Consider the following 271,630-nt stretch of genomic DNA (forward strand, 5'->3'; position numbering starts at 1 on the left):
TCCAAGGTACAAGGATCAGGTGCCTCCAGAAGGTCCAGCAGCAGATGAATGTTCTCGTACACACGCTGAGCCGTGTCACCCCAACCTTTCTCCAAGCCAAGCTCTTGAAATCTGAAACCAGCCAAATTGAAAGTCTGATCAAACACAACATGTAAAAAAGTTGCCACCTTTGCATCACAGAGAGACTTCCATTATATATTCCAGTTTCATAAATAGTCAGCCAGAGAAAATCGAACAAGGAAAAAAAATGATCGACTACCAATTTACCTGTGGTTGAATTCTGAGTATGGGGTGGCAGATGGGATGCTCAATAGATGTTGCTCAGCCTTCCTTAATGCAGCTTGAAGAGCACTAAGGCTTTGTATCCTATCATTGAGCATCATCGACTGCAAGGATCGCAAACTCCAATAAAATTAATGATATATATGATTTAAACAATACGATATCACAGAAAAGAGCAGCGCTTGATTTTAACATGAGTATTGACAGTTATACTTGGCTAAATCTTCAGTGTAAAAGTACCAATTATGTAGCGAGCATGATTAGTTATGTTTGGGCACCAATTTCTTACCCTTAACTACAAATAGTTTTGAAGGTACTCTAAAATTTTTATTAGATGCTTAAATAGGTTTTCCTGAATATTAAATTTGATATTTATATATTCACTGGACAGAACAAGAATGCTAAAACCATATTCATAACCTCTAGCGAAAAATGTGAGATAACTATATGTGCTATATAGATCTAGAGAAGAAATAAATACCATGCCCTTGTAGTTGTGCTGCCGCAGGAAATTTAGCAAGGGGTACATGCTTTCTTTGTCATGGAATAACTTTGAGGAAAGGTGTCGGTTAAGGAACTGCACTCCATTTCCAATGGATTTTGATAACGAAGGGCGAGGGAACGAAGCATTGAAGGGCTCAAAATCCAACTCCAGCACAAAGTTATTGTTTTGTGAGCTGAAAGAGGATAAGAAAGATGCAACAAGAAGATCAAATTTTTGTTTCACGGCAAAAAAAATTGGACAATTATTTCCTGATATTGGATCACCCACCTTCCATCAACAAGTTCTTCCTTAAAGTGCAGGTACTCGGGCACAGTCAACTCTTCCACGGCAAGCTCACTAATGTTCACCCGGACGTGCTCCCAGACTCCGGGGCGCGGCCGGATGGCTAAAGCAACCCATGGAGGAATGACTATGGCTTCCTGCATTGGAGTTAATGTAATGTTCAGGAAAACAGATGAATTGGTGGAATGAAAGAGAATGTGTCATCGTCCAACTTATATACCTGTGCTGCCTTAATGACATCCTCAAAGGCCCCGTCCTTCAGCTTCTCCCTATCTGCTTCAGAAAACGCAGCTGCATATTCTGCCAGCAGCTGGTGAGGCTGCAGCATCCCCTTGCCCTGATTAATGAACCTGCCGAATGAATCATGCAATCGTAAACATGTTTTCACGAATCTGAATGCTAATGGTCGCGAGTGCAAGAAATCATAGATGTTCACAGGTAGAGCAGTCATATTTTGCAGCTATCTAAGCATGCATGCATAGATCTGACATCCATTTACAAAAGCAAGACGCAAGATCTAACTAAGATGGCTGCAAACCTTGAGAAAAGGGCCACGAGTTCATTGGGATGGGAAGAAAGAGAGTCGCCAATGCGCTCCCGAACGCTGTGGGCGCGAGTCAAGGTGCGCTGAGGCATCGCTACCGCTGATCTCCTTCAAACCTCAAAAAGCCTGCAGTGCAAGAAAGCCAGAGAAGGTCAGCAAGGCAGATGTGGAAGATGTAGCTGAGATCCAGAGTGAGATCAGGGAAAGATCTAAGAAAGATCACGCGGCAGATCATCCAAAAATAACTGGATAATTGAAAGCATAATACAGTTCAACGAGGAGGAAAGAGATGCTGATGACAGCACAAAAGACCAGCCAAAATACCCAGAAAAAAATCTCACTTTTGCCGTAAAACAGGAATAACATTCTACCATAACAGATCCAAGAACGGGACAGGGAAGAAAGGATTAGATATCTTGGAAAAGGTTCAGAGGTTGAGTTGGCAAGTGCATGCAAAGGTCCTAGACTAGATCTTGAAGAAAGCAGGGGAAAACAAGAGAACTTGACAGCAGTGTTTGTCTGAGAAATATTCTAAAAGAAGATGTAAGCAGCTCTGCTAAGCAGTCAGCATAGAGAGAGAGAGAGGGAGAGAGAGAGAGAGAGAGAGAGAGGCGTCCGGGTTACTGACAGAGGGGAGAAATCTACTTCACATTTGAAACGTGTTATGACGCACTGGCAGAAGGAAAGGGTTTCAGGCTTCAAAGTCGTCTTTTTCCTTGCCTTCTCCGAGGTTTTCAATGAGGAGTTTCAGTATCTACATGCAAAAGGATTGAAGCTTCTTCTGATTTCTCTGCTTACCGACACGAAATATTGCAGTCAACGGCAGTCGCAGAAAAGATTGGGCAGGTTTTGGTAGAAAAGAGCAAGCGAAAGAAGCGAAACCTTCTCTCTACACAAAATCTTCTTGAGAACCCACGAAAAAATCGAGCAGAGGCAACAAAACATGAAGTTATTTTAGCATGATTTCCTCGTTTTGACAGCGAGGGGGAAAATTAGATGCTTTCACCAGAAATTTTCTCTCATTTCTCTCCCAAGAATGTTATGTTTCCGCCGTATATAGTGGTCGAAAGATTTCAAGAACAGAGAGCGCAGAATCTTTTGCAGGTAACGTTACTAACAAAACTTAATCTTTGATTCCGCTACACCAAGACTACCAAAACCAGAAGCTTGTGGGAGAAACACTACCACAAACAATCTGTTCTCCGGAGGCGCGAAGAAGAGAACTTTACCCTCGCAAAGAGAACCAAAACGAGGAAGCCGAGGAGGAGGAAAGGAGACAAACGCAGCGCAAACAGAGGAAATCAAGAAAACGCAGTGAACGCAGTCGGGATGGATTGGTGAGAAGAGACTGGACTCCCCGCCCCATTTTATACTGGAAAAAAGGTCCCACCTTTGGCTTTCTTTAACCAAGGAAATGGTAGGTGGCGCCACCCTGTTCTCGATTTCATCGACCCACCTCTGTCTCTCTCTCTCTCCACTGTGGGCTCATCCGGTTTTGCTCCCTCCTTGGATTTCTCGAGCTACAAGCGGTCATTTTTACTCCATCATCATCTCTTCAACTTTGATTTCGTCCACTCTTCACCCTCTCTTCCATGGAGAGGGAAGGTATGTGACGTGAATTCTCAGGGCTCGTTAGGAAATCTTGATCATAGAAGGAAAGTGTTTCAACAGTGGAAGGACATGAATCCCACTGTAATGATGGTCTTTTTAATCCCACTGACGACCGGTCTTAAAGGAAGAGGCAGAGAGCATAAACATCTCACACGCAATGTGTTTCATGAACTCCCCTTTTACATAGGAACTTAAGCCTTTACTTGTGTCCATTTCAGCATGAGGCTTTTACTCATTTATCAGAATTAGTGTATTTATTCTTATATATTTGAATATAATTTATATCACTCAATCCTTCATACTCGGGACAAAAGGGACCGAGTTTTTCGACCTGCAAGCTGAGCTGTCGCCGACCCGACAAACCAGTGGGCTCAGAATCCGACCCCGAAGCGGGTCCCGCTTATCCGAGCTCACGTGCGGTGGCCTGTATGTACGTATAGAAACAAACCGGTCTTTGTCGGTCCAATCGAATCGGACCGGTAAATAAACTCAGAACCGGTCGGGTCGGATCGGAATTGATTACTTAGCGAGATATTTGTACCGATAAATAGGGCCACGTCTAATTAAATTTCTGGGTCCCAGTCTCAACGCCGTTGCGTGAATGACGAGTGGAAAGCTACATCGGGCGTGCCACATGATTTCACGGGAGAAGGTGATTGATGTCACAGCACGAATATTCATGACAACACAACATATCTAACACAATAATGTGGATGGATGGTCGCGCGTGGTATATGATTCAATGAAAATATGATGTCGTTATGCCTGCTCCAAGGTTATGGAATCATGTGAACGATGACATGATCAAAAGCCATATATATATAATGCGAAACTGCAAGACTCGAGCAAGATTTGCATCTTTTACCTTAGCTTCGAGCGAATCACTTCCTCTCCTGCCTTCTGTTCGACTATCGTTCAGCTAATCTGGCACCAAGCCAGATTGGGAGCAGTTGGAAGGAGTCAGTAGTCGATTTGATCTTATCCATTTCCTCCCACACGATATCGAACATGTCGGTCGAAGCAGCGGGCTCCACACACAGACAAGTATGATTATGTTATTTCTATTTATTAAAAAAATAATATTAAATTATTATTATTATTATTATTATTATTATTATATTGGAGAATATGAGAATAAATACAGTTTAACTCTTTTTTATCTTTTGTCGCCCAATTATGTAACCTATGATTCGCCAATGGTACGGTCAGCATTCCAACATCGAAGCTTGATCTCGACGCAATGACGTAGCATAAAGGCTCGGGTGGGTCACGCAACGGACGGTTGAAACCCCGCCCCGTTGTGGGCCCCGCGACCCCCCCACGTTACTGGAATTGCACGAAAAGGGCCTGCAATTATCCAAAGAACAGGTCACAGATCCTTACACCACCACCGACGATGACTTATCCACCGATGATAGCATATGCTCTTTGGGTAAGGACGATAAATAAAAGACGTGATAGCTTATTGCTCGCCGTGGACTGTTCGATTGATAGATATATACATATGTATTTTATAATTGTGATCGTCCTCTTGGGTAGAGTTGAATTGGAACACCTAACTTACCTAACAATCTTGGCAGGCTAACCAGCTAGATTTCATGGGGGTGATGGAGTCCACATACAAGATCAGGATCTATGTGAATTACAACCTTACGATCGCATCAAGATTCGCACCAGCTTCATGATCGGAGGTAAATACTCTGCACCTGCAAGTGAAGGCGGGTGTTTGGATAGCTTGCCCGCCTGTGTCTGCGGTGGAGAGACAGCGACCGTGCACCAGTAATGGCTTGGATCACCTTGCACACTGCCACGCTTGTGTTAGCTGATGCGTAGGTTTCGAGGACTTTGCCTTGTGAACCGCGGTTTCGCAGGGGAAAGACCATGGTTTGGGATTGGATCTCAGATGTCACCCAAGTTTTGGGAGCTCACTACACTGAAGTTTGGCACCAGCGTCTGGTTGAGGGAGCTGGAAATTCCATGGTCGAGTACGTTATTAGTGGAAGTTTGTCAACGTTAGGTGTCGATCCATCAAACAAAAAATCTCCATGCATGACTCTGCAACCAGAAAAGACAACTTTGACTTGTGTGGATAATAGCTCATGGACGAATCAGATGTCGCGTTTGAAGCCTTTTAATCTATGGTTGGAGCTGCAGCTTGAATGACAGTGAAGTCCTGACCCCGGAGACAAATCCGTAGGTGCCAACCAAGGTGAACTCATTGACATCGTATCTGTCACTCCATCTGACAGCTGAACTAGTCTTCTTCTAACTTGGGCCTGGAAACTACTGTTGCTGCAATGTAAACAGGCTGCATATGGTAGCAACAGAAACGAAGTGACTATAATGGATTCTTATGGTTAAAGCATGTATCTTTCTTCACGTTGTATACGTACTATAGATTATACTTTGCGAAACAGCAAAGCCAGTAATCTACATCACCAACACACTATCCACTCGCTGTTCAGTAACAGAGCATCCTCGATAAGCTTGACATATAACCTCTTTTGAGTAATAGCTAGGAGGGAGGAGGAAGGAGCAGGCAAGCATCAGTCGGTCTTCCGCCGGAAGGAGCACCCCTCGGTAAGCCGGGCTCGACCGCCGGTTGGCTGACAGAGCACAGTTTGGCAGTTCCCACAGATCACCACCGTCTGAGAGTGACTAAACACGGTAGTTCTGCATGCATAAGCCCAGCAACGTTACGTCCATAAACTACCATACAGCCACAGAGAAGCGAAGAAGACCTACTTAAAGAACACAGTTTGTGATCGGAACTCACATGTTGAAGCACCCTTGGCACTTCACATCCTTCAATCGACAAGAATCAACGGTGAAGAAGGTTTGTCGGCTAAAGAACAAGGAAGAAACAGACGTTTGATGAAAACAAGGAGACGTACCATGAAGAAGGAGTTCGGAGACTGAACGAGGCGCTTCTTCTTGTGGCGTCTCTTCTCGAGCTCCGGCGGAGGGTCGAGCAGATCGATGTCACCCGGAAGCACCTGAAGACGTCAGTAGCGTCGTATCAAAAGAGCAAGAATTGCACAGGAACATCCGAAACGAGATCCAACCACTCACCATCTCGCCACAATCCTAATCAGACGAAGAGTCTTCTTCTTTGGAGGTGAGGATGGCAGCATCTTATCTCGCGCGGCTAAACGAATCACGGCCGATGGATGAGCTGTCGTGTCCAAGAGCATCGAAGAAAGGTCTCGGCTTCTCCACCACGTTCGAGCGAGGCGGTTGCGTTGACATGACGGTGGCGGACAGCGGCGACGTCGGGAGAGTTCTGCTGCGTCGGATCTCGACACGTCGACTGCGACGTTTGGGCGACGCGTCAGAGCTGCGAACCCACACCGACTTGGGCCCGACAGCCACCACATCTTGTTATTTTTCGATAAAAGTAATTATTTTAATTGATAGAAAATTAACTGCTTGTTATTGTCCCTATTAATCATGCAAGCATTTCTGCAGCATTTCCATAACGATTAGGTTAGAAATATTAAATACGAAAAATTTTGGATGCAAGCTATTATATGAATAGTAAAAAAAATGATATGTTGATTGTGTAAAAGATAAACTTTTGTATCTGATAGTACATAGATAAAATATTAAAAATTAGAGGATAATTTTTATTTTTTTAACAATCTTAATTTAACATCTTATGCACGTAGACAATCTTAATTAGACAACAAGGATAAAGACAATCTATAATTCTATGCTTTGGACTCGGGTGAATGATAATTTTTTATCTTTTTTTTAGTTTTGATGTCGTACAGAGAACATGTGTTTAATCGATAATATGATTCATAGTATAAGGTATTATGGATAATACTAATATAAATTAAAAAAATTTAAAAAAATAATTAATTTACACTATCTAATTTGGATGAGATTATATAAAATCTAATATATTTATAAGAACATCAAGTCAAGTGAAGAGAAATGGTTTATGTTCCATCTTCCTTCTTCTTTTGATTTGTTTTCAAAAAGATACCATTCATTTTTTATTTATTTATTTTTTACAATCAAAATGTATGGATCCATACATTTGTCATTCTACAAAAGAAAACCTAACGAGGTTAACAAAAACATAAATTAACAAAAAACATACTGTTAGAAAATAAATAGATAAACAAGTTGTAGAAGAAGTTGATTGTTATTAACATATCCCCCTTCCTTTTATACAGGTTAGAAGGGAGAATTTTCCTCAACAGGTTAGAGGATTTCCCTCAACAGAGTAGAGAGATTACCTCAAACAGTTAGGGAAATCTCATCTAATTATCATGCCCCCGCAAGATGAGAAACACGAAGTTGATGGCGGACAACTTGATCGCGTACAAAGTGGAAGTCGATAGCAATATGTTTCATGCGGGAGTGGAATACCGGTAGCTCCAATATTATCACAATATATTGTAGGGGTGGAATCGATGTTGAGTTCCTGGAGTAGATTCGTGATCCAATTGAGTTCTGCAGTGGTAGCGGCAATGGCACGGTATTCAGCTTCAGTTGTAGACCGGATGACTGTCTTTTGCTTCTTAGAACTCCAACTGATTGGATGAACACCAAGGAAGATAATATACCCCGATGTGGATGTTTTATCATCAAGGTTACCTGCCCAATCAGCATCGGCAAAGCCATGAAGACGAAGTGGAGAGTGTTTACGAAAAAAGAGTCCATGATTTAGGGTCCCTTTAAGATATCGTAGAAGTCTCTTGATCACATATCAGTGTAGAGTAGATGGTTGCTGCATAAACTGTGATAATTTGTTGATAGCAAATGAGATGTCTAGACACGTGAGAGCTAAGTATTGTAAAGAGCCAACAACTTGGCGGTATTGAGTGGGTTCCGTAGCAGGACTTCCATCCGATAATTTGAGAGAACCACTAGTAGAGATGGGGGTTGTAACTGTATTTGCATCCTGCATGTTTGTCTTTAATAACAAATCTTGAATGTACTTGCGTTGTGATAAAAGGAGACCGGAAGATGTGAAGGTAGCTTCGACGCCCTGAAAGTAGCTCAAGGATCCGAGATCCTTAAGCGAGAATCGAGCTGCCAACTATTTGATGAACGGTTGGATGCTGATGGGATTGTTGCCTGTGATAATAATATCATCCACATATACCAGAATATACATTGTGTTTCCATGATGATGTCGCAGAAACAACGAAGTATCAGATTTGGAGTTAAGAAAGTCGATAGAAGTAAAAAATGAGCTAAGTTCAGTGTACCAAGCTCTCGGAGCCTAACGAAGTCCATAAATGACTTTCCAAAGTTTGTAAACATGCTGTGGATACTGAGGATGAGTAAAACCGAGGGGTTGTTGCATAAAAACATATTCGGATAGAGATCCCTGTAGAAAGGCATTATTAACATCCAATTGTCATAATTATCAGCCTTTAGTGGTAGCCAGACTCAAGATAAGCTGGATTGTAGTGGGTTTAACAATAGGACTAAACGTCTCAGTGAAATCAACTCCAGGTCGTTGATGAAACCATTTGGCGACCAGGCGTGCCTTATATCGGGCAATAGAGCCATCTGGGTTCCGCTTAATTCTAAAGACCCACTTACACCCGATGATGTTTTGTGAAGGATGGAAAGGAATGAGATCCCATATTGAATTATGGAGGAGGGCATTATATTCCTCACTCATGGCAGTACGCCAATGCGGAGATTTTTAGGCTTGAGTGAAGGTGGTGGATTCAACGTTGGGGGATGAGGAATTCATGATAGCTTGTAGGTTAAGTACCTGACGAGGTTTAAAAATATCATGCTTAGAGCGAGTGGTCATAGGATGATTGGATATGACAGGATTTGGAGGTGATGTTGGGTGAGGACCTGTGGCACAAGCCGGGTCAAGTGGAGTCACGTTAGGGGCACTTGGGCGAGAAGGAGGTAAAGAGGATGGTTGTGTTTCGGAATATATTGCCCCATCAATTGGGGAAGAGTGGAGTAGAGCAAGAACAGAGGAAACGGGCAAGTGTTGAACTGGAGTGATATAATGCGGATCAGGAGGGGAGGAAGTAGACAAAGTCATGGGAGGCTCGTCCGATTGGTCCGAAGGTATACTTCAGTGAGATAGTGAAGTGGTCCGTATGGTAGGACATGGAAGGGTTTGGAAAGGAAAGTTAGACTCAACAAAGACAACGTGACGTGATATGAAGATTTTGTGAGTGTGGAGATTATAACAACGGAAAGCATTATGTTCAAGTGAGTAACCAATAAAGACGCAAGGAGTAGAGCGGGATGTTAACTTAAGAGAGGCATAGGGACGTAACCAAGGATAACATAAACAACCGAACACTCGGAGTTTACGAAGGTTAGGAGGTTTGTGAAATAGTGTGTCAAAGGGGGACTGGTATTGTAGAACTGGTGTAGGCATTCGATTGATTAGGTAAACAGCAGTTTGAAAGGCTGCTGTCTAAAAAGTTGAAGGCATGGAAGCCTGATGTAGAAGTGTGAGTCCAGTTTCTACTATATGCCGATGTTTGCGTTCGGCAGAACCAACTAGTTGAGGAGTATGTGGGGGAGACTTGAGATGTTGAATGCCACGAGCTGAGAGATGTGATGTCAGGGCTTGATATTCACCGCCACCATTAGAGTAGACTGTTTTAATGGTAGACTGAAAATAGTTTTCGACCAACTTCTGGAAAGTGAAAAAAATGTGAGAAATGATCTACAAAAATAACATAAAATCGGAACTCATCAAAAGATAAGATTGGAGCAGGACCCCAGACATCAGTATATATAATTTCAAAAGGTTTAGAGGAGGAAATGGAAGATGAGCCAAAAGGCTGCCGATGACTCTTATTACTAAGACAAGCATCACAATGCATCATAGAATTAGTGGACTTAAAAAGAGGAAGAGAGTGACGAGATAATAATTTCTGCTGAATAAAGGACGGGATGACCAAGCCGACGATGCCACACATCAACTGGAGCCGCAACAGATGAATGAACAGTGGGCTGGGTTATTCGAGAGGCTGACGGCCATTCGTAAATGTTGTCTTTATTCGGGCCTTGGACCAATGATGCCCCCGTGCTCAAGTCCTTAACAAGAAATGAATCGGGAAAGAATTCAATGGAAGTATTGTTATGTTTGCAAAATTGAGAAACAAAAATGAGGTTGCGTTTAATATGAGGGGCGCATAAAACATCATCGAGGGTAAATGTATTAGAGTCAGAATTAAGCGTTGTGGAACCAGTATGAGTTATAGGAAGTCCTTTACCATCACCGATGATGATATCTTCATCGCCGCCATAGGGATTGTGAAGAGACAAATTCTGAAGATCAGCGGTGATGTGATGAGAGGCACCAGAGTCGACAATCCAGTTGGACTGGCTAGGTGTCGGAGAAGTTACGAGATTTGCTTGAGGCCAGTGTGACAGAGTAGGGAGGCGGGGACGAGACCAGCAAACTTTAGCGGAGTGGCCGACTTTGTCACACAGTTGGCAAACGACCCGTCTTTGATGGCTCGGTAGGGCAGGACGCCAAGACGGATGATGGCTGGAGTTACCACTTTGCAAGAAGTGATGACTAGGAGGATAGGAGGGGTGTTGCATGGAACTCACAGAATCAAGAGGCGCATTAGCCAAACCTTGGGTGATGTTCTGCGAGTATCGATTGCTCTTCCGTTTAGACTTGTGACTGACTTGTGCTGTGACAGTTGATCCAGGCAGTTTGTCCGCACGCTTCAAGTACATCTCGTAGTCAGTCAGCTTATCATAGAGATTTTCAAAAGAGACTGGCGAGTCGCGTGCCCGAATTGCAGCAGCCAATTCCTTGTAGTCGGTGTCGAGACCATTAAGGGTAAGAATGATAACCTCTTCGTCACATAGGGAATGACCTATCAAGGCCAAGTCATCAATGATAACCTTGATATGTTGTAGATAATCAGAGATAGTACTTCCCTCTTGTTTTGTCACCATAAGCTTGGATAGAAGACTGAGCTTGCGAGTACGCGAATGATTTGACAGGATAGTTTGTAGTGTAGACCATGCATCGGCAACTGTCACACATGAAGATATCAAGGGAGCAACAGATCCAGCAACTGAAGCTTGAATAGCTTGGAGGATGAGACGATCTTGACGTAGCCACAGTTTGTGAGTTGGATTGGGTACTGGACTGGGATCGCCGGGGATGTTGAGCATGGCCGGAGGACAACTGAAAGAGCCATCAATGTAACCTAACAAGTCGTATCCAAATAAAAGATTAGAAAATTGAGCTCGCCAGGACGCATAGTTGCCACCCTTTGATAACTTAAAGGGGATCAGCGTGGCAGCATTGATGGAGATAAGCCCTGTAGAAGAATAAGAAGTGGGAGTCCCTATAGGAACTGAAACATCAGAAGAAGTGAATGAAGACTTTTTTTTTTGTTTTTTTTTTTAGGAAGAGATGCAGCGAACCTTGTGTGATACTCAGGTCACACAAGGTGGAGAATGAGGGAGGGGGCTGCTGCTATAGATTGCTGCAGCAGATTATAGAGGCTGTAGTTCGCCGAAAGATGGCTGCGAAAACTGCAGCGGTACTCAAGACTGCGGTTCGTCGGGAAATGGCCGCGAAAATCTACAGCGGTACTCAAGGAAACTGTAGTGAGAGAAATCTGCAGCAATTAGATGTATAGAGGAAAGCGACAGCGAAAGCTGCTGCGGTAGAGGAAGGAAGATGCAGCGGTTGCGGCTGCGACAGCGAAGGAGGAAGACGCGGCAACCATCGTTAAGCAAGGAAGACTGAGCGAGGAAGACACCGCCATTCGTCGTTCGTCGCTATTGAGGAGGAGGACACCGAAGTTAAGGAGGCGCCGTTGTGTAGAGGGAAGCGACAGTGAAATCTGCTGTGGTAGAGGAAGATTCAGCAATTGCGACTGCTGCTGGTCGGGAAGTGAGGAAGACACCGTTGTTCGCCGTTCACCGCTATTGAGGAGGCAGTGAGAGAATGTTTTCCTCCTTGCGTGACGGCGACGGAGAGTGTCTGTTGTAGGCAGCAAATAGGAGAGGGAGCAAGGCCGGCGAAGAAAAGCAAGACCGGCGATGAAGGAAGAGAAGGAGTGGATGAGCAGAGCCAAGACGGTGCTCGTTAGCACTGGCTCTGAATCCGTGTCTTGTGCTTCTTACTCCGCTTTAGGCAGCATGTTACTGTGGTCGCTTGCTAACACACAGCGATACTGCTGTCGCCAAGGAGGAACTGCTCTGATACCATGTTAGAAAATAAATAGATAAACAAGTTGTAGAAGGAGTTGATTGTTATTAACATATCCTCAGGTTAGAAGGGAGAATTTTCCTCAACAAGTTAGAGGATTTCCCTCAATAGAGTAGAGAGATTTCCTCAAACAGTTAGTGAAATCTCATCTACTTATCACGTACAAAAGAAAACCTAATGTACTTTTGTCATTCTACAAGTCTTTTTCTTATGAAGTTGTCATTATTTCAATAGTATCTACTCATTCAAAACTTAATTTAAATATCATATTTCATCTCAAATATTTTTGAGATACTCCTGGGAAATCCTCATAGATCTCCCATAAGAATCTATGAACCTATAAGAATCCACACAGCACAAATGCTTTTATTGGAATTCATTATTATTATTATTTTTTCAATCATCGTTCTCAAACATAGATCTTTATTACGCAGAAAGAAAATCTAATATATATACACTTGAATATTTAATATATATAATTTTTAGAAAATATTATTTTATGTTATATATAAGAATCCATAAACCAGAAACTCATTATAAATCTTCAAAAATAAGAAGACACTCGCATGACACCTAAGTTGGTGAGAAAGAAGATATATTCGTAGACAAAAGAGATCCAAGTTGGTGAGACGAAGACATACTCTATTCTCTTATTGTCGCATGTATCTCTCCTTCCTTCATCATAACTATTATCGAGGTATCACCCTACAAACAACTTATTTAAGGAGAAAAATTTTTTACTCACTTGGAATGATGTTAAGTACCAATTGATGTCCATCAAATACCTTCCGAGATGTCCAAAGCCAACGTGAAGGAATGACCGAAAAAAGCGAAAGAGAGAATTAGGACATATACAAACCTATACTCGTATGATTTACCATCGATTCATTTATCGTTTGGTATATATATATATATATATATATAGAGTTACGATGATCCCCTGCTAGTGCTCAACTAAGCGTTTACCAACTACGTATCAGGCGGCGTTCCGTACGGACCAGATGGTTCAGGATTCACGATCTCCGTTGGTGTGTGGGCGCTGCGAGTGCGGTTACCGCCCGAGGAGGCAGCGGGGCACGAGGCTCGCCAACTAACCGGAGGAGAGGAGCCGGTGGCCACGTGGCGACGGGGGTGCACCAAACCGGAATTCGGACGCCCGTGGCATCGAATTTGATCGTCCATCCCACGTTCCGTCCCTATAAATCTTCCCGGTGCCTCCCCTTGGCTTCTCCATCCTGGAAGCGGCTCCGCGTCGCCTTGGCACTACTCCTACGACCGCTCCCCGGCCATCCCACGGTCCGTAACGATGGCCGACCTCCAGGAGATCCGCCGCTCGCAGAGGGCCGAGGGACCCGCCGCGGTGCTCGCCATCGGCACCGCCACGCCGGCCAACGTCCTCTACCAAGCTGACTACCCCGACTACTACTTCCGCATCACCAAGAGCGACCACCTCACCGAGCTAAAGGAAAAGTTCAAGAGGATGTGTACGTCACCTCTACCTCTTCTTGCGATATTACACTCACCCTATTTTGTTCCTTGATCTTTGAGAGACTTCGTGACCGACAAGTGTGTAGTGTGTGCCTCTCCAGACAGTCTGAGAGTCGTCCAAAAGCGTGACTTCTTTCTTGTTGATTTCATACGTACAATCCTGCTTATCACAAACCAGCTGATGGTGTTGTATTGTTACCATAATTTAGTAGTATTTTATTGCCTGGTAGCATTTAGATAAGAGCTGTGTCATTGTTCTAGAATAGGACTTGTGCTTTCTGCTGGAAATGTTCTCTCCTTTACCAAACGACCGTGCGTTGTTGCATGGTTTTCTGTGGCTTCAGGCGACAAGTCGATGATCCGAAAGCGTTACATGCACCTCAACGAGGAGATCCTCAAGGAGAACCCCAACATCTGCGCCTACATGGCGCCGTCGCTGGACGCGCGGCAGGACATAGTGGTGGTGGAGATTCCGAAGCTGGGGAAGGAGGCTGCCGTCAAGGCCATCAAGGAGTGGGGCCAGCCCAAGTCCAGGATCACCCACCTGGTCTTCTGCACCACCAGCGGTGTCGACATGCCCGGCGCCGACTACCAGCTCACCAGGCTCCTCGGCCTCCGCCCCTCCGTCAACCGCCTCATGATGTACCAGCAGGGCTGCTTCGCGGGCGGCACCGTGCTCCGCCTCGCCAAGGACCTGGCCGAGAACAACCGCGGCGCGCGCGTCCTCGTGGTTTGCTCCGAGATTACCGCCGTCACCTTCCGCGGGCCCTCGGAGTCCCACCTCGACAGCCTCGTCGGCCAGGCCTTGTTCGGGGACGGCGCTGCGGCCATCATCGTGGGGGCCGACCCGGACCCCGCGATCGAGCGGCCCCTGTTCCAGATCGTCTCCGCCAGCCAGACCATCGTCCCGGACTCCGAGGGCGCCATCGACGGCCACCTGAGGGAGGTCGGCCTCACGTTCCACCTTCTCAAGGACGTGCCGGGGCTGATATCCAAGAACATAGAGAAGAGCCTGGTGGAGGCGTTCAAGCCGCTAGGGATCGACGACTGGAACTCCATCTTCTGGATCGCGCACCCCGGCGGTCCGGCGATCCTCGACCAGGTGGAGGCCAAGATCGGACTGCAGAAGGAGAAGATGCAGGCGACGAGGCGCGTGCTCAGCGAGTACGGCAACATGTCGAGCGCTTGCGTGCTGTTCATCCTGGACGAGATGAGGAACCGGTCGGCGGCGGACGGCAAGGCGACCACCGGCGAGGGATTGAAGTGGGGAGTACTCTTCGGCTTCGGGCCCGGGCTGACCGTGGAAACCGTCGTCTTGCACAGTATGCCAATCATTGCAAACTGATGGCATGCAGCACTAGCAAGAACTGAACTCGTCCATCTTTCTCTTCCAGTATTCTACGCCTAAGAAGCTGTTTAAGCGTGTCCGATGGTGTTCAATAAGATGTATTCTGTCAGCTCAGTTTGATATGGATTTGGCTTAGATCATCAGTTCTCATTACTTTTGTTGATCAAAATGGAATTCACCATCCCTGCATATAAAACCGAGGCTGAGTAGGCTTAACCTCCATCAAGAAATATCGTCTTTTTCTTCTTCCTGTTCAGTGAATTAATCGCTTGTTGAACATCACCGGTATCAAACTCATGTCAGTCCAGTTAGTCTTAGCCATGCTAACCTTCCACATCAGGCAAGTTGAAAAGACTGTAACAATTCCATCAAGTTGGCAAAAAGAACTCAATACAATGTTCAACAGTCTAACAATAATAAACTTGTAGTCTCGTGGTGGCAGGATTAATCGGTGACCAGATCTTCCTGATTCCAGTTTTGGAGTTCAAACACACATACAACCTGGGATCAGTTTCTCATTCACAGGACATATAGAATTACAACTCACGGCTGCTGCTACAATACCTAATGCACAAAAAACTTCTACAAAACACCCGAAAGTTCATGGAAACCCATCGGCTACCCTTTGTAAGGTGATCATCCGGAACCAGGCTATAAACTCGGTCGAGATGTCAGTGCAGTCAGTAGTGGTCAGGAACTTGCTCCTGGGAGGTATATGCGGTGAACATTGCTCAGAGAGAGTTTCTCCCGGCAAGTTGGGCATCTCCGCTGCACGCGGATCGCGTTGGTGATGCAACCGCCGCAAAAAACGTGTCCACAGGTCGTGGATGTCTCCTCCTTCATTGTGTCCATGCAGATTGCACATTTCAATTTGACCTCATTAAAGTCACAGAGGTATTGGCTGGAAGATGCCTGTCGTATCTAGATCACATCAGGACAGCAAAACTAAATAATTTAAAGATATATTTCATTAAAATGAATCAATAACCATGGTGATTAAGAAAGACATGAAACAAAGGCCAACAATCAAATTAGCACATGAAACTAGGGGTGCCAACAACCCAGATGACATGATCATCCAACCCAGATTTAGCCCCGCCAACATAGGTATGGATCCTTAAAACTAGATCAATTAGATTTCTGGGTCAGGTATGAATCCTCAGTCACACTCGGTACCCAAAAACATGTTTGGAGCAATGTTCTACCAGAACCTGATGGTTATTATGGTTGGATCAGCATTTAGATCCTATAATTCGTTATCTGATGGAGACCAAACTGGCGTACGAAACACCCTCATGCCAATGGAGGAATTAAAACCCCATATCTACCAAAAGTAAGGTCCATGAAGCCACCGAAGAGAGTGGAGACCATCATAAATTTAAGAGCAAGGGCACCGAGCTTTGCTCAATTCTCCTTTAAGCTTTAACCAAAAGGAGAAAAGCATCCCAATAATTAAAACTGTAGAAGGCAATCAAAGTAAAAACTATCGGATAATTAGAAAACGAAAAAGGCATCTCAAGAATACATATATACCTTGCCAGATTTCAGAGCATTTGGGTCTTTAAATTTAAATTCCAATCTATTAGTCCCACAAATCGAATTCCCAAGATGGACATGAGTGGCTGCAGAGAATCAAAAGGAAAAAGGAATGTATTAGGTGCCAATATATAAGTCAACTTCGAAGATATAGAGCAGACGTCTCACTGGTATGAAGTGGTGGCCTACACTTTTATGTGCTCGAGAATTACAAATGCGCTTTAAGGAATTATATATGCAACAATGCAGTAACTTTCTCTAGTCTCCTAAATTCTAAAATCATAGATGACCCTCAAAAGCAACAAGCAGCATCAACCTTTCTCACCAAATTCACCATTAAAATCTTCATTTTCCTCTGAGTCGTTAAAGCCTTAGCAAGCTGAACTTGAAACAAAGTTTATCTCATAACTAGTACCACTAAGCTATTTTGAACAATGATGCATATCTAATCGCATGCAGCATATAAGCAACGGATAGCTACAAGTGACAAAGTAGAGACAACTTGCCTTCAGTGACATATTGTTGTGAATGTTGGCATATCAATGAGGTCTTCGTATTTGATTTTTATAGAAATGCATCTTTACTCCGAACGTTTCACAATCAACAAATTACAGGTAGTTCCAGGAAATAGTACAAAGAGTTTTATACATCATTTTTCTACTCGAGCAGTGATTTCTACTAAGGACTTAAAACTAAAAGCAGCAAGTTGTGCAAGAGGATGCTTCACTTACCTCCAACTCCGAGACGAAGTTCCAAGTCCTCTTCTCTAATTACATGTTCCCATGAACTTGAATATGGGTAGGAACTAAATGCCTGCATTAAAAGACATACACATGAAGCCCAAAAAACAGCACAAAATACCTCAAACTGTGGGGGAAAAAAAATCAACTAACTAGAACAAAATAAAGAAGCCCAAGGTAAGCATTCTACTCAAGTACCACTTCTGGATGTTCAGGAGGGTTTATCAGCCTGTTGTCATAATCGCCGTCATCATCGATCAATATTATCTCACGGTAAGTCCTTAAACAATCAGCAGGCGGCATTCCAACTTTAGATAGATAAGAAGGACCGAGTCTCAACTCAAGATCTTGAACAGTTTCTCTGACTGATCTCGATCGATTCATCATAACTGACGTTTATCTATCACAGAATACCCAAAATTAGTTTCAGGTTGACAGAGTACCAACTATAAGTTCTTCGTCTCACTCCAAAGAGAACAATTCTCATCTTAAAAATCACTAATTTGTGATCACATAAGCAAAAGGTAAGCATTTAAGACACTCTTTCGAAGCAAAAGAACATCACGCATGAAGACCAACAGAGACAGTATCTACAACTCCAAGAATACGTTGCAATATCAACAACAATCTGTGGCTACTTGGAGCAAAAAATTTGCAGCTCAAGAAGTCACTTTTCGCGAATAATTGCGAGAAAAAGGATAACTTTGCACGAGGATCAACCAAAAAGACAAGCAAAACAAAAAATACGAACAGACGACTATAAATCAAATGTAAACGGTGCTAAAGAACGAACCTTTTCAACACAACCTAGGTCCGAAACAAAAACCGATGGTTCTAACCCTAGAAAGGGTACCTAAATCCCGGAATCGAGCAAGACCGAGGGAAAAGAAGGAACCTTTCTACCGAATCGTCCTTACCGACACCCAAATCTACGAATTCGGCAAAGAAATCGTCGGTGTTCGACCGTTCTTTCAGCTCGCCCAGCTCGCCGAACAGGTTGAGACTGTGGAAGCGGAGAAGAGCAGTAGCGGAACGAGAAACCCTAACCCCAGCCTCCAATGCGAAATGAGGCATCCACAGGATTAGACAACACAATAAATAACTCCCACAATTTTAATTATAAATTCGGAAGAAAAAAGACAAGAAAAATAATAATTTACAAGCTTTCAACGACAAATTAATTTATTTTATGCACCCAAAAAAACATATTAACTTCTTGCAATCACCGAATTCTAAGATTGATAGAAAATAATAAATTGTAAAATGTTTTTTTTATCATTTATAAGTATATTTAAATAGGCTCCGAGAATTTAAATATAAAAGAATGTAAATATTAAATTAAATAATTCAAATGTCGATTTGTCGATGGACATAACGCTTTCAATCTTATCGGTCTATCTAATTTATTTTAAGTGTTTAAGTCTACTAATTAGTTCTTCTAATTTTATTTTTCTCTTATTTGATTTGATTTTTCCTATTAGAAATATTTAATTCCTATCCGCATTTCCCAACCGTACACTTGTATCAGAAACGTGGGATTGATTAGATGGGTTTTCTTCTCCACCAATGAGATTTGCTGATGAAGACACGTGTTGCAATTTGAGGCACGGTGCCAATGTCACAAATTGATGTTTGTATAGATATATATCCTTTATATTGGGATTAATGTGGAGAGTAGGCAACGCGCTTGAGATCGCGTTGGCGCCCATGGCGACCTCGAGGATGCCAAACCCTAATGCTAAATGCTCCTCGATCTCCTCATCCGCTTCTCAGGTGCCAACCTTTCCTCCGATCGATTTCCTAACGCTCTCTTGTTCTCGCGGATTCGATCCTCCGATTCTTGATTTCGTCTGATTCGATCTTCGCTTTCGATTCAGATCCTTATGTTGGAACCTTTGGTGTCGACCTCTCCGACGAGGAAAGCGAACGCCGTCTTCGTAGCAGGTAATTTCTCGTCAATTCGTCATAAACGAGTCGATTGATCCGTGATTCTGAAGGGCGCAAAGAATCCTTCTACATGTGGGTAGGAGGTCGCTGCGTAGCAGCAGGAAGAGGGAGTTTTCGTTTGAATTGGATTTGATCGTGGGCCGGGAGGAAGATTCGTGCCACGGGTGAGTTCCATAGCAGAGCCATCGATGGTATGAATTGTCTTATCTTCCATCTTCTCCTTTAATCTTATGTTTGCTCTGTTCGATCTGATCTGCCCTGATAATGCAAATTTCTCCCAAGATCATTTGTTGAGGTTTCGTAATGTCTCAAAAGAATCTTGGGATCATTTGGTTAGTTGCTCGCAACTAATTGGGAGAGGGAAGTTTCATATCGATGAGAAGTCCTCAACCTTCGGCCAATTATGTTCTTTAAGAACCATCATCTTGCTACTTCACCATGGCACCGACTAGCTTTGGTTGCCAACCATTATATCTTTCCTCTCATTCACCATGACTGGTAGAGTCAGTTTTTCTCTCATACAAAAGATCTTAAACTATATTCATTCCTCACCACTGTAAGACGAGCTAATTACGCCAATAGCTCCACCACCATTTCATACATTAGTCTCCAGAAAAGCCAAAAAAGGAGGAAGAGTTCGCTTCAGTGACCAACAAACTAAGAATTACAGATAAGCATCCAAACCAGATTTATTTAGATCGCCATCCATGACCGACGAAGATGTGCGTGTTCATAACTGTCCTACGGACTGATGACTTTTAGAGAATCACCCTTCTCTTTCAGATTAACCAGCAAACTATCGAAACTCTTCTTGAAGGACTCGACACTAAGCTGCGCCCCAACCTCATTCCAGTTGATCCCCAACTTCTCTAGTGCACTGTAAACTCCTTCGGCTTCCGAGATATTCGAATCAATGGTCCTTGAGACGACACCGTGATCTATAAAAGGCTTGTAGAACCTGATCAGGCATGGTCAAAACCTGAAAGCATAAATAAAAGTACATGTGATGATAAGTACATTATTATTACATGCAAAGCCTGTAGACCGGAAGGAATGCGAGATGCATTATTGCTGAAGGTACATGCTTGATGCAATTTCCTACAGTGAGAAAATAATGCATTCATCCTAGTAGAATCTAGTAAATCTATTAGTATCTGTCATGGTACCACAACATGAAGATCATCGATGAAATCTTCAGTACATATGTTCAGACTTGTCACCATTGAAGAGTATACAAAATCAATCTTTGTGTGTGTGTGTGCGTGTTTGGGTAGGTGGTTTTTGTGGGGTTTCTAAGGAAGGGTAACTTGGTGTAACTCACCGTGTCAGGTCCAATTAGTGGATCTACATAGAGGTGCCAGGATACACAGGATTCTTAACACTAGTTGAGGCCCACAATAACCTCTGTTTTTTGGCACCCTTCTTTACTAAAGCCTTCCAACGAGGACCAGAAAATTTCTTTTGGTACAGATTATAAGCTAGGGTTGCTTGAGCTATTGCTGCCTGCAGGATTTGAACATACAAAAGGTGAGAATGTTTATAACCTTTTGGTTTTAGAGGCCCCAAGTAATGGATTTTATACCTTTCCTCGGAGATCAAGAGCTTCAGGTGTCCCAATCTTTTCCAGCATTTTGTCGATGAGAGTGTCAACACGACTGACACAGAAGGAAGCCACGCTTGTAAGCTTAGATAGGTCATTCAGCCCAGAAGACTCAAGACCGTCCAAATATGCATCAATGACTGCTTCATATCTAGGCAGTGAGAAGAATCAGTACAGGAAAGGACAATATGAATTGAGATATCATGCTATAAAAGCATACAGAATATGTCAAAAACATGCGATGCTTGATAGTTACTTTAAGAAAATAATCATTTAAAAGATCAAGTTTGGCCCTGCAAGATGATGCAACTAAGGGCAGCTTAGTCATCTGATCTCCAGATGTGACGGAGAATTAGAAAATAGATTCAATCGAGTCTAAATTTTCTCAAGGTGTTAGCTAGGTCACTAGTTTCTGTTAATGTTATTTTAGGACCATTTCCGGCAGTCAGAGATTAACTTGTGTAGGTGTCCAGACTGAACAAATCATTTGCTGTTATCTCAATCACGTTGTAATTAATTTTTTCCTCTCTCTCCAAGATTCTTACATTTGGTAGGTTACATGAAGAAATAAAACAATAGATAACTAGACATTTTCAGGTATAAATAAAACAGTAGATAATGTCAGACATTTTCAGCCCAAGAACTAATCTGAGATGATGGGCAATGAAGTCAAATCATAAATCCAAACTATGCAGCTTATAGCAAGAACTGTTTCTTCTGAACAATTAAATGATCACAGTTTCATTTTGTTCAGCACATTGTATCAAATCTGAGAGAACTAGCTTCTTGAGATAAAGTGTGACTATGATCTTTTACACATTTGGATGAAGCAACAAATTCATCCAGACTATTAGTGGGGCCTATAAGACCATGACTGATCCTCAAAGGTAATGAATGGACAAAAATAACCAGTTATGAAATCTGGGTCAATCGAAGTGAAGCTTGTCTATGAACAAGTTTGGGCAGACTATAGAAATGTTAACCACAAGTGCATCAAAAGCAAAACAGTTAAAAGATTACAACTAGACAAACTGTAGTTAATAAAACATAGGAATAATCCTATAACAATTATAAGAAAACAGTATTGTCCATATGGATAGGCCACAGAATTAGTAGCTCCATTAAAAGGATGGTGTTTTATAACATTAGTAAATAAAGAACATAACTGAATGTCAAGAAGGCTGAAACATAGGAGTTTAAGTCCATCAGAGAAACACACAAAGCATTTCAACTTACTGTCACATTAACACTTATGCCAAGTGAAATAACTTGTTTAATGGAAGAAACACATTCAGCTGTAGCTGTGGGTGGTCAACCATTTTGTGCAACCATTTAGCAGCTTCAATGGTGCCATTAGTGTCATTTGCAAGTCTAGGAGAGACTTCAACAGATACATAACCATCAGCACCATCTGTTTGATCATAGATGGGCTAAAAAAGTTTGCAAGCATCTTGAATGTCCTTTATAACAAGCTCCCAATAAGCACTTTCGTTGTCCTTGCCTGCCACTACCAGCTGCCTATAGACCAAAATTGCATTTAGTTAATGAATATGAATACAGATTGCAGACAGATGATCATGTTAAGAGGAAGTTTACTGTTGGATTGCTGTTTACACCCCTGACACCGCTAGCAATCAACGGTATTAAATCTGATACCGGGTGACAAAGATTATCATACCATGGAGACTGTCTTGCTGTTCATAAAGATCGTGGAGGGGTTGTCCTCTTGGATGTGGCACCATTTCCATCTTGAGCTGAGCACTTCGATCTAGAAATAATTAAAATTCAGATGAATTTCTACATAAGGAAGTATCTTAATAACACGACACAGAAAAAAAAAGATGAAGAGTATCAGCTAAATTAAAATACAACTAAGAACTAGGTTATACAAACCATGGTATGCAATTTCGAATAGTACCGCCCGATACGGGCGATACGTACCGGTCCGACGGCATACCGGTATGCAGACCGTCCGCTACCGGACCATCCGCTACAGTACTATAGTGTTGTACTGTAGCAGTGCTACAGTGCTACCGTAGAGGAAGAAATATTTAAAACCACTCGATACGCCTTGGTGTACCGAGCGGTACACGGTACCATACCATATCGAGCCAACCTCGAAACATCAGTACGGTACGGTATTGTATACCTTGATATAAACCATGTATAAATATTGCAGTGCAACTTGACAACAAAGTCAAAGTTCAACCGTCATCATTCGTCATTACTACAGAGCTTATCATCTTTTTGAAGTGTATGGCCTCACCAGATTACCGGTTAGTAATTCATCTTCTGCATGATGAACGGTGAATTGCCTCAAAAATCTGGTAGACCTTGCAGTGACAATGCATGGACATGAGATGGAGTTGTACACTTTAGCTACAATCAATGGTGATGCATAGGCCCACCCCATGTTATGATCCCAGTAACAAGCTCTTCCTGATCTTCCCCAAACCAGAGTCCAATTAAACATGTTCTTGGACAAACCGTAGACTTCAATTAAAGATACCGACTTGACACAACGCATTTAAAAACTCCGTTGCAGAGAATAGAAGAAACAAGGTCTAAGACGGGGGTAGGATTCTTGAGATTATGGCATATTTGAGACGATCGAAAAGGCGAGGGGTAAAATGGGGCGAGTAATCCCGCGATGGTGGACGGGTGTCGGCTGCGAGACAAAGAAACACCTTCTGTCTCACTAGACTGAGCGTGACGTTAGCAGGATAATGTGGGACCCTGGTTGCTTTGCGAGATGCCGCTATTTGTGCTCTGCCTCCTGTTGGACAGGCGATCTTTGATCGTCGTCAATATATACATGCCTTCTTTCTTGTTTCTATTAGAAGTTTGGGTAGCCATTGAGAGCATCAAGAGGTAGGTCGGATCATGTGGCTCCTCTTTAGGGTTTGCAAGTGGTCGGGTTGGGGAACTCGAGAACTTGAGCTTTTATTTTTCTCTTTTAATCTTTTTTAAGATTTCATGACTTTGATTTTGATGTTCCAACAAATTTCTATCTCAATTTAAAAGAACACCTTTCGAGGATTTTTCTTTTGGTTTGACTTGATGTCCTAAGGTTATACATGAACTCCAATAAATGTATGTCATGGTCATTGTTATAATTCTGCCTCAATTATCTAACAATAATATACAATAGACATTTCACGGAATTTATGTGGATGGTTCAAAAGTTAGTTTCGATTTGGAATTTGGGCTCTTTGGGCCACGACTTATAGGACTAGCGATATTTGGCCCGGCCCCAATACACATCTTTTTCTTGTGATCCCTAGGCTATTAGGCTTTCTTGCTCTCATTCACATTCTAATTTTATACGATTTGTGGTGATCCCAATCCTTAATTCTTATAACATGCGTGAAAATTGGCTTTGATTAGCTAATGAGCTATTATCCATCATAATAAATAATATATATATATATATGTATATATATATATATATATATATAGCAAGGTAGGCAATACCGAATGATACTGTCCGGTACGGGCGGTACGTACCGGTCCGACGACATACCGGTATGCGGACCGTCCGCTACCCGGCGAAACGAAAAAAAAAAAAAATATATATATATATATATATATTTATTTATATATAAAATATTTTAGAAAAAAGGTGATGTCACCTTTTTCGGATTATATATATATATATATATATATATATATATAAGGCGACGTCGTCCTGCGTGGGGAAGGAAAAGGCAACGTCGTCGAGGCGATACGACGTCGCCTTTTAAATAAAATATATATATATATATAAATGAGATGACGTCGCCGAAGCAATGTCGCCCCGCCCGGGAGAAGAGAGGCGACGTCGTCGAGTTATATATATATATATATATATACCGAGCGGTATACTGAACGGTACATTGCTCAGTATATAGTTTCGTATCGTACCGAGCGAACGTCGAAACTCCGGTACGGTACGAAATTGCAGACCTTGGTATATAGTATGCATACATATACATATATGTATACATACATATATATATACATATATATATATACATATACATATACATATAAATATATATATACATACATATATATATATATAAGGCCTGGCTTCCTACCCATTTAAGTACGCCAGGATGGGTTTCTTTCATTCCCTCCGACCCCAAGAAAAGGAGAGAGAAGTCATGGAGATCGTACTCGCTTGTTGCATTGGTTGGGGGCACTGGATCATGAGAAGGAAACCACGAGCTCGTAGGCAAGAAGCTTTTGATGATTTCCTTTTGCATTGTTGCAGCGTTTCTTCCGGTGTTCAATTGTGTGCATTCCGTCAAGTCTCGGCCTTCTTGGCTAAGCTTGACCTCATTAATCGTTTCTCCTCGTAATCCATTGTGTTTCTCGGGCGGCAGAGCTCTACCTGGAAGCGATCACTCTGTGATTTCTGGATCTTGGAGGTTCCTTTGTCTTTAGGTTGGAAGTTCTTATTTCCCCGATCTTTTTCGTCTCATTTCTCGGACATTAGTTTGTTTCTGTTGCAATTAAACTCTATTGGTCCTAAGATTGTCGGTTTCTTTGGCTTCACGCTCGAATTCCCTAATTTCTGATCTTTTGTTTTGTTTCTTGGATGATTCTGTCTTTTGTTTCAATTTCTTGGATGAGGTTTGCGTTCTCTTGTGGTAGAACTGTCTCGCCTCGAAGCCTTGTCGGATTTCTGGAAGTGATCACTTCAAGATTTTAGGATCGTGGAGGGGTTCTTTGACTTCTCGATGGAAGACCTTTATTTTTTTTAATTTTCTTTTCTCTGATTTCTTGAACAAAGTTTGTTTTCTTTTGATTTCTTTGAATTAGGTTTTCAGGATGGCGGTGTTGTGCTGGATCATGGAGCTGGGAGGACAATCTTTTGTCCGCTAAACTTTTTGATGCTTTGCCATCTTTCATTCTGACGTGTCCTCGGTGTTGTAATGAGCTGGATTTTTGACACCATCAGAATCTAGGGTTTTGGAAGTAAATTAGTTTTTTTTCCAGATGGCCAAAATTAGGAACTTCTATAAAAAAAGTATCATGAGGTAACTTTTGCCAATGATTTCTTGTTTATGCTTACCACCTGCCTAAATATCTAATCACGTCTGTTCTACTTCTTTGTGAACCACCTGCTTGCCGGTGATATTTGGAACTGTTCCGTGATTCTATGGTTGTCTAATTTTCTTCTGCAGATTGTTCAATTCTTTGAATCCCACTTATTTGCTATATCTTGAAGCTATTGGTTGATGCTTCCCGTTGAAACTAATGTGTCTCTTCGACCAGGGTCTTTTATTGTTCTTGTTTGGAGGTGATTTCTAGTGTACTTTTAAAGTTACTTCTTCACTCACTGCCTTCTACTGATAGAACTGTGTTTTCTTGTACCATACACATATGGAGTTGCTCTGTTCATAGACTTCTCTATAGCTATATTTCTGAAATATAGGTTCTTTTGTTTTTTGGGTTGGGAGTGGGAGTTTTGTTTTTGTTTAGATGGAAGATCTTTTGTGTTTGTCTCGGACCTGTTTGAGGAGCTCTGTTGGCTTTTTTTTTTTTGAAGTGTAGAATTCGTGTATGTGTGAATTATGGATAACAAAACCTCTTCTAGGGTCAAACCTACAGAACGCAGACATGAGTTGATCTGCCTTTTGGATGCAGCGGGTTTCTTCACCTGATGAAGGAATTTAGTGACTCAAATCCGAGAATTAATGCTGATTTCTCTCTTAAATATGGCATTTTGCTGTTTAAAGGAGAATATATTGTTTTACTGATGTTTTTGGCAAGAAGCGGAATTATTGTGTTATCTTTCGGATGTCAGCCAATTGGAGTATCCATCACATGTGAGAAACATAACTCGCTGGTCTTCAATCTCATGTGAGAAACATAACCCGCATTTCACGAATTGTTTTTATGCAATTCTTACTCTGTGAGAAACATTACTCGAAGGGTTGTATTCTCACTCTGGTTCCTTTCCCGGGCGGCTGCCAATATCGTTCGGAGTGTTGCTATTGCGAGCAGTTATGCAAGCCAGGTGAACAACACTACAATGGTTACTACGAACTGTAGCCAAAGCAGAGTTACCTCACATGATTGTTAACGTGTTGGATTGCTTCCCTAGAGCTGCTCAGCGGAATGTTCTGGAAATTAGCTTACATCATGAACACTTGCAAATTCAATCATGTGGAGCGGGGGATCAAAATTTCGCGTCTCGGCTTTGTAGAAAGAAAGTCTTACGATAATTTCTTTGAAAAAGAAAGAAGCGATGAGTGGAGAGAGGGGAGGGAAAAAGTGGTGGGATGTGCTTTGTATGGGAAGAGAGAGAGAGAGAGAGACGGGAGGACGGAGGAATGACGTAGGCGAAGGATGGAGGAAGAAGGGAGGAATAGAGAGCGGAAAAAAAATGTAAACAGATGATATCATCAGCAGCAAACGAAAAAGGTTTTTTTTTTTTATAAGTCATCCAAAATGTTAAGCGTTAGTGCGTCAATATCTTATTTGAAAATCTTATGTCCATGATACCTTTGTTTCCAACAAGTCCATACTCGCGAGTTTAAATCTTGCATCGGATGCTCTTGTGCATGTGAACCGAACGCTATCATGCATCTTTTATAAAGTTCTCCTTTTGTTCGATACACTTACATGACCACATGTCTCGATGACCACTTACATTTGATACTATATTTAACATATCTTCATGCATCTTCTATGTTCGATACTACGTAAGCACTTTTAAGGCATATGCTTAGGTATCCTCATGTATGTGTCTTAACACTTTTCTTGTAAATTGGTACTCACATTTTGTTCCTTTAACACTAATGTGTTTTTCACATCTAAAACTTCTTACATAGGTAATTCAATTCAAGTTGACTCGTCCCTCCATACTTACAAATCTACTGTTTGACACTCCATAGAGCAATTAAAGTCAATATGTCTCAATGCCTTGTTGCTTCTTTTTTGTCCAATACTCACAACATGAATAATCGAAGTCAACAGACTGAGAAGACAAATCAAGTTGGCATGCTCAGGTGCTCCAAAGTGTCTCCATGTTCCATGCACCCTATGCAGATAGAACTTGTGGACATTAGTTAAACATCCTTGGTGCAAAAAATGATTGTACAATTTCTGAGGCAATAAGTGGAGCCATTATACCAGATGTTCTCGATGGGCATTCAATTTTCGAAAAATGTGATAAGTCAACTTCATGGCATGGGGTTGGCAATCATCTCCAACACTAATAAATGCATGCTATTACACTTGCTACCTAAATTTAGAAACTAATTCTTACATTTTTCTTCCTAATTTCTTACTTTTCTTTATTTTAATGTTTATAATTTCTTTCATTTCTAGTTTCTTACTATTACACTAACTAAATGCAATCGCTGGACTAGGGTTTGACTGGAAGAACTGATAATTTACCTTATTATAATCCTGTCCCGTACCTTCTCCGACAACAATAAGTTCCTTAGGAACTAAAACTAAATTCATCAGAAACAAGGTAATTTGCAGAACTGGACAATAAAACGATGTGGAAACACAGGGCTTTCCTCAATTGTGTCTGGTTCTCTGTCCTCATGGCTGAAAGAAAATGCCGAGGAGGACTAGTTTTTCAATTTAATACAGTAAAGCAAAAAATTATTCAACTATGTAAGAAGCACTAACCTTTTCAGTTTTATTTCTTGAACCGTGTGTTCTTTTACTAGCTGAAGGGACCAATAAACTTGTGATTCTCACGAACAGGATGTTAAAATTGGAGATACAAGAATATTGACGTAAAATCATGGTACATCGAGCATGATGCGAGGATTCCAAAATTGAATAACATTGATCTTCATATATAGCTTTCTTTGAAGTGTGGGAGGCCATGGACAACGTATAAGAGCCCCAGAAAAGATATTATGATATCAGTAAAAACTGCGGAAAGAGCAAATGGTTCCTCAGTTGTTGCAATGTCATTCAAAAATTTACCAAGTGTTAACCATAGAATACAATCAATGAGCTTACAAATATTGCATTTTGTTTCTTTCTTCCTGTTCTTCCATTCACGTTTGTAATTTTTCAGATTAAAGAAGAAACGGATGCAATTGCTGGACTAGGGTTTGAAGTACTCATAATTTACCTCCTTATAATCCTGTTCCAGACCTTCTTGGTTTAGGGCAAGTGCCTTATGAACCAATTCATAAGAAACGATGTACCTTGAGCCAAGTTTATCATCTCATATTATTCGTCTCTAGTTAGACCAGTACATGTTGATTGGTACAGGTGTATCGAGATATGATACACCAGTACATACTGATTGGTACAGATGTATCGACATATGATACACCAATACATACTGAAGACTCGAGGAGGAAATATAAGAAGAAGAGGGAGAAAGGGGAGGAGAAAGAAGTTAGGAAAATGTAGGGAGAAAGAGGAGGCAGTGGAGGATAAGAGAAAGGAGGAGGAAGAGGAAGAAAGAAGAGGCAGTGGAGGAAAGAGTAAGAGAAAGGAGGAGGAAGAGGAGATAGTAGAGGAAGAGGAAGGAAAGAAAGGAAGAGGATGAAAGGAAAAAGAGGAAATAGTGGAGGAAAAGGAGGAGGAGAAGAGGAGGAAGCATACTCGAAATTGACCATGGGTGACGAACAATAACATCAGAACATACGAGGAAGAGGGCTTGCAACTGCAAGACCTAAGCTAGTGGAAATTTTTTTTTCTATTATTAGTGAACTAGACCACAGGAAATAAGGATGATCTATGTATCGGTTTACAACTAGATCGGTACATATCGTTTGTTTTGTGCCAATCCGGGTGAAACCACATTCCATGCCTTCAAGGTCGCAGAACTAGCAAGTAAAAGACTAATGAGAACACAAAAGCAAAGGCATAAGGAACCATGTGGAATAACACGACTTTGTGTTTTTTTTTTCATTTGAAATTAATTGTGTCTGGTTTCTCATTAGAAACTACTCAGTTGAAATCACATAGTAACAGATGTGTGCAGCTATCAGAGGTTCATCTATAGGAATATGTATAATCTTTAATGCAGAGAGAAAATGATGCAGATATGATCTTTTAATTCAATACAATGAAGCTATAATTAATATCGGTAAGGAGCACCAACCTTTTTGGATTTATTTCTCGATCCGTGTGTTCCTTTAGTAGCTGAAGGAACCTCTGCAACAACAGTTGAGCACAGGGTATCAATGAACTAATAATTCTCAGGAACAGGATGTCGAATTTGAAGATTCACTCTACAGGAAACGTCAGCTTTTTAAATAGGTCAAACAAGATTGAGGCAGAACATACATGGTATGAGCAGAAACAATATAATTGATGTTCAAATATAGCTTCTTAGAATAATGAGAGGCCATGAACATGTATTGGAGCCCTAGAAAAAGTCTAACGATATGAGTGAAAACAACAGACAGAAACTTTGTTCTCAAATGTTGCAATGTCATTTAACAAATGCCACTAATTATCTAGACAAATTAAAGATGCCATCTACTATATTTAATATAGATCTATTTTATATGAAGAGGTTACAGTTGAAAAGGTAACTATAGAAGGTAGAGGGCAAAGGAATGTGTTGCATGCCAAGTCTATGAATTATAGGAGACGATCCAACAGGACTTTTACAATGTCAGGAAGAAAGTGACTTCTAATCAATGTCATGCTTACCGAACTAAGCTCATCCACGAGATAGTTACTTCTCCTACATCCCTCAATTTGCAGAAATGCAGTGAATCTCACCTTATCTCAAGAGATTAAATTGAAGAAACGCAAGAAAAGAAATTGAAGAAATCAAGATGAAGGAAGAGGAAGAAATCAAAATCGAAATAAACAGATATAACCCTTCGAAGGATCAAAAACACAATGGCGAAGGGACATAGATCACGGGCAAAAAAAGAAATCAAGGAAGCAAACAATGACATCTACTGGAAAACCGCCACTCGCAACACGAGAGCAATCTGTTCACATAGCATCCCAAAATAACCACAGCTCGAGATCGACTTACGGAAGAACTCATGCAAACGCAACCGATCCTCAAGAAAGAGGATTAGCAAACCACCGAAGCGTATGATTGAATCAGAATCCAAGACGAACGAGTAATTGAAGGAAGCGAACCGATAGGGGACAAGCGTTCAAGAAATCAATTCGCAGAACTCCATATTCGAGCACCGTCTGCCGATCATTTTCCATATTTCTTACGGACACCTAACTCCTGTGGTTTTAGAGTAGCAACAAGTAATTGAAACTAGAGGAGTGAAGAAATCGAGAAACCCCTCCAAAATCTCGAAGCAACTCAGGAGGCGATGAAACGGATCAAGCGAATCACACCTCTCCTCTTTCCTCTAGGACTCTTCTTTCGGTTTCACGGCAACAAGTAGTCGGATCGAGTAGACCCATAGGAGAGACGGAATCAAGAACGAGTATATCCAAAGGAGAGAAGGAATCAAGAAACCGTTACAAGAACCGGAGGCAAGGCAAGAGAGAGGAGGCGTAATATGGGATCAAGCGCATTACCAATCTCCGCGCTCCATCACCTTCTGCGCCATCACCGCGTTTGTCCGTGGGATCAAGAAATCCGCCCCCAAGAACTCGAAGCGGCGAACAGCAGAATCAAGCGCATCAAGTAATCGAAACGAGCAGACGCACAAATCAAGGCCCCGTTTCAAGAACCGTAAGTTAGGAGGCGAAAAATAGGGATCAAGCGCATTACCTATCTCCGCGCTCGATTTCCTGCTGCGCCATCCCAGCGTTTGTCCGTGGGATCAAGAGATCTCTCCCGGAACTCGTAACGAGCAGACCCACGAATCAAGAACCCATTTCAAGTACCGTAAGCAAGGCAAGAGAGAGGAGGCGAAGTACAGGATCAAGCGCATCACTCTACCTCCGCGCTCGATCTCGATCGCCTCCGCGTTCGTCCATGGCTCCTCCCCAGTTCGCTGGATTCGCGGAACGGCGAGCGGGAGCCGTCGACATGGCTCCCTTACAGAGTCGAGTCAGAACCGACTTGATATCGTCATGGTTCGGTTCGGATAAAGCAAGAGGACACGTCTCAACGACTTCCATATAACCCACACGTCATGGTTGGGCTCAACCAACTCCTATAAATCAATTAATTGGACGATCCATTTATTCCATGTATTTCTAATGTATATTCGGAAACATTTGTTTGCTTCCTATTTAATTTGGATTATGACCAATAGGACATCAATCACCATTGGAGTGAGTGATGAGATATTGCTGAGAATGCAGTGAGGATGATGGACTATGACACCTTTGAGAGTGGCACATTTCGGCCCTATCGAGAACCATACGATATGAGATACACACGTGGCTAGCAATGTCAACATACCAACTTGCGTGCTTGGCAAATGAATTGCCAACATACCAACTCTGATGATTCATTTGCGGTAGGACACATCCTCAATAATATAATAATACTCCTCAAACCTCACGCGTGAATCTCCAATGGATACTTGGAACAGAGGTCTGATGGCTTCTCACTTCACATCCATGAAAGCTTAACTTGAAGAAGAGCAAATGAAAAGAAACATCACTGATTCGTATTATTACCAGGTATTGGAGAAGGGAAGAAGAGAGGAAAATGGTGGCTAAGATGCAGAACTTGATATCGCAGTGTCTCTCTTGATAGCTTGGATATCTGTGGTTGCAAAGACGGGCAAGCCGTCGGAGAGGCCGCCGCGATCGCAAATCTTCAGCTCGAATAGATCGGAACTGGAGTCGGAGTCCCCGTCATCATCTTCCACCTCTTTTCCTGTTCTACCGAAGGTCTTATTTCTTCCCCTTGGCCATGCACCGTTCGGCACCTGTTTGTTCTCCCAGTTTTCTCTCTCCTTTGACACCTCCGTGATACTTCTTCTCCTTCCCCTTACCTCACTTCGTGGGCAGAAATTGCTGGATTTGGTGCCAGCGGTCTTGGTGCTTTGAGAATGGCCGGTGATGCTTCTTCTTCTCTCCTTCTGATCTCCAGGTCTCTTCTCCACCTCTTCCCCATCCTCTCGTGGCTCTCTGGACGTCGAGGTGGGATTCGAACACTTCGGCTTCCTCCGAGAAGCCGCTTGATGGAAGAAAGAGTTGAGATAGCCGACTAATTTAGCTCCAGGGGAGCCAGGTTGCTTGCCGCACTTCTTGGCTCTCGTCAGCGAGGGACTGCCGCTAATTAGTCTCCCATCTGAGCTCCTGGGCACCGTCTGCTCGACTGCAACAGCTCCACGAGGGCCAAATCCACCTACGAGACCTACGCCGTCGGTCGCATCAGAGAAGTACCGCGTCGCCTCGAAGACGCCGAGCTCGTCGGACTCATTCCAACTGTTGAATCGCTCCCTGTAGCGGTGATTCATGCTGGAGAATCCCTTGCCGGACATCAGGGAAGACATGCAGGCGTCGACTCCATGCATAGGTATGGGTTGTAGACAGTGGGAAGACACCTCTTTGTTATAAGGAGCAGTACCCACATAATAACGTTGATCATTCGTTGTTATCCGCAAACAATGGGATGTTATCAGCAATGCAAGCGACTCGACGCACGCGTGCCGATGAGACATCAGCTAAGCTGCAATCCATGTGCTTTATATTCTCCAGTGGTTGGACAAGCCACCCGCAGCCAGAGGTTTTCTTTCTAATGTACAGAAGTGCAGCTGTTCTCTTCCGCTCAGCTCCACACGCTCTAAAGCGAGAGCATCACATCTCTTCCACCTGTATTCCTCGGCTGGAAGATGTGAAGGAACGAAGGGTGGAGGCTCATTTGTCAGCATTGGCAAGAATAACATAGCTTACGCCGCTGCCGTCCGTCGCTTTTGCTGGAGGAGAACCGGAACCGGAGCCCGAGCAATTCCTTTTCACATCATTAAAGGAGGCGATAACGAGGTGCGGACTGGACCACCAGCTCTTGTTTGTCTTCTCGATTGACCATGAGAGCTTCTGCATCACGCTTTCGAGGAAAGAAGGGATGGTATGGGCTTGAGCTCGATCGACAAGCGCGTCCGTCGATTGCCCGTCGTTTTGTTCGCCGGATGTGTGGTCTGGAGATCAGATATGTACAGTGAAGGCTACAGCATTGTCATCGCATGCGATGCAGGGCTTGTGGTGTTTGGTACAAGATTTGATAGCTCTCTATGATGCTTGTTCTGCTTCGCCTCTCGTCCTAAACCCAAGCATGGCTGAATCTGATTTAGTTTTGTGTGTGGAGAGCAACGAGAGAGAGGGACTTTATTGTGCATAAATAAATAAATATCATATATATATATATATGTATATATATATATGTCATGAACCATACTGTTCTAAGGAACTTTCTAATAGTATTTCATCTTTATTTAGCTAGGTAGGATTCTAACGTAAGACCAAAACAAAGAAAAAACTAAAAAGGAAAAGCAAATTTAGTAGACCCTATTTAGTGTGGAATCCTATCAAATTTAGTGCCACATGATATAAAAAAGGAGAAGGTAAGAAAGGGAGGAAATCAATCACCAAGTGGACTAGCAACTCCAGATGGAATCAACGAAAAGGTAGTGACAAACCCTAACAGATGACTCAGACAAGACGAAGGAGGAGGTGAGAAGGACAAGAGCTACCTAACAATTACGTAACTGTGTCCATTAACCTCGGATGCTCTGAATAATGCTTCTCAGCAGTATTTATCTCGATGAACAGTTAGACAATTGCGTGAGGTTGGCGTGATCCCACCTAACGTAGGCAGAAAAGGATAGATAACCTTGGAATACTTTCCCGAGCGTTGGATTTCGTATGATACGAAACCGGGGATAAAAACCATGTTCTCAACGAGGCTTTTGGTGATTCGAGACTGTAGTCAACGACAACAGCGACTCCTCGTTGAAAAGAAGAGCCTTTTTTTTTTCCCCCTTTACGGATCCGAGCTGATCAAGTGCAGTACGCCTCCACTGTTGGCCGTTCTTTCCCTGTCTCTGTCTCCTCCTCTTTGTCTTCAGTTTGGTGTGGTGGAGATCATCCTGTTCTGAGCTCTCCACGCGATCAGGTGCAGGTCTTGCATGCTTCGGCAGCTTTTCCTTTTTCCTCGCTTTCTTTTAGCTCGTCATCCAAACGATTGGTGGCTTATCGATGAAGACGAAGACCAAGGAAGGCGGAGACCACGGAGGTGGCGGAGGTCCAAGCACCCGAGTGGTCCGCACCTAGACAGGTGGCAGCCTCGTCGCCGACGGAGCCGCGGGGCCCGCAGGTACGGTGCGCTCGCGGGCGCAGCGAGAGGGGAGGGGGACCGCCGACGTGACCCCGCCACGTCGTCGCACCGGGGTGCCCCGCGGCGGGTCCGCCCGCGCACTTCCGGGCCGTCCCGGCGTCGCGAACCAACACAGACGCGTGCCATCGTCGTGGTCCTCGCGGACGCCACACTCCGCCGCACCGGTTGCTGCCTATGCGCCACCCACCCGTGGGAAGTAACTCAAGCGCGCGGTATCAAATGACCAAAACACCCCTCACGTGATCCGTCTTTGCTCCCTTATCTGGCATATCAGGGGTATTTTGGTCATCAAAGAGTTCCAATCAACCTCTTCGGACTTACTATCGTACACGCTCCTTCCCCCACCTGCGTCTCTGCTCCTTATATATTACCGGCTCCTCCCCATGTCCATTTCATATTTGACCTTTACCTCCTCCGTCTAAGGGAAAAGCTGGTTCTCCCCAATGACCTCCAAGGGTGATAGGAAAGGTGAACCTCCGGTTTCGGAGGAGGGGGTGGAGAGATGCCCCGTCGAGGAGGTGAAGCTGGTGGTCCCGGAGACCGACGACCCGTCGCTCCCGGTGATGACATTCCGGGCGTGGTTCCTCGGCCTCACCTCCTGCTCCCTCCTCATCTTCCTCAACACCTTCTTCACCTACCGCACGCAGCCGCTCACCATCTCCGCCATCCTGATGCAGATAGCCGTGCTGCCCATCGGTCGCCTCATGGCCTCCGTACTTCCCGACAGGGAGGTCAATCTGCTCCCCGGGTGGGGTTTCAACCTCAACCCCGGCCCCTTCAACATCAAGGAGCACGTCATCATCACCATCTTCGCCAGTTGCGGCGTGTCCTACGGCGGAGGCGACGCCTACTCCATCGGCGCCATCACAGTGATGAAGGCCTACTATAAGCAGAACTTGAGCTTCCTCTGCGCTCTCCTTATTGTTCTCAGCACGCAGGTAGAATATAGAAAAATGCCTCCTTTCCCTTCTCTCTCGTTCCGCTTTGCATGTACTTCTCGCTCCCTCTGCTTTTCTGATATTTCGATCACGATTATTAATCGCTGAAACCAAAGTGATTGCTCGACCTTTTCAGACTATTATTTTCATGTAATTTTGGGTTTTAGATTTACAACTATTTCATTGTCTTTGACTTGGTAAGCAGATGTAGTGTTGCCGCTGACATCTCTGTTTTGGAAAGTGCTATAAATTTTCTTGGGTCCTCTTTTTTGCCTTTGTTTTCCAGTGTTCGGTGGAGTGTTGAGTTTTCACTGTGAGGAATAGATTCACAATCTTCTCATTTTTTGGGAGAGAGAATTCATATTCTGATATGGTCAGAACTTTTTGCTATGATAATCTACTCATTTATTTTGTTTTCTCAATGTTCTTGAAATTTAGATCTTGGGTTATGGGTGGGCTGGAATGATGAGAAGGTATTTGGTGGAGCCACCTGAGATGTGGTGGCCTTCTAACCTTGCTCAGGTCTCCCTCTTCAGGTCAGATGCCTCTCTCTTTCTCTCTCTCGTCCGTCACATTCTGCTTTGTCCAATGGTTCCAAGTTCCCTTGTCTCTTTCCATGGGCAAATATCAAGAGAATAGAAACAGATTTATCAGAATCAAACACCTCTGTAGTTGGAATTATTTATATATGTCAACGTAGACAACCTTAAAAAGATCACCAGAAGATAAATCACAGATTTTGAGATGCTTGTCGACTTCACTGATCAATGGAGTGATGCATGTTGCAGAGCTTTACACGAGAAGGACTCGAGATCTCAAGGGCTAAGCAGGATGCGGTTCTTTCTCATCTTCTTCGTCGCGAGCTTTGCCTACTACACGTTGCCCGGCTACCTCTTGCCCATACTGACCTTCTTCTCCTGGATGTGCTGGGCATGGCCTCGTAGCATTACCGCACAGCAGATCGGGTCGGCTTACCATGGCCTCGGAGTCGGCGCATTTACTCTCGACTGGGCGGGCATCTCCGCGTACCACGGCAGTCCTCTGGTGACGCCATGGTTCTCCATCCTCAACGTGGCCATCGGCTTCATCATGTTCATCTACATCATCGTCCCCGTGTGCTACTGGAAGTTCAACACCTTCGACGCCCGCAAGTTCCCCGTCTTCTCCAATCAGCTCTTCACTGCGACAGGGCACAAGTACGACACCACCAAGATACTGACGCCGGATTTTGACCTCAACGTAGCCGCATACGACAGCTACGGCAAGCTCTACCTCAGCCCTCTTTTCGCACTCTCGATCGGGTCAGGATTCGCGAGATTCACGGCAACCATTTCCCATGTCCTCCTCTTCCATGGAAGGTGCTCGACAAAAGTCCTCCACATTTACTTTCGCAGGTGCAAGCACACGAATTCCGATTCTTCAAGAGACTCGACTGATTTCCGCTTCCTACTAACTTGTAGCGATATATGGAGGCAAAGCAAGTCAGCGATGAACTCCCTGAAGCTGGACATCCATGGCAAACTGATGCGGAGATACAAGCAAGTTCCTCAGTGGTGGTTCGTCGTTCTACTGGCGGGAAGCATCGTCTTGTCGCTGATGCTGTCGTTTGTTTGGAAAGAGGAGGTGCAGCTGCCTTGGTGGGGGATGATATTTGCCTTCGGTTTGGCTTGGCTTGTCACACTTCCCATCGGAGTCATTCAAGCAACCACGAATCAGGTAATCCAAACAAAGAGTGCAGTTTCGAAGTTGCTGATATTGAATCTTTCAATGATGTGAACTAATATGGTGGCTCATTATAGCAACCTGGATATGACATTATAGCCGAGTTCATGATTGGGTATGTCCTTCCGGGCAAACCTATTGCAAATCTGCTGTTCAAGATCTACGGTAGAATCAGCACCATCCATGCCCTTTCCTTCCTCGCAGATCTGAAGCTTGGCCATTACATGAAGATCCCACCTAGGTGCATGTACACTGCCCAGGTGATCTTTCTCTCCCTAAGACAACATCATTCGATGATTCAGGTGTTTGTTTCTGAGCCTCGATTTCCATCTCTCAGCTGGCAGGAACTGTTGTCGCCGGAGTCTTGAACCTATCTGTGGCTTGGTGGATGCTCGAAAACATCGAGAACATCTGCGACGTCGATTCACTGCATCCCGATAGCCCGTGGACATGCCCCAAGTACAGAGTCACCTTTGATGCGTCTGTCATCTGGGGGCTTATAGCCCCCGGGCGACTCTTCGGGCACGGCGGGTTGTACAGGAACCTGGTGTGGTTGTTCCTCGTCGGCGCCGTCTTGCCCGTTCCCGTGTGGGTGTTGAGCAAGATCTTCCCGGAGAAGAAGTGGATATCTCTCATCAACGTACCTGTCATCACCTACGGCTTCGCCGGAATGCCACCCGCAACCCCAACCAACATAGCCAGCTGGCTCATCACCGGCACCATCTTCAACTACTTCGTCTTCCGATACCGAAAGGTGTGGTGGCAGCGGTACAACTACGTCTTGTCTGCAGCGCTGGATGCAGGTACAGCATTCATGGGCGTGCTGCTCTTCTTCGCTCTCCAGAACCAGCATCACAACTTGCACTGGTGGGGCTCGGAGCTCGACCACTGCCCCTTGGCGTCATGTCCAACCGCGCCTGGGATATCAGTTAAAGGATGCCCAGTCTTCTAACCACGAGCTTGGCTGTTACTGCATTGCCGTAGATAGTTCGATCGCAGGAGGACAAGGACAAGCTCCGAGAGATGTGGGTTGGTTCTTGAGATCATCTTCTTCTTCTTCTTCGCTGTGTTTGGATTTTGAGACTGCAAAATGCTTGTCTATCATCCGTTTTGTTCTAATTTCCCTTCTTTACCTTCTCCATCTCCTCCCATGTATCCCCAGAGCATGATCATACTGTGTGCAAGGACCACTACATAAGGCTGGCTTAGCTGCCATTTACGACCAACTTACATGATCACCAAATACTACATATATATATATATATATATATATATATATATATATATATATATAAAATCTATTATATATTATGATTGTTTCAAAAGAATTATGAAACGTATGTGATAAACGTGACGGGCTAATATAATTGTGTCTACAAATAATGGAAATGCTTTTGTGCCTTATTTGGATTCATGAAGGTGGCAAAGTAATTGCAATGAACGGTTCAATCATAGTTAGATACATGCATTTCCATTATGGAGTAGCGGCACAGTTAATTGTCACAAGCATCAGGCAATAATAATAATTTTGGTGCAAAAAGAGTGAATAATTCCGATTTAGATTCATGAACGAGGGACTGTACAATGCCAAGATAACAAAGTTAGTAATGCACCCACCAACTTGCATTACTTACGTGAAGAAAGGATCTGTGAAATGACCCACATTCATCCGTTATTGGGGCACTTAAATCACAATTAGCGGATGTAAATTAACTTAGATTAAGAAGAATTGATGAGAAGGATGAATGTAATTCTGCTTAGTTGTATAAGTCGTGTTGTAAATACGGAGGTAGCTGCGACGGGTGTCATTTTCACGTATAATTTAATGGTATAAATAATAAGAAATCCAACGCAGAGAGAGCAGTCTTACCACCCGCTCGCTTTGCTTTCCATTTCTTACACACCACATGCCAGCCGAGAGAGGCCGACGCACACCCCCACCATCCACACCCACCCTTACCCGTTCCGCCTCGCTACCTATTTATATATTGCCGATGCGATCTTCTTCCCCCTCCTCTTTTCCTCTCCTTTAGATAGCCAGGTATGTGTTTGATGTAAAGACCACCCCCCATTTCTTCCGGTTCGCTCCATCTCCCTTTGTTCCGTGAGGCGGGCGGAATTGGAGGAAGGAAAAGGAATCGCTAAAGCTAAAGAATAGTCCTTAATTTATTCGTTCGTTCATCGATCGAAAGGAGAGGAAGAGAACGATACGGAGAGAAGGAGAGGGTAGGAGGCTTTTGTTCTCTTTATGTCGTTGTTATTGTTGTGGTTGTGGTTGTTGATGATGATGCTGAGGATCCTCTGATTCCGCCTTCCAGATCTTGGCAACGCCTCCGATCTCTCTTCTCCCCCGTCGCATCTGACGCCGGCGCTTCGGATCGGTGAGCCCCTCCGTCGATGCGTTGTTTCTTTTGATTTCTTCTTGGGTTTTGTTTTTGCGCCGGTCGCAGACCGCGAATCCGATCCTCTGATTCTTTCCGTTCGGCTTGGATCCATTCGCTGTGCTGTTGTATTCTGTTTCGGCTTGCCCGATTTGGCTGGGCATCGACGGCGAGCTCCACGGCCGGGTCTTCTTTTCCCGTCAGATCTGGCGTCATGGCTAACGTCTGGCGTCTTTTCTTCTCGCCTAAGCTGTCTAATCTGTTGGGAGAGTGGATGGAAGTCCTGGAATTGCTTCTCGAGATCGATCAGATCTAATTCGAATCAACAACTCACCCTTTAAAGTTGAATTCTTTTATATGTTCCATCAAATCGGTGGAACTTTATCTCCTATTAGTTATTGTGCATACCTGTCCTTAATTGTTGGTATTGTGCTTCATCCGATGATGATCGTGACAACGGGAACTTAAAGATTGTTTAATTTGCAGAAAAGAGAATGCAGTCGGATCTTGGGAAGCTGTTCATTGGTGGGATTTCCTGGGACACAAATGAGGACCGCCTGCGGGAGTACTTTAGAAACTACGGTGAGGTGGTGGAGGCTGTGATTATGAAGGACCGCACCACCGGCCGTGCTCGTGGTTTTGGGTTCATTGTGTTTGCAGACCCGGCCGTCGCGGAGCGAGTTGTCATGGAAAAGCACTTGATTGACGGCCGAATGGTAAAGTTCGAACCGTTTGTCTTCTACCTTCTCTATTCTTTTCCCCACCTGAATGTATTTAGGCATCCTTGTAATTCCATATGCTTCATGCATTGCACTTTATGCAAATTACAATTATGCATTTGTGGATACAAGTTCATGGATTTTGAATTCTGAGAATTCTTGATAATCAGCAACATTTTTTCTTTTGTGATTCTGATGATCAGCAACTCACTAATGAACTTGTTAAACTGGCGATCGATTTCTCAGGTTGAGGCAAAGAAAGCTGTTCCCAGGGATGACCAGCAGATCCTTAATAGAAACAACAGCAGCGTCCATGGTTCTCCTGGTCCAGGTGGTCGCACCAAGAAGATATTTGTGGGAGGCCTGCCATCTACCCTAACGGAGAGTGATTTCAAGAAGTACTTTGATCAATTTGGAACAATCACTGATGTTGTTGTGATGTATGATCACAACACCCAGAGGCCTCGGGGATTTGGTTTCATCACATATGACTCCGAGGATGCTGTGGACAGGGTACTATTTAAAAGCTTTCATGAGCTGAATGGTAAGATGGTTGAGGTCAAGAGGGCTGTTCCCAAAGAACTATCCCCGGGACCCAATATTCGCTCCCCTAGTCCAGGATATAACTATGGTCTGAATAGGGCAAACAGCTTTCTTAATGGATATACTCAGGGATACAATCCAAGTTTGATTAGTGGCTATGGGATGAGGATGGACGGTAGGTTAGGTCCCATTAGTGCAAGGAACGGCTTCACTTCATTTGGTCCTGGTTTTGGAATGGGGATGAATTTTGAACCTAGTTTGATCCCAAGCTTTGGAGGAAATTCAAGTTTTAGCAACAATATTGGTTATGGACGTGGTTTGAGCCCATATTACAGTGCCAACTCCACGAGGTACAGTAGTCCCATCGGTTACGGTGGGGGTAGTGCAAATGCTAGTTCGGGATTTAGCTCAGTGACTCGTAATGCATGGAGTGGTGGAGATCTTAACTATGGTACTAATTCTGCAAGTTCCAATGCCTATATGGCCTCAGGGAATGGGAGCCTTGGAGGCTTTGGCAATAGTACCATAAACTGGGGCAGTGCTACTCCTATATCAGCTCAGGTTGGGGGAGGCACTTCAAGCTACACTAGTGGGAATCTTAACTTTGGAGGTGGTGACAATAACTTCGATCTCGGTGGTGGCAGTTTTGGAAGGAGCACTGGTCCTAGTGTAGTGAAAACTTCCCTTTCTCCATCAAGTGGTGGATTTGAAGGATCCTATGCGGAGCTGTATGGTGGAAGTTCAGTTTATGGAGACCCTACTTGGCGATCATCATCTTCTGAACTTGGGGGCACTGGCTCATTTGGTTATGGGCTTGGCACCGTACCTTCAGATATCATAGGCAAGGGCTCTGCTGGTTATGTGGGTGATTATAATGCTACCAATAGACAACCAAATAGAGGTAAGCAGTTTATTTAACTCTAATCAATTTGATTATATACGTATTTCTTGTTTACCCCTTGAGAAACAAAATAGAGCATGATCATGACGATAGATATGAAACATGTATGAACCAGATTTAGGTGTCATTATGAATGAACTATTTCACGCATCTTGTGGATCTTCAAGACCACTGAGTTATGTAATTAACTTTTCAAATTTTCAACTTTAGGTTTTAACTATGTAGTGAAATTCCATATATAAAGTTCATATTCTTTCTCTTAATTGTGATGTTGGTAAAAGATGTTGCTGCCTACTATTTCAATACTTGGTATATGCTGGGTATGTGTTTGCATATGCACATATCAAATCTTCATTAATAACCATACATTGTTTGCTAGATATTAAAGAACTGGTGTCATGTCACAAATTCAGCATTGAGCCTCACTTGGTTTATTTTTAATAAACACCACAATACATATAGATCACTGAATGATACCTGTTTGCTTCAGCTACCTATGATGGCGTGCTGAAATTTCAAGAAATCCTTTCATGAGATTATGATGAGTTGTTTATGCCCGTGAAGGAAAAATCTGCTAACTCCTCTAATTGATAAAATAAGTATTACAACATTGTTGGTAATAGCTACATATCTAACAGATGCGTTGAGAGAACTCAGTTCCAATTGTAGAAGATAATTTATACTGCCGAATTTATGTAGATGAACAGAAAACTGTAGGATCTATTAAATCAGAGCATATGCTGATCCTAGATACTGCTGAAAAATACCTCTCACTACTACATTTGGCTTCCTGGGTGTCGATCCTGTCAACACATACAATCCACCTTGATTCTTTAACCTCCCTCTCTTTTTGTATGAAGCAGTGGCTCATGGCACTGTACGGATTGGCCGTATAGCAGAGTTTCCTTTATAAGTAAGAATGGTTGCACTGCCTGAAATATTAGTCATCCAGTGGTTGGTTTTATAGTTGCAAACTATATATTCGTAGTCCTGCTGACACAATTTGAAGTTTGAACAAAGCATTAGAAAACCATTTAATTCATTCACAAGAAGTCCTGTACTGCACCTAGTACACTTGACATGATCTTGATGTTGTTCTTTGCCTTGGAGAGCTGGAGCGCCATCAAAACTCTGAGCTTTCTTGATGGTCTTTGAGGTCCTGAATGCTGAGTTCCGCTTGTCTTGGCACTTTACTCAACAGAATTTCTCATATATGATTCCCTCTCAACATAGTGTTATCTTCACTTTTCAAACTGTTCACTATATAATTGCATGGTATCAATGGAAATGCTACTTGGTTACATAGGACCTTCCTAATCTTCTCTCAGTGGCAAAAAGGCTAAGACCAAATTTTGTTTTAAGTTGGTTTTTTTTGTGCATTTGAACGGAGTCAATCTTTCATAAAAATGCTTTCTTGAAAGATGGACGTATCTCAGGTATGTCTTCGAATCTTTCTCATGCATCATCTTTTATATTTCAACCAGTCATACACAGTCTTCAAGTGCATACAAGATGTACAGTACCTTCTCCACATCTGAGCTTTCTGCAACTATGAGAGGGTTTCAGCTAGATATCGCAGGAATGTGATCATTTGAATTTAGTTATCCAACACTATACAGGAACTTCTATTGTCCTTGTCCTGGTTGTCATACTGCCCTTGTTATGCCGACCCAACCATGACTCATACTAATTAAAAATTAGACCATCATCACCTCCTGGATCAAGTGCAAGTCCAACATCCACCCAATTGGATCTAAAATTAACACCAAATATGACTATATGAATTTCAGTCGTTCAAGCAAAAGACATTATGTATTTACAATAGTATATGATCAGTCTGAACTTGTCATATACAAAGGCCATATTAATCAGCACAATGAAAAATCCTCTGATATTTGTGTGACAAAGGGTCCTAGCATTTAAATCCTTAACAAGGACTAGTGTTTCCTAAACTCAGTAAATCTCTTATTCCACATGGTTATCACACCCCAACTCACTGGTAGACAGTTGGATACAAAGAAGGGCTCTTTAAAGGCTTTACCTGCTTTAACTGATCAATTATAGAGTTTCTAAAACAAGTTTGTGATAGAATGCCTAATTTCCATCTTTAGAAATGTCAAAGATAACACCATAATGTTCACCATCACATCCACATCCAACACAATTCTACTCGATTCAAAATAAAACATGATAGTATTTGGCATGGTACTCATCATATTGGTGCCCTACATCTATGGTACCCACATTCTGTTGTCTATAAATGGAAGCCAACATGTTCACCTGAATCTTTTTAGCAGATCAAACATGTCATTAAAATGTAATTGCACATATTTCAGCAAAATAACGTTATATTTTAATACAAACCCTTGCAAACATTAAGAATTCTGCCTCCCAAATCCCAAAAGAAATATTTTATAAATAGCAATGAATCCTAGAAATATGGCTCTACTAATTGTTGTACTAAAGGTCCTGTTAACTCTTGTAATCATGGTGGAATGGGACTGAGGGTTCCTATCAGTACCTGGGAAAATTTGTTTATCAGTAACAGTTTCATGTAGCCTCTATTACAACCCAATGGAGAAATAAGTAGCGAAGGCAACAAAATCTTACCTGAATGGCTGAATCTTTTTAGCAGATCAAGCATGTCATTAAAATGTAATCACACATGTATTTTTCAGTAAAATCCTTTATTGTTTAAGACAAGCCCTTGCCAACATTAACCTGGAAGTATGCTCACAGGAACTTGTGTCTACAGGCATTTACGGTTGTTAAGATAAACCCAAATTTGGTGAATTGGTTTGTTTCGTGATCCCACCAAGTCAGTTATTGACTTGCTTGAACATGATGTTTTCAGTTTCTCCATATGTTCTAGTACTTTTCATTTTCTAATATAAATAATAGAAGCTGTCCATGTTAAAATCAGATCGATAAGACCATATGATCCAGTTGTAAGGATAACTCTGGTTTGCTTCTGCTTGTTGAGAGTTTATTGTTACGTTTCATCATATGATTCAGTTGTGTTGCAGTTTGTGTGGATCTCAGATGCAACTCTCTGAACCCTAGTGATGCACCAAGTAAATTAGGTAGAAGGTTTGCTCAACACCAGAACCATGAACTAATTATCTTAGTTTCAGGAAGCTATATGCCATTGATTACATATGGACACGGTTTTCAACAAATGCAAAAGCTTCAAGACGCTTATATAGGTACAACTAGAAACAAATGACTAATATGCAACTAAATAGAGGAGGCTGTCTTTTCCCTGAAGGTGATTTATAAAATAGACTCTATTCTGCTTCCGTATATTGTCTGGGTAATAAGTCAAATTGTGTTGCCCCCTCTTTCTTATCTTTCCTTATGTGTTGCAATATATGTTGGTAAAGTATGTTTCCTGACAAACATGTTCTCATGGAGCTGCAGTTTTCTTTTCGAGTTTTATACGATAAGAACTGTTCCTTTATTATTATTTTTCTCTTCTGATATTTAATATTTGTTGCAGGAATTGCCACATAAGTTGACACATATTGAGGTCCAAGACTATGATAGGTGAACAAATTGCGACTCAGATGCATGACTTTGTGTTTTACATATCTCGTAAATTATATGGGTTAGTTAATTTTATAGAGCTAACCGTGGAGTTGTTTGGAAAAAAAAGAAGAAAATATTCAGATTCAGAAGATTCAAAATAAAGGTTCTTGTGTCGAGGTTTGGAATTCTGAGTTTAGTTCAAGCAGGTTTTGTTTCTTTCGAGTTTGATTGGGATGTAATCTTGTCAGTGGGTACATCCATAATTGTTCAGATTTATGCAACCAATGTGCCAAATAGACCTAGTAATTTTCTAAGAAAGGAAAGATAGCAAGCTCTGGTAATACCCGAGAATGGTTCTCGTCGGGAACTCTGTCATTCTTTTTTTCTTTCCCTTTTCTTATCGGTTTTACTTTTATCGGAGATTTGGTTGTCTTGTTAGTTTGGAACTCACATGGGTGCTTTCTGGTCCCAAAAAAAATAACTATACTATGTATTGTGATTGATTTTTGAAGTAACGTGCTTCATGTCATATGCAATGGATATGAATGTTTCACTTGATTTCGCTTTTGTTTTTGTATTTTGTTGTGTGTTTGTGTGTGTGTGGCCATTGCCCTGTGGGTTATATGAGTACATGACATGCTTTGCATATCAAATATGTAAAGTCAAATCGAATTTGTTTAGGAGGAAGATAATTGAAATACCAAAAAAAGAAAAAGTTATCTGCGTTTATATCATGTCGTATAAAGTTTAGACTATCAATAGGTTGACAGTTAACTCATCTCAGTTCCAATTGAAGACGCCATATTAGCCATAAATTATTTATGATAAAGCACACATATCCCTCCAATTATGTTGACTCTAATTGCGCTCTTCCCCTTCACATCTCTTTAAATAGTTCAGGTTTACCCTACTAATCTTGATTTAACAATAGCACTAAAATAATTATTACTATGTTATTTATGATGAAAAATCACATTTAAATCAACGAGTAAATGTTCTGTATCATGAACAGTTTCATTATTTTCATATAACGAAGATACTTGTTTAAATACCGATGAATATATAGATCTTATTATGGGAGTCGAATCGCTCAAGGTGAATCAAGCCAAATCATTTTTTTCGATTCGGTTCGATTAAAGTAAGATCGTCTAAATGGAAACCATCTACCTAATCGAATTGATTCAAAATCAATTAATTAGATTCGATTAATTGATTAATTAATTTATAAATATAAATAAATTTGATATATATATATATATATATATATATATATATATATATATATATATATATATATATATATATATATATATATATATATATATATATATATATATATATATATATATATATATATATATATATATATATAAAACCGGTTTTGAATTAGTTCAGCTCACGTTTGGTTCCGATTTGATTCGATTTCCCAATTCGATCTGTACACCTCAGACCCTACGAGCCGTTATATATCTGAATCGCATTCGGGCGCTGTTCCTTTATTGGCGATTTGTTCTTTCGGAGGAGAGAAGCGAATCAGATCGAGCATCGGAAACCTCGCCGATCCCAGTCCTCCGATGTGAGAGTGAGAGAGAGAACTGTGGATCCCATGGCCAAGATCGACCCGTCGACCTCTTCCGCTCATCCCTCTGTGCCGGTGGTCTCCTCTGGAGCATCAGTCGAAGGAAGGATTGCTTGTGATGGTGCGTCTTTCGATCCCTCTGATTTAAGTTTCGGCCTTCATCACAACCTGTGAAATCTTTGGTTCCAAGAAATAGTAGACGTCGATCGGGGGTTCCTCCTCCGGCTCTCACATATGGGAGGGGAACTCCAGATCCCAAGGTCAAGATCGACCGTCGTCCTGTCCTCATCCCCTTCCTCGAAATGCGTCGCCTCTCGGAAATTGAAAGCATAGAGAACCGACCAGTACAAGTCAGTTGAGGTTGTTTCAGAAAATGATAATTTCTTAGATAGGTTTAATTGGAAAATCATGCGACGTGAGAAATTTCTACATCAAAGGTGGGTTGGCTTCATGATCATCATGAATCAATGGAATGATAAAACATATGGAAAGTTTTGGTGTCAAGTTAAGTCTTCAAGATTTAAGTATCAGCGAAATGATACTTACACTCCACCACTCGTTTCATAATTACATCAAATTTTAAAGTCTTAAACATTATCTGCTTGCTTGCATATGTGTGAGCAGACTCAAATATTAATACAATAATAATAATAATAAAATCATAAATCCTAACTAATCATTAAGGTTTATAAATGATCATATGTTTATGTTTAGCTAGGTTCAAAATATTTAAATTTTTATTTATAATTTTTATTAAGATCTTTTTAGATTTTTTTCTATGTTTTTGCATGTCATTATCATTAATTATTATATTGAGAGGTCTTCTAGCATATGTTCATATCATCCTAATTGATTTTCTTTCGTCTTATCTCTATCAAGATGATAACATTAGAAAATTTTATCATGTAAATAACTAATAAATCTATTTATTATCGATATAAAAAAGATAAAAAAACTTAATATAAATTTTTGGTATAATTTTCTATATTAATGGAAATTCATTTAACATACTCATTATAGTTCTAACACTAATAACTACATTATATATTTATATATATATATATTATAATAAAATTTTAGAAACTCTATCATAGAGTTTTTCTTAGTCAATAAAAATCTGATACAAATTTTTTTCTCTCTTTATTTTTTCATTAATTATCTTAATAAATACATAGTTTTCATATTTAATCTTTTAAGTATAAAAATCAAATTATTCTATATTTGATAATTATGACTTATGATTTAAATTTATCCTTATTTTTATAAATTGATACTAAAAAAAAATTTCTTATGATTTTATTTAAAATTTTAATCAAACTTAAATATTAATATAAGAAATTATTTGATTAAAATTTTTCATATATACTGACTCAAATTTGTTTGGGATGCATATTTGATTCGCATTTATATATTCTTCTAATTATGTGCATAAAATGTGGTGGTGGATGCTGATACGGATACAGGTTTTATCCTGCTTCGCACGATTCGTGTTTGAACACGTGTCACGATCTCGTTTCAAGAAGCATGGACTCTTGGAGGCGGCCTGAAACCAGAACTGAGAGGGGAATTCCTCTTGGGCATGGCGACGAGAGCCGCGGCATCTCTCGCCGTTTCTACCCTCTTCCCTCCGCCAAATCGCGTTCTTCCTTCGAGCTCCGCGCGGATCCCCTCTAGCTCCGTGGTGAAACCTTCCGTCTTCCTCGCCTCCCCAGCTGCGATTCGAGAACCACGGAGTAGGAGCAGGAGGAGCACACGCGCCTATGGTTTCTCCGGTGAGATTTCTCCTCCCCAAAATTCGTTCTTGTTTCCAGTTTTTGTTCTCTTTATCACAATCATGATTGTCGTAAAAGCCTCTTTACTGTGTTAAGCCTGATTTTGGTCATTTCGCAACTCGACCACCGAGAAAGTTGGAATCTTGATGAAGTTTATTGCCATGTCATGCCGATTTGGTGTTGGAAGTCGTATCAAGTTGGGATTTTTTATGTTAATTTTGTAGTTAGGTATCGGAATATGTGATTTTGTTCGTTCAAGCCCTACTTTTTATGAAATGATAGGAGGTATTTCCCTTGCTGGATTTTGGGAGTGAGTAGCTTAAATGATGCTATTTGTCTTCCTCAATTTTCTGTAAACAATAAGGGATGGAGCTCATGCCTATTTAATTTTCTCTCAGGAGCCAATATGTCTGTAGCTGCACAGGAAACATCACTTGCTGTAAAGGCGAGGCATTTTTGTTTCAAAAAGATTAATACTTATGTAGTTGTCATTAATACATAATGTTTAGTAATAATGTGGATGCAGAAGAAGGCAGCTGAGATTTTGAATGATCTGAAAGGAACATCCATATTTCTTGTGGGTAAGCATCACCATGATCACTACCATCCTTTTTGGTCTTCCTCATATGAAGCATGCCTGCACAGGTTCCTATCTAAGAATCAAGAACTTGCCTCTGTTATTCATAGGGATGAATTGCACCATGAAAACTGATTTGGGGAAGATCTTAGCTGATGCACTGAGATATTGCTACTTCGACAGGTATGATCTTTGAGTTGACACCCGATGCATGGATGCCTCGGCTAATCTTTAGCTAAATGCTTCATTCTTGTTTGTGCTATCACCAACAGTGATAGTTTAGTTGAGCAAGCCGCAGGTGGTGTCTCTGCTGCTAAATCCTTGAGAAAGGAAGACGAAAAGGGTTTTCGCGACTCAGAGGTGTGCCATGACTCATGACTTGATCATTCATATCGTGCTATGCCATCGAGCTGAGAAAATTACATGCTAATAATCTTTTGACAGACTGAAGTGCTAAAGCAGTTGTCCTCCATGGGTCGTTTGGTGGTTTGTGCCGGGGATGGTTCTGTGCAAACCTCGACAAACTTGTAAGCATGAATTATTCTTCCTGTGAAAGATCTCACATGGCAGCTCCATCGAGTTCCAACCATTATTAACCAAAGTATCTTGACTGTGTCTTGTTTCTTCAAGGGCTTATTTAAGACATGGTATCTCGATATGGGTAGATGTTCCCTTGGATTACTTGGCAAATGAGATGCTGATCGGTGAGGTGTCATCACCTATCACAGTAAATGCACCAGAGTCGGATTCATTCTCAGAGGTAAGCCTCTCTTTGTGGACAACCAAATGAACATTCTTGGATATGTTTTTTGTTGTATGTTTCAATAAATTTTTATCACACATTAATTTGATGAAAATTTCTAAACTGCTTCTGTCTTCTGTTTACTTTAATTTCTATTATTATGTCTGTGTGACGATATCTGGATGCATACAGCAGGTGCTGGAATCACTTATGCAGCAATATAATGAATTGAAAGAAGGATTTGGTACAGCAGATACAACTGTTTCACTCCAAAGTAAACATATAGTTGTGTAGAAACTTAGTTCATACATAGTAGATCGCCTTTGTAACATTACCATCACCTTAATCTTTGCAGAGGTAGCCTCTCAGCTAGGTTGCGAAGACTTCACGTCTGTCACCCCAGAGGTCATGGTGTTGGAGGTAAATTAGAAATGTAACAGAAATAGCATGATTACGATTCCTTGATCATGCAGTAAGGCTTTAAATATGCGGACAAAAATACCTGTTGCAGGTTCTGAAGGGACTCGAGAGGCTGATGAGTGTGAAGAAGATGATGGAAGCAGCTGCCAAACCATTTTAACCAAAGCCGTGCTCGATGTGATCAGGAAATGAAACAGGTTGAAGGCATTAGATTGACCTGAGCTGTTGGAGGGCCAGGCCGTTTTCATCAACAGCTTCAGGGAGCTGCTGCGATGCATCTGTAATTTAGAGACGGCAGATTCAATGTTAGAAATAGCTTTAGGCACGGGACGATATCCATTATCTTCTCTTTTACCTGTCCTTTTTGTTTAGTGGTACTAAAGTGCCAAGATGCAGTTACCTACCAATCAGTCACTCTGGTACTGAGGATGGAGTTCTGCAAATGGAGATTAACAGAGGCATGGCAGTTCTGCTGGTAAACTCTTATCCATGAAAGTAACAGAGATCAGATCTGGAACATATTAGTCATGAGCGGCCACTTTGTTATTGCTTTCCATCAGCAATGCAGAACACCAAAGCAGTCGAACATGATAGAAAGTGATGTGTTTGGAATGCAGAACACTAAAGCTTTCAGATTTTCCATGTGTTTGGAGACAAACAGGACCTGAGCTTTCACACAAAGAACATAGACTTTTGAGTTGGGAGTTTACCGTGACCAAAGAAAAAAAGCCAAGTCCATTTTATCTAGAAGATCCTATTAGTGAATATATATATATATATATATATATATATATATATATCAATGGATATTAATCTATATAGATTCCACACAAAATAAGTGTCATTGAAAAATGTTATTGATGTTCAAGTCAACATAGTTTAGACCTGTGTGTGTAAGGTCATCTAAGATGCCTCCAAGGTGAAAATATCGAACTCTTGAGAAGATTGTTTGAGATATCTTTGACATAGAAACGTTAAATTTATAAGAAATCATCCGAGGTATCATATATATGAAAATCAAGATCAAAAGAGGATTTTTGAGTCGATCCTTTAGACGTCTAAGTCAATAACCCGAGAGTCAATAACCCGAGATGGATGAGTGTAATCGTCAATGATAGAAAAATGATCCAACAAGTGAGTTTTTATACTTAGTGAAGGAATGCCATATTATGTTGAGGAGGCAACCTTTAATTGTTTCTAATAACCTTGATTTGATTTTTTATGTAATAAGTGCAGAATTAATTTATAATCGCATGTCTTGAACCAATGCCCACACAAACAGATCAATGGATGGACAGTTTTTATTTTATCTTCTTTTTTTTAACCAGGATGTCACGTGAAGAACACATGTTAAATAGTGATTAATCGATAATATCTCGATAGTAAGTATAAAGTAAGACATGCATTTGCTAAGGATTATTCTTATGGTATGGGGTCATGTGGGGAAGTCATCATATGCGACCTTATTTGCTATATATTATATAACTGGGGGCCACTTCCTAGGTTTCAAGATCTTTAAACCTTACCGTTTATGGGGTTTAATCTTGAAAGACAAACCATATGACTTGCTCAAACAAATCTTTTTTTCTTAATAAATGACTGTAGACAAGCAGTTAAGATTTGACCCAAACAATAAAAGAATCAATAGCATGTAGCTGATGAGTAAATGTCACGCTTGGCATTGATGAGTTGTTGGCTGAGATATTAAACATAATCCAGCTGTGCGAAGTTTGCTCGTCTTCCAAGTAAGATATAGGTCAAAGGGTGATGCTGACTTAAGACAAGTAGTGCAAGTTGACCAAAGGACTCATTTGCTACATTTTCTAAATAACCTTTGAAAGTCAAAAGCAAAGAAGATGCAACAACAACAACAACAACAACAAAAATGAACAGAATAAACACACTCCCAAGTTCCAAAGGATTCATAAGTATTGGCATATTTCTGAAAATATCAGTCGACCAGCATTTTCTCAAGAAGAATGTAGATGATTTTTCCAGGCAGAAGACCTTAAGAACAAGCTCAAAACATTGGAGATTAAACCTTTGTTCATGTCATTAAGAATGGGATGTGCCTTCATGATGAGACTCCAAGAGTTTCCCTGGCATGTACAGACCAACTTACTCGAGAGAGATGTAGGTAGGTGTTAAGAGAATCTTGAGTAGCACATCAGGAAGAGAAATGCAAGCTTCAGAGTTCTTTCCAGGAAACCATGTGAGAAAGGACTTATGCAACAGTTGTGGTAGGTAGGAAAGCCAATGTTTAATCTTCTCCCTCAGCATGTGACATATGGCACTTGGATGAGAAGAATGCAGTGACCTGATCCAGTTCTTATTAATGAACCAGAGGTTTAGGTAGGGAAGCCTGAGAGTACCAGAAGCAAATATAGTAGTGTATTCAGGGATGAGATCAGCCAGCTTGTGCTTCAGACAAGTAGTATTGACAGGAACAACTTTTTAGAGGTATCATTCTTGTCTATATCTTCACTCATCACTTGTCAGGCCTCCATTTTAAACAAAACATAATGATGATGCAAAACTGTGGTTATGAGATTGGCAAAGCCAATAGGTGAGTGTCAAGTTTGGTACAAGCAAATCAATACAGCAAATGGAGAAAAGGGTATTGCTGTCAAGTATAAAGATACATCACTGTATAAGCTTAGAACTCTGTTGTCAGGACATGGAAGAAGCACAAGGTTTTATCGAGTAAGACATTCAAGAGTAAATTCATCAATCAAATATCAAAATATTCCATCCATAAGTGGCTAAGTGGGGTTTCCCAACAATTCATATGCTAATTAATTTGGACATAATAATCAAGTTCTAAAAGAAATTGCAACTGAGCTATTGTGAGCAATCCAAAATAATACATACCTGCTGCATTAGGAGGCACAAGGACAGGACATTCAGAGGAGTCAGATCCCAATGTTGTTTCAGTGGGCAAGCCTGAAAGAATTGTATCTCATATGCCGATAGATCTTTCATAATTTCTTCACCTTCGATGCTTCTTGTGGTAATAGACCAAATAATTAGTTCCCAAAGGCTCCATGGTGCCTTGTTGTATATTGTGGTTGGTGGAAAGGTTAGACAAGCTATCCATTGTCTTTCTTCAATAAAACGTAAAAAAGAAAAAGGGCTAACAACAGTAGATTCCCTCCGAAAGGACTTCTTCGACGCAAAGATTCACTTGGCAACGTTACTTGACCTAAAAAGAGTATGGAACACAAGGTCTTTCGTACGAAGATCCTGTTGGTGATGCAGCAAGTAATCACAAACTACGCAAACTATGTGCGTAAAATGCATGTTCCGCATTAACCAATCAAAATATTTAAATTCAGATTTACCAGCAACATGCAGCATAAAAATTACTACGGAAGAGAAAGTTAGAAATATAATGTAGACATTGACTTTTAGAAGTACTGAAAATTTTAGCATGGGATTGGTTGTTCTCTATCTCTACTCACACACTAACAACCTCATCAAGAACTCAACAATCGAAAGCATGTACACCACGATATCGTAACAAAATCATCTACCGAAAGGTTGAAGAAAACAATTACTGAGATGGTGTTAATGTTACATACAGATCAGGGAGCAGCACCCTTCAAACTTAGAATCCTTCTTGCTGGCTCTGTGAGCTTATGTTCTTGGAAACACTCCCAGTATCTTTCCCCTTCCCAAGTTCTCAAGAAGCTTCTTTGCACCATCCACCTCCATCCCCACTAGTCTCTGAAGGTACCCGCAAGCTCCTGCAGCCACCATCTGCTTCCTGCATTTGCTCGACTGCGAAATCAATGCCAATACCGATATCGCATACCTCTTATCCAAATCACGAACTAAAGGATCAAGGAGCTGAACCACATTAACAATCCCCTTCTCCTCCTTCCTCAATAATCTTTGGTACTCCGGGAATGACATCAGAGAAGCCAAAGCCCTCGCGGCAGCTTCCTTCTCCTCCCCAGCTTTGGCTTCCAACATGCGAACCAGTAGAGGCACCGCATCCCCGAATTCCTTCCTCGTCCTCCCTATGACCAAACCCAATTCGGCGACTGCCTTGGCTGCCTCTGTTCTTGTTCCTGGCTGGCTGTTCTCCAGTGCAGAGATGACACGAGGAAGCAAACCAGCGGTGGCAACGATCTCAGCAATGTACCTAAAAGATGCCAGATTTCCTAGTAAGCCGATTGCAGCCTCGAGGTTTTGAACATCTCCGCTGCCGCTTGCTTCCCAGTGGTTCTTTAGGCATTCCAAAGCGCCTTCTTTGAAGATAGATAGCTTTATGCTCTGCGATTCTTCGCCGGCTGATAGATTACAGAGGCAACCGACAGCGTTCGCTTGGGCAAGAGGGGTCCCGAAGGCCAAAACCCTAATGAGGACGGGGACACCGTTCTCTTCCATGAAGTTCTGCCGGAGTTCTTGAACCATTGCGAGGTTCTTCAGCACTGCGGCTGCGGTGGCCTGGGCGGAGGGCGTTCCTGAGCGGCAGATCCCAAGGAGGGCTGCGATCCCGCCGCGGGACCCGATGATGACCGCGTTTTCCCAAGTTAGCGTTAGGGTTTGGAGGGCCACGCAGGCCTTCTCCTTTGCGGCGCCTCCCTCGGACTCCAGGACGCGGGAGAGGTGATTGAGGAGGGGCGGGCCTTCCGCCAGCAGGAGGTGGCGGCAGCTCTGCACGGCCGAGATCCTCGCGATCGCCGCCGCGGCTTTCTCCCTCGTCTCGTGGCACGAGGCGGAGCCAGCGGCGGAGTCGAGGAGACGGACCAGCGCCGGCACCAACCCGCTGGCGGCGGCGACTACGACGTTCTTGTCGTCCTCTCGAAGCAGGTCGAGCAGAGAATCCAAGGCAGCGATCCTCGAAGCGGAACTCCCGATCTGGAGGCGGGTCACGAGGCTTCTGGCCTCCGCCCGGACGGACTCGAGGCGGGAGCTCCCACCCGCTGCCTCCAGCGGCGGCGACGGCGGGTCGAGGAGGGCGCCAGAGCCGAGCAGGACGTCGGCGTCGGCGGCTAGCTGGTGGAGGGCGGCGGAAGCGGCCGCGATATCGCTCTGGGTGCGGAGCCTGGCGGTGGGAGGGTCAGGGGAACGGCAGCGGATGGCGAGGGCGAGGGCTGGGGCGAGTGTCAGGGCGAGGGAGCGAAGAAGGTCCGAGGCGAGGGGGTTAGGGGGGTGGGCGGCGAGGCCGTCGAGGGCCGCGGACAGGCGGGAGACTGCGGCGGCGACGGAGGACCAGAGGCCGCGGAACGACTGGGCGGCGGAAGCGGCGGCGGAAAGGGAGGCGAGGAGGTGGCGACAGCGGGGGAGCTCGTCACCATCGTCGGCGGGGAGCGCAGCCTCCATGGTGGCAGCAACACGGGGGCACATCGGGAAAGCAGCGAAAGGACGAATAGCAGCCGCAAGTCACAGTGTTCACAGTGGAATCCAAACCGAAAGCCAAAAGAAGCGAACGAATCAAAGCCGGTGTAAAGCGGAGGCAAGGAGTCGCCGTCACCTTTCCATCCACTTCTTAAAAGACTCGACGACGCCGGGTGAACGACGTCAAGTGGGTCCCACGTGCACATCACCAATCGGGTGATTAAACTCGGCGGTGCGTTTCTGGGCACAAACGGGCTTGGGTTAGGAAACAGGTGGTTTCAGGGGAGATCGCATGTGCAGGGCAGAGGAAGAATGATGGGTATATTATGGGTGTACCTTTTAAGCTTTTTGGCTTTGACGTGGATGTCACGGTGGCGTGGCTCGTTAACCCGTGGAAAGGAGGATGCCACTTTGTGTTGACTTTGGGAAATGTGATTTTGACCCACCGATTATGCTTCCACAGTATACGATTTTGGTGACATTATTTCGGCATCCATTCATGAACAAACGTTGGGAATTTGCTGGAGAAAATGCAGTGTCCACCAACTAATGCAGGAGAGCCAATGATGGTAGGAGAAATATTTTGTGCGTTAATTGTTACTGCTTCTTCTCATGAAGTCAGTCAACTTACAGGAAGCTGGTGGCAGGGCAAACATCGATTGTTGTGGCAACTAAAGAGTGGACTAGTGATCAAGTGAAGAGAAAGATCTGCAAAGGTAAGAAAACAAAGATAGTAGAGAGAGATTCTCGTGGAATAGACGAGAGTTTGACATCTTGAGTTGGCTCAAGAGAGAGATGAGACATGATTATGAGAATAAATCAAAAGACACAGATTTCTAACTCATAAGATGCTAATACATAGAACATTAGGACAAGTATGCATGTATATAAGAGTATATATAATCCATGGACTAGAAAATTATATATATACCTTGATTTGCTTAACATGTACTGCACATATTAAAAAACAACTATTTTGGAGGGGTCTAAGAGGTACCTTCCAATAATTAAGCTGCCAGTAAAATATGATTAGCACATGGCCAACACTTATGTAATGATCTTGCCATGAAGTTGCAGAGAGAGAAGGTTTTGGCATGACTTGATACCTGATCATGTTGATGTAGATTCTGGTTTCACTCAGGCTAAAGTATGGCTTTTTGCCTGCATGAACAAACAACAGGCAAGATTCATTCAGATGAACAGCTCACAAATGACCCTGGAATTATATTCACCTGATTGAAACCACTGTCAGTCTGGCAATCATTCACAGAAAAAGCATTTCCAGATCTTTGCAGCATATAAGAGAATAAAGTGAGCAACTGTTTAAGAAGAATTTCCAAGACTCGATGCTCTTTAGTGGAAGACACAGTTGCATGTGCTTATGGAGATATGAAGTGATAAAGACTGACATATTAATTACAGAATCTAGGACTCATGCAGCATGCATTACTTTTAAAGATGTGACCACCTTCTGCTCTTTCTTCCTCCCATATATTACTCTGCAAACACCTGTCAGTGTTCTGATCACTGGTTCACCTGGAAATTGCTCTTGACAGGGCATAGACAAAGCTAAGCCCAAGGTTGAAAGCTGTGTAACAGAGCAGTGACTGTGGTGTTGCTGTTCAATGACTCCAATCCATCGAATGAAAGCTTTAATGTCTAAAGTATCAGGTGCCATGTATGCTTCTATTGATTGGGTTAAGATTTGGGACAGAGTAATGCAGGCTAAGTGCTCGTCTCTTCAGAATAAACAGTAAGAACCTGCACAAAGGGTCACGCAATTTGGAGGGAGCAAGTGGTGGATATCATTGATATCTATTGGATTCCAATGGTATAGCCACCAGGCATGACAAGACAAAAAGTTCATGAAGATACACATTTTTTCCAGAAAGATATGGAGTCCTTTTCCAACTTTGAGCAAGTTGCTAATCCTTGTGACTTGGATAAAGTCATCTCCTGCCAACTTGAAAGACCTAACAAGGTCAATGTATCTCTTGTCAACTAGAACTGTTCCCAAGGATTAAACTAGGAAGATATTGCTAACTTGATGTCTCTCTTTTTGTGCACAGGATTGTGTAGTTGCAGAAAACTGATCCGAGAAGATCAAGAGAATATGTTCTGCAAAGAAGAAAAAGTCAAAAACCATGCCTCAGAAGAAATATTGAGCCTTAATTCTCTCTCCGGCATTATAAATAGGGGGACTCACATATGAAATTATGGAGCAGAAGAAGGGTCTTCCATGAGGATAAGAGTGTCTTTGTCAAGCCAAGGATGACTTGCCTACAGTCTCTTCAAGGATGCATGCCATCGAAGCACATCATGAATTGTATTGAGTTTTCTGTAGGCAGTCTCCTTGGCTACTCTAAGAGGCTTTTATCCTTCATGCGGGACCCAGAACTCTTCTTCATTGTCGCTAACCCTACCTGGTACTTCATGCAGCAGTGCAGAACCAGAAGCCACCATGTGAGAGAGAGATCAGGTTTTAGCTTCTACAGGTAAACTAGTTCGATAATTAATACCTGCGTCAGGTGTTGCACGGCTGAGAAAGTTCTTCCAACTTCAACCACGATCGTCGATGATTTGTCATCTCTCAGCTAGGTATTTGGGATCATTTGGCCAAATGATAACGAGTGATGAGATGGGAGGCTTTATTGATTGATCTGCAAAATCCCAAGCACACTGAAAACTGCGCAATGCAAAGTAATCAGATACTAAAGAATCAATTGTAGGCATAGATTTGAATGGAAATGGAAGCAATCACAAAGCTGATCACGCCACTCTGCAGCAGAGATAGGCAGATTAAAAAGTCGATCTGCATGTATCCCATGTGAAGAGAGGACTTTTTCTTGAGGTCATGACTGCATTTATGATCGACGATTGGCGACACCAGGGAGAAGAGCATTTAAAGAAGGGAGGGGAGATCGCACCAGCATGTCAAGGTGGTACGGGAGGGCGGCGTCCGAGTTCAACTCCACCGTGATCCCCTCATTGCTCTCGCCGCTGGCCCCCACGAGGTGCGGCCGCGGCAGCGACTGCTCGGCTAGTCCGCCTCCCCCCAACGAGCAGCTCCTCAGCGAGGCGGCGATCGTCTCGATGTTGGGGGCCGTCATCGCCGAAGGCGAAGCCCACAGCCGATGCCAAAGGAGAGAGAGAGAGAGAGAGAGAAAGGCAGTGTAGTGAACGAAACGAAAGCAGAGTAGGCCTGCCTGCCAAAAAAGTTATATTAAGATTATATACAGTCCCTAAATTAATTGTCCTGACATCCATATTAAATAATGATGATGATAAATAATAATAATAATAATAATATAATAGTTAACTTCTCCAGGAATGATCCAAGAGATGCCCAATAAACATGCTCATGTTTTAATGTTCACCCACAGATTCCCAAACTCCAAGAGAAGACCAATAAACATGGCCATGTTTTAATGGTCAACACCCACAGACTCCCAATCTGGAAGGAATAATATCAATGCCTAACTTTTAATATGTAGTCAAAGTGACAACTGAAGACAGGCTGGGCCACCACATTAAATCAAAGACTGATATCAACATCAGATCAAATCCATCATGTAAAACGTGCCACACTGGGGCAAAGAACTCATCTACTCAGGTAAACATATTTGCTTATCCTATTTGTCAGCAGACACCAAACACATTTTTATATTTCTTTCAAGTAATTTAGTTTCCTAAAGCTTTTCATGCACTGATAACACAACAATTTAGCGGAATAAACATTTAGGATAGTAGAAAATATGCTATTCCCATTGAAAACTTTTATCCTCATATAATTTAAGGGGGGGGGGGGGGGGACAGCTTCTTAACCACTTCATTCTGATATCAGCAGTATAATCAATCAGAGGAAAATTTGCTTGGAAGCAATGTCAAACTGTGCTTTCCATCAATGGAAAAATTATATCAATGCAACTCATTGTACCACCCTAAGAACTCAGATATACATATTGTTCTTTCTATGCTCTACAGTTCAGATCAAGCAAATACTGTTCCTTCCATATTGTTCTACAGTTCAGATCAAGCAAGTAAAGTGCTGATAACCATCCATATCCTTCCTTCTCATGGAAAAATAGAAGTGAAGAAACTCAACGCAAACTAACAGTGAGTGGCGATCACCGGACACATTACTGCATGGATAGCAAAATGGTAACTTGATCCTTGCCAACTTCTAGTTTCCTGCGTAGAAAAAATTACAATACTAAGCAAAAAAAAATTGCAATATGTTGATACGGATCATAGTTGAAATTAGTAATCTTGCCACAAAGACAAAAAAAAAATCACGAGAAACAAAAGGCATATTACTTGGTTCCCTTAAGATTTCACAACCCCAGCAGTCAATGTTTAATCTGGCTCAGAAGGTAATAAATATTTCAGGAGGTATAGCAAAAAATCTCCCATTTAAAATGACAAGACTCATGATAAGATTTACAAAACTATTGAGTAGCTTCTGAAATTATTGACTGGTAAAACAGAAGCCCATTACTCAGCTTTGCTACTCTATGCATCCAATCTCGACAACGTAGAGTATACAAGTGTTATTCAATAGGTAATACCATCCCAATATGATAATAGCACAGAGAATACATACAATCAAGACATTCAACTGAAAGAAAGTTAGGAACCAAAGCATAGCTCCTTGCTTACAATAATTAATACAAATTCCAGAGTTCAACAATGTATTCATTCAACAGCCCTCTTCCTTTAAGCTCTATCTAGAAGCCAAAATAACTAGTGATAAGCACAGCCCCTTGTAGTCTTGACTGAATGCAAAGCTATCATCTTGAGAAAAAACTGTGGGTTCGTTCCTTTATGATGTAATAACAGATATCACTGATTCATCTCCTTTGACAGTAATGTATTCACTTTTCACTATTCCTATGTTCTTATAGCAATGGATAGCTAGGGTGAGGCTACACAGCCCGAGTCTTGGTGGGCAAAGTACAACGTGTGATTTGTTTTTGCAAATACACCTGCATTGTGCTACTGCCTACAGAAATCTAAACTGATGAGAAGTAACCAGTAGAAAGTTTAACATGAATATCAAGATTTGCAAACAGCATGAGAGGCGCAAATGGACAAAGACTCGAAAGCTAATAACCCTGGACAAGAATTATTATCCGATTTTTGGATTTACTTGTGCAAATGGACAATCTATTTCAGTTTTTGGATTTATCCAGCTTTTGCAAACAGAAAAATCTATTTCAGACCAAGTAAATCACAAAATAAAGCCTACAGATAGTTAAACTCAATATAAAGAGCTCCTTCATCTGCTAAATATCGACCATATAAAGACTCCTAATTCTGCAGCATTCATCATAATGCCTAAAATTGTTTCACCAAAAGGAAACTAATAGTGACAATAATCTGAGAATCGCAAAGGCGAACTTACGAACCAGAACACCATTGATTACGGAGATAGGTCATCATGTTTCAATTGGACGATATCCAATTGAGGGTATTCAATAATTCGCATAGGATCCCATCCCTAACGATAGGATGAACATCAGATCAAAAAGAATTGCCAGTAAAAGTTACCTTCTTTGAGCCTCATCTCATTTTACTCACTGTCATCGCTGTCATCCTCGTGCTGATCAGGGTCGAAATAAGCCCCCGGAGGCGGAGGCTCCCGTCGCCGCGTCCTTGAAGGCAGGATGTTCTCAAGATCAACCTCCGCCAGTGGATCATCGACGAAATCACTGTCATCGTCCTCCTCTCCGACAATCTCGTCGCCACTACCCACATCGCTACTGTCGTCGCTGTCCTTATCATCGCCCCCGTCTTCTTCTTCCTCCTCCTCGCCCTCCTCATCGACCGCTATCCCTTTACCCTTGTCCACCGCGGTGAGCACTCCCTTCCCCTTATCGACAGCGGCGTTCCGGTCCCCATTAGCGTCGGCCGGTTCGTCCTCGTTGGCGCCGTCTTGGATCGGAGGTGCAGGATCAGAGGCGACCTCGAGCTTCCGATGCTTCGTCTCTTCTTCCACGAGGGCTTCAGAGTCGGGCTTGCGCTTGGAGGGTGGCAGGGGATTCGATTCTGGTTTTACGGTTTGGGGATGGGAATGAGGCTCGACATTGGTCTCACCCTCAGCCATGGAGATTAGGGTTTTGGGAGGGTAAGAAACGGAACACACCCCCCCCCTCTTCTCTTAATAGAAGGGCTGCACTTTTGTGGGGAAACCCCTAAACATTTTTGAAATGTCATATTTTGACATCAGAATGTGTTGTGGGATTAGAAATGATAAGTAAATTGCATAGCAAATATCAAAGTTGCGTTAGTATAATAAGATAATTACATAACTTATTTCTTAAAAGAAAAAAGATAATATATTAAGTGAAACACTTTTACAAGCCACAAATCGTCTCATATATTATCTTTTTCAGTTAATGTATTATCTTTCTGTTAATATAAACAGTAAGTCTGATCGAATGTGGATTTTTGGTATTAAAACAGTAAGTCGATGGTCACACTAATTATCCTATCTAAACGTATGAACTACGTATGAATTGTTACTGAACTTTACACCATGGCTGGGACTCAACACGACTTGGTTCGACTCCGAATGCCCAAGGAGGCGCCCACGAAGACTCTAGGTCGATCGTCGGGTTGGGTCAAGCGGAGCAGGTCATTGTTTGCTTCCTCGTCGTAGGGCCCTACACACATGTCGAAGTAAGGGGGATGTTTTCTCGACCCGACCTCTCCGAAGGTCAAGTTACTGGAGTTGGATCTCACTCAAAGTACTCTCTCAAGTTATTCAAAAAAAAAGCCTCCCCTAGTATAGCTAGGTAGTTGGCTCTTATACCTGTGCATGAGGGTTGATCGTACAGGGTTTATTTAATGACTGCAAACGAGTTAGCACTAAGAGGGAGTGTGAATTAGTGCAACGGATAAAATCATGTCAGTTTAAAAATCTTTCGTATGATAAAACCGATCTCGGAAAGATATTAAATTTCAAAGCATTCATAAGAGTGTAATGAGAAAGCAAAGCAAGTAAGGAGGTTTGTAGTGAGGTAAATTGCACAAAAGAAAAGTAAATCAGATTTTTATAGTGGTTCGGTCATCGTGACCTATATCCACTCCCGATTCCTCTTCCGTCGAGGCTACCGGTATCCACTAACAGTCATCCTTCAATGGGTGAAGACCAACTGCCATCTTACAATATTTTCTCATTTTCACATGTTTAGGAGATAACCTTTACAAGTCACTCTTTTACAAAGTATTCCCTCACACACCTTTCTTAACTAACTCTAAGTACTAGGATGAGGAAACTTAATGTTTGTTTTGGTAGAGTTTACTCAGTTTTTTTTCTCTAGAATTCTTACTGCCCAAGTAGGGTATTTATAAACCCCAAATGGTTTAAAAAATGGAGCATAAAATTCAGTCTTTCAGGTCTTCTGGGTACGGGCGGTACCACCGCTTGCACTAGATAGTACCATCTCATGTAGCATGATACTAGGTGGTACCATCGCCTGACAGCCTCGAAAACCAAGTTTTTCGAGTTTTCCAACTCACAAGCAGTTCTACTACCAGACCCAACATTTGGGTTATTAAATGAGCCTCCCAATGAGCCCAAATCACTTCCAGTTTAGGCCCAACTGACCCCTAATTGAGTTGGCATTGTTTTCACCCTAATATCGACTCGATTAGACCTAAACTAACTCGATCTAGACATAAACGATTCCAAGCGAATCCCATATTGGATGGCATGTCATTGATTCATCCGGCGCTTCGTCTGATCCTTCGACACATCGTTCTCTTTTGTTGCCTTTTGCCCAATCGGTATGTTGACTCTGCAACTCTAATTTCCTTGGCGTAATATCCGCTCTTCTTGACCCAATGCTCGAATTCATGGACCGAAGTCTTCTACCGATACGTCGACCGATCCTCCAGCCCGACATCCGATCTTCTGACATGTTTGCTCCGGCCCAACGTCCGATTCCTCCAACTTTAATCGATTTGTCTTTTCTGATCGAAGCTAGTCCCGCGTCATTTAAACACACATTAGATAAACACTTATTAATTGGTTTCATCATCAAAATCTGAGATTCAACACTACCGACCCCTACAGGTAGCTAGCTCATACATTCTGGGTGGTCGATGTCTACATCGAGGCAGTTTTGTACTTGGTGGCATCGTCCCGAGTTCCCAAGATCGGCTTTGCACTTGACGATGCTGTCCCAAGTTTCCGAGGTCAACTTTTGTACTTGATGACATTATCCTGAGTTTCCGGGGTTAGCTTTTGTACTTGACGGCATCGTCTCGATTTCTTGGGGTCAGTTCTGATCTTGATAATGCCAACCCGAGTTCCTTGACTAGGGTTGTACTCGACGACCCTAGCCCGAGCGTGGAAAGGAGGCTGGGGTTGTGGGGCCCGGTTGGCCATGTTGCCGTGGATGCTGTAGTGATAGGTATGCTAAAATATGCCCTATCATGAATTACTCTCCACCCGATAATCAACCAAATTGATTCAATATGTTTGGAGCACTCAGTAATACGATTAATTTTATTTATCAATTCGATATAATGAAATTGATTCAACATAATATATTATTTGAATATTGTAACATAATATGTTATTTGAGTAAAAAACTTAATTACTTGAGAAGGATTTCAAAAAAAAGTTTAATATCTTGGAGGAGGATTTTTTTTACTTTAATACAAAAAATATAGTATTTTTCTTGTATATTATTTCGATGCATCCAATAAGACTACTTTAATGATCAAGTTCATAATCAAAACATGGTGAGCTTACTTTGTTTGTTTTGTAAATCGAAATAAACATCTTTTTGGATGTCACGTTAACGTTATATATTCGATCGATATGTTATCATATTCGAGTTGATTTGGTTTGTGTTTGTCATGTTTTGATTGATAAAAAATATTAGTTATATTATTTGCCTTATATTATATTTGAGAGGTTTATGGCTAGTCAAATATTGGTTTGTGTTTGTCATGTTTCTTCCAACTTAAGTAATTCATCATCTGATAGCAACCAACATGATAAGTCATATTATATTATGTGATCATATTTAATTAAATAATATATATTATAATTTTAATTAAATTTAAATTATAATTATTCTATATCTTTTGCTTTCATCTATAAATAGATAAGACTTCACAAAGATTACATTGTATCTATATTATATCACTTATAATGATCATAGAAATAATGAGAATACAAGTATAGTTTCATGAATTAAATAAATATACATAGAATGATGTTAGAAAGTATACATCCTAATCTTGATTTATTATTATTTAATTTTAGATTTTAATATTAAATTCGTTTCACATAATAATATGATTATGATTTTATGCTTAAAGTCTAACTCATCTGATTTCAATTGACTCAAAATTATGATCAACTAATTATTAAAATATGAAAAATTGACCTCCTTAAGGGCATAGTTATTATAAGGGCATGCTCATCTCGATGGTAAAATTTTTTTTAAGGATATGATTGACTTAGGGGATAGGATCTTCAATATTTTAGCAATATGATAAATGTGAAGGCAACTTAGGCATTGATAACTTAAAACATACTAATGATGGTCATCTCGAGGATAAGATTATTTTGATGATGCAATCAGCTTAGGAACATAATTATCTTTTTGAAGATATGGTTAACTCTAGATGTAATTATTTTTAGAATGTGATCGACATAAATATCATATTAATCATTGAGTTAGCGTATTTGGAACCATCAAATATTATAACTCGCCAAGCTTTTTAGTTCTCCGGTCAAATATTTTTTTGATTTGAGGGACAGAATAATTCCGAAAAAGAATTAATTGGTCGCCTAAACGAAGACAATTAGACTCACTGACACCCGCAAGCACCAAGGAGACATGTGAAGAATCCCACCAGCACAGTCCCAATCCTAACAAACCTCATTCATGGCGGTCACGCCGCCCGTGTGATGCGTATGACCTACCCGTCACAAGCGACGCCTTGTGGGTGCGAAAGCTTGCGGCGGACGCCACCTCCACCTCCACCAACCTCAACCCCACAACATCCTCTCTGTTCCCCTGCCACCCCCCAATCCCGCCACCCACCACCTCCTCTTTCTCCCCCACCGAAACCAACCACGTTTTCTCTGTCCCAACGCCGGCCACTCGTTCCGCATCCGTATACAGTCCTTTAACCCACGTACGCGAAAAGACCACGACCGCGTTGGTACGAGTTCGGGTAAAGTGTCGTTTGGTCCCACTTCCCGTAGGTCACGTGCCCTTCGATCGCCCACGACACCAGCGTGACACATGCCCCTCCCAATATTAACTTTCCTGTAATTACAATGATACCCCTACCGGACTTGAAGTCTTCGACCCTTGGATTAGACGATCGAGCGGGCCTACGGTCGATATTGCATCGTCGGCGTAGGGGTAATTTGGGAAAGTAACTGGAGCGCATTGAAAAGGCGATGGAAGCAAGGCGTGTTGCCATTTCTCGCTATCGCTGCTGCTGCTGCTCCTCCTCGGGGGGTTTTATCATCGGCGCTCCTCCCCGCGGGAAGAGGAAAGAGAAGAGGAAGCGGCGGAGGGAGAAGGGAGAGATGACGAGGGGTGAGACCATGGTGGAGCTCGACTTCTTCCGGATCGAGAAGGAGAACGCCGCCAGGTTCCGCGGCGTGGATCGAAGAGGCTCCGTCCGAGGTCGTTCGTCTCTTCTCGCTATCGACCGCATTCTCCTTACCCTTCTAGCATCTGATAGTTGTACTCGCTTTACCCTTCGGTTCAGGCATCGAGAGCGTGATCTCCGGTATCAACCCTCGGCTTCTCCGGACCATGATCGCCCCCGGTGCCGCTTGGAGGGCCGCAGCGCCTCCTTTGTCGGCGGAGACCACCCTGTTCTTCCCCTCCTCGTCTCCGTCGACGATGCCGGCTCTAAATCCGTCCTTCCGGTTCGCCTTCTCCAAATCTTTCTGCTCCTTACCTTTGATCATTTCCATACCCGAAATATAATATAAATCAAAATCGAAATCCTCAAGATCGATCGGGGAGACATCGAAGGGAACGCCGCCGCTGACGATCTTCTACAACGGCATGGTGGCCGTCTTCGATCTCCCACGAGAGAAGGTTGGACGCTCCTCCGGTTTCCGTCTCATGTACCTTCTCTCCATTACACTAATTAGAACTCATCGATCGTAACAGGCGGAGGTTATCTTGAAGTTGGCGGAGGAGGGGGATGCACGAAACGTCCATACCGGAGGTGACAGCCAAAAACTGACATCCTCAACAGTGCTTGAAATCGAATCTTCACCTCCGTTTTTGTTTCTCTTCTGCCTGCAGACCTACTGCCGATGGCGCGGCGGAAGTCGCTGCAGCGATTCTTCGAGAAGCGCAAGCAGAGGTAACGTCGTCACGGACTTGGAGACTCCGCCGTCCGGTCATTCATTCCATCATGCTCGTCATCGTTGAGATGGCAATTTAGTAATTAAAATAAGAAATTTTTTGTCACGTGAGCCGATTCATTGCCGTCGATACGGCGGAGGTGGCGAGATCACGGGAATGGTTGTTTTGGACTAATAGTTAACCACGCACCACCGAATTATACGCATATGTATATTAGGCATATACAAATCACACACCACACGTTACCTCATATTTGCAACCTTCCTTCCGTTGATTTATGTCAGGATGTGCAGTGCAGATGATGTGATGGGTTGTTTTGACCGTGCAGATTGACGGCGGTCGGGCCATACACGAAGGACGTCGAGGAGGTGGGATCGGGGAAGAAGGCGACTTCGGATCCCATTTCAGCTTCCAGTTCGTGACTTCCGATGTTGCTGCTCTGTTAAAAGTTGTGTTAGGTAGCCTCGACTGGGCTTCTATGGTTCCATGTTTACGCTTCTTCGGTTGCAATCAACTACGATCTCATGTACTGTTGCTTTTGTGCTTGCGAACGCCTTTATCTCTACCGTACATGCAGCATCGTAGCGCCCCGATTGCATCCGTGGGAGCTGCGAAGTGCTTTGGATCTCAATAGCATCAACAGCTATTAACATTACAACGATCATGAATGAATGATACATTAACTTCATATAAAATAAATTACATCGGTCTTTGTATACTAAAGAGAATACGTATCTGATCTGTACGGTTGCTTCCCCAATCAATGGTTTCTTTCCCGGAGATGGCCATTTAATAAGGTATTAACGCGTGGGTGGACACGCGAATTATCTCCGGCCACCGGAAACACAATTCCTCCTCGCCAGTCCATTGCCGGCACGAATCAAAAAACGGGTAGGCGGATGGGTCATCGTTTAAAGGGTAGTAAAACCACAGCTCCCATAATACACAATAAGATTTTGATTCTGCGAATTGAAACTCCTTAAATTGCGAAAAAGATCTCATTTCTTTTTTCCTTTTTTTTCCCAACATTACCGTTCCTCCTTTGCTTTTTATGTGTACTCCATTGATCTTTTTTTGGCTGAGAAAGTTTACGTTGGACGTGAGGAAATGGATGCTGGGTTAGGGAAGGCTTCGTATACTCGGTGGTGGAACTCCATCCCGTCTCCATGGCTTCAGTCAGCACTATCAGGTTTTCTGCTTCTCACAAAGCCTAAATTTATGTGATCCATCTCCGTGTTCTTGCTAGGATTGAGATGGATGATCCTGTGTGCATGCAGAGTACGAAGAAAACATATTAGCTTTGCTGGCAGACATAAAACGAGAGGATGGTGATTCCTCCTCGGCCGAGGAAGACGAAGTCCGCCGCCGTAAGAGACCAGAGCTGGTGAAGAGGGTGGAAGGCTTGCACAGGCTACATTGTTCGTTGGCAGAACATTTCATGCAGTCTTCTTCTCGCTCGTCGCCGTCTTCCATCGTTGGCGAAGCTGCCAGGTATGAGCAGTCCGATTCGAACCCCGAATCCAGCATGGAAGATCTTGAACTCGAGATGTGGTCAAAGTGTGGTAAGGGGAGAAACGGTTCCATGGCCGATGAAGTCATGGACTTGGAGCGCAGAAGAATCTCCTGCTCGGAACAGACCTTGGCGCTCATGGAGGAAAACTGCTGGCAACTGAATGAACTGACGAGGAGGAACGAGGAGAAGAGAGGAGCCATTAAAGATCTGTGGAGTCAGGTAGAGAAGCTTCGGAAAGAGAACAGCGGTCTCCGCCGGCAACTCCATACCGTAACGAGCAAGAGCAACAACTCGAGGTCTCCTGGTGTTATCATCAACAAGCCCAGATCGTCTCTCTCCAGGCTGAAGACTCTTTTCATGAGTGCACTCTGTGGCAAAGGTTGACCATAATCATCCTACCTTCGATCCCGCGTCTCTAAATGTATTGTTCATGTTGACCGAATCGAGCCTCACTGTTCCTCGCCCCAACCCAGCCGTGTCTGTGGATCGACCGAGTTGTTGGGCCTTCGCTTGCTTTCTGTCTCTTCGCCCGTCTCGTGGTGCTCATCGCCTGGTATTGACCTCACGCCTTGTCGCCACGTCGGCCGCGCCCATCACCGCACGCCTTGCGCTGCTTTTCCATTCTGTCTCCCACACCGCCGTGCGATGGAAATGATGACTGCCGCTGACATTATGATCGCAGGGACCAAAAAGTAATAAAGCCAAAAGATGGGGGACCAAAAAGCCAATATATTAGAACAACGCTGCACGCTGTCCGACTGTTGTTCACGCTTGAATCTGGTCATTCTATTTTAGACATCCCGTTTGAATTCATATATCAGCATCTTATGAGTCATTTAATGTAAATAATTTTTTTTTCTATTTATTATTATTATAGTTTTTATTCAATATTAAAATATCAATATTATAGTTTTTATTGGGTCTAAATCAAGGACTTAAAATATCAATATAAAAATTAATAATAATATCATCTTAATCTTAGACTAAATATAAGCTTAGTTTAATGAAAAGCTTCCATTAGAGGTCACATGGAGACAGGGAAGCAATTGGTCAGAACACAAGCTTAGCTTTTGTTAGATAATGGAGAAAAGCTGCAGTCCTTTTGCTTGCCCAACCCATCACAATAGTTTGTGCGGAGTGTGAAGTTAAAGGCAGCAGAAGGGTAGAGAGAAAGAGGGAAAAGGAGGACAAAAGCCTTCTTCTCCTTTGCTTTTGCTCACAAGGCTCCAAGGAAGAAGAGCTGAGGAGCATTCCATTCCGTCCCCCAACTTTTACTTTTGGCATTTAAAACTCTGGAGCACTTTCTTGGGGTTGATTAATATCATATGCTGTGCCTATGAATCTTTCATAAGATACTAAGTGGATTGAGAATAATACCATCATATAGTTTGATGGAATTATTCATATATGTCACTTATTGTGTTTCATCAAGGACTCATGCAGCTGACCCCAAGCTAAAGTTGGCAGACCAAAACACATCAATACAAATTGAAAGGAACAAGGAACCTTTTTCCTGTTGTTCCCCCAAAAAAACTATATAGTTTATATGTTATTAATATATTTAGATTTATTGATACATCAATATTTTTCGATATCAAGATTCTTCCCAAACCATCCGAGTTTATCGTACCACTATAAATTATAGTAGTACATAATCATAAATATTTTATTTTTTATCATAGAAAATAAGAGATCGAGACTTTCTGGGCATTATACATATCGAGCGTAAGATAGATAATTTTTTATCGCCTCCGTATGAGACCATTATATCGGATTGTTTCGATGATTCGAATCGATAATCGTTTTAAATTAAAAAAATTAAAAATTATAATATTTAAAATATTATTAAAAAAAGGTATTAAGGGCTGATAATTAATAGCCAATCAAAATTTCAACAATTTGTTTTTGTTTTTTGTTTTTTGTTTTTTGTTTTTGCAATCAACCATGCAAGATTTAGCGCCAATACTGATCTAATTATCTCATTTTTCAGACCATTGACTGAATATTCCATACTCTGTGTCCATAGAATTGACATGTGCTCTGCATCGTATACGTATTCTGACGTAGATAGATGGATGCATGATTTCACTGTCATCCTCGAGAACAGGCCAAAACCTACTGCGTCCAACCCATGTCGCAGCACAACCTACTCCCGTCGCGCCATCAGAGGAAGGGAGCGACAAGGGAGCAGAGAGAGAGAGAGAGAGAGAGAGAGAGCATGGGAAATGCAGCACCACCTACTCCTCCACGCCCGCACGGTCAGGGGAAGACCGGAACCCTACAAGCACGGTCTGGGGAAGATTCCCATGCCCGCTGTCTTCTTCATCTTCTTCTCCATCTTCTTCGACGCCAGGGCTGCAAACAGCTCTTGCCGTGTGCTCGCGATCGATCCATCCTCCCGCCGGGCTCCCTCCCTCCTCTGTGATGGCGCAGCCTCGTCCTCTTCCGCCAGCTTTGCAGGCCACTGCCATGGTTTTGACTCTTTGGTCGTCAGAGCCCACAGCCTTGTATCCCATCTGACAGCGCCAAGACAAAACCTCATCGCCTCTCCCTCATCCATCAAGATTCTCAAAGGACAGGGCGATGATGATATGGCAGCATCAACCATGCCCTACAATTCTTTCCTCTCTTCATTTTCCCTCGAAAGAGAGAGAGAGAGAAAGAGAGAGAGAGAGCTGCCACCATATCTCCCAGAAAAGCAATGGCATATATCTACGAGTCACACACTACTCTCTCACTTTTTAGTACAATAAGACCCGACGAGCAATCCGATCATTCAAAGGCGCAAAGCAGTTTTGGGTTGTATCCAAGTGTCCGAATCCCTTTAGACCTTCCCATCAATCATGCAACCTCACGCTCGATATCATCTCCCCACATCACATACTTGGAGTAGAGCCAACAACAAACGACTAAAGAATCCATCAAAAGAATGAATCTTTGATGTCTCCTGCGACTCCTCACCAAACGAGCTTCATCTAAATACAACATAGCCAGATGACACAGTCGAAGCTGCGGCATCTCCTCTCCTTGGAAGACACTCCAAGCTTCTCCGATAATAATGACAAGCTCTCTTCTTTCGGAGAGGCATCAAAATAAGAGTCACGGCTTGAGCTTCAGTGCTCTTTGGAAGTTTTATATGGACAGGAGTTCTTGTTATGTGCAATGGCTATAATGCCAGTGTTACATCACCCAGCATCCATCAGTCACTCGTTCGATTTCTTTTGGGGTGGCAGACAAGACCTATAGGAGCAAAAGGGCACTCCTATCGATGTCTCTCTGTCCTCTGCTGCTCAGTTGCTTCAATACTAAATCCTCCACAACTGGGTGTGGATATCATAAAAGAGAAGAGATGAAACTGGTGGTGGATGACAACCTTTCTACATTTTATAGCCTTTCTCTGCTTCAAGTCTCACTGCTAATGATCATATTCTGATTTTTCTCGCTATATATACTGCCTCATCGTTCGCTCGACAGCATCCTCTCCCCCTCTCTTTCGGTTTGTGTTGGGTGGCTCCTGCAACATGCAGTGTGTAGCATGGAGGGCGATGGTGATGGCTGCCACCCTGCTTCGACTGTGCTCCTCCAGGGAGCTGGAGCCCAAGCCGTTCCGCCCGGACATGATCATGAAGCTGCCTGGCCAACCTCCGGTCAGCTTCCAGCAGTTCTCAGGCTACATCACGGTGGATCAGCTCGACCGGAGGGCTCTTTTCTACTACTTCGCTGAAGCAGAGGTGGATCCTTCCACAAGGCCTCTGGTTCTCTGGTTGAATGGAGGTGACACAGCATCTTCAATCTTTTCGATTTAATTACCTCATCCGCTTCTGTGTTCATTTCTTCTTCGTCTCCGAAGGGCCCGGTTGCTCCTCTGTTGGGGTTGGAGCATTCTCTGAGAACGGGCCTTTCAGACCAAAAGGCGCAGTGCTGGTGAGGAATGAGTATAGCTGGAACAAAGGTACCACTCTGCAACATCATGCATGGATTCTGTTCCTCAGAGACACCTTCCTTAAACAGGGAAACCAGTGACACCTCCTCCTCTCCAACTTGCAGAAGCCAACATGTTGTACCTGGAGACCCCAGCAGGCGTCGGTTTCTCCTACTCCAGTGACTCCTCCTACTATGAGGGGGTGAACGATCGGATGACAGGTGAACGATTAAGCAGTTCGTGTTGCCGATGCCGGCATAGAAGATGACTCTTTCCTTGTTTTCGTTCGTTCAGCCACGGATAATCTAGTCTTCCTGCAGCGCTGGTTCACCAAGTTCCCACAGTACGAGGGCAGGGACTTGTACATCGCTGGGGAAAGCTACGCAGGTGAAGAGACAACCCTGTCTTCCTAGACATAGTTCGTCTTCTCTTGAAATCAGCAACTCAGGCTGTGGTTTTCAGGTCATTATGTTCCACAACTCGCCCAGCTCATGGTCGAATCTGATGACAAGCAGAGGGTCTTCAACCTTAAAGGCATCGCTGTGAGTAATGCACCATTGTCGATGAATTAACAGAGTTGTGTCTCCGCTGGTTGATCTCTGTTCTTTCCTCTGCTACCTGCCACAGCTGGGCAATCCGGTTCTCGAGTTCTCCACCGACTTCAACTCGAGAGCAGAGTTCTTCTGGTCGCATGGCTTGATCTCGGACTCCACGTACCGAATCTTCACTTCTGCTTGCAACTACTCACGCTATGTCAGCGAGTACTACAGAGGTTCCCTCAGCTCGGTGTGCCAACGAGTGATGAGCCAAGTGACCAGAGAAACGAGTAGATTCGTGGACAAGTACGATGTCACCCTCGACGTCTGCATCTCCTCCGTTCTATCTCAATCCATGGTTTTGAGTCCTCAAGTAAGCTCGGGAGCCGTCGTTTTGGTGATCTGCGTGTTCTCTTTGACCTTGCATCTGAGGCATGCCGCGCTTGCAGCAAGTTACCGAGCGTGTGGACGTGTGCGTGGAAGACGAGACGGTGAGGTATCTCAACCGGAGAGACGTGCAGTCTGCCCTTCATGCCCACCTCGACGGAGTTACCAAATGGACCGTCTGCAGCAGGTATCGATGTTGAACCTCGTACCCATCGTTGCAGAAACCTGAGCTCTCGTCTGACATGCTGCTTCTGGTGTTCGTCCAGTGTTCTGGAGTACGAGCTACTCGACCTGGAGGTTCCAACGATCTCGGTCGTCGGCTCGCTTGTGAAGTCCGGGATCCCGGTGTTGGTCTACAGGTAATCAAGAATCCCTGGAGCCCCATCAATGATGTCGACTGTACCCGGCAAATTCTCATGCTCTTCGATTGCAGCGGCGATCAGGATTCTGTGATTCCTCTGACGGGAAGTCGAACGCTGGTGCAAAGGTTGGCCAACGAGCTGGGCCTGAAGACAACAGTCCCTTACAGAGTCTGGTTCGAGGGAGAACAGGTAAACAGGAAGGTGATTCGTCTCAGGTCGCACGCACCGCACTGCCTTTCTGCATCTGAGTTCTCTCGCATTCTCTGTGCAGGTCGGTGGATGGACGCAAGTCTACGGTGAAGTCCTTTCGTTTGCCACCGTGAGAGGGGCATCTCACGAAGCTCCGTTCTCGCAGCCGGAGAGGTCGCTCGTGCTGTTCAGGGCGTTCCTGCAAGGCCGACCGCTGCCGGAGACGTTCACCTACGCGCCATGAGTTGGTTCTTCGGTGTGCAGTGTAAGTACATGCGAGATTAGCATCGATTCCAAGGTGTACCTGTGTGCTCGAGCTGATGTGTTTGACGGATCAAAGTTAATGGAAGGAGTAATTTGAGTCGTGTTTGCGGACTTGCTTCCAGGCAGAAACTTCACTCACTGACAACCGAACTACCCCTTAAATCTAACGATGTTTATAGGAAATCTATCAACGATTACACGAGTAGTCAATAACCAGAAAGCAACACACAACCGGCCACAGAATCAATGGAGAAAAGAGCTCCCAAACCGAACTTTTCTGCCGCAGTACACGCGTCGCCTTCTTATTCTCTTCTGCCCGAAGTGATCAGGGTAGCGATGGTTTCGAGGATGTCTTCTGGACGGGAGGAAACGCCTCGGGCTCCAATGGCGGGGAGATGGAGGAGAGGAAGGAGGACGAGTTCGGCCTCTTTGGCTTACACTCCTTGCTTGAGGACCTCAAAGACGCCGCCTTTCTACCGAATCCTTCGCTCCACGAGGCCCTGCCGCTGCATGCCGTCGAGGACTGCGACCACAACCAGCCCTTTCTCTCTCCCGAAACCGGCTCTTTCGTCTCTATTCAACGAAGCGAACCTTTTCGACGTGGGAGTTTGAAGTAGGGGACGACGCGGCCGCGTTGGATTCCCCTGTCCGATGAGCAGTGGAGGTGCTAGTGCCGACCTTGGCGGCAGAGTTGTTTGCTTTGTCGGAACTGGAACCGGTGGACTACTGGTTGAGAACTGCTCCGGCTCAGGCCCAGGCTCCTCTAAAGGTGTTGAGGCATTTGGAGATGCTCCCTCCGGTGGCCGCGCAACCCACTCTGCGGCATAACTTGGCGGCGGCTGGCCACAAAAAGGCGGCATTTTGGATCCATGGCCTTTGAGAGACCGGTGAAAGGGGAGTTTGTTGTGCATTTTGCATTCGAGTAGTCCCAGTCATAGTTCGATTCGAATCAAAATTAAATCGGTGGAACCAAAACCTAATTCATGTGACGGTTTGCCGATTCCAAACATAATCGAAATCGATCTTGAGCAGTTCAATTCTGATTCTGATATTTTCTGAATATGTTTTGTATACTAAAATATTTATGTATAATTAAAAAAAGCAAATTGTAATTATAAAAAAGGAGAGAATAAACGGCGAAGAAATTATATTGGAAATATGAAATTAAATTATGGTATTTATTATTCGTTTACGTACTTGATTTGGGTAATATATATATATATATATATATATATTAATGCATCAATTTAACATTTTTTTTTCATTTTTTCGTGCCAATTTATTCACCGTTAAAAGCTGAGGCATCAAGACGATCTGGGCCGTCGGATTCACGTCTTTAGAATTTCCGGCGCCAAAGACGAAGAAGAAGGAGCTCAGTTTCGGTCCCGCCCACTTATAGAAGGCGGCCTCGACATGGAGGAAGAGACGGAACAGAGGAGAAACCGGAGCTATTCAAAGATCGCTTCCGCCTATCCATGAGCTCCATCGCCACCGCTGTGGGTTCGTCTCCTCCGCCGCCCTTGCCTCTCCTCTTTGCCCTTTCTATATCGCCAACCCCTCCTCGATCCTCAGCTCTATCTAATTCATCTCTGGAACCCTAATTTGCAATCATCACCGACCTAGCTTTTTCAGCACACAGGTTTCGCCTCCATTACCTGTCGTTCCTATACTTCTTCTACGGTTGCTTTAATCTAAATGTTAGATCCTTCCATTTTCGAGGACAACATATCTCTGATGTTGCTGTAGATCTTTAGCTGGTATATCGCGAGAGCCAATGTTCTGTTTGTAATTAGGGTTCTTATCCTTTGTTTTCCCCATATAGTCTCGTTTGCTTTATTGGATTCCAATAGCTTGCTTTCAATTTCTCATGGAACGAGGTGTGTGATGTATTGCCAAGTTGTGGTTGTTGTTGCTTGGAAGCCTTAATTCTCAACCTAGAAATTTTCATGTCGTAGTGGACTAATTGTTTCTGTTTTGATTTGGGAAGTGAGGTTTTATTCATTATGTGCTGTCTACCAAGATGAATTGATTGTTCCTTGCGCTAAAATCGGTTGTTCAAACTGATGATCACATAGATCTTTTATCGTTATTGAGAAATCGATTAAAATTTATGTTCATGAGATCTGACATAAATTTACGACTGGTTGTCAGTGACCTAATACAACTATTCACCTTTTTCATCCGGATATGAGACCGTCATTGACGGTATTCATGCATTTCAATTCATCTTTTATTTTGTTATTGGCCATTTGGACAATAGTTATCCATTTCTAGATGCTCAACAACTGAACAAATCAACTCTTTGCTTGACTGATGCAGAAGCATCTGATGTTGGGCTTCCAACAACTGCTTGAAGCTGAAACTGTGATTACATTAGGGGAATTGAGAGATTGGACGTTTGGTGATGTGAACAGCAGAAGAGAAAACTATGCTGAGAGAGGTAATATGTGTGGTTTATGTATCTGCCAAGTTATGGTTGTTGTTGGTTGGAAGGCTTAATTCTCAACCTAGAAATTTTCATGTCGTAGTGGACTAATTGTTTCTATTTTTGATTTGGGAAGTGAGGCTTTATTCATTATGTGCTGTCTACCAAGGTGAATCGATTGCTTCTTGTGCTAAAATCGATTGTTCATTATGTGAAGTGTGTTAAGACTGATGTCTACATGGATCTTTTATCGGTATTGAGAAATCAATTAAGCTTTATATTTATGATATTTGACATAATTTTAAGTTGATTGTCAATGTCTAATTGAGACTGACATTTACGGTATTCATGCATTTCAATTCATCTTTTATTTTGTTATTGGTCATTTGAACAATAATTATTCATTTCTAGATGCACAACCACTGAACAAATCAACTCTTTGCTTGACTGATGCAGAAGCATCTGATGTTGGGCTTCCAGCAACTGCTTGAAGCAGAGAACTGTGATTACATTAGGGGAATTGATGATTGGACACTTGGTAACGTGACCAGAAGAAGAGGAAACTATGCTGAGAGAGGTAATACATGTGGTTTATGTTTTTGCCAAGTTATGGTTGTTGTTGCTTGGAAGGCTTAATTCTCAACCTAGAAATTTTCATGTCGTAGTGGACTAATTGTTTCTGTTTTTGAATTGGGAAGTGAGGTTTCATTCATTATGTGCTGTCTACTAAGATGAATTGATTGTTCCTTGTGCTAAAATCGATTGTTCATTATGTGAAGTGTGTTAAGACTGATGTCTACATGGATCTTTTATCGTTATTGTGAAATCAATTAAGATTTATATTCATGATATTTGACATAATTTTACGTTGATGGTCAATGATCTAATTGAGACTGACATTTATGGTATTCATGCATTTCAATTCATCTTTTATTTTGTTATTGGTCATTTGAACAATAATTATTCATTTCTAGATGCTCAACCACTGAACAAATCAACTCTTTGCTCGACTGATGCAGAAACATCTGATTTTGGGCTTCCAACAACTGCTTGAAGCAGAAACTGTGATACCTCAAGGGAATTGAGAGATTGGACATCTGGTGATGTGACCAGCAGAAGAGAAAACTATGCAGAGGGAGGTAATATATGTGGTTTATGTTTCTGCCAAGTTATGGTTGTTGTTGCTTGGAAGGCTTAATTCTCAACCTAGAAATTTTCATGTCGTAGTGGACTAATTGTTTCTGTTTTTGATTTGGGAAGTGAGGTTTTATTCATTATGTGCTGTCTTCCAAGATGAATTGATTGTTCCTTGTGCTAAAATCGATTGTTCATTATGTGAAGTGTGTTAAGACTGATGTCTACATGGATCTTTTATTGTTATTGAGAAATCAATTAAGATTTATATTCATGATATTTGACATAATTTTACGTTGATTGTCAATGATCTAATTGAGACTGACATTTACGGTATTCATGCATTTCAATTCATCTTTTATTTTGTTATTGGTCATTTGAACAATAATTATTCATTTCTAGATTCTCAACCACTGAACAAATCAACTCTTTGCTTGACTGATGCAGAAACATCTAATTTTGGGCTTCCAACAACTGCTCGAAGCAGAAACTGTGATACATCAGGGGAATTGAGAGATTGGACATTTGGTGATGTGACCAGCAGAAGAGAAAACTATGCAGAGGGAGGTAATATATGTGGTTTATATTTGAAGTGTTTGGTTATCATTTATTCAAATAAAAACATGGCCCTCAATCCTATCTATCCAAATGCTGCTGTCATTGTCGTGTCCTTCACTTCTTGGGTTGCTATCATTGGATAATGGGCTTAAGAATCCATTGGCACGTTGGATTCTCAATGCAGGGACATGACAACATGGAACTCTTCTTGCTTTCCGTTTGATTTGAATTACAGTTTGAGCTAAAGCCTATTTGCTCGAATAATTTTAGCATTTGCATGCTTTCATCAACATAATCAACATTCTGAACCTTTAGGTAAGTGGGCAGCAGATGGGAGCCAAGAAAAGGTCTGTGTTGACACCAACAGGTTTATCATTCACCATTCGGTTTCATATGATTGTCCAGTAAAAGCGTGTGTCAACATATCATTCAGAACGATAGCTCTTTCTGACAAGGCATTTAATTTTGACAGCAACTTTTGCAGACTTTTGTTCTCTGAGTACAGATTTCACATCAATTAATTGTTTTGCACTGTTGGTGGTCTCTCTCTCTCACACTCATGCACACACAGAAAGATCACTGTGAACGCCTTTGATTTGATTCATTTGGTTGGATCCGAATTACTTTCTCACTCTTCCTGTTAAATTTCTAACAAGTGTTTTTACCCTGCAGGATTACTCTTCCTCTGTCTTTGAATAAAATGGCGACACATGGTCCTGTCTTGGAGCATCATAATGCACAGGAGAAGGTAAAGGAAACCTCATGCGGCCATCAAGTGATGCTTGACAATTCCATGCCATCCACTTGCACTCTCATTAATGCTTACCCACAAAAGAACATAAAAAGTATTCCATGACTGAAGCTATTTATCCAACCTAGCTATTAACTAAAATATTCCAAATTACAGTTTGTGGTTTTGGCATTCTCAATCTTCATATATTTAGAAAATGTAACAGATCGAATAGACTGCATTATTTATCTTTTTTCTTTTCTTTATTTAATTCTCTCTTGCATATATGGACTGACTGATTTATCAACAGGAGACAGGACTACTTGCTATCTCACACTTATATTACAAAAATTAACCAGCAACTTACTTGCTTCTAACTGCTGGTTGTGCAGCTAGGGACCAGCAGCATAAGTTTCAGAATCCACAGCAAACGTACACTAATAAAAACAATGTCAGTATAGCGAAGTGGAATTATTCCTGATATGATTGATTGAGGTATGTGGAGAAATCAGATGGACTGGCCCTCTTTGTGCATGGAAATGTCAAAGATAAAGAGCTCAGTTTGTTGATTCTCTCTTGTAGGTGTATGTTGATGAACATCAACTCGATCTTCCCCAAACATCATAGCTCAGTGTCAGGTAATAATTTCTTCCTAGTTTGAACTTTATATTTCAATTATGTCATATATTTGAATTCACCCAAAAAAAAAACTTGTTTCTCCTAGTAAACTAAAAGAAACTAAAGCTCATAACTCTCTCTCTCGCTCTCTCTCTCTCTCTCTCTCTCTCTCTCTATATATATATATAAAAGAAAAAACCCAACTAGAATCATCGCCTTCTGAAATGAAACATTTAATATTATAAACGAGGAGACACGGATGTGTAGCGTGTAGATACTTCAAAAGATGATTAATGGAAAATGACCTCTCATCAAATTTGCATTTTTAGTACGTGCATTTAAAATATGTGATTTAGGTGCCAGTTAAACTTGACTGCGAAAGGACACCAAGTCGACTGCCGTTGGATGGACCGACCTTATCATGCTGTGGTATTAGTAGTCGAAATAGCAATCGGTCAGTTTGATATCCGATGAATCCCGTCAATCTTCCAATGGTAGTTTGCCACATGGCCCTATGCCACATCAGCTAACATACCATCTAGGGAAACTAGCTGGACGATTGTTCTTTGTGTGGACACTCCCAACCTTATCTGGTTTGTACAAGGGGGGAACCGATTTGACCGCGATGACAACCTCCAACGCTACATTAATCTAAGGATGTTAGGTGTCATACAGCTAGTGAATAGAGATTTTCGATTACCAATAATAAGTTATCTTAGGATTTATTAGTGTCACAATTAGTTGTCTATCTACCTCCTGGAATCATAGAGTCAAGTTGACCTGATTTATCCTTCAGAAGGTTAAAACCTCATGAGATACGGAGTATCAACTGTAAAACTAGTATAAGTTTCTTGAACTATATCTAAAAGGGTTTTATGATGACGAAAGAAATATTATTGGAATAAGGAGTTCGAAGAATAATTTTTAGTCTGCACGTGTGGAGTTTCGATTAATCCAATATATTGAGTATATCATAGTCAAAATCTTATTTTGTTTATCATTTGTAAAGAAAAAAAATATTGATTTTAGCATCTTAAATGAGGATAAAAAAAATAAAGTGGTCACTCATTTCCTTTGACTCTACTTGGCCGTAAAAAGTGGTCACTCATGTCCTTGTTTTGTCACCTTTTCATCATCCTGATATAATAAAGTCCATTCGGATGAGATGTAAACTAGAAATGGACAGAACGGACAACACATTGTAGAATGGTTGTCCTTATCATGAGGTAAGGAGTAACTTTCAAGCTTTGCTTCTAAGGATGAGCACAAGGACATCCATTGATCCATGCAAAGCTTGCACTCGTTGATGAGAGAAGAAACCAACTTCGACTTCCACTCCATCATCAATCACTTTTGAATGTACGTCTACAAGTACCAGTATACATGCAATTGTCATGGTAAGAAATAGGTTGATCCGGTCCCTCCGTCCCGGATCGGACGGTAAGTGAGGGAGAGATAAATGATTCCGGTGAGATCCTATGCACCATCACTAGCATAAAACATAGCTCACCTTCATCGTGGCGCATCGCGAAGGGCTAATGCTGAGGGACCCAACGTTAGGAGAACCTATCGCTGTCCGAGACAGATGGAGCAGGATCTGGTGATTTCTGGATCTGCTGAGCTCGTATATTTTAATTAACGGTGGACCAGATTTCTCCCGAAAACAGGAAACAGCTTCTTTATGTTCAACAGCGAAATGCCACGAGGGCAGTTCGGTCGTCGAAATGATTATCTTGCCCTCCGCTATCACCTTAATTGCGGAAAATTGAGTTAAATATTTAAGGGCAATAAGGTAATTTGAGTTCCCCGAGCGAGTTGGAAGGCGCTAAATCTCCGGGCGGTGGGCGTGTCGATCCGACCCACCCTGCGATCGAGGGCGACGCCGTTAGGACCATAACGGCGCGCCGTCTCCGCCTCCGTCTCCGTTTCTTTCTCCTCCGCCGTTTACCCCTTAATCTGCGCCCCGCCCTCTCCCTTCTCTCTTTCGCTCTCTAAAGCTTCGAATAACAACCCTCCTCCTCCTCCTCCTCCTCTCTCTCTCATTCTTCTTTCTCGTGCTCGTCTCTCTTCCCCGGTCGGAGGGAGAGGGGGATCGCCATAGATTCCGGCGAGCTATCGCCGGAATCCACCAAAGATCCCGACAGAATCACTCATTCTGAGGCTTGCGCTTGGGATCTCTCGATTTCTTCCGAAGAGAAGAAAGATTCCGTTAGCGGTACCCGGGGCGTGGTGTTCTTGCTTGCATTGGACGGGAAAGAAGAGGACGGAGGGGTGATGGGCGGGATTGGAGGCTCGCGTACGGCACGGATGCCGAGGTGACCCTTGGGGGATTCTCCCTGGCAAGCCGCTCCCTCGCCTTGTGCGGACCACTGCTTTAAATTCGGCCAGGCCCCAGCTCCTTTTGTGCCGTTCTGCGGAGGTTCTTGGTGAGCGAGAACGGAAGATGGGGCGATCTGATGAGGAACCGACTCGTTGAATTCGTCTTCTTGCTTGCTTCGTAAGTTCTTTGCTGGAATTTGTATGCTCGTTTGTGATCTGCCTGGGAATTGGCGTCAAAAGGTCGGGTCTTGCGCCTGTGGTTGCAATTGCGAGCTTGAATTCAGGTACTTGGTTTTGTCTGTTTCTCTCGATTTGCTGCGATCTCTTGCTTGCTCTGAGTTTCTTTTGCTCCCTAACTGCTGGCATTCGGGTCGCTGCAGCGATCTCCCTTAACTTTTGTCTTAAAACATTAATCTTGGTTTGGGATCTTCTCTGTGGGATTTTTTTTTTCTTTGTTCTTTTAAATATCAAGAACATCGACGATTTGGTCGAGACGAAGAAAGGACCCATTCGAGTTGCCATTTACTTTCTGTGTTTGTTTTTGCCCTTTTTAGTTTCCAAAGGATCAACCGTTCATCCGGAGAATTTAAGAAGAGGGTTGTCCGGGCGCCTCAATGTGAATTTAGTTTTCGCCTTGGTTTTGGAGCTGCAGGATGCCAACTGAAGACATGGATCAGGGGCGGCTCTCTGTATTCAGCTTGCACTCTGTGGCGTCTTCAACTTTTTCTGAGGAGCCGCATGTTGCTACTGAGGTAACAATTGCCTCTTCCCTTTTGTTCTTTTCTTTTCTTTTGAAAATTACTAAGAAGTATCAATCCCACCTAAAGAGCTACTTAGGTCAGGTGATTTGGTACCACCCCCGCTAGTTCTCAAACCTAGAACCTTTTCAAGATGAAGAGGGAATCCAAACCCTAGGCCATGGTGCCTGTCCTCAGTAACAATTGCCTTAAATTTGGATTCTGATGTGTTCTCTTCTTCACATCAAGAATCTCACCTAGATCAAAGGGCATCATGGTGCTTGAATTTATCAAGTAACACATTTTCTATTGTATGTAGTGTATGTCCTCCAGTTATTTAACTCATTTAATAATTCGTCTTGACAAGTGCTAGTGTTAGAATTGGTCATTAGCCCGATGTTGGTAGACTCACGTGAACTGGTCCATTCTCCAGAAATTTTAAATTAATCTGTGTCCATCCTACTTTTAAGTTATCGATTCAAGATGCCTAAAACTGAATTTTCTTGTTATTTAACATAACTATATCCTCGAATCTATTCCAAGTATTACCAAGATTATATCTCACATGTTCGGACTTGGTCCTGCTTAATTTAGAACTTTTTCACTTTATAAGGATTGTCGCCATAACTCAAGTTTAGATTTAGTTTCATTTACTCTCATAAACTACAATAATATCATCAATCATACACCAGGGAAATCTATTATGTAAATAATTAGTTAATTAGACCAAAAGGTAAATGCTTAATGAGGAATCTTGATGTAGTTCTATACTAATATTGTATAGGAAACTCATTAGACACACTAGTGATGCACTGTCATTTACATTCATTATAATATCAATTTAATTAATAAATACACCTTTTCTAAAGCCCATGATAATTAATGTCTAGGAACTAGGAACCCTCTAATAAACCTTCTCTAAATTAATAAAAATTATATGCAATTTTTTTTTCTTTATACTATTTCATTAGTTGTTAAAATAAATAATAACTTCTATTGTTGATCTTCTAAACATAAAACCAAATTAATTTCAGAAGATATTTGTTTCATACCTTATTCGATTTTCACTAACTCTTTTCTAAGTTTTCATAGTGTAACTTGTAATTCTAATTCCAATATATAGAATAGTTTTGGATATCACCCTCATACTTATAAATTCGTTTAAAAATCTCTTCCTCACTAGATAAGCTCTTTCACATTAAACCAATGTTGTTTTTTTTAATTTCTGCTTATGATCTAGGGCAATTGTGTAATATATGCATCACCCTATTCATCTTTTGCAGAGGGAAGACAACTGATGTCAGGGAGTAAGTCCATGTCATCTTCTCCACCTGATAAGCATTGTGAGATTAAAGCAAGCTCTATGGAATGTTTAGAGCTTCCAAAGTCTTGCAATCTCAAGGACCAGAAGACAGAGTCTAACCTTGAACATCATCTGATGGTGCCACAAAGGGTGACCAGCATTCCTCCTACTTCAAGACTTGCTGATCATGTTTCTGGATTCCAATCTGATATGTTGTCTCTTCCTCCTTTGTTTGGCAAAGGGAACATAATGGATCTTAGTGGACCATATGAGAATGGACTCTTCTCAAGCTCTTTATCAGATATACTCGACAAAAAATGTGTGTTTTTCTCCTACAATTCATACATCAGTACCTTTTTAGATAATGCTGCTAGCCTAGATGCCTGAGTTCTTCCAAGAAGAATTTTGTTCTCTGTTTGAATATTTTTATGGAGTAAAGTCCTACAATTACATGCACATTTTCCTGCTTTTTCTCATGGAATTTTTTGGCATGTAAGATTTTGCTTTTGGAATGTCTATGTTTATTCTTGTTAATTTCACTGGCAGTGAGATTGTCATCAAGAATTGTTCCCTTTGGTCAGTCTGTTAATTCAGTTAACTCAAACTTTGGTGAAGATGAGCCTTCTGAATCAATGGAGGAAATTGAAGCTCGGACTATTGGAAATCTCCTTCCTGATGATGATGATTTGTTCCCTGGTGCTGCTGAAAATATTGGATATATTCATCGACCCAGCAATGGGAATGACATTGACGATGACATATTTTACAGTGGTGGTGGTATGGAACTGGAATCTGATGATAATTCCAATCGCAATAGAAAATCTGAATTTGTCGAGGGAGGGCTCTTTACTGGTCAACAAGGTGAACCAAATGGCCCATTTTCCAGTGAACACCCATATGCTGAACATCCATCTAGAACACTTTTTGTTAGAAATATCGATAGCAATGTCGAAGATGGTGAATTAAGGGCTCTCTTTGAGGTACATTTTTCACTCAGATTGATCTATCTTTCTTGTTAATTCTTTGATTAAGTGCTTTTGGTAGTGTCCACAGATTTCTTAATTCCTGATTGCTATCTTCTTGATTTCTTAAGCATTATGGGGATATACACACACTTTACACTGCTTGCAAGCATCGCGGTTTTGTTATGGTATCTTATTATGACATAAGGGCAGCACAAAATGCAATGCAAGCGCTTCAGAACAAGCCATTGAGGCATCAGAATATGGATATCCAATTCTCTATTCCAAAGGTAATGACTTCCTGTCTTCTTTTGAAATGGCATCATGACATTACAGTTCATTAGAAGTTCTCTAAGTACTTTGATCCTGAAATCCATTGTTTTAGATTTTTTTTATTTATTTATACTGCTTTCCTTTGTTCAATTAGGACTTTGTAACAGTAATGTGAACTGGGGTAACACTTGGAAATATATCGAGGTAAATCTGACATGATTTGCATGATTGCCCTACACAATTGTATGACCCACCACCTCTTCCAGTGAAATCTCCAAAAGTAAATCAGGGATAAAAAATATCATCCTTTGCGATTGCCTCGTATATTGAAAACTGAACTTCCTGGTCCATGGTCAATGTAACACAAATTAAGATAGGATTCTGGTTGAAAAATAGAACCACTTTTGTGTTGATTTAAAAAGCAAGTGAAGCTAAATGAGCCATTCTCTATTGGCTGTCTGCTTTAGAATTCAAATGTTGGATCAACTAAATGATCGATGTTAACCGTGTGGTATGCCCATTATAGGTTTGTACAATCCAGGATTTTGACAGGTATTGTACTGGTCCATACCAGTGTACCGAGCTTCCATATGCCAGTATGCACCTAGCTTTGGAAAAAGCATGAAAAAATTACCGAGGGAAAAAACAGGAAGAAAATGCCTGGTACAGGGGTCTGCACCTTGTTATACCAGATGGTAAAACCCTGTACTGAACATACCACCCGGTTCACCTTGGTCTGTGTACCGATAAGTCATCGTACTGGTAAATGCCATCCATCCTGAACCTTACCGAGCAGTATTCCAAATATTGATTGAATTTAAAACTATATCTACTAATTTTTTGTATGTTTAGAATTGACACTTGGATCCTACATTTTATCCCTTCAAAACAAGTTTTCTTGCTGCATCTTAACCAGCAGATAGTATTCATATATTGCTTTTAGCATTATGCCATAGCTAATCTGGTGGTACGATGAGACAGCCTGTAAGGTGAATGGTCTGGTTATTGAAGTGATTCAAAAGCAATACTGACCTAACTGGATCTCATTCTTCTTTGGGATGAAGCTAGGAATTTCTGTTCAGTGATTTTTTTTTCCAACTTCATTTAGGGAATATGGAGATAGTCCGGCTTCTATAATGATGGTTCTTTTCATCTTTATGCTGTCACCTAAGCACGTTATCATGGTGGTTCTTGTCATCCTTATATTGTCATCTTATCATGATGGTTTATGTTATCTTTACATTTCTTGTGTGTTTGCCATGAAATCTGGTACTTCCTCTCGTGGTTTGTACAAACTATGTATATGCTTATTACTCATGTGAAAGCTCCACCTGTACTGTATACCAGTTATATCTCTTGCAAAGACAGGGTGTAACATTTTTTTTAGGTGTTTCCCATGGCATATATAAATGCCTATGGATTACATATCTTCTTGTAGTGACGTGCTTTCCGGTTATTAGGACAATCCTTCGGAGGAAGATATAAATGAGGGTATGCTTATTGTATTTAACCTTGATTCTTCTATTACAATTGATGATCTCCGTCAGATATTTGGTATTTATGGCGAAATCAAAGAGGTGATGTAGATTTTCTGCATTCATTATATTGATATAGATTGTGGCAATAAACTGAAGTTCTTTTGGTGTTATGATAAAGCTGCTAATGATGTCAATCCTGAATTTGACCTTATAGATATCTGAGACTCCACATAAGCATCGCCACAAATTCATAGAATTTTATGATGTTAGAGCCGCTGCAGCTGCTCTCCATGCTCTAAACAGGAGTGACATTGCAGGCAAGAAAATTAAGCTTGAGCCTAGCCGCCCTGGAGGTGCAAGACAGAGGTATTATCCAAGTAAACACTTTTCTCCCCACATTTCTAGACAGAGGCTCTGTATATTATTATTTGATTATGCTTGGAAGATGCATGGAAAACTAAATGCAATTTTTGGTTTGTTATAAGTCTTTACTAAATTTCCCATGGTATTTGTATTTGTGTTTTGGCGTTCTATCATTCTTATGTATATTCTTAAAGTAGCAGACAAATTGAACATACAGCATCGTACTTGTATCTTCTTCTTACAGTTTTCTGTCAGCAACTCAGCTCTAATTTGTATGACTGGAACCATGATTAGTCAATTTGGATTATCAGAAACTTGGTGCCTGGTCTTTGTCATGTCAGTTTCTTGAATTGTGTCAGTTTATGTTTATCAAATTCTTAAATCTGTACTCCATCTTTTCAATATTTCTTTTCTATAGACTACCTTCTAGGATTTAGCTGAGCTTTCATGATAATGATCTTGTGGACCCTTTCAAATCATATTTTCCTTCCATATCACTGTATTCTATCTACTCTATCGATTTTGGTTTGATTGAAGAATATGTTTTCTCTGGCTGATTCAAATAGTCACGATATCATGTTGATGTATGTTCAGAATGGTACTCTGGTGGACTTGAAGTTCAACAGCTGGCATTGAGTTTTTAGGCTTGGACTTATCTTTTATGTTTATTTGCTTATATAGACAATAATTACAAAGCCAGAAGTCATAATTATTGGGGATGAATTTTGACAGCTACAATGGATCCTGAAGTCTTAGCTATTTGGAATTGACTTTTAGAATTAACCTTATTAAAGATCATGTCCTCTGTTAATCTACATAATATTATTTGTTAACTTTGTGCCCTCAAACAACTACTTATTGATGTTTCGTATATTCTTTCTGTGCATATCTAGGAAACAAAAAATTTTTTCCTTGCTTTGAGTTTCGGCTGTGTGTGTGTTAATTATTATAGTTGTAACATATTTCAGACAACATAGTGATAATATAAAACTTTCATTGAAATGGCTGTGTAGTACCCTATAGGTTGTTTCAACTTTCAAGTGTTTATTTCTGGGATGATTCAGATATTTGCTTGCAAGAGGTAGGGTGTGAGGTAGTATAGAAGGTAGCTCCTGAGATTTCGTGGCAAGTCATATATGCTGGGCATCATTATGCTCTTGGAATTTGTCCGCAAAGTCTTATTATATTGAGCTAGTGCCTACTGTCAGTATTATGACCAGACTTTGGTGATGTTTAGCATCATCTGGGTTGATTTATTCTTTAGCCTCATTTCATGTGAATCTTGTCACTGCAATGCCCATATTGCCCACTCACAGAATTCTGAACTATCTCACTTTTTACCTCTGTTGTCAGGGTTACCCTATTTAGTTGCTTTTTATGTCTCTTTGAAATTTACGACTCTCTTTGCCAATATATAACCACCTGGGTAGAGATTAATGGCAACCGGATGGCTGCATGTTCATAAATTGTCCTTGACTTCAAGTAAAGTTTGAAAGTTCCATTTAAATTACCATTTATATTACAATGACAGGTAATGCAAATCACTGAAAGCAATTATGATAATTTTGTAGCTACTTATATCAGACTGGTATTAAAACAGAATATAGTTGATCATGCAACTTTTTTTGGATATGTTAGAACATATTTTTGCAGAGAATATTTATAATTGAAGTTCAAGCCAAATTATTTTCTCTTAAAACACAACATGTATCATTATCTAAGCATATGCTCTGTATAACAATAAATTTTACATTACTTCTATTTTTTTATTTTCATTAGCATTTAATTTATAATTAGTCATAATATCTTATATTCTCAATTTTCATGATTACTTTTAGTTAATAACTTATTTTCCAAAAGAATTGAGCCTTCTAAATGATACTTTCTATCCGGACAAAGCTTCTCCATTTAATGCATCTCTCTATCAGATTGTCTACACATCAAGTTTTTGAAAATGGTACTTGACCTATTGATTCTTGGCCTCCCTACTGCAAAAAGTGAACTCGTGATTTTTGAGTGATCTTACATCGACTATCATATCTATCTTCTATCATTACCTTATAAAAAGACAACCTTGATGTTTAAATTTGCTTCTCTTTGGCTTATTATCTAGTGACTCACATTTCTTTACCAACAGCTTGATGCAACAGTTATCTCCAGAGCTGGAGCAGGAAGAATTAGATGGATGCTGGCAGGGAAGCCCTAAAAAATCTCTCCCTGGGCGCCTTGGTATAATTTGAGGCTTCTATCTTTAGTTGTGCCTTCTGTCATTTTTCATATCATGTTATGCTTGTGACCTATGTAGCTGGACCTAATGCATGCCACTTTTTTTTTAGGTTCATCCTCTCTTGGGCCAATCACACCTAATAATCTTGAAAATGGAGCACTCCGTGGTTTACCCTCAGCAATTCAAGCACCATTTACCCCACTTATGGGGACCACATTTCATGGATTCTCATCTAGTGTGCCGCAGAATTTATCTTCCCCCGTAAAAATTGCATCTGTTGATAATCACACCAATCAAGCCACCCATGCTGATAAAAGCCCTTCAGTGGGCCAAATCAATACTGGATTCCAGGGCATGTCTGATATGCATCCTCACTCCCTTCCAGATTATCACAATGGAATATCTAATTCAATCCCTTATAACTCGAATACTACTTCAACCATGGGTATTGGGGTCATCTCCAGACCTTCTGGAGGAATTGACAAAAGGCATCTGCAGAAAGTAGGCTCTGGTAGCTTCAATGGGCATTCTTTTAATGCTAATGAAGGTACTAAGTTGAATAGAACATTCATTTGGACAAAATAGTATTGTTGTCATTAATATATGTTCCACACTTAAGTTAAAATTGCTTTTGGTCACTAGTTATATATTTAACACCTTCTTTGTTCATTTTCATACTAAAACAAGTTATAAAATCTGAGATTCAGATGACACTTTATGAATCTAATTAGTTTTTGAGCTTTATGATAGTAGTTATTGCCTGTTATATTGATATTTTAAGACCACTTTCCCTTTATTGCTTGCTAATTATGTAATGTGTTCAATTATCTTTACAGCTTTTGGTGTTTCCTCAAATGGAAGTTATCCTCTTCAAGGACATCAGTATGTTTGGACTAATACAAATGCATTCCCCCATAAACCCCCTGGCTCCATGTTATGGTCAAATTCTTCATTGCTTATAAACAATATTCCTGCTCATCAACCATCTCAGATCCATGGAATTCCTAGAGCACAATCTCATCTGTTAAACACTTTACACCATCATGTCGGTTCGGCACCTTCTGTCAATCCATCACTTTTGGATGGGAGACATGCCTATGCTGGGGATTCCATGGAGCAACCTGCTTTTCATCCTGGATCTCTTGGAAATATGGGGCTTTCTGCAATTCCACAGTTGAAATCACTAGAACTTGCTTCTCGTAACATCTTTTCATCTTCCAGTGGCAACTGTCTGGATCCTTGTCTTTCTCCTGCACACATCAGGATTCCTTCCCCTCAGCAAAGGGGCCACATGTTCCATGGAAGAAATCCCATGTTCCCTGTTACTGGTCCATTTGATGGTTCTACTGACCGGATAAGGAGCCGAAGAAATGACACAAATGTGAATCAGTGTGATAACAAAAAGCAGTATGAACTTGATATTGAACGCATTATACGTGGTGAAGACTCTCGAACGACACTTATGATAAAGAACATCCCTAACAAGTATGCTAAATTCTTGACCTTTATCTACATCATCCTTCTTTTTGTCTATGTGGATGCAACGTATGCACTTGTTATTGTTTCCCTTTGAACAGTTCTTCCTGGTTTATTTAGGTACACATCTAAGATGCTCTTGGCTGCTATTGATGAAAACCATCGAGGAACTTATGACTTCATCTATTTGCCAATAGATTTTAAGGTACCTACAGTATCCTTTGTATAACTTGCTATTGATGTGCATACCTGTGTCTGTTATTGACCATCTAATTGGCTGCGTTCACCCTTTCACTTTTCAGAACAAATGCAACGTTGGCTATGCATTTATAAACATGATCAACCCGCAACATATTATTCCTTTCTATCAGGTTTGATACATCTCACTGACTTTAAGCCACTGAAAGTCCGCCAGTTCCATCCAATATATATGAGCAATGTATATATATATATATATATATATATATATATATATATATATATATATATATATATATATATATATATATATATATATATACAACCTCAATATGTTGAAAGATTTTCCTGTAATGTAGCTTCGTATCTAAGTTTCTACCTACTAGTTTGTAATTTTTATCATAGATATCAGTTTTTTCTTTCTGTTTTAATTTTAGCTTCGTTTATCATCATTCTGTTTAGCTAGGTTGTTGTACTAGCAAATAATTTTTCACATTTGAAGTTGCGAGATGCTAAAATGTTGGCTTTTCTGCAGTCATTTAATGGTAAGAAATGGGAGAAGTTTAACAGTGAAAAGGTGGCGTCACTTGCATATGCTCGAATCCAAGGGAAAACAGCTCTTATTGCTCATTTCCAGAACTCAAGTCTGATGAATGAAGATAAGCGTTGCCGTCCTATCCTCTTCCATACGGATGGTCCTAATGCTGGGGATCAGGTATGAGGCACATGTACTACAATTTTTATTGTTCTGATTGCTTTATTGTCTTGTGCTCCTGATTTCTGGTAGTTCATCCAGCAACTTCAATTGTTGGTTTTTGTTGACAAAATAGTATCACTAATAAAATATGCTGATTACAAGATCCCTTCCACTGTCACCGTGTCACATTCTTTTTCTATACCAGGATTAACATATTACGACATTCATATTTCTATTCTGTATGGCTTAAAAATCCAATATCTTATACATATCCTGGAGTTAGTTTAAGTAGTGACAATGACATCTATATGATTACAATAAGCTTAGGTCTCAAGAATTGTATGAAATATTCTTTCTTTTTGGTATTTCCATATATATTAGGTACTAAAATATATATAAATAATTATCCATAAGAAGGGAAGTCTTTAACAAGAAATGTCAAAAACAAATACATTCTTGTGCGAACTTTAGAAAAATATATTCAGTGACATTTTATCTCTTTGAGTTATTAAAACCTATCATGGTATTTTTTTGAAGGATCTTTTGGAGTTTTAAGCATAACATATCTAATAGGAGCTCCTTAACTAAACATTGAGATTGTAGTTGTAAGACTGACATGAACCTTTTGAACTGTGAGATACATCCTATAATAATGTTGTATTCTTCCACTTTGTTAAGCAGGTGTGATCTTGTGACCGATCTGATTGAGAAAGCCAAAAGAACATGTACCATATGCAAACTTTCTTAATAAATTAATTAGATTTTTCATTCAAGAATGTTAGATGCCTTTATTTTTTGTTGACTCTCAAGTGAAGTTGAAGCGACAGTGATGTGAAGTTTGCTAAATTTTCTCATTGGAAAGTGTAGAAGGAAATATAAGCTGATATTTAGTAGTTAAAACAGCAGTGAACACATCATCTATCCTCATCTTCCAATCATTATTAAATGTGAAGATCTGAGCTAGAATTTGATGTATTTGGAAATAAACTACAGTTCACAAAGTATGTGCTATGCAGTTTGCCATTGTTCCAAGAACTTAATATCATCTATTTTGAAATATATGGTGATAATTTGCCATCAAAAACTTTCATTATTAGCTGGCCTTATGATTGTCTAGTCACCATGCGTCTTAATTAGAATGTCAGATAGGAGACCCTTTTGCTGCATGCTGAACTCCATGCCTATCTTAGGTTTGTTCCACACATTATGCCTATTGCACCAAATTCTTTCTATATCATATATATCCTCTTCACGTTTGAATTTGGTAGTTGATGATCATGCTGTAGGTCTGCGTCTACCATATCATTGAGTAGTTATTATTTTCTATCGGTAGTTACTTGGAGTTTTCAAGTGTTTAATTTTTCGATTGTAGGAGCCCTTTCCTGTGGGCACTAATGTCAGGTCAAGGAGCAGATCAAGGACTGTCAGTGGTGGCGAAGAGAATCATCAGGGAGGTATCTCCGCCTATGCAAATGGAGAAGCTTCTTGTGATGCAGTGGGTTACCCTCCAGCTTCTACAAAGGATTCAGATCGACACAAGCCAATTTTTCTAGGTGAGGCTGACTTTGGGGCCAAACTTGAAGCATGATCCTCTGTCTCTCATGTTTTGAAATATCCGGAGTCGAATGATTACTTCTGCAATATGGTGGGTTGTGGTTGGTTGCTTTACCGAGCGCGGAAGGGGCTTTCAATTTTCTTGGGTTATTTACTCAGCTGAGGTCAAAAATGTGAAAGGAGGTGGGAGAGGCTTAAGATTTTGGATTGCCGTATGAGGAAAAAAAACAATGTACAGAAGAAATCTCAAGAGTGGGGAAAATAGGATTTTTCTCTTGCGGTTGCGGAAGGCCTTCTTCATATTTTCTCTCCTTTCTTTTTTTTTCTTTCCTTTATTATTATTATTATTATTGCTTTTGCTTGTGAGTCTAGAGCCCATTCATGTACAGGGTTCTTCTTTGTTTCCTGTTGGAGCTGCATTGCGTGTGTTGAACCATCTGCATAGCTCCTCAGAATCTGTTATATCTTCCATACAGATCTGTATAGCATGAATTTTGGAGTGTTTTTGAATCTTTTTGTCTTGTTCTTCTGCAATTTTTCTCTCAGTTGTTTCGCCTGCACTTCAGTTTTTTTGTTTCTGCAGCACCCATGATTAAGCGACCAGTGAGAAGAGATGAGCGTAGCACAGTTCTTTGCCAAATAGCAGGTCGCCACGGTCTGATGGGCCGCCTTGGTATGCTTTAAGATCGGTGTCAAAGCGACCCGTGTGAAGAGATGAGCGTCGCACAGTTCTTGCCAAATAGCAGGTCGCCACGGTCTGATGGGCCGCCTTGGTATGCTTTAAGATCGGTGTCAAAGCGACCCGTGTGAAGAGATGAGCGTCGCACAGTTCTTGCCAAATATCAGTTGGCCAGGGTATGATGGGTCTTAGGATGCTTTAAGATCGGTGTCAAGACCCTTGAGAAGACATGATTTCTCGAACGCTCGTCTTCTGCGGATTCGGTAGCTTCAATTATGTAATATATTGTTGTTGTTGAGTTACGAGAGAATGCACACCCGAGATGACGACGATAGACCGCAGAGAGCGAGCGTGCGTCACTCGTGCAAAATAAACCGCAACGTGAACCGGAATAAGGAGTGTGCCCGATAATCCAAAGCGAACCGAACCAAACCGCGACGGATCACCGACGAGGAGAATAAAGAGGACATGTCCTGCTGCTGAGAAAGAAGGGAAGAGTGGCAGAGGCTTCCACGAAGACAACGCGAACGAAGACCGAGGAGATGCGGAGGAATCACTCGCTTCTCCTCCATCTCTTCTGGAAGGAAGGAAGGAATCCCATTTCCTCTTCCCATGGCCGCTTCCTTCTCTCCTCGGCGCCCGAATCCCACGGCGCTTCTTCTCTCTCTGGCCGCCTCCCCCGTCCGTGGCGATCGGAAGCCAACCCTCTCCCCTCCGGCCTCGTCACCCGTCATCTCTTCTCCCGGCCATCGCAGGCGGCGACGAGAGCCCATTTCTGCGCCGCGCCTGCTGTCGGCCTCAAGGGTCTCGTCGTTGACGGCGTCCGCGCGCTCAAGATCTCTTTCCAGCGGCGGTCCGGATTTGATCCCAAACGACTCCTCTCTTCGCATGGATTCCCTCACTGGTAACTACATTCGATTCTTCCGAAGAAATTTTGGCTTGTTATTTTGCTGACAAATTGTACGCGGCGATGGTCCCACAGCTGTTTGTTATAATCGATCAATGATCCTCATCCTCCGTAGGAACTAAGGTAGCCATTGAAATTGATTTGTTCTGAAAAGAAATCGAAGATATCTCGATTCGAATTAAGGTTTTATGGACTTTTTTTTTCCTTTTATTTCATACATAGGATTTCTGAGCTTAAGCTGCCAAGTCGTATGTGCAAACTTTTGATTTGTTAGGACGTGCACAAGCTTTCTGTTTCCTTATCGCAGGAGAAAATTGATGCCGTTAGCAAATGGAGACGGAGTGGTCTTTGGTTTGATTGGAGCTAATGTTGCTGTTTTCTTATTATGGCGGATTGCTGATCCTGCATTCATGAGGAAACACTTTATGGTATTAACTTTGCAGGAACTGTTATTGCTTGTTGCTATTTCTATCGTGAATCAACCTATATTCCTGTTAGAACTAACAGGACTGCAGCCTTAATCTTGGCACTGTAGGTGTTTTGTTGCTTACATGCTACCTGATGACAAATATGGGAATTTAATTTTGTTAGTCTGGTATCCATTGAGCAGATTTCACTTGACAATTTTAAAAGTGGCCGCTTGCACACTTTGATTACGAGCGCATTTAGTCATTCTGATACCAGCCATCTTGTGACAAATATGATCGGCCTTTACTTCTTCGGATCAAGTGTAAGATCTGTTACATGAAATTTCATTTTTGGTTTTCAAATTTCAATGGTTTATCATAAATGAATGTTGTTTGGTTGTATTTATCCTTGAGTGCTTCGAAACTTGAGTTGATGTAAATTACCAAGGGGTTAGTTTTAGCAACATAGCTATCTGCAGACAATGGAGGAAAATTCACTTGCAGATATTTGGAGATTGTAGTCATGTATTTCGAACTTGAGAATGTTAACCCATGTGTGTGCCTATTGAATATATTAGAAATTATTGCAGAAAATTTGGTTAAGAGTCTCAAGGTCGTCTGTCTCTTGTACAATGAGATAGTAAACCTAATTATGAATTGAAGATACATTTACAGGAAAAACATATTAAGTGGCTAGAACAATTACATGATGGGCAGCTATCGGAATTCAGAAGAATAGGTGAGTATGACAGTTTTAGAATCATGAGTTGTGGTCCGAGGCTGAACATTCATTATTTCTGAACATTATCACTTGCATGGAAATAGGGATGGACTTGGGTGTTAAGTGTTGGTATTGATGGAATTAAATGAGCTACAAATGTGGTATTGAAAACACAAATATATATACATGGTAAATGTCGAAAGGGTGTGATTCTTGGAAAAGGTCTTCTCCTTAATTATTTTCAGGCAATCTTAAGAGTAAGGTTACTGTAGAATACATGAAAGATCATTTGTTGTTGAAAATAAAAAATTCTCTAGTCAAGGCTATTAATTATTTAATTTAGAGCACTCTTAGAATAGTTCTGTTTTAAACCTTATTCATTATCGTATTTTAGTTACATAAGCACAACCATATGATTACTACTATTTCATGGACGTGATTCCTGATAGATGAATTACAAGGTCTTAATATTTGCAATCTTGATATCCTGTTTGTTCTTACTTTTGTCAAAGCATGTTTTGTAAGGGTAACAGTTGTCCCTAAAGTTTCTTGTGTATTGCAGTTCTGACAGTATTGAGATATATTGACTAATTTATCAGAAACTAATCGTGGCAAACAGATTGGCAACCTATTTGGTCCTGATTTTTTGCTGAAATTGTACTTAGCTGGTGCATTAGGTGGATCAATTTTCTACTTGGTGCACAAGGCATTTATGGTTCCGTCTTCAAAGGTAACAGACATAACTACTGCTATTTTGAGATCAAGCATCATATTTTCCTTCAGAAATATAAGTTCTCACTGATGCTTCGATTTTTTTTTTATCATTTCCCTATCAATTAAATAACCTTATGTAATTTGGATCTCCATCTTGATATCTTTAGGGTTATCGAGGATGGGATGAATCAAGAATTCCTGCACTGGTATGTTTTGTCTCTAGCCATGTCATTCAGGATGCATATGCACACATATGTAGCTACTCATATTTCATATCTTTATTCATTGTTTCTAAACACAAACATATACATATAAAAGATAAATGTGATATTACTTTCTCAACTACTATACCACAGATCTCCTCCCACTATAGATGCTCCATTATTTATCAAAAATGATCTTCCTTAGTCTTACTTTATCCATGAAGGTAAATAGAGAAGTATGTCAATTAAGAGGAAGTATCGCACTTCCTCCTTAATCATCCATATGCATCTGAACAATGCCAAATGCCGGTATGCTTTACCAGACTCGTTAACATAGCTTTAGCATATCTGTTTGTATATTTCCAGTTCCACTTCTGTGTGATCACTCAATACTAAGCTACTTATGCCCTGTCCTTTTCTTCATTTTCATTTAATACAAAAATTCTACTTCTCTTTATATTTATTCTAAATCTTATGCCACCATGTCATGCAGGGTGCAAGTGCTGCCGTAAATGCCATAATTCTTCTTAATGTGTTTCTTTTCCCAAAAAATATATACTATATCAACTTCATTATACCTGTGCCTGCAGTATTAATGGTAAGTTTGTGCTCTTTGATTTTTAAGAAAATATTGTGTTACATGTCCATAACTTAGCCTCTGCTATGTCATTACAGGGAGCATTCTTGATTGGAACTGATTTGTGGAGGATTAAGCAGGTATGTCGAATGTAAAAACTCAGCCTTGGAGCTTATATTTTTCTGCATTCATAACAATAGGAGCACAAATACTCTAAAACCACTGAATGGATTGCTAGGCTGTGAAAGTCCCCCCTCGCAGAGTGAGTCATTTTCCGTCATAGGTTCTGCCTCGTCACTTCTTGCCAACCTTCTCTAATCTTTAGCTGCTTTGTGATCTGACGTTGCTTTTGATTTTATACAATGGAATACAATTCAGTTATTTAGTAACAAGTTGGTAGTTCGATCTAACGCATAACGTTTGCTTTGACGGGCTACTCTAGTCACTTCTGTTTACTTGTTGAGACCTGTGTTGGTTGCAGAGGATCTCACTATCTTCCCTTCTGTTTACTTCTTGCCAACGTGTGCTTGATAGAATCTAATGTGCTCTAAAAGTGGCCAATTTTCATATGTATATTTGTGGTGTTTCCGTCTGGCTTTTAAGTTTTTTATCCACCCATGAGGAATTTGCTTTCTTTTCTTTTCTTGTATCAGCAACTTTCACGTCGAGCAGCACAATTTCTCTTCATTTGCCTTAAATTACTCGACTCCCTTGCGACGATAAACTTGTTTTCGAAAAACCAAGAACTTGGCTTTATTATTTAGGCTGATCATGGTGTGATTAATCTCTTTTTATCTTCTCATTCCTCAGGGCGAGGGACACATTTCAGGTTCAGCACATTTAGGTGGGGCAGTAGTCGCTGCCCTGGTGTGGGCCGGAATCAAGAAGCGCTGGATCTGATCAAGCAGGCAATCATCAGACACATATGTTCATCAAAGGGGTATGGAATTAAGTAGCAATGAGCACTGTGACCATTCATTGTTCTTGGGATGCCTCTCCTGCATGCAGCGAACAACATATAGTACTCTTAAAAAAGTTCAATGTTACACATTATCGTAGCAAGTAGATCAGTCAACTGACGTCATCTTTCCTGTTGCTTTTCCATTATTTTTCTCCTTCGATACCGCCAAAGAAATAGCTACTTGTTCTCATGCGTGTTTGCTCACAGAATTTTGCTTGTCTCCTTCCATCTAATTGAGTTTGCAGGAGATCGAGTTGGAGGATCTATTCGTATCATGCTATTCGACACATAAACTTGTAGTAGTCTTCATCCGTCCATCTCATTAAATTTGTGCATTAGAAACATGACTGTTCTTTGGTATCGAGGCATCTAAATATCGAATCGGATCATCTAAAGAAGCCCACAGTGGATCCCAAAATCTCAGAAGCGGACGGCGAGGATTTCTTGGGTGCTTCGCTTCTTGACTTGCGACTCAAGGCAGGCAGCGGCAAAGGCGATGGCTCCACAGTACCACTTGTGTCACGACTCAGGTCGGCCCCCCCTCCCTGAGGAGGTGGAGGCCCTCTGCCTCGACTTGTCTCACGAGTTAGGTCGGTCCCGAGGCCAACCATAACTGGGTCGGTGGAAGGCGAGGAAGGAAGCGCGGAAGAGAACGAGGAATCCATGGAGGACCTGTTCCGGAAGGTGTATCGTGGCGACCCCGGGGTGCCCCACTCTGATCCGGACCGCTACCTCCATTCATGTTTGGGCTCCTTCGCCTTCGCCGCCGTCTCCTGGTGCACCTCTTGCACCGCCGACCTCTCCCGGCGCTTCAAGTACGTCGTCTCTCTCTCTCTCTGGTTCACTATGTATCTTCGCCCTTAGGGTTTCTCTCTTTTCGCTTCCCCATCTTTGTTGACGTTGGTATATCATTTCTTGCCTTCTTAGGTAGGTTTATATTCCCTTTTCGGTCCCTCTTTTCCGGCTTCATATGATCTCAGTAGCTTCAGCCTTGGGTAGGAAGGGAAGGAGGAGGAACCGTAGCGTGGCATCCTTAAAGGCTGCGTCTTGGGACATCTATGATGTTCCATGGCCTTTGATATCAATCAGAGTAGGTCTTTTTGGTGCTACCTTTACCTGCATCGTTCTGCAAGATGTATTAGGAAATCATGAGTGTTGCCTGTCGAGGCTTAGCTTATTGCTTGATAGTTTAAAACTATTTACGATGTCTTTCGGTGAGATGTTTCTAAAGGATCTATCTGACGTTGAAATCAAGATGCAATTTTGGTCCTGTAATTATATTTTAATTGTGTTGCATAAAATGCTTGTTGAATCGAAGGTCGGACCTTTGAACATCCATAATATTTGATAGCCCTTGACCTTGATCAAATTTGTTTTAGTGCTGTCTTGTACAATGAGCTTTGCCATAGTTTCTATTTTTCCTTGTCAGTGTAGAAGGGATGTGAATGTTGAGGAAGAAAAAATTAACTACTTTAAAGAATCTATTTGCAGTTTTTTTATGGCTTGCTCCTCACGTAGATGGTTGTTAGTAAGTAACAAAAGATTGGACAACCTTTTGCTAGGCGACAAAAGAGTTTAATCCTTGATAAGTAATATTGTTGCCATCTTGGTGAAATTTTGGTAACATATTTTGCTTTTGTGATTAAGGCAAAGGATTGATCTCGGAAAGGGTCACCATTACAGAAGTTTAAAAAATGACCCCATAAAAGATAATGGTCACATGCAATTTGGTGGATATAAAATCAGAAGTCTTCATGATATGTGCAATCAGGAGACGTATATTTGGTTGGATGTTGGTGGTTTGGAGTTCAACAAGTAAATTGATAGATATTATCTATAGTGGAATATCATCCGTCTAAGGAAAATGATGAAGTACGAGAGCAGGAGTGAGAACTGCATACAGTTGTAGTTTGTCTAGCTAAGTTCCACAGAAAATTTTGTTATGAACAGAAGCCAATACTAGTGTTGTGAGTTTTGTTGCATTTTGTTTTTGTGGGGAATCATTTGGTTTCTGGATTTGTTTGGAGTCTTTGGACTTGCATTTCCTTTTGAAGGAAGTACAGTGGGTGACAAACGCTTGTAGTGGGAAATGCAAACTTTGTGGTTTCCTAGTTATAGTAATACGATTTTGTGTTTTTAGTTTCCACCAAGAAAACTATTTTTGGATTAATGATCTTTCATTCACATCCTTATGCCATGTTTGTACCCTATATTGATATTTTCCATTTTTTGTTTAGAGATTTTATTACCTCCTTGCTGAGTATCCAAATCAATTCACTTTATCCTTTATGTTTTATTAGTTGTCTGCTCAAATGTTGTTTGTACCCTATATTGATTTTTTTTCATTTTTTTGTTTAGAGATTTTATTACCTCCTTGCTGAGTATCCAAATCAATTCACTTTATCCTTTATGTTTTATTAGTTGTCTGCTCAAATGTTTTTGTCACTAATTTAAAGAAGCATTTCTATGTGTTGAGTGCATTCTTTATCCAAGTTTTTCTTATGACACTAAATTTAAGGTGTTATCATGGAATCAAAAGCTAAAAGCAGATCAGATAGCACATTTTATGTTTTGATTGTTTTAATTCTTATTTTATGGTATTAATTCAATACATCTTTTGCACCTATTGCTACAAGCAGCACATGCTTTTTGCCTTTTTTCCCCCCTTTTTCCTTTGCAAGACATCCCGCCTTGGATTAGTTGTGACGTTTCATGCGTTGCGCTCAACTTCTTTCCTTTCTGCAGCTGGCATGACAAGGCCTTGAAATTTGAGCATAATCATTGGAAGAAAGTCATGGAGAGGAAGCATCGGAATGGTGATTTACCGTGAGTTATTCAAAGTCTTATTTAGCAAATATCTTAAAACATCATGATCATGTCTCATGCATCACACCTCTTATTGACACTGTTTTTGCTTCACAGTGCTGCGAGTATGAGCAAGCCATGACAGACCTGGCTAATTAGGTCTCAACTGCTGCTGATATCCTGTTCATAGTTTCATTCTGCTCCAATTACTCATCTGTGCGTACATGTTGTTGGCTTATAGGAACAGTATTTTGAACGATGTCGCTGTGCCGATAAAGTTGGTCCATACTCATCTGTGGATTATGTATGGTTTTGCTATCACTTCTGTTAAATTTTGCAGTGGTTATGGAGTGGCTTCACTTATGTGTCTGTTTAGTATCTTTAATCAAATGTAATTCTCAATGACATCGTACATTAACCCCTTGCAAATAGTGAGCCTCAATGACATCTCATTAAAGATAATTGTTTTGGCCAATACATGTTCTTGAGATTTGACATAATCTTATGTTTTATAAAGTTTAGTGATTGCAAAAGATTCATGAAACCAATTTTAAATGGTTGTTATTCATATCTACTTTTGCCAAAATAAATAGCAGCATAGAAACAAAATATAGAGGAATGTGTAGGGTTCTGTAAAACAAATAGAAAGCACACAAAACTTCATTTTTTTAATCTACTGTTAACATCTGAATACATGGATCTTCAACAAACTATTTTACCCACAATTCATGATATTTAGCATCAGACATGCTTTTCCTGATGGGGAATCAATCAGAACATCTCCACTGATATCGATACTCTTCCTGCAATCAGATATCAGATACCAATACGACATAGAATTGTCTGATACAGGAGCCCACTGAGTACCAAGTTAGGAACCTAAACAAGTACATGTAGAAATTGAGCCTTGAAAAGATGCTTTATCTACGAAATCTTGCGCTGGCATACTCTTCAATCATTGATTTAGTCAAGGAGGGTCTCAGTGAATCTCTTGCTGTCTGGAAATGACGATTGCAAACAGAATCAGCCGACATGTCTTCCCTGAGAGCCACCATGCCGGCTTCTCTGCACAGGCCTTCTAGATCAGCGCCAGTAAAATGATCAGTAGACTCCGCGACCTTTCTAAGATCCACATCTTCCCCTAACTTCATGTGTCTTGTATGGATGCCTAATATTTCATGACGGCCTTCTGCATCAGGAGGTGGCACATACAGCACCTACAGCACAGCCATAAATATTGCGAGTTGTTAAGATAGTGTGGTCACAAAGGTCTAATGTTAGAAAATGGTGCAATTGACCGAGACATGATTTGCGTCTTCATTCAGGTACAAAATAGCACTCGAGTTAGCATACATGATATCGGTCCATTAGCTTCGATGTGTAATAAAAAAGATATTGCCCGAATACACAGACAGCATGCACGTGCTCACATACATAATACTAAAGAAACTCAACAGTATTGTCATCGACAACAACAAAAGTAAAGGAAATCGATTATAGCATGGAAAATTTACATGACATTTTGGGTTCATAAATATGTTCTTAGTCAAGCCAGTATGAAGATATAATGTAATCCAGAAATTACTTTCAAATACTCCATCCTTTTTCTAGAAGGGAATAAAGCCATAAGCAAAACAAGATAGATCTTTACAAAGGCAAGGAAAGTAAGTAAGAGATAGCCAAAATAAAGTCTTCAGATAAATCTCCAGGTCCAACATCTAAAATGTTAAGAACACTGCAAAACTGTACCTACATGAGACAAGATGTTACTGTACGTAATAGGATGTTACTGTATGTACATACCAAATCAAAACGGCCTGGACGCATAAGAGCAGCATCTAACGCGTGGGGACGATTAGTAGCAGCCAGTACAATGATTCCCTGTAAGTGCAATAATGGAAATTAGACAGAAAAGTTGTCAAAGAGGATAAGCCCTCCTCATTTTTTAGAGCTTATCAATGGGTAGAGCGCTACCGTGGCTAGTTCTAGACCATCCATTTCGGTCAATAAGGTAGACAGAAGTCTTTCTCCAACACTGACATTGCCGCCTGAGCTCCCGCCATGACCACTACAATAGGGAACATTTCGTCACATATAAACAGTGGGATAAACATGTTCTAGTCCAATAATCATCATGTTTATGTAATCATGAAGATAACCTGACAGCACTAAAAGGAACTAATCCATGTAGTACAGAGTAGGAAACTGTCAAGCGTTTCAATCCCCTTTAAAGAGCACAAAATAGAGGACTTCCTGAGGCTGTGTTCTTATGGTACCTAAACCTAGTACTAAAAGAAAGTAAGGGTCGAAGGCACCACAAACGAAAAAGATTCAGCTTAATTACCTGGCTCTCCACAGCTCAAAAGTACTACAGAAAGAAAAAACTCCACCTACATATTTTGTCACTTAGATATGTGTCTGAAGGAAGCACACTTATAAAAGGATGCCTATTACATTTTTTAATTTGAAATGAGATACTTCCAGACTAGTTCTATCCAAAGGTGCCTCGGGCTGCAAGTGCTTGTATGTACAGACTGTCATTAGCCCCATTAAAAATTAGGTTAAAGCAGCACATGGGCCATTTTAATGCTAACCGTTTGGGAGCAATGGCATCAGCCTCATCAAAGAATACTATGCTAGGTGCAGCAAGGCGTGCCTTCTGAAATGTTCTTCGCAACAATGCTTCCCCTTCTCCAACATACTTGGAATACAGTTCAGCACCACTGCATCATCAATTACATATTATCAAAGACAATACACAAGTCAAAAAGAAAAACCAAGCATAAGAGAATATGACAATCACAAATCTCTAAAATTCAAAGTCATGCCTGGATAGCAATTTGTGCATGAAATAGCATGAGGTGAAAATGACAACAAAACCCATTGGGAAAGTCAAAGTCATGCCTGAATTCAAGGTCTCCGGAAAGTCATCGCAAGTAATGACAACAACATTGATAAGACAATGGTGAAAATGAAGTGAGACCTTTGTCCGTATTGCAGCCTACATCAGTCTTTCACCATTGCTTAGTTTATACTATGCAAAAAACTTGCAACAAAACCCTGCACCTTCCACCTAAACATGTATCACAAGTATCACTCTTGTGTTGCTTACCATCATGGTTATTTTTACATATAATGATTTAAAGCATTTTAGAAATATTTTTTATTTAACAAGTGGAAACTAGGAAAACATTTACACATTGAGTTGGAAAGACAACCTCAAGGAAAAGAAAGAAGCCTGGGCAGCATTAGCTGCAGCCTTAGCAAGGGTCGTTTTTGAGCACCCAGGTGGCCCGTGCAGCAGAACACCTCGTACTGGTGATATTCCTAGTCTTGCGAATGAATCAGCATGCTTAATAGGCCATTCAACAGCCTGCTGAAGCTTTTTCTGTTATTGACATTAAGGTCTAGTTAGAGAAAAAGGTTAGCCAAGACATGAGTAGATTGAAAATGTGTGAAGGATCTAACCTTCAAATCTTTTAATCCTCCAATATCATCCCATGACACCTTCGAAACTTCTTTAGTAATGCCTCTTGTCATACTTGGACCAACCTCAGCTCTAGCGTTCTCCCAGTCTTCCATTTTTAAGATAAGTGCATCTTTATCCCTAGAGTCTAACCTACGATATGCAAACCTAGCAGCTTCTCGACAAAGGGCTTCTAAATCAGCACCAACATATCCATTACATGATGCAGCAATAGATTGCAGATCCACATTTTCATCCAGTTGAAGATTCTTCGAATACAGCTGGAGCAAATTAAGTTTGCATTAAGTTGTAAAGATGAGGCACAGCCTCTCAATATGCTAAAACCATGTGATGGTACCAGCAAGTGACCTTTCAAATCAGCTACTTTGATCGAGCAATTTACTCAAAAGTATACCAAGATGTTCTACAATCAGAGTGATGACAACGAGATATGGAACAAGTCAGACCTCAAGAATCTGCAATCGTTCTTCAATTGTAGGAACTGTAACTTCTATCTCAGAATCAAAGCGCCCAGGCCTTCGCAATGCTGGGTCAATGCCATCAACCCTAACAAGACACATGCAAAACCAATTATCCATCTTAACTTCATATAATTGAGACAGTCGGATTCTTCGGATGGAAACAAATTTCTAGAAACCACTTAAACATTGAGTTGGTTCATACACACTTAAATGTCTAACCTGTTAGTTGATGCTACGACAACAATATGTAGATGGGATCTGGATGAAGACTTACTTCCATCCATCAAGGTTAGAAGCTGACCCACTATACGAGATTCCTGCTCCCTCCTGACCAAAGAATTATTCAAACTTCAGCTGAAAAAGAAAGGGGGCAAAACTCACAAACATACCTAGAACTGCGACGGGGACAAATGGCATCAATTTCATCAATGAATATGACAGATGGCTTCCCTGATGACGCATACGAATATGCTTGAGAGAATGCTTCTCGCAAAAATTTTTCACTTTCTCCAGCATGTGATTTATGAACAGAATAAGGGCTATGGGGAACAGACATAAAACCGAAAAAGAACATCAATGACATGTACAAGGATACATGGAATATGTTTGATGAGTAAAAGGCACTAGCATCAACTTTATTTAATGAAAAAATGGCATCTCTCTGTAATTTTTCTCCATTACTTGATCATAGTCAGATGTGCATCACATTCACGAACAACAGCTTGGACCAGGCTAGTCTGAGACACAACAACATCCACATGTGAGGTAAATGATAAGATAGCAAATCTTCCTCTCAGATGACAACAATAAGATGATCATGAACAAGTGTCACAATAGCAGAAATGTCTACAAATACTAACATAAATTCACAAGAGCAACTGCACTAAAGCTTCTCATTTGCAAATACACATACAAAAAACAGAGATAATTTTCATGAGGATTAGTGCTTTCTTAAAATGAATTAGATCAACCAAATTCAGCTATTAATGAAATAATCTAGTTCGACAGAATAACTGACTCATTAACTTTGTCGAGCCTAGCCAACATCATGCTTAAGCCAAAGTTAATGATAGTATACACTATACACATCAAGCCTTTATCCTCTCCTGCTGCGGGATCAAACTTAGGTATTACATAACTACAAGCAGTTATATTTTCTTTTATCTTTTATTTTTCCTTCACGATTAAATCTTTGAATGAGAACTTCCACAAGCAGTGTCTGTACTGGCCAAAATTGAATTCACAAAAAAACAGACTAGTTTGGTCATGGAAAAAAGGTGATACCTTTCCAGTGCCTGGCGGACCATAGAGAAGCAACCCTCTGGGCCACTGCAGGAAGATCCCAATCAACCAAGAATCAATTGAGAAAACAAAGACCGAAGAAGAGCACAAACCTTCTGCAACAAAAAAGAAGCTAGAACAAGGGGAAAAGGCATGCCTTTAGTCCAAGCTTGCGCGACTCGTTTGCGTAGAGAAAAGGATAGATGATGAGCTCCCTTAGAGCTTCCATGACCCTGCTATTCCCTGCGATCGCGTGCTCCGCCCTCCACCCTCCCTCCTTCACGCTGCCGTTTCTATCCATCCAAAGCCGGAAGAAAGTTCCACCGCCAAGGACGACAACAGGCGGGCAGATGGTGGTCGAAACGCCCGCCGCAGACGATGGGGTTCAGAAAGTTTCCACCTTTTGGCTGTTGCTTCGGGTTACTTGGAGATTATTGATTGACGTTTGATTAGCTTGCAGCTTCTGGTGCGGGATGCACGCCTTACTTTGCCCCACCGGATCTCTTGGTCTCGTTCACGGAGTAGAGCGACTTCGGTAGCGGCGGCGAAGGAACAGAGGATGGTGGGGTTTGAAGGCGGCGACGGCGGTGGCATGTCGCTCGGCCTTATTATTCTTCTTCCTTGTAAATTTCCAAAGATACCCCTAAAACATGAGAAAATTTACAAAATCACCCTATGTTTCTAAATTGGTTATTATAATGGGCTAATTACACACTACCCTGTACTTAGACCCTCTTAACCCCGTCGGCGCCGCCACCACTGTGGCTGCTGTGGTATCGGAGCCTGTCGAAGAGGGTCTTGGGCACTCGTTTACCTACGTCGATTACACAAGGCAAGAAAGAAAGAGTGAGTCGAGGAATAGAATCGCATCGAGGAATGTAGGTTATGGAGATCACTCCACTGGTCTTGAAGGGATTGGCTCCACAGGAATTGAAGATCGAAGGTAGCCCATTTGCTTCTCCAATTGGAGATTTCTCTGTTCGAGATCATACTTGTCAGTCAAAATAGGAAAAAACCTAGTGGAAGGAGAACCATAAATGCACCTTAAAGCCACAAGTGAACTCCAAAATGCCTTCATTGAAGCTGAGGGGTGGATTGAAACCGGACGGTAGAGAGTAGGGATCAGGAATATAGCATGCCTTGGAGAAGCTGAACATAGGCGAGCTGGCAGCGTCATCCAACAGAGAAGAACGCTGTCTCTGCAGCTCTAGTTCGACTCGCCTCTTCTTGGCACCGCCCGTGGCCAATCCAGCAGCCGGAGTCAAGGCAGAGCAGAGGCAACCGCCACCCTAAAACCAAGTGCTGGAAAGAAGATAACAGCAGGAATGCTCGTCCTATTCCCGAAATGAGGAGGCCCGGTGGACGCATCGGAGACCATGGACAGGTCCTCCTCCTCCTCCTCTTCCTCAAAGGAACCACCTTTGTCACCGGAGGACTGGCCTTAGTAGTCGGTCCAACCTGATTGGCATCCGTTGCTGCAATCTGAGCTAACATCTTCCTCCTCTCCTTGCATCAATGAATCAATATAGGAGAACGATCTTTTCATTCTCTTCGTCGAACAAAGGAGTGCCGAAGGCCCTCGTCGACAGTCTCCGACTCCACAGCGACCGCAGCGGCAGCGACGCGAGGGCGGTCGTCGCTGGGTAATATATATAATTAACCCCTATTATAACACTTAAATTTAATTAAAACTTTATTATTTCATTATATAAAATATTATATAATGAATAATGGCCATGAGAGCCCAATAAATCCATTCGGGAAGGCATGGGAGATCACCGGTACTGTCTCCGACCCCGGTTCCGCCCGGCTGCTGTCCCGGCAAAACCCTGCGTCCGGAACTCCGCCCCCTAGACCGTCCTCGAATAGGCCGACGTCGAGTGCATCATGGCGACAAGGACCTTTGGGCCGGATGACTTCCCGAAGGTGTGCCTTACGACACGCGTGGAGGAGCACAGTAACACCCTCGGAGGCGGCGGGCACCGGAAATGAAATAGGTCAGAGGTTTATTGCAGTTTGTAGCTCTGATCTCAGATTAGGTTTCTGTTCCTGTATTGATATCATCTTGGGCATTGGACGAGATAGGGCCGTAGAGATTCTCTTTTTCTCCTCACTCAAAAATGGCGCCTTGACAGTCTTGATTGGTTTGATTTGTGCAAATGGTGCGGAGAAAATCGACTCTACCAATTGTTGGTTGCAAGACCTATTTTTAGTTGCTTTGTGCTGATGATGTTCTTCAAGTGGATCGACGAAGATGTTATTTGTCAGGAACGATGAATTTAATCGTACTTGAGTAGTCTTTTTAGTGTCTGAGCTATCTTTCTATTAAGAATATATTTCTTGTCCAGATTAGTGTTGGCTATGAATTCAGCTAGAACTTTGGGATTATGTTGATAGCCCATGGCAAAGATTTGGTGGAATACCCCACATTGGTGAGAGCCTCATGTGCTATACTCTTTGAAGGCAATGATGACTACTTTGTCTTGCAGTCTATCTTGGAAATAGGCTTTCCTTTGCCATTAGTACTCACACTAGTTTGGTCTACTTGTAACTTTGCTGGAGAAAACAAAATAACTCTTGAATCTATTTGTAGTTTCTTCATACTCCCTGATTAACTCATCTCACATTAATGTTTATCCATGGAATTGAGGAAATTTCCTATTGTTTAAGACACATGGGTGGTTTGGACACAAAGAAGAATGAAGAGTGTAAATGGTTACAGTGATAAAGTTCATCACAAACTTTACTTGGTAGAGACCTTGGAAAACTCTGTCCAAGTTTTGCATCTTATGACCTTTGGACTAAAGAGCAGATTTGTTTTTTTTTTTCTTCTTCTTCTTCTTCTTTTAAGAGTATGTATTCGAATGGTTGATCTAATTTTTCTGTTGTAGCAGGTCATAAAGTTGCTGGCTTTCAACTTTGCAGAAAGAAAGTTTCTTCTGTTGGGTGTCTTTCAAGAAGTCCTGACTCTTCCTTTCTCTTTTAATTTTGGCTACAATCAGTTCTGGGTCATGTTTATCGTTTCCCTTCAGCTTGCTGATTCAAGCACCAATAACTGTGCAGTGGAAAAATAAACCAGATATTATGTTTACTACTAATCTGGAGTAGGATTGGCTTGTCCATTCTCTTATACTACCCAACTGATGTATTTACAAACCAACCTTTCTCAAGAAGAAAATTCTGTTGATGTTGTTTACATAAACATGTAAGTATACATATTCTTCACCTTGGCGAAGGGAGAAGACAAGGGTCAAACCGTTAAAGCAAGTACTTTGTAGAAGGCTGTGAGCACATAATAGCGGGCAGCTACCATTTATTTCTAACTGGAGATGAAGGATTTCCCATTGTCATCCCTATATTTATAGTCAAGCTCATGATTAGAGTAGTGATCTTTTTAAAAAATCTTAAATGGACCTGAAATATTAGATAGTGATGGATTTATTGCCTCAAATTGTGTCATAGTCTATCGCAATGCGGGAACTCTTATGATTATTGGATCAGCCCAAACTTAAAGCTCAAAGCCCACAAGCACCAATTTTAGATTTCAGTGGGAGGGGGATTACTTCTCAAGGGCAGCAAGATCTTGACCAAGTTGCTGGATGTGTCTAAGGTACAAGCACAATCTGATCTTTTTCATCAGCACTATCTGTTTCATTTGTCTAATCCGAGACATTTTTTTTTTTCGCAATTCTGACATGATTATGTTTCTTAGATTCAATTCTGTCAGACTCAAGGTTAATCAAGGTTTGTCTTCAAAACTATACACCTTGTTCATATACTCTATATATTTCAAGGTAAATATAATTTCTTTTTTTCCCCTCGGCAATGTCTGTTTAATTTGTGCAAAAATGGATTATAATTCTATTGCATCAGGCGATGCTTTGTCCCCCTATCTACGCTTGAACAGCTCAGTTAAAAATCATGATTCAGTTGTGATCTGTGAATTGAAGCATCTATAATCGAAATGTTTTAGTAATCAGTTTGCATGTCTCATCTTATGGCAGGTTGAGTGTATGCTCTCCTTGCTACTCACATGGGGGCTGGAATCATCTTTATTCTGTCAGAGCTATACAACTATAATTCCAAGCAAAAAAATGGTACCTTTATTCATGTATTGCACATAAATCCATGCTAACTAGATTTTTTTTTTCCCTACATCTGCTGCTTCATGCTTGATCACATGTTTATGATACACCATAATCATGAATGAAGCAAAACAATAACTAGGCTGGCACTAAGGACTCAAATATACGAGTCGGTGACGAGGGATTATATGATAATTACTCCAACATTTGTGGTTAAGTGCTGATAGAGTTGACTATTTATTTTACAGTATTAGAATGTTACAAAACTAATGCTTCTACTCAGTTTGGTGAGGTTTCAATTGTTGAGGCTGCAGGTTGGCACAAAGGCATCTTTCCAATGTGCATGTGCAGCTATTTCTTCTGCCATTGGTAGGTGGAGAACCTTGTGCCGGCAACCATTAGTTGTCTTGGAGAAGGCCTTCCACAAAGAGGTTGTTTCTGTGACTTGAATCTTCATCATCTATACTGTATCATCATCATCATTCACATGACTGATGTCTTTGAAATGCTAAAACCTTGCTCCTGGATTTTTCTATGATCAGGTCAAAGAAAGCAATAAGTCTGCTTGCATCTCTGCAGCTGTCATGATCGAGTAGAAGTCATGCCTAACACAACATTGTCCTAATGCCTAGAGTCTGAGGTTGTGAGAACTCCCATTCTCATCCAACACCCTCCTAACTTTTTCTTGTCTTCTTATATGAGATGTTCTTATTGGCTCTTGAGAAGGTCAATGGCTGCACCAGAAACACACCCAACTCATGACGAATTCAACAAACGTATTGGATCTTCCCTTTGCATGTCCCTATATATATACATATGATTGGAGTCTGGAAACAGGATGAGATAGAACAGAGTGAGGAAAGAATCACATGAATTCTATGTGCCGGTCAGAATCGATTGTTCGATCAATTATTCTCCATCTACTGTCATAAAGAATGCCTACTGATTATGTTGCCAATGTCATATCATTTTGTATGATTTGACGAAATAATATCAACCCCATTTTGTTATTCCCCAATTGATGACTTCTAAAAATAATAAAATATAATTTTATTATTTATAATCCCTCAATCAATAATTATATTTTTTATCTTTACATCTTTTATTTTATCTATACGTGTCGATGTTGCTCGATGCCACTCTATCGTCTATTATCGTCAATGTTGCTTATCGCTTATCAAGTAAATAAAAATAAAGAAAAAAATAAAAATATACATTTAGAAAAAAAAAATATTTAGGAAGGAAAAAAGGAAATATAAAATGAATATTTATGTTCATTTATATAAATATATTTTTAAAATATTAAAAAAATTAAATGGGTTGTAAATATCTAAAGGGGTTGCGAAGATAATTCTCCCTCCACTTAATCATAATTTTACGAAAACACCCTCGGTCTCCTTCTCGACTGCGACAGCAAGTGCCAGAAACCCTACCCTAATTTTTACGGAAGAAAAGGTACCTCTTTTCGTTCTCGATCTTTCCCCCTTTTTTATTTTTTCTTTTATTTTCGATCCGGTGGTGCCGATTTGGTGGCAATTACTCCTCCTTAATTCTCCCCTCAATTCTTGATTGATTTGGTCGCTTGTGTCTCACTCCAAGTCCAAAGTAGTTCGTTCCTAATGTTAGGTCACGAGTCGCTGTCTTTTCTTGAATTTAAAGCGTCCTCTTGTTTACTTTAATGGAAGTGACAAAAGTCGCTTAGATAAATAAAGACGGTTATCGAATAATTTTCAGAAGGTTAAGATTGTTTTACTGTGCAAAAGAAGGGATTTTTTTGTTCCCTTCTCTCGAAAATTTATCATCTTTGGCCGACTCTCTCTTTTGTCTGATAAAAATTGAATCTTGAAGTTGCAATTTCGATGATGCTTGGTTTTGTTTCTCATGTTCTTACTCTTTTTTTTTTTGGTCTTCTTCTTTGTGGAGAAATGTGCAAATGGGAGTTTGGCCGCCTTTTTTCTTGGAGTTTCTTGTACACTGTACTATTTATGTGCCTTCGGTTGGTGGGTGTCACAAAAATAGTTGGACTAAACAAGAATAGGTAACACTGTTTGGACCTTGTGTCGACTGTGAATTGTTAGAAGATAATTCAGGATATGTGGCCTGGATTTAGATAGACATGATCCGTTGTGAAAGTTCTGAATTGGCTATTTGGTGATATTTCGTTTCAGTCGGCAGTGCCTGTTGATTCTGTGTACTTATGCCATCATCTTATGATTGGAATAGTTGTTTGGCTATGGGCTATGGTATATGAACTTCATCTAATGTTAGGATACATGTATTCTTCCAGCTTCATCAGGAGGATGTGCCACTGCAGTGGGTGTTTATGGAATGAGCAATGGAATCACAATAGTTATTGAAGCTCTTGTTTCTGAAAGTTTGTTATTATTGGAAAATGGGCTAAAATACCTTCTCCTCATTTTTCAAGTTTGGTAGACTTGCAGAGATGCTTGAAAACGTGTTGAAGTGTCCAACTAAGCTGGTAAAATCTGGCCTTTGACATGAATACTTTCTGAAAGGAAGATGGTAGATCTCAGTGAGTTGGGGTATTTAAGGAGGGGAAGTCACCTTCTCTTTTGGCACCAGAAATCGTTTCTCTTCCTCCTCCTCATTCTCCTCTCTAACCCCTTGTTGAAGCCAGAGTGTGAGCACTTTGGAAGGTGATTTTTCTTAGCTGATTTCTGTAATTCAGTTTATGACCTGATCAGAAGTTTGTAATTGCTGTTTTTCCCTTTTGTCATTTGTTCATTCTGAATTCTGATACTGCTGTTTTGGGTGCCTATACTCAAGGCATTCCTCCCATTTTATGAGGTTTCTGTTGATGATCTTGATTCAAGGACTTTGACTCACTTAAATGTCTCTTTTTCTGTCTTTTCTTTTCCTCTTGCAACAGACATTTATGGTCGATTGAACATTCAAGCCCAGAAAATCGTAGATCTACCAGTTGTTGTGAACTTTTCTTCTGGACCTTATGTGTTAAACTGTTATGTTTGAACATCACTTTTTCTTGCAAAATGGAACAAGTGAATGCACAAGTTTAGTCAGATGATACTGCATATGACCAGAGCTTTTCATTAATCTTGTTTTTCCCCTGGTATTTATTCTTGGTAATCCGGAGATGCTGAATCTTGATGATCCATATTCTGGTAATCCTTCCACATGCTTCCTGTATTCAGTGAAGCTTGTTGACTTCTTGTGCATTTACTTTTGAAGATGCGGATCTTCTATTTACATAATCATTGTTTTTTTGGTGGTCTTTTCTGTATTCAAAATTGTGTCTGTGGGCATCTGATCTTATGGATCAAATTCCCTTCTTGAAGGTCATTTGCTAGTTCAATCTTTCGTATCAATCTGTACTCATTAGATGCTTAGTTTTGTGCTTTCTTTGGGGTCTTGAAAACCATTTACTGACATTCTCACTGTGCTATGTGAAACCCATTTGGCATTTTAGGAAGAAATTTTGCAAGTGATCTACTGATGATATTTTGCTAAGTAATGAAGAATTTTTTTTACAGTAGGTGTGTGATTTCAACATTAATTGCGTGTGAAGATCTGAATTCTTTTGTATCTTAAAGTAAATTATAATGATAGGATATGTTTATATGTTGTGTAAATTAATCCCCTCACAAGTGTACAAACATTTTTCTGAACCATTAATGTCAGGCACTCAAGGTCATACAATAAGCCAGAAACATGGTGAAGATATGCTGCATTGGAGCTGGCTATGTTGGTGGCCCGACCATGGCCGTGATCGCCTTCAAGTGCCCATCCATCGAGGTGGTCGTCGTTGATATCTCCGTCAGCCGGATTGCAGCATGGAACAGTGACCAACTTCCCATTTATGAGCCAGGCCTCGACGATGTAGTCAAGCAGTGCCGAGGAAAGAATCTTTTCTTCAGCACCAACATTGAACAGCACGTCTCAGAGGCTGACATCATCTTCGTCTCTGTGAACACTCCTACCAAAACTCGGGGCCTTGGAGCAGGCAAGGCAGCTGACCTGACCTACTGGGAAAGTGCAGCTCGCATGATCGCTGATGTTTCCAAGTCCGACAAGATTGTGGTCGAGAAATCTACGGTACCAGTCAAGACCGCAGAGGCCATCGAGAAGATTTTGACCCACAACAGCAGGGGCGTCAAGTATCAGATCCTCTCGAACCCAGAGTTTCTTGCAGAGGGTACAGCGATCCAGGATCTGTTTAAGCCCGACCGAGTTCTCATTGGTGGCCGGGAGACTCCAGAGGGCCGCAAGGCCGTTCAAGCACTGAAAGATGTTTATGCCCACTGGGTACCTGAGGACCGCATCATCACCACCAATCTGTGGTCTGCGGAGCTGTCAAAACTTGCAGCAAATGCCTTCTTGGCACAGAGGATCTCCTCAGTCAATGCTATTTCTGCACTCTGTGAAGCTACCGGAGCTAATGTGTCGGAGGTGGCCTATGCCGTGGGGAAGGATTCGAGGGTTGGCCCCAAGTTCTTGAACGCTAGTGTTGGATTTGGAGGGTCCTGTTTCCAGAAAGATATCCTTAATCTGGTCTATATATGTGAGTGCAATGGTCTGCCAGAGGTGGCCGACTACTGGAGGCAGGTCATCAAGATCAATGACTACCAGAAGAACCGTTTCGTGAACCGGGTTGTGTCCTCCATGTTCAACACGGTCTCAGGGAAGAAGATTGCTGTTCTTGGATTCGCTTTCAAGAAGGACACCGGGGACACGAGGGAGACCCCTGCGATCGACGTCTGCAAGGGTCTCCTGGGGGACAATGCCAAGATCAGCATCTACGATCCCCAGGTGACGGAGGACCAGATCCGACGCGACCTCGCGATGAACAAGTTCGATTGGGACCATCCGGCGCACCTGCAGCCGATGAGCCCGACTGCCGTGAAGCAGGCGAGCGTGACATGGGACGCATACGAGGCCACCAAGGGGGCACACGGCGTCTGCATCTTGACCGAGTGGGATGAGTTCAAGGAGTTGGACTACCAGAGGATCTACGATAACATGCAGAAGCCAGCCTTCATATTCGACGGGCGTAATGTGGTCGATCCAGAGACACTCCGGGCGATTGGGTTCATCGTGTACTCCATCGGAAAGCCTCTGGACTCGTGGCTCAAAGACATGCCTGCCGTTGCCTAGTAGAGTGCTTCAGTTTAAGAGGTGCAGGGGATTATTATAAGGGATCGAAATTTAGCAGCTGAAGCTTATGATTCTTTATATGTTTCTTACAGAATTCTCATTAATTAGGTTTCGGTCGATGTCGTTCATTTGCAGCTTTAAGTCGATAATAATTGTATGCATGTTTCTGTCGGTATTGAGAGAATGAAGCTGATGATCTTTTGCAGTTTTTATGAACTTCGATGTTGTTGATGCTGGCTGAGTATGAATAGCCTACAAAAGTTGAATTTTACATTTACAAAGGAAGGATCAGCAGCATGATCACGAAGAACAAAACACAAATTTGGTCAAGAATTTATGAGTGATTCTTAAATTAGGTCAAGAATTAAGTTTGAGAATAAAATTATTATTTGGGCATGATAACCATGCTAGCGTAGCATGAGCTTCTCGGCCGGCATTCTTAAACCACGTTGCTCTCTCTGTCTCTCTCTCTACCAGCCAGCCCTGGCGACGAACCCGAGCGTTGCATGCGGCGAAGACTTACCCTCCATGTCTGTCGCCTCCATTCGCCAGCCCCAGTGGACTTCGCACCGCCGCCTCCTCGAGCAGAAGGTCGCCGAGCTCCACCGGTGCTCCGACCACCACCACCTGCGGCAAATCCAAGCTCAAATCCTCAAGGCTGACCTCCACCGCGACCCCTTTGTCGCTCCCAAGCTCATTTCTGCTTACTCCCTCTGCCGCCAGATCCTCCCCGCCGTCGCTGTCTTCCGCCAGGTCCCTCATCCCAACACCCATCTCTTCAACGTCCTCATCCGCGCTTTCGCCGACAACTCTCAGTCCTCCCGGGCCTTCACCACCTTTGCCCAGATGCAGAAATGCGACGCGTTTCCCGATAAGTTCACGTACTCGTTCCTACTCCGGGCCTGCTCTGGTCCTTCCGCCTTCGCCCGCGTCCAAATGATCCACTCCCACGTCCTAAAGCTAGGATTTTTATCGGATATCTTCGTCCCTAATGCGCTCATTGATTCATATGCCAAGGCTGGCGTTGCCACCATCGCCGACGCTAAGAAGGTCTTTGATGGAATGCCACAGAGAGATGTTGTGTCTTGGAATTCAATCCTCGCTGGCTTGCTGAGAGCTGGAGAGCTGAAGGAGGCACGTCAGCTTTTCGATGATATGCCTGAGAGGGACATTATCAGTTGGAACACTTTGCTGGATGGGCTTGCCAAGGCTGGCGAGATGGATCATGTTTTCAACTTGTTTAATAGAATGCCGGAGAGAAATGTTGTGTCATGGTCGACGGTGGTGTCAGGATATTGCAAGGCAGGAGACCTGGACATGGCGAGGATGCTGTTTGATAGGATGCCGGTCAAGAACTTGGTCACTTGGACTATAATGATATCTGGTTATGCTGAAAAGGGACTGTTGAAAGAGGCTTCTGTGTTGATTGATCAGATGGAAGAAGCAAGATTGGAGCCTGATGTTGCTGCAACCGTGAGTATATTGTCTGCTTGCGCTGAGTCCGGCTTGCTAGGTATCGGTCAACGGATCCATTCCTATGTAAAAAGAAGCAAATTGAGGTTTGTCACCCATGTGTGCAATGCGCTGATCGATATGTATTCGAAATGTGGGTGTCTTGACAAGGCATGGAGTGTCTTTAAAGGAATGGTCGAGCGAGATACGGTTTCCTGGAATTCTATAATTCAAGGGTTAGCCATGCATGGGCATGGAGAGATGGCTCTTGCTCTCTTTGTTCGGATGAAGAGAGAAGGCATCATGCCCGATGGTGTGACATTTATCGGTGTTCTATGTGCTTGTACACACATGGGACTCATCGAAGAGGCTCGTTGTCACTTTTACAGTATGGAAAGAGACTATGGCATTGTCCCTGAGATAGAGCACTATGGTTGTTTGATCGATATCTTAGGACGCGGAGGACTTCTAAAGGAGGCATTTGACCTTGCAAAGGCCATGCCTTTAGAGCCCAATGCAATCATATGGGGCAGCCTTTTAGGTGCATGCAGAGTGCATAACAATGTAGATCTTGCTGAAGAGGCAGTCGATCAGTTGACAAAATTGGAAATTTCGGATGCTGGGAATTATGCCATTTTGTCAAATATTTATGCAGCTGCCAGGCATTGGGAAGGTGTGGCAAAGGCTAGGATTCAGATGAAAGGTACAGGGCAGCAGAAGCCAGCAGGGTCCAGTTGGATTGAGCTTGATGATATGGTTCATGAGTTTACGGTTGGGGATAGAAAGCACCCAAAATCTACTAGAATTTTTGAGATGCTTGATAAGTTAAGCCATCATATCAAGCAAGTTGGCTATGTTCCGAAGGTAGCTTGCTTGTATAACGCCTAAGGCAACGAACACTAAAGGTATTGTTTCTCTCTTCTTCATGCAAGAAAAAATTGCAGTTGTGAGTTGGACAAGTAATTTGCAGCATATCAGAATTTCAAAGCATTGGGATTTCAGAAGAAATGGTAGTCTTTCAGTTACTCCCTTGCCTTCGAAACAGCAGAAATTTATTACAATTCTTGGCTTCCAATGGCTTCCAGTGGACAATGCTGTTGATAGATTAAGCAATCAAGACAAAAATCTAATTATGCTGTACCGGAAGCTATATTCTGTATAGAGATCAAAGAGATAGCATGCCCTCCAAGGGGGCCAAAAAAAGTTTGAACATTATGGCTTTGCTGATGCAGCTCCCTCATCTAAAAGCACAAAAGTGATAAATTATGAAAAGCAGCATAACGTAAGCTCTTTTCCAGGTGTTCAAGCGAAACATAATAAACCATTAGCCACTGGAGATCATTAAGAACAGTCTCAATCTTGCCCATGAAGAGTCAATCTGTGAGGATCAATATGGCAACCAAACTTCTATGAGCCTTGCATAATCTTTGATGATATTTGGGAAGACTATAAGTAATATCAAATATCTATGGCTCCGGACCTATTGACCTACATGCCTTATTAGGTCATTGCTTGAAATTTGCTTGTTTTTTTGCATATCGGCTGCAATGACCTAACAAATGTCAGATGCTTTTGTATAGAAGTGGCTGCTGTTGTCTAGCAAATTCAATGGCTCCTTTATCAAAGACATGGTCTTTGATATTCTTGGAGAATATTTTGTTTGTTATGAAACAATTTCTGTCGTTACGTGTTGCACATTAGAAAAAGGAAGTTTAAGGGCATATACTGCTTCATTATGCTTCACGCAAATAGAAATGCATGATTTTCATGGTGAGTTCTATGGTACTCCAAGAGATGCATGGTCACTCTGACAATTGTATGTGGTCTTCTAGAGATGCATATGGTACTTGTATTATAGCGTGTTTTCCCACATTAGATTTCGTTTGCCTGTCCTTGGATGTACATTTCGTTGCCATTAGTAGTGTGCTTTCATATTAAGCTGACTGTTCCACAAGCTTTTGGATGTATGACAAATTTGAGATTATCTGTGAAGGTTTCCCATGAAAGCAAGGAAGTAGTTCATGATCCTAGCTGGTTCACTCTGCAGGTTGATGAATCACGATGGCCGAACATTGAAATCTAAATGAATATGATTTATGATAAGCAGAAAGGTTAGCTTAGAGAAATTTAATGTTTATAGCTTATGATATATAATCATTTTGTTATAGAATATTTGTGCCCTTTTATATGATCAGATTTAGATAAGAAAATTCTTGGCTTGCGGGTTCCTGACTAACTCATCAAGTGGTGATGGCAGGCGATTGGAGATGGAAGAAGGCAGCAGGAGCCCCACGAGTGACTCCCTCAAGTGGCAAAGTATTCCTGGCCCGACATTAAACAGGTAGGAAAGGTGAGCTATCTTCTTCTTCTCGTCAAGCTTTTCCTTTTCCTCTTTCTTGGGGGGGTATTTGAGTTTTTGATTTGTTTATTCTGAGTTCAGAGTTGCTTTAATCGAATTCTGGATGAAGTTGGGTATCTATATAATTAGCTGAGTTTGCACAATTTACTTGTAATTTTTAATGTGATTTGGGAATGAAACTAGTTGGATTTTTTGGAATATTATCCAACCGATTTATATTGGATTAAATATTTTTAATTGGATTTCAGATAAATTGAATAGGTATAAGATAAATTTAGGAGATCACTATTTGTAATCCTTATTTTACTATTTATAATCCTAATTTATTTTTTAAAATATTTCTAAATTTTAAAAAAAAATTATTAGATATAATCTTAAATTCAAATTAACGGCTGACGACTAGTAGTTTCGTGTTACTATTGGACCACCATTGTGCGTCCTACCTGCCTTGTGAGTGGTGGCTGGTATGGCCCCACATGTGGAGGATCTCACGTGGGCGTATAATGGCTTTAAAGAAAATATTTTCTCGTACAAAATATGAGTAACAGCCTTCATCGTTCCTCTCCGTGTTGACCGTCCACGTGTGATGTCCAATAATCCCACGGCTATTGTGACTAGCAGGCGACAACATTTTAGAGGGATTTATGGCAAGAAAGAAACCTCCATCCCTGGGGATCCTGTTACTCATCGTCTGCCACAACAACCAGGTACGAAACCCTTGATTACATTTCACGGTCCTCTTGCCTCGCTCTCATCGTCTTCTCGGATCGTGTTCTGATCGCTGTTTCTGTGTTCCTTTGAATCAGTGATCATGTCATGTCGGATGAAGAACATCATTTCGAGTCCAAGGCCGATGCTGGGGCGTCCAAGACCTACCCCCAACAGGCCGGGACGATCCGTAAGAACGGATACATCGTCATCAAAGGGAGGGCCTGCAAGGTTTCTTGTTCACCAGTTTGATCTCTGATTTTCTTTCTTTTTTTATGTATACCATGAAATCTAGGTTTCTTGTCTCTGTTAGTTTTTCTTGCATTCCTTGAAAGTCATGTTTTCTCGTATCTTTTTGCACTTGTTTTGTGTTTGATTTGTCCGGTATATTCGTCTGATTATTCGTCATCTTTATGATCAATGCAGATGTTTTGGTGTACCTTTATCTGCTTCATGTCGTTATACGTTTCTTGGTTAATTAGGATTTTGATCGTGCTGCTACATATTGATGAGTTTGGTTCATTTCTTATAGTCATGTGCCTACCGATTGCTGCTAGTAGATGATTGATGGAGATCTCATATATAGCCGCTAAGAATAGTAAGAATTTCGGTTATGCGATCTGATATCTCGGTACGGTACGGAACGGTATACCACTCGGTATACCGAGCGATATATGTATATATATATATATAATATTTTTTTTATTCTTTTATTGGCCGACGTCGCATCGCCTCGGCGACGTCGCCTTTTCCTTCCCCACACGGGGCGACGTCGCCGAGGCGACGTTTATTTAAATTATATATATATATATATATATATATATATATAGCGACGTCGCCGAAAAAGGCGACGTCGCCGAGAAAGGCGCTGTGTCGCCTCGGCGACGTCGTGTCGCCTCGGTGACATCGCCGAGGCGACGCGACGTCGCCTCGATTTTATTTAAATTATTAATATATATATATATATATATATATATATATATTATATTATTATTATTATTCGTTCCATCCGGTAACGGGCGGTCCGCGTACCGATATATCATCGGACCGGTACGTACCGCTCGTACCGGGCGGTACGGGTCGGTATGGCAATCCTATTTACTAGTAAATACTATCTACTAGTTCCGAATGCAACTGGCGGAAAAACTTTTTTTGTATATGCAGAAACTTATGTAGGGTACCTCGTTTCATGTTATGTCTTTATGATTAACGCTGTCCTTAAGCTTCAAAATGGATGTGTGAAGAAACTCGGAAATTAATTTGTCTTCTGCTTAATAGACAAGAAAAGAACATAGCCACAAGCTGGAACTTTTATTTTTACAGTTGCCAACTTTCATTTGATATTTTAGATAGCAGCAAGTTGTGGTTTGGATTCTTGATTTTCAGAAATGGTATGCGACCCTCATTCTTGATTATTGGAATATCCGTTTTGTTCTTGCCGTGCTGATTGATGTTCACATTTTATATTGTTAGGTTCAAATGTTTTTCTTTGGATTTTCTGGAAGCCTACATCCTTTAAGAATTATTTTGCTCTAAATATCATCTTTGTAGCAATCTAAAATGCACATCATGTATACGATTTATGGCTTTATAATGGTGCACCTGTATTATTCTTATGATTGTACTATGTTTTGTTTTCTCATTATCTTTTAGGTTGTTGAAGTTTCAACATCCAAGACTGGGAAACATGGCCATGCAAAATGTCACTTTGTTGGCATAGACATCTTTAACACAAAGAAGCTTGAGGATATTGTGCCATCTTCTCACAACTGTGATGTTCGTTCTCCATTATTTTATTTTGAAAAGTTCTACTTCGATTTGTAATGTATATTTGAATATTTTTTGGTTTATCTGCAGGTTCCTCATGTTACTCGAACTGATTATCAGCTCATTGACATATCTGAAGATGGTTTTGTATGTTTTGATGATTTATACGATGTTTCTCTCAGTTGATTGATGGGTTTTGCAATTAACATTTAATTGACATTTGGTTGCACATTGTAGGTGAGCCTTCTGACTGAAAATGGCAACACGAAAGATGATCTGAGGCTTCCAACTGATGAAACTTTGCTAGCTCAGGTTTGTCATGAAGATTTTTATTTCTGCCAATTCTTTTACCTTACAAAACCTGAAGAAATTTGGGCTATAAATGTGCTTGAACTGCATTTCTGTTTTAAAGAGAGTGAAGGTTTGAGGAAGAAGTAGCAAATGGTTTTAACAGAAATCAAATTGTGTTCTAGAGACAATCATTTGATGGCGGAGATATTAAGTTAATTGTTATTCATAATGTTAATTGTGTATATCATATGACATTACATTGAGTTAAACTTCAATCATTATGTTAATCGTGTATATCAATGACATGATTAAGTGCATGCTTGGTGATACTCCCACCTCCTATAGTCAGAAGAGTTCCGTTTTTAATGTAAATATCTCTGTCCAATTATGAGTTATCATCTCCTTTTCTTTTGAATCGTGAGGTATGGTTTTGCTTCTTGCATGCACTTTCTCGAATGATTGCTATGTGTTTGTCGGAATGCCAACGGGGTCATTTTGGAACTGGTACAAGTTGCTCGTCTATTTTTTGCTTGTTCCCTTTTCCCTCGGCTATTAAGATTAAACCACTAGTTTGTACATCTACTGGAAACATGTAGTTGACCGGAGTGCAATTATTCCTGTTTTTTATAAATTATTGCTACCTTGCTGCACTTTTCTCGATTTGGTAGTTGACAATTTAACATTAGGTGAAAGGATCTTGTGTTTATTATTTTTCCAGTTTGATGTTTTCGGATTTCACCGTAATATTTTTTGCAGAAGCTTTTAACTTTCTGATTTTTCTCACCCTTCCCTTCTCCCTGTGCAGGAGGCTGAAGACGCTTTATCGAAGTTGAATCAGTCTTCTACTTTACAGATTGCATTAGGATCATTAAGCCATTCTCTTTCTCAAATTAACTTACTTCAGCATAAAGACAAAGAAGTTAGGTTATTGGTTGCAGTGTGTTTCAGTGAAATCATCCGGATCCTGGCACCTGAACCACCTTTCAGTGATGAGATATGAATATAATAAGAGTCAAAATCTGTCGTAGAGGAAGTCTCTCACTAGGACTGCCCGATGTGTGAGGCTCCTGCTAATGTGTAGCTTATAATAAATCATTTTCAGGTGGTGCCAATTAGGAGAAGTTTTGTCTGATAAATTGTGCTGTATTATAGCCTACATAAATATCTCTGTAATTCTTTTTGTTATAAATTCTATAGAAATGTCATTCTTTATTATGGGGAATGATGCTTTGTTTATTACTGATCCATTTTCATAATAAGCGCTCTCAAAATATGGTATAAATCTCTTCATGGTATTTGGTGAAGAACTGGACCTTCTACATTGTTTTGGATTTTTTTCATGCTCCATTTGTACTACAAACACCATGTTGATAATTAGAGATTTATTCCTGCATGGGAGTTACAGAAATTCTCTGTGCTATTTGATTTGCTAATGCTGATGGGTATCATCTATTTTTGTTTTCTTCATGATGTTTGCAATGCAGCAAGGCTCTCTTTATATTCTTCTGCTGACCTTTTGGTCTGTGCATGCCTGTTAAAATATTTATGCTGGAAAATATGCTGTTAATGATCAGATATTTGACCAATCTAGTTTTTATCTCAACTTCTTTAGGTCTGTGATTGATGAAATTGAACTTGTTCTCAGGGGATTCTACAAGACTCCAAAAATAAAATATTTATGCTGGAACTTTTATATATCATCTTACTGCAAATTTCTTTATAGTTTAAGGATATACTTTGTGCTGTTGATGAGCCTTGTAAGTTCTTATTCTTGACATTTCATTTTCAAGCTCTATTTGAATGTACCATGGTGTTAGTTGTATTGGTTGAGCCAATTCTGGACTACCGATTATCTCGAACCAGAACCTGATTTGGGCCCAGATCCTACCATTTCGTTGTCACATAGGATTTGGATCAGATAAACTGTTCTCTTTGGTTTATCTTTGGTCTACCTTTGTCCAAAGTAGATCAATGTGATGAACACAACAAAATAAAGATTAGCTAGGAGGTTAACTAATACAAAATCAGTATGCTAGTCAACAAAAATTAGTTAGGAACCAAATGAAAATTTGCACAAAGCCTATAACTCTATGACCTAACTAGTTTATAGGGGAAAAAGGTTGAAGAACTTTGTAAGGAGATAAGCAAAAGAAAAAAAAAAAAAAAAGGAAGAAGAAGATAGATGAAGACAAACCATAAGAAAGAGATTCAGTGGTGACTTGCCCTAAATTCCTGATGGGTTCAATCTTTGTCCCATACCTAATCTTTAGGATCTTAACTCCAAGTTTCATTAGGTTTTGGTTGTGAGTTGGGTCCTTCTGATCGAGTGTCAATTCTCAGTTAACATGGTATGTATTAAGATTGTTAATTAGGACTAGAGTGGTCCAAAAGTGATTTTAATCGCTTTAGATTATAAAGCCGATCACATTTAGTACAAAATGTGTCTCAATTATGTGGATTCGCCAGACTGATACTTGCACAGTTAGTATGCGACTGTGCTTTGTTGCCTTTGGAATTTTCCCAAGGATTGATATTACCTTTTTTTTTTTTTACTTTTTATCATTTCTTCTTGTATAACCAGTATTTGATGTTGAATGTTAATGTGATACTTGATAGGGGTAAAGACAAATAGGACATGACGCATCAGATTTGACGTAACACCACCCAACGTCAGCCACTCCCGAACGGCACACTGCACCAAGGGACGAGCATTAACACCAACGTAACGTGCACCCTCACTGACCGTACCCGGACGATCTCATCATACTGACCCCGCACGACCGGACAAGGCAGGGAAAGGCGTCGACCAAGGCTCGCCATACCCTGTGGCGACTCGGCCTTCCACGCAACGCCCACGACGACAACGGACGCGATCAGGTGCACGGCCCTGCCCCGGCAGGATGGCGCGTCAGGTAACATCGAACTCACCTATAAATACCCTTGGGCTCCAAGCGGGCAAGGTAGGCAGACAAACACACGATTTCACCTAAGACTCCCCTCTTCATCACTGACTTGATCGTTGGAGGGGTCGGGCCGAATCACCGACCCGACCAGTGTGCAGGTACTCGACCGAAGCCGACCCGACCCGGCGACGCGAAGCATTTCAGCCCGATTCCTCGTAATCGACCGCCCCGAGATCCCGAGAGGAGCCTCACCTGATCCTACCCGTTCGGACCCCTGAACCAGCCGCGTCGACCCCAAGGTCACGGCTAAAAAAGTTATTTGCAGTAACAAATTGGCGCTAGAAGGAGGGTGTCCGAATGTCAAGCGATCAGCGAATCCACTTTGGCGAGCCCCCAGCCGTTGGGCTCCCCACCCCGGGGGAACACCCCCCGCACGATGGAGCCCGTGACAAACGCCCCGCAGCGGCGTCAGAGCGTTACTGGCAATTGTTCAATGACCCAGGCTTGTCACCTCCCGACGGCGCACCCGCTGGCCCGTCGCCGGTGTCTCCCGAGGCCTTTCACGACCTCGCTCATCAAGTCCGAGCCCTGACGAGCATGGTGCAGACCATCATCCCGATTGTCTCGCAGCGAACCACTCCGCACGTGGCTCACCCTTCACAGCAACAGGAAACCCTCGTCCGCACTCACATACCTCTTTCCAGGCTCCCTGGCTCGCCTCAGAATCCAATAACTCGGCCCGGGAGCCGGGAGGCAGAAGACACGGCGAGCCGCCCCGAGCGCAAGGCTCCGTCGGCCGACTCTACAAACGCCCTACGAGCCCAGCTACGCCTCGTCAGTCAAAGACTCGACGAGGTACAACAGGAAGTCCGTAAGTCGAAAGGAGAGCTCGGGGTGGACGGGCAGCAAGGATCCCCGTTCACCCCCGAGATCCAAGACCAGGCGATCCCGTCACATTTCCGCCTCCCCTCGCTGGACGCGTATGACGGCGCCGCTGACCCAGCGGACCACGTGGCCGCTTTTCACGCCCAGATGGTGCTATACGGGACTTCCGATGCTTTGATGTGCAAGGCGTTCCCGACAACCCTACGGGGGCCGGCCCGTGCATGGTATAGCAGTCTAAAGGTCGGGACCGTCGCCTCCTTCGACCAACTCGCCAAAGACTTCAAGCTTAGCTTCCTGGCTTACGCTCGACCAAAACCGTCCGTAGCATTACTCCTCGGACTCAATCAGAGGGAGGGCGAGCCCCTCTCCCATTTTGTGAACCGCTTTACGACGCAAATCCGCGGACTATCGGATGCTCACCCCTCTCTACTGATGCAGGCATTCATGACAGGCCTGCGGCCCTCCCGGTTCTTCTGGTCTCTCGTGGAGCGACCCCCTGCCGCGGTCCCCGAAATGATTCAGCGTGCTGGCCAGTTTATCGCCGCGGAGACATGGATGGCTGGGAAGCGGGAAGAGCACAAAAAAGTCAAGGCGGAGCCACCTCGACAACAGCAGTCCGCCGCCTCCCGTCGCAAGTTGGATAGGTCCGACCCAAGACCTCCTCTCCCCGCCTTGAATTCTTCACGGACAGAAATATTTCTCCATGAGAAGGGGAAGGGACTACTCAAGGAGCCCCACCCGATGAGGAGCCCGCGAGAACTCACGGACCGCTCAAAATACTGCCGATTCCATCGGCAGCATGGGCACGACACCGAGTAGTGTCGTGAGCTAAAAAGGCAGATCGAGGAGCTCATCCGCTGAGGGCATCTCGGCCACTACCATCTGCCGGATAAAGAGCCATCACCTCACCCCGGGGGCCCCGTTGAGAGACACATCGACGTAATCGCTGGCGGCCCCGCATCAGGAGGGGGCTCCATGTCAGGAAGAAAGGCGTACGCCCGAGCCGCTCCTGATGTGACCCCTGGACACGGGCCCGAGCCCGAAATCACCTTCCCGACCGGGGTATCCAGGCAGCCCGAGCACGACGACGCCCTCATGATATCAGCAAGGGTGGCCAACGCGCAGGTAAAGAGGATCATGGTCGACACGGGGAGTTCGGCCGACATACTCTACTTTGACGCCTTCCAGAAACTCGGCTTAGCTAAGGAGAGCATGCGCCCGATGGGTTCAGCGCTCGCCGGGTTCACGGGAGATTCGATATCACCTCTGGGGGCCATTACTCTGCCCTTAACCCTAGGGACCCCGCCAAGGTCAAAGACGATAATGACCACCTTTTTGGTGGTCGACCTTCCTACGGCCTACAATGCCATACTGGGACGGCCGACCCTCAATAAGGTCAGAGTCGTCGTCTCGACCTACTACCAAACCATTAAGTTCCCGACTCACGCTGGGGTCGGAGAAGTTACTGGAAGCCCCCGAGAGTCCAGGCGGTGCTACCTAACCGCCATTTCACTACACAAGAGGACCAGGGTCGAGCCACCACTGGAGGACCCGCGGGAAACAAAAAGGCCGGCCCCTAATCCCGAGCCGAAAGGGCCCACCGTAGATGTGCCATTACAAGAAGCCCGACCCGACCGGACGGTCAAAGTGGGCTCGGAACTACCCGAACAGGAACGAGAGCAGCTCGTCGGCCTCCTACGGGAAAATGCCGACATCTTCGCCTGGTCCCCATCTGATATGACGGGCGTCGACCCAGGAGTTGCACAGCACCATCTCAACATCCCACCTAACGCTCGTCCGGTAAAGCAAAGGCCCAGGCGGCAAGCCCCTGATCGGCAGCAGGCCTTACGAGAGAAGGTGACCCGTCTCTTAGCAGCAGGCTTCATAGAGGAAGCCAGGTATCCTCAATGGCTGTCCAATTTAGTCCTAGTGAAAAAACAAAATGAAAGCTGGAGGATGTGCGTTGACTATACTAGTCTCAACAATGCCTGCCCGAAAGATTGCTACCCCCTCTCAAGGATCGACCAGTTGGTCGACGCAACGGCCGGACACGCGCGCCTCTCTTTCATGGACGCCTATTCGGGATACAACCAGATCAGGATGGCGCCCGAAGACAGGGAGCACACGGCCTTCCTCACCGACCAAGGGGTGTACTTCTACAAGGTCATGTCGTTTGGGTTGAAGAACGCCAGGGCCACATACCAGAGGACGGTAAACAAGATGTTCGCTCATCAAATCGGAAGGAACATGGAAGTATACGTGGACGACATGATCGTGAAAAGCCAAGAGGCCGAAGCCCACATTGCCGACCTGACCGAGGCGTTCGACACGCTACGCAGGTTCGGCATGCGACTCAACCCCACGAAATGCGCCTTCGGTGTCACCTCCGGGAAATTCCTCGGGTTCATCATACATGAAAGAGGAATTGACGCCAACCCGGAGAAGGTCCGAGCGATCATCAACATGCAGTCACCTCGGACGATCAAAGACCTGCAGCGACTGAACGGAAGGATTGTTGCCTTGTCCCGTTTCCTTGCCCGGTCGGGCGATCACTGCCTCCCCTTCTTCAGGGCGCTCAAGAACCCGAAAACCTTCCGGTGGACGACGGAGTGCGAAGAAGCCTTCAAACAGGTGAAGCAACGCCTGGCAAACCTCCCCCGGCTCGCCTCTCTTTCTCCCGGCGAAAAGCTGTGCCTCTATCTAGCGGCCTCCCCCCATGCAGTCAGTTCCGTCCTGATCAAAGAAAGCTCGGGCGAACAACTTCCGATCTACTACGTCAGCCACACCCTGAGCGGAGCCGAGGGGCGTTACCCGCCAATAGAGAAACTCGCGCTCGCCCTGGTGCTGTCAGCTCGGAAGTTGCGCCCCTACTTCCAGGCTCACCCGGTGGAAGTCATCACCGACCAACCCCTTCGGCAGGTTTTATCTAAATTCGATGTTGCAGGTCGGCTCCTCAAATGGGCAGTGGAGCTAGGCGAGCATGAAATAAGATACGTGCCTAGGACCGCCATCAAAGCCCAGGCGGTGGCCGACTTCATCGCGGAGCTAACTCAGGCGACAAACGAAGATCTGGAGCAGCCTCCCGAAGCTTGGATCCTACACGTGGATGGCTCATCCAGCTCAAAGGGCGCCGACGCGGGACTGGTTCTGCTCGCCCCCGACGGCCGCTCGTTCGAGCGCTCCCTCCGCTTCGAGTTCAAGGCCACTAACAACGAAGCGGAATACGAGGCGCTCCTAGCATGACTCAGACTGGCCCTCGAGATGCAGGTGACCGCTATACACGTCCTCACTGACTCACAGCTTGTGGCCGAGCAGCTCAGCGGTGGATATGAGGCTCGAGACCCAACCATGGCGAAATACCTGGCGCAGGTAAGGGACCTGACTGCTAAGTTCCCTTATTTCACGTTATCCAATGTTCCGAGGGAGGAGAATGAGCGGGCCGACGTGCTAGCTAAGCTGGCGTCGAAGCCGACATGCAAAACATGCCCAAAGATCGAGGAGCTTCCTGCCCGAGCCATCGAAGTAGCGACTACAGCCCCCGGCAATGCCCCGATCACGTGGGTACAGGAGCTGCTGCGCTTCAAGCGGGACGAGACCCTCCCCCACGACGAAGTTGCGGCTCGGCGACTGCGTTGTACACACGCGTGGTACGCTGAAGAAGGTGGCCGGCTCTATAGGCGGTCCTTCACTTACCCCCTCTTACGATGCCTAGAGCCAGATGAGGCCCAGACGGTCCTGGCCGAAGTCCACGAGGGGGTCTGCGGAGAGCACAGCGGTGGATGAACCTTGGCGCACAAATTGCTTCGCCATGGGTACTACTAGTCGAGCATGTGCCGGGACGCAAAAGCTTACGCGCAGCGCTGCGGCTCGTGTCAAAAGCACGCCCGCGCACCCCGACAGCCCGCGGTCCCTCTCAGCCCCGTCGCGTGCGCATGGCCATTCGCGTAGTGGGGGTTAGACCTTCTCGGCCCTTTCCCGCCGGCCTCGGGGCAGCGGAAGTACATCATCGTGGGAGTAGATTACTTCACAAAATGGGTCGAGGCCGAGCCGTTGGCGACAATCACGGAACACCAAATGGAGAAGTTCGTGTGGAGAAACCTAGTGACTCGGTTCGGGCTGCCCAAGGCCATTATTACGGATAACGGACCTCAGTTCGCTGGCAGGAGGTTCAGGGAGTTCTGCGCAAGTCATGACATCCAACTAAGGTTCAGCTCGGTGGCACACCCTCAGACAAACGGACTGGCAGAGGTGACCAATCGATCCATCTTGGACGGACTCAAAAGAAGGGTGTCCGCGGCCCGATCGGCCTGGACCGACGAACTCCTTAGCGTCCTATGGTCATTACACACCACTCCCAAGACAGCAACTGGAGAGTCCCCGTACAGCCTGACGTTCGGAACCGAAGCTGTCCTTCCACCCGAGATGACTATCTCCACCCTCCGGACGAGGAGCTTCGTCGAGAAAGTTTCAAACGAGGGACTTCGCGCCAACCTCGACATGCTCGAGAAACGACGTGCGAACGCGCACCTGAAGACCCTCTCTTACTAGAGAGCCGTCGAAAGGGTCTACAACAGGAAGGTACGACATCGACCGATAAAGTTAGGCGACCTGGTCCTCCGAAAGGCCGAGGTCAGCAACCCGACCCGAGCCAGGGGGAAGCTAGCCCCCAAATGGGAAGGACCTTATCGGGTCGTGGAGGTAGTCCGACCGTGTACTTACCGACTCACATCGATGGACGGTTCTCCTGTGCCGAGAACCTGGAACGTCGGAAACCTTAAGAAGTTTTTCGTTTGAAAAGAAGAAAAGCTTTGTCGTTTAAAGAAGAAGAGCTTTCTCCCAAAAGCGGAAGCTTTCGCCTAGGAAAAAAAGAGGGAGACGATAAAGCGGAAGGAGAAAAGTCTTTCTTTTCATTGAAGAAAGCAAGCCAAAATACAGGACCCGACTTACAAAAAACCGACCGACTAGCAAAATAAAATACAGGACTCCTTTCTTCATTGCCCGGGCTCCTCCAGGCGGTCGTCGAAGGGGACCTCCTCGGGCATGTCCACCCCCTGGTCCTCGAGGTGAGGAGCGAAGGGGTTCTCCTCCACCTCAAGACCAGGGTGGCGAGCGCAGAAGCGGGACGTGGCGATACGGTAACCGTACTCGAAGGATACCCGCCCCGTCCGCGTCAGCCTGAGCTTGAACCCCTCCGATTTCTTGTAGGCCTCGAGGAGCTCCTTGTCTTTTACGGGTCGAAGCCGGGCCTCCTCCGCCAGTGTCTCCGAGGCCGTCCTTGCTTCGGCCTTCGCCTCCTCCAGCTTCTTGCTGAGGGCGCTCGCCTCCGTCTTCACCAGGCGGAGCTCAGTCCGCTCCACCCTTATTGTCTTTTGGAGCCCCTCGTTCACCTTCTTGGAGGCCTCGAGCTCCGATCGGAGGCGTGCCGCCTCCGCTTCCAGATCCGCCGCCCGCTGCTCGGCAGCCGCCACGGCCTCCGGACCAGCTCCGGCTCGAACCTCCTCGACCTGGCGGACGAGCTCGGCATTGCGGTTGGCAAGGCCCCCGATGACCCGGCCGACGTCGCGCACCCTGTCCATCAGGGTCGTCGCATAGTGGAGCCCCTGCACGAGGAAGATCGGGTCAAGAAAGCCGGCGTCGGACAGACAAACCCAGAAAACGGAAACGTACCCAGACCAAAGACTGGGCGGACTTATTGAGCAGCGCATCCGAAGGAAGAATGTACAGATCCCGAGCCATGTCGGGATGGAGCGCGCCTCGGAGAAACGCTGCGGAGGGATCTCCTCTGGCCCACACCCTGTACCCTCGGGACAGGCCTTCCCAACGCGCCACCAAGGGTTCGCCGGACTCAGCGAGCGGGATCTCGCTCGCCAGCCGCGTCAGGAACAGCTCCCCATCTCCGGCTGGGAGTCGGCACAGGTCGCGCACGGAGACGGGGCGCGGGCCTTTCCCAGTTACCCGTCGGCTAGGTCCGGCCCCGCCGCGGCGGTGGCCCGCCGCGGCGGTGGCCCGCCTCAGGACCCCTCGACGGGGTTGTCTTCGCCTTCTTCAAAGGGCGCCCAGCCTCAACCTCCAGCGGGGCGGCCTCTATGCCGGGTTGCGGGTCGGTTGGCTGAGTCGGGAGAGAAGGTTCCGGGTCGGCCGGCGGAGAGGGAAGAGGGGGTTGCGACGCTTGAACCTCCAGGAACGACCGGAGCTTCACCATTTCTGCAAAAGATGGAACAGGTCAGTACTAAAAATCAGCTACACTAAAACCCCAGTCCAAACGCCGTTAAACGTACCCAGAGGCATCGGGCTAAGGCCCGCCTCGACCAGCCATTGTTCGGTCATGGTCCGGATGGCCTGCGACCTAGGGAGGATCTCTCTGAGCCTCCCCAGAGCTTGGCGCTCCGCATCGCCCAAACAGGGGGTGGTGTTATCGATCGCCCTCGCGGACCATCGGACCCCGAAGCCCCAGTCCTGCGCACGGCTGATATAGAAAAACCTCCCCTTCCACCCCTTGTTGTTGGAAGGGGCCCCCCCGACACGAAAGCCCGTTCGGGCCGACAGGAAATAGCCCCCCGAGCTCTTGCAAAGGCGGTACAAAGAGAGAAAGAGATCGAGGGTAGGGGCGATGTCGGCATAATGACATTCCCCTAGGAATGCCACTAGGTAACGCCAAGAGTTTGGTGTCACCTGGGACGGCGAAATCCGCCAAAAGGACAGGCAAGATACGATGAGGGGATGGAGAGGAAAGCGCAAGCCCGCTTCCAGGGCGTCAAGGGATAGGGCGAAGCCCTTCGGGACGGGATCGTACGCCCGCTGCCCCGGCTCGGGGGCACTGAGGATGTGATCCTCCGGGATATGGTAACGATCCCGGAGTCCTTCCAACGAAGGCCCGCTCACGACGGAGTCCAGGTCGTGCGGCCACTTCAAAGCTTCGAGGGCTCGTGCTGCTTCCTCGTCAGAAGATTCAACGGGGGACGAAGCATGGTTCCCCTCCCCAGCCCCGAGGATAGGGGAAGGAGAAGAGGATGGAGAGGAGGAAGAAGGAGAAGAGGACGATATCTCAACTGACCTTAGGAGGAGGGAAAAACTACGCAGGGGGCCGGGAAGAGAATTGGGGAGGCAACAGCAGAACTCGAAGGAGGAAACGCTGCAGCAGAAGATAGAGGCAAGTTTCGGCGTCCGCTATTTAAAGGTGATGTCCCGCCAGAATCAAGGCCCCTTCGCCTTCCAAGAGCGGGCAACAGCTCACCCACGCACGTGCGCAACCGTTGCGTCGCATCGGGAGACACCCAAAGGCCCTCCGCCTTAATGAAGCACTGACGTGGCGACCCCGCTGAAGCGGCAGCAGCCAGACGCCTCGACCTCGACGACAGGCCAACTCACCCTTTTTGAGGATAAAATTAAATGCGGTAACTTTTCGACCCCCACCGCCGCCAAAAATTAAAAGCAGAGCCCACTGCCGCACGCCTCCCGAGACCACACCTGCGCGGTAACCCGCCTGTGTCGTGCTCCTCGGCCCTCGACTGCACGCCTCCCGAGACCACGCCTGCGCGGTAACCCGCCTACGTCGTGCTCCTCAGCCCTCGGCCGCACGCCTCTCGAGACCACGCCTGCGCGGTAACCCGCCTGCGTCGTGCTCCTCGGCCCTCGGCCGCACGCCTCCCGAGACCACGCCTGCGCGGTAACCCGCCTGCGTCGTGCTCCTCGGCCCTCGGTTGCACGCCTCCCGAGACCACACCTGCGCGGTAACCCGCCTGCGTCGTGCTCCTCGGCCCTTGTCGGCTCCGTGACCCCCGAGTTCGACCCTGCCCGACCGGCCCATCGACGGCGTGCCCCTCGGACTCGCGTGGCCAATGCACCAGAAGGCAGCAGCCATGCATCGGACCCCCTACATGCAAAAACCGACGCATAGCTCCTTTCGGGGGGGGGGGGGGGGGGGAATATGATAGGGGTAAAGACAAATAGGACATGACGCACTAGATTTGACGTAACACCACCCAACGTCAGCCACTCCCGAACGGCACACTGCACCAAGGGACGAGCATTAACACCAACGTAACGTGCACCCTCACTGATCGTACCCAGACAACCCCATCATACTGACCCCGCACGACCGGACAAGGCAGGGAAAGGCGTCGACCAAGGCTCGCCATACCCTGCGGCGACTCGGCCTTCCACGCAATGCCCACGACGACAACGGACGCGATCAGGTGCACGGCCCTGCCCCGGCAGGATGGCGCGTCAGGTAACATCGAACTCACCTATAAATACCCTTGGGCTCCAAGCGGGCAAGGTAGGCAGACAAACACACGATTTCACCTAAGACTCCCCTCTTCATCACTGACTTGATCGTTGGAGGGGTCGGGCCGAATCACCGACCCGACCAGTGTGCAGGTACTCGACCGAAGCCGACCCGACCCGGCGACGCGAAGCATTTCAGCCCGATTCCCCGTAATCGATCGCCCCGAGATCCCGAGAGGAGCCTCACCTGATCCTACCCGTTCGGACCCCTGAACCAGCCACGTCGACCCCAAGGTCACGGCTAAAAAAGTTATTTGCAGTAACAATACTGATCTTAGAGGTCTATTAGCTGTACAAGTTGTCTAACAGCTTCACTATGGCTAGCTTACATGCTTAGAGTCGGGAGAGGGTTAGGTTGGGTCAGGCTGATATGAATATCAAGACTATATACGCTTGACCTAGGACCAACTTGTGTGTTAAGTTTTTTCTTTTGGGTCTCAGGACCTGACAGGTTTAATATGAGGTTTTTTTTGTTCTTCGTGCTTTCTTAGAAGGTTTGTTGTCTGCATTGAATGAGATTTATTTTTTCTGAAACCAAGCAAAGATAATTTGATGTAGGCTTTCATAGCATTATTAGGTTTAATAACGTAAATTAACTTGGTTTTCATTAGTTGCTGCACGATTGCATGTTTCTGTATGATTTAGAGCAATTTATTTTGTCCCTTGTCTTTTGTACATTTTCAGATGTAAACATATAGTTTTTAAGAAATTAAAATTTCTGCTCAAATGTCCTGATTATTAGATAAATTTTATTTGGCATGCATCATGGTGCAGCCAAATGTTAAACCAATGTGACAGCCTAGAAACCTACATCGCAATTGATGATGGATGTTATTTGTAATGTAAACCATTTTTAGTTGAAGCAGATTGTGTTCAAGTATATTCCTTCTTGGTTCTACGTCAACCAATTATTTATATGTTATCCTAAAGGAGGATTTCCATAAAGTTCGACAGATTGTTTATGTTGTGCCATTTGAATACACTGACAGATCAAAGATGGATTTGCGGAGGGGAAAGATCTGGTTGTCACTGTGATGTCTGCTATGGGTGAAGAACAGATCTGTGCTCTCAAGGACATTGGCCCCAAATAGTTCTTGGCCTCATGAATCCAAGTTAATCTTATTTAGTATGCAAGAGATTCTCTGGGACTCGAAAGAATGTTGGATGGTCACTCTTTGTTGAAGTCCCTAGTGGGCTGCTGCCTTGCTTTAATATCTGTGCCGTAGATGTAGCCAGGGTTTGGCTAAGTCTGACAACGGCGTTTCAGTTACTGATATTGATTGATTATCGACATTAATATCAGATCAGATCGATATTTAAATTCTTGGATTGAGTTCGATCAGTATTGCAGCTTTGTGGTTGCACCAAATCATCCTCATGCTCGTACTGTTGTCGTGATAGGATAAAATTTCCACATCACCCACCCGTCTGGGGTTTACGTGGCGTGATTCTGTTAGACTATATGGGTGACCCGTCCAGCGAGAAGCGACGTACCTGTGAGAATTACCTGCGTTGATTCAGTCGGGCTCGAGTCGTCCCGTTACTCGTGTGAGGAACCAATGGGGTGGGTCACCGGCTGTAACCGGTCACGAGCTACGTGACCGGTTGACGTATACAAGAACCCAAATCCAGCCGAGAAGTGTGTCGAAGCGCGACCAAAATGGCGCTTTGGGCATTCCTGTTGTCGACCTTAACCTCTTCCCTTCTGTCCCTATTGGTCTTCTCCGCCGCCGCAGCGGTGATCTCGGGACGACGGGGGAGGCGGAGGGCGGCGGGTTTCTTCCATCCCTACACCATTGACGGCGGCGGCGGGGAGAGGGTCCTGTGGTGCGCCGTCAAGGCCGTGCAGGAGGAGAACCCCGATCTCGACTGCGCCGTCTTCACTGGTGACGACGCCTCCCCTCAGAGCCTGTCCGCCCGCGCCCTCGATCGGTTCGGTGTCAAGCTGCTTCGCCCCCCTCAGGTGGCCCCTGTTCCCTCTTTAGTTTATGCTGAATTTGGCATCCGAATCGAAATCTGGTGCTTTTCTTTCAATCCAATCCCTTTGGTTTACGTTTCCAGATCCAACACCTTTGGTTCGCGTTGGATCATGCTATGGTTGGGGTTGTCCCTTTTGTTGGTTTTGCAGAGATATATATCGCTTTCGAGTTTCGCGATTGGACTCTTGTTTAAGTATGAATAGTTTAAAAGAGATTTTAGGGTTTTCTTAATGAGCCTGATGAAAGTCTTTTAAAGTATATATTTGAGAACCATCCGCATAAATGACGGCATGACTAGTATCTTATGTTGTGAAATTGGTCAGGATGTTGTGCTGCTTAGTGCTTTTACTTTCGAGCAATGAAATTAAAAAATATAGTGAATTCATAGTAGTTGTCGTCGTTACATAAGTTGCTTTTCAAGTGCTTAAAATTCCTGGTCTAGATTTCATAAGAAGGAAAGGTCAATTCTGTGTAAATTTAGCTGGTTTTTGTTTTTCTCATTAAAGGTTAATTACATCTTTTTTATTAAAGCCCCAATCTGCACTTTTAGGTTGTCCGTTTGTATAGAAGGAAGTGGATTGAAGAACACACATATCCTCATTTTACTATGATTGGACAAAGTCTTGGTTCAGTGTATCTTTCATGGGAAGCTCTCCGCAAATTCACGCCTCAGTTCTATTTTGATACTAGTGGCTATGCTTTTACATACCCGCTTGCTCGGATTTTTGGGTGTAAAGTTATTTGCTATACTCATTATCCAACCATCAGTTCAGATATGGTTTCTCGTGTTCTCCAGCAAAGCTCAATGTATAATAATGATGCTCTAATTGCCAGCAGGTATTTTTGCATATGAGCCATGAAGTATCTTGAGTTGATAGTTGATGAAGTCGCGTCCTATATCTTTAATTTTTATAAGTTGTAGTTGTATATAAGAATTAGTTCATCTTAGAACATTGTCCTTGATCTTGTTCATGAGCTAGTATTAACCATATCTGTGCATTTGGTGTCCTATGCTAATTGTAAGCTTATGTTGGTTTACAAAAGGTATCATCCTACAGTTTCATTTGCAAGTTGTTGTTTTTGGTAATGATGCTTAATGATCCCAAAGATTTTTTGTTGATGCCCACACTTTCAGCACTGAATCTGGATGCACAAGTTCCAGTTTATCCACTACGATTATTGTCTAGGAACTGCATGATGAAATGACATGATTTATTTAACAGCATTGAGAGTATTTTTAGCAACTATGAGCATGTTATGAAGAACTTGGTCATTTGTTTCTTTTACTCCATATCATGCTTTTCCCCAGTAATTATTTTGTGATGTAAGCAGGTCATGTGTTTGCATCCATTACTGCCACCTAAAGACTAGGAAAGTTTTTATACAACGAAACATGAGTATCAATATTATGACCTCATCCACGGGAGTGGAAAACAAGAATTAGTTGTGTCCATTATATAAAAACTTTCCTAGTCTTTAGGTGGCAGTACTCACATGATCCTGTAAATTATATATTAAAATTTTTAGATTAGTACCCACATGATCCTTTGAAACATGAGTATCAATATTATGACCTCATCCACGGGAGTGGAAAACAAGAATTAGTTGTGTCCAAAGGATCATGTGGGTACTAATCTAAAAATTTTAATATATAATTTACAGGGTTCTCTAAGAAATGGTTTGAGCAGCAATTTTTTTTTCCTTTGATGCAACTAATCATCTTTTTTTTTTTTTGCTTGCGAGGCAGCATGCTGCTATCCCGGTGTAAGGTTGTGTACTATACATTATTCAGTTGGTTGTATGGGTTGGTGGGATCTTCTGCACATCTTGCAATGGTGAACTCCTCATGGACCAGATCACATATAGAGGGTCTGTGGAAGATTCCTCGACGCATTAAGAGAGTATACCCTCCCTGTGATACTTCATCTCTTCAGGTATATAATTTCTCAGGTTCTGCTTATTTTTTCCAAGCTTCTCTAATCCTCTGTTATCTTTTAACTTCTGGATCTTCTAATGCCAGTATAAGTTTGACTTATCAAGTTTTTCTGTTGCAAAACTTTTTTTTTGTTCATTGAAGTTTATAGGTAAGAACGTAAATGAACAAGTAATAGATAATTTAGTCACTAAGATCCTTATATCATGGTAAATTTTGTATTGATAGTGAAGATTCAACTATTGTCATGGGAACAACTTCTTTAAATATTTAAAGGTAAGGCTGCGTACATTGACCCTTCTCAGACCCCGCATTGGCCGGAGCCTCCTGCATTCGGTATGCCCTCTTCGGTGAAGATTCAACTATTGTGTGTGGCAATCATGTTTTAAGTGATTGACATAAGCATGTCAATCTAGAATACATTTGTGGGGAGTGATATTCTAATAAATCTTTCTTACTCCTGTGGAATTCATATTATAGTTCTTCCTCCTCAATATGTGATTGACATTATGTCCCAATTGAACTTCAAAAATCTCCTTGGGGATTTGACAAAAGTTTTCAGTCGGTTGGTGTGGATTTCTGGCCAAAGCAATTTGACATGAAAGGAACCTATAGGTGACACATTGAAAGACCAACATCATTCTGCAGTTTAAGATTGTGTAACCAGGAGACTCTTTCTAACTTCCTAAAACTAGACATTAATGAAAATGAAGGGGAAAAACAAGCATTTATATATCGTGAATTTACTCTGCACAGTTATGTTGAGCCAAAGAACAATAATCAAGTGTCAAATGCATCACAGCCTAATTTTGTGTGAACTTTGGATGTTTTGAAAATTTTCATGTTTCACCTTTTAACTAAATGTGTCTTGTTACCTGCAATTGTTTTTAAAAAAAATTAGCAATTTGGGCATGTCAAGCAAGTTATTTCCATCTTCTAGCTTCACAAAGTCATTCACTGGCAGAGATTCAATTTACTCTCATTGATGACAAAATCTCCTGAATGTCCAAGCAGTTGCTTCCACTGGAAAGGCCAGTTAGAAGTCCTGTGATTATATCCGTTGCCCAATTTCGCCCGGAGAAGGTAATTTTTGTAAATGCTCTCATCACTTGCATGCATCAAGTAGTCATATGATTGGTTGATACTGAAATATTTCTTGTACAACTTGGTTCTTGTGAAGGCCCATGGCCTTCAGCTGGAGGCATTTGCACTTGCTGTTAGAAGACTGGACCAGGACTTGCCTAGACCAAAGCTCCTATTTGTGGGTAGTTGTCGAAATAAGCAGGATGAAGAAAGATTGCAGAAGCTCAAACACAGATCCAAGGAACTAAGTATTGATGACTATGTGGAGTTCCACAGGGATGTTATGTATAGGTTTGATTTGCATCGCTGCTTGTTTAAATTCATTTCTTTTCAGAACATGGTATTTGGCATGCACTATTGATCATTCCTAGTTGCTAGGCAATCTCAAGTTTTGGATTCTCTTTTTAGTCTCTAGATTTGTTTGTACTATATTTTATTAACAGTCTATGCTCTTTGTGTTACTATACTTTGAATGTTTACGCCTGCACTTTTATGTTTAGTCCCTTTTGAGAGGAATGTGAAATACATTTTCTTAATGCTCTTAAGTGCATTGCCTTAATGCTATCTTTGGTGCATAAATTATAATTTCATTTATTGTTTGACATATTGACACAAGGTATCTTTGAGCTGTTTACTGAAACAGGGACCTAGTCCAGCTTCTGGGAGGTGCTGTTGCAGGACTCCACTCCATGATAGATGAGCATTTTGGAATTAGCATTGTAGAGTACATGGCAGCCGGTGTGATACCAATTGGTTAGTGCATATAAGCTCTCATCATACTGTTTACCCAGAGCAAGGTGTGTGTTCCACTGACAATATTGTGCTTCCCATTCAGCCCATAATTCAGCAGGTCCCAAGATGGATATAGTGTTAAATGAAGGCGGACATCGAACAGGTTTTCTAGCTTCAAGCAAAGAGGAATACGCTGAAGCTATTCTCAAGGTACTTAAGATGCCAGAGCCAGAAAGGCTTGCAATAGCCGCAGCTGCTAGAAAGCGAGCTCAAAGGTTCTCAGAGCAAAAGTTCTTCGAGGACTTTGAGGCTGCAGTTCAGCCTATCCTAGCACCCAAAGCTTCTTCATGAACTCAGACCGATTGGCTTATGTGTTTTTACTTGGTTTTCTTTCCCATAAGAGAGGTGTCTTAAAATTGTGTCATGGTCCACATATGATAATTATGTTACATATGATAAGTTATCTTTTCTTTTGACAAATCCTGTAACTTCATAGTTAAACATTGTAATTGCCATGACTATTAGTTAAACATTCTTAGCAATTGGAAGTTACACAGAGGATAAAAGCAACAGTTCTGTTCTTCTCAAGTCTTTTGTGCTTCAGCTGCAGTTGATGTAGTATAATTTGCCTGAAGCAAAATAGCAGCTGCATGTTGACAATCCTGTGTTCTTTCAGGTATTCTGGTTTTTTGATGTAGCTTGTTGGAATTATTGCAGACTTCACATCCATATCATCTCTTCTTCAGCAGGCAGTCTTATTCCAGTCATGTCATTTTTGCATCTACAGACCCGATTTCAATCTTCTGATTTTGGTTCTTGTGGTCTCAGCTTGTGTGATTTGGACGTGCGAGACTAGCATCGAGGGTATGTTTGACGAGATCCCTTAATGTTCAAATTTAAATATATTTGATGGGAAGGTATCTGAGGTTAGCAAGAATATTCTATATTTGGAGAATACTTTCATTGGAATTTGGTGTTGATGTGATATTTTCATTAGGAAGCAGAACTTTTTACTCCTTTCATAAAACTTATTGTTGACTCCTTTCAAATACAAACTTTTTGAGCCTGGGAAATCATCTATAATTAACCAGACACCACCTGCAATATCAAGTTAATTACCACTGTCAATGAGATCTAAAAGCTAACTTAGAGATGAGATAGGAGCAGGAGCTATACATTTATGTTCTTGATACAACAATGTATCATTCTTGTCTCATTTGCTAGTTCTTGATAGCATCATCTGATGGTTAAAACAATTTCATTATAAATGCAAAATCTCATTTTGCACTACAAAATCTCTCGACAATGATGCTCATATTGAATGTTCTATGGTTTCATACATGATATATATTTGATTGCACATTTAGTGCATCAAGGACATCCAAATTAGCAGCGGTGAATTCTAGGGAAGAAACTACTACCTGTGATGCCATTGCTTTCAAGCACACTAAACTTACAAAAGATGAAATGCTTTTAGATATACAAGATCATGGTTTCCTCACTTATTTTGTTAAATGAGTGAGGAAACTATGGTTCCTTTGCCTGTAGTTGTACCAGCTGACCCTATCAGATGATTGTCCTTAATAAGATGTACCCTCATTTTGGGGCCACATTGTAGACAAGACGTTCTAATAGATCATCCAAGAGCTGGATGTCCACAGACTCTACCTGCTATAGGAATCAATCACCATCAACTACAACCATAAATCCATAAGCAACCAGATAACATAACAGGGCTTACAGTGATTTTTTACTCACTTATTTTGTGAAATCAACCTTCAAGCAAAGCAACTAAATATGTACCTCACGTGACAAAATGATAAGAGAGATCCAGGCCAATGAGAAAAATATGTACCTCACATGACAAAATGATAAGAGAGATCCAGGCCAATGTGAATATACATACACACACATACATATATACATATTAGATAAATTTTATTTGGCATGCATCATGTTGCAGCCAAATGTTAAACCTATGTGACAGCCTAGAAACCTATATCGCAATTTATGATGGATGTTATTTGTAATGTAAACCATTTTTAGTTGAAGCGGATTGTATTGAAGTATATTCCTTCTTGGTTCTACGTCAACCTATTATTTATATGTTATCCTAAAGGAGGATTTCCATAAAGTTTGACAGATTGTTTATGTTGTGCCATTTGAATTCACTGACAGATCAAAGATGGATTTGGGGAGGGGAAAGATCTGGTTGTCACTATGATGTCTGCTATGGGTGAAGAACAGATCTGTGCTCTCAAGGACATTGGCCCCAAGTAGTTCTTGGCCTCATGAATCTAAGTTAATCTTATTTAGTATGCAAGAGATTCTTTGGGACTCGAAAGAATGTTGGATGGTCACTCTTTGTTCATTTGGCCCTTATTCCAAGAGTAAAAAAGTCCTGCTTTGGTGCGTCGATTGGTAATTTATGTATTGGCTTAAAAATGGTTTTTCTTTTAACGAAATTTTCTGAGGCGAGTGCTTGTAGAAATAATAATAATATTATTTTGATCTTATTATTTTCCTAGAGCTTGTCTTTTAACAGAACGTTTTGTATCTCCCATCTTTTGTGACGTCTGCTTTGCCTCGGTAGTAAACTTGGCGATTTGAAGTCCCTAGTGGGCTGCTGCCTTGCTTTAATATATGTGCCCTAGATGTAGCCAGGGTTTGGCTGAGTCTGACAACGGCGTTTCAGTTACTGATGTTGATTGATTATCGGCATTAATATCATATCAGATCGATATTTAAATTCTTGGATTTAGTTCGATCAGTATTGCAGCTTTGTGGTTGCACCAAATTATCCTCATGCTCGTACTGTTATCGTGATAGGATAAAATTTTCACATCACCCACCCGTCTCTAGGGTTTACGTGGCGTGATTCTGTTAGACTGATTCAGTCGGGCTCGGGTCGTCCAGTTACTCGTGTGAGGAACCAATGGGGTGGGTCACCGGCTGTAACCGGTCACGAGCTACGTGACCGGTTGACGTCAGTGATTTCAATAGGCGCTCGGGCGCTCGCCTAGGCGCTCGGGCGAGGCGAGGCCCGAGCGCCTCGCTTCATGTCCAGGCGCCTCACTTCAAAGAGGCGCCGCCTAGGCGCTCGCCCGAGCCCAGGCGTCGGGCGCTTCGGGCGAGCGCCTGGGTTAAACCAGGCGACCGAACCAGATTTTTAGGTCTGGTTCGGTTGTTAGTTGGTTCAATCGAACCAACTAAACCGATATACCCCAACCCTAACCCTTACCCAACCCTAACCTGCCGCCGATACCGCTGCCGATCCCGATCCCGATCGCGATCTCGCTGCTCGTCGCTCCTGCTCCCGCTACCGCTGCTCGCCGCTGTCGCTGCTCGCGCCTCCCGCGAGCCTTCCCGCTGCTCGCCGCTGTCGCTGCTCGCGCCTCCCGCGAGCCTTCTCGCTGCTCGCGCCTCCCGCGAGCCTTCTCGCTGCTCGCGCCTCCCGCGAGCCTTCCCGTTGCTCGCGCCTCTCTCGAGCCCTCCCGCTGCTCCCGCCTCCCGCGAGCCCTCTCGCTGCTCGCGCCTCCCGCGAGCCCTCTCGCTGCTCGCGCCTCCTGCGAGCCCTCCCGCAAGCCTTCCCGCTGCTCGCGCCTCCCTCGAGCCCTCCCGCTGCTCGCGCCTCCCGCGAGCCCTCTCGCTGCTCGTGCCTTCCGCTCCCTTTCCCTTTCCCGCTGTCGCTGCCGTCGCTCGCCGCTGCTGTTGCCGCCGCTCGCCGCTGCTGTTGCCGCCGCTCGCCGCTGTTGCTGCCGCCGCTCGCCGCTGCTTCCTCGATGATTAATTTGTTGTTAATAGATTAATAATATATTATTTTGATTTTAATGTTGTTAATTTTTATTTATTTGAAATTATTAATTATATTATATATTTTTATATTTTAGCGCCTCGCTTCGCTCGGGCGAGCGCCTAGCGCCTCGGGCGTTTGTGGACCTTGGCGCCTAGCGCTTTTTAAATCACTGGTTGACGTATACAAGAACCCAAATCCAGCCGCGAAGTGTGTCGAAGCGCGACCAAAATGTCGCTTTGGGCATTCCTGTTGTCGACCTTAACCTCTTCCCTTCTGTCCCTATTGGTCTTCTCCGCCGCCGCAGCGGTGATCTCGGGACGACGGGGGAGGCGGAGGGCGGCGGGTTTCTTCCATCCCTACACCATTGACGGCGGCGGCGGGGAGAGGGTCCTGTGGTGCGCCGTCAAGGCCGTGCAGGAGGAGAACCCCGATCTCGACTGCGCCGTCTTCACTGGTGACGACGCCTCCCCTCAGAGCCTGTCCGCCCGCGCCCTCGATCGGTTCGGTGTCAAGCTGCTTCGCCCCCCTCAGGTAGCCCCTGTTCCCTCTTTATGACAGCATGACTAGTATCTTATGTTGTGAAATTGGTCAGGATGTTGTGCTGCTTAGTGCTTTTACTTTCGAGCAATGAAATTAAAAAATATAGTGAATTCATAGTAGTTGTTGTCGTTACATAAGTTGCTTTTCAAGTGCTTAAAATTCCTGGTCTAGATTTCATAAGAAGGAAAGGTCAATTCTGTGTAACTTTAGCTGGTTTTTGTTTTTCTCATTAAAGGTTAATTACATCTTTTTTATTAAATCCCCAATCTGCACTTTTAGGTTGTCCGTTTGTATAGAAGGAAGTGGATTGAAGAACACACATATCCTCATTTTACTATGATTGGACAAAGTCTTGGTTCAGTGTATCTTTCATGGGAAGCTCTCCGCAAATTCACGCCTCAGTTCTATTTTGATACTAGTGGCTATGCTTTTACATACCCGCTTGCTCGGATTTTTGGGTGTAAAGTTATTTGCTATACTCATTATCCAACCATCAGTTCGGATATGGTTTCTCGTGTTCTCCAGCAAAGCTCAATGTATAATAATGATGCTCTAATTGCCAGCAGGTATTTTTGCATATGAGCCATGTAGTATCTTGAGTTGATAGTTGATGAAGTCGCGTCCTATATCTTTAATTTTTATAAGTTGTAGTTGTATATAAGAATTAGTTCATCTTAGAACATTGTCCTTGATCTTGTTCATGAGCTAGTATTAACCATATCTGTGCATTTGGTGTCCTATGCTAATTGTAAGCTTATGTTGGTTTACAAAAAGTATCATCCTACAGTTTCATTTGCAAGTTGTTGTTTTTGGTAATGATGCTTAATGATCCCAAAGATCTTTTGTTGATGCCCACACTTTCAGCACTGAATCTGGATGCACAAGTTCCAGTTTATCCACTACGATTATTGTCTAGGAACTGCATGATGAAATGACATGATTTATTTAACAGCATTGAGAGTATTTTTAGCAACTATGAGCATGTTATGAAGAACTTGGTCATTTGTTTCTTTTACTCCATATCATGCTTTTCCCCAGTAATTATTTTGTGATGTAAGCAGGTCATGTGTTTGCATCCATTACTGCCACCTAAAGACTAGGAAAGTTTTTATACAACGAAACATGAGTATCAATATTATGACCTCATCCACGGGAGTGGAAAACAAGAATTAGTTGTGTCCATTATATAAAAACTTTCCTAGTCTTTAGGTGGCAGTACTCACATGATCCTGTAAATTATATATTAAAATTTTTAGATTAGTACCCACATGATCCTTTGAAACATGAGTATCAATATTATGACCTCATCCACGGGAGTGGAAAACAAGAATTAGTTGTGTCCAAAGGATCATGTGGGTACTAATCTAAAAATTTTAATATATAATTTACAGGGTTCTCTAAGAAATGGTTTGAGCAGCAATTTTTTTTTCCTTTGATGCAACTAATCATCTTATTTTTTTTTTGCTTGCGAGGCAGCATGCTGCTATCCCGGTGTAAGGTTGTGTACTATACATTATTCAGTTGGTTGTATGGGTTGGTGGGATCTTCTGCACATCTTGCAATGGTGAACTCCTCATGGACCAGATCACATATAGAGGGTCTGTGGAAGATTCCTCGACGCATTAAGAGAGTATACCCTCCCTGTGATACTTCATCTCTTCAGGTATATAATTTCTCAGGTTCTGCTTATTTTTTCCAAGCTTCTCTAATCCTCTGTTATCTTTTAACTTCTGGATCTTCTAATGCCAGTATAAGTTTGACTTATCAAGTTTTTCTGTTGCAAAACTTTTTTTTTGTTCATTGAAGTTTATAGGTAAGAACGTAAATGAACAAGTAATAGATAATTTAGTCACTAAGATCCTTATATCATGGTAAATTTTGTATTGATAGTGAAGATTCAACTATTGTCATGGGAACAACTTCTTTAAATATTTAAAGGTAAGGCTGCGTACATTGACCCTTCTCAGACCCCGCATTGGCCGGAGCCTCCTGCATTCGGTATGCCCTCTTCGGTGAAGATTCAACTATTGTGTGTGGCAATCATGTTTTAAGTGATTGACATAAGCATGTCAATCTAGAATACATTTGTGGGGAGTGATATTCTAATAAATCTTTCTTACTCCTGTGGAATTCATATTATAGTTCTTCCTCCTCAATATGTGATTGACATTATGTCCCAATTGAACTTCAAAAATCTCCTTGGGGATTTGACAAAAGTTTTCAGTCGGTTGGTGTGGATTTCTGGCCAAAGCAATTTGACATGAAAGGAACCTATAGGTGACACATTGAAAGACCAACATCATTCTGCAGTTTAAGATTGTGTAACCAGGAGACTCTTTCTAACTTCCTAAAACTAGACATTAATGAAAATGAAGGGGAAAAACAAGCATTTATATATCGTGAATTTACTCTGCACAGTTATGTTGAGCCAAAGAACAATAATCAAGTGTCAAATGCATCACAGCCTAATTTTGTGTGAACTTTGGATGTTTTGAAAATTTTCATGTTTCACCTTTTAACTAAATGTGTCTTGTTACCTGCAATTGTTTTTAAAAAAAATTAGCAATTTGGGCATGTCAAGCAAGTTATTTCCATCTTCTAGCTTCACAAAGTCATTCACTGGCAGAGATTCAATTTACTCTCATTGATGACAAAATCTCCTGAATGTCCAAGCAGTTGCTTCCACTGGAAAGGCCAGTTAGAAGTCCTGTGATTATATCCGTTGCCCAATTTCGCCCGGAGAAGGTAATTTTTGTAAATGCTCTCATCACTTGCATGCATCAAGTAGTCATATGATTGGTTGATACTGAAATATTTCTTGTACAACTTGGTTCTTGTGAAGGCCCATGGCCTTCAGCTGGAGGCATTTGCACTTGCTGTTAGAAGACTGGACCAGGACTTGCCTAGACCAAAGCTCCTATTTGTGGGTAGTTGTCGAAATAAGCAGGATGAAGAAAGATTGCAGAAGCTCAAACACAGATCCAAGGAACTAAGTATTGATGACTATGTGGAGTTCCACAGGGATGTTATGTATAGGTTTGATTTGCATCGCTGCTTGTTTAAATTCATTTCTTTTCAGAACATGGTATTTGGCATGCACTATTGATCATTCCTAGTTGCTAGGCAATCTCAAGTTTTGGATTCTCTTTTTAGTCTCTAGATTTGTTTGTACTATATTTTATTAACAGTCTATGCTCTTTGTGTTACTATACTTTGAATGTTTACGCCTGCACTTTTATGTTTAGTCCCTTTTGAGAGGAATGTGAAATACATTTTCTTAATGCTCTTAAGTGCATTGCCTTAATGCTATCTTTGGTGCATAAATTATAATTTCATTTATTGTTTGACATATTGACACAAGGTATCTTTGAGCTGTTTACTGAAACAGGGACCTAGTCCAGCTTCTGGGAGGTGCTGTTGCAGGACTCCACTCCATGATAGATGAGCATTTTGGAATTAGCATTGTAGAGTACATGGCAGCCGGTGTGATACCAATTGGTTAGTGCATATAAGCTCTCATCATACTGTTTACCCAGAGCAAGGTGTGTGTTCCACTGACAATATTGTGCTTCCCATTCAGCCCATAATTCAGCAGGTCCCAAGATGGATATAGTGTTAAATGAAGGCGGACATCGAACAGGTTTTCTAGCTTCAAGCAAAGAGGAATACGCTGAAGCTATTCTCAAGGTACTTAAGATGCCAGAGCCAGAAAGGCTTGCAATAGCCGCAGCTGCTAGAAAGCGAGCTCAAAGGTTCTCAGAGCAAAAGTTCTTCGAGGACTTTGAGGCTGCAGTTCAGCCTATCCTAGCACCCAAAGCTTCTTCATGAACTCAGACCGATTGGCTTATGTGTTTTTACTTGGTTTTCTTTCCCATAAGAGAGGTGTCTTAAAATTGTGTCATGGTCCACATATGATAATTATGTTACATATGATAAGTTATCTTTTCTTTTGACAAATCCTGTAACTTCATAGTTAAACATTGTAATTGCCATGACTATTAGTTAAACATTCTTAGCAATTGGAAGTTACACAGAGGATAAAAGCAACAGTTCTGTTCTTCTCAAGTCTTTTGTGCTTCAGCTGCAGTTGATGTAGTATAATTTGCCTGAAGCAAAATAGCAGCTGCATGTTGACAATCCTGTGTTCTTTCAGGTATTCTGGTTTTTTGATGTAGCTTGTTGGAATTATTGCAGACTTCACATCCATATCATCTCTTCTTCAGCAGGCTGTCTTATTCCAGTCATCCACATATCTCCTCTGTTGATTCTTCTCACTCCTTTAAAGCTTCAAGTCATTTTTGCATCTACAGACCCGATTTCGATCTTCTGATTTGGGTTCTTGTGGTCTCAGCTTGAGTGATTTGGACGTGCGAGACTAGCATCGAGGGTATGTTTGACGAGATCCCTTAATGTTCAAATTTAAATATATTTGATGGCAAGGTATCTGAGGTTAGCAAGAATTTTCTATATTTGTAGAATACTTTCATTGGAATTTGGTGTTGATGTGATATTTTCATTAGGAAGCAGAACTTTTTACTCCTTTCATGAAACTTATTTTTGACTCCTTTCAAATACAAACTTTCTGAGCCTGGGAAATCATCTATAATTAACCAGACACCACCTACAATATCAAGTTAATTACCACTGTCAATGAGATCTAAAAGCTAACTTAGAGATGAGATAGGTATCATTCTTGTCTCATTTGCCAGTTCTTGATAGCATCATCTGATGGTTAAAACAATTTCATTATAATTGCAAAATCTCATTTTGCACTACAAAATCTCTTGACAATGATGCTCATATTGAATGTTCTATGGTTTCATACATGATATATATTTGATTGCACATTTAGTGCATCAAGGACATCCAAATTAGCAGTGGTGAATTCTAGGGAAGAAACTACTACCTGTGATGCCATGCCTTTCAAGCACACTAAACTTCAAAAGATGAAATGCTTTTAGATATACAAGATCATGGTTTCCTCACTTATTTTGTGAAATAAGTGAGGAAACTATGATTCCTTTGTCTGTAGTTGTACCAGCTGACTGTATCAGATGATTGTCCTTAATAAGATGTACCCTCATTTTGAGGCCACACTGTAGACAAGACATTCTAATAGATCATCCAAGAGCTAGATGTCAATCTCCATCACCATCAACTACAACCATAAAGCCATAAGCAACCAGATAACATAACAGGGCTTACAGTGATTTTTTCCTCACTTATTTTGTGAAATCAACCTTCAAGCAAAGCAACCAAATATGTACCTCACATGACAAAATGATAAAGAGATCCAAGCCAATGAGAATATATATATATATATATATATATATATATATATATATATATATATATATATATATATATATATATATATATATATATATATATATATATATATATATATATATATATACACACACACACACACACACAAGGACATAATCAAAATATTTTGATATTAATTGCAAATTCTCAAACTTCATATGCTCAACCTGAACAAAATGAGCAACCCATATGCACCTTACATGTCTTCAAAGTCATCATGTGAGAACCAGAATACACAGTATTTCCTATGTTCCTACATGGTAAAACTTGAGCATAAGTCTGTTCTTCCTACCTCCAAAAAAGCATGTATTTTTCATCAGCAAAACTGCAGTCAGCAAGTTTCGATGCCTTCTTGAGCATCAGGTCCACAATGTTTTGATTAAGACATTAGATACATCCAGAGCGCTTCAGAGTTATCCTTAGGAGAAGCCAGATTGAAGTCTCATGTTCCTTCGCAGTCAAGGGAGGGATCTCATTTACCACAAAGTCACGATGACTCTTCCCAGAAAACTACAACTTGGGATCATTGAAGTAGATTGCAGGAATCTCAGTGGGAGGAACCAGGGATGGCACACACTTGAACTGTCAGAATGAAGAAGGCAAAGTTCAGATAGATGCAACAAGGACAAAGATTGTCATACTAATATCTATACAAAAAAAAAAAAAATCTCTCTGGTACGAAAGATAAATTTACCCTGTGCTGCTTGTATTTATCTCTGATGGACAACAAGGTGGATGCTTTTTTGTTCAACTGTAAGTCAAGTATGGCATGAATGCACTCCTTTAGATCAGACACATTGTAACCAGTACACTCTTTCAATCTTTTGTTCTGCAAAGAAGTAAAAGAATGATTAACATCTCAAAGATAAGCATACAATAATATGCTTACAAACCAATACTCTCAAGTAAAAATGACTTACCCAAGGATTGCTTTTTGGATCAAGTGTGAATCTAGCAACAAAAACAGCAGAAGCTGCGATTACTGATGGCAAGAACTGAACACAGCCATAGTCCAGCAAACTCAACTCCGCAAGGTAGCTTCCCAAGAACTCAAATTGCAGATTTGAGTACTGCATCAAGTCAAGCAAACCATGAGCGATGAAGCTATAATTCCACACTTCAGTACTGAATAATCAAAGGGGGAAGGAAGAAACAATTGCATGAAAGAAGAACAAACACTCACTTTGCCATCTTCTTGACCTGCCTGTATGAATCGCCTACAATAATGAAATAGTAGCTTTAATTAGGGAGTAATCAATCACCATATGATTACACTGTACAATGTCACATGACAAGTCTCGTTCTTTACAATCACCATTTTGTTTGGGACTGTCATGGGGTGATGTAATGAAAAGTTTCGTGCTAAGTGGGCATCAGAAGGGGTGCAAGATACCATACCTCAGGAAAGTCTTGATGGTGGGATTGCCCATCTCAAACCTCAGAAACTTTAGGATGTCACTCTCCATTTTCACCACCTAATGGACAAAGGTAAGAAGGGGGCAAATAGTCATCAATATGCTTCGATTGAGATGATAGAAGGAACAGATCGAAGAAGAGATGAACAAAAGCTACCTCTTGCTTTGTGTACGTATTATCCGTTATATAACAGAAATCTTCCACATTAGGTGGGCTAATCTCTTCATATTTCCTGCATTGGTTGATGCCAAGCCAAGAACTTTAATCAGAAGAAATCAAATGCAACCCCAAATACAATGGAGGGAATAACAGAGCTCATCATTTCACCAAAGAAAAGCGCATCAGAACGTACGAAGCAATGAGCATGGAGGACACCCCCAGGAGCTGCAGCCGTTGCCTGTTGATCGCATTGAACGAAAGGAACCGATCAATGTACGAGATGGTGAGGTGTAGGGTATCAGAGACCAGCTTGTATTCCTCCGCCACCTCGACCAGCCAATCCACAAGAATGCTCCTCATATTGGCGGTGACATCGCTCTGAACCGTCTCCATGTACTTCGCCAAAGGCCTCCGCTTTGCCTCCACCTAAAGACCCCACGAAAGAAACACCATAACCAAAAGGCCACATCTTTACCCCCCAAAAACCCCTAATCGAAGACAAACCTCCATTGATCTGAGGTACTGATAGATATCAGACGCATAATGCGCACACATCTGCGGATCATCAACGTCGGAGCCACCATCCGACGAGGTAGCAACTTCAACCCGAGCAAGTTCCCGGTCATCCGACTCCTCCACCTTCTTCCTGGGCTTCGATTTAAGCTTAGAAGGGGGAGGGGTGGAGGGGTCCGCCGTGGCGAGGGTGACGACATTGGAGAGGGTGGGGAGCTCGCTGAGGGCCACGCGCTTCCTCTTCGCCGGCGGCTGGGCGGGGGAACTGGGGACTTGGGCGGAGGCGGCCCTTTTGGCGGCCGCGCGGGTGAGGCGAGGGGCGCAGTTCTCCTTATCCGCCATGGATCCCGACCCCCCTCTCGCTCACTCTATGCCTGGCTGTAGGTTTGGGGTGGGGGGGGTGAGAGGCGGAGAGAAGGGGATGGGGGTTCTTGTATATAGGAGGTGACGAGTGGAAGTGCGACGGGGGGAAGGAAGTCCGCCATTTTTTGAAGCGATTCCCGAAAATAAGAAAGAGAAGGGGGAAACGGAGGAGGGAGCGGTCGGCGGTTCGCGGGGATTCGTTTCGTATTCGAAAGTTCGAATCGAGGGTTTGGGGGACACGGGAAAATTTGGGAGCGGCTCGCGGCGGGATCGGTCCCTCGAACCGCTTTCGGCATCTCAAGTGGCCGCCGTCGCACGTGACCAGGGTACTGTCTTTGCAAACGGCGTTACGTCTCGGGTTATGGACCGTTGAAGGAGCTCGATTGATTGAACCCGGTCCAATCGGATTCAGATCGGTCCGCGCCACACCCGTTGATTGGTTCTCGACCCTGGCCATGTTCTCACACCGGAAGTAGTAAGGATGGATTCATCCTACCATTGACGTGTGGGCAAGATTGTCTCGCTACTCAACAGCTGTAGCGTGAGGATAATTCTTTATAAATATTAATAAGTAAACAAAATTTATCGAATAAGATTTTGATTTTTTGATAAATACGTATGATAGATACATCATCACTCTAATGTTTTATATATAAATTTATCGTATGAGCATTTAAACAGTAACATTTGATAAACAGATTTTAAGTATCCTATGATTAAATCATATTTATTTTTTTCTTAAGCTAATAGTTTATACTTAATAAAGTTGGTCAATTATCATATGATAATTATAATAGAGTCGATTTAGTAAGTATTGAGCCATGAGAAGCTCGTTAGTTACAAATGAAGCACATGTCATTGTATAGAATCATCACTAATTAGGCATCATGAGCAATATGCTAAGATCATATTTTGAGACAAGTCGAGTCCTAATAATACTATCAAGCCCTTAAATGAGATGATATTGTAACACTTTGCTTTAGTGCCATATTAAAAGTAACAAAAACTTATATTAACTTGTAAGGATATAATAATTTACGTTTAAATATTTTAAATTAGTGATTTAGATTTAACAAAATTAATGAGTCAATTATCTGGTTAGATCGGAGTTGTCTCGCTTGCTAGTTGGCATGAGGAATAATTATAGATTCATCCCATATTGATTTTATGACCCTTCGAAGATAAGATTATGATCAAACTTATTATGGAAGCAATATTATATATAATCATATTATTTTATTGATTAAAGATTTATTTATTTATTTTTGGATATAGTAAGTTTATATCTTGATACTCTCTTAAATTGAATGAGAAAGTCTACTTTCTTTTATAAGGATGTAATATCTTAATTTATTATCATATTAGGATGAATAAAAAAATAATATTGATTTATGAGAGAGTGATGAATATATTATTGTTAATTTGAACATAGATATTCTGGAATGATTGTTTAAGTTTATTAACATTAATGAGTGAGTTATCTCATATTATATATATATATATATATATATACATATATATTTATATATAATGAATCAGGTACGTTGTATTTGGTTTAATGCTCACCGGCCTAACTCACGGCGTTAGCGTTTGTCAGTTCTTCACGTTATCTGCAGGCCGCGTTTCCCCGAGACCGAAGTGACCGGAAACCTTAAACGCGCGGTGCAGTTACCTCCACCTCCATCTCTCCGTCTGCGCTGCCGAACCCGCCGCCCCGAACGAGCCACAGTGCAGGCAACGACCTCCGCTGAACGCCACCACCTCTTCTCCCCGTTCTCCTCCTCCTTCCCTTTCGCTTCCTTTCGCCAAGCCTAGCAGGAGCCGAGTCCGCATTCCCCCGGTCACCACCACCGTCCACATGGGCCTCCGGGAGGATGGACCCTCTGTGGCGGTGGTGGGCGTAACAGGCGCCGTCGGCCAGGAGTTCCTCCGGGTCTTTTCCGACCGCGACTTCCCCTACCGGAACATCCGCCTGCTCGCCAGCCGCCGGTCCGCCGGGAAGCGCCTCACCTTCGAGGACCGCGAGTAGGAGCTCCGTCCGGAGTGCTTCAACGGGATCGACATCGCCCTGTTCAGCGCCGGCGGGTCGATCAGCAAGGAGCTCGGCCCGCTGGCGGTCGAGCGGGGATCGATCGTGTTGGACAATAGTTCGGCGTTTCGGATGGTCATGGGAGATTGGGAACCCGGAGGCCATGGCCCATATAAAGCTACAAGGGAGATCGGGGAAGGGGGCGCTCATTGCGAATCCTAATTGCTCCACCATTGTCTGTTTGATGGCTGCTACGCCCCTCCATCGCCATGCGAAGGTTATCACTCTTCATCAAAATCTAATCTTGGTGTGGCTTTTTCGCTGTCGGTCATGCTTCGTCTTCCATTCGTTTGTATCTTGTTCGTTCTTTGTGGTCTTAGCTATGAACTATAAAGCCACATTTATCTTTGCTCATAATCAACATCAGAAACGGGAATTATAAGATGCTAATTATTTGTATATCCTGATAGAATGGATATCTGCCTTGATGGAACAAATAACATGATGAGGATTTATAGGAATGCTGTAACGACCCGGGATAACCGGCTTATTAATTTCGTTAGGCTCCCAACTATTGCTCAAAATGCTTAGACTTAGGTTAATAGGTAGTACACCCATCATCGTTTGGTTCCCAAAGCATTGTCCAAAATGCTTAGACTTAAATTAATAATAGTATATACATCATACCCTTATAAGTCAAATCTTGATATTATCTACTTTCGATCTCCTCCAGTTAAGGACTTGACATCCTTATTAAGACTCAACATAGTCCATACCAAACCCTAGCATGGTGTATGCGAGTCATAATCCAGTGGTGACTCCACGCCATGACGAGTCCTCTGACTCGAGCTCCTTTACCATATCTCAATTTTAAGATAGTTTTGATACCAATTGTCAGGACCTGGCCTAATGGGATAACTAGTCTATCAACACTCATCTGACCCTTAAGTCAATCTTGGTCTTGCCCGCTTTCGGTGTGAGACTAATCAAAGTGTTACAAATGACATCATTGTTTTTATTTATTCATAGTTGGTTTATTTTGAATATATACTTTAACGTAATGTAATTATGGTGCACTAGAATTTGGAAGCACAATATGTGATCAGTTCATATACAAATTCAGTTTTTAATACTTATATTATGCATTCAAAAGTTGACTATTCTTCTTAAACATTAGGCGCTTAAAGATTTTGATCTCCTTTTGACATAGACTCGATGTTCTTATGGGGTGAACACTAACGCATGTGCCCTAGATCTATTACAAAATATTCATGATAGAAATTATAATTATTGGTCCATGTTTAGGCCTTACTGTAAGTTGTAAGTGGTTAAACCCTGCATGTGGTGGATATATAATTGTATATGGGTAAAGATAATTCACTAGCTAAATTTCAGTGCTCTTATGAAAGCTAGTGTACAAGCGATGAATGGTCGTCTCTGTACATACTGTTTGCCTGATTATTTATAGAGCTTTATTGTAAATAAATTCTGAGTGAATTTTTCTGCTTTCACTTGCTTGTACAAATGAACAAGATGTACATCATTTAATCTTGACTGCATGTACAAATGATGTAATCAAGTTTACATAAAAAATTTAATCTTGACTGCATGATTGGTTTCTGGTTTTTCATATCTTATGGACCTGATGCATGCAATTAATCAGAAGCTGATCATGAAAGGATATTTTATTTTTCGGGCATACTATGCTGATCTTTCCTCAGTTTTCTTTGTCAAGGTTCCTATGAACATGAAGAGGTTCGATTTTGCCATGGCTTCAAGGTTTCCTGCTGGTTATTAAACTCAATTGAAGTTTGTTTATGAATGTCACCAGAACCTTTAATATTTTGAATATGTAGCACTTACAGGGTTACCTGAGTTTGATAGACTTACAAATTTTAATATTTCTTTCAGTCATTGGAATCTGCATCCATTTTCACATTGCTAAGACAACGTTCTTTGAAGATCAGGAAGAATAATGCATCCTAATATTTTTTGGCTTGACTTTCTGCATCCTGCAGGTGGTCAGGATGGTTGTCAGCACCTATCAGGCAGCCAGCGGTGCAGGCACTGCAGTGATGGAAGAGCCTATGCAGCAGACTCATGAGGTGTTTTTGTGTTCTTTTCTTTATTAATCTTTACCTAATCATCTTGTAACTGATAGCCTTATGTACACTCTTCTTACGTTACTTTATAGATCCTGGAAGGCACACAACCTACTTGTAAAATCTTTATGCCACCTTGATCTGAAGACATGATCAGAGGAATGATTAAGTTTTAATGCTTCTAAATCTCACTTTGTGCAGTATGCATTGAATCTGTTCTCACACAATGCAGCAGTTTTTTCTAATGGCTATAATGAGGAGGAAATGAAATTGGTGAAGGAAACAAGAAAATTTTGGGTAATTGCATATCAATTGTTATAAGTATTCAGTTTTTTTCTCAAATTTCTTTGATTTGTATTAATTAAATATTTGATCACCTTATTTTCCAAGCATACCTTTCTCCAGAATGACATGGATGTCAAAGTGACTGCAACTTGCATACGAGTTCCTGTGATGCATGCACATGCTGAAAATGTGAACCTCCAAATCGAAAAGCCACTTGACGAGGTCAGTTGGAGTAACATGCATAGAAAGAAAGACAACATAGTGAAGAAAATTCCACTATAATTTGTGAACCTCTAAGTCATATTTATCTAGTATGGTTGTGGTAAAGAAGTGCAGCTGGTCTGGCTAACTCGGACTTCTAGATCTATTGGTTTCTTGAACAAGTCTCTAAGGCATACATTTGTATTATTAGAGAATCATTATTTCTCTGTTGATATGCATGGTCAATACATCCTAGTTTCGGAAAGGAAAGGTTTTTGAAGGTAAAACGAGCAAGCTCTCCAACCGTTAATCCGAAGAGCTTAAGGATGCCATGACGTTGACCATAATCAGTGTCATTCTTGATTTTTGTAGTGACATAAAAATACTTCCAATGAAACTAGCAAGTTGTCCAACCAGTAACCTCACCAGTTAAATCATTAAGGAATATGCCATATTCTGATCATCATCGACACTGTTCCTGATTTGTGTGAATCTGAGTGCAAAGATGCATATAGCGTGAGCATTACAATCTCTTGCTCTTTTAAGTTATTCCCTTGGCACTATTTTGGAGGTTGTTTAACTTGAAATACTCTTCAATTTGGTCATGAATCATAGTCAAACCTACTGACTGGAATAGATGTGTTTAGGTATACCTTCAGGATTAGAAGTATATATATGCATAACTACTAAATGTGTATGCACAAATATAGCATTTGTTGGCAAGGACAAGCATTTGAAGCTGACTGTTGTTACAAGGCAATCTCAAACTGAGTGCTTTGTTAGATGACAGGTCTTATCATTTGCACTTAATCATTTAATTGTTATTGACCTAATTTGAATGTATAGGATACCGCTAGACGCATTCTGGAGGGAGCTGCTGGTGTGGTGGTTGTCGATGACCGTGAATCCAATCACTTCCCTACACCACTGGATGTTAGTTTTTTTCCTTTATCATTTACTAATGTTAAAACTGGGAGAATCCACAAATAAAATTTGCTACTGATTGCACTTCCATCCAAATATCACTGCACATCACCTTTGCACTCCATTTGAATCCTTGCTGATGATTTAAATCAGAGATGAGATCTCCTTACTGCAGGTATCCAACAAAGATGATGTGGCGGTGGGTCGCATACATCAGGACCTATCTCAAGATGGCAACCTCGGGTAATATGCTCCATTTTGTCAAAAAATCCGAATGATTGCTGCTACTATTATTATCTTCGAGCTTCACAAAAATAGAATACCATGTATTGATCAAATTGGACATATTTGTCTGCGGAGATCAGATACGTAAAGGAGCAGCCCGAAAAGCTATCCAGATTGCCGAAAATTTGTCGTCGACGATGCCCCCCCTGATCGTTTTCGCAAATGTTAAGCCATTTTCTCTGCGGCCTGTTGCTGAAACACAAGATACGAGATGATAACGTCAAATTTTTTGGTCCTTGAAATAATTCAGTGTCTGTTTATGTTGTGAGAGCACAATTCTGTAAGATCGACTACGCTTTCTCGACCAGTTGATCTTTATGTACCATAACCTATGAATTCTGTTCTGTGAAAAGAAGATTTCATCTGTTTCGGCCCATCTGGAAATGCCTGCCTCTTGATTGGAATTTTCATCTGTGGATCTTCCCAAGGTCAAACTTTTGCAGCTTTCTGAGGACCTTCTTCCACCATTTGACTGAGATTTGATTCAAGCTTTTCCTGAAGAAATATATACATTGCGATGTTCCAAACTTTTGTTTCATTTTATACTTGTGGAAAGCTTTTTTTAATATTTATTTGTATGAAATATATCGACAACATATCACTCTCTTTTTTATGTATATATAAACACACACACAACATATCTGTATATACGTATATCTCATCATAATCCATTGAGAAGTATCGAAAGATACGGAGATGCCGCAAAGGTGTTCGATCAAGGACACTTGGGTCGCCTCCTCTTCCCACTGCCTGTGTACTTGTCCCTGTAACAGGGGCACTCATCTTTGTGTCCGTACGTTCCCGATGGCACGCACCGGCACTGCTCGCAGCACAGCCCGCAGTACTTGAGGCACCGGTCCTGAACGCTCGCCTTGGAGCACCTCACCTTGCACTTGGACTCGCAGAACGCTGCAACCACGCAAACGATTTAGCGCAACGGCATGAACAGAGCAAAGCAAACAAGGCTTGTCTGCGATTACCTGAGCCTGCCATGGTGGCTTGGAGGCAGGAAGAGGCGAAGAGGACGAGGAGAAGAGCTAAGATGGAGTAGAGGGGCTTCATGACTGCTCACGGTGCAGAAAGATCGGGAGGGTCTGCTGATTTATAGGAGAGTGGGAAACGTCGTCGGTGAGGAGTAGATGATGAGGTTTGAGCTGGCATCCGATCGGCAATGGCTTCATCATGGGATCACAACAGTAGGGGAAGTGGAGGGATGCAGTGCTGTTGTGGAGAGTGGGGTAGGCGGCCTCATCGAGGTGCACTGATCGCCGGTTGCTGCACGCTTCTCTCGAAAGGAAGATATCGAGCAAGAATGTGGATGACTTTGCTTGCCGTCGAATCTACTTTGTTTGGATTTGCACATCTCTGGGATGAACCCGCAGATCTTGATAAGCTCAGTTGGACGGCACTCAATACTATTTGCTCATCCATTCCTTGCATTAATTTGGATAGCTTTCATTCAGCTCATAGACCATTGATATGGGAAGTCTTCAGATGGAATGGAATTATATAGGGTGGGTGGTCAAAGCAATTGCCTTGTGATATAGAACAGCTTACTCGATCTTCTCTCCCTTCTTCACTCATCAGTAGACCTTCCTTCTCTCTTCTCATTGCTCTGATGGATAAGTTGGGATGACAACGTACGTCGAAATTATGGCATTTATGAGGCCATCAGCTTTCCTATGCCTTCTTTCGAAGAAGGTAATATGCTTCTTTCCTTCGATCGTATCCAAGTTTCTTTTTCTCTTTTATTGGTTTTATGATTAAAAAGGGTTTACCCTGAATTTTATTGGATTAGAAATCGTATCCAAGCATATAAAAATTTCAAGTCATCTCTCTAAGAAACTTTGTTGCTGGTTTTATATATCTGAAAACGACTGATATGTTTCATGAAATATATAATAATGTGAAAGAAAATGAACTTCTTTTGAAAAATATGTGAAAAATATCATACCACAAATATTTCAGAACATTTGGATCTTCTTAGAGGGAGACATTTAGTTTTAGATTCCAACATTTGTAGTGACATTTTCCATATATAAAAAATAATAATTAAAATGGTGGTTAAGTCGAATATTAATTAACACAGAAGATGCATAAGAAGCACTCAACAATAGTTGAAGATAGCTAGTAGCATCTTTGAAACAACCAATTCAATGTACAATCTTTTAAGAAAAAACCACGGAGAAACAGAAGAGAACAGGCAATGATGCGCGGCAAAATTTTGACAAGGTCGTCTTGACTCCTTCTATGTACACCATCCCCATTGACCTTTTATTCAAAATCCCATCTTATTCAACTACTGTTAGATCATCGGTGAAATTGATGTATGCTGCAGTTGTACCGGAAAACCTCAGAATAGTATCTATTCGACTCGTCGGACAGGGTCGCCTGGTTCATCCGCATTCAAGGAGAAGATGTCAACAGGTGCCGTAGTGCAGTCATATATGCTACCTTTGATCTTTGAATGAACGCCTTGATGGTTCTGATCAAGAAAAATCACTATTACGGTGATGTCGTCGTGGAAGTGGCGCCTTATACCCTTTCCAATCCGTTTTATATCATCATATCTCATCTCCCTCTTTCTTGCAGCCTCATTAAGAGCAGCCCGGATCAATCGCTTAGCTATTCCCTGCATGAGCCAGTGAAGAATTGACTAAGATTACCATCAGAAGCACGACATAGCATGTTAGAAAGGCAAAAGTGAGCCAAGGAGCTCACCGCTCTTGGGTTCTTGAATACTATCTCGACAGCAGCTTCATCACTTAACTGCTCCCAGAGTCCATCTGATGCAAATATCAAGAATAAGTCATGTGGCATAAGCTTTCGGACCCGAATCGATGGCTCTGCAGTGATGACAGGTCTCTTCAACGGAACTGGAGAAACAAATTGATGGAATAGCGGATCCCTACTGAACTCAGGTTTCTTTAAGTAGATGTCTCCGATAGACCTCGAGACCTTACAAGGGGAAACCAATGTTATTTAGTACACAACAATGACGGGATTAAAAAGATTAGAAATGAGGTTTGAAATAAGCTAAGCAAAGATACAACAGATCTCACGACAACACAACATATAAAATTACACATTTAGCAAAATACTTAAAAGCTGATCATTGGCTATTCACAACATACGGATACACTTTCTTTAGGTAGATGTCTCCGATAGACCTAGAGACCTTACAAGGGGAAACCAATGTTATTTAGGACACAACAATGACGGGATTAAAAAGCTTAAATTAGAAATGAGATTTGAAATAAGCCAAGAAAAGATACAACATATCTCACGACAACACAACATATAAAAGTACACAGTTAGCAAATACTTAAAAGCTGATCATTAGTTATTCACAATATATGGGTAGACACTTCTTGGATGTTGTAATCAAAGATATTGTTGCAGTAGTTTTGTGTTAAATTAACAACATAAACACTATAAGCAGCAGTTATTTCTTCCAGTTAAATTTTACAAGCATACAAGCTCAATAGCAAGCTAACCATACTAAAGGAGACAGCAAGTGCGGTCTAGCCTGTACAAAGAAAAACCGAAGACATGTTACAGAAAATAAACTTAAACAAAGCAGTCTCCTTAGGATCAAAAGCTTAGAGCAATAGCTTTTGAAGGGTTTTGCTCTGCATGTTTGCTTTTGAGAGAAAAATATATATAAAATAAAAAGTGACCTTAAAGATAATAGTTACTAATATTATCCACTTTCAGCAGATAAAAATGTAAATCATGAGACCAGTATCAAGGAATATAGTGTCACATGCAAAGCTTAGGATTCGTGATGCAAAACCTTCTGTTGATTCAGCAAAAGGTAAACTGACAAGAATGACACATTCAAAATCAGGGAAGGGAATGAAAGTTCCACCACTGATAGCAATCCGCTATGCGAATTTTCAGCCGTTGCATGTGAAATCCAATTCACGGTGGTTCTGTCTAAACGATAGCAAATGAAATCAACGCTGACATTATAAACCATATAAACTGAAACTAATAAAGAAGTTAAATGGATTTTCTCTAATGTACTCCTGAAAGTATGCATTTTCTCTAATGTCTACCATAAGGAACCTGTGCATCTGCATGAGTCCATTTCACGTTTTATAGAAATACGCATGATACAGCTCACATTAGGAAGTTTCTACTTTGAATGGACATGTTTGAAGTGTTTTATCCCCTCAGTCACCTCCCAAGATGTATAAGATGAGATCACAAAAGACCTGACATAAATAAAATCCTTTACATAGGAAACTTACAAATTCACACAAAAGAAGAGCTTCACATGCAGAAGTATTATCGATCCAGCCATAAATCAAAGATGAAAATGGAAAATAAACCACAGGAGAGGACTTTTGTGTTGAAGGTAGTTCCAAAACATTAGAGGATAAATGTCCCATGGAGATTTACATTCTGAAAATAGCTTATTTAGGTAAGAAACCATCCTTAAATGGAGAATAAGAGCAAACAGTTCAGATGAAGACCATTACAAAATGAGAAAAACCAGCAAAAATTCAAATAAATTGCTGGTACAAACGTCTCGAAACTCAGATCACTTCCATGAGACTATCATTTTGGCATCTGGACAATTATCTAGGCACCACCAAGTCGCTACAAAACCTAATAGTAGTCTGCCTTATGGTATTATAATTCATTACGGAAGTTAGAAGTAAATTAAAAATTACTTGATGCACAAGACCAAAGGTTGCAAAAAAACCAGCACAATTACTTGAAGTCATCACTCATCCATGGACATGAATGAATCTCCATGGCTATAAGCAAACGATCGGCATTTTGAGATTCATGTACCAGTCAATTCTATTTCATTACGCATGGAGAGCTCACATGAATGACCCTAGGAAACTAATCAATCAGCCAATATTCACAAATGATGCCAAGCTCAAATGATCGCTTAGACGAAATAGCTCTTCATCAAATGTCAACTGTCGTCCCATATGTCAAGGCCACTTGAATATTGAGGACAAGAAAGTATGAATCAAAAGACGGATATCATCAGGACAAAAATACAAATTTTGTATACTTCTCTAGTGCATTGAGGTAACGGTGAATCTCTACTATATGGAATAAAGTAGCTATTTGTTAAAGAGTAATTTTATAGTGTTTACTGATTCAGATGACATGATTAAGAGGTGTAGCAAAATTCTAAAGAGAGGAATTGACGAACCACATACTAAAGAGAAAGGAACAAGAATATGAAATCAATCAATTTAGAGAACACTAGGGATGCTTCTCGTGAATCAAACTAATATCAACCATCTAATCCTTCACACCAATGTGCTCTGTGCAATCAAGGCAATTTCCTCACCTGAATAATCCCTTTTATCCGCCAGACGCCACGGGTGTGAACGACGATCTGCTTATCATCAGGATGCAGCTCGGCGACCTCCTTCCTGACTTCCTCCACCGAGACGTTGTGGTCGGTGGACAGCCGCTCCGCCACCACGGTCCTCCTGCCCAAGGCCCGGCGCCCAAGCACAGCCCTGGAGTCCCCCAAATTGGCCACGTAGAGCGTGTCGCCGGCAATTGCGCCGACAAGGCAACACAATCCCACCGACGCGATCTGCGGCCGCGATAGCCATGACCGCTTCACCAGATGAAAGAATTCCTCCTCCGTCGCGTCGAACGCTTTCTTGATAACATCCGCCGACAAACCCCCTTGCTCCGAAGCGAACCCTACCCAAATCGAAAGAACAAACAGTAAAAAAAAAAAAAAATCAAAACTTTGGCCAGATTGGCACATCAAGATGCGATTTTGACGAAGGAAACGATGAGAAGATCAGGGCGGAGGGAAGTACGATCGAGATGGGGAAAGAGACGGTTGCTGACGAAGCGAGACGCCTCGGGGCCGCCATGGCCGTCGTAGACCCCGACGAAGGTGGCGGACGGGGAGGTGATCACCTGGCCCTGGTCCTCCAGGGAGTTGTTGGCCTGGACGACTGCTATGGAGAACTCGCCGGAGGCGTGGGGCTTAAGGTCCATGTGCCACATCAGCCCATCGCCGCCGCCGAGCCTCCCGAAGCACCGCTCCAGCGGCCTCACGCACGATCGCAGCATCACCTTCGCCGCCGAAGAATCTCGAGGTCACCAAAGGTCCGATCTCCTTCGTCTCCGCGCTCGCTGGTAGCTCCGATGATCAAAAAAGTCGGGATCGTTTCTGCGCGAGCTAGGTCTTTGGACCGCAATTTTGGAACACGGAGAGTGGGACGAGACGGAAGAAAGGGAGGAAGCGAAATAGAGGTATTTGACGGTGAAAGCGCTGAAAGATCGCGTGGATAACGCGTTAAGCAAATAGGAAAAGAAACGCGGACGGCCTCCTCGTCTTCTGGCTTCGGTCAATTTATTGCCTTCACATCGGTTGAGCGGCGACAAGCGGAATTGGACTTGGTCAACCGGCGCTATGGATGATCACTGACGTATTCCCTACGAGGAATGGCGTTATTATATTTCTATTTCTGAGAGAGCAGAAGAAACGTACATTAATACTATATATATATATATATATATATATATATATATATATATATACAAATAATTTAATATTTGTGATATATTTGATTAAAATGAACATAGCTTTTCATTTTCTTTTCTTTTATGATATAATTATTTTTTAATTAATAAAAATTTGATAATTTTGTTAAACTAAATTATGATTATAGGACACTGATATTTATAATAAATATTATGAATTATATAAATCATTCAACTATCCAAATGTCATACAATCGTATATCGAATCATCAAAATTATTATTATGAGATAACAATTGGCCTCGAGTCAAATTATCGGTTGTCGATGTCGAGTTAACATCCTCATCGTTATCATATTATTGATCTTATCAAATGCTGATCGATGTGTTGACTAAATGACAATGATGTCTGATTCGTTATCTTATTCATACAAAGATTTTAACAATAGTGGCATTGAACGTTGATCTAAACACGTTTGTGGATTTTATAATAAATTATTTAAAAAATATATATTTAGTTTGGTTACTTTGAGAGTTAGAAACCAATTATATATATATATATATGGTGGCATCATCGACATCACCTTCGCAGAAATTTCTGATAATACATTTCTTGACCATATGGAGTTTGATGTGTAGTCAAATGTGAAGCACGCCATCCTCTGCTCCCAAAGATTTACTGTGCGAGAGTCGAAACGACGCTTGTGTTTGCGTTGCGTGACGACAGAAGAGACAAACGGTGACCGCCCGCTGAAGAAGCGACGAGTACATACACTGTAGCTTCGCCAATTCCAGCTGTGTCATCACGTACAAGGATCTCCTTCTCCAGTCTCTCTCGGATGGGACGGGAGAAGCGTAAGGTTTGGGTTTCGACTACGGCGGGCGAGTCCAGCTATGTGCTCCAAGGAACCGGTTGGGTGTTCGACGAAATGGCTATGACAAGTATCGCCAATAAGTGGCTATACGTGTGTATATACCGTTCAAGAAGTGGCAGCAGTACGTGCTCTGTAGCTTCGCCGACAAAGATCCCCTGCTCCAATCTCTCTCGGATGGGACCGGAGAAGCGTGAGGTTTGGGTTTCGACTACGGGGGGCGAGTACAGGTACGAGCTGCAAGGAACACGTTAGGTGTTCGATGAAATGGCTATGAGAAGTGTCGCCATCGGCCAATATGGTAAGCACATTTGGATGGTGATAAATGATATATTGATCGGGGCATTTACTGTCGTGCGCTCCAAAGATGAGGGATTGGTTTGCGTTCGCATTGGAGTCCGATTTGGACGAACATAATCCACAGTGGTCGAACCAACTTAGGTGTCCTTATCACAAGAAAAGCTACAGTTAAACTGCCAAAAGCAACACTTGCTTGCGATACGAACATGCCCACACGGTGCACTTCGCACCGTCTTCTCATTTCCACGTGAACGCGAGCGGGCTGGCCACCACGTGCTCACCGTCCGACCACTCGAGCCGGCCGAACCCCGTCGTGCCCGAAGGCTGCCCCGCTGCGGAGAAGCGCACCGTGTAGCCCCTCCTCTCCCCCACCTCCGTGAAGCTCAGCTCCGAGGGCTCCACCGCCACCTTCACGCCCCCTGCCTCCGTCCCCGCCCACGCCCTCACCGTCGCCTTGTACGTCCCCGGCCCCCCGACGTTGGTCAACGTCCTCCTGTGCTTCACCGTCGTGGCATCCCCTACGACGACGTCGTTTGTCGTTGCCGGGAACGCCACCGCGAACGACGGGTAGTTGAGGTCCGACACCGCGTAGGTCCTCGTAGCGTCGCACGTGAAGTTGCTCCTTTTGGTGAGGCTGGCGATCCGGAAGGGGGTGTAGTTCGAGGCGCAGAGGAAGTCGAGGTAGTCGTCCACGGTGAGGTCGTAGATGAGCCCCGGGTCCATGGCTCGCGGGGGGTCCACGTGCCCGGCCCCGAGGTCGAACGGCGTGGCGGCGCGGCCTGTTGCCGCGTCGATGATGGAGTCGCCGCTGGGATATGCGGCGTAGGCGGTGGTCATGAGGGCGGACCTGATGGCGGCTGGGCTCCACTCCGGATGCGCCCCCTTGAGAAGCGCTGCCAGGCCGCTCACGTGCGGGCAAGACATCGACGTCCCGGATATGACGTTGAACTCTGTTCGCCGTGCATCCATCCCCAGCCCCGTCGGCCCGACCGCCCCCGTCCACCCAGCGAGGATGTTGACCCCCGGCGCGATGAGGTCTGGCTTGAGGATGGCTCGGGTGATCGTGTTCGGCCCCCGGGAGGAAAACGCCGCCACAACCGGCGACGGCCGGACCCCGACCTTGGTTCCCCTGAACACTATGGTCGCCGTCGGGCTCGGATCGGAGAAAAGGTACGATCTTATGGCGTTCCCTGCTTTTTCCCCGACGCCGGTGGCTGGTAGAAGGTGGGCGTCGGCAACGAGCTCTTCCCCGTTGCCGGCCGAGTTGGCAAGGACCATGCCGGCTCCGCCGGCTTCACTGACCACATAGCCCTTTTGGACCCGAGAGTTTATCCCTCGGTCGCAGAGGACGATTTTTCCGGCGACTTTCTCCGGCAATAAGGTCCCCAGCATGCAAAGGTTCCCGTTGGTGGTGTTGGTGACATTCCCGGCGTAGACCAACTCCAGGGGCGATGACGGGAGGGGATCTCCTCCGTAGAGCGTGGCGCCGGTGTAGTTCTCGCCATTGCCGAGCACCACGTAGGCGGGGAAGTCACGGTCGAGCGTGCCGGCACCGACCGTGGTGATCCACGGGGCCACATTGGAGAGGCTGGTCGGCACTGGCCCTGCGTTGCCGGCGGAGCATGAGACGAACACCCCCTTTTCCATGGCCGTGAACGCACCAATGGCAATGCCATCCCGGTAGTAGTCAGCCACCCTGCCGCCCAAGGACAGGGAGAGGACGCCACACCCGTCCTCCACCGCCTTGTCCATGCCCGCGAGGATGTCGGAGCTGAAGCACCCGCCGACCCAGCAGACCTTATACACGGCGACGCGGGCGCGGGAAGACATGCCGCGGGCAGTGCCGGCAGCGTAGCCGAGGAGGCTCGCGTCCGGCACGGCGGAGCCGGCGACGGTGGTGGAGGTATGGGTCCCGTGGCCGTCATTATCTCTTGGCGACCTTGCCTCCTTGGACTCGTCCATCGGGCCCATGCTCGCTTCGTACCCCCTGTAGAACGACCGGGCCCCCACCAGCTTCCGGTTGCAGGCGGCCGCTGGAACGAAGTCCTTGCCCTCCTCGCACCCGCCCTTCCAACTCGCCGGGACGGGCCCGAACCCGGCGTCGTCGAAGCTCTTCCTCTCGGGCCACACGCCCGTGTCGAGGACCCCGACCACGACGTCGCCATCCGAGTCGGACGAGGTGACGAACCCGCCGCCGCGGTCCAGGCCGAGGAACTCGGGGGTCCGAGTGGTGTGGAGCTCGTACCGGGTCTCGGGCTCGACGGAGAGGACGCCGTAGCGGCGGGCGAGGGCGCGGGCCTCGGCAGGGGTGAGCCGGGCGGAGAAGCCGTGGGCAACGGTGTCATAAAAGTAGAGGACCTCGGCGGAGCCAGATACGGATCGGAGCGACGCGTCGTACCAGTGGCGGTGCTCGGCGAAGCTGGGTGGCATCCGGGACTTGGCCATGTGCACGATGTAGGTCGGTTTCTTAGCTGCGACGGCGCTGCTACAGCAGAGTATCAATAGTAGCAACCTCAGCCGCTGCGCTGATCCCCTCCGCATCTCTTAGTTTCCGACTCGATGAACGTTGGTAAGCTTCCTCTCGAGCTATATGTCGTGGAAGGCTTTGCTTATAGGCTGAGCAAGAAGAAGAAGAAGAAGACGATGGAGGAGATTGAGGGGAAAGCACAAAGATGAGGGAGAGGAGTCACATGCGTTTCGTCTTCCTTAGGGTATGAGACCATTCCTGCATCGTTTATCTTTATCCGAGTGCGTGTCGGAGAGGGTAAGATTCTTCGTGTACAAGATTGTCGTGTAGGGAGGAAGAAGAGAGGCCGTACGCTCTGCCCGCTCTGCCCGCTGTGGAGCAAGGGAGGACCAGAGGAGCCATGTCTCCTCACGGGTGTCAAGAGGGGAGCGGAGGGACCTGCACGGTAAGCATCTTCGTCCATGAAGATGTCGATCTCGGGCTGCCGATTGCAAGATTGCTGACGACCTCAAGAATCGATGATCACGTTGTTGGTAGATACACACGGTAGATCTTGAGGCTCTCATGCAAGCTTACAACAAGTCATGCTGAGGTTCAAACATCGCCATTGCCAAGATGTCTGCTTTAGCCTTTCCTCTTATCAGTCCTTCCAAGTCCAAGCGATTCTTAACGCCATTGCCTGCGGACTCAGTTGATGATGAGCGAAAACTTGCTTCAGAAGCTCGTGCTGCTTCCTCCTGTGGCCAGAGTCAGTTCTACGTCACACTCTTGTTCGAACTCTGACACCGTATCTTCTTCTTCTTCTTCTTCTTCTCTGTCCGTGTATTCATTTGCTGGAAGTTCAAGAACGAGTACCCGTTCACCGGGGCTAAACCAAGTGTAGTTGGTGAACCTCGGTCTCTTCATCAAAATCTTCTGAACTCTCTATACAGGCGATGGAGTTCATGGACTTGACAGGGAAACAAACTCAGAGCCGCGTGCTTGTGATCGAAGCGAACAAGAGGTAGGGAAGCTTGAAGCCTAGCTGTTGACGGAAGGTCTTGCATGGTTTAGCATCGTCACGTTCATGCATTCTTTGTCATACCTCCTCACATACCTCTCCATCAGCCTTCTCTGAGATCGGGCGAACCACCGGACTTCTTATTTGAGAAGCTGGAAGGGAAGAAGATGACAGTTCGGCTGTCATTCGCCTGCTTCCATCGCGCTCCCTTATCTGCGCAGATCCGGATTCCACATAATTTGTTATTCGATGAATGAGACATTCATTAGATGCCTAAATCACTATGGTTACGGTAGAGAGTGTTAGATTATGTAAGGTAAGATATTTTATACATATATTTAGATTTTAATTATGATTATCGATCAATAAAAAGAAGTTTAAATATAATAGATTTATTAATTTAAAATATTTAAAAGAATATATTTTTATAATTATGTTTGTGAATAATTCGTAAAAGATATGATGATACATCATAATTGACATTCTTATTTATGTATCAAGCACATCACAATTGACATATTCTTATTTATGTAACTAAAGTTATTTATTTTTGACTATGATGTTCATATTTATATATGAATGTAATAACAGGATTATTTTGATAAAATAAATTACATAAGTTATTTTTTACTATATTAGAAAAGACTAATATTATTGTGATATATAAAAGGAAATATGATATTGATGACATATAACCGTTATATCTCGTATCGATAGTTAGGTTTAATGTGATATTATTATATTTATTAGATTTATTGACTCATTTTATAAAATTTATATGCACATGTAATTTTTTTTAAAATTTTAAAATCCATATAAATAAAATTATTTTTAAAATAAAAAAATATTATTTATTTATTTTAAATTTAAAATTTAAAAAATTTTATATCTTACTAAATTATTAGGTTAAATGAGAGAATATTAGATTATGTGACCTTATCTAATTAGATAAGACATATTATAAATTTGATTGGATTCTATTTTCGATTATCGATCAATAAAAAAAGAACTACAATTATAATAGAATTTCTTATGATATGATCTTAGGTCTAACTATCTTAGTTATCCTTACTTTCACCTAGGAGATATTTTTTAGTTTTCAAGAATATATTATAGATCCATTCTCAATCTCTATTAGTTCTTAATTAATATCTCATAATGGTTATGTAAAAAATAAGAAGAGAGAATAAGTCCAAAAATCTCATAATAGCTATGTAGAACGATATAACTATAAATTTTAAATTTGGATGATGATGCACCTATAGATTAGATAAAGATTTTATGAATAATATCGAATGATATACATTGTAAATTTGTTTCATTTTGATATTAAAATTTTATACTTAATATTAACATAATTATAATTTTTATATTGACCGAATAAATATATGCCTTCTCCGCAAATAGGATATCGCATGACAAGCTGTTAAACTCCTGTGATTCGCTTCGGTTGACAGAGCTTTTAATTGAACAGTGGTAACAGTGGTTGAAATTTGACGAGCTTCTGATCTCAGATTCCTTTTGATTACAGTTCTTTGCTGTCTTAGACACGCAAAAGAGACCATAAGCCATGGCTGAACCGAAGGAAGTGCTTTGCTGTGGCCATCGGAAGTGCACATTAGGCGTATCCCACGCTCAAATCAGAGGCCGACATCCCGGCGACAGGAGGCGCAGTCGTACGTACGACTCCATGGGTCCATGGGGCTTCTCAGAAGCAGGATCTCGTGAGCTCGTCTCCCAGGTGCTGCCATTCTCTTCAGGCCATTCTGTGCAGGTCATGTTACGGTTTTCCATGATACCACCCACCATTCTCGACGTGCAAAGACCGACTCCGAAAGCTTCAGGGAAGTAGGAAAAGCCATGCCATCCCTTCCTTCGTCTTCTTCTCGTGATGACCGGATTCATCGAGAATTCTACAAGCTCAAAGCCCAAGAAACGCCGTCAGCTGGCTTCAGTCTCTTCATCTCATGGGGTGGTCACCCAAGGAATCACTCCAGCTGACTTCATCACGAGTATTCACTGATGCAACCCACAAGCATTCATTCCTTTCGTTTTCTCTTGGCCCGTTCATCAAAGGCTTGTGCGATTAGCCATCACATCGGCTGCAGTAAGTGAGTGGCGTCAACCCAACATCACACAGCGTCATCCGTTCCCAGTCAATCTGCTTTTGGATTTAAGAGGAGCAAATCACTACTATAAAAAAGAGATGTCTTAGGAAGATGTTCCTAGGCTATAAAACACCCGAAAATACTAAATAAGAAAAACCCAAAGTAAAAGTCTAAACTATTTAATTGAGTGTTGACTTAAACCAAAGTAAATACTTATGTTTTCTTATAGTGCATCTAACTTCAAAGCTCATGCCCTTATTTATAGTTTCAATAGGAGATAACAAGCCTGATTTTCCCAATGTGGGACTATGGGACTTGCCAAACTAACAAATCTCCACCTTGGCATGTCCAAACAAAACTTGCTCCATCTTCTTCATAACAACACTGCTTGAACTTATAAACCAGAAGAGGCTTCGTAAATATATCAGTTGGATTGTCCTTCGTATGAATTTTCTGAACAAGGACCTTTCCCTCAGCAATGATATCCCATTTGCATCCAATAAATTTTTTACCCGAAGGCGGTTTCACAAGATCCCAAGTTCTATTCTGATAGAGAGATTCTATTTCTTCATTCATCGCAATCAACCACTTAGCGGAATTATTACAAGAAACTACATCTGAGTAGGTAGTAGGCTCACCACCAACTTTACTTGTTTCTTCTACAACAAACAAAGAATATGCAGCCAAATTTGCATATATTTGTGGTGGTCGAATATCTCTCTGTGGTCTATCCTTGGCTATGGAATATTGCTCTTCCACTGGATCAACTTCGTTAGTAGACTCGGGACCATCTATTGGCATTCTTTGAGTAGAAAAGTTCGACTTAAAAGAATCTGAACTACCAATCTCAAGCCCCACCTGCTTCTGCACACTATCATTTGTACAACTAGTAGAATCCTCTTTAGAAGATAACATAGATAATTCATCAAAAGTAATATCTCTACTAATTACAAATTTTGGGGATTTGGGATCAGAACACCATAATCTGTATCCTTTCACCGCAGAAGCATACCCAAGGAAAATATATTTTTTAGCCCGAGGCTCTAATTTTCCTTCATTTACATGCATGTATGCTGGACACCCAAAAATTTTAAAATCAGAGTAATCAGCAGGAGTACCTGACCAAACTTCCTCCGGAGTTTTAAAGTTAAGTGCTGCAGAAGGAGCACGGTTGACAACGTAACAGGCCATATTAATTGCCTCTGCCCAAAAGTCCTTTGTCAATCTTGCATTTGAGATCATACACCTTGCTCTCTCCAAAAGTATTCTGTTCATACGTTCGACCACACTATTTTGCTGAGGCGTCATCCGTTCCCAGTCAATCTGCTTTCGTCTACAGCAGAATGCCATGCAACATCTCAAACTCGGTCAGCTTCATTTGTTTCCCTAAAAGAATCTTCAGTAAAAGGGAACATTTACGTGGTAAATTCTTGCATCACAGGGAGAATGTTTGGTACATATCATGTTATGATGGACTCCAGATTTACCTCGTCGACAAGCTTCGAGATCTCTGGATAGGAAAATGGTGGTGGGTTTGGGTTGAAGCAGACCTAATTCCACACCAAAACATCATCCGATTCTCTTAGCGTCCCGTCGACCCTGCGATCCTCCGTTCCCATTTCTCCCATCTCCTGCCCACCTAACCAGCTTGCTGCTGTGCGTGGATACGGCAAAAGATGCTGCAAGAATCTGACTCGCTTGTGCAAAAGTAATGGCAGTGTGGTAATGGGGTGGGTGGTTGGCCGATCTTGATCACTCGACCGACAGGTTAAAGTGAAGAGGCCTGACGACTTTGTAAGCCATTCTCTTTCCAACCCCACTGAGTGTTCACCTTCGCTGGAGGCTTATATAGAGCACCCCCTTCCTCCTCACCCACGGCACTCGACGGGGTCCTTTGGGCACCACCATTCCCCGCATCAGGAGCGTTCGTGATGGCGCAGGGAAGGGGCAGTGCTGCTGCAGGTGGCCAGGCGGCCGTGGCTCTGGGGCTGGTGGTGCTCTGCCTCCTGCTCGCTCACGTCCAGGTGGCGGAGGCGGCCACCTACACCGTCGGGGACAGCGGCGGCTGGTCCTTCAACATGGCCAGCTGGAGTCGCGGGAAGCGGTTCCGGGCGGGAGACGTGCTCGGTGAGTGCTGGCCAGCTTCGTGCTGGGCCTCAGTCTTCTGCCGGCTGATCCTTTTTTGTCTGCTGCAGTCTTCAAGTACAACCCGTCAGTGCACAACGTGGTGGCGGTGAACGCCGCCGGCTACAACGGCTGCTCGACTCCCCGGGGCTCCAGGGTGTTCACCTCCGGCAACGACCGCATCACGCTCGCCAGGGGGAGGAACTACTACATCTGCAACTTCACCGGCCACTGCCAGTCCGGGATGAAGATAGCGATCGTCGCCGCTTGACTCACGACGGCACGGCGATAGTTAGATGAGCAGCAGTTATGGGGCACTGAACACATAAAATGCTCGACTTAGATCATGAAATAAATGTCAGTTGCCTGTAATACTTACTATGTTCGATCCCTTTTGTTCTCCGATCTAATCTTTCGCTTTGAATGGGGACTTTATTATCACAGAGAACAACAAATACTGAGACGTTCATATAAACGTCAAGGAAACAAGATTTCCATGGCCTCATTGAATAATAAATTTGAACTCAGATAAATACAAGGAATCAATCAAACATAAGCCAACCAAAATCTTGAAGAAAGGAAATGTTACAAGGGAAATCGATCCCAGTCTAGAATGGTGCTTTTGGTTTGCTATCCATGTTCATGGAGCTAAAAGAGGAGACTGAATGGCTCACTCTGGTGAATGAATACGGAAAAGGACTTAAGGAAACTGTTTTGGGTCCCCAAGAAATGGTGCAACAGTACCCTTTGCCCCATCTTTTAAATGACAGATAGTGTAAGTAGATGGGCCACAAATAATTGAAGATGGTGAACCAACAAACAGATCGATAGATTGGACGATGTGGACTCAAAAAGGATGCAGTGCCCAAAAGGATGGGGGAGGGGCCCGGTAGAAGACCTAATGGAATCTTAGGTCCGAGATTGGGTCTCGTAGATAGATGTAATGGTATCTCCCTCTCAAAAATATACTTTTCATAGAAGAAATAAATTGGCTGCAGAATTAGATCGGTAATAGGGACAGCTGCAGGTCTTGCAAGTCGGGTTGGTCAACCCACCCTCTAATTCCCCGAATCCAATCAGGTTGCAATTGGTGACTCAGGTGTGAGTTTTAGTTTCTTCCTAATGTCCTAGCAACAGCTAAAACCTCACAAAAGCATGTCTCTGATATCTCAGCAGAACGTAAGATTTGACAGGCAGATTATTGCATTCTGTGGCAACACATCGTAAGTTACAGTAGCAAAGAACGACAATCTAAGGTTGTTACAAACTTACGATATTAGATGGTTTTGGATAATCCTAATGGGGCTTGGTACACAAAAGAGCACAAACTTAACGATAAAAGAGATGCTGCTGTCAAGGAGGATATTTACAGTCTTCAAGAAATGGTAAATGTTGAGCGAAGAGTAGAAATCTGGTGATCTGTAATTATAATTCTGAGCTTTCGTCTCTCTGGAATCAAACTCTAGTGGTGACTCATTATCGAAGTTCAACTTCTGCACAACAGAAAATAAATCGAGAAGCTTCTCCTTTACCTAGTTGGGTACATCGTCGTCAGGTTGACGAGGGACCACCACTTGCCGTCTCTGCCGTTCTCTGAGATAAAGTACCGCCAAGAGGCATGCGAAAAGAGTTAATATTGTCACATTCCCTTCGTCCATCAGTACTTCATCTACCCATGCCTCTAATCTTGGATATACTTGTGGGAGTGAATCGATTGTTTTAACCTGAAACATCAGAACATTTCATCATACTTTTGTAATAATCAAAAGAAAATGTTTACCATCAAAGAAACAAGATAAAGAGCTTTCCATATAAGAACGCAGATAAGAAACATATAAACCAGTCAATCAAAGAGCTCTAGTTTATTGCAATATCAATACTTTGTCACTCTTTCCAGATATAATAAATAACAATTAGGAAATTCTCTAATGTTGATTTTTGTTAGTCACTATTCAGTCTACATTTTCAATCTTCACATAGACACAGTAGTTGTTAGATCTCAGCTCTTAATGTATCCTCAGGAGGTTGCTGCAAAGGCCTAACAGTCATTTGATGATGAAATAAGAGAGAGAATCTTTCTCATCTTAACTAATTTACAAGATTGATGATTGATCTAAGACTTACCAATGTGATCTATTCTTCTGTATTCCCTAATGAACTAGGTACACACAAATTCAGATAAATAGTTCAAAAGATCACCAAGACTGTTAAAGTTTGCTGCAAATAGCCATTTCTTCTCATAATATAAATCATTTAAGATCTGTCAGGTGTACATGCAGAAACACAGATTTATAACCAGATCACAGAATATATGGAAATGAAAAAGTAAATCAGCCACAACTTGTCTTGTTTTTTCTTCAATTACTTATCCAACAGAAAAAAAAGGGTGCAAATTACAGTTCTAACAAGTTAATGATTCTAAAGTTTTCTCAAACTACAGATTCAGAGACCAAGTCCTTTAGCCCTGTGAGAAGAAAAATCCTTGATACAACTTTAACAATTACATGAATAAAAAACCTAGATAATCATCGAAACCAAAACAAGTAGAGATCTCAAATCTTTGACTAGCAACTATGATTGAGAGAATAAAAAATAAACTTTCATCCAAGAGTAACTAGTTAACTGAGACATGATGTAAGGGACATTGTTTTATAAGTAACTCATCCTCAAGAGAATAAAATAAGGAATCTTACCAGGAAGCTGTCAGCATAGTTCTTCCTTATCCACAAGCTCGTAAGTGCCAGTTTAACCGGTAATTTTGCTGCAGGATCGGTCTCAAGGGCCTGATCATAGTATCTTTTAGCCAAATGAAGATCAAGTGGAAGTCCTTGACCATGCTCATGCATGTATCCTAGATTGAACATGGCTTGAGCATTGGCTTGTGAGTGAGCATGCATGTATGCCTCTGCAGCACGTTCATAGTCTCTGTCAGTTCCCTGCAAAAGAAAGATTTGAGTGACAAGAAATGAAAATCTTTTTTGTCATGGTCAAAGTTGATGTAGCAATTACACCAAACAATCATAAACGACAATTATATTGCAAATAGCTTGATAAAAGGTATGTTGAAAACCAATGTTTATATATAAAACTTTAGCATGATAAGCCTATGAACACCCTTTCTATGTTATATCAGATATGAAGGAATGGACAGTTAACATGCAATTTAATTTCTTTTAGTATTATCCTAACTTGTAAGATGTCATTTGCAAAACCATAAGATATCGTTTGCAGCCAAAAACCATAAGATGTTTATGCAAAACCACAAAATGGCATATTGAACATACAGGGCGAAAGCCCAGTTATTTTAAAGCAATCTTATCTATTTAGATAACATTTGAACTTAAACTTCAAGTAGTCTAATATAACTTTCTTAATATGGAGCACTGACATCAGCACAAGTATGGTTAACACCTGAAATAAACAGTTCCGAACTTGGACACATGCCAAACCAATATAAATCTAACAAACCGACTGTACAGAACTAAGTGTGAGGCATAATAGTACTAACCAAAATCATAGTTAACTTTAGATAAACCTATTGCATCAGGCATCTCAAAAATCTTAAACTGCCTATAAGCTAAAAAAAACCCAATGTACCAATTATGATTAATCATTGGCAAGACATAAGTACACTAGCAGTTAAAATTGTCCCATGTCGAATGTATTTTTCAGATTTAGATAAGCAGAGATCTCTGCACGATGGAAAGAATCTAAAGCTAATGAAGCAATGTCAGTTTACACAATTTGCTCAAGGCATCAGAAAAGAGATTGACATCATAACAGAATAACTTAATACTATTCAATCGCTCATGAAAGTATCATTACCCTGCCATAGTAGTAAGCATCACCAATCAACAAAGCAGCATGTTCGTTACCCTGCTCTGATGCTTGCCACCACAAAGTGTGTGCCCGTAGATGCCTTTCTGTGTCTGTGCAAAAGCCAGATTCACCAATGCAAATACTTTGTTCCCCATATTTATCAAGGATCCAGGCAGCATTGCTTTGCGCCACCTCATATCCCAGCTCTGCCATTCTGGAATATAGCAGAAGTGACTTTCCAACATCTCCTTTCAGATAGGACTCCAGAGCCCATCTTGACAAGGAGCTCCAAGGTCCCCTCTCTGCCACTGTTTTGTATAAATATGTAGCCTGAAACAAGAGGAAGACTGGTCAAGAATATAATAACTATATGAATATAACATACTTGAGAAGATAAATACAGAAAACACTGGATGGACATTCATATGGATCTCAATTTTTTGGTCAAAGAATCACAAAGTCGAATTGTAAGCAAGTATTTTATTTTGTCAAAGAATCATAACGTCAAATTGTAGGAGCTTAAGTTATTGCACAAAGATTTGCTTGTATTTTTACATAGCTTTCCATTCTTGCTTGATGATGAGAAAGCAAGAAATTTAAAGAAGAATCAACTAAAACAAAATTTCTAAAAAAAAAAGAAGAGCCAAAGTTGGAGTGAATTGCTATAAGCTCCTAATATTACATTTTTCTACAACATTTACAATAAAAGGGAAAAAAATAAATGGCAGGAGATATTAGAGTACAGTGTAAAAGAGGGCTTCCAACAAGCCCTTTTAGACTTTTGATTAGATCGTCTCTTGCACAAACTTGTATTTGGCTAGGAATTCAGCATAACTATTAACGGTGTAACACGATATATGTTGACAGCCTTCAAAACTTTTAAAATGAACACGATATATTTGGTTGAGCTTGATGTTTAAGTGCCTTGCTTAATAAGAAGGTTGATCTAAATCACCATAGAGCTATTCTACGATATGCCATTGTCTCTTATAAGTCAATCATGTAGTAGAAGAAATTATTGATAAATTGCAAACAATCAAAACCAAAATGGAAAATAAATCACAACAGGTCAATCATGCAACCTATTAGACCTTTTGCATGACATACCATGGGCATAAGAGTAATAAACAAAAATTCCAGCTTCTATGAAGCTTATATAAAGACAAGGAATCCAAATACAAAGCCATAAAAAGGATCCAAAGAGCACACATATCATGAAGCTAATAGCAGGCAGAAACTTAATGACAGAGATCTAGAATAAGATAAAAAAAGGAATCAGTGATGCATAAAACAATCAGCAGAAGATACAAAATTAGAAAATAATACCATTTGAAGATTCTTCTTGAGGCCTATGCCTTTTTGGAACAACCTGGCAACTTGGTAGAGAGCCTTTGGCTGGCCAGCATTAGCTGCAGTAAGAAATAGCTTGCAGGCTGCCGCTACATCCCTTTTCACACCAATACCCTTGAGATACAACACACCTAGGTTATAATGTCCACCAGGCTCTTTATTTTCAGCAGCTTTCTCAAAATACTCTCTTGCCTGCAGGTATTAGTTAAAAATTGAAGCACGATCACAACCAACAATAAATTAGAGAAGGTATATCAAAGGCTGCAATGTAGGAAATTGTGCTACATTTTCATGTAGTAAACTTCACTGCCATGACCAAGAGTTGTTGATGGTTTAAATAGATACTATAAACTCATTGATTCAATCTAAGACTAAACCTAAGTAGATAAAAAAAAGATCTATTCCACAATATCTAATAGAAATTGATCCAGACATCATCTGATTAACTTAAAAGATCTAATCTAAAATTCATCATATTAATATCTAAGAATTGGGACCCAAATGGGCAATTATCTATATCCTGTTGAAAAATAACGTTTATAGAAAAAAAATACAGGGGAAATCATATTAATCATCCCATAGTTTTCTAATGTTTAAGTTCGATTTCTTTTAAGCTAGTGATGTATCTCCTGAACTGTCCATCATCCAGCAGCCCAGTATTATCTTGATATCATGCCTTAATCACTACTCTGATATCCAAAGTGTGAACTGATTCAAAGGCAAATGAGTTTTGAGTTAAAAAATAGAAGTATAGAGAGAGAGTTTAGAAAAACAAGTGACTCTACAATTGTTCACTTGCTTGAAGAAAGATTCAAGAAAAACTGCCCTCGACTAATTATATCACAGTTGCTGTTTTTAAGCTAACAAAGCCTGGAAACATTATAAAAATAAATGCTTCAACATTCTTTCACTTGCTTGAAGAAAGATTCATGGAAGAGTCTTCAACAGTAATATACCATAGTCCATAGGTGACATTTTCAAGTAAACAAACCCTGGAAATATAATAGTGCATAAATAGATCACATGACCAAACACATTCTTATAATTAGTTTAACACAATCCACAGCCTCAATTCATAAAAGGGATGAATACAGGAAAAAAAATAAAAGAACAAGACCAAAACTTTTATGGGCTAGATTTACATCTGTGATACTTTTAGCTACTTCACCCAAACTGTTTCACTTAACTCTAACTAACCTCAGGCCACATCAGCATTAAAATTCAGATGAATATTTACGAGTTCACTAATGCTGTTCCTCTTAAGGGGTAATTTGTTTTAACAAAAAACATGCAGCAATTTGCAATTCATTCAGAAATGGGAGGTAAGAGACTTGAAGTGTTCAGCACTCCAAAGGGGCATCAGAAATCCCAAAGTGGACTTTCACAAAAATGCTCACTTCCTGTATCTTGACTTTGGCTGAAAGGAGTCTTGAAAGTGATTTAGTAAAATGAACTCGTCATAACATAAAACACAATTATAGTGATCGAAATCACCCAATCCAACCCAAGACTTTGATCTATTATACACAGATATAACCAAATTGCTTCATGAAAAATCAATCCAAACCGACAATAATCAAACATGGCTCAACTAAACCAACCAAACTTTGACTTCTGTGATTTACGTCATAAAGAACAATGCAACTAATTGGAATTTAAGTTCTTGAAACTAAAATTCTGGTTAAGCAAACACCTGAATTGAAACTTAAGTTCTTGGATCAAGAATTCTGCACCATTCTCCAATTTCAGCAGAACATGGGGTGCCTAATTCTTTTTTATTTACAAATTAGTAATAAAAAACGGGGATAAAGGAAATTTATGCACACTGAGAGAGTTGAAGTTTGGGACTTTACCTTAGTGTAGTTCTTTTTCTCTACTCCATAGCCTTTAACGTAGAGGTATCCCAACCCATTATATGCGGAGTAATATTTATGCTTGGATGCAAGAGTGAGCCATTCGAATGCCTTAGTGTAATTTCTCTCCACTCCAGCCCCTCGGGCATACATCTCTCCTAGCAACTCCATTGCCCTCGGATCCCCCTTCTCCACAGCCTTTGAGAACCAATGCAGTGCTTTGGCATGGTCCCTCCTCACTCCCCTCAAACCATAGTAATAAAGCAATCCAATCCGGTACATGGCAGCGGAATTACCCTTTAATGCCTGGTACTCATTGATCTGGAAATCCTCATCTGCCTCTCCTCGTGACTTCCTCAGCGCATCCTTGTTCTCCTCGGTACCGCTGTGGATCCGGATAGGCTCAATCACTGGTGGCTCCTTCGATATCAGGAAGCTCGCAACCGCTGCTTCTGCCAGTTCCGCATACAGCTTCACTGCCTTCTCATACATCTGGACATAGCGGATGAATCCAAAGTAAAAGATTAAAAAAAAAAAAACCACAATCATAAGGCTATATAAGAGGGAACTGTAGAATAAAAGCGAAGGGAAAAATTAGGGCTCACGTCCTGGCGGAAATATGTGTAGGCGAGGACCATCTTGGACTGCATGTTGCCGCCCTCGGCAGCGAAGTGGTGGTAGAGGAAGGCCTTGGGGCGGCTCTGGGGGCGCATGAGGCCGGTGCCGTAGAGGAAGCCGAGGGCAGACTGGGCGTGGGGGAAGCCGGCGGAGGCCGCGGCTTCGATCTCGGCGGCAGCGTCCTCCATGTCGGCGGGGTCGGAGGAGGAGGCGGCGGTAATCATGTGGCGAACGCCGGAGGAGTAGAGGGCCTCAAGGGGGTCGGAGGAGGAGTTGGCGAGGGAGGGGGGAGACGAGGCGGACTCGATGAAGGGGAGCCAGGAGCCAGGGTCGTAGTCTCCTGTGGCGGCAGCGGAGGACTCCGGGTCGCCAAACTCGTCCCACTCCGCGGAGTCATCGGATCGGTCGGAGTCGTCGGTGATGGCGGATGAGGAGGGGTTAGAAGAGGATTCGGCGAAGTCTTCGTTGGTGATAACGAGCACGAGGGGGCGGGGGCGGAGGGACGAGGCGAGAAGAGCGAGGGAGAGGAGGAGATGGAGGAGGAGGGCGAAGTGGATCGCACGGTGTCGCATGGCGTACCGGGTATGCGGGAAGGAACGGGGGGGATTTGCAAGAAGGAACGCAAACGGGGGCGAAACCGTGTTAAATGCAATCGAAGTAAAGAAGGGCGAGTATAGAAGGGAGGAATCCAACGGCTCATGCGAACCGTGAGAGAAGCGCGATGAGTTTGGTGGCCTTCAACAGGTCGGGAGTGTTGCAACGCTGTCGCGGGGCAAACAGCGGTGGTGTTGGGGCTTGGGCGGACGCTGCCACCAGGTTAGCAAATGAGTTGGATCCGATCTTAGTCAGGCATGATTCCTAAATTCCCAACCCATAACACCCCCCACCTCCCCAGCGGATTGGAATAAAAACCATGTAGAACTAAATTCCGGACAAACCGAAGCTTGGCGCCTCTTCGTTCCCGTCCGCATTAGGCCTCCCTCCAACCCAAGCCGCGCTTGGCATATTTAAAATTTTACATTTAACTTTCTACTATATATTTATCTTTGTACATATTAATATATTCTATTATGTTTTGTTTTATTACTTCATAAGCTCTTTTGCTGACCATATGGGAGTGTGAATCAAAATCCCAACCCACTAGGTGGGTATTAAATCCGAGAAAGAAAAAAATTTACTCCTAGGAAGAATTCAGAAAACCATTCCCCCAATACGGGAACCGCTCACTCATTTCCATGCAAACTATTCAGAACAGAGCTATGGTGAGCTGAAGGGAACATTATTTCGGAGAACAGACGCTGGAGGATTCTCAAGCAAAAGAACTATTCAGATATTTTACTCATGTCAGCAATACGGAATATAAAATTGATACATATATATACCTGAAAAAGCTCTCTTACATTCTCCTGCCGCTAATAAAATTTCATGCTGTTCATCTCTGGTCGGTCAAGAAAGAGGCTGCCAGAACATACAACTACAGCAGCCAGACATAATGCGCAAAATGATAAGGGTAGGTTAATAGAGTTTGAAAGGACCCTCTGTAGGCTCTCGGTTATCTAATATTAAATTTTTGGTTTGCAAGAATACAGCATCTGCAGATGTTAGCAGATTACATTAAGGTATTTGAATCCAAATAAGATGATCACCTTTTGCACCCCCATCAGGCTAATTTGTTGTTTCTTTCCTGAAACTTTCTTGCAAATGTTGCAGCTACCAATAGAGGAAAAGCAATAGTTGCATCACAATGAACCTGTTTGGTTTAGTCAACATTAGAATTACAAAAGTGAAACTTAACACAGGTAATGTTCAGAATCTAACCATTCATATCACCTAACTTGTTTTGACAAGACAGAAAATAACTTCATTCAGATCATGAAGCAATATATACATGTAGATGGAAACATAATCTCAAATACCCTATTGGTGCACAGTGGAGTGTTCAACTTAATATCTTATTCACAACAACAGTTGAAAAAATCGTTTCCCTTGTCCTCCGAGCAGCTGCCACATTTAAGAGTGGAGCACAACTGTGGTTCCTCTTGCTTTAGGTCTGTTGGCACTTACAGCTAATCAGTCCTAGACAATATTCTCTATGCGTCATGTTGTGATAGAATATCTAATTCTACCTTCTTCATTTAACTAATCAAGAATTTGAAATTTCTACGAAAATCATGTTAACTAATCTTGCATTGAGTATAAATGACACTCACAACTGATCAGAATTGAAACATCAATTTTTTTCCATCATTGATGTAGCAATAACACAAAAGCCAAAGTGACCTCAAATTCAATCCTACTGTTCTAAGAAGTCTTCTATCGCCCATAGCAGCACTAATCTGAGTTCTGTCCTTGACTAACTGGTGCATCCACATGTGTTCAACCACCTTAATCGGTTTCCCTACTTTATCATCAATTATAACTACTTTAATTGTTCACAGGTGCACATATTGTTGTCTTATCTCTTCTAGCAACTCCATATATATATATATATATATATATATATACATATATATACATATATATACATATATATATATATATACATATATATATATATCAAATTCATATGGTAGACGAAGACTAGTAATGCCTTAAAGTTGCCCTTTCCATCCAAGAATCACATGATTACCACATAATAGACTAAATTCTCCTCTCTGATTTAACCAATCATCTTGTTTTATGTGTCTTTTCAATCTTCATTTCCTATCGAATTACCGATCCAAAGACTTGCTAGTACAAATGCTTTATCCATCTATTTTTAATTATATTTTCAAATATTCTATTTTTGTTATTTAAATTGCACTTCATTTGTTTGTCATTAAATTTAGTCTAACTTTCATATAGAGCCTCTATAAATAAGCCCAAATTTATAATTACACATCAATACTGCATCCCAACAATCTAGATAACGAAGTTGCATCCTGTGGAAAAGAAAAATGTTGGTCAAAGATGGTTGTTTCCTAGTTAATCGAAGGATGGTTCCGTAAATCCATAGTGCAAGAAGGATTGGGAGTCATCCTTCTACAATTTCTCATTTCACTATAAGGAAATTGGTGATGATGCGTGCAACTGTGGAAGATCTAGATAACTATTGAAGGGCCTCTTGAAGCCATGAAATCAAAGAAAAAGAGAGCAAAGAGCTTATTCTTGATTAGGGACGATCTCAACAGCACAAGACAAAATTGGCCAACCTCTATTGAAGGGCCTCTTGAAGCCATGAAATCATATCATAGCAGCCCACTTGCCTCAATTCAAGTCCTACTAAGACTAGGATTAGGATAGCCCTCACCCAAATAGGGGTAGTCACAAGGAGAGGGTGGTGCCAACTCCTAATAGGAGTAGGACTCTCATGTGCCAGCCCTAAAACAAGTCCTAAAGGGCATTAGGACTATCCAAGACCTAAGGCATTAGGACTCTCTAAGTTCTAACCTAGCTAGGACTACACCCCTTCCTCAGCTATAAAAGGAGGAGAGACCTATCTAAGGGAGCCCAAGGGAAACCAAGAATCCTCCAGCATGTGTCCAACCGGTCCTAGTTGTTCCAGCCTCAAAAGAGAAGAGAGGAGAAGAGAGAAAGGAAGAATTCTACGAAGTGCAACCAATCCTTCCAACCACAACCTTCTTCCTCAAGTTCCAATAGTTGAAGCTCTGCATCAAGCTCCATCCAGCTGCTTTGAGAAGCCCCCAAAGCCTGTTGTCTACTATTCAAACCTCAGGAGGATGTTCCAGCAATGAGAAAGGAAGAGACCAAAACTGATAGAGTTCCGTAAATCGCCAAGAGTACTCAAGTGCTATCCAAAGATAACCTGCATTCTTACACATCTACAAGTCTTCTATCACACTTTTATTCCGTTGTTTTAAGTCTTGTAATTAACACTTTAACTTTACAAACAATGAATGTTGTTTTCCTTTAGGTTTTTACGCTTGGCCTTCCAGCAATAGTTTTCTCCTCCACCAAAACTTTCATGCGAAAGATGGTATGAAGTCGATGGATCATCAACCCCAAACCCCATACAAATCCATTCTTTCTGACATAGAGTAAACTGCTCTAAAAAGTGAAGCATATAGTATGGCATATTGGTTCACATCCTCAATATTACTTAATTGTCCAATGCTCAAATCCATAAAATATCACTAGTCTAATAACGATCTTGTAGAACTTTCCTCTTAATTAAAAGGTATTAATGATTACAAAAAACTTCTAAAAAGGGTGTACCCAACGCACAAGATTCTCGTAACTCGAACCCTGATCTCCCAAGTCAATGTATGCAATCTTATATTTATATATTTAAAGAGATTATTTTCGTAACTCGAACCCTGATCTCCCAAGTCACAAAGAAGCAACTACTAACTACCAAGGCCCACCTTCATCACACAAAATTCATGATGTCCTAAAATATTATGTAATTTATCAATTAAAAAGCAACATTTTTTTTAGGAAAACCTACATTTCTAATCTTACTACTATTAGTGAAAGAGGTTTATCATGTCTGACCTAGAAAGGGCATGTGATTATTAATAGGTATATGATATTGAAAGGGAAAAGAAGAGGAGAAAAATGATTGGACAAGAAAGATCAGCACACATACTTTAATAGTCTTCGCAGAACCTTTTATCTTTCCCCATGAAATCGCCTCATCAGGCTCTGCTCCAGAATCACTTCCATCAAATTCCTGTGCAGTGTTGACATAAACAGCATAATCTGCACCATTCCGAAACATGTTGGCATTACATATATGGTGCTTTGGGAGGCCCCCACCAAGAATTATGACCCCAGTCTTTCTCAGACCCACATGTACAGCTTCTCCATTCATTGCTCGTATGTCTGGATGATGAAATGTCAACATAAGCAGGATGCAAATAGGCAAAAGCAATTGAGTAACAAAAAAGGCTGTACCTTGCACAATATCAATAAGTAAACCAGGATTCCGCACTGAATGGCAGTACAACATATCCCCCAATGATCCATCAGTCAATGCCGGGCAATAGACAGAAACATTGTTCTGATCAAATTGCAACAAGGTTTAGTAATAAATAGAGAGTAACATACTGATACAAAACCATGAAATATAAACCATTGGATAGAATAAATAAGGAAGTATCATTATTTTCTATACACAGGCTGGACTATCTCAAATTAGCGAGAAAAAACATCTGGCTGCTTTCCTATAGATTCATCTTTTATAATTGCAAAGCCTAGAGCTACATGAAAAAGAAGCAAAACACTGTTTGATGGTACAGATTTGTCAAGTGCTCTGACTGTTGCAATTAAAGTTATACTGAATTACCCAAAAGAACACTTGTAATCATTGGTATGACATGGAGTGCTGACACAACATGGATAATTAAACAACATGTTACAAAAGGATATGATAAGGCACAAGATACGACAAGAATGAAAATATCTAGTATATAATAATGTATATGACAAAGTTTGACATATATTATGAAACCATTATAATCAATAACAACGAATTGACTTTCATCCCTGACTTAATTCTTCAAGGAAGAAACCATAAAGATCTGAGCATGTAGAAAAGAAAACACGAGCTTAAGATGAAAGAAGATCAATCATCATCTTAATTTCATTAATCACCATCTGTTTCTCAATGTAGTGACATCTAAAAAATACATATTATACATACATATATATACGTCATTAAAAACTAAGGGCCACAGCTATAGCAGGTAAGCAATCTTTAGACACAATGGCCACATGTTAATAAGTTTGAACCTGTAGTAATTTAAAACAATCAAGGCAGCAAAAAGATGAAAATAACTGCTAGTACCTTGTATGCCCAGTACAGGTATGAACTTTCATCATTTATTTCTTTTCCAAGGCGCGCAATCACTTTTGATGGAGTCCAAACTACATTCTGTGAGCACAAGCAAATATCACATTCTGTGAGAAAACAATATGTGCTACAAACTTCTATTTGTGATAATACCTGAATAAACAACCATGTGAAAGAGCTACAAAATTGCAATCTAGTATTGTGTTCTAAATGACACTAAAACTGGTAGAAGAAAACAAATGTAAATTTACAAATATGTTAAATTTTTCACAAAATATTCTAGGATATGTACAGGTTTTGCAGATCATTAAATGTGATAATATAATCAATAGCAGTTGATAAATAAAAAGATCCAACCCTAAAAGGGGAATTGTTCATAATAAAGGAAACTACATAAAATTATAAGCAGAAAATCAAACATAAGTTTTAGTTCCATTAATTAGTCTGCAATTACCAGTATTTTAATTAAGTGTCACACAAATATATGCCGAGCAACATATCCAAGCAGCAGCATCCCAAGCAGGTGAAACCCCGCCTAAAGAAAAGCTGGCCATCAGTCTTCAAACAGAATCCTCAAAATACCAAAATATCTTTTAATATCTAAGCTTGGCCTTACTAGATCATCATCATTCCCTCCATGCAATTTAATACACTAAGCCAATTTTAAGCCATAAAAGAATATAACTTATTTAAACAGGCAAAGATAAAAAGAATAAAAAAACAATTGCCTCCTAGTAAAACAGCATTACTCATTGAAATGGCATATAACAGTTTCTAACTACAGTCTCACAAGTCACAACAACAGCTACTTTATGTCATAGCCATATCAAGGTTATTGTGAATTAGATAAGATGAAACTACTATGCATTCATGTACAAGAGGTAGCTCAGAACTGTTATAATTGCCAAAGATAGCCTGATGCACTAGGGCCCCATTTGTGAGTCTGGGAAAGCACAAAGCACAGATATTCACACACACGAAGAAGGTTAACAAAAAAGAATACTCTATCATAAAATAAAGCATTCATTAATGTCTCATATGGTGGCAATTGTTGGAAAAACATGACCGTTGTCAAACCTTGCGTCAATTTTATCAGGACCCGCATGATATGACAATGAAATTAATAACTACAGAAGTTGGACGGCTAACAAGTAATCATGCCTACAAAAACTTGCATGAAAGCACTAGAGAATGATCGGTACAATAAGAATATGAATCACTTGCCAGGAACTGACATGCCAAGGTTTCGTCTGCTAATTAAAAGACAATTGAGGAGCATAGAGTAGCAAAAACTTAAAGATGATCAGTCCTACCTCTGTAGTCTGTTCAAGTAACATCTGGTCCAGAATTGGCATGATCCAGTCCTCGAATTTGCAGTAATTGTCATTAGGGACAAGAAGGTTTCCTATCCGATTCAATCCTTTTGAACGCAGATACGATCCAGGCAAAGAAAAGTCACCCTTATATGTTGGAGCAAGGCATTTGATTAAATCTTCTTCAATGCCGCCAGCAGTTGTGACTAAAACTTCAACCTAGACGTGCCACAAAGCTATTAAAGCAAATGAACATTGACAAATGGGCATAAAGAAAGCTGCTAACATATATTACAACCTTTACTAAAGAAGCAGCAAAACATTAGAGTAAAGAAATACAAACTATCTAGTGCTTCAGAAATTTAACTGAGATATGATAAAGTCAGTTTCATGTTGGCTTGTAAATTTAGTCCCTTATTCCATTTCTTTTGAGAAAAGATTAGAAAAGAATCAACAAATAAGAGTGGACTGCATAAAGGTAGAATGCAAATAACAAGAAAAATATGGTCCATTTGTTTAGATGTAAACTGACTTCAGACGGTTCAAAGTTCAATCTTTTGGATTTAGAGAAAGAACAGTCTTGAATCCATGAAAAATGCATAAATCTTAAAGATCCTGCCAAACATGTCGAATTTGTTGGCATCAATATAGGATTCACGTGGGTTCTTGACATACTAAGAAAAACAATCACAGATTCAGTCTTGCTTTAATGGTGTTTGTACAACTTTACGTCGTGACTGAGTCGTCAGCATGGCTTGGTCCGATCCAAACGCGCGAGGTCGTCCGTGTGGCTCTCGGGCTGGAGAAGGCTGGCGTCAGGAGGGGCCAAGGCGCTGTTCGTCGAGCTGATCTGAGGTTGCACTGGGAGTTGTTTTTCTTTCCTTGCTGGGTTACTGCAGACAGGCTAGGGTCGGGAAGGAAAATCCCGACTCGACCTCTCTGAAGCTTAAGTTAGTATGGTGGAGTTGGGGTCAATTCGAGTGTGTTTTCGTGCCCCCTCAGAAGCTTAAGTTAGTATGGTGGAGTTGCGGTCAATTCGAGTGTGTTTTCATTTCCCCTTGGCATTGACCAAGGGATCCGTTTTTATACTTATACCTGTTGTCGAGGGTCGATCGTATGGAGTTCGTTAATGGCCGCCGATCCCCCGGGTGTGGGTTCTCGTCGTGCACAAGCTCGAGGTGCCACAATGGCACGGATGCACCATGTCGGCCTTGAGGTGGCTGCTGGTCGCTGCCACGTAGGTGGTGCTGAAATATGCCCTATCAAATGGTAACTAAATATTGAATGGAATGGTTCTATATTCTTTGGTGTTCTTGATGTATTGTGCGCTGAACTTCCCAAGAACCTGAATCTAAACCTTCAAGAATAAAGAAGAATAGTGCCAATGACATGCACTCACCATTCGGTGCTGCACAAGAAACCGAATTATCTCCCTGATGCCAGAAGATACAAGGTTCGAAGTGAAGCCCAGAAAGATCTTGCACGTGACCGATTGCCTGTAAGCCAGATTGCGCTCTTCCTCGCTGCAATCTTCCGTGGGCGCATCATGGGAGAGCCTCCAGTCAATCTTCATTCCGTCCCAAACGATAAGCGAACGGGAAGAAAGAACAAAATTATCTCCAAAAACCGATTCTTGCGGCGATCGTCAGCAAAAACTACAGGAATCCAGAGGGGGGCCTACGGGCGGGGGCTCACCATCTGATTGATGACATCGATGGCGTCGCCGAGGTTGGAAGCTTGGAACCCGGTAGAGGACATGGAATCGAGGAGGCCGATGAGGTCACAACCCCGGTTGAAGTCGTACCCCTGGACCCTCGGGAACCGCTTCTCCTCCAAGGATACGGAAGGCTTAAACACCACCGACCGCACCGCGTCCAGGGTTTCCCGGTCTCGCTGCCCTCCCGCGGCGCCGCCTTCCATGTCGCCTCGCTGGAAACCAAGGGTTTGGTGACAAAGGCGAGGATCCTTCTTACTCTCTGCAATATTCGTTGCGGGCGCCGCGCCGGCGCAGAAGAGAAGGGCGATCGCATGACCATCAAGATGCGAGGACTGGAAATGGGCCAGGCTCGCTTTGGATCCGAATGAAGCCCAGTCCACAGTGGCGGCGAAGGATGGCCTCCATTTGATGAGCCCATAGTATAGCCGAGCCCGATCAGAACGTGCCCCGCCAGCGGCGGCCGCGACGACCTCCGCCGCTTCCTCGTCGTCTGGCTCTACCAGCCCTAATCAAGAGAGCCGTTTCCACCCATTAATCTCAAGAAAGCTTTCTCGTCGTGTCTAAGTAATATTTATCTAAACGAAGTCCACAATGACTTGAATCAATTAACATACATAATTAGCGGTGGCGAACTCGTAAATACGGTGGTCGTTTCCTGGAGAGTACGTATACGATCTTTGATACGAAAGAGGTATTATACATGTATTTTGGGCTTCCACGAGCGAGAGACCAAAAACCCTCCCACCACCTCTGCGCATACCCTATCGGCAACCCCTCTTCGTCGCCGCCGCCACTTCCGTGAAGCCACCGCGGTCGGCGGAGTCCTGGGAGCGGAACCTCCCGGTGACATTCACCACCTTCTCCTTGCCGCTGCAACAGAGGAAAGAAGAAGATGTCGTTCTGCCACGCCCGCGACTTCCTGTTCTGCAGCATGTGCGGAACCCTCCTCTCCTTCGATTCCCTCCACTTCGCCAGATGCCCTCTCTGCGGCTTCAAACGCGCCGCCGGGGGTAACCTCTCTCTCTCTCTCTCTCTCCTCGTTCCCTTTGTCTGATTGCAAGATTGGGGCGGTCTTGCATGCACACCTGCATCTGGAGCATGTAATTGGTGCACTTGTAGCTGGTTTGCAGACAACTTGTTGCCCCTCCGTTAACCCTGGTCAACATGCAAATTCGTTTGCTTCCTCGCACAACACGAAATTACCAATCAGTTTGATAGATTGTGCAAAAAGACCTTTAGGATTTCCAGATATTGTTGGAATCTATAACCATCAAACTAGATGTATGTTGTTCGCAATAGTCATGCATTGCATGCGGGTTACGTTCTGAGCTTTTCTGCAAGACGTTGTCCGTCGTAAAGAATGCTTTTCTAGCACCCCTTTAGGGTGCAAAAAGCTGTAATGACTCGCCACAGTTAGCGTTTCGAAGACAACTAGGGCCATGACTATGATTAGTGGGTTTAGTAGAGAAGGCCTACTTGTAGGATGTTCCCGGAGCTTGCCATGATCCTTTATATTATCTACTGGTGCGAGATTCTAGGGTTCAGTGGGTCTTGAAGAGGATATAAGGAGTTTGCGCAGGGGAGAGACTGTGATGCCCAGTGGTATTACATCAGCTATGAGCTATGAAATCCATGGTTATTCTTGGAATATGCACATACCATCTTAAATAATTTTTTTCACTTTTATCTTTTACATCATTTTCTTAATCTGCATAGTTCAATTTTCCTTTTATATTGCATGGTTTGTTATAATTTGAACATCTAAAATGGTCTTCTTTGAACATTGCATAATTCTGTCTGCATAAGTGTTTTGTATATTCACTTGATTCTCACAAGTATGTTCAGGAGACATCATAGTTTTTCTTTATTCATTCTTCTGTTTTATGGTCTATTTAAACTCTTGCATAGCATTGTGGAACTAATAAAGATGGCAGCACTAATATTACAATCTTAAAACTGTTTCTCAGATATTGAAGGGAGAGAAACACGGTACACAGTAACAGCTGAGGTATGTCCCACAAACTGCAGTTCTTCCAAATCTACCTGGGAACTCTTTTACCAATCGAGAGCATAATTTTTTTCCTATTCTTCCATTTGTTATGGAATATTAATCTTGATAGACATGTATCTTAGATATGTATTCAAAGCACACCCATCTGAAATTGTATTCTTCTTTGCAATTTTACTGGTTTTTGAGATGAGGTTTGTAATCCTATGATTTTAAGTTAGTTGTGGTATGTACTTATCTTTTTTTTTTTTTTAAGCTTGATATGTTGGTAAAACTAAATTTAGTAGAATAACATTTATGGAACATGATAAAGAACAGATTTGTTCATCTACAAAGTCAAAGCTGTTTTGAAAGATGCTAACTTTGAACTTAAGTGCATAAGAAGAGACTGAACAAATAGAGTAGAAAAAATGACGAAGAAAGAAGCCATAATACATGAGATATTTCAAAATTTGTCTCGTCGTGCCTTGTTCTAATTTAAAAGGAAAAAAGTTTTGCTGTATTTTCATATTAGATGACCAGCATTTAAATCATGCTTCTCTTATCACACCTTTAGTTTACACGCACTCGGTGGTCGTGAGGTGGAGTCTTGTTTTCTTGATAAATAATTTGTTGTAGCAAAGTTTGTGATGTGATATTTCTGAAAGATTTAATCCGTTCAATTAACTAATAGGATGGCGCGATATTAACCAAGATTGTTGTTTATCTTCATATATGAAAGCATACATCCTCCAACTCAGGACACTTTAGAGCCCTGGATGATTGTTAGGTTATTTCATCTTACTATTAGAATTAAAGCAACAATTAAAGTAACAGTTACTTTTGGATGCTCAGGATACTTGACGCATATTCTACAAATGGTTGATGCTGCTTATGTCTGCCATCAAACGAGGATAATAGACATCTATAATGATAATTTTATCTCCGATCATTATAAGTTTTGCCACATTTTTCTAAATTTTTCAAGCATTATTCATTGCAAGTAATTTTTTAATTATAAATAAGCTGCACATAGTTAATAGTTACTTTGTCATGATATGTAACTGATATTTATCTTACTCTTAAGAGTCGTCTTTAGAAAGGAACCTTGTACATCGAATCTTGGATGGTTTAGTATTATCGGCCGATGATTTAGAATGGTGTATCTAAAAACAGATTATGCTTATTAACCTCGTGTTAAGATTTTACTCCATTTCCCTATTTAACTCCAACAAGCAAACTTTGTCTTCCGTTTTCAGGATATTAGAAGGGAACTGAAGATTGAACCTTTTGTAATCCTTGAGAGTGCTCCGGTTGACGACGAAGCAGTCCAAAGAGCAGTTGTAAGTATCTTGTGTGTCATCTTTTAAGATCAATATGTTTCTTAAATGATTAAGGTTTGTTCCTTTGCAACTTGGGTGATCATGGTTCGAGTAATGGAAAATTGGTATGCCATACCGAATGGTATCGCCCGGTACGGGCGGTACGTATCGGTCCGACGGTATATCGGTACACGGATCGTCTAGTACCAGACGGAACGTGCTACATTGCTACAGTATTACACTATAGCAGTGCTACAGTAGGAAGAAAATATATAAAACTGTTCGGTACACCCTGGTGTACCGCTCGTTACGCCCTGGTGTACCGTTCGTTATGTCGGTATCGTATCGTACCGAGCCAACCTCGAAACACCGGTACGGTACGATATTGCATACCTTGATTGATATAACCCCTTACTAATAGGGGTAATGTCGTATATAATATATCCAAAGCCCGTATTTGAGGGAGCCATGTGCATTGATCCTTCCCTTTCTGCTCGTTTTCTTCATTTGAATCACACATAGCCCATGATTCACTTTTTTTGAAATAGGTTAATGAAGAATGCCCACAGTGCCGTCATCCTCAACTTGAATATTATACCAAACAGGTAAATTATCATCTCATCGATCATATTTCTGTGATCATTTCCAAATATGTTTAAACTTTAACCACTTATCATATAATTTGCAGTTACGATCAGCCGATGAAGGGCAGACGGTCTTTTACGAGTGTCCGCAATGCAGACACAAGTTTTCAATTAACACATAGGAAAGCATGTTCAAAAAGCTTAAGATTTTATTTTGATGTACTTCATCTAAATTTCGATATCTCATGGGTGGAGTCTTTGCTATGGAGTCCTGATGATTCGTTTTCCATATATTCTTTTAGGACAAAGACACTTCTTGGCTTTGTAGTAAGAATCATATACATCAACTATCATCTGAGAGATAATACTGTGATGTGGCTGTATCATCAATCCTCCAACACTTCTTGATGGCCCAAATGCACAGCTTATGCAGATATAATAATACTGTCAGGCTAAATCTACATAGGCATTCAAACTGGTTAGTCGAGAGATATCAAGAAGTTGTTCCAATCAAGGAAATTTTCATATCACAATAGACCTATTAGATGGAAATATAAACTTGCAAGCTAATTTGTAGTTAGGGATGTTTAAATCAAATGAAAAAATCAAATTGATTGAAAATTAGTTCGGTGGGTCTAAATAGGTTGATGTTTATATGAATTGATTTTAATTCGATAGTATTCTTTTTTTATTTGATTAATCGGTTGATTTTCATTTAAAAAATGTTAGAACGATTACCATGAACCAAATTTTTACAAGTAATATAAACCTAACTTTATAAATCTTAACATATCGATCTAATTGGATCAAAATTTTGATTGATTAAACCAAATCAATTCATAGAATCAAACAAGTTCATTTAAAAAATATATAATTTTAAAATTACTTAAAATTATAAATAAATTAACGGTTTCAATTAGATAAATCCAAACAGGAAAACCGATTCAGTTCAAACCGATTTAAACCATGTTCATGTACACGTAGCAAAAGACTGCGTTAATTCCAAGTTCAAGCCGCACAATTGTGAAAATAAAAATACACCAATGCTCGATCTCGTGCAGAATAAGAAGTTAATTCATGCCAACAATGGAAGATACGAGGCTGAAGCAATGACATACAACATTGGCCATTACATACCAGTGTAACATGCTGAAGCAATGACATACAACATTGGCCATTACATACCAGTGTAACATCTAAGGCACTTCCGCAACTATACACAGCTAAAGCTAGCATTTATTTGGATCAATTCTCCAACTTGATTTTTAAATTCTCGCCTCCTTTGTATTTTACAACCCTTTTCGGGAGTTTGACGAGTACGGTTCGTCCAGAATCATGACCCTCCATTAGTAGTCTCCCGATCTTGGCCCTCCATTCATTGCTGCACCGTTCGTATTTTTTGTCATGCACAACCCTGTCGCAGTAGTTCAGCATTGTCCCCAGCCCGCAATTAGGAGTCCAGCCATACTCCTCCAGCACATGCGCCTCTCCCTTGGTCAAGTCCTCTCCAACCTAAACACCAGAACAGAATTTATGTGCGAAGTTTTTAAGGACACAAGTCATTTCTTCATCGACACACTATCGGGGTATCTGGCTTTTCATTAACTTGTAAGACTACCTGAAATCTCAGATGTTGGAGAAACAGGCAGTCGAAAACAAAAGTTGTAAATCTTGAAACAGATGCGAGCAAAGAAGAAGCTAGCACGTGTAATTCTGGTTGGCTCATGTTAATAACTCACTCGTGTGCAGAATCCTTGTCAGGTTTCTGATTACAATAAAATCAGACCGACCGGGCAGCATAGCAGAGTAAAATAATTCAATTTTTTCTTCCAAGAAAAAGAAAAAAAATAAAGCAAAAGTTAGAACATATTAAGCAGCAATTAGATTGATACACTATATGGGTCTGGATCATGAAAGTTCAGCACCTCAAGTAGCTACTAAAGAACACTGGGCATGTTAAAGAGGAGAGAATGGGTTGGTCTTACCAATAAAGGTTTGTTCTCAATGAGAGTGGTCCTGCTACAGCTGGTGAGCTTCATTGCCGTCACCAACCTCTTGATCTGCCAGTCAACTGGCAAAGAATCCACAAGCTCAAAGAAATATGTGGCATAACCATATTCTGGGCGCTCCAGAACTATTCTGTATCAGAAGTAACGTCAAGGTAATACTGAATTTCCATTGAGTGACTATCAAATCCGAGCATTTACAAAGACAACATCCGAGCAAGAACATTCACCTATTATGCATTTGAAAAACAAAAATAAATGATTGCAGATCCCTACACCATCCCCATTCCACTGGACTATTACGAAACTGAAGATATCGAGTCTGAGATGTAAAACATAGTCAGAGATAACTATGTAAATTAAAACCAGAAAACCATTATAAGTAAAAACTATGATGGGAAATGATAAACCAAATAATAAAGAAACTCCAAACCTGTTCGATCAAAGAAACTAAGCAAGATAAACAATAAACAGCCTTTGATCCCTTCATGTGGCGCGCCACTGAAAACTTGAATAGAGAAGCTTGTGAAGAAAATATCTGAAATAGAAAAGGCTCAAGAAATGAGTAAATCATTCACATAGAACATATGGAAGTTCAAAGGGAAAACCAAGAAAAAATTCCATTTGCCTTCATAAAATATAGTTCTAATGTGCTTTATTAACATGTGGAATGGAGACTTTGTAATATCAGTTAAGCTAAATAAAGAGGAAGTTAGGAGGAGGTTATATGAGGTAAATGATCCACTTATTTTCAGAAAGCCTGACAATGTGATGTTATACAACCATGCCCCACAAGTAAGAGTATCCGTATATGTATATTTTGGTGGTTTATTTCACGAATAATTGCAGAAAGATAATATGGTATATGCTAACAGAAATTGAGCCATGCATCAGATATAGTCCTTGAAAGATTTTATGCTAACCTTAGTAATTACAGTTTCAAGCTCTTCAAAGTTGTCATCTGACGAAGAGATCTCCAGTGCTTCATCATCTTCAGCAGCTCCATAAAGCTTGATCTCATCGATTGTTATTCCTTTGTCCAATAAAACCTATCCAAAAACCATTATCTCATATTAAAAATGTTCATATGACAATTTTTAAAATGTATTCATTTTCAAAATTACCTGCAGAAGCCCTGGAGCATCTTCCTCGAGTGCTCTTTCTACTGAATCCCTGCATAATTTTGTTTTTATAGACCACACTTAACAAAAATGTTCATCAAATTTGCACGTAAGAGAAATATGATAAGGATCATCACTCACGTTGCAGTCTTCTTCCTTTTCCTACGAAGAGAAAAATTGTTAACTTGAGCATTTGGAGTATTGACTGGTTCACATTTTTTATTCTGTGGCAGAAACTGTTGTGAGTTGTTCATGTTGTTGTTGTACTTCAAGTAAGAAACTACTCCGCAAGCCAGCATCTCAGGTTTTGGAGAAATCACATCAGCTTGCATGTCCTTGGAGAAATCATCAGCATATTCCTTCTTGACCTCTGTTCTTGAAATATGAGCCTCTGGAAAGTAGGAATTTCTAAGACAGGATAACTAAATCACTGCACAAAATTTGAAAGCCTTCACAAAATCTATTGACAAAATTTGACTTAGATAGATAGCCTACCAGTATTATTCACATGTACATTTTCAGTTGTAGATGCATGATGGGAGCACCTATTTCCGACTTGCTCGATCAAACTTCTTTTGTGTAAGAAAACATTTTCTTGTCTGTTACTGCCTTTTCGTGAACAGGCACTATTAAAAAACCTTGAAGAATTTGAATTTAGGTGTAAATCTTTCTTAAGGGATGGTTGTTCTGAACATAAAGAATTTATTGTGGTCTTTCTTTGTGAATTACAGCAGTCAGATGAAAGCAGATCTTTACAATGCTTGTCTGTCAGTGAGTATTCAGTATGCTTTTCGGTCTTTGCAGAATAACCACTTTGGCAAGACCTCGTAGGTTTTCTAGAAGTTGCTTCAAGTGAAGAGCTTACAGGTTTTTGAGCAGTTGTTCCCAAACCATTGTGGGTGCAAATTTCTTCCAAAGGTTCAACTTTCACTTCACTAATGATGCTAGGCAGTACTGAATCGAGCACATCATTGCCATTATTCTGGTCTTCCAGGCTTTGACCTAGAGTTAACAGTTGAGGATCCAAGGTATTTGCATCCTTTGAGCAGTTGCATATCATCTGGTGTGTCTGAAATTTGTTTGTTTTTAACAAATTGACCTCAGGACACATTCTGACTTCCGATGAGCATAGAGCTGTAGTACCAGAAATACCTATGACACGCTTTTCCAATGTTCCTAATCCATGAGCACCAAATTCTAGTCCTCTATTAGTTTCAGAGACATGATCAGTATAGACTTCTTCCATGGTTTCAGTTTTTAGTGAAATCAGCTGGCCAGATAAACCTGATCGAGAGGGTCTGCAATCAGTATTTACAATTCCTTCTCCTAAAACAGGTGTCTGAGGTGTATGATCCGAGGATAAACCATCGTTGCCAAGATTCTCTTCGGAGAAGCTAGCTTCTAACAAAATATTGTTTTGGCAGCAAGGCAAATTTGAACACTGATGAACCATGGAATAACTTTCTGCAGCAGAACTTCCAGAAGGCTCAGCCATTATATTGTTTGCCACGTATAACTTACCACTTTCAGGAAGATGGCTATCCATACGACTGCTTTCTTTATTGGGTGAATGCATATTGTATTGTTCTCTGCCAGGGTCACAGTCAGTAGTGTTGTTCACTAAAGGACACAAAGAAATACCCTGAACAGGAAAAACAAACAAAACCAAAGCTTCAACTGCCAAAGATGAAAAAGTTAAATGAAAAAATATATTAATCTCCTAATAAAAACAATTAAAATATCTACCAGAATATATTTCTTAAATAGTAATTAGAGTGCATAAACATGTGAGAAAATTTACAAATAAATACATGTAATTTTTTATTGAACCCAAAGCACCAGTTACAAATATGGCAAAGAACCATGTTCCCAAAAAAAAAGTCAAACAAGGGAATTCAGATAGAGTTTCTGGTGCAAACTGCTAGATTATATTGACAGAACATTTCCCTGGCCCCCACTTCCCGCCCACTCGCTCTCTCCACCCACATGCTCTCCTTCCCTTCCCAACATGTTCCCTGCTTCTTTCTTCCCTCTTGTCTCCTTCTCCCTTCTCCCTCAGCACCTATGAGTACTATAAGTTCTTACAACTGCCTCAAGTTTGCACGAAAAAGCAAGGTAATGATAGAAGCCTGAGAAAAGCAAACTCAATAAAGTGGTATAACAGAATTGGAACAAAGCCAAACATACTAAAAACCTGAATAAATTTCCACAATCTCAGTATTTAGATCAATATGCCACACTTGATTCAAACTCAAATACACAACAATAATGACTGATGGTGAAACCGAAGAATTGGTTGCAAGTTGCAAGAGTCAAATATGTTACGATTCATTTTTAGTCTGCACCATTCATTTCATACAGCTTCATATAAGATTTAAAAATGAGTTTCTAATTATGGTTACAATGCCCCCAGCCCCACCACCTTGAAGTGCCACCTTACCCCTGAATGTTGGTAAATACATCCTTGGAATAAATTTCTTCATAATGATATCATGGATTAGTGTTTTCATGCAAACATTATGGGTGATCATTTCACGTGATCAAGGGAAGTGCCATAAGGAGTGAATATAAATATCTGCAGATCTATGAAGCATGGACATCGGCACAACAAAATAAGGATACACTACTATTGCTAATCATATAGATATAGAGCATGACACAGCATAAGCACAGTACCTAATTCATTTATATTTTTATATGTAACCAACAATTTTATTCTTTATGTAATATAAAGAATCTATGATGGCCATTATGAAACTAATACAAAGCATAACAACCATCCTCAGCGTTTTGCTAATATACATATTTGAAGATTAGTGTTATGACTTCAGTGACCTACACTCCTACGCCACATTATTCTAAATAATAGATGGTACAAAATTCTCCAATATGTTTTAAACTGCCAATCCAATAATTGTGGCATCCCACGTAGACACTAGCACATACATAACAATCATTTTGAAATGTCCATGCTTCACAACTATGAGCCATTACCTCAAATAACTCAAAAGACTCGTTCCTCTCGATATGCTGCTTCTTTTTCACTCTCCTCTAAATCTTATACTGGAAAAAGAAAATCTGGAGTATTACTTCATTGTAAGAGAAAATTAAGAATTAAAGTGTCCAAGCCTGGGGTAAAAATTGCTACTAACTAAAAAAACAGTAGAAATTGAATAGCTTGAGTAGGTTTCATTCGAATGCCAGTGAAGCTCAATAAATTTCTTGAAGAGAAAAGTATGAGAATATATACCTGCACCGGGCCAAGGATATCTTTTCCGTAAGTTGTTTCCATGTTACTCCTGGAATCATTTTCAAACAAATACAAGATCAGGTAGTATCTGATATTCAAAAAATGCAGAGGTAATATGATAATGTATACATACATCGAATCATTTTGAGGAACAAATCCACCATCTTTGGCATGCAACAAATTTTCCAAAGTGTGGTTTAAACCACAACTGCTACTATCAGAAGAACATCTGGAATCCGTAGTGCCTGATTTCATGCTTGACAACAACATGTGAGTACGAACATGCAACAAAACATGATCGAGTTCATCATCGTTAGGATGGACTCCAGTAACAGCCATAGGCATACTGTCCGTACCCTCGATAAGAAGATTTGTGTTGCAGTCAGGGTGCTCAGTCTTCGGATCCATGAGATAATTTGGTAGATTAGATGGTTGGATGATATCATTTCCTCCAGTCTTAGCAGTATGGCCTTCAACTTCAGAATCAGGTATCATATCTGAATTAACTCTACGTACTTGAGCATCAGCTATTTCAGAAACATCAGATGGATACTTGTGATTGTACACTGTAGCAGTAGGAAGGAAAAAAAGTTTGGATCAGAACTCATAATAGATGCATTCACAGGACCTCATAATTTTCTTCCTTCAAGAATATTAGTGATAACTACCTTCCAAGGACAGGTGGGGCTTAGGATCATGGTCATCCATCAAAATATCCTGTATAATAGGTGTTTAACAAGATAAGCACATAACAACTCATTTGACAACTATAAAAGCTTGGGACTTAAGTGGAATACAAAGTGCAAGTGATTAGAAAATGCATGCAAGCCTGCCCTATATGATCTCCTATAGTAATGTAATAAGATAAACACCGTTTGCAATCAGCTGGATGAACAAATAGCAGGAACAAATGTCCTAAGATAAATAGGAGAAAAATAAGAATTAAATTCTTACACAACAAAGGATATCAAGAATTAAAAAGGATATATATTTTAACCTCACTTCTGTACTTTCTTTGTCTTTTCCTGTCACTATGCTGATGTGATATTCCATTAAAATTTCTGATTCAACAATTATGGCTAGAATGCAGAAGCTAAAAGTGCTGCAAACCTGTGAAGTTGCATCTGCGTTAACGAGATCAAGGTGACGATCCATCTTGGAAAAAATTAGTGACCCTGCTTCTCCAAGCACAGTTTCATCTGTGCCCAGAGCCAAGTCTTCCACACTTCTGTTGACCTGGCCAGTCCTCTGGTAGAATATCTTAGAAACAACAAACTCTTCCTGGTCTATCTTTTCCACACCCAAGTGATATTGGTGCATCACCCAGCTGGCATTCTCATATAGAATCATCATGGTCTTATAGCCGTGGTGTTTCCCATCAACAGTCAGAGGCTTGGACTTGCCACTCTTTTGCCAACAGACGTCCCCACTGTCACTGTCACGCATCTTCTGGTGTTGTCTAATTTCAGCAATACATGTCTTAAAAGATTTGTGAAAGAAGTAAGAATCACCCCCATCCTTCCTAATGCCTATCAAATAATGGTTCAGACATCAGAGTGCAGACATGACAAAAAAAGTGTAGCTGAAAGACTATAACTAATTACCAGGAAGTTTCTGAGGGTGTGTATAACCAAATGCTTCAAATTCATCGAGACAAGTAATAAACTCATGAATAAACGGATGAGGGTCAGCATTTCCCTTGCCAACTTTAGCAAGCAAATGCCAGAGTAGATCTTCATCAGAGGGATTAAAGTTCACACCTCTCGGCAAACCAGGCCATTTCTGGAAAAAGGTGAAACAACATATTATATAGCCGGAATTGCACCTATCAGGCGGCCATATTAATCAAGACATGGCCTTCACAAGTTCACAATTTAAATCTATCAAAGCCAAATGAATGATGGTAGAGATCAACATTCTATAAAGCAGATATATTATATTGCTGAAGTTGCACCTATCAGGGGTCCAAAATTAGCCAATAACGTTCACAAGTTCACAAATTAAATTTATCAATGCAAAAGCTAAATGTATAATGGAAACTTTTCCCACGAATAAAGTGTGTTGACATTCCAAAAGGAAACTATATATTTAAAGTAATCAAACCTCAATACACAACAGAACTCATAACACTGTTTCATATTTCACGAAGCATAATCAAGTTGGCAAATTGAGTCAGAGCATAAGAAACAAAAAATGTGCTTGTGAAAGAAAGAAATTCCCATGGTTCCAAAATTTATTCCCTCTAAATTTAATACAATCATCGAGACTCAGCCAGATTACACAACTTTAGCATGAAGCACAAAGAAGTTCAGTCCAAAAGGAAAAGATTATAGAAGTTTCAGAAACCATTTGCATGCATAACTCTATTCCAAAATCCTAAACCTCTCAAGCATGAAATATCTTTTGTTACTTCCCTCCAGTGTCCTCTGTTAAAATATGTGAAACTGTAGACGATGTTTCAAAATGCATAATACTTATATTTCAAAGTGCTAAATGCTTGGTTTCTTTTATAGATTGTTTTCCTTTTTCTATATATTTTCATGATTTCTTTGATATTTTTATATTAATATATAGACCTTTTCGCAATGTACGGCCAATAATTAAAAACGATTCAAAAGCTCCAGGCGCAAAACCACTGAAAAGAGGCCCACCAATTTACCTTTGAAACTTCCACTGACACTCGCTCTACGGGAAAACCAATTGAGCGCCTGCGGGGCAAAACACGAGTTAGCAATGAACGAGCAGAACAATACCCAAAAACTATCAAGAAAAGGAATAGAGGGGGAAAGGAGAAAGAAGAGTACTTGGGAGTGGAAGGACCGTGAGGCGAAGAGGAAGGACTCGTCGAGATGGGAAGCCTGCGCCGCTTCGCCAGCGGCATGCCGTCGATGTCGTCCATGGTCAGGCTCCGACGCCAGACATTCCTCGAGGGGGGAGAAGGAACATACGGAGAGAGGATTTGGGAGCCGAAGGGGAGAGAGCTTCCGCTCGAACGCAGAGAGAAACGAGAAATCAAAGCCAAAGGGAAAAGACGATAGCGAGGGACGAACCCCTAATCATTTTTTGCCCCATATTTGGCCGCGCCCTTCCGATTTGGGGGCGGAACCCGTTGGATCTGCGGCTGCTTTCCTTAGCTCAAATTCCTACCCCTCAACGCGTTGCCGACCATCTTACCGTCTTGTTTATTGCCTAAAATGAATGTTTTTATGTGGGACCCATATGTTGTCCAATAATAGGCCAGGTACTACACGTCTACGCGCCAAGTGGTTTCACCGGACGGATCAATTTAACTCGGACCAAGGAATAAATCCAAACGGATACGAATGGGTTGCGGATCCCAACTTTTGTATCCATCGACCCGTTTAAATCGGATTTGAATATCTTTTGATCGGATGTGAAAGAAAAAAAAAATAGATTTTTTGTTAATATCTTTTGATCGGATTTGAATATAATTAAAATTATTATATTCAAAATTAGAGGTATCAATTATTAATAAGAGGTACAAATATCTACATGGATATGTTAAAAATTGAAGATGTCCCTAATGAGATAGAAGGGAATAAATAGGAATGAGGATGGATATGGGAATTAAAATTAAAAATACGTTTTATTATTTATGTAAGAAACATGAGCATGAAAATTAAAAAAAGAGAGAATTTATATATTTATTTAGATATATTTATAGTTATTTGGTTGTCCTTATATTTGAATATTATAATGACATATAAATTTTATAATAATAATTATTATTATTCATTATTTTTTATTATTATTTATTAATTTTAGTAATATTTGTAAAATAAAAAAATTTAATTAAAAGAATATGAAAACACACATTGGTTTTCCGTCTCAAATAGAATTCTCCGCTCCTGTCCGACCATGTTCCTAATTAAGATACATACGATCCCTAGTTAAGATTTAGATAGCATCTTACGCGTCCAAGAAAGATCAGACGGTCAAGCCGTCGCCTTTCTCGCAGTAATATTTGTACTAAAAGATTATGCCTCGGGAGTCCGTCCTTCAAATATAGCCGTTGGGAAGTTGATGTCTTCACGTCTCCGATTCGAACTCCGACACCACCACCTGCAAGACTCAGGGGAGTGCCAGCCGAAGCAATCCGTCCCTCGAAGGAGAAGCCACCGCTAGCCATGGGAGCATCGGGCGAGAAATCCGCGTACGAGCGCCTCCGCGACGCCCGCGTACAAGAGAACAAGGTATGATGGTTGGAGAATAAAAAGATCGATATGGGTTCTGTTTGAGGTGGATCGGTGACGGGTTTCTTTCCATCGAAGGCCCGATTGGAGTCCCTCGGATTGCTAAGAAGGGCCGGCGAGCTGCGAGCCGTGATTTCCTCTTCTTCGTCAGCGACCGGAGATCGCAGCGGCGTCAAGAGAAAGCGGAAGATCCGGATCGTCGAGGGCACTCCTCTCCGGCGGTCTGAGCGCTTGAAGAGCAAGCAAGACGACGATGACGATGCCGATTCATCTCCTCCAGGTTCGTCGTTCTAAACTAATCTTGTTCGTCGTTCTACTAAATCTCTGCTTCTCGAATCACGGTTTCGGTCGGACGACAGACACGCTTGGTGGTAATGCGACTGTGGCAGCGTCCTCGGAGTACAGAGACGTCATCCACCAAGTTCGTAAGCGGCTGTTCTCGGATGGGCGTGCGAGCAAAAGCAGGGGAAGCGTTTACGACCCGGTGTTGGGGATCTGCTGCCACTTCTGCAGGTCGAGTGCTTCTTCTCGCCTGTCTCTTCTACTACTTAATGCGACTCTCAAGAATCATGCCTTTTCTTGGTTGGAAGAATCATCCAAGCTTCTTATTTCAAGAGTTATTTCCTGTTGTTTAGAATTGCTAATTACCTCACTATAGAACTAAGAACACTTGGAACTTCTCTGCTGTCGAACTCAGGCAGAAGAAATTATGCGGGGAAGAAGATTGCAGACGGTGTGGGGATGGAAACATTAATCAGCCATGCATAGGTGAATCACATGATCTTTACCTCTTTTTCAGCTCCTTGTTTCTTTCATGGCAATGAATATGAAGCTAAATGCTCAAATATTCTGCGTTAACAGGTAAAACGGAGTGCTCGGTCTGCCATTCTTCCAATGGTGTCCTGTGCCGTGCTTGTCTCAAAGTAAGATATGGTGAAGGTACGCCGATTTGAATGCCATCGAGCGATGATGACCAGTTGCCTGCAGCTGTTTCTTAGCTTCGATTTGGCTACTTATGGACTGCAAGTTCATGGATCGATTACCTTGACAGAAATGGAGGAAGTCAGGGCAAAGAAGGATTGGATGTGCCCCCATTGCATCGAAGAGAAAGGAATCAACCCGTATTGGATATGTAACAGGCAAGCACACTCTGCTGATGGTATAACTGAGCCCGCAGATCCTGTAGTGTTTATTACACTCATTAAACCCTTACAAACTCAAAATGCCTAAACTTGACAGTTCTCTTTGCTTGAAGAAAAGGAAGATGGCACCAACCGGCATCGCGATTTACCAAGGTGAATCCATTTGAATCGTCTTGTTGTTGGAATCACAGCCTCCAAAGATCTTGCTGTTTAAATAAACTCATCTTGTCCGTGCATGTCTCCGACAAGCAGCTCGCGAGCAGGGTTACAGATCGGTAGCGCACCTTCTGATGGATAGACTGAAACGAGAGGCTGCTCAGAAGTGACAATGTAACAACACAACAAAGGCAGACCTGAGGTCATTTTACTTGGTGACTTCTCATTCCTGAGTTCGGGAAGTGGCATTCTTAAATCTTGATTTAGTTTGGTACTAAATTAGCACTTGTATTGGAAGGCCAAATGGATGTTCGTCCATCGGGTCTATATTTATGAAAAAAATGACGTACGTGACGCTTACACATGGACTCGAATCTGAAACTTGATTGTCTCAACAAACGTTTATTATGATTATTATGATATGCGGCAATTCAACAAAAACAACGAAAGCACTGAGAACAACCAAGTCATCTTTTCTTGAGGCTTTAAGTTGGTTTCGAGAGGATGGTGGGGCTTTAAGTCATCTTTCCAAGGTCGTCTCTGCAACCATGGAGGTGACGACGTAGGGATCCATATTGGAAGTGATAAATTAGAGTGCGATAAAAAAATGATGAGAAGTTTATTAATATGTTTCTTATTTATACAGGTAAGGAGGAAGGATTTTTCTCAACAAAACAATGATATTTTCTCGTGCAGTTAGAAAAATATTATTTATATCATACCCCCATAAGATGGTATTCCTATTAAGGATGTTAATCTTAAACTTATGAAATAAAAATAGTTTACGAGTGAAAAGCTTCGTGAGCGAGTCTGCTAATTGATCAACTGTATGTACGTAAGAAATACGTAGTTGATGTTAGACAACTTAATCTCACACAAAATGAAAGTTGATGACAGTATGTTTCATTCGAAGGTGAAATACTTGATTGACACATAAGTAGGTAATTCCGACATTATCACAATATATTATAGAAGTAAGAGAAGAGTCAATGTTAAGTTCTTTCAGCAGATTCATGACCCAATTAAGTTCTGCCACAATGGAGGTGATGACATAATATTCAGTTTCAGTTGTAGATCGTGCGATTATCTTTTGCTTCTTAGAATCTCAACTGATTGGATTAGCTTTAAAGAAAATAATATACCTCAATCAACACCAGTAAAAGCATGGAGAATAAGTAAAGAGTGTTTGTGGAGAAAGACGTCATGATTGAGAGTTCTTTTAAGATATCGTAGTAATGATTAATAGTTCTTTTAAGATATCGTAGCATTCGTTTGAGTATAGACCAATATATAGTAGATGATCGATGCATAAATTATGATAATTTATTGATCACAAATGAGATGTCTAGATGAGTGAGAGCTAGGTACTATAAGGAGCTAACTACTTATTGATATTGAGTGACTTCCGTAGCAGAACTTTCATCACATAAGTGATTCACTAGTAGAGATAAGAGTTGTAATCGTTTACGTATACTTCATGTTTGTTGCATGTTTATTTTTTATAATAAATTTTGAATGATAGAATTAAACCGATACATTTAAGAAATAAGCGGATACATTCATATGAATAACCTACCCACAGCAAATTCAATAAGATACTATGGGTGACATCGAGAATAGAAGTGGCAATTCATAAAGAACACACGAGAGAAAGGAAAGAGTCGAAGAGAAGCAACGAACCATATGTACTCGGAAATGATCTGCTCCGAGCAGTCGGAGAGGTTGACGTTGATGAGATCTGCGAGCAAAGACATGGCTTCGAAGTTCGAAGAAGGAAGAGGAGGGGGGGGGGGGGGGAGGGGTGGGCGCGGGAGAGAGAGGACAAGAGAAGATGATGAGACGTTGCTGACACCCCTGTTTCACAGATCGAATTAGAAACAGAACATAAGTGCGGAGAAGAGGGAGAGGCAACGGAGCATTATACAGGGAAGAAGGAGATGGCGACGTCACGTTTCAGAGACATACAATTATCTAAAAAAATGTAGATTGATTTCATGATCCATCATTCGTTTTCTCTAGAAAGATGCTACAGAAAAATAGAACCAAATATGTTTTTGCCTCAACGAGACTGTAGATCTTTAATTAGTTTTGGGCAACGATTGCTCCAAGTTCCGTAAAACTAATCACCCGAGAAGTGGGTAAAGAACGGAGACGTTTTCTCGTCCCCGCAGCCTCGTTGAAGTGCATAACCAAACCCTGTGATCACCATGTCATAATTCACAAAAGATATATTAAAAATATGTTAATAAGATAATAGTAATCAAGGTAAAACCAGAGCTGCTGGACTCACATTCAACAACTCTAACGTATACGTAAACTAGGTAGAAATATTGTCACATTGGAGAACATTGAGTGAAAGAACAAAACTGAAGATTTCTTGCCTGCCTGCTAATGGGATTGTTCACTCGGCTGAACAGAACAAATTGAACCTCACCCAACTTTTCCTCCTGGCTCGTATGGGGAAACAGAAAAAGAATGAAAATTTACAAAATCATATGAGCAGATCCATGACTAAGATTTCAAGGCTATGTAAACCCTCTAAAAGCTTTTTTGCTATGAGTTATTCAAAATCTGACAGAAAACAATGAATTGAATGTGCAGCTGTACACCTGCGAGATCATTTTGCTATGCTACGATCTCCAATCGTCCTCTACTTGACATGCTAAGCTCTCTGCCAAATGGGCTGAAGCAAAGCAAAGAATAGCAATCAAAATCAAAACTGCAGTTGTCCTCGAACGTTACACTATGATACGGAAAGGGACCATGAAGAGTGGCAAAGGATGATCTGATTCTTCAAGGTCCTGTGTGCTGCATATGAGCATCGAAGTCAAATTACTCCTAAGACAAGTAGCCCCACCAATGATCTCGCGACCAATGGAAATGCAAAACCATAAAAGGAAGTCGATACCTGTGACTTCGATGAGGATGCTGACTTCTGGGATTGTAGAGAGAACCTATGACGACGCAGAGTTTGCTGAAATTGTTGGAGCTTGGAAGGGAAGTTGATTTTGTCATAAACATTTGCATCAACTTGGTCTCCGCTGTCATTTGTTATCTCCGAAACCTGATTGCATGGATGCTTTAGCTGTTCATTGTTGAAAATATATGATGGAACAGTTTTCAAACGAGTCCTAAAAATCTTGAAGGCTGCACTTTGCTGCACAAACACATAAGATAAAACAATCTGAGAACCATATATATGACCAAATGCATTGAGCCAGTTCAAAGAAAAACGAAGTTGTACTGCAAAGAACATACTAATGCATGTAAGGATCCCACTAGTGCTGAACACTACATAGCATAGAACATTCAGACCAATTAATTTAAACAAGAGTTTGTGAATCCACTTCTCCATTGGCAGTCCTGAAAAGCCACTCTACTCCCTGTATCTACGTTCATTCACCTCGCTATGCATGCTGGCACCTTCAAGCACTCGTTGAGACCGATAATCTCAAAAACTATTCTTGGCATGTTCTTTTCTTACGGCAATTAATATAGCTATAAACAATAATATAGATATTTACAAGTACCTGAGGCAACAACATCAAGAGACCATACAGGGTCTTCAACAACCATACATGTTTGTCAGGTTCAACAAGCTGTAAGATTCAGAAGCACAAGTTAACTTATCAAAAAGGACTGCTACAACAAATTACAGCTATTGAAAAACCAATACTTAATGAAAAGATCATATTCTTATGGCAACCAATGGCACTATTTCCAATATAATTTTTTTACATCTATCGAAGAACCTATATTTCATGAAAAGATCAGATAATCACGAATTTGATAGTAAACCACAATATGCATGAAGAGAGAGAATATCAAAGAAGTTGATGTTATAATATTAACATTATAAGTTTGGATTTGATATATCCACAAGTAAACAATAACTTGTACAAACAAAATAAATGTTCAACTTGAATGCTATAAAATGTTCCGATTCAGTATTGCCTATAAAGTTACCCACTGATTGAAGCAAAGTTATAAAATCAGTAACAAGATTGACATTGATCCAACATCAGTTGGATCAGAAGCTAAAAATAATTAAAACACAAAAAATAAAATTGAAATATTTGGTTAAAATTATAAACGTACAGAAATATATGTACATATATTTTAATAACAATTTATACGTTATAATTTATGACATAATATATATGTTATAAGCCATATGTTATATTTATTTATAAATCATAAGTTCTAAGTTATGTTATACCTTATTATGTTTAAAAATTATTTGTTTATATGCTTATGACTCTATAGTTTAAATTAATATAAGTATTATATATTATACATCTAATATATTATGATGAATAACAGGTTAACCAACAAAACATTCAATACCTGCAACCGCAAAGAGGCAAAGACTGGGGTCTCCAACAGGTAGACCAACTTGCCCAATTGTTCCGAGAACTTAGCAGTTATATCTTCTTCCTCTAGTAACTGAATCACGGAACTGGCATGATTGTATGCCTTCGGAGAGAGGGCAACAGTAATTAGAAGGATTTAAAAGAATGATATAGGAAAGAGATACAAATAGGTTATAACATACATTACCTGAGCAAGTAGGCATAAACTGATTGTCGCGATTGGCGAATGGCACCAAGGAGAATATAGTGATACAAACAGGTCCATGGATGAAGACTCCACTAATGATTGCTTTAGGAGAATTCTTAACTCAGCCAATTCCGATGACGTGAGTAAAGTGAAATTCAAAGCCTAACATCAAAAAAGGTATATCACCAAGTTTTCTTTGGTTTTCTGTTTCTTCTTTTGCTCCCTCTCAGAGGATAATAATTAATGCATGAACAGTGAACAAAACCTGAACCATATTGGACGCAAAATCCAAGTCATCTTCTCTCTCTATTTTTGAAGAGAACTCCCTGTAAACTTGTTCAGCATCCAAACGAACACAAAGTCTACGGACTATCAGAGCCCCACGCCTGAAGAAAAGGACAAGCTAGTTTTCTTACTGTGCAAGTTAGACATAGGTATTTAAAGTTTTTACGTTGCTAAACAGGAGAAAAGAAAGAAACTCAAATTTAGCACATGTGGAAAGGATCGTGTTAAGAAAAACTAACTTTTCAAGAAGGGCATGATCATTACGAAATGTTTGGACTAGATGATCAATAAGATGTCCTAAATTTTGAGAATCTTCTGCTAAGCATGCATGCACTTCAAGCACCAATATGACCACCTGCAAAGTAAGAACTCGGAGAATAAAGGTTTTTGCTAGTTTAGAAGTGGAATGTTTTGAAAACCAAAACTAGAAATATTACAGCCGATGCATGTCTAAACCCATATATAAGTTCTGCATGCCTTATTATGAAGCAAGTCTTAGGCTCACCTAGAGACTATAACATCGCATAGTCTCGTGTCCATTAAGATGTACCACAAGAAATATATTGCCAATAATAGCCCAGGATATATTTCAAGAAATTACCTCATCAGAGGGATCAGACAGTGCAGCCAGAAGTGAACTAAAGATATCGTTCAAAAATGAAATGACCTGTTCAAAGAAGACAGAATTAAGATTGGTCAAGTTGATTCTGTTTTAAATTGACTAGATATAATTAAAACTGGTCAAGTTTGCAAATCAGAAGATCAACCAATCTACTTTTTCTAAGTCTTTAATGGATCGAATCAGACTTATGTGTTTGGTCGTTCATATCTCAGTAACCATAAATAATTATGTTCTATGTCTTTATTGAAATATTCAGTTAGTTAATAGACATAAGTAATAGATCTCAAGTTCAAGCCCATGAGTAAGCGTCATGTATGTTTACATGTTTATTCTTCCATCGGCATATCGATATCATACCACTCTGGTAGATATCAAAACAAGGTTGAACCAAATTTTAAAACCTTGCTATAAATCCATACGTAGTCATCAACAATGATAACATTATTTGATATGAAGAGCGAGAGACAGAGCATGACTATAGGTCATAAAATTAAAATCAGAATCAATCAGTGACAAAAACTTGTATTAGTCAAATCGATCGAATTGGCTCAATAGGATTGCAATTATCAAGAAGATAATTTATAACTGAAAGAAGAAAATCCATAAAGATATGGTCAAAGGATCAAAAGTAAAATTAGTACCAGACAAGTTATTTTGATGTAATATAATATATCTTAAATTTTAGTGTATATATAATAGAGTGTTGGAAGTGCTCAGATTCGATCTCCATCATCAACTTATGGGGCTTGCCAAGGACCTAACAAGAACAAATCAATCTGAGAACGAGTTTCGCATAACTAAAAATAAATTAATGTATTCTAATCGAATAGAATAATTTTTAAGATTAATTAAGTCAAAATAAGTTTTTTTTTTTCCTAATTTTGAGAGTATCGTAATATACTTTAGGTTTGTCTAGGATAAGTCTTATCTCATGAGTTATAACACCAGTTCTCAGTACAGCAAATAAGGCTACGTTAGACATCTTCCCACAGCCTTCTTTAAAATATATTATAGAAGAATAACGTTTACCTCATTCCAGTGACGATCCAAAAGAGTCGCAATCCAATGCAATGCTGCCACACGAGTAGTCGACGCTTGACTAGTTAAGCCACTGTGGTAAGATGACAAGATTAACAAAATTTTAAATGCTTAGAAGGAAGTTAGCTTAAGCAGCAAAAAACTCAAGTACACAAAATAAGAAACCATCTTTTAGAGATTAACATGTGCTCTTTAAGAGGCACAAGAGATTTACTAACAAATCAATTTATAGTAACCATTCTGAACCTAGCAATTCTTAAAGTTAGAAAAAAAAAAAAGTACCTTCTTGCAATAGTGAGGACCGTTCCTATATTGACACCCTCAGCAGGACTAGCTATAATGGCACGAAGCTCTTTATTGGTTTCACGAGCAATCTGTACGTGAAATGCATATTACGTCAAGGAAAAATAAGTGACAAAAAAAAATCGCAAATGCAGCAAATAATAATAATAATAATAATAATAATAATAATAATAATAATAATAATAATAATAATAATAATAATAATAATAATACCTCTCTTATTTCCTTCTCTTTGTCAGATATGCATGGTAATACAGCACCTAAAATATCTGAATAACAAGGAATAAGATGGTCCGCACCATGTTTCACAAACTCATTCATCTACATTTTCCCAAAACAAATGTCAATAAACTCTGTCCAAAAAAAATCACAAAGATAGTATAGAGATTGGCGCCGACGTATAAAAGTACTCTATGCCTAACAGAAGAGAAAGAACAGTCATCGGGGAGTAAATTATAACCAAAGCAAAATAACCACAGATGCCAAAAAGAATCACCCATGTGAAGGATGTCAGTCGAGTGTAATCATCAGGCGAGCCTGCTCTCTGTACCAATACTTTGGCCATGCGACCGTAATCTGAAGTCTTTAAATAGTCATGAGCGAAGTTAGAAACTAAAATCAACAACAACATTTATAAACTTTTTAGCCCGTCCTCCAGAGAGTTTAAAGACAATTTTATAATGGAAATACAATCACATCCACTTCAAAAGGAACAATTATAAATCTATACATCCCACATATAGTGAAGGAGCCATACTGGAGTGTTCTTTATCTCTTGAAGAAACTCTGAAAGTGCACAATGAGCTTGCTGTCGTACTTCAGGAGAGGAATCACTTAGCATGTTGAACAAACCTGAGAAACACAAGTCATCTATCTATAACGTAACCGAATTTAAAGAAAAACTGACTATTTCTACAACAGATATTACCATCTAGATAATCTGGAAGAAAACAGAGCATATCCATATCTGGAACATTATTCAAAACAGTGATCCACCCCAATAAGAATTGGCGAACGTGAGGGTTGATTATGTCCATACGCTCTCTTAGGAGTGGTACAAATTCTTCTAGGCTTTACAAGGATATAAAAATATTAAATACACAAATATAGTTCAAAATGAATATATATGTATGCATCAAATACTGAAAGCCAATGTCACAACCTGAACTGGTCACTCTCAGTAGCGATATCCTGATGAAAATGAAATTATATTGAAAAAACGTTTCTTCTTCTTTAAAAGTCAAATGCTTCTGTTATTTCAGAAACAAAATTTAAAATATGCCTAACCTTTAATAGGTTGTCAAGAAGATGAGCACCACTTTGTACGATGGTATCTGAATCATCTGAAAGCTTACAAAGTGCATCAAATATCTTATCGAAATAGATGATGATACGTCCTCTTACAGCCTACAAAAAAAGAATGGAAAGCATAAGAAACTTACCTTTGCAAGAGGTGAAATTCTCACCTTTGCCACATTACAGAAAGGTTAGCATAACGAAACTCACCATTGCTACATTATAGAAAAGTTAGCATAACCAAACTTACCTTTGCTACATTATACAATGTTTCACTGGCAATATAACGAACTGTGCTGTCTTCATCAGAAATGCGATTAAGAACTGGTGGTACAATTTCCTACCATTAGGTATAAATGCAAAAGTTAGCTAACTACACAAATTAAGAAGTTGATAAGCAAATACATAAAAAACTGCTCCATTAGATGAACATGATCGTATTAGATTCAGAAAATGGACAAAGTAACAATAATCACTGTAATACCAGTAGAATTAACCAGAGACAAAAAAAAAAAAAAAAAAAACAGAAACGTATAATGTTGTAACTGCTTCTTAACCTCATCGAAGCTACCATATAATCTATCTGGCAAGGAGGATACATTAAGGATTTAAGTACCAGTTTGATACCAATTTCGTTATTAATCCGACCACTGAGCTACCAGTATACTGGGTATACAACTTGTACCACTAGGTGTCAATAAAATTAAAATGAATGATATATGTACCAACATCGACCTAAACATTTCAATGCCAATCATTATCCATACCAATTGTTACGTATATACGAGTAAATACCAGTCGTTACATATCAATATGACATATGTAAAACCCTGAGAGGATATTACATTTTCAACAGGTTAAATAGATAATCCATCATTATCTCACCTCCTCTACATTTTCATATGTTACATAGATAATCCATCATTGTAAAGAAAAAAATTTGATTTCCTAAATTTCCAAACGTTGAGCTTCTCCTTCCTCTATTACTCTCGCTAATTTTCTTTTCTTGCACTGACCTTTATTGCATCTTCTCTTCTTTTTAACTTTGTCAATCAATGGCACATATATCTGTTGTGAGCTCTGACTAGCAATTTCTTCCAATGTCATTCTAAAAATGTAACGAACAAGATTAGTTTTGGGCAAGGTGAGATCTATATTGTATATTCTTTGCTTCTAGAATCATGTATTGTATATTAGTTTTGAGTTAGTTATATATCTTAATTTTATTAACCCAGAACTGGTCTGGATGATGAAAGCAACGATCTAGCTAGAATCAATATCCCATTCAGTATCTTGGTGCTCATTGATCGTTAGACGACATACAATTTCTAAGTGATTACTCCAATAGAAAAGCAAGTATGTTGGATATAGTCCTCATGCAGAAAAGATATGCGTGTGCACTTCAGTAAAACCTCAAGATACGCTGGAGCTTTTTCTTTCAGACCAACTGCAACAGCTGCAAGTCCTTTTAATCCACCCTGCAAGAAACAGAACCTAAGATAAAAGCTCGACGGATCCTTAAACTCAGCGAGAACATCGGAAACTTGTGTTGAAGCCATTAAAGAAATCTGATACTGCAAATGACGGTAAAGTACTAATTCAAGAAAACACTAGAACAAGGCATAGAAACCGTCAGCGGACCTTCCTACGATCCGGCTGTGGGTTGTCGGTAAACTCCGTGGCCAAGATATTAATCACAGCCAATATCTTCTTGACCTCTTGCTCATAAGCAAGTTTCCCGACGATGTCTTGGATCTGCAATTGCACATTGCCCAAACAATCAGTCGCCTCCAAACTAACATTTACGTCAAGAAAACATGTCGACAGAAAACAAGAAGACAACAGAAAGATCGAAAACCAATACCGTCACCGCGGCTTTTTTCCTCTTCTCGTACTGCTTATCAGTGAGGTTCCGAAGAACGGAGGCCGGGATCAAGGACGACGCCTCCGCCATGCCTCGACCTCCGAAGATCTCTCGACGCTACGTATTAAAGAATCGGAACCGAGGAGTGTTTCCAAACCTTCTAGTCCTCAGTTCGGAGCATCGCCCTGCGGGAGATCACCTGAGCTCGGGTTAGGGAGGGAGAAGGGAATCGGGAGTTCTAACTACCACCTCTGCGGAGGATGAGAAAAGAAACGGAAGGGAAGGGGGCGTTCTCTTTATACAGTTCCTCCGCTTTGCTTTCCCTCTCTCTGAGCTCGCGCTCTGTACCTCGTTTTTGGTTTGGGCTATTTATTTCGAGTGATTCGCTCTGCGGTGCGTCTCTGCCATTACCGTTGCGGGGCGGAGGTCTCCACCGGCAGAGCGAATATTTTCCGTTACGAGGGCGGACATTCGCACATAACGCCCTGTACTTTACGATTTATAAAAACATGACACGTGTAGCAGAACAAGGGGCGAAACGTAAAATCGCTAATTCTTTCTTTTAATTACGTTTTAGTTCTTTTGGTATGACTTATAATTGCAGCAGCCCGTCTAGAATCCCCGAACCGATTCGATCGAACCGTCCACGTCAGGTCAAGATGAAGCGTATGCTATCTGATCGAGATCAAAAATTACCAGACCAGTGAAATCAAGATCAAATGTCTTGTTCTCTTGTTGCTAACAAATGTCCAATAAATATTATTTATGTTTATTATGAGGTAATAATATTTGGTACCAACCAGATGTTCATACATCGGAGATGATTGTAACTGATACATCAAGTTGATGTTGTTATGTTATCACATCGTTGATGATGTCAAGCGGTCCGTGTTGGGCTGAGATGTCGTGGTGCATCCTGACCTACCCAAGAGAGATGCAATGTTGAGTTTAGATATCCCATTACTATAGGAACATTGGGTTTGGATGAGAAGACATCGACATTGTATGATTTATTAGAGTCCTTTCAAATCCTATGCTATAATTCCTCTCATGTTAAAAAGGATAGACGATGAGGACGAGGACATCACTTCTAGTCCAATTATGTGGACAGTGATGATTCCAATCAACTTGAAGCGGGGAAGAGAAGAGGGAAGACAACGCTTCCGGCTCGCGGTGTAGGCATACGTTGAAATATTTGGTTTGCAGCATACATATGGGAACTCACATACTATTTAATTCTGTGTCGTATGTAGCTTTCGTGGGGTTAGACCGATTCATATTCTTGATCTATAATACAATTCCAGCTGGCGGTATCTCTATATCATCACGATATTTTTCGATTTTATTATCGTGAGCCTACTCAACGTCATTTTGATTATTTTTATGATCATTTTAATCCTATAAATATAAATTATATATAATCATCTAATGCATGATTATATATAATCATCCTACAAATATAAATTATCCAAAATTAATTATATAATCATCCTATAAATATAAAATATCTAATCATCCTATAAATATAAATTATCCAAAAATAATTATAAATTATCCAAAATAATTATAAATAATTATCTAAAATAATTATAAATAAATATAAAATAATTATATAATCATCCTATAAATATAAATTATCCAAAAATAAATCATCCATAAAATTATTTTGATAGTTTTTTTATTCTGTATAGTGGTACAAAGTGTCAACCATCACGTTACTTAGTTGTTATCCAAATGACATATGATTAAATGAGTCTTTAGGTAATATTTAGGGTTGATTCGTTATCTTATTCTATAATAGTATTATGTAAGCACTTGTGGAGATTTTTGGCCATGGTAAATTACCTTGGACCATTTGTTGCACGACTATTTAGTGCTTGTGAAGAATATATTTATAATTTACATTATCTAAAAGTGCTTGTCGAAATATTTTCTTATGAAATCTCGAGTTAAATGTTTCTTCTGACCCGTTTTCTCTTTTGTAGACCCTTAAGGGATTTTATGAGGTTTTGAGGAGGTTGACCTTTTATGGACAAACATATAAGAGTGTCGTACTGTCACGAACAAAATTGTAAACGATATGTTTGATATAATACTAATGTATGTTTGTATTTTTCGATTTTGTTCATACTTTAAACAATATATAGAAGGCTGAAAGTAGGCTTAGCAATCTCATTTTAATTAGTTTTGATAGCGATTATAAATGAAGGTTGTGTTATGTAGGCACTTATGTGTACTTTGGTACGTAGTAAACTATTTTAGACTATTTATTGTATGATAGTTCATAGTCATATTTGTAATTTATATTGGTTATAAAGTATTTACTGAAATTATTGCTTGTAGATCCCAAATGAAATATTTTCATTAATCTGTTTTCTCTTTTGTGGTCCTAAGAGAGTACAGAAGCGCTTTTAGGGAGACATATCTTTGTGGATGGATATGCAAGGATGCCCACAACTTAAACAAAACCAGTTAAGTTCGTGATAATATGACTTAGATAAAACCAACTAAGTTTATAATAGATGGTATCAGAGCAAGATGAGTATACTTAGAAACATTTGACATGTACACGTGAGAGACCTTACGAGATTGTATTGATAGCAACTAATACATATAATTGTTTGAGGGAAACGAGTATAGATATATAGGGAAAAAAATCATTCATGGGAGCAAACATATGAGAGATGGTTAATTATTTACATAAAAGACACTATAAGGACAAATGATCTAGAAAGAACACATGGTGCATAAAAGTTAGGATAGCTAAGTTCGAGCTACAACTCAAAATTGATAATCAAATTTGATGGTACTCGTGGTAAGCAGAATGATTGGCAAAGGATGAGACTATGTAAAAAGGGATGAGGTACCCAATGATTTAAACAGTTATGCAAAGCTCACAAGAGTGAGGGAAATACTAACTTAAAAATTTTGATACTCATGCAAGGGTTAGTATGTAGATGATAGACTGTCCATGACCATCCCAAGGTGATTGAAGCTTGACAATATAAAGCATGAAAATTTTTTCTTTGGCATGAGAATGACACATCCATCAAAAGTTTAAGTGCGTAGTAGATTCGACATGTTCATAGTGGAAAAATAGTACATAATTTATTTAATAAGATGAAGTAGTTCAAGGGGATAATGACATTTGAAACATCCAGATGAAAGACCACAAAGAGAAAAGTTATTCAAATAAGTCTGATGTTTAAGAGAAATAAGTCTCGATTCTCCAAAGAGAGAATCATGGGGGATTGACTTCATATTATGAGGGTATCTCAAAATGATAGCTTCATAAAACTCAATAGACGAGTGAGCGATGATGAGTCATCATATAATCTCACATAAGGTGATGCATTGGTATATGCATTGTGAGATTAAGTGGGAGAGTAATGCTAGGCAATATCAAATGACTGCACATTTAAAGCTGATATGGAGATTGGACTCAAAGGAGGGTTGACTCATGAAATAGTAGGCGTGATGGCTATCATCAACGCAATACAAACCGAGGAGTCAAATAACTTTGGTAAAACTTGGTGAAGTTTGTAGACCACATGAAGGGAATTGGTTGATATAGAAGATGTAACATAAAACAGAGGCATGAAGCTTTCCTTAAATCAAAGTTAAGAATATTAACTCTTGTAGAGACAAAAGTAAAATCATATCATTCTATGAATCCCTTATTTTGCTAAAGCAAACTCATCTTGTATGATGCTAAAATTTAAGAGAGCTTCGAGGCGCATACATATTATTTCGACAAAATGATTGGTGGAGGGACTACGACGACTTAACTTATAGAGGCAAAGTTAGGGTAAGAATACCTTAATATAATGCAAAAGGATACAAAGGTGTGCGTTTTTAAATAATAAATCACTATGTTATTGTTGGAAAAAAAAGAGGTACGACAAAGAAGAGGATAAAACCCACTATGGAAACAAATAACAAACACAAGATCAAGAATACTTTAGGAAAGATATTTAGGCTTGAAACGTGTATAAACACTTTCCTAAAAACGATATTTGCACCCTCTTCTCAATAAGATTGCTCTGGGTTTGATGCAAATAGTTTTAGTGGATATGACAAGCCTTTAGAAGATCTGTATTGAGCAAACAATAAAGAATCTTCAGAAAGGAATTGGAGAATGTCTAACTCAATCACTTGGAGAGTAAAGAAGAAGAGCATGAAAGAGTTGTGTCGGTAATTTACCCCCAAATAGCTATTTATAGATATTTTCTCAAAAGACACAACCTTTGAAAATTAACTATTTTCTCAAAAGACACAACCATTGAAAATTATAACTATTTTCTCAAAAGACACAACCTTTGAAAAATAACTACCAAAAATAAAAGAAAACACCTTTTCAAATAAATCTTTTGAAAAGAAATTCTTAATTTGAACAATTTATAACAATCCCCCACTTGTTCAAATTTAAAATTTTCTCCAAGTGATTAAATAGTATTTATGAATAAAGTAATATATCTTTCGATTTGAATATTACCTTAGTGTAAGCATCATAAAGTGAAGTCGAAATCCCAAATAGCATAAAAGCTTTGAATTTGTTATTCCTCATGACAACACCAGTGATACCACACACATAAATACAACATTCTTGTATTCCTCATAAAATCTCGCTTAGCCCTAATATGGCCTTGGGCTCATCCAAGTTCATGAACTTTTATGAGAGAAACTCCAACTCTCAATCGAAGCGGCACCACTTCTAAGTTCATATAGGTGAAGTTCTTATAGTATCTTTGTCACTCTTTGAGATACTTGTCCTAACTTGACTGAACTTCATTAAGAGTATAATTAACTCAACCCTCATTCGGTGACAACCAGCACTTTAACATCTTTAGATGAGACTCATAAAATATTTCAAAGTGCTGAACCACTCCACATATCAATGACTTGTTCTTACCCTTTGAACTCTTCATTACTCATTTCATAATGTTGAGTAGGGTTGCTATCATTGGTGGATCTTTTATTCAAGGAGTTTTAGCCCCATCCATTTTGATGTTGATCTTACAACTTCTCTTGTAAGAGGTTTGGTGAATGGATCAGCCAAATTCTCACTTGTTTTCACAAATATGAGTGAAATAATCCCACTCTTGATTAATTTTCTCACATAATCATGTCTAAGACTTATATGTCTTGACTTTTCATTATATATTTCACTATATGCACGAGCTAAAGTGGCTTGACTATCACAAAGTATAGAAATTGAATTCACACTCTTAGAAGTCAATGGAATTTCTAATAGAAAGTCCCTCAACCATTCAGCCTCCTTTCCTGCATCTGCTAGAGCAACAAATTCAGATTCCATAGTTGAGTGAGTTATACACGTTTGTTTCTTGCTCTTCCAAGAAACAGCGCCACCTCCCAAGGTGAAAACCCAACCAGTAGTGGATTTGTTATCTCCAAAACTCGATATCCAACTTGCGTCAGTATATCCTTCTAAAATAGCAGGAAATTTTGAGTATTGTAGGCCATAATCTTTGGTTCGTTTAAGGTACCCAAGAATTCTTTCAATAGCCTTCCAATGCTCTACATTTGGATTGCTAGTAAATCTACTCAATTTACTAACTGCAAATGCTATATCAGGTCTTGTGCACTGCATTGCATACATAAGACTTCCTATAGCACTTGAATATTCTAATTGAGCCATTGTTCTTCCAACATTCTTGACTAATTTGATACTTGGGTCAAATGAGGTATTTGCTTCTTTGATTTTTAAGTGACTGAATTTCTCCAATAGTTTCTCTATGTAATGAGTTTGACTCAAAACATATCCCTCACTATTTCTTTTTACCTTGATACCTAGTATAGTATCAACTTGCCCAAGATCTTTCATCTTAAATGTTGAAGATAGAAACCTCTTTGTTTCTACAATACCTTTTATGTTGTTGTTCACTATTAGCATATCATCAACATAAAGGCAAACTATCACCATATAGTCATCACAAGTTTTGAGATAAACACATTTATCTGCAATATTATGAACAAATCCATTAGAAAGAATTATTGCATCAAATTTCTCATGCCATTGTTTTGGAGCCTGCTTTAAACCATACAATGATTTAATAAGTTTACACACTTTATGTTCATTTCCCGGTAGAACAAAACCTTCGGATTGTTCCATATAAACCTTCTCATCGAGGTCTCCATTTAGAAATACCGTTTTGACATTCATTTGATGAACATAAAGATCAAAAATTGATGCTAAAGCAAAAATAATTCTAATAGATGTGATCCTAGCCACAGGAGCATATGTGTCAAAATAATATATTCCTTCCTTTTGTCGAAATCCTTTAGCAACTAACCTTGCTTTGAATGTTTGGAGAGTACCATTTGTATGATACTTCCTACAAAATATCCATCTACAACTAATAGGTTTTGAGGCAAAAGGTAAATCGACAAGTTCCCAAGTATGGTTTGACATAATAGAATCCATCTCATCATTAATAGCATCTTTCCAAAAAGCAGCATCACGAGAAGCCATAGCTTCTTTAAATGTTTTAGGATCATCTTGCACTTGTAAAACAAGAGGAATTGTTTTTAATACTCTCTCATTAGTTCCTTCTACAAGGTAAAAAGAAATACTTTGAGAATCAATCTCATCCGATTTTAATGTTTTTGCTTTTCGTACACGAGTACTTCTCCTTAATTCGTAAGATTGCTCTCCAACCTCTTGTGAACTTGATTGATGTCCAATCAAAGGAATTTTAGGTTGCTCATCAATCTTTTGAGATTTCTTCACTAGTTGGAGGATGAACATTATTACTAGAAGTCAATAAATGTTCAAAGAACTCCACATCTCGAGATTCTATTATGATATTAGACTCTAAATTAAGAAGTCTATATGCTTTGCTATTTGAGGCATAGCCTATAAATGCACATTTAATTCCTCTAGGTCCCAATTTTGTCCTTTGAGGATCATTATTCTTATAATATGCAAGACACCCCCACACTTTAAAATAACCAATGTTAGGTTGTCTTCCTTTCCATAACTCATATGGAGAGATCTTATTCTTTTTAGAGGAAATTCTATTTAAGATATGACATGCAGCCAATAAAGCTTCTCCCCACAAATTATAAGATAATTTAGCATGCAACAACATAGCATTAATCATCTCTAGATAAGTTCTATTTTTCCTTTCTGCTAATCCATTTTGCTCAGGTGTTCTAGGTGCTGAACATTCATGAATTATGCCATGTTGTTCACAAAACAAGTTAAATTCATTAGGAAAGTATTCTCCTCCTCTATCACTTCTTAAAGCTTTAATTTTCTTCCCTAATTGATTTTCAACTTCTGCTTTATATGCCTTAAAAGCATTAAAAGCATCATTTTTATGTTTCAATAAGTACACATATGTGAATCTAGACATATCATCTATAAAAGTAATAAAATATCTATTACCTCCTCTCGTTAATATGCCATTTAATTCACATATATCAGAATGTATTAAATCTAACAAATTAGTATATCTTTCAACACTTTTGAAGGGTTTCTTCATCATCTTTGATTTAACACAAATTTCACATTTATTAAGATCATCAAAATGATAATTTATTAAGCCACACTTAACCATTCTTCTAATCATGCTAATTCCAATATGTGCTAATCTATCATAGAAGCAACATCTTTATTAACTTTAGAATCATTGTTAACAATAGATAATTTGACCATTCCCTCAGCGGAATAGCATTTTCCAACAAAAGTTCCATTACGGGATAGAATTAACTTCCCGGATTCAAATACAGATTTAATTCCAGGTTTGCTAAGGAGATTCCCACTTACTAAATTTCTACTCATATCAGGTACATGAAGAACATTAGTAAGAGTGACTTTCTTACCTGAAGTGAAAGTGAGTTCCACATTTCCCTTGCCAATCACCTTAGAACGAACTTCATTTCCCATTTGAATCTCTTGCCCTTCTGTGACTTCTTTGTAAGTCTTGAAGAGTCCCTTATCATAGCAAACATGGACGGTAGCACAAGTATCGTACCACCAACCAGAACCCTTGCCAAATATGGCATTCACTTCGCTCACCGTAGCGATTATATTATCATCTCCCTCAACGGAGTTGACTTTTGGTTTCTGGCCTTTTTTAAATCTGCAATCCCTAGCAAAATGACCAGGTTTTCCACAAACAAAACAGCCTCCACTCTATGGCTTCTTAAATTTTCTTTGATCCCTTTTGGGGCCAAAATGATTCTCCTTGTTTTGTTTGCTTTTGTTGGAATTCTTAGGCTGATTCACAACATTTGCTTTTATATTGCAAAAAGAGTTCTCACTCTTATCTCTCATCCTCGATTCCTCCTCGATTCGAAGATGTTTTTTGAATTTGCTCCAAAGTAATATCCTTAGAGTCATGCAAAATCTTCTTCCTATACCCTTTCCAAGATGAAGGCAACTTGGCTATTACAGCCCCTACTTGAAAAGGTTCAGGAAGTTTAATTTTTTCAGCCTTCAATTGATTAACAATGACCTGCAACTCATGTACTTGTGCCAAGATTGGCTTGCCATCCATAAACTTGTAATCAAAATATTTAGAAATTAAAAATTTCTTTGTACCTTCTTCCTCGGCATGATATTTGAATTCCAAAGCATTCCAAATTGCTTTTGCAAATGGTTCCACCGTATAAAGATCATAAAGCCGGTCCGAAAGAGCATTGAGAATGTGTCCTCTACACATGACTTCATCTTCATTTCTTTTCTTTTGTTCAGCCTTGATTTCATCGGTGTCATCATCGGTTGGATCAGGAATTGGTTGAAGATTTGGATCAAGCACATAGAAGATCTTCAAAGCAGTCAACATAACTTCATCTTGTCTTGCCAACGGGTAAAATTCATTCCATCAAAACGATCAAAACGAACAAAATCTTGATTCAATAATTTGATGGTATTTGTAGCCTCCATAGTGAATTTGAATAAACTCACAAGATATCGTTTTTAGATTGTTGGAAAAAAAAGAGATACGACAAAGAAGAGGATAAAACCCACCATGGAAACAAATAACAAACACAAGATCAAGAATACTTTAGGAAAGATATTTAGGCTTGAAACGTGTATAAACACTTTCCTAAAAACGATATTTGCACCCTCTTCTCAATAAGATTGCTCTGGGTTTGATGCAAATAGTTTTAGTGGATATGACAAGCCTTTAGAAGATCTGTATTGAGCAAACAATAAAGAATCTTCAGAAAGGAATTGGAGAATGTCTAACTCAATCACTTGGAGAGTAAAGAAGAAGAGCATGAAAGAGTTGTGTCGGTAATTTACCCCCAAATAGCTATTTATAGATATTTTCTCAAAAGACACAATCTTTGAAAATTAACTATTTTCTCAAAAGACACAATCATTGAAAATTATAACTATTTTCTCAAAAGACACAACCTTTGAAAAATAACTATCAAAAATAAAAGAAAACACCTTTTCAAATAAATCTTTTGAAAAGAAATTCTTAATTTGAACAATTTATAACAGTTATTATTCGAACTGTCGTAAAGGAATATATGTGTAACAAAAAATGTGCTAAGGGCAAGGGCCCAAGATCTAGACAATAGCGTACCAATTTTAGTAAAGTTGTTGGACTTTGAAAAGTACTAGGCAACAGACTATTCTAGAATTATGCTTTATTCATGTGTGACATCATAAAGATGTTGGATATAATGTTTATGTATGATTATATCTTTTGATTTTGTTAATGACATAGTATATAAAGAATCTATAGTAGGCTTGACAATATGATTTTAATTAGTTTTTATAATTATCTAAAATCTATAGACATATGTTGTATATAATTATTATGCAAAGGTAAAACTATCTAAAAATATATCATCCAGACAGTTATTTTAAGGGTTATAGCAATTAAGGAGTTAAAATAACATTAATAGATTAAAGTTTAACTACTCAACAATAGCAATAGAGAATAACTATAAGCAAAGAGGTGTGTTGTAATTAGAGCAAAAGATCAAAGATTAATTAAAAGCGGGAGATATAATATTTACAAAGACTTCAACAAGAACGTTGAAGGAATAAATGAGGGAGAATATCATAAATAAATCTGTATAAAAGATATTCGATCTAATATTTATATATGTCTGATTCTTTTTATTTTGTTTATGCTTTACACAGCATGAGTAGACCTTGCAATCCTAGTTTTATTGTATTTTGTTGCTTTCGTAGTCCTATATTAGTCCTATAGACATAAGTTTTGTATAGTCATTATGTAAAGATAAAATTATCCAAAAAAATAACTTATATAGATAGCTATTTAAAGGATTTTTTAGCCTTACAAAATGGCATAAAATATCATCCAGTACAACACCTAAGAGCTACTTAGGTGACACATGACTGGATGGACCTTTGGGGCAGTGCATAGTTTGGTTCACTACCTTGTTCCGCGATAGTGTCATGTGAGCACTTGTAAAGACTTTTAGTTGCGATGGACTACTTGAAATCTTTTTTCATATGATCGGTTAAAGCTTGCGAAGTCTATATTTATAATTTATATTGTATATCAAGTATTTACTGAAATGACTATTTATTTGATTTCAAGTTAAATACTTAATTTAACTTGTCTTCTTTATAGGTTCTTAAGAGACCATAAGAGATTTTTAGGAGATTGATCATTTATGAATGGACATACAAAATCAATTTAGTTTATGATAATAAGTATAAATATATAATTTACAATACATACTAAATTAAAAGGATCTAAGTTGGTGTAGTATGTATCCTTCTACTTATATCATTTTTTATTTCTAAAAAATTATTTATTGTGTGTAGCATGCAATAGTTATGTAAATTTTAATTTTGTAAATGATTTTATCAATGAATTTTTTATTAAAAAATTCCTCAAATGAAATAACATGTTCAACAATAGGGATTTTAAGTAGTATGTCTTTTCTTTAATGTCGATCTTGACGACGTACGTGTCACTGACCAGTTTGGTCAGAAATTTGTCCGCTGTCTGGTGTCGGACAGCCCACCAGCGTCCAACAACTCAAGGCGAAAGGCGAGTCGAACTCGTTTGAACGATCCCCCAAGTTCGTTAAGACACCAATTGTGCTACGTGGCACCCTGAGATCACCGAGGCTCCTCGTTCTGTAGTGCGGTAACTTCACGACACGTCTCCAGAGTCGACTCTCCATGAGAACTCATTATCGACCGTTGGATTTACTTCCGCTCTGATCTGATCGTTTCTCGCAAGGTCGAATACATGCGGAAATTTAGCGAGGTGCCGTTTCGTTAATATATTGTTTAGGACAAGTAAACAACAGAGGAGGAGTAATATAAAATAGCCCACTTCGCTTTCGTTTCACTGTAGTTAAACTTATTATTAGTACTCTCCCACATTACTTGCAACGAGGGCGATTGGAAGAGGCGGGGAGGAGGTGGAGGAGGCAGCCAGGGTTGCTTTCGCAAGCGATCGATTCGATCGAAACCGTAGAAAGTAGATCTCAATCGCGATGGAAGAGGAGTTGTGAGGAAGAACCCTAGTTCTCCGAGTCGGAGCTGAGGTCGCATTTTCGAAATCTTTGCTCTTTGTTTGAATGGGACTTTTGCTTTCGATGTGAGAGCGCATCAGATCCGGGATGTCAGATCTGTGCGATTTCAGAGCGGAGGGGTTCGTAGGCGAGGCCGCCGTGGGAAATGCAACGCCGCAGAAGGCATCGGCCGTTCTGACGACGTCTTCGTCGTTCAAGATCGAAGGGAGGGCGGCGTCGGCCCTGAGGCGGAGGGCCTCAATGAAGCCCAACTTGGAGGCGGAGGAGTTTATAAATCTGCTCCACGGATCGGATCCGGTGAGGGTCGAGCTCTGCAGGCTCGAGAATGAAGTCAGAGGTGGGAATGTGGTTTGATGCAGTTTTCTCTTCTGGTTTATTTGGCTGGTTGCTTTCGCACTGAAGTTTGTCTGAATTTTTTGAGGGGTTTGCAGACAGAGATCGAGAATTGTCTGAGGCACAGGCAGAGATCAAGGCTCTGAGATTGTCAGAGCGTGCGAGAGAGAAGGCAGTCGAAGAGGTGAGTGGTCGATTTCACTCCTGCTAAATCATCTTGTGAGACGGGAAGTATTCAGACAATTTTCTTGAAGATCTTTCTTTAAGATCCTGTTATTTGATAAGTTTGTAATTATTGTTATTTTTGTTGAAGATAAAATTTCTTGTTTTTGTCCTCATCGGAACCAACATGGTGAATTTCTCACTTATTTTCATATTGTAGTACTACTATCTTGTTGTCCATGAAGTTCTAATGATTGAATCCTTTCTGGCTTTTGTCAAAAAGGTTTCTACATGGAGTGCTCTAAGATTCTATGTTGTAATTTGATGTTATATCCTTAGTTTGTGCAATCAAGAAATGGCATTACCATGGAAAGAAATGGCTATATTAGTCAAACTAGTGTCAAGTTTTATTAGGTTATCTATTTCTCCTTCTACTTGTTGCATTTGTCTTCGGTATTTGTTCACTCAAGTATATGTAAAGAAATTTCTGAAACAAATGATGATATTAGATACTTAGTGGGTTGTATTCTGAATCTTTTCTCACCTATGTCAGCTAACAGAAGAAGTGAATAAGATGGATGAGAAGCTGAAGCTCACTGAATCACTTCTAGAGAACAGGGTAGTCACTAAATTTCCTTGTTATTGCTGTTCTGTCATTTGTATGATTCTATGATGAGGGAGTGGTTGATGTTAAATTGAACATGCAGAATCTTGAAATCAAGAAGATAAATGATGAGAAGAAAGCAGCTTTGGCTGCCCAGTTTGCAGCAGAGGCAACACTTAGAAGAGTCCATGCAGCTCAAAAAGATGATGACATGCCCCCAATCGAAGCCATTCTTGCACCCCTTGAGGCAGAGTTGAAGCTAGCTCGGCAAGAGGTCCCCTTTTGAAACCTTGCTCCTGCAAAATGTATCATCCATAAATTTTTCTTTGATATCTTTGCCTGTGTTTAGCACTTAGGAACCACCTTCCTTGTATATTCAGTTTATCAACAAATTAATTTTCTTGCAATATCTGCTCAAGTTTTTTCTTTTTCTTTTTTTGTGGTATGTTTGTTCCTTCTTTTAAACCATCTGATTGATATTTTAAATTCTTCATGTGAGTGTTGCTGGCAATTGAACATCTCCTGATGTTGATTTTTTATTCAGTTTCCAATTGCTAACCTTTGCAGTGTTCCATTTTTATGAAAGATTACACCTCATACTTGTTGGATTTCTCTGTATTCTGAGCATGCTTTTAATGTCTCTGAATATTCGCTATCTCCAAAGCTGTTTCCACATTTATATCTCAGTTGTATTGTGCTTCTAGGACACTAAGAGATAAATCTTCTGTCAGGCGTATGACAGCTCTACAGCTCTACATTCTCTGAACATAACATCTTAGAGTTCTGTATATGTCTACTGTAAAGGAGAAGCTAGAAAAGCTAGAATTTGTTGAAGACATCCCTTCTATGTGCAGATTGCAAAGCTGCAGGATGACAACAGGGCATTAGATCGTCTTACCAAATCGAAGGAAGCTGCACTACTGGAAGCTGAACGGACTGTACAGATTGCTTTAGCAAAGGCTTCAATGGTGGATGATCTACAAAATAAGAACCAGGAGTTGATGAAACAGATTGAGATCTGTCAGGTATACAGGAAAAAATGATAATAATTCTCCACTGGTGGAATGGGGGTAGCGTCTGCATGCTGTGATGCTATTTTTATTATTATATTATTTTCACTCTCACCTCTGTCTTCATTGATTAGGAGGAGAACAAGATCCTGGATAAAATGCATCGTCAAAAGGTTGCTGAGGTTGAAAAGCTTAGCCAGACTGTGCGAGAACTCGAAGAGGCTGTTCTTGCAGGTGGCGCAGCTGCAAATGCAGTTAGGGATTACCAGCGGAAAGTTCAGGAGATGAATGTAATATATTGGGCTTTATTGTGATGTATTAGAGAGGGATTCTATTTTTGTATTTGAACTACTTGATGTCATAAGATCTAAAATATATAGTGTTGTTATTATTAAATTTTCTGGTTATATATTCAGGACGAGATGAAAACACTTGATCGTGAACTATCTCGGGCAAAGGTTTCAGCTAATAGGGTTGCAGTGGTAGTTGCAAACGAATGGAAAGATTCTAATGACAAAGTTATGCCTGTTAAACAGTGGCTGGAGGAACGGAGATTCATGCAGGTTAGTGCTAATGGTTGCGGATGATCTTCTCATTGCAGATGCTATGTTTAGGAATTTTTTTTTGTTCCAGATCACACTGCTCTGTTTGCAGGATTCCATTTGATATGCCCATTTTCGATTTTTTTCCCTTGTCATAGAAAATATTGTCATCAGCTTACATGGTTTTGCAGGGTGAAATGCAGCAACTTCGAGATAAGCTTGTTATAGCAGAACGTACTGCAAGATCCGAAGCTCAGTTAAAAGTAGTGATTTTCCTTCAAATACTTAACATTTTTATATTCAAGTGATTAAAGCATATGAGGTTGCAATTTTTCTGACATTTCAGGAGAAGTTTCAGTTACGGCTCAAGGTTTTAGAAGATGGATCGAGAATGTCGGCTAGTGGTACTTACCGCACGACCATAGAGGGGAAGAGTGTAAGCAATGGTCCTTCACGTCGTCAGTCCCTTGGTGGAGCTGATAATGTTCCTAAGAGTGTAAATGGCTTCCTTTCAAAGAGACCATCTTTTCAGATGAGATCTTCTGTTTCTAGTAGCACAGTTCTCAAACATGCCAAAGGAGCATCCAAGTCATTTGATGGTGGCACTAGATCATTGGACCGTAGCAAAGTCCTTTTGACTGGTGCAGGCTTGTCACTGAACAGATCTTCTGATGCAACTGGAGATGGTGTGACACATGAAAGTTGGAAGAAAATTCCAGATGAGAAGACCAATGATTTCCCTAATGTTGACTCAGATGATTGTGTCTCTGGACTATTGTATGACATGTTGCAGAAGGAGGTAATTACACTGAGGAAAGCATGCCATGAGAAGGACCAAAGCTTAAAAGACAAGGATGATGCGATTGAGGTAAGTGCTCTGTTAACATCACTGTAAGATAATCCTTCTGCCATTTCCAAACTCTTGTAAATTCTGCTGTGAATATTCTAAATCAGATGCTGGCCAAGAAAGTTGATATGTTGACTAAAGCAATGGAAGTGGAGGCAAAAAAGATGAGAAGAGAAGTGGCTGCAATGGAGAAAGAAGTGGCTGCTATGCGAGTGGAGAAAGAACAAGATAACAAGTCTAAGCGACTTGGTGGTTCCAAGGGTCTGGCCAATAGTTCTCAGCTGCCACCAGGAAGGTATGACAAGTAGATGTTCTTAGAAAATCACATTTTATATCAATTGGTCAAGTTCTTCTTACTGCATATTATTAACTTTTGATGATTTTGGTCTTAATTCTACTATTGTAACAGCTGAATAATGGAGAATCATTAGTTATAATCAGGCTCAGGATTAAAATCTCATAGTGGCATGCTCAGGCACTCATTTTTTACACTTAACATGTACCATTCATTTCCAGTTATTTGTTTATCGTGATATAAAATGTATAGTATGTTTGATAGCTTAGTTTTTCTTCTGGCTATTTTCTTCATTTATTTATAGTAGGTTTCAGCATATTATATCTCCATATTTAGTTAAATTAAACCAACAGAATATGTAAATTTAAGTTTTGCAATATGCTAAATTTGAATTCAATGGAATAATGAATGCTGTTTATGCAGGTGGCATTTGTTATCTCTGTTTTGATTAAGATTTGATAAAAAAATACATTGCTTAAATTAAATCATTATGATAACTAGGGCATCAGGTCAATCCTTTGCTGTTAACAATTTTTTAGGATTCGAGGTATTTCATATATTTTATGATTCCAAGTAATGTCTTTTTTTGTCTAAGATGAAACATGGACTTACCAATTTTCACCTCGGCTGTGTTTAATACGGTGATGCTTTTTTGTTCAAAAAGAAAAATACAATATCACAATTCATGTTGATAACCCATTAATGAGTTTACTGTTGATACTTGCTAAGATGGTAACAGATGTTGTCGTATACTTTCATGACCCAGTCACAAAACATTATTTGTTTGAACCCGAAATGTTGGGGTGGCCGTAAAATTGCTAATTGTCACATAATTCTGTTCTGACTTCAGGGCTGTCCCTCGAAGTGGGTTGATGCGCAACCTATGACAAGAAAATAGGAAGTATGAACAAATCAAGAAGAGATTCAGCATAAGGCTACTTTCTTCTTATGTATTTTTCATCTTCTTATGCTTGCTGTTGATTTCTTCATCGAGACCAGCACCAGACGACCTTGCAACAATTTGTTAGGGAGCTCATTTGGGAGACTCAGGTCTGTTTGCAGCTGACATCGACTGTAGTTGCCTTCTGCAAGTGATTGTTGGGTTTTCTAACTTAAAAGACCTGTCATTTTGGTAGGCCAATGCCTTATTTGTTTGTATAGCCTGCTCTATCTTTGTTATTCGGCATTTTGCAATCGCCTCAGTGTTGTGGTTTTTTTGTTTTGCTTATTTTCCAAGGATGTGAATATTATGTAAGTCCATATTTGTTTCATATTTGTGTTGGTCGGTCTTGATTTTAGGTAGTTCTTGCTAAAGTTTGTGTTAGATCTTTTGGCCAAAGCTCGTGCTTCGCATAATCCAAATGGTGTTTAGTAGAACCCGCCATATCGAATCGAGTGTTGTCGACACTTTTCATGATCGCCTTGGCGACCTTCGTAAACTAAGACGTGAGACATCTCAGTTCGTAGACCTGACCCGTCGGAATCATGGAGTAATTTATTTTTTTATTACTACAATAGCTTTTAAAGCATTAATATAAATAAAAAAATCAATCGATGTCAATAATGTATTATATATCACGACAGCATATGTAAATTTGGGTTTTGAAATATGCTAGATTTGATAATTTAATGGAATAATTAGTTAAATATGATTATAAAATTATTTTCTAATATTTATTATTGGCTTGAAAAATGGACGATTGAGATTTAATCCCACAAGCGAGATGGATGAATTTTTAGGGCTTCGTACCGGTGAACCATTTACTTAATTTCCCTCCCTCCTCATATATATCGCCCATCGCGTCTTTTCGGTCATGTTTTCTCCCAAGAAATGGCGCCTATTAATGGCCGGATTGGCCTGCTTGATCAGGCTTGGGCGACAACCGCGGCGACGGCTCTCTCATGAAAGCCGTTTACTCGATCCCCGTCGTCGGACGACTGGTATCTCTCGCTCTCCCTGCACCGTTGATCTAACCCCTTCCCTTCGCCATTCTAGTTTGGTTTGGATAGCATCATCATTAACCATGGGCCTTGCACTTTTAATCATCACAATGTTTTTTACAGGCTTGACAGTCGTAGAGGTTGTGAGATTTTGTTTTTCGATATCAGGAGTGTTGAGAAATCAGAGTATCTATCTACATGTGACAAGTTAACTCCAGAATAGCTCCCACTGAATTGGGAAACCAGATTTTGAATGAACAAATTGTTGTTTACAAAAATCACAACAGAAATAATCTTAATGTACTTGTTGCTTTCATTTTTTTATTGAAAATTGCAAGGAATTTAACAATTCTTCATTGTTCTCTTGTTAGAGCTTATGGTAATATTACTTGGACAAAGCCATTGCAAGGTGAAAACAACCCTATATGAATTTAAGATGACTTGGATTTTAATTCTTATTAGTTTTCCTTTAATAGATCTTTTAGCTGCATAATGCAAACTGGACTAAATCGACTATAACTACTATATTTAGGGACATTGTGGTGCTTCATGAAACCATTTGATAATAAAGCAAATGGTTAAACCTACTTGGCACATTAGAATGATGAACAAGATGTGAATGAAGTTGCATAACAACTTTTAAACCCACTAAAGAGTTTATTTTTAAGAGATGGACCCCCAAAGTTAAGGCTTCATATTCTAAACAAATTTCATTCATATGACACCCATAATTTCTTTACCTGGCTATAGTTTTCATTTTATTTTTCTTTCAATAATAAAGATTTATATAGCTATCTAACATGAGAGAGTTGGATATGTTAATAACTTGTCATCTTCAATGCTCTGCAGTGTTATGAAAGATATGGAGAATGGAAATGAAAATATTGTTATCACTCTTGATCCGCGACGACTTGGACAAGGCATCTTTGATATCAGCTCATGGGTTGTTCATCAGCTTTCAGATTTTAGAGGTAAATCTCTTACTGATAAATCAGTTTACTTTACTTTAAAATATGATTGGCATAATTCAGGCACTTCATAAGCTGTAGAAACAACAGAGCCGGTAGGCAACATTTGCATAGAAACAAGGAGATTTCCATATTAATTTCCAGTTGCATTTTAGATTTTAATTTTATGTAAAGGCACTAGCATTCTTGCCTCATCAAGAACTAGTTATATGATCTAAACTTATTATCCAAATTTAGTGTCTGTATGATCCATACTTATTATTCTGAACTAAGAGGCAAGTCTTGCTAGTTTATTGATGCAGTTTGCTTGGAGTCTAAAGTATGCCATGGATCATTTGCTTGGAGTTTGGAAAACGATCACTGTATTTTCGGAAAAAAAGAAGGTAAGGCAATTGCTCGTGAAATTATCATTTTTTTTGAATTATTTTTCGGATGGTACTCTTTTCATAATTCTCAAACAATCATCCTTTATTTCAAAATTTTCAATAATGCCTTCCAAAAGCTGCCGTGTATTTTTTTTCTCCCAAATTCAAAAAGTTTTTTTTTGTCAACTGTTGATGGTGTTTTTGTTTTAAAAATATTATGATTATTTTTGTTTTAAAAATACTATATAGTGTTTTTGTTTCAAAAACATTATGACATCAATATTTATTTCAAAAACACTCACTATAGAGTGTTTTTGAACTAGCCTTACAGTGTTTTTTGGGGATAAAAAACACTATAAGGCTGGTTCAAAAAGACTATCTAGTGTTTTTAAAAATAAAAATACTCTACAATATTTTTAAAATAATATACAGTGTTTTATGGGTTAGTTTAAACAGGTGATGGGAAAGTTTTTTGGATTTGGGTGAAAAAAAAAGATAGCTTTTTTAAAGGGTATTTTTGAAACATTAGAAATAAGAGATGACTGTTTAGAAATTATGAAAAGGGGTATCATCCTAGAAAAAACTCAAAAAAGGATTTTTTTCCTGGTCAATTATGTAAAAGGGTATGCCACTTTTCCTTTTCTTCCATATAATTTCTTAAACTCTTTTTTTGGGAAATTGGATCCATTTAACCCACTCATAGCTAGTTCATTAAAACATAGGTTTCAAGTTTAGAAACCTATGTTTTTTTTTAATCAGTAAATAATGTACAAGATGCTCAAATATAAAAAATTTAAGATCATTACTTAACTGATGAAGATGAGATTTGAATCCAAGATATGGACTTCATGACATTCAATTTACTCTCAAGGCAGTAAATCAAACTTTTAAAGATATGGACATAACCTTCTAAAATTTGGTTCTAGTAATCCTTGCTTGGTTCGAATAATCTTCAATTGGGTTTTTGATTTGCATCCTATAATCAAACTTTATAGATGGTTTGAGTGCCCAACTACTCCATTATTGTTAGGCAAATGGACAAACCAACCAGGTCTCCCCAACCGATGTAACTACTACACTATTATGTACACAAGACTCGACAAATCCCAGGATTCCCAACCAACTCGGGCGAGTCCACGGGCGCCGCTGAGTCACGGCTCGTCCATTTCCTCGTGCAGCAGGTCCTGCAGCGCCTTCTCTGACTCAGCCCGGTAATCCGCGGCCACGAAGGGGTGGCCCAGGAGTTCTGCCACCGACCACCGCTTCCTGCTCTCCTTCTGCAGGCAGCAATCTAGGAACCCCCGGAACTCGCTAGACGCTGCCCCCTCCGGCACTGCCCTAGCCGCCTCCCCGAAGCAAATCACCACCATCAGCGCCGCCCAGTCCAGCCGCGCCCCCTTAGGGAGCAACGGGAAGTGTCCCCGGTGCAGCTCCAGCACCGCCAGCCCTAAGCTCCACACGTCGGCCGCGTAGGGGTCGTAGTCCCCACCGTACGACTCCGAGTCGAACCGCTCCGGGCTCATGTACGCGCACGTCCCCACATAGGAGTCGCAGGGGTCCAGCGACCGCCGAAGCACCTTGCCCACGCCGAAGTCGGCGATCTTGACCTCGCCGGTGGCGTTGATGAGGAGGTTCGCGGGCTTGATGTCGCGGTGGACGATCTGGCGGGAGTGGAGATCGGCGAGGCCGAGGAGTGCCTGGCGGGCGACGGCCGCGAGGGCAGGCTCCGGGAAAGGGCGGTAGCCGCGGCGGCGAAGCAAGGCGTCGAGGGAGCCGCCGTCCATGTGTTCCAGGAGCAGAGCAACGTCCCCGGAGGGCGTCGGGGCCATGCCGTGGAAGCGGACAACGCGGTCGGAGCCGGCGGCGCGGCGGAGGATATCGACCTCGCGGTACACCTGGCGGCGGAGGAAGGCGTCGGCGGTGTCGGTGTGCACCACCTTGAGGGCGTACACCGCGGCGGTGACGCGGTGGCGTACCTCGTAGACGGTGCCCCCATTGCCGTGGCCGAGGACCCGGAGCTTCTCGAACTCCGACAGCCGGAACTCCGCGTCGTCGGTGGCTGCATAAGAGGTGGAGCACCGCTGCGGCGACACGGGAAAGCGGAGGCGGCAGTCAGCGGCGGCGGGAACGGGGAGTTCAACGGTGAGATTGAGGTGAGGGAGCCGGCGCTCGCGGACAAGGGCCATGGGCGATTTGAGAGTGTTATGGTCTTGGATAAGACCGAGGGAATCGAGAAGGCTTCTATCAAGGGGAGTGATATGGTCTTGGATTAGGAGGACACTGTTTTCCAGAGGTGAGACTTCTATAAAGGGTGAGCGGGATAGGAAACGCGTGTGTACGTCGGCACCGACGGTGAGCTGATGTGTGGGATTTGTTGGGATGATCCCAGAGAGTTGCTTGGTGGCACCTTGAGGTGACAGTGGCGGAGTGGTGAGTGGGTCCGCTGGGCACGGTGTGTGGAACTTGTACGCTCGATGGATGTAGACACGTCGAGGTAATTTCTTGCGTCTTCGGAATCCTCTGGGAATCCCCAGGAAATTTTCTGCCACAAAATAAACAAAATTATTCCTTATCCAGCAAGCAAGCAGGGCAAAGTGCTGGAAAACCACTGATGCCAGCGCGGCACATCCCCCTCGAATAAGGCGTTTACCAACACCTTCGGTCATCCTCACTCTCGCTCTATGTAAAGGGTACGTGGAATCCAACAGTTTCCTCCGCACCGCCCCTATGTGCCATTGGGAGACAGCTGGGGAGGTAAGCCACTTGGTACAGACTAATACCAGGGAAGGAGACCGGACATCACAGGGATTGAGCTCATGTGTTGCATCATCTTTGTTCCTGTGGATAACCGACCAAAATATTGACTTTGTTGTTTTTCTTCACGGCTCCTCTACGCTGCAGAGGCTTTGAGCTTGACCATCCCAAGTTGCTTGGATGCCACAATGGCATTTCCTACTGATAACCCAGTGTTCCCTTCTCGGCCAAGCCTCCCCCCCATCCATTAAAGTAAGTTGGTGTCTTCATGAGTGTATATATTAAAGAGAGCAAGTAAATTACTTGTGACATTTTTCTTTTTGGTTTCTACTGAGAATATATAAAGTCCAAGCCGAGTAAATGATACTGTAAATAAATAATACATACAGGTGGAGATACTACATGGAGACTTCACTTGCGGCGCTTAAGCGAAAGATGTGGGCTGGCCCGGCCACATCGTCCGGCCCATCCACGGCTCTTGGCCGACGAGATCGCGATCGAGATCGAGAGAAAGGAGATAGAGAGAAAATGCTGCGGGTGTCGGAGGAAGAGGGGAACCGGAAGCGGGAGAGCTACGTGGAGAGCTACAGGCAGCTCGGCCGATCCCTCCTCGATCTCCAACGCGCCGCCGACCGCGTCTTCGACACCATCTCGCGAAGGGTTCCCTCCCCCTTTCATCCGTTCAATCTTGCTTCCTAGTCGCTTGTTTTGTTTCGTCTCTTATTGGATTCGTGATTCGTTCTATTTTCTTCTCATGTCGATTTTGTTCTTTCAGGCAGGAGAGGAACGAGATAAGCTGACGGAGATATCTCGGAGGATCCAGTTAGCCAAAGTAATCGTTCCTATCTCATCTTCACTATGACTTCCACAAATCAAGAACTCTCTCTCTCTCTCTCTAATTTGCAGTTTCTTGGATTTGGTAAGAGAGTTATTGGGCGAGTGGTAGCAGTGTCGTGTGTAGTTTTCGAAGCCCTAAGTAATCCGAAATTCCCATCGAGTTGCCTGGACAGTCATGGCAGTGTATAAATATATCTTGTATTTATTATCTTTACCATTTTCTTTCACATATTAGACATTAGAAGGCAATGCAATATAAATAGAAATTTGTATGCTCACATTGTCAATTAAGCTTAATCTTATCGATCCAATTTAGCTCTAATCTGTTGTATGAACATGGAATTTTGCATTATAGGCTCAAATAGATGTGCTGTCTCGTTCTGAACAAGCATTGACGATCAAGTCACCATCCCGATATCCATCCAGCTCTATTCAAGAAGAGGACTTCCGACCCTTATTTCCATATCATGGTGGAGATGCCGATGAAGGGTCTTCGGTTGCAAATTTGTTAGTGAATGGAGGATTGAATAGGGTATCAATTTTCTTTTTCACAGTTTAGCATCAATTCTGGTTTTAGGTCTCATTCCTCATACAATTGATTTAGCAGGAATTTGGTGCAGATGGAACACTTGAACTCTTTCAGTTTTTTTCTGAACAAAATATTGGATACCCTTTAAAGGAGACTGAGGCAAAGGTAGATAAGAAAGAAGCTCTATTTCACTTCTTGTCTTAGCCTTGCATTTTATGATGATTATTCTAGTCTGTCAGCTTTATTTTAGTTTTTATAGCTTTTCATCTTGTTCACTCAAATGAGCCATTTGTTTTGACGCCTTTTCTCTCTGAATGACAACCCCAAATTGCATTGCATTTGATTGATGTAAGTACCTTATAACTTATAACCTAACTATCCCTCTATATATTCAAATGCAAAATAAGCTTGGCACATTGATGCTATCAAAATTAGGTTTCTAAGTAATTTGTCACCAGCTGTCAGTAAATGATTGAAAGTACACAAATCATACTCCACATAAGGCAAGCATATGGGAATGTAGGCCACAGCTGAAATAAATAATTTCTGCTGGCAAACTTTTATGAGAACATGGTAATATGGTTGTTTTGATACCATCTCTTTTGAGATTATCAAGGATCACACTCAAACTAAAACATGCAAGGAATTGTTGCAAAATACATACAAGACTCTGTCCTGTTCTTACATTTACAGAGGCATATGGCTAAGATACGAGAGGGCTAAGACCTCAGTTAAAACGAGGGTGAGCATATCTTTCATTTGCTGCAGTTTTTTCACTCTATTCTTCTAGCACCTCCAGTATGAAGTTTCTTGACCATCTTCATTAGTGCAGACATTGTTTTCTTAGCTTGTATCAATCACCCTAAGTCATTTTTCATGATTTAAGACTCGTGGATGGCTAACGTGCATATGTAGTTCCTTTAATGCTGTGCATTGTTTGCTTCGTCTTTTATGTACTTTCTCTATCTAAAATTATCTTAAGTTACCAGAATTTAATCTTGGGTGGATAACAGCCAGTGATGTTCAATCAGTCATCCTAATTTATTGGTCTGCTGGGGAAGGTTGGTACCTTTTTTGCGAATATCTCATGAGAACTGCAAAAATTCCATGTATGAACTATGAAGCATCAAAATGTTTCCATTCAAATATCTTTACGCACTTTAGTGCTAGGTAAAACTTAATATGCCAAGCTAGACAAATGTTGTAAATAAATATGCACAACATATTTCGATGTTCATTTTTTTCTTTTATAACATATCTGTAAATGAAGTAATTTCTTGCTTTTCAACACCTTCTATATAGCAACAAGTAGTATGCTTCTTTTGTATCTTCTATTAAGTGTTTTCTCACTATAGAATGCTATTTGTGATATGAATTCCTGATGGAATATATGCAATACCATGATTTCACTTGCTAATTTTACCATTCTAGGGTTATCCAAGACAAGACATGTTCTTGGAGAAGATTCTAGAAGCACCAAAAGATTCTGATGACAGGTGCATAGTGTTTGTATCTAGTTTTTTTTTCTTAAGCATGACTACATCGGTTGATTTCTCTTAAGCATGACTACATCGGTTGATTTCATGCACTTGATGCTTGCCTCTGATGCCAACCACATTGATACATTTTGAAGTGTGCATAACTGTGCTGTGGCTATGCCATAATCGTTCTAGATACATGCATGTGTTGGCAATTCGATCTGTGTGCTGGGCACATGTGCATACATGTGCCTGATTTGAAAATTATGCATGGCACATGGCCAGATGTGCTGTGTTAGTTCAAAGTCCCCATGATTGGTATTTGATATAGTTGGCACATTGTCACTCTGTTATAAATAGTGCCTATAAGATTTTTGACTTTAATTGACAATATGCCAAATAATGGACAGCTGAGGTGAATGCTATGCAATGGAAGTTATCAAAGGAAAAAACTATTGCCTATGTTGTATTCTGCTTCAGACGTGAATGTTGAATCTGACTTGAGATGGAAAACTAATGGAGATCCATGTTCTAATGCGACATTCTGAAAATTATTAACTCAAAAACAACTGCTAGCTGTAGTCGCCTAACTATTGGGCGTCTGAAGAATATGTACTACATGGGTAAGTTCTTTGTTGTTGCTCTAATGCCCAAGCTGATATTAGACATCTTTTTGGTACCACTCCAACCATCTACTGCCCCCCAGAACAATTTGTTTCATAACCATTCTGCCTTTGATACAAATTAAACTTGTATGTCAGTTGTTTTTTATACATGTATTATTGTGTTAAAACTTAAAAGCTTAAAAAGCTAATCCATTAACTTTCAATATGTAGTTCACCAGTTCATCATAATCAAGAAACGGTTAACTAATCACATCACAGATGGTATAAATTCCTATCCAGCTTCCTTTGTTGGACTGGTTTTTCTGTCCTTATGGTCAATACCACTCCAATGACAGGTTGGTTATCAAACTGACTGATACTTCTGTCTCTGCTTGACAGTACAATTAAGAGGATGGTACTATCATCATTTGTTTAGGCAGCAACGTAATTTGGCAGTATCAATCTAGTTTCTGCATATTTTGAAATCCATGTGGATCCAGAACAACAGTTGCACCTGAAAAGCTGATAATAACGACTACAGATTGTCATTCTGCATTATAGACACAAAATGCTTACTTAGTCATCAAGTGAGATATATATATATATATATATATATATATATATATATATATATATGTGTGTGTGTGTGTGTGTGTGTGTGTGTGTGTGTGTTTGTGTTTGTATATATATATATATACATATATATATACATATGTATATATATACATATATATATACATATGTATATATGTATATATATGAATATACATATACATATACATACATATATATATATATATATATATATATATATATATATATATATATATACATATACATATATATATATATACATGACCTGTTACTCATAGATTGGGCAGACCAAATTGCTAGGAAACTACTCAGAGTATGTATCTGATGGTGAACTTGAATGTGACTACAGAAAGGATACCTGTTAGGGCAGTACCAGACATCTATTTTTGTAGATGAATTTTCATTTGCTTAAATCATGCATTATTGTGCTTAAATGACTATATGCTGCTGTTTATGCTTTGATGGTGACTTACTGCTTGAAATGTGCAATGTTGTCCTGGTTCGATATTTCCCATTTACTAATACCAACCTTCAGTGATTCACATGCTTGAAAGTTTCCAGATGGTGAGCTGACTAGTAATTTGTAGCCAGTAGATAACCTGGTATCTACCTGCATAATATCTCACAAAATACTACTACTTATATTGATTTTTGCTTATGCTTCATGCGATTCTTTTGTTTGACTTGTCCTTTGGTTGGTTATCTTGTGGCACACTCTGCAATCTGATCCTCCTCCAATGCTACATTTGACCAACAGAGCTTGCCTTTATGAAATCGGTGATGTGAACTTCACTTTCTATTGACAGCTTTCTAGCATTTGATATCTTTACCCCTGTCTCCAAGCTGGATACCAAAAAGGATGACCTGCCACCCGTGCCACCAAGTCTGCTGAAAAATTTTACGGTATGATTGTACCATGTCTACATCTAATTAGTGCATGAAAATTAAGATGCCATGGATCATCTTATGATGTAATGTGTATAGGGTATTCAGTGATGCTCTAAATCTTCTTTGTAGGTGAATTAGGTTCTTTTATACTCTTTTATGACACAAAGCTTTAACTTTAATCCTGCAGTCCCCTTCCGACTCGGCCGGTGTCACACTTGGATCTATTGATCATCCAGCAAAGAATATCTAGCTTCAGATATATAGGATGACTCTGATGGTGTTGCTGCACTTCCACGTCGGCGATTATTTATGGGTAGCCAATCATTACAATAACTCATTTCACAATATGTCCCTTAAAAAACAACAATTTGGTACTTGCGAAGCTGTACATATTTTCACTTTTCACATAAAACTAATTATGAGAATGATTGTCAAAGCAGTGCGTTGGTAAGTTTGTCCACAGCTTTTCGAAGGATTCTTTCTTGGTCCTTTGTAAACTCACTGATTGTCATTGTCCTTTCTGTTTAATTTGCAAAATGCATTTGAGATGTTATTTTTGGTACATCGGAATGTTCATCCAAAGCTTCCAATTGTTTTTTTTTAATCCTGTTTAAATTTCACTGATTGTTCATGTGACATTGGGTATTTTGTTGTCCTGAGCGGACTAGCAGTGTCCTCCTTCCAAGGAGGAGTGTTTTGACTATACTTTGCAGTGTGAGGCTTCTAATGTTAAACACTTTCCGGACATTCTCTAGGTTTGTTGCTTTATTCATATTCTTAGCTCAGAGCCGGACGAATTAGGCAGTCTCTCCAACCCTCATGCCAAGGTTTTCTAATTCACATAAAATTGAAGGGGAAGAAAAAAAGGCAAACCATAAAGCTCATGTCACGTTATTGGAGACGAACAATTTAATGAGGCAAAAATGCCCTTTTCCCGTCCTCATTATCGTCATAAGCGGTCTGATCGGACGGATCAAACCCGAATTGTCGATGGATCGGATCTTTTGTTATTGGAGTTGGAGATTCGATCCGTTTGTGGCCGTTGCCGTCGCTTCTCCGGTGCGCCCCCCCACCCTCTCGTTATATACTCACTCTTGGTACTTGCCCGATCACCCCTCTGACCCCCGACGCCTTTGCTTCAAGACCGCTAGGGTTTCTTCGCCACGTCTCGCTTTCGTCGGATTTGGATTCGATCGAGTTCCTCCCCGATGCCCGCTAGATCGGGCGGCAGGAAGTTCTCCTTCGACCTCCTCGCCGGCGACAGCTCCGGCGACGAGCGCAGCATCCTCCCGCGCCTGGATTCCGACCCGATCCTCTCCAACGGTGGCGATGGCGTTCGCTCGCCCCGGCGGAGGCGGAAGCACAAGGCCTCTAAGAAGAATAAGAACAAGATGGCGGTGGACGGGCCGGCGTCGGAGGATCTAAGCGTTCTAACGGAATTGGGCGACGTGAAGCCGTCCGTGGTCGAGAACGGCCGGTGCCAGGATGGGATCGGGATCAGGGTATTGGAGAATAGATCGGTGGTAGAGACGATTTGTGAGAACACGGTGGTGGAGGCGGCGTGCGAGAATTCGCAGGTCAGCCGTGTCTCTTTTGCGGAATTGAGGCAGAGGAATGTAAATGGGAGCGCGGCTGAGGAGCCAGAGGAGGATGCGACGAGCACCCGAGAGAGATTGGCAGGGCAATGGAAGCCGGAAGCCAATGGGGCCGTCTCCAAGTTGGCAAAGGAGTCGTCCCTGGACTGGAATCGGGTGATGGAAAATGATCCAAATTTTATAGGAGGTAAAGTCCTAACTTAAGCCAATAAAAGTTTTCTTCGATGTGGACTAGTAATAGAATTCGTTGTTGGAACGGTGCAATTTTACGGTATGTGTTGTGCACAACTTTTTTTCGTTTTGGAAAAGCAAAAACAAAAGTAGCCTCAATCATTAATGACCTATACACGATAAGAAAGAATAAAAAGGTAATAAAGTCTTGAGAACGGGAACATCACAATTTTTTTATTATACTCAATGCAATTTTGCAAGTTTCCAGTGCTTAGTGTGAAGTCTGCCCATGTCTCCGCTGCTTGCTTCAGTTTTCCCAGTGGCGTTATAGTAAAGGAAGAGCCAAACCACTGATATTTAGATTTTTTTTATGCTGATGTAGTTGTATTTAAGCCATTAGCACAGAATTTTTGGTTGATATGATTTAAGATGTGAACGAAAATAGATATTGGGATGTTCAAGAACAGGTTTTGCAAGCTCTAAACACAGATGTGATACTTGATTGGTGTACCAGTCTTTGTTTAAAGCATTAGGATTGCCAGGTGTCATGAACTTTGGAAAAAGAATATGCTAATTTATTTATTTATTCAAAGTGTCAGTCCAAAACTATCACAGAGAATGTTGAAGCATCGAAAACATCACTAAGGTCAGAAAAAAAATTCCAAACTGCAGATCGTCTATGGTTTATAGGGCCTTCCTTCCATGATGATTCCGATAAGGACAATCCATATAATATCTGCCCAAGGTAAAGAATCACAAGAGAGTGATCTCAAGCACCGTTTTGTGAGTAATTTACAGCTGTGTATGTTCCGATTGATCACCCGGAATCACCATCATATTTAGGTCAACATACTTGATTCCCAGAACATAAGTTAACAAAACCATTGGAATCTGCAGATCCTTACCAGACAAAAGTTCTTATTTTGACAGTTTGTTTGCTAGCCCAATGGGGTATAATGTAGTTGTTGAGAAAGTACATAGGAAGGGCACTAATAGTAAGGACACTGTTAATGAGAGTGAGGCGACCACTTAGAGAGAGGTGTTTGGCTTGCCACCAGCCAAGCCTGTTTTAAACTTCATTAATAACGAGTATCCAATCAGCTTTCTCAAGATTACTTTGTCTGGTAGGAAGTCCCAGCGTTTTGATGGGGAAATCTAACAAAGAGATCAGCGATGTATTTGTGCTTCATATGGCCCACATTGATAAATCTGGCAATGGCCTTCATGAAGTTTTTACTGAGCATCACAGCAAGTTCAACGGTATATAAAGTGGCTTAGGTCAGCCATGTGTTCAGCTGTTGGAGAAATCAAGAGGGTGCAATTATTCCTATATAAGTTAACAATTTCATTGCTAACATAGTCTGACCCAATACCTTTGATCAGATGATTAGAGATCACCTATCTTCTGCTTCCACCGAGGATGTCAGCCACTAGGATGAAGATGCAGGGAGATACAGTTGCCAAAGATCATCAACAAGAAAAGCTGATTTGGAGATTTGCACACCTTTTGAACCCATTGACACTATCTTGGTTTAAAGCCAAGCATCGATGATCCATAATTCCATTTTCTTTTGAACACTGACTAGGAGATGTTAATTATTCATTAATCTTTGTTTTGACCTTTTAGCAAGCACTTTGGAGAATACCTCTCACAAGGATATAAATCAAACTGATAAGCCTATCAAGTGTTAAATCTATGAAATTAACTTCATTGGCGCAGACGTTCTTGAAATGTTGACAAAATCATTATAAATGTAGAATAAGTTTCATAATAAGGTCATCAGTTCTAGGGGTTGTGTTTTCCCAAGGTTCCTCATTGCCGAAAAAATTTCATCTTTGTGAAAGGCAAGTCAAGGCCCTTTAGATTCATCTGTTGATCTGGGTAATATCGGCTCTTATTGAAACAGTTGAATTGAGAGCTATGCTTGATTATGATTGGATGAAATAATGAATGGCTGAATGGTTGGATCAATTAGTAAAAGACAATGTGTTTTTCCGATCTATGTTTCACTTATTTGCAGGTTTTCACATTCCACTTGGTTGAAATATGTGATTGGAATTTTTTAAGGAAAACTCTAGGAAGATGTGTACCTCATTATAGGAATTTATTTAATCTGCTAATTTTATTCTACTATGATTTAGGGCTATTATTTGGTCAGTAGGTTTAGCCCTCAGAAGAATCAATGATGGATGTTATGTATCCCATTGCAAATACTCAACCTAGATGACTTGTTGTTTATCCTTCGTTATTTTGGCTTTCAATTCATTTTAAGGATCCCCTTCTTAGATATTGCCAGAGAAATAGTTATCTGAATATCTTTAAGTAGTACCATAGCATTCTATCCAAACTAATACTCTAGAAGGGTTCTTAAACCAGATTCTAATTTATTAGAAGCTTGTGTTGGTTATGTTTGTTACTTATGCTTTTTTGGTTATATTTTGTTGCATTTGTCCACTTATCCATAAGAATACTCTGTCTTGCATATACTAAAATGCCAGCATGTAAGGTTAGTCTTTTTATTTTTTAAAATTTAGTTTATTTAAATTTGGACAATTATGTTGGAATGCATAAGAGCGCTATTTTTCTCCTTTAGATTTTCGTCTTTTTCTATGTAACTTGTGATTGACAATTTGCAAATTGTCTTGGATTCTTTTTACATATCAATTTTCACTTGTTCGCATGATTATTAATACAAAAATATATCTTTGTTCTTGGCAGAAGTCTCATTCGTGGGCAGATCACCATTTAAGTACTTCATGGGAGAGATTTACGGTGGCAGTTCCCTTAGAGGCACAATATCTGCTGGGAATGAGAAGAAAAGGCAGAGGGTCTACAATACTATGTTCCATGTGCCATGGAGATGCGAAAGGGTATATCTACAATCTTAGCATATAAAGATGAACACTTATCAAAGTCATAGATATGCATCCAAGATAATGTTATTAGTACTACCAATGGCATAGGTTTGTCCAAGAACTTGGCAACCTAGTTTGTTTTTGAAGTTGTTCCTCTTATCACAAATGAATTTAGTCATTTACCTAGGTTTAGAGTTGACCATGGGTCATGCTAGTTGCCATTAAGCCTTGAATTTTGCCTATAAAATACTTTCATATTTTCCACATTGTTTGGACACATTTTATCTAATGCATTTTAATCATCATACTTTATGTTGTCAAGGCAGAGCAAAGAACTAAAGAAGATGTCTACTAAGAAAAGCTGATAAACTGGATAGTGGCCCTCAATGAGGATAATGTAAAGGGTAACTTGTTGGATGACTTGTCTTGCATAAAGAATCTAATTGGATGATCAGAAAGCTAGGCTAGTTGGACTTGGGCCTTGATATTGAAGTCAAAGTCAGGCCAAAGATGACCATGGGCATAGACATATTTCTGCTGGTTGACACCCCTAATTATCCTTATGTTTATTTTTCGCTATCATCACGAGGGATTGAATGACAACTAACAATACATGCATACTCCTCGTTTTCCAATGTGCCGATGGTTGGCTGCTATGTCTAATGAAAGTAGCTCACAACCTCACACAATCTGGTTTTGAGCTACATACTGATTACACTATTATGAACATGTCCAGATAGAGACCATCTTTTGCATAAATTGTGGACTCCTAGTACTCTTTGTTTCTCTATGATGTGTTCAATAAATGAGAAAAGAATTAGATGTTGCAAAATTGTCAGAAGAAGTCACTTGAAGTATCATTATAAGCTACTAAATTTGCATCCATTAGGAGTAATATTTCTGATGCTGATCACAATATGCAGCTTATTATTGCAGGCTTCTTTGTCTGTTTGGACTCATTTTTGTCTTTGCTGACAATAATGCCTGCAAGAATTGCTATGGCAGTTTGGAGGGTGCTAAACACTAGGTGAGTTCCAATCTTTTTCTTTATTAGTTTCCTTTCATTTTTAGGATTACGACATTATTGCTAAATCCAAGGTGTGTCACATATTAATGGTGAAGTTTCAATTTGGTTTTATGAATTCTCTAATAAAAAAATATCTGTTTCTTAAATAGCTTATTTGAGGCCAATAAGTTTATAAATAGAGGGCCATATGGCTGTTCTGCAAAGATTTTGTTTTCATTAATAAATAATTAAGATTAGTTAGCTGGTTTGGTGTGCCACCTTTCTAGTCTATCTTTCAGTCTCCATGTTCTCTGCTAATTCCCTTTCTGTGGCACACCATATTCATTTAGATTTCCTGCCTTGTACTATTATTGGATTTTATCTGGTGTAAATTTGTGTTAGAAATTAGGAGGCGAGAGGTAAATTTGTTCTCTACTTGGCCTGCCAATAAACGTGAACCAAATTCAGTATTGTTGACTCTGCTTGTTGGCATTATATTTCCTTGGCAGGAAGTTTTGGAGACTGAGTGCTGCTGAATTGTCAGATTTTGGCTGTTTTCTTGTGTTGGCTTTAGGTGTTGCTTCTCTACAGTTAGCAGGTACATTGCCCGCATACTTTAAGCTACATCAAATTATTCTATATCTTCTAACCTTTATAAGTGTTGCCTTTTACCATGAAATGACTTGCGCACTGTACCTCGTACAATTGCCTACTTATGAATCAGATATTAGCCTAATATATCACTTCATTCGAGGACAAGGAACCATTAAATTGTATGTGGTGTACAATGTATTGGAGGTGAGCTGATAGGGCACAGGAATTTTTTAAACTCTGTTCCTTTGAAGATTGATGCTAACATTTAGAATTTGTTTCAGATATTTGACAAACTTTGTCAGTCATTTGGTGAAGATGTTTTGCAAGTTCTCTTCGACTCTGCAGAGGGACTTTCAACATGCCCCCCAGATAATATGAAATTTGAACTGATTAGATTTATTCTTGATGAAGCCATTGCAGTCATTGCTTTTGATATCCTTTGTCACAAGTGACTTCTCTTTTTTAAAATTCTGCTAGGATGAACATAGTAAATATCTTTCCTTAACTACTAGTACTTGTCCATTCTTTTATATTGTTAGCTCAGGCTATCACATTATCGACTTGCATTATTGCTCACAATAATGCTGTGCTTGCTCTACTGGTGTCAAATAATTTTGCTGAGATTAAAAGCAATGTATTCAAGCGTGTTAGCAAAGAAAACCTTCACAATTTGGTATACTATGGTGAGTTTGTTTATATTTTATCAATCTGAATCATTTGAACAGGTGGAACTCCCATGTTATTTCCTTTGTGTTGCATTGCCTTTTAGCGAGTGACTGCAATGGGGTGCCTCTTTTTCTATTCACATCATAGGTACCGATTGTTAATTGAAATTGCTGATACACAACTATTTTTTGGCTAGGAATTTAATATTAATGGTATTTATTGGACAAAATATGCGAAATATGCACATTGCTGATTTTTAGCCTTGATTTCTTGCATGAGATGATTGTGAAATAGAAAATCAAGCTGCTTGCACCGAATGTTGGTGATAATGAATTGGCCAACATTTTGTGATCATCCTAGAGGATGATGTGCTTTCAGATAGATAATATGTTTTTGTACTTGTTTGATGTGGTGAAATATTTAAGTACCAAAAATCATTCTTCCAAATGATGCAATGTTCTATTTAAACATCCTAATTGTCCCACATTGGAAGTGTGAGGAGGATTATATTAAGGCAAGATGAGTCCATAGGTATTAAATTGACCTAAGCATTTTCGGTCATGTGGTTTTAGGGCTTTAGGTTATTTGACCAATGGCCTGATTGATCCAGGTTGTGACAAATATGTGGACCTAGTACTAGGTAAGGTGAGGTGACCGAAGTAGGAAGGAACTGCCCACGGTGGATAGGGCTGGAGGCACTTCAAGTCTTTACTTTTCTATTTTCCAACAAAATTTCTTGGTTGTTTGATGAACTGCTGTGGTATATTGTTGAATTAGCTTAGAAAGTTGTATTGAGTTCTAAGTAAGAGTTACTTACTTCTCTTTATATTCTAACACTGATGATCAGATATAATAGAGAGATTCCACATCACAGCTTTTGTGCTGTTTGTGCTAGCTCAGAATATCTTGGAGGCCGAGGGACCCTGGTTTGAGAGTTTTATTACTGTAAGTTGCATCCTCCATTGGCAAACATGGTTTTCTTCTCATGATTAGTGTTCATATCGAAGAGTTTATCTCAATCATTGTATAAGCTACCAATAACTTTTACCATGTTCCAGAATGCCCTTCTGGTTTACATGTGTGAGGTGCTTGTTGATGCAATCAAGCATTCGTTCCTGGCAAAGTTCAATGAAATAAAGCCCATTGCATACTCAGAGTTTTTGGAAGACCTTTGTGAGCAGGTAAATCTAGTTCATATTTGGTTATTGTTTTTCACATTTTAACATATTTTAGCTTAATGTGCTTCCAGGCCATTGATTTTTAACTTCTTGTGGTGAAGTTCCTTTATAGTGCCTGGAAAATATAGACATGGGAAATGGTCACTACAGAAACTTTTACAGGCATTTTCATAGAGCACAATAATACAATCATACTTGGACTATGTACATAAGCATCACATAATACAATCACATTCTGACACAGAAAATTTATGCAATGCAATCTATGATCATCATATACATAAGTGCAGTATTTATATATACAGATAGCATTTATATGTATTGCCAATGTTCAGTACCTTTTGAAGCCTTGTATAGATAAGTAACCTATGCATACTGTCAGTAACATAAACAAGTTTACATGGTCCAACAGTCCCAATATTCCAATATTCAGTACATTTTGAAGCCTTGTATAGACAAGTAATCTCTGTGTATCGTCAGCAACATAAATAAGTTTAGATAGTCCAAGAGCCCCAATATTTTTTGAAGCGCGGGTGTCTGACATAGGCATAACAAGCATTTAAAGTATACATGTTTCGTAAGAATAACATGTATTTTTAAGTATCTGACGCTGGTAATGGTGTACTGAATAGAAATTTATTCAAGTATCTTTTCTGTTCTGAACTGTGATCTGTTCAGAGTACATTTTCAACTTCTTTCTGTTCTGTTAACTTGAGCGAATGTGTACCATATGCTACCATTTTACAGATTCTGCTCTCATAGTTTATATCAAAAAGTAGTTTGAGGATGAATCTTGGTATAGTGGTAAGGTTGCTCCTTTGCAACTTTTGTCTAATGTTTGAGTCACTAAAACTGTATATTCGCTTGCGGGAATGTTTCTATACGCATTGACCCTTTCCACACTCTGCATAAGTAGAAGGCTCATGTACTAGGCCACCCTGTTTTTTAGTTTGAGCTGTAGAAACTTAGGAAGTAACTGAATAGCAGACTTTAACAATGTGAATCCCCACACCACATGACTATTTTCATTTTCCAAAGTTCTTTCAATAGCCAAAAATATTGGTTTCATTTCATGTCTGCTCTAATAGACATGTTTCAGTGGTATAAACTATGCACAAAAAGACTACTGTCACTTTAAATCTCAACTTTAGCATTGCATAAATTATATACTGAGGAGATATAAATTTAGTAAACATATTAATTTATAGAATAAGCACAGCCATAAGAATTCCATGTAATTTGAATTTAATCACATCAGACTATGGGCACAAACTTGACTATTTCTGATTCCATGGTATTTTCTTGTTTATATTAATTATCATACAATAGGACCTCTTGGGAGGAGTCCTAATAATTTACTTCTTTACCTTTTTTTGAACAGTGTTTTTGTATGTATCTGTAAGTTCCTTGGATCAGATCAAAATCTGTCCATTTTGGACAATAGAAGAACTTCAGATGGAATTTTACACCAGACAACTTTAGTAGACAACCATTTTGCTTGTAAATGTAGCTTTCTACACAGGTGTCAAATGGAACAAGTAGCCAATTGCTTAAAGATTTGGCTCTAATTGGAAGCGACTGATTAATGTGGTAGAAACCTCTAATTTTGAAAGAGGACTTTTATTAGTAGAATGATTACTTACCTCATTTCATGTTTCTGCGAGAATCTTCCTTTTTCTCGTCAGCAATGCATGTGTTATTGCTAGTTTTTTTACATTGGTGCTTGCCTATTTAATCAAATTGCTTTTAGGTTTATAGAAATTGTATTGCCCATTGCATGATATCATCTCGTAATTGACATCGTCAGACTCTGAATGAGAAGCCCGATGAAGGACGCAAAGATCTTACTTTCATACCTCTCGCGCCAGCCTGCGTGGTAGGTTAAGAGCACTGGTTTTCATGTACAACCATTGTTTATTGTGATTGTCGACTGAGAACTACTTTGTAACTTGGTTTAGGTCATCAGAGTACTGACGCCAGTTTATGCTCACCTTCTTCCTTCTGGACCGCTCCCCTGGAGGTTAGTATGGATCCTCTTCTTGTCAAGCCTGACCTATATCATGCTTGCAATTTGGAAGATTCTAGTTGGATTGAGCCTGCGCCGTCTTGCCACTTGGTACATCAAGCTTCGCCGTGACAGAAAACAGCACATGGACTAACTTCTTCTTTGCTCGATTCATGCTACGAGGGATCATCGAGTTGTCTATAGTCCGCGGCTGATGAGCGTGCAATTAAAAGGTGCAACTCTCATCGTTCTCAACAAGTGCAGATACACGAGTCAGAGCAGCTTCTTTCCCTTTTATTGAGCTTTTACTAGAGCAGTCCTTACATGTTTCCTCGACTGCAACTTTAACCAATTTTGCTTGTATATGCTTCTGATCCGTTCTACCACATCTGGTCCTCTGATGGATTCAAGAAACTATTGCCTCCGTAATATTTTACGGATGGGAGTATCATAACACGTCTTTCTGAATTTAAAGGATGCTACAACTATTTAGGGTGTCATTCCAATGGCTTTATCTAACATTTGAAATGGGTTCCTTTGGTCTGCTAGGATTGGGCTCCATTACTTTCCTTCCCTTCAAGAGTTCTATTTATCTTAGCACTACTCTTTCTCGATCCTCTTTTTCTTTTTCTTTTTTCCTATCTCAACTCCTATTTCTTCAGTGTCAACCTTTACATCTGCAACTTCTTCCGGCCTTCTACAAACATACTGAGCCACGTTTACTTGTGCCAAACTGTACTAATCCCATAATTGGGATTTGGAAATTTGAGGACACACTTGTAGTTTCATCTGTACAACCATAGAACCCATCGGATCGCCAGTGTTATCCTTCGTACACAAACAAATCAACGAATGTTATGCATGGGGGATCCATCGATCCCTTCTCTTTTTGCACTGTATTATACCCTTACACTGCCCCTCGGGGACGTCAGTAAAGAAAATGAATGTGTTGCTGCCGTGACAAAAGTCATGTCCGTCAAAGCTCGCTCGCACCCAAGGCGACTCTTCTCACTACATCTGGCCGGCCGCCATCACTGATCTCCCGCACCTGGCGCAGAAGAACAGCGGGGGCACCGGCTCGCCGTCGCCGATGCCGGCGCACCGCGTGTGGTGCCACATGTCGCACGCGTCGCAGGCCACCATGCGCTCCCCGTCGTCGTCCTGCGCCCCGCAGGCGCACCCCACGGACCACGTGTCCGCGCCGCCCTCGTACCTCAACACTGAGTCCATGTCCGTGCCGTCCCCGCGCACCCACACCAGCGCCCCGGACTCCGCCCCGCCCAGCAGCACCGGCTCCCAGTCCTTCCCCTCCACCCCCTCCATCTCCTCCACCCTGAACCCCTCCATCACGCAGTACGTGTCCCGCATCGCCCGCTCTGCCTCCGCTCTCAGCTCCCCCACCGACGCCGTCGCCTCCACCACTACCACCTCCGGCGGCGGCAGTGCCCGCGTCAGCTCCTCCAGCTCCTCCTGATTCGGAACCCACATGACCAGGAACCGGAGCCGGTCGTCCACGTCGTCCTGCAGTCCCCACTGCTTTACCCAGTGCTTGGCGTCCAGCACCTTTCCCGCCGCCTCTGGCTGCGCCGCCAACATGCTCCGGTACACTGTCAGAAGGTCCCTCTCCACCTGCAGAGCGCCCGGCCATGCCGGTCTAGCGACCACTACTACATCCTCGTTCTGCTCCGTCTTTGCTGCTGCTGCCGCCGCCGCCGCCGCAGGCGCAGGAGATGGGAACTCCTCCAGGCTGAACTCGAGCACCCTGCTGGTGGGATTTGACGTGCGGCGCACAAGATGGTCCCCCACGATGCAATCGCCGAGGGACTTCAGCACAAAATCAAGGAGGCCGGTGTCACCGATCGTGAGCCGCGCGGCCTCGCGGACCTCCTGCCGTGTCATCTTCCGTCCGTGCCGTTTGAGGGCGTCCACGATGACCTGAGCAGAGGAGTGGAGCCGCCGCAGCGGCCATCGGCTCTGCATCTCGGCCGCGACCTTGGTGAAGTCGCGGTATCCCTTCCTCACCGCCTTCTTCATCGCCCTCCTCGGCAATGGCGCGGGGGAGGGCGATGGTGGAAGCGGCATTGTTTGTGCTGCCGGCCGGTGCTTCAGCTCGAGGAGGAAGCGGACGAAGTCGCGGACGGTGACGAGTGGCTTAGTGTCGCGGTCGGGCAAATGGAGGTTGCGGTAGGCGACTGCGACGCGGCGAAGCTCGCGGCTTTGACCGGTGTTGGCGAGGACGACGATCAGTTCCTCGATGCGGAGCGACGACAGGACGCGAAGGGCTCGGTCGTAGGCCTCTTGTGTGACGCCGTAGCTTCCCTTAAAGAAGTGGTAGCCCCAGCGGGCGAACCAGGACGCGCCATGGGCCACGCCGAGGAGGAGACGGAGGTCCATCAATGCCTTGCCCGACACGTCCTCCACCGACACTGCCCTGGCACGCAGCAGAGTCCACGCAAGGTAAATTGAGCAAAGTAGCAAACGGCAGGGCCAATACAACAGATGAACGTTCTCATTAAGTTACCGGACGCGGAGGGCGGTGCAGAGACGGTCGAAGAGGCCCATGAAGTCGCGACCGGAGATGAAGTTGGAGCCGCCGTCGCGGCCGTTGACGAGGATGAGGTGGCCGAAGCCGTTGCAGTGGAGGAGGCCGTGGAGAAGGTGGCTGCGGACGAAGAAGGCGTCGGGGCGGAGGGGCTTGTCCCAGTCGCCGTCGGCCGGGATGATCAAGTGGTAACGCCGCTTCGACACCAAGTGGTGGCTCCATCCTGCTATGCCAACCAAACACGCTTGAGAAGCAGCAACAACAACAACAACACCAGAAGCAATCTCTCCTCTAATTTCCCAATTCCTAACACCAAAGAAGGCAAAGAAAGGTGCGGCCTTTTTCCAACATTGGGTTCCCCATGCCCCTGTTTCGCTATTCCATTCTCACAGACTTCGTTATCTCTTCGATTAGGTTTGGGGGTTTGGAGGTGGTTATCATCTACAACGAGGCAAGAGAGCGCTGATGAAGACGCTTGGAACAATTTGGCAAGAAAACCCTTATTGATGCAATATTGTGAATAGACAGAGCAGAGATTTGGTATTTCCTCTACAGAGGAAGCAGATGATGATGTTAACACGCAGGGAACCAAGATGGAATGGCTAAAATTCTCGGTTTGGAACTTTGGAGAAGACGAAATCCCCGATTCGCAAAATTGCCAAGACCGATCAAAATGGGTTTAGCAAGAAGAAACGAGAGGGAAAACCCCTACAGAACAGAATCGTGATCACCCCATGGGAAACCCAATTGCTACCAAGAACGAGAGAGGAACTCACCGCTGCAGCGGCAGTAGTCGCAGAAGGGGATGGGGGAGCGGCGGACGCACTCCTCGACGGTGTAGAGCGGCACCACCAGCCCGCTCTGCTCGTCCACCAGCAGCGTGCGCCACGTCGGCATTCCCGCCGTAGCCCGCTCCTCGATGTCGGCGCACTCTCGCACGAACCGTCGCACGTTGTCCCGGAACGCACCGTAGAAGTCCGTCGGGCACCCCGGGTCCAGGAATGTGCGCAGCCCGTAGATCCTCGCCGACGCCTTCCTCCTCCCAGTCGGGTCCGCCCCCACCAATGCCATCGCTTGCCCCCGCCGCCGCCCCCTATTTGTATTTTGTATCTTCTTCTCCCGTCTCCCTCCTCTCTCGCTTCCCGCCGTCGGTAGCCTTCAACTACCTAGTCCATTGCTACCAGTGAAAATACCAAATTGCCCTTGTGTTTTAAGGAGATCGACGAAGCGTGAGATGGAATAGAGTAAAAGTATATGGTGTTTTAGGTAATTGAGCATAACAGACTATTGTCTCCGTCCACCTCGCAGGCGACCGACCGCTACTGCCTGCACGTGATCGGACGGCGGTCGTCTGATCTGTTTGCAAGCTTTGGCTTCGATCACTGCCGTCGATTCACTCTAACAGTCTTCTCAGGGTACGTGCGGGGACACGTGGTGGGCAGTTGCGGTTTCACAAATTTCTGTGTATATAAATGCCATTAACTTATCATATCTAATTAAGTAGATGCAAACATGATTCCAATAAGCTATTGGGTATGAAATTGGTGAGCCATGTTGAGTCAAATTGATGCGGATTGGGTCAGATTGGAGGATGGTGTTCGTTGCATTGAGTGCGTCTTGCTTTCAACCTCCGGTCCACCAAAGGATAAGTGGGCCTCCAATTGGGCCCGAGAAACGTCGTGATCTCGCCGGAGGTCCTCTGTATAGATGTAAACGAGAATCGAGTGCTTCTTGCCTTACACTGCCGGGCCCCTTTCATCCCTCCTCCTCCGTCTCCGAATCCGCGTCTAGCCCTAATCTTGGATGAGAAGCCTTCCGCCGATCTGAAGCACTTTCATCTTGATTTCTTGATTGGGTTTCACTGAGATATGGGTCCTGCAAGTACCCTATCTTGCCTTGTGAGGTTCCTTATGTATGTTGTGTGATCTTTTTCTCGATCATTCGCTCAGGACTTATGAATTCAATTAACGCTGTAGGCTTTGTTGATTGGTCCCTACTGCTCAATTGATACAGAGTTTTGATCTATTCTTGTTTTCTTGATCGATTTGTTGTGCAGGAGGATTTTTCGTTCTGGAAGAGTGAGGAGGACATGATACATGCGCAATTACATGGGACAAAATGTGCGTTCTGCTTGTTACCGCTCTTACCTTATTGTTTTGGTAACTTGTGCAACCTTTTCTTTTAATTCTTTAGATCAAATGCCGTATAAACTTTGGAGGGTTCTATCAGACGTCATATCATACAACGCAGAGTTTTGTATATTCAGTTTACTTCAAATGTCATTTATATCAGACTTACTTAGATTATTTGATATTAAAGATGCATTTCATGTATTATTTTCACTAGATCAGAACTTTTTTTTTGGGTGCAATAGTCTGTAGAAATAATCTCATTTATAGGACATTTGATTTTCATGTGGTAGTCTACAGCAGTAATCTCAATTTTCTAGTACAGCCTACTTTTTTGTGCAGTGGGTTAAGAAATGTTCTCATACCAAAAGCAACCAACTTTTCTTGCTAATGGTTTTCAAGCAAGCATTTTGTATGCATTCTTTGGGTTTGTTGGTCCTGAATGCACTTCAGCTACTGTCCATACGGGTAACCGGTAGAATTATTTAGTTGGCAGCTACCTGTCTTATGATATGGTAATGTTCTTGAACCTGGGTCAATGTCAATGCAGATGGGCATGTTAATGTGGATGACCTATTCAATCCACAGATAAGTATGTGCATAAAAGATTTTCCATTAACAAGTTAAACCGGTGATATTCAGTGTATATTATCAGTGTATGTGTATGTTGGTGAAACAATAGATATTTTCATATCTACCATACTAGTGTTTTTTATAACATCATTATAAGCATTAATAGCAAAAATGAAGGATCATGCATATACAGAAGCATATAATTATTGAAATGCAAATTAGGTTGTTATACTGAATCAAAGTCTGGTTGGGTATAATTTAACAAGCTTGTAGCCAGATTCAAAAGGTACAATGGATCCTTACCCAACTCATAGATGATTGCTGGGTCTTTTTTTTAGGAATTGATTGTGTTTGGACATTTTCATACAGATGAGGACCCTAGCCCTGTGGACAAGCAAACTGAACTGGATCATATTAGTTAAACCTGGTTTGTGGCGTTCAACGTCACCTGTGAATTATCACTTCATCACCATGAATTTGTATCGGGGCTTTGTTTCGGTCCAATTATTGACGTCCATGTGATAGCCCTTTCCCAGTGGATAAGCATTAAAACTTGGCTTACATTGGTTGAAGCTGTGCCTCTGGCGAGTTCTGAGCATGTATTTTCATCTACTGAAAGACAAAGCTCCTGGATATCTGAAGAAGAATCTGGCATGGCAAATGTTGCCTCAGCATCACCTGCAGAGTCACAAGCTGTTTGTTCTGTCAAATTCTCCGGTTGATTCTTATGTTGCTTAAAATAGGGTGACATGGCCTATCATTTGTGCTACACGAAATCAGTCAGTGTACCCTTTGAATTAGCTAAAGACGAGATCTGGCTCATCTGCAAATGGACGATAGAAAGATCTTCGTTGCGTCAGTTACGATTAGTAAGAATGATGGTGTTGTGAAAAATATGGATGAATCCTCAGAAAATATTTGAGTAATGGATTGACATTAGCATGTGGTGGTACCTCAGATAGTTTATGATGTAGTTGTTCTTGGATTCTTGTGCGCACATCTCACTTCTGGTACATACTCTTTTCAGATGGTTTAGGATGCACTTGTTCTGTGATCAAGATGATCGGTTGGCTTTGATTGCCTGGTTGGCAGCGGCATCCTGTGCTGCCGCTTGTCTGGATGTAGAAGACCCTTGGGATGGCCAACGATGATGATTGGCAAGTGAGGCATGTTCATTACTAGTTCCTACCACTCTCACCTCTCTTTTCTTTGCTGTTCATTACGCTTGCTAGTCGCCATGCCATTTTATTCAAGTCAATGTTCAAAGGCATATCTTTAGCTTACTATTCTCAGATGAACCTTCTAATAAATGGTGCAGATTCATGTTGAACAGGTCAGTTTCGGAAGACATCCAGTCAGCTAATGGTATTTCTTTCATTTTCTGCATTAAAAGTTATGCATCTCGAAGCAGGTAGATGTCAGAGTCGAGCTTCCTGAGGAGGGAGGTGGGGGCAGTATGGAGTCATGGGTGAGTCGAGACTGTGCACTGCTGCCTCCACCAGTGCTAAGTTCTCGTAATAAATATGCAGAGAATGGAATAGCTTTGTAAAATCTTGAGATATCTCGTCTTTACAAACAATGGAAGCGCTCTCGATACATGCATCCTATATTGTGGAAAGCCACAAAGTATCGTGACACTCAAAAAGAAAGGAAACCTTCTCGGATCTTCTTCAAATTGGTTCTCTCAATTATCTGTCTTTGTAAATTGATTTCATGGAACTTAGGGGGGCTCTCATGTTCTTAAGAGGTTATCTACATCATTTTGACAACTAAGGATTGAAATTTTGTATCGTATTAGAGTTTCGAGCTTCACTCAATACGGTACGGTATTGTGTACTAAGCAATACACCAAGGCGTACCAAGCGGTACATCTAATTTATGCATAAAATTCTTCAAAAAATCTGAAAAAAAAAAAAAGTTAGGATAGGATTTTTAAGTTAGAAAAAAATATAGTAATAAGTTTAACAAAATCAATGTAAACTAGGTAAGTAAGAATAGTAGTACATTTTTTTTTAATTTTGAGGAGTAGTCTTATGTAAGATTCATATTTCGTGTCCTTCTATAAATATTAAAATATTTATAAAAAATCATATGAATTGTTATATTATTTTATTATAATATAAATTTTAAAATTTAAATGAATTAAATAATTATATATGTAGATATACTTGATTGTTGATTCTACCATTAAAACGAACGATGGGTCTTTACGGGTGGTGGATCGAGGTCCTCGATCCTATATATATGTATATCAATATGATATGTTTGTTAGATCCGATCATGAAATTTATCTCACTACACAGTGTATTAATATACCATATGTCATTGGTGCATTAATGTGGTAATGATCATAGGTTGATCGTTATGAATCACATTTGTTCGAGGTGATTCTTGAGGCATATATTGGTGAATGTCAAAGTTTCTATTTTCGCTATTGATTTGTTACTTTATATCATGTTGTTGCTCAGAGAAGTATGACCAATTATCACCATACTTTTGTTAATCGTATGATTCTTCATAATACGACGGTTGTGAATACGATAAGTTTCATTCTGTGTCTATATCATGTAGGTTATGTTGCATCTACTCAAATTCATCAATTATCTTTCTCTTTCCCTTTCACGCATAAACTTGACTAGTATCTTGTCGAGTTTCATGATCTGAATCTTGGGTGGTATATGTAAAATATTGTTTCTCGGTCCATGTGTAAAATACGAGTTTAGGAGCATGCAAATGTGAAAAAAAAATGAGTTTAAGATAGTTTAAGAGAGTGTGAAAGTGAACTAGAGTGAAGTATGGGAGAAGATGAATTTAAAAACCCATGAGAAAGGATTCTAACGATCATTTTGATCATTGGAGTACTATTACAGATCGATAACGATCAATTTCGATCGTTACCGAGCTATGTCGAGCGAGAATGATCGATCGTTACCAAGTTATGCTAAGCGGTAATGATCAAAATTTCAATCGTTATCATTCGGTTTACCCCCGTATCGTCTGATACGAGGTGTTACTGAGCATTTCGTCCGATAGTGAATGATTCACGTATCGATATACTATCGGATTGATACATACTGTCTATACCGAATGATATTATTCAAAATTAAAAATGCTGATGATAACATCCAAGCGTTATATCTTTAGCAACTGTACAGCCAGACCTCTAAAGCAATCGTCTGCCGACAATACGAACGTTGCTTCATAATTAATATATGGAATGAGGCCGTGAAGTCCCTCGCTACGGGTCTAATTAACTTTATGCTGGACATACGGAGACCTCGTGTTTCATTCATCTCTTTCGTTCTATTTTGTCGTATCAGTTATCTATTTTGTCTAATGTTTCATTCATCTCTTTTGTTCTATTTTGTCGTATCAATTATCTATTTTGTCTAACGTTTTAAAAGAGAAAAAAGTAGATTTGACTGAGTCAGACAAGAACACAACGGCATCGTGTTATGGGGCCACGTGGGTGAACAAGATCCATGGGGATGTTGGTAGAATGTTGACACATTGAAATGGGGCCACTCACCATGCTTTGTCGCGTGTGGCCTGGCATTCCAAATGTTGCTTTGTCGGTGTGGCGGTACGACAAAGAACACCATCAAATCGTCGATGCAGCAGCGTGTGACGTGGCATTCCAGAAGCCAATAACTTCGTCGGGATCAGCGTCCGGCACAGGGACGTCCTCCCCATCGCGCCACTAGTATCACCAAGCGACGGCCGCGGCTTCACACCCGGGTACGCATGGAAAACGAAGGCCGAGTCCATGTTCAACGTGGAATCACGCCGCAATCCACACATCCGTCACATTTCTCACCCCAAATAAATCTTTTGCTCCTCCTAGTAGGTTCTACAACTTTCTAGTGTTTAGATTAGGGCCAAGTGACAGCAATGTTTCTCCTCTAGAATCAATCCTTTTTTGGAGCCCGTCTTGTTCATCTACTTACATACATCCCCTGTTTGACCGTCGTAAACAAAAGATGGGGGTCGCCTAAGATCACAGAGGCATGCCGTTGTATATCTATCGGAAGGAAAAAGTAATTAAATCACACAGGCGTTGAGATCCAATCTAAGGTTTGTGAGACAAAACATGTTCTTTTCTATTCTTCTTAACAAGTAACCAACAACAACATCCTAATGTATTTTGTACAAATATCTGAGTCCTTCCACATACAACGTCGAAGAATGATCGATCTCTGTGCTGTGTTACGTTCTTGCCTCTGCCCACTGTCAACCAGTTGATGCTCACAAGGGCTTCTTGAGCCCCTTGAAATCCATGGTGTCGACGCATTCGTACGCCTCCCTGTGACCATCCAATTGTTTGATGAGGTCGGTGGCCTTCTCCTTGGTCTCCCCGCTGCACCCCACCTGCAGCAGCAGCAGCAGTTTCTGAAAGGCACCTACTCGCAGCGCCTCCTGCAAGCATCTCCCCTTCCCTTCTCCCTCCTCTCCCTCGTTCCTGCACAGCTTCCATAGCGCCGACACGACCAGCTCCGTCGCCATGTCCGACACCCGGAACATCTTCTTCACCAGCACCGGCACCGTGAGCGCGTGTTGCCGGGCCTTCTCCCTGCCGCCCTCGCAGCTCAGCAGCCCTTCGAGCACCGCCAATGCCTTCTCGTTCATGCTCTTCTCCGGCTCCACCAGGGCCTCTACCAGCACAGGCACCAGCCCCAGATCGACTACCTGCGCTGCCGTCCTCTCGTCGTGGCTAACCATGTAGAAGATGGCCACCAGAGACGCCTTCGTGGCCTGAGGGAAGATGGGCTCCTTGACGAGCTTGGCCAGTGCTTCCACCAGCCCCTTCGTCCCGGCAACGGCGTCCACCTTCGCTCCGCTGGATGCGAGAAGCTGCTTCACCACCAACGCCGCGCTGAGCCTTGCAGCCAAATTCCCATGCGTCAAGATCGACGCCAGGCACCCGAGCGACTCGGGCGATCCGATGTGCGAAGCGGCTTCCTCGTCCAGCGGCGACACCGTCGCCAGCGCTGCCAAGATTTCCTCCGAAACCTCTGCCGCCGAGCACTCCGAGGATCCGCCGGCCACAGCACCGAACGTGGCGGCCAAAACCCGGCTCGCGCCGTTCGACGCGAAGCACCGCCGGTTCCGTTCGCTCTCCCTCGCCAAATTCCTGACCTTGGCCGCCATCTGCCTGCACCGCGCGTGGTCGCCTCGCTGGCCCGCGGCCGCGACCTCCGACAGGATGTCCACCACCTGGGTCCTGGTCACCGGAATCTTAGGCGTGGGTATCCTTTCGATCCCGTGCCGCCGGTTCGCCACGCACCAGTCCTGTATCATCTTCCGTATCGCGTGGTTGGGGAGGAGCCCGTCGGCGTTCCTCAGCTCCTGTTTGGTCACCGGGCACGTCGCGTTCCCCATCTCCAGCCAAGTCTCGATGCTCTGCCGGTCGTAGGTGATCCCGGTCGATGCCGTCACCGGGTCCTTCATCAGCTCCAGCGATATCGGGCATCGGAAGTGCGTCGGGACGGTGATCTCCTTATCGAGAACTCTCCTATCCAGCTTGGTCTTCAGGCCGGACTTGCGGTTTCTCCATGGAAAGGCCATGAACAGAGCTTGGTTTCTCGGTGGTGAAACGGGAAGTACAAGTATGCTCGAGAGAGGAAGCGGTCGTATTCTATATGAGATAAGATCGGAGGGAAGGGAAGGCAACGGGGGAAGTATATATATGAGTGGATCGCCTGCGATGGAAGGGGGGAAGCGTTCAAAGCGCGGGGCATTGGCGATTTGAACGTTGACCGTTGAAGCTTTACCTAATCAAACGGGAGGTCTGACCCGGTTGACCACCGGCTCGAGGCTCGACCTATTAACTCGGTTCTAATTCAAATCGCTTAAAAAAACCAAAACCAAAAACAAAAACAAAATTCGAAATCGATGCGGTGTTTCTCTTCATGTGGGAAACGTTTTCTGACGCGCAAGCAAAACGTTAGCCGCTCTCCATACGTTTCCACATGCTTGCTCTCTGCGTCTCCATGAAAGCTTTTCTCATCTGCCATTCCGAGTCGTCGGAGTTGTTGGCTACGTCGAGCACGGCATCGCAGTCTTCTTCGCCCCTTTGCAGGTCTTAGAATAGCGGCTGAAAGCGTCGTCGGACCACAGGCAACAGTGACCTCAAACAGTCACATCAAATCTATTAATTACAGCTTCAAATTAAGAACAGAGAAGAACGAGCCAAATCGATTTGACTATAACTCTCGATCGGTCCGAGTCCAACCAAAACATTTGGGTCTACTAAAATGAATCGTGACGAGCGATACAGAGTCAACATGTTTACCAGATCAAATGGTGCTCGGTCATAGTCTTCTCGTTCGACCCAACAACAGTTAGGTCTCTTCGCGTTACAGAGACGAAGAGCAGTTTTAGGTGTTAGTACTTGGAAAAGCATGCTTACCTTCCACTTTAATACTGCAAAGTTAGCTCCCGATCGGGTTTCGATTTATTGATTCAGGTCAAAATTTATGGAGCAGAGGTTGACTGATGATTGATGATTACACATCTCGACATGCCGTGAGATTTCCATCCTTGTTTGGATACCTCAGGCAAATAACTATCACACCTTTGCTATGGTGATCGCCATGTTGCATGCAGAGTGTTTTTAGGTGACATATGGGATTATTAAGCTGTGCAAAATTCTTGATTTAAGTGCCTCGAGATCACAATCCAAAGATTCAGATGAAGTTTCAGTTGAGCTTAGAAAGGGCTTCTGCTGCAACAACTATTTTATCTGATGTAGTTTGACTGCTCCTCCTCTCTGAATCTATTCATATTATTATGCCAGAAGATATGGATCTGTAATGCATATAAACCCAATGAAATCCAAGATTAAAAAGGTATTTATTTGGTCTGTTTGAAGAGGTCAAAAATCTTTGGGTTGCGCACTTCCAATCCGAAGTGTGTATCCGCGAGTAAAGAGGAGGAGGAGGAGGAGGTGCACACACAGGCACCATGTCGGCCCCTTGAATCCGAGCGGCGACCGTGGCATGGAGGTCAGACGCAGCTCAAGACGCGCGATGGTGGATTTCTGACTTCATGGAGGCCGGTGTCGACGTAGATCGAGATGTCAGCAGACTGTGAGGTCGGTGTTTGAATGCTGCAGCTCATCGACAGAGACAACCCAGCTGTCGGAAGTTGGCACGTAGACTTGCTGTTCTTCCTCGTAAGTTTTCGACGTAGAAGACGAGACTTGGCAAACAGAGAAACAAATGGAAATGCGAAGAACAACAAGAAAGGAAAAGAAGGATGAAGGAGAAGTAAGCGCGTGGAGGAAGTCAATCTATCAGCACTTCACATGGGCGGTGGTGGGCGCAGTGTGAGTTCAATTTGGACTTCTCCATGCTTTTGTGTTTTTGGGTATTTGTGGCATGTTAGCACTGCTTCTAAATATGGATGTGATGGATTAGATTATGATCGTACGTAGATCACAATCGATCCGTAAACGAAGGATAATTATAAATTATTCTTTATAATTAGTTATTTTTAATATCCCGTGTTTCCTAAGATACCTCACAGATCAGTCGAGAGATTTGGGTAAACTGTCAAGAGAATAATAGTGTAAAATATTGATTATGAATCTGCACTGCTGCATTAATGATTAATGTCTCGTAAACAGACAGGTTGGAGTGATTAATGCTGGCCAACAGCTCGCATGTGATCCGATTCCTTCGTATCATCTCTCTGACATGTAGATTATTATTATTTCGGTCATGTTCGTCTTGTAAACGAGTCTTTGAATCCTGATTTGTTTAAGCTACTTATGGAGTATGATAAGAACTATATCTATCTTGGAAATGCTACCGAGAGCCGAGTGCGATAGATACAGAAGCAAACGAGTAAAGTGATGCAGCATAACACCTCATCTTGCTAAAAAGGCAAGTAATTTAAAGGGAACAACTAAGGGGAGCGAGTACAGACGTCACAGCTGACGAGGAGGAATGGCAGAGAGCCACGACACGGGAAGTAGCAAAAGCAAAGCCAAACACAAGTACACAAGAATGAACAGAGCTGAGAACACGCGGTTCTCATGACTGATTTATCTTCCATCGGCTGAGGTGAAGGAATCCGCAAAGCCAGGTGGCCTCGTCGGTATGCTGGTCTGGGTGTTGTCCAAGCTCGCAAGGAATGATGATGTGGCTCCGTCGAAATGGCTGCTGTCGTCGAATGCCTGCCATTTCTTCAGTGCTTGGGGGAGTGACATGTCGAGGTCGATCCCGTAGCTGTCTTCTGAGTCGGGATCGGAGGGCTTCCACAGCTCCGCGAGTGATGCCAGGACGGTGACCGCATGGCTCATATCCGGCCTCTGGTGAGGTTCTCTGCCACAGCAGTGGCCTGCAAGCTCTGCGACGGTGCTGATGCTCGTGATCGTCTCCTCGTCGAGGTCGATGGTTGGGTCTATGGCCTTTCGGAATGTGTCCTTGTTGAGTTGCATCCTGCGGAACCATGTAACCAGGTGCACACTTTCCTCCGGTTGGCTCTCGTCCAGTGCCTTCCGACCGGTGATCAGCTCCATCAGTATCACTCCGAAGCTATACACATCAGCTTTTGTGGTGACACGACCAGTCACTGCAAATATATACAGATCGATGAGCGCCTTCAACGTCCCGCAGACCAATAACGATGAAAACATCAAGAAATAGAGCCTCTTTCTTTGATCATCTTGCTGAGTCATGTTGAACAAAGATTATATTTTTTTATTCTTTTCCGAACCAACAATTCAATTGTGCGATCCAAGATCTAAGCAATCCAGATTTAGAGAGACTAGACCTGTTGGCAGAACTGCTAATTCCAACTCGCATGAGATAGCAAATATAAGAAGCTATACTACAAAATCAGAATGAGAACTCGTTTATCATCAAAGAGTATAAAGTAATTCAAGAACTACAATAAAGTCAGGCCTTGCAGCCAGCAATAAGCTGGAAGATTACAATAAAGTCAAAAGTCATCTGATGTGTTCCAAGTCATTGTGGATCGGAGCTTACATCAGTATATTGCCACTATAAACTTTGGCACAGGGATCACATTATTGAACTGCAAGGCGACTTACTAAGATGCTATCATGCTACATTTCTTTACCATCCTATGATCTAGGGTTTCAATTTTAGCCACCGATATCTAATAGAACAATCTCCTGATCCCAAATGAAAACTTCTTTTCTTAACTATTTGCTGCAAAGTTAAGATAATTGGCAAGAGACCAATTTGCTATATATTAATTTATGACATTGATGCAGTTAGACTAATGTATGCAACTAATACAGGAAGCTACAAGTCAGCGAACCGAGATTAGACTAAAAATTCAAAGGCCTATAAATCTTTAGCGTTAATAGTTAGCATTGACCAATGATGAGAAAGTTCAAATGCTGAACTACTTAATCAGGACTTGGAAGATTATATGGAGCAGATGGCATGTCGAATCACATAGCATAATGCAGTCGCATGATACAGCATGGGAGTAGAGTCATAAGTTTGAGAATTACCAGCATACTCTGGAGCTAGATAACCAAAGGTACCAGCTAGCCTTGTTTCAACAGAACAACCTTTCCCATCCGGTGCAAGTCGGACAAGGCCAAAATCTGCAACTTTAGCTTTCATGTCATCCCCAAGAAGGATGTTGGAAGGCTTAAGATCCCTGTGGATAAAGCTCTGATGTGCCAAATTGTGTAAATACTCCACACCCCTTGCCACATCCAGTGCGATGCTTAGCCTTTTTTTCCATTCCAAAGGCTTCAATCCTTCCTCCTTCCAGTCCAGAAGATGGCGACTCAGTGTCCCCTGAGGCATGTACTCATAGACCAACAGTCTCTCATTCCCGTCCAAACAGTAACCGAGAAGCGAGACCAAATTCCGGTGCCTGACCTTCGTGAGGACTGCAATCTCAGATTTGAATTCATTCAGACCCTTCGTCCCCATGACGCCTGCCTCCATCCTCTTGACTGCAATCTTGGTGCCATCATGGAGCTCACCCTTGTAGACCGTACCAAATCCACCACGCCCCAGAATGTTCTCTTCGCTGAAATTGTTGGTCACATTCCTAAGAACCTGAATAGAGATCACCATATTCCCTGCATCGACTACATGAACATCACTCGGGCCACTACTCGCCTGGCTGTAAGATTCACTGGCAGTTGCGCCACCGTTCATGCTTGAGCCAACGACGGTGATCTTCACCATGTCCTGGTCGGACCCCGAATGGCGTGGGTGTATGACTGTAGTGTTTGGACTCTGAACCCTCCCGGAATTCTGCAGCTTCTTCTTGTAATAGCAGAAACTCAACAGTCCAACAAGGCTGACACCGGCGACCACAGCGATCACAGAACCAGCAATCACACCTACAGAGCCAGAAGAAGCCTTCCCACTGCTGTTGCCGCTCACATCAACAGACCCTGCTGGATCTGAGTCGCTACCATTAGGAGCAGAACCAGAGTCCGAACCTGGCGGAGCAACATCCTTCCCCATATTCACATTCCCACCAGTCATCACCAATACATTCTTGCTGAAGCTTGGAATTTTCCCCCAGAGCATGTTGTTGGACACGTCCAATTCCTTCAGCGACGTCAGATTGGTGAGCGTGGATGGAATTGTCCCCGTGAGATTATTATTCGGCAGCAGCAGCCTCTGCAATGAGGTGAACGCACTGAAATCAGGTGAGATCGTACCATTGAGGCTCATCCTCGAGAAATTGATCACAGTGATGTTGCCATCGGCATCACAGCTGATGCCCAGCCACCCGCAGGGGTCGTTCCCCTTCCAATTCTCTGCGAATCGTTCCGGGTAGCTGAAGCTTTTGGCGATGGATAGCAAGAGTGTGACTCGGTCGTCGCACTCCCCTGCTGACTTCAGACAAAAGCTCTCGCTTCCAGGGACGAGGTCTAGAGTCACAGAATCCGGGAAGACGGGCACGGGCCCCTGCAGCAGGTTATTGGTGAGCGTAACTTTGGAAAGCGATTTCAGCTCGACCAAGGAGCGGGGAACGACGCCGGTGAGCTGATTATCCCGGAGCTCCAGATTGCGCAGGTTTGTGAGGGCGGAGAAGTCCGGAAGCGGCCCGGAGAAGCCGTTGGACTGGAGCCAGAGCTCCTCGAGGGCGGTCATGTTCTCGACGAAGGCGATCCCGCCGTTGAGGCGGCTCGGTCCCACCTGGTTGTTCAGCCAGAGCGAACGGAAGGAAGCCGCCGCAAAAGCTGAAGGGACGGGGCCAGAGAGGAGGTTGAAGGCAAGGCCGAGGTGGTCGAGCCCGGGAAAGGCGGTGGCGAGGAAGTCCGGGAGGGGGCCGGAGACATTGGCATTGTTGGCAGAGAAGTTGACGAGGGCGGCGGCGTCGCTGAGGCTGGCGGGAAGGGGCCACGCAGCGAGGGGGTTGTCGTCGAGGAACACGGCCTGGAGGGAGGAGAGGCCGGAGAAAAAGTCGGGGGGAATGGAGGAGAAGAGGTTGCCGTGGAAGAGGAGGACCTGCAGGGAGGCGAGGCCAGCGAGGGAAGGGAGCGGCCCGGCGAGACGGTTGTTCTGGAGCTCAAGCCGGACGAGGGAGGTGAGGTTGCGGACGTCGGCAGGGAGGGAGCCAGCAAGGCTGCGGTTGCCGACCTGGATGGCCGTGACGCGGCCGTCGGAGCAGGCGACGCCGGCCCAGGCGGTGCAGGGGTCGGCGGAGGCGGACCAGTCGAGGACCTTGTCAGCGCCGAGGGCGGTGGCGAGGACCTGCATTGACGCAAGGTCGCCAAGGTTTGTATCGGCCGCGCTCCTGGACGCGGCGCCGGCTAAAAGGAGCAGCAGCAGGATGTGAGCCGCCGTCGGGAGGAAAAGAGCTACGGGTCGATCGGCCATGGTTCGTCCGAGAAGGAAAGTTCTAGGGTTTCACAGAGGAGAGCAGCATAGAGAGAGAGAGAGAGAGGAGAGAGAGAGAGAAGTAAGTGGATAGCACATGCATGGGGAAGGGGAGCGGGCCAGCTATGGCCACTGGAGTCTTGTGGGCTGCGATCTACGTGACGACTGCCATTGCTGGGGTTCGGCGCGTTGTTTCCTCCATTAAATGCGCCCGTCACGGCGCATTCATAATCATCTTCAGTGAACGGCCAAGATTCCACGATGGTCTTAAATCGCCCGTTCCGTAGAGATATGACGGAAAACGGTGCATAATATTATGTGATTGTAATCAGATAACGGAACCGTTACGCGCAAGCGATTGAGGAAAAGTCGAAAAGGCCGTCCGGCGACGACTGACCAGCGACTGACACGTGTCCGCATTGGATTCCTTCGAGTGGTAGAAGGACAACGAGATACTCCGTTGGGTCTTCGTGTTCGAACTAATTTGAATGCGGGGGATGACAGGTGGGTGGGTGGGTTGGGTGGGTTGGTTGCGTGTCCCAATGGGTTTAGTAGCTGTTGCCAGATTGAAGTCGAGTGCCGGTCAGCTGTCTGGACCCCGTCAGGCTCAAGCGTCACCGACCGTCAAGACAATGACAGAGATGCGCTACGTGGATTTATTCTTCAATTATGCCAAATGTCACCGAGTGATTGGCAGGTACATTTTCGCTTATCAACCCCAAATACTCTGAGGTATAATAACTTTATTTGCCAAGATCGACTAAAATTTAATGCCTGGCTGCTGTCCTGGGGGCATCAGAGCCCACCCAAAAAGGTGTGACTGTTGTGTTCGCAGAGAAGGTACCCGACGAACAGTCGCCTTTCATACCCATGCGATGGTTGGAGAGACAGCACGGGCCCACAGAGGACCACACATGTCGAATGCGGATAGGTCGCGGCGACGACGGGAGAGGCGGGAGCTTCATCCCGAGCGAGTCGAGAGTTTGACCGATCTGCTGCAATCATGACGGATTCTTCATGTTCTATGATGCAGCTTGCGACCTTTCACCGAAATCTCTGTTCAAGTTGGAATCTTGGCCAATGTTCGATCGACCTTCGTGAGAACATACTCCACAACGGAAGCCACATACGTTGTTTGCATGCAGTCTCTCTTCTCATGCCAAACCGGGCTCCCAATTCCACCCACAGCAGCAAGCAAGAGATTCCCATCCCCGTTTAGCTATGACAAAGAGAGAGGGGACAACAAGCCCCTGTAAGAAGCAACGCAGTCGACGACGTCCACAGCTTCCCCGAACGCCATGGCCATCACATCACGGTAAAGCCGGCGTTCTTCGTCGCGGCTTCTCACGTCCCCAAAGTGGCCCACGTGTTCGCCTTCACGGTGTTCGTCTGGGTCCTCCACTTCCGCGGAGGCGCCGCCAGGCTGGGCTGCACAATCTCATCTTCAATGTACACGACTCCCCTTCCTCTTCCTGACATGCACGTTGACCTTTGCTTTCGTCTTCCTTGATAGGTGCATCCTCTTGTGATGTGTCTGGGGTTCAGTCTGGTCACTAGCGCAGGTATGTGTTCCGCGTCACTTTGGAGCAATGTCCATTGGTTTCTGTGGGACTCTAACACTTGGCTTCTGCCATGAACAGGTATCATGGCCTATAATACAGTTGCGAAAGGGAAGAATGTACAGAAGTTTGCGCACATGATGCTTCGACTAGTTGCAGTGGCTCTCGGAGTATTCGGAATCTAAGCTGTCTTCGAGTACCACAGAGCAAACACCGCACTCATGGTTGGGCATGTTCACCATCTGCTTGTTCGGCCTGCAGGTTCTTCTTCCTCCTTGCGTCAGAAGCTAATTCTCCCGTAAAAGGGCCATGAAAGCT

General features: G+C 41.6%; 40 protein-coding genes, 2 long non-coding RNA genes and 2 pseudogenes across 78 annotated transcripts in view; 24 read left to right on the top strand and 20 right to left on the bottom strand.

The window, feature by feature from the left end:
- The window catches only part of LOC135582972 (sucrose synthase 2-like), a 5,725-nt gene extending 2,751 nt beyond the window's left edge, over positions 1-2,974 (bottom strand). Inside the window, exons 1-7 of one of the 4 annotated variants that reach the window (XM_065156089.1) lie at positions 2,843-2,974; positions 1,608-1,739; positions 1,290-1,419; positions 1,055-1,206; positions 764-959; positions 268-386; positions 1-111 (exon numbers count right to left, since the gene is read on the bottom strand). The exon at positions 1-111 is cut by the window's left edge and continues 106 nt beyond it. In XM_065156089.1, the coding sequence (XP_065012161.1) occupies positions 1-111; positions 268-386; positions 764-959; positions 1,055-1,206; positions 1,290-1,419; positions 1,608-1,705 (806 nt within the window). In that variant the 5' untranslated portion in view covers positions 1,706-1,739; positions 2,843-2,974. Of the gene's footprint in view, positions 112-267; positions 387-763; positions 960-1,054; positions 1,207-1,289; positions 1,420-1,607; positions 1,740-1,954; positions 2,073-2,798 lie in introns of those variants that run through there. The other 3 variants (XM_065156090.1, XM_065156091.1, XM_065156092.1) reach the window with 3 other exon arrangements.
- Positions 2,975-5,559: 2,585 nt separating this feature from the next.
- On the bottom strand, positions 5,560-6,430 carry LOC103988341 (small ribosomal subunit protein eS27w-like). The gene is made up of 4 exons (XM_018827569.2): positions 6,297-6,430; positions 6,119-6,220; positions 6,001-6,029; positions 5,560-5,897 (listed from the first exon to the last, which is right to left on the bottom strand). The coding sequence occupies exons 1-4, from the start codon at positions 6,297-6,299 to the stop codon at positions 5,771-5,773; spliced, it is 261 nt and encodes an 86-aa protein (XP_018683114.1). The 5' UTR covers positions 6,300-6,430; the 3' UTR covers positions 5,560-5,770.
- Positions 6,431-13,632: 7,202 nt separating this feature from the next.
- On the top strand, positions 13,633-15,406 carry LOC103987502 (chalcone synthase 1). The gene is made up of 2 exons (XM_009405827.3): positions 13,633-13,901; positions 14,250-15,406. The coding sequence occupies exons 1-2, from the start codon at positions 13,724-13,726 to the stop codon at positions 15,248-15,250; spliced, it is 1,179 nt and encodes a 392-aa protein (XP_009404102.2). The 5' UTR covers positions 13,633-13,723; the 3' UTR covers positions 15,251-15,406.
- A 192-nt stretch (positions 15,407-15,598) lies between these two features.
- LOC135640246 (uncharacterized RING finger protein C548.05c-like) lies at positions 15,599-18,596 on the bottom strand. 2 transcript variants are annotated; one of them, XM_065154514.1, is made up of 5 exons: positions 18,447-18,596; positions 17,728-17,929; positions 17,521-17,602; positions 16,787-16,875; positions 15,599-16,165 (listed from the first exon to the last, which is right to left on the bottom strand). In XM_065154514.1, exons 2-5 carry the CDS (start codon positions 17,914-17,916, stop codon positions 15,944-15,946), a joined length of 582 nt encoding a protein of 193 aa, XP_065010586.1. In that variant the 5' UTR covers positions 17,917-17,929; positions 18,447-18,596; the 3' UTR covers positions 15,599-15,943. The 2 variants fall into 2 exon arrangements, with proteins under 2 accessions (XP_065010586.1, XP_065010585.1); XM_065154513.1 differs by having other exon boundaries at positions 15,804-16,174; positions 18,447-18,588.
- A 600-nt stretch (positions 18,597-19,196) lies between these two features.
- Positions 19,197-26,855, top strand: LOC135641638 (uncharacterized). Of its 4 annotated transcripts, none has more exons than XR_010497762.1 (4): positions 19,197-19,302; positions 19,407-19,473; positions 19,557-19,667; positions 25,883-26,855. XR_010497762.1 is itself a non-coding variant. In XM_065157165.1 (4 exons), the coding sequence occupies exons 1-4, from the start codon at positions 19,272-19,274 to the stop codon at positions 26,010-26,012; spliced, it is 333 nt and encodes a 110-aa protein (XP_065013237.1). In that variant the 5' UTR covers positions 19,197-19,271; the 3' UTR covers positions 26,013-26,855. The 4 variants fall into 4 exon arrangements, 3 of the variants coding, with proteins under 3 accessions (XP_065013237.1, XP_065013238.1, XP_065013239.1); XM_065157165.1 differs by having other exon boundaries at positions 19,536-19,640; XM_065157166.1 differs by having other exon boundaries at positions 19,557-19,640.
- Positions 22,256-23,031, bottom strand: LOC135586350 (uncharacterized; annotated as a pseudogene).
- Positions 26,856-27,813: 958 nt separating the features above from the next.
- LOC103988342 (protein BIG GRAIN 1-like E) lies at positions 27,814-33,853 on the bottom strand. 2 transcript variants are annotated; one of them, XM_065157163.1, is made up of 3 exons: positions 32,612-33,853; positions 30,153-30,205; positions 27,814-28,109 (listed from the first exon to the last, which is right to left on the bottom strand). In XM_065157163.1, exon 1 carries the CDS (start codon positions 33,601-33,603, stop codon positions 32,650-32,652), a length of 954 nt encoding a protein of 317 aa, XP_065013235.1. In that variant the 5' UTR covers positions 33,604-33,853; the 3' UTR covers positions 27,814-28,109; positions 30,153-30,205; positions 32,612-32,649. The 2 variants fall into 2 exon arrangements, with proteins under 2 accessions (XP_065013235.1, XP_065013236.1); XM_065157164.1 differs by lacking the exon at positions 27,814-28,109 and adding an exon at positions 28,139-28,963.
- Positions 33,854-35,664: 1,811 nt separating this feature from the next.
- On the top strand, positions 35,665-39,162 carry LOC103987507 (oligopeptide transporter 3). The gene is made up of 6 exons (XM_009405832.3): positions 35,665-36,214; positions 36,653-36,750; positions 37,003-37,572; positions 37,675-37,930; positions 38,014-38,196; positions 38,274-39,162. Exons 1-6 carry the CDS (start codon positions 35,720-35,722, stop codon positions 38,886-38,888), a joined length of 2,217 nt encoding a protein of 738 aa, XP_009404107.2. The 5' UTR covers positions 35,665-35,719; the 3' UTR covers positions 38,889-39,162.
- A 663-nt stretch (positions 39,163-39,825) lies between these two features.
- LOC135641164 (heterogeneous nuclear ribonucleoprotein 1-like) lies at positions 39,826-46,566 on the top strand. The gene is made up of 5 exons (XM_065156267.1): positions 39,826-40,162; positions 40,255-40,317; positions 40,804-41,033; positions 41,283-42,480; positions 45,980-46,566. Exons 3-5 carry the CDS (start codon positions 40,812-40,814, stop codon positions 45,991-45,993), a joined length of 1,434 nt encoding a protein of 477 aa, XP_065012339.1. The 5' UTR covers positions 39,826-40,162; positions 40,255-40,317; positions 40,804-40,811; the 3' UTR covers positions 45,994-46,566.
- A 992-nt stretch (positions 46,567-47,558) lies between these two features.
- On the top strand, positions 47,559-51,505 carry LOC103987509 (probable inactive shikimate kinase like 1, chloroplastic). Of its 3 annotated transcripts, none has more exons than XM_009405835.3 (11): positions 47,563-47,708; positions 49,051-49,359; positions 49,758-49,804; positions 49,886-49,940; positions 50,047-50,119; positions 50,209-50,296; positions 50,381-50,463; positions 50,567-50,696; positions 50,871-50,952; positions 51,034-51,098; positions 51,190-51,505. In XM_009405835.3, the coding sequence occupies exons 2-11, from the start codon at positions 49,167-49,169 to the stop codon at positions 51,256-51,258; spliced, it is 885 nt and encodes a 294-aa protein (XP_009404110.2). In that variant the 5' UTR covers positions 47,563-47,708; positions 49,051-49,166; the 3' UTR covers positions 51,259-51,505. The 3 variants fall into 3 exon arrangements, with proteins under 3 accessions (XP_065013167.1, XP_009404110.2, XP_018682613.2); XM_018827068.2 differs by having other exon boundaries at positions 47,567-47,708; positions 50,874-50,952; XM_065157095.1 differs by lacking the exon at positions 49,758-49,804 and having other exon boundaries at positions 47,559-47,708; positions 49,869-49,940.
- Positions 51,506-51,592: 87 nt separating this feature from the next.
- Positions 51,593-56,572, bottom strand: LOC135641595 (vacuolar protein 8-like). 2 transcript variants are annotated; one of them, XM_065157093.1, is made up of 3 exons: positions 54,680-56,572; positions 53,970-54,341; positions 51,593-51,762 (listed from the first exon to the last, which is right to left on the bottom strand). In XM_065157093.1, exon 1 carries the CDS (start codon positions 56,451-56,453, stop codon positions 54,735-54,737), a length of 1,719 nt encoding a protein of 572 aa, XP_065013165.1. In that variant the 5' UTR covers positions 56,454-56,572; the 3' UTR covers positions 51,593-51,762; positions 53,970-54,341; positions 54,680-54,734. The 2 variants fall into 2 exon arrangements, with proteins under 2 accessions (XP_065013165.1, XP_065013164.1); XM_065157092.1 differs by lacking the exon at positions 51,593-51,762 and having other exon boundaries at positions 51,770-54,341.
- A 3,754-nt stretch (positions 56,573-60,326) lies between these two features.
- LOC135640125 (uncharacterized) lies at positions 60,327-62,582 on the bottom strand. Its single transcript, XM_065154272.1, has 2 exons — positions 61,995-62,582; positions 60,327-60,635 (listed from the first exon to the last, which is right to left on the bottom strand). Exon 1 carries the CDS (start codon positions 62,548-62,550, stop codon positions 62,017-62,019), a length of 534 nt encoding a protein of 177 aa, XP_065010344.1. The 5' UTR covers positions 62,551-62,582; the 3' UTR covers positions 60,327-60,635; positions 61,995-62,016.
- Positions 62,583-66,864: 4,282 nt separating this feature from the next.
- LOC135639942 (protein TIFY 9-like) lies at positions 66,865-68,380 on the top strand. The gene is made up of 6 exons (XM_065153967.1): positions 66,865-67,111; positions 67,197-67,359; positions 67,447-67,534; positions 67,610-67,667; positions 67,748-67,808; positions 68,139-68,380. Exons 1-6 carry the CDS (start codon positions 66,880-66,882, stop codon positions 68,230-68,232), a joined length of 696 nt encoding a protein of 231 aa, XP_065010039.1. The 5' UTR covers positions 66,865-66,879; the 3' UTR covers positions 68,233-68,380.
- A 4,278-nt stretch (positions 68,381-72,658) lies between these two features.
- On the top strand, positions 72,659-75,094 carry LOC135641793 (serine carboxypeptidase-like 45). Its single transcript, XM_065157511.1, has 10 exons — positions 72,659-73,097; positions 73,174-73,275; positions 73,371-73,466; positions 73,540-73,632; positions 73,708-73,787; positions 73,873-74,154; positions 74,231-74,355; positions 74,435-74,527; positions 74,602-74,719; positions 74,802-75,094. Exons 1-10 carry the CDS (start codon positions 72,845-72,847, stop codon positions 74,961-74,963), a joined length of 1,404 nt encoding a protein of 467 aa, XP_065013583.1. The 5' UTR covers positions 72,659-72,844; the 3' UTR covers positions 74,964-75,094.
- Positions 75,095-76,316: 1,222 nt separating this feature from the next.
- LOC108953180 (protein MEI2-like 4) lies at positions 76,317-94,545 on the top strand. Of its 4 annotated transcripts, XM_065153288.1 has the most exons (21): positions 76,317-76,483; positions 77,303-77,423; positions 77,865-77,985; positions 78,428-78,547; positions 78,990-79,109; positions 79,773-79,848; positions 80,223-80,325; positions 80,413-80,468; positions 83,322-83,519; positions 84,788-85,126; positions 85,354-85,787; positions 85,901-86,059; positions 87,503-87,619; positions 87,735-87,886; positions 90,021-90,112; positions 90,220-90,657; positions 90,947-91,595; positions 91,707-91,791; positions 91,889-91,957; positions 92,320-92,499; positions 93,854-94,545. In XM_065153288.1, the coding sequence occupies exons 10-21, from the start codon at positions 84,802-84,804 to the stop codon at positions 94,067-94,069; spliced, it is 2,916 nt and encodes a 971-aa protein (XP_065009360.1). In that variant the 5' UTR covers positions 76,317-76,483; positions 77,303-77,423; positions 77,865-77,985; positions 78,428-78,547; positions 78,990-79,109; positions 79,773-79,848; positions 80,223-80,325; positions 80,413-80,468; positions 83,322-83,519; positions 84,788-84,801; the 3' UTR covers positions 94,070-94,545. The 4 variants fall into 4 exon arrangements, with proteins under 4 accessions (XP_065009360.1, XP_065009363.1, XP_065009361.1 ...); XM_065153291.1 differs by lacking the exon at positions 90,220-90,657; XM_065153289.1 differs by lacking the exon at positions 87,503-87,619.
- A 630-nt stretch (positions 94,546-95,175) lies between these two features.
- On the top strand, positions 95,176-99,588 carry LOC135639516 (RHOMBOID-like protein 12, mitochondrial). 3 transcript variants are annotated; one of them, XM_065153293.1, is made up of 9 exons: positions 95,177-95,618; positions 95,929-96,049; positions 96,232-96,351; positions 97,369-97,479; positions 97,631-97,669; positions 98,160-98,264; positions 98,342-98,383; positions 99,054-99,183; positions 99,450-99,588. In XM_065153293.1, the coding sequence occupies exons 1-8, from the start codon at positions 95,257-95,259 to the stop codon at positions 99,141-99,143; spliced, it is 990 nt and encodes a 329-aa protein (XP_065009365.1). In that variant the 5' UTR covers positions 95,177-95,256; the 3' UTR covers positions 99,144-99,183; positions 99,450-99,588. The 3 variants fall into 3 exon arrangements, with proteins under 3 accessions (XP_065009366.1, XP_065009365.1, XP_065009364.1); XM_065153292.1 differs by lacking the exon at positions 99,450-99,588 and having other exon boundaries at positions 99,054-99,394; XM_065153294.1 differs by lacking the exons at positions 96,232-96,351; positions 99,450-99,588 and having other exon boundaries at positions 95,176-95,618; positions 99,054-99,394.
- Positions 99,589-99,867: 279 nt separating this feature from the next.
- Positions 99,868-102,368, top strand: LOC135639517 (uncharacterized). The gene is made up of 3 exons (XM_065153295.1): positions 99,868-100,019; positions 101,950-102,030; positions 102,127-102,368. The coding sequence occupies exons 1-3, from the start codon at positions 99,868-99,870 to the stop codon at positions 102,149-102,151; spliced, it is 258 nt and encodes an 85-aa protein (XP_065009367.1). The 3' UTR covers positions 102,152-102,368.
- Positions 102,369-102,649: 281 nt separating this feature from the next.
- LOC103987518 (cell division control protein 48 homolog B) lies at positions 102,650-107,838 on the bottom strand. Of its 2 annotated transcripts, XM_009405846.3 has the most exons (12): positions 107,396-107,838; positions 107,242-107,286; positions 106,639-106,694; positions 106,347-106,496; positions 106,177-106,284; positions 105,943-106,042; positions 105,478-105,756; positions 105,228-105,397; positions 104,604-104,732; positions 103,984-104,077; positions 103,813-103,890; positions 102,650-103,226 (listed from the first exon to the last, which is right to left on the bottom strand). In XM_009405846.3, the coding sequence occupies exons 1-12, from the start codon at positions 107,537-107,539 to the stop codon at positions 102,930-102,932; spliced, it is 1,650 nt and encodes a 549-aa protein (XP_009404121.2). In that variant the 5' UTR covers positions 107,540-107,838; the 3' UTR covers positions 102,650-102,929. The 2 variants fall into 2 exon arrangements, with proteins under 2 accessions (XP_009404121.2, XP_018683256.2); XM_018827711.2 differs by lacking the exon at positions 106,639-106,694 and having other exon boundaries at positions 107,396-107,536.
- A 148-nt stretch (positions 107,839-107,986) lies between these two features.
- On the top strand, positions 107,987-112,333 carry LOC108953163 (uncharacterized). 5 transcript variants are annotated; one of them, XR_010496913.1, is made up of 5 exons: positions 107,987-110,848; positions 110,951-110,982; positions 111,243-111,754; positions 111,866-111,963; positions 112,050-112,333. It is a non-coding gene; the product is annotated as an uncharacterized LOC108953163 (long non-coding RNA). The 5 variants fall into 5 exon arrangements; XR_010496911.1 differs by having other exon boundaries at positions 111,243-111,335; positions 111,638-111,754; positions 111,866-112,333; XR_010496910.1 differs by having other exon boundaries at positions 107,987-109,235; positions 110,133-110,848; positions 111,866-112,333.
- A 1,327-nt stretch (positions 112,334-113,660) lies between these two features.
- On the top strand, positions 113,661-116,672 carry LOC135639863 (UDP-glucose 6-dehydrogenase 5-like). Its single transcript, XM_065153839.1, has 2 exons — positions 113,661-113,980; positions 114,984-116,672. The coding sequence occupies exon 2, from the start codon at positions 115,014-115,016 to the stop codon at positions 116,454-116,456; it is 1,443 nt and encodes a 480-aa protein (XP_065009911.1). The 5' UTR covers positions 113,661-113,980; positions 114,984-115,013; the 3' UTR covers positions 116,457-116,672.
- Positions 116,673-116,868: 196 nt separating this feature from the next.
- Positions 116,869-118,796, top strand: LOC135639862 (pentatricopeptide repeat-containing protein At3g29230-like). Its single transcript, XM_065153838.1, has one exon. It carries the CDS (start codon positions 116,874-116,876, stop codon positions 118,794-118,796), a length of 1,923 nt encoding a protein of 640 aa, XP_065009910.1. The 5' UTR covers positions 116,869-116,873.
- A 1,401-nt stretch (positions 118,797-120,197) lies between these two features.
- LOC108953164 (eukaryotic translation initiation factor 5A-like) lies at positions 120,198-136,417 on the top strand. 3 transcript variants are annotated; one of them, XM_065153842.1, is made up of 7 exons: positions 120,198-120,249; positions 120,889-120,974; positions 121,074-121,206; positions 122,629-122,751; positions 122,833-122,889; positions 122,980-123,054; positions 123,839-124,269. In XM_065153842.1, the coding sequence occupies exons 3-7, from the start codon at positions 121,084-121,086 to the stop codon at positions 124,031-124,033; spliced, it is 573 nt and encodes a 190-aa protein (XP_065009914.1). In that variant the 5' UTR covers positions 120,198-120,249; positions 120,889-120,974; positions 121,074-121,083; the 3' UTR covers positions 124,034-124,269. The 3 variants fall into 3 exon arrangements, with proteins under 3 accessions (XP_065009914.1, XP_065009915.1, XP_065009913.1); XM_065153843.1 differs by lacking the exon at positions 123,839-124,269 and adding an exon at positions 136,097-136,417 and having other exon boundaries at positions 120,204-120,258; XM_065153841.1 differs by having other exon boundaries at positions 120,204-120,258.
- Positions 136,418-136,615: 198 nt separating this feature from the next.
- LOC135639864 (GDP-Man:Man(3)GlcNAc(2)-PP-Dol alpha-1,2-mannosyltransferase-like) lies at positions 136,616-141,386 on the top strand. The gene is made up of 7 exons (XM_065153840.1): positions 136,616-137,070; positions 137,637-137,923; positions 138,834-139,020; positions 140,034-140,102; positions 140,200-140,393; positions 140,746-140,855; positions 140,938-141,386. Exons 1-7 carry the CDS (start codon positions 136,768-136,770, stop codon positions 141,183-141,185), a joined length of 1,398 nt encoding a protein of 465 aa, XP_065009912.1. The 5' UTR covers positions 136,616-136,767; the 3' UTR covers positions 141,186-141,386.
- Positions 141,387-144,080: 2,694 nt separating this feature from the next.
- Positions 144,081-149,199, top strand: LOC103987521 (GDP-Man:Man(3)GlcNAc(2)-PP-Dol alpha-1,2-mannosyltransferase). Of its 2 annotated transcripts, XM_065156698.1 has the most exons (8): positions 144,081-144,627; positions 144,725-145,161; positions 145,450-145,736; positions 146,647-146,833; positions 147,847-147,915; positions 148,013-148,206; positions 148,559-148,668; positions 148,751-149,199. In XM_065156698.1, the coding sequence occupies exons 2-8, from the start codon at positions 144,859-144,861 to the stop codon at positions 148,996-148,998; spliced, it is 1,398 nt and encodes a 465-aa protein (XP_065012770.1). In that variant the 5' UTR covers positions 144,081-144,627; positions 144,725-144,858; the 3' UTR covers positions 148,999-149,199. The 2 variants fall into 2 exon arrangements, with proteins under 2 accessions (XP_065012770.1, XP_009404124.1); XM_009405849.3 differs by having other exon boundaries at positions 144,081-145,161.
- A 1,470-nt stretch (positions 149,200-150,669) lies between these two features.
- Positions 150,670-153,035, bottom strand: LOC135639781 (cyclin-A3-1-like). The gene is made up of 8 exons (XM_065153686.1): positions 152,578-153,035; positions 152,267-152,499; positions 152,071-152,146; positions 151,897-151,973; positions 151,682-151,715; positions 151,419-151,568; positions 151,193-151,327; positions 150,670-151,080 (listed from the first exon to the last, which is right to left on the bottom strand). The coding sequence occupies exons 1-8, from the start codon at positions 152,926-152,928 to the stop codon at positions 151,009-151,011; spliced, it is 1,128 nt and encodes a 375-aa protein (XP_065009758.1). The 5' UTR covers positions 152,929-153,035; the 3' UTR covers positions 150,670-151,008.
- A 1,444-nt stretch (positions 153,036-154,479) lies between these two features.
- Positions 154,480-159,149, top strand: LOC103988345 (uncharacterized; annotated as a pseudogene).
- A 155-nt stretch (positions 159,150-159,304) lies between these two features.
- On the bottom strand, positions 159,305-160,122 carry LOC135640819 (peamaclein-like). Its single transcript, XM_065155586.1, has 2 exons — positions 159,756-160,122; positions 159,305-159,684 (listed from the first exon to the last, which is right to left on the bottom strand). The coding sequence occupies exons 1-2, from the start codon at positions 159,835-159,837 to the stop codon at positions 159,491-159,493; spliced, it is 276 nt and encodes a 91-aa protein (XP_065011658.1). The 5' UTR covers positions 159,838-160,122; the 3' UTR covers positions 159,305-159,490.
- A 746-nt stretch (positions 160,123-160,868) lies between these two features.
- LOC103987525 (probable protein phosphatase 2C 78) lies at positions 160,869-165,188 on the bottom strand. The gene is made up of 4 exons (XM_009405852.3): positions 164,589-165,188; positions 164,099-164,466; positions 161,497-161,733; positions 160,869-161,407 (listed from the first exon to the last, which is right to left on the bottom strand). The coding sequence occupies exons 1-4, from the start codon at positions 164,845-164,847 to the stop codon at positions 161,141-161,143; spliced, it is 1,131 nt and encodes a 376-aa protein (XP_009404127.2). The 5' UTR covers positions 164,848-165,188; the 3' UTR covers positions 160,869-161,140.
- Positions 165,189-165,893: 705 nt separating this feature from the next.
- On the bottom strand, positions 165,894-169,554 carry LOC135640847 (subtilisin-like protease SBT1.7). The gene has a single exon (XM_065155621.1). It carries the CDS (start codon positions 168,970-168,972, stop codon positions 166,669-166,671), a length of 2,304 nt encoding a protein of 767 aa, XP_065011693.1. The 5' UTR covers positions 168,973-169,554; the 3' UTR covers positions 165,894-166,668.
- Positions 169,555-173,870: 4,316 nt separating this feature from the next.
- On the top strand, positions 173,871-174,554 carry LOC135640529 (basic blue protein-like). Its single transcript, XM_065155050.1, has 2 exons — positions 173,871-174,133; positions 174,202-174,554. Exons 1-2 carry the CDS (start codon positions 173,938-173,940, stop codon positions 174,399-174,401), a joined length of 396 nt encoding a protein of 131 aa, XP_065011122.1. The 5' UTR covers positions 173,871-173,937; the 3' UTR covers positions 174,402-174,554.
- Positions 174,555-175,305: 751 nt separating this feature from the next.
- LOC103987528 (ERAD-associated E3 ubiquitin-protein ligase component HRD3) lies at positions 175,306-182,395 on the bottom strand. The gene is made up of 6 exons (XM_009405856.3): positions 181,758-182,395; positions 181,153-181,644; positions 179,276-179,491; positions 177,956-178,279; positions 176,824-177,066; positions 175,306-175,854 (listed from the first exon to the last, which is right to left on the bottom strand). The coding sequence occupies exons 1-6, from the start codon at positions 182,340-182,342 to the stop codon at positions 175,663-175,665; spliced, it is 2,052 nt and encodes a 683-aa protein (XP_009404131.3). The 5' UTR covers positions 182,343-182,395; the 3' UTR covers positions 175,306-175,662.
- Positions 182,396-183,128: 733 nt separating this feature from the next.
- LOC135640528 (deoxyhypusine synthase) lies at positions 183,129-190,921 on the bottom strand. Its single transcript, XM_065155049.1, has 7 exons — positions 190,573-190,921; positions 190,277-190,444; positions 188,878-189,096; positions 187,559-187,645; positions 186,667-186,772; positions 186,359-186,594; positions 183,129-183,520 (listed from the first exon to the last, which is right to left on the bottom strand). The coding sequence occupies exons 1-7, from the start codon at positions 190,795-190,797 to the stop codon at positions 183,431-183,433; spliced, it is 1,131 nt and encodes a 376-aa protein (XP_065011121.1). The 5' UTR covers positions 190,798-190,921; the 3' UTR covers positions 183,129-183,430.
- A 390-nt stretch (positions 190,922-191,311) lies between these two features.
- LOC103987530 (DNA-directed RNA polymerase I subunit RPA12) lies at positions 191,312-194,870 on the top strand. The gene is made up of 5 exons (XM_009405858.3): positions 191,312-191,604; positions 192,562-192,602; positions 193,841-193,924; positions 194,452-194,508; positions 194,592-194,870. The coding sequence occupies exons 1-5, from the start codon at positions 191,487-191,489 to the stop codon at positions 194,667-194,669; spliced, it is 378 nt and encodes a 125-aa protein (XP_009404133.1). The 5' UTR covers positions 191,312-191,486; the 3' UTR covers positions 194,670-194,870.
- A 704-nt stretch (positions 194,871-195,574) lies between these two features.
- On the bottom strand, positions 195,575-203,989 carry LOC135641830 (uncharacterized). 3 transcript variants are annotated; one of them, XM_065157588.1, is made up of 16 exons: positions 203,669-203,986; positions 203,524-203,572; positions 202,469-202,646; positions 201,975-202,393; positions 201,533-201,581; positions 201,221-201,430; positions 200,998-201,109; positions 200,865-200,913; positions 198,110-199,256; positions 197,756-198,005; positions 197,618-197,666; positions 197,417-197,542; positions 196,927-197,031; positions 196,724-196,815; positions 196,473-196,626; positions 195,575-195,999 (listed from the first exon to the last, which is right to left on the bottom strand). In XM_065157588.1, the coding sequence occupies exons 1-16, from the start codon at positions 203,761-203,763 to the stop codon at positions 195,733-195,735; spliced, it is 3,351 nt and encodes a 1,116-aa protein (XP_065013660.1). In that variant the 5' UTR covers positions 203,764-203,986; the 3' UTR covers positions 195,575-195,732. The 3 variants fall into 3 exon arrangements, 2 of the variants coding, with proteins under 2 accessions (XP_065013660.1, XP_065013659.1); XM_065157587.1 differs by having other exon boundaries at positions 200,998-201,430; positions 203,669-203,985; XR_010497800.1 differs by having other exon boundaries at positions 195,861-195,999; positions 196,473-196,621; positions 200,998-201,430; positions 203,669-203,989.
- A 945-nt stretch (positions 203,990-204,934) lies between these two features.
- LOC135586805 (uncharacterized) lies at positions 204,935-206,721 on the top strand. Its single transcript, XM_065154622.1, has 8 exons — positions 204,935-205,078; positions 205,157-205,358; positions 205,438-205,591; positions 205,776-205,846; positions 205,940-206,017; positions 206,130-206,217; positions 206,318-206,373; positions 206,473-206,721. The coding sequence occupies exons 1-8, from the start codon at positions 205,013-205,015 to the stop codon at positions 206,544-206,546; spliced, it is 789 nt and encodes a 262-aa protein (XP_065010694.1). The 5' UTR covers positions 204,935-205,012; the 3' UTR covers positions 206,547-206,721.
- Positions 206,722-209,203: 2,482 nt separating this feature from the next.
- Positions 209,204-216,434, bottom strand: LOC135640799 (protein VAC14 homolog). Its single transcript, XM_065155549.1, has 19 exons — positions 216,345-216,434; positions 216,122-216,235; positions 215,893-215,958; positions 214,731-214,820; positions 214,472-214,591; positions 214,347-214,375; positions 214,113-214,255; positions 213,942-214,036; positions 213,681-213,767; positions 213,398-213,505; positions 213,164-213,255; positions 212,873-212,954; positions 211,823-211,888; positions 211,461-211,576; positions 211,202-211,322; positions 210,937-211,098; positions 210,724-210,852; positions 209,907-209,975; positions 209,204-209,533 (listed from the first exon to the last, which is right to left on the bottom strand). Exons 1-19 carry the CDS (start codon positions 216,432-216,434, stop codon positions 209,204-209,206), a joined length of 2,109 nt encoding a protein of 702 aa, XP_065011621.1.
- Positions 216,435-227,712: 11,278 nt separating this feature from the next.
- On the top strand, positions 227,713-232,938 carry LOC135639768 (microtubule-associated protein 70-1-like). Its single transcript, XM_065153661.1, has 11 exons — positions 227,713-228,189; positions 228,284-228,369; positions 228,901-228,966; positions 229,055-229,225; positions 229,806-229,976; positions 230,096-230,251; positions 230,378-230,524; positions 230,695-230,766; positions 230,850-231,371; positions 231,458-231,645; positions 232,496-232,938. Exons 1-11 carry the CDS (start codon positions 227,940-227,942, stop codon positions 232,530-232,532), a joined length of 1,866 nt encoding a protein of 621 aa, XP_065009733.1. The 5' UTR covers positions 227,713-227,939; the 3' UTR covers positions 232,533-232,938.
- A 2,806-nt stretch (positions 232,939-235,744) lies between these two features.
- Positions 235,745-237,245, bottom strand: LOC103987535 (mitogen-activated protein kinase kinase 9-like). Its single transcript, XM_009405863.3, has one exon. The coding sequence runs from the start codon at positions 237,103-237,105 to the stop codon at positions 236,071-236,073; it is 1,035 nt and encodes a 344-aa protein (XP_009404138.2). The 5' UTR covers positions 237,106-237,245; the 3' UTR covers positions 235,745-236,070.
- A 16-nt stretch (positions 237,246-237,261) lies between these two features.
- Positions 237,262-243,157, top strand: LOC135641283 (uncharacterized). 6 transcript variants are annotated; one of them, XM_065156579.1, is made up of 9 exons: positions 237,677-237,925; positions 238,063-238,333; positions 238,449-238,505; positions 238,580-238,693; positions 238,866-239,042; positions 239,115-239,204; positions 240,471-240,535; positions 242,523-242,619; positions 242,792-243,157. In XM_065156579.1, exons 2-9 carry the CDS (start codon positions 238,076-238,078, stop codon positions 242,852-242,854), a joined length of 921 nt encoding a protein of 306 aa, XP_065012651.1. In that variant the 5' UTR covers positions 237,677-237,925; positions 238,063-238,075; the 3' UTR covers positions 242,855-243,157. The 6 variants fall into 6 exon arrangements, 4 of the variants coding, with proteins under 4 accessions (XP_065012654.1, XP_065012651.1, XP_065012652.1 ...); XM_065156580.1 differs by having other exon boundaries at positions 237,772-237,925; positions 239,118-239,204; XR_010497704.1 differs by lacking the exon at positions 242,792-243,157 and adding an exon at positions 237,262-237,413 and having other exon boundaries at positions 237,497-237,925; positions 239,115-240,535; positions 242,523-242,607.
- A 540-nt stretch (positions 243,158-243,697) lies between these two features.
- Positions 243,698-253,175, top strand: LOC103987537 (protein POLLEN DEFECTIVE IN GUIDANCE 1). Its single transcript, XM_009405866.3, has 11 exons — positions 243,698-244,386; positions 247,090-247,241; positions 248,150-248,253; positions 248,742-248,830; positions 248,957-249,030; positions 249,108-249,258; positions 249,342-249,509; positions 250,340-250,437; positions 250,551-250,673; positions 252,478-252,546; positions 252,629-253,175. Exons 1-11 carry the CDS (start codon positions 243,813-243,815, stop codon positions 252,827-252,829), a joined length of 1,803 nt encoding a protein of 600 aa, XP_009404141.2. The 5' UTR covers positions 243,698-243,812; the 3' UTR covers positions 252,830-253,175.
- Positions 253,176-253,551: 376 nt separating this feature from the next.
- Positions 253,552-256,288, bottom strand: LOC135640800 (PHD finger protein MALE MEIOCYTE DEATH 1-like). The gene is made up of 3 exons (XM_065155550.1): positions 255,994-256,288; positions 255,197-255,440; positions 253,552-255,106 (listed from the first exon to the last, which is right to left on the bottom strand). Exons 1-3 carry the CDS (start codon positions 256,286-256,288, stop codon positions 253,687-253,689), a joined length of 1,959 nt encoding a protein of 652 aa, XP_065011622.1. The 3' UTR covers positions 253,552-253,686.
- Positions 256,289-256,937: 649 nt separating this feature from the next.
- Positions 256,938-259,688, top strand: LOC135641872 (uncharacterized). 6 transcript variants are annotated; one of them, XR_010497818.1, is made up of 4 exons: positions 256,938-257,129; positions 257,274-257,337; positions 258,947-259,085; positions 259,238-259,688. It is a non-coding gene; the product is annotated as an uncharacterized LOC135641872 (long non-coding RNA). The 6 variants fall into 6 exon arrangements; XR_010497816.1 differs by having other exon boundaries at positions 257,274-257,376; positions 258,258-259,688; XR_010497814.1 differs by having other exon boundaries at positions 257,274-257,376; positions 258,289-259,688.
- Positions 259,689-261,994: 2,306 nt separating this feature from the next.
- Positions 261,995-263,610, bottom strand: LOC103987539 (U-box domain-containing protein 21). Its single transcript, XM_009405867.3, has one exon. It carries the CDS (start codon positions 263,482-263,484, stop codon positions 262,165-262,167), a length of 1,320 nt encoding a protein of 439 aa, XP_009404142.2. The 5' UTR covers positions 263,485-263,610; the 3' UTR covers positions 261,995-262,164.
- A 2,184-nt stretch (positions 263,611-265,794) lies between these two features.
- LOC135640958 (receptor protein kinase TMK1-like) lies at positions 265,795-269,915 on the bottom strand. Its single transcript, XM_065155850.1, has 2 exons — positions 267,410-269,915; positions 265,795-266,496 (listed from the first exon to the last, which is right to left on the bottom strand). Exons 1-2 carry the CDS (start codon positions 269,751-269,753, stop codon positions 265,967-265,969), a joined length of 2,874 nt encoding a protein of 957 aa, XP_065011922.1. The 5' UTR covers positions 269,754-269,915; the 3' UTR covers positions 265,795-265,966.
- Positions 269,916-271,630: the final 1,715 nt, after the last annotated feature.

This window comes from Musa acuminata, chromosome BXJ3-6 (assembly GCF_036884655.1).
Source record: "Musa acuminata AAA Group cultivar baxijiao chromosome BXJ3-6, Cavendish_Baxijiao_AAA, whole genome shotgun sequence".
Taxonomy (NCBI): Eukaryota; Viridiplantae; Streptophyta; class Magnoliopsida; order Zingiberales; family Musaceae; genus Musa; species Musa acuminata.

What these genes read in the sequence shown, in the direction of transcription:
- LOC103988341 (XM_018827569.2), bottom strand. An exon ending in CTCCGAACTCCTTCTTCATG is followed by an intron (nt 6,030 to 6,118) that starts GTACGTCTCCTT and finishes TGTCGATTGAAG; the next exon opens with GATGTGAAGTGCCAAGGGTG. An exon ending in TGCCAAGGGTGCTTCAACAT is followed by an intron (nt 5,898 to 6,000) that starts GTGAGTTCCGAT and finishes TTATGCATGCAG; the next exon opens with AACTACCGTGTTTAGTCACT.
- LOC103987502 (XM_009405827.3), top strand. Translation starts at nt 13,724, where the DNA reads ATGGCCGACCTCCAGGAGATCCGCCGCTCGCAGAGGGCCGAGGGACCC. An exon ending in GGAAAAGTTCAAGAGGATGT is followed by an intron (nt 13,902 to 14,249) that starts GTACGTCACCTC and finishes CTGTGGCTTCAG; the next exon opens with GCGACAAGTCGATGATCCGA.
- LOC135640246 (XM_065154513.1), bottom strand. Translation starts at nt 17,916, where the DNA reads ATGATGAATCGATCGAGATCAGTCAGAGAAACTGTTCAAGATCTTGAG. An exon ending in ACTTCGTCTCGGAGTTGGAG is followed by an intron (nt 16,876 to 17,520) that starts GTAAGTGAAGCA and finishes GATTCTCTGCAG; the next exon opens with CCACTCATGTCCATCTTGGG. An exon ending in ATGCTCTGAAATCTGGCAAG is followed by an intron (nt 16,175 to 16,786) that starts GTATATATGTAT and finishes GATGTGATCTAG; the next exon opens with ATACGACAGGCATCTTCCAG.
- LOC135641638 (XM_065157165.1), top strand. Translation starts at nt 19,272, where the DNA reads ATGCTCCTCGATCTCCTCATCCGCTTCTCAG. An exon ending in TCTCCTCATCCGCTTCTCAG is followed by an intron (nt 19,303 to 19,406) that starts GTGCCAACCTTT and finishes CTTTCGATTCAG; the next exon opens with ATCCTTATGTTGGAACCTTT. An exon ending in GAACGCCGTCTTCGTAGCAG is followed by an intron (nt 19,474 to 19,535) that starts GTAATTTCTCGT and finishes AAGGGCGCAAAG; the next exon opens with AATCCTTCTACATGTGGGTA.
- LOC103988342 (XM_065157163.1), bottom strand. Translation starts at nt 33,603, where the DNA reads ATGTCTCATCGGCACGCGTGCGTCGAGTCGCTTGCATTGCTGATAACA.
- LOC103987507 (XM_009405832.3), top strand. Translation starts at nt 35,720, where the DNA reads ATGACCTCCAAGGGTGATAGGAAAGGTGAACCTCCGGTTTCGGAGGAG. An exon ending in GCTCAGGTCTCCCTCTTCAG is followed by an intron (nt 36,751 to 37,002) that starts GTCAGATGCCTC and finishes TGCATGTTGCAG; the next exon opens with AGCTTTACACGAGAAGGACT. An exon ending in TTCAAGCAACCACGAATCAG is followed by an intron (nt 37,931 to 38,013) that starts GTAATCCAAACA and finishes GGCTCATTATAG; the next exon opens with CAACCTGGATATGACATTAT.
- LOC135641164 (XM_065156267.1), top strand. Translation starts at nt 40,812, where the DNA reads ATGCAGTCGGATCTTGGGAAGCTGTTCATTGGTGGGATTTCCTGGGAC. An exon ending in ACTTGATTGACGGCCGAATG is followed by an intron (nt 41,034 to 41,282) that starts GTAAAGTTCGAA and finishes TCGATTTCTCAG; the next exon opens with GTTGAGGCAAAGAAAGCTGT.
- LOC103987509 (XM_009405835.3), top strand. Translation starts at nt 49,167, where the DNA reads ATGGCGACGAGAGCCGCGGCATCTCTCGCCGTTTCTACCCTCTTCCCT. An exon ending in AGATATTGCTACTTCGACAG is followed by an intron (nt 50,120 to 50,208) that starts GTATGATCTTTG and finishes TATCACCAACAG; the next exon opens with TGATAGTTTAGTTGAGCAAG. An exon ending in CAGAGGTCATGGTGTTGGAG is followed by an intron (nt 51,099 to 51,189) that starts GTAAATTAGAAA and finishes TACCTGTTGCAG; the next exon opens with GTTCTGAAGGGACTCGAGAG.
- LOC135641595 (XM_065157093.1), bottom strand. Translation starts at nt 56,453, where the DNA reads ATGTGCCCCCGTGTTGCTGCCACCATGGAGGCTGCGCTCCCCGCCGAC.
- LOC135640125 (XM_065154272.1), bottom strand. Translation starts at nt 62,550, where the DNA reads ATGGCTGAGGGTGAGACCAATGTCGAGCCTCATTCCCATCCCCAAACC.
- LOC135639942 (XM_065153967.1), top strand. Translation starts at nt 66,880, where the DNA reads ATGGAAGCAAGGCGTGTTGCCATTTCTCGCTATCGCTGCTGCTGCTGC. An exon ending in GCTCTAAATCCGTCCTTCCG is followed by an intron (nt 67,360 to 67,446) that starts GTTCGCCTTCTC and finishes GAAATCCTCAAG; the next exon opens with ATCGATCGGGGAGACATCGA. An exon ending in TTCGAGAAGCGCAAGCAGAG is followed by an intron (nt 67,809 to 68,138) that starts GTAACGTCGTCA and finishes TTGACCGTGCAG; the next exon opens with ATTGACGGCGGTCGGGCCAT.
- LOC135641793 (XM_065157511.1), top strand. Translation starts at nt 72,845, where the DNA reads ATGCAGTGTGTAGCATGGAGGGCGATGGTGATGGCTGCCACCCTGCTT. An exon ending in GGTTCTCTGGTTGAATGGAG is followed by an intron (nt 73,098 to 73,173) that starts GTGACACAGCAT and finishes TCGTCTCCGAAG; the next exon opens with GGCCCGGTTGCTCCTCTGTT. An exon ending in TGAGTATAGCTGGAACAAAG is followed by an intron (nt 73,276 to 73,370) that starts GTACCACTCTGC and finishes TCCAACTTGCAG; the next exon opens with AAGCCAACATGTTGTACCTG.
- LOC108953180 (XM_065153288.1), top strand. Translation starts at nt 84,802, where the DNA reads ATGTCAGGGAGTAAGTCCATGTCATCTTCTCCACCTGATAAGCATTGT. An exon ending in ATCTCTCCCTGGGCGCCTTG is followed by an intron (nt 90,113 to 90,219) that starts GTATAATTTGAG and finishes CTTTTTTTTTAG; the next exon opens with GTTCATCCTCTCTTGGGCCA. An exon ending in ATTTGCCAATAGATTTTAAG is followed by an intron (nt 91,792 to 91,888) that starts GTACCTACAGTA and finishes TTCACTTTTCAG; the next exon opens with AACAAATGCAACGTTGGCTA.
- LOC135639516 (XM_065153293.1), top strand. Translation starts at nt 95,257, where the DNA reads ATGCGGAGGAATCACTCGCTTCTCCTCCATCTCTTCTGGAAGGAAGGA. An exon ending in TTATGGTTCCGTCTTCAAAG is followed by an intron (nt 97,480 to 97,630) that starts GTAACAGACATA and finishes TGATATCTTTAG; the next exon opens with GGTTATCGAGGATGGGATGA. An exon ending in ATTTGTGGAGGATTAAGCAG is followed by an intron (nt 98,384 to 99,053) that starts GTATGTCGAATG and finishes CTCATTCCTCAG; the next exon opens with GGCGAGGGACACATTTCAGG.
- LOC135639517 (XM_065153295.1), top strand. Translation starts at nt 99,868, where the DNA reads ATGGAGGACCTGTTCCGGAAGGTGTATCGTGGCGACCCCGGGGTGCCC. An exon ending in GACCTCTCCCGGCGCTTCAA is followed by an intron (nt 100,020 to 101,949) that starts GTACGTCGTCTC and finishes TCCTTTCTGCAG; the next exon opens with CTGGCATGACAAGGCCTTGA. An exon ending in CATCGGAATGGTGATTTACC is followed by an intron (nt 102,031 to 102,126) that starts GTGAGTTATTCA and finishes TTTGCTTCACAG; the next exon opens with TGCTGCGAGTATGAGCAAGC.
- LOC103987518 (XM_009405846.3), bottom strand. Translation starts at nt 107,539, where the DNA reads ATGGATAGAAACGGCAGCGTGAAGGAGGGAGGGTGGAGGGCGGAGCAC. An exon ending in GCACATCTGACTATGATCAA is followed by an intron (nt 106,497 to 106,638) that starts GTAATGGAGAAA and finishes TGTTCCCCATAG; the next exon opens with CCCTTATTCTGTTCATAAAT. An exon ending in GTCCAGGCCGTTTTGATTTG is followed by an intron (nt 103,227 to 103,812) that starts GTATGTACATAC and finishes GCTGTGCTGTAG; the next exon opens with GTGCTGTATGTGCCACCTCC.
- LOC135639863 (XM_065153839.1), top strand. Translation starts at nt 115,014, where the DNA reads ATGGTGAAGATATGCTGCATTGGAGCTGGCTATGTTGGTGGCCCGACC.
- LOC135639862 (XM_065153838.1), top strand. Translation starts at nt 116,874, where the DNA reads ATGAGCTTCTCGGCCGGCATTCTTAAACCACGTTGCTCTCTCTGTCTC.
- LOC108953164 (XM_065153842.1), top strand. Translation starts at nt 121,084, where the DNA reads ATGTCGGATGAAGAACATCATTTCGAGTCCAAGGCCGATGCTGGGGCG. An exon ending in TCAAAGGGAGGGCCTGCAAG is followed by an intron (nt 121,207 to 122,628) that starts GTTTCTTGTTCA and finishes ATTATCTTTTAG; the next exon opens with GTTGTTGAAGTTTCAACATC. An exon ending in ATGAAACTTTGCTAGCTCAG is followed by an intron (nt 123,055 to 123,838) that starts GTTTGTCATGAA and finishes CTCCCTGTGCAG; the next exon opens with GAGGCTGAAGACGCTTTATC.
- LOC135639864 (XM_065153840.1), top strand. Translation starts at nt 136,768, where the DNA reads ATGGCGCTTTGGGCATTCCTGTTGTCGACCTTAACCTCTTCCCTTCTG. An exon ending in AGCTGCTTCGCCCCCCTCAG is followed by an intron (nt 137,071 to 137,636) that starts GTGGCCCCTGTT and finishes CTGCACTTTTAG; the next exon opens with GTTGTCCGTTTGTATAGAAG. An exon ending in AGCCGGTGTGATACCAATTG is followed by an intron (nt 140,856 to 140,937) that starts GTTAGTGCATAT and finishes CTTCCCATTCAG; the next exon opens with CCCATAATTCAGCAGGTCCC.
- LOC103987521 (XM_009405849.3), top strand. Translation starts at nt 144,859, where the DNA reads ATGTCGCTTTGGGCATTCCTGTTGTCGACCTTAACCTCTTCCCTTCTG. An exon ending in CACAGGGATGTTATGTATAG is followed by an intron (nt 148,207 to 148,558) that starts GTTTGATTTGCA and finishes TTACTGAAACAG; the next exon opens with GGACCTAGTCCAGCTTCTGG. An exon ending in AGCCGGTGTGATACCAATTG is followed by an intron (nt 148,669 to 148,750) that starts GTTAGTGCATAT and finishes CTTCCCATTCAG; the next exon opens with CCCATAATTCAGCAGGTCCC.
- LOC135639781 (XM_065153686.1), bottom strand. Translation starts at nt 152,928, where the DNA reads ATGGCGGATAAGGAGAACTGCGCCCCTCGCCTCACCCGCGCGGCCGCC. An exon ending in TCCTCCATGCTCATTGCTTC is followed by an intron (nt 152,147 to 152,266) that starts GTACGTTCTGAT and finishes CAACCAATGCAG; the next exon opens with GAAATATGAAGAGATTAGCC. An exon ending in ACCATCAAGACTTTCCTGAG is followed by an intron (nt 151,716 to 151,896) that starts GTATGGTATCTT and finishes TCATTATTGTAG; the next exon opens with GCGATTCATACAGGCAGGTC.
- LOC135640819 (XM_065155586.1), bottom strand. Translation starts at nt 159,837, where the DNA reads ATGAAGCCCCTCTACTCCATCTTAGCTCTTCTCCTCGTCCTCTTCGCC. An exon ending in AGCCACCATGGCAGGCTCAG is followed by an intron (nt 159,685 to 159,755) that starts GTAATCGCAGAC and finishes GCGTGGTTGCAG; the next exon opens with CGTTCTGCGAGTCCAAGTGC.
- LOC103987525 (XM_009405852.3), bottom strand. Translation starts at nt 164,847, where the DNA reads ATGCTGCGATCGTGCGTGAGGCCGCTGGAGCGGTGCTTCGGGAGGCTC. An exon ending in GGATAAAAGGGATTATTCAG is followed by an intron (nt 161,734 to 164,098) that starts GTGAGGAAATTG and finishes TCCCCTTGTAAG; the next exon opens with GTCTCGAGGTCTATCGGAGA. An exon ending in TATTCAAGAACCCAAGAGCG is followed by an intron (nt 161,408 to 161,496) that starts GTGAGCTCCTTG and finishes TGGCTCATGCAG; the next exon opens with GGAATAGCTAAGCGATTGAT.
- LOC135640847 (XM_065155621.1), bottom strand. Translation starts at nt 168,972, where the DNA reads ATGCGGAGGGGATCAGCGCAGCGGCTGAGGTTGCTACTATTGATACTC.
- LOC135640529 (XM_065155050.1), top strand. Translation starts at nt 173,938, where the DNA reads ATGGCGCAGGGAAGGGGCAGTGCTGCTGCAGGTGGCCAGGCGGCCGTG. An exon ending in CCGGGCGGGAGACGTGCTCG is followed by an intron (nt 174,134 to 174,201) that starts GTGAGTGCTGGC and finishes TGTCTGCTGCAG; the next exon opens with TCTTCAAGTACAACCCGTCA.
- LOC103987528 (XM_009405856.3), bottom strand. Translation starts at nt 182,342, where the DNA reads ATGCGACACCGTGCGATCCACTTCGCCCTCCTCCTCCATCTCCTCCTC. An exon ending in ACACATATTTCCGCCAGGAC is followed by an intron (nt 181,645 to 181,757) that starts GTGAGCCCTAAT and finishes CGCTATGTCCAG; the next exon opens with ATGTATGAGAAGGCAGTGAA. An exon ending in ATGCTTACTACTATGGCAGG is followed by an intron (nt 177,067 to 177,955) that starts GTAATGATACTT and finishes TTTCTTTTGCAG; the next exon opens with GGAACTGACAGAGACTATGA.
- LOC135640528 (XM_065155049.1), bottom strand. Translation starts at nt 190,797, where the DNA reads ATGGAAGGCGGCGCCGCGGGAGGGCAGCGAGACCGGGAAACCCTGGAC. An exon ending in TCGATGTCATCAATCAGATG is followed by an intron (nt 190,445 to 190,572) that starts GTGAGCCCCCGC and finishes GACGGAATGAAG; the next exon opens with ATTGACTGGAGGCTCTCCCA. An exon ending in TTCTTGTGCAGCACCGAATG is followed by an intron (nt 189,097 to 190,276) that starts GTGAGTGCATGT and finishes TGGCACGTCTAG; the next exon opens with GTTGAAGTTTTAGTCACAAC.
- LOC103987530 (XM_009405858.3), top strand. Translation starts at nt 191,487, where the DNA reads ATGTCGTTCTGCCACGCCCGCGACTTCCTGTTCTGCAGCATGTGCGGA. An exon ending in CTTCAAACGCGCCGCCGGGG is followed by an intron (nt 191,605 to 192,561) that starts GTAACCTCTCTC and finishes ACTGTTTCTCAG; the next exon opens with ATATTGAAGGGAGAGAAACA. An exon ending in AAGCAGTCCAAAGAGCAGTT is followed by an intron (nt 193,925 to 194,451) that starts GTAAGTATCTTG and finishes TTTTTGAAATAG; the next exon opens with GTTAATGAAGAATGCCCACA.
- LOC135641830 (XM_065157587.1), bottom strand. Translation starts at nt 203,763, where the DNA reads ATGGACGACATCGACGGCATGCCGCTGGCGAAGCGGCGCAGGCTTCCC. An exon ending in GTTCCTCAAAATGATTCGAT is followed by an intron (nt 200,914 to 200,997) that starts GTATGTATACAT and finishes AAATGATTCCAG; the next exon opens with GAGTAACATGGAAACAACTT. An exon ending in ATGCTCCAGGGCTTCTGCAG is followed by an intron (nt 197,543 to 197,617) that starts GTAATTTTGAAA and finishes GTTTTTGGATAG; the next exon opens with GTTTTATTGGACAAAGGAAT.
- LOC135586805 (XM_065154622.1), top strand. Translation starts at nt 205,013, where the DNA reads ATGGGAGCATCGGGCGAGAAATCCGCGTACGAGCGCCTCCGCGACGCC. An exon ending in CCCGCGTACAAGAGAACAAG is followed by an intron (nt 205,079 to 205,156) that starts GTATGATGGTTG and finishes TTTCCATCGAAG; the next exon opens with GCCCGATTGGAGTCCCTCGG. An exon ending in ATCTGCTGCCACTTCTGCAG is followed by an intron (nt 205,592 to 205,775) that starts GTCGAGTGCTTC and finishes TGTCGAACTCAG; the next exon opens with GCAGAAGAAATTATGCGGGG.
- LOC135640799 (XM_065155549.1), bottom strand. Translation starts at nt 216,434, where the DNA reads ATGGCGGAGGCGTCGTCCTTGATCCCGGCCTCCGTTCTTCGGAACCTC. An exon ending in TTCTTGACAACCTATTAAAG is followed by an intron (nt 214,376 to 214,471) that starts GTTAGGCATATT and finishes CATTTTCATCAG; the next exon opens with GATATCGCTACTGAGAGTGA. An exon ending in AAGAGAAGGAAATAAGAGAG is followed by an intron (nt 213,256 to 213,397) that starts GTATTATTATTA and finishes TTTCACGTACAG; the next exon opens with ATTGCTCGTGAAACCAATAA.
- LOC135639768 (XM_065153661.1), top strand. Translation starts at nt 227,940, where the DNA reads ATGTCAGATCTGTGCGATTTCAGAGCGGAGGGGTTCGTAGGCGAGGCC. An exon ending in AATCACTTCTAGAGAACAGG is followed by an intron (nt 228,967 to 229,054) that starts GTAGTCACTAAA and finishes TTGAACATGCAG; the next exon opens with AATCTTGAAATCAAGAAGAT. An exon ending in AGGAACGGAGATTCATGCAG is followed by an intron (nt 230,525 to 230,694) that starts GTTAGTGCTAAT and finishes ATGGTTTTGCAG; the next exon opens with GGTGAAATGCAGCAACTTCG.
- LOC103987535 (XM_009405863.3), bottom strand. Translation starts at nt 237,105, where the DNA reads ATGGCCCTTGTCCGCGAGCGCCGGCTCCCTCACCTCAATCTCACCGTT.
- LOC135641283 (XM_065156579.1), top strand. Translation starts at nt 238,076, where the DNA reads ATGGAGACTTCACTTGCGGCGCTTAAGCGAAAGATGTGGGCTGGCCCG. An exon ending in GGAGGATCCAGTTAGCCAAA is followed by an intron (nt 238,506 to 238,579) that starts GTAATCGTTCCT and finishes TCTAATTTGCAG; the next exon opens with TTTCTTGGATTTGGTAAGAG. An exon ending in GCCTGGACAGTCATGGCAGT is followed by an intron (nt 238,694 to 238,865) that starts GTATAAATATAT and finishes TTTGCATTATAG; the next exon opens with GCTCAAATAGATGTGCTGTC.
- LOC103987537 (XM_009405866.3), top strand. Translation starts at nt 243,813, where the DNA reads ATGCCCGCTAGATCGGGCGGCAGGAAGTTCTCCTTCGACCTCCTCGCC. An exon ending in TGATCCAAATTTTATAGGAG is followed by an intron (nt 244,387 to 247,089) that starts GTAAAGTCCTAA and finishes TGTTCTTGGCAG; the next exon opens with AAGTCTCATTCGTGGGCAGA. An exon ending in CTCTCGCGCCAGCCTGCGTG is followed by an intron (nt 252,547 to 252,628) that starts GTAGGTTAAGAG and finishes AACTTGGTTTAG; the next exon opens with GTCATCAGAGTACTGACGCC.
- LOC135640800 (XM_065155550.1), bottom strand. Translation starts at nt 256,288, where the DNA reads ATGGCATTGGTGGGGGCGGACCCGACTGGGAGGAGGAAGGCGTCGGCG. An exon ending in CGACTACTGCCGCTGCAGCG is followed by an intron (nt 255,441 to 255,993) that starts GTGAGTTCCTCT and finishes TTGGCATAGCAG; the next exon opens with GATGGAGCCACCACTTGGTG. An exon ending in TGCACCGCCCTCCGCGTCCG is followed by an intron (nt 255,107 to 255,196) that starts GTAACTTAATGA and finishes GCTGCGTGCCAG; the next exon opens with GGCAGTGTCGGTGGAGGACG.
- LOC103987539 (XM_009405867.3), bottom strand. Translation starts at nt 263,484, where the DNA reads ATGGCCTTTCCATGGAGAAACCGCAAGTCCGGCCTGAAGACCAAGCTG.
- LOC135640958 (XM_065155850.1), bottom strand. Translation starts at nt 269,753, where the DNA reads ATGGCCGATCGACCCGTAGCTCTTTTCCTCCCGACGGCGGCTCACATC. An exon ending in TCTAGCTCCAGAGTATGCTG is followed by an intron (nt 266,497 to 267,409) that starts GTAATTCTCAAA and finishes ATATATTTGCAG; the next exon opens with TGACTGGTCGTGTCACCACA.